Consider the following 288,358-nt stretch of genomic DNA (forward strand, 5'->3'; position numbering starts at 1 on the left):
TTTACAGAGCCAGCTACATCCACAGCTTGCTTCTAGCACAAGCCAGTTAATGTCTATGCTGCACATTGGCAGTACACAGGTTTGGCCAGCACACTTAAGCTTCAAAATAATTCAGCGTACTTTTGCAGCTCCCTCTGACACATCTTTTCCAGTGCATGGTGTTCGCACCACAAGTGACTCTAGTCTCTAGAGACTGGCTTGCTACATTGAGCTACCTCAGCCAATGTGTTGTTACCTGCAGGTAAGATACACTAGCAGCTACAACAAAGAGGCAGTTGAAAATTATCTACCACTTTGTCCAAGGGCCTGAGACCTCAAAAAGTGGCCATCATGACTTTAGATAAACAGACTCCAAAAAAAATGGATAAAGACTGGTGAAAACAGATAGACTCTGAATTATGCGCTTGGAGTCAGGATGTTGGTGAGCAGGTCCTGTTAAGCAACAGTCCAGAGCTGCTTTGAGAAGTGGAGAGCTGGGATTCCTTGGGAGTCAGTGGCTCTGGCTGTTGCTAAATCCTCATACAGCTCCTGGGTGAACAGATCCTGCTCATGAGCAACTGTAGGAACATGGCAGGAGCTGAGAGCTGCCTGGCATAGGGACACTGCCTGAATTATCAACATGCTGCTTCTGACAAGAAAGCAGTAGGGTTTTGTGTATTTTTTTCTTTTTCTTTTTTTTTCCCCCTTATACTCTGTAAAAAGGTGAATGATTTTGACTGGTCATGCACGTGTCACTTCATGCATACAGTAATGCTAAAGTACAAAATTATTTGCTATCTATTCCAGAAAAAAGAAAATTAATGGTCACTGAGTAACTGAACATGATACTCATGAACAAGGGGGTTTTTCTACTTTAATTATGCTGGCAGAATATGCCAAAAGCCTAGATGCTCCCATCTTTTTTCAGCAAGTAGCAGCAGCGTGTTCTGTTTTACAGCCTGGTTCTTCCTTCTGTGGCTTCTGGCTTTGGAATTCCAAAAGTCAAGAAAAGAAAAAAAATAATAATCTGAAGAATACGCAAATTGTTTTTATAAACTAATTAACTGTAACTGCTATGCAGTACAATTGCAGGGTTGAGTTCTAATTTACATCCATGTTTTTCTTCACAGAAGAATAACAATACACTAAATAAGGCAATAAGCTCTATTACGTTAGAAAAGGACTTTTCTGATGACAAAATATAAATTTACTTTCCACTTATTATAACCCCTCCATCTACATCTAGAATTCTCAGATGATAATTTATGTTAAAATAAAAATGAATTCTTAAGCAAACAGCTATTCCCTTGATAAAAATACTGGCAGGAGACCAGGGAACATATGTGTGATTACTGTTGTGTCACATACTTTCTTAAAGTTTCTTAATTCTTATACTTTTCTTCAAACCTTAATTTGATGATTTTTTGGACGTAGAAATAACAGAAGAACCAGGAAAAAGAATGCTAATCTCTAATTTTAGAGGGGTGATCTTTGATTTTATCTTTCCATTCTTTATACGGACACACACACACACAAACTCAACACAATAATTTAACTTTGTTATTGTGTATTAAACTTTTCTGGGTATGACATGCAGCCTGACAAAACTTACTGCTAACAAAACCTGCAAATACAAACCCAATTCTTTTCTCCTAAGACATCATGACATTGCACACCTTAAATAAAAAATTCTGAAAACTGAAACTTACTAGTGGCTTTCCCTTCGGAGACTGCTGTTAGAATATATTTTATCACAGGCATTGTGCTCATGACCTAGATAGGGAAATGGCATGCCAGGAAGACAGCTTTTTGGAAAGAATCGTGGCTGTCAGTGTACCAGCAACTGCTTGCCAGAAATGAGCACAAGCATGTTTTATGGCACAGTTTCAGGGAGTGGCATGTACAGCACTGACACAGCGGAAAATCACTTGCCCTGGCAGGGCATTAGGGTCTCCATGTAGAAAACTCAATAGAAATCTTTGTGAAAATTCATCCAAATTCAGTGTAGACATACTATAGAGGTGTCCAGTGGAACCAGAAGGAGAAACTGAGGTCGCTTGAGCTTAGACAGAGAGCTGATAAAAACACCAGTGCAAACTCAGTGTTTTCAACGTCAGTCTCAGTAAAGAACATAAAAAATCTGAATGGAGTCAAAGAATTGGTACTAAGAATAATATCTTGAATTCCTCCTGCTATGATAGGATTTTTGAGTGACTGAACTTGAGTCATCTTTGAGAACTGGTAATTTGATTGAATTTAAAGTTTCAGGACATACTTTTATGGTCAAGAACAAACAGAGATAGGCCAAGCATAGCCTCCTGTGCTCAGGAGAGCCCACTGCTCAGGAGAGCTTTCCACTTTCAGCTCTTGTTATGTTTTTATAAGACAAGAAGTTGGTGGTTCTGCTTCAGGTTATTCTCTATAGAAGTCATAGTTAGGAAATTTTATCAATTTTTAAACACTGAATTATACTGGCCCTGTTCCATTCTCTTAGCATCTCACCAAACTCACCATTCTGAGATAACTTCTGGCTTTACAGCTGCTTCCCAGTTCTTCATGCATCCTAAGACGAAGCTTTGCTGTGTCAGCTTCATAGCAACACCTAACTTTTGTAAGGGTTCTTTTTGGTATCTTCCTTCCCTATTCAAAACTGAATCCTCATGCTGTTGGTGCTGATACATTCTGTGTTATCCTCCAGTTCACAAATAACCTCTTCAGTAAAAAATAATGTGAAAGATAAATATTATGTCATTTTGAAAGAAAGGAAGATAAAATGAGTACTCACATGCATGCCTTCTGGCCTGCTCCACATCATTACTTTCCTGACACACACTTCCTTTGTGCTTATGAGATACATTTTGTTACCTCTGATACCTGCTGTTATCTTGTATCCTTTTGGTCCCTGGATGCTTGATGTCATTTTCATCTTGTCTTTAGTAATTTGGCTTATTTTTCAATTTCTGCATGCTTCCTTCTTTTATTTAAGGTAATAAATAATGTACTATTGAATCAGGTCAGTCTGTTACTGCACATAACAGTGGCTGCACTGGAAATGCATATAACAGGAACTTCTTTCACTTAGACCTGGCATTGTTTCTTCAAGGAACCACTTCTCCACTTCCTTTACCTCCCAAGGGATTTTTTGCCTGGCAGTGCTCTGAGCTTATTCAACCATGCTAATTCTGTAACATATCACTTTGCTGAAAACAAGTGTTGGTCATGGGCCTTCTTTTAATACAAAGAAAAAACAAAACAAACATCCCCCATGTTAATAGCAGTTTCATTGAAAAGGAAGCTCTTCTCCTTAAGCTGTATCCGTCAGCCAGTGTTTAAGCATAAAGCAGCACACTGAGCATTCTTTAGTATGAAGAGGCTTTCAAATATAACTCTGAAAACAGAAGAGATGAAACACTGAGTGCATTGAAGGTGATGATATGACTCTTCACTCTGTCCTAGGATTAAAAAAGCAAAGCTAAATAAATGAAAGAGAATGGCAAATCTTAAACAAAATACAACATTTCCTGTCTGACATTACAAGAGACAGATGAGGAATCCTCTGCCTACCCTCTATCCAGGAAATCACACTTTGGGAAAAAATGGAATATGAGAAGAGTTGAGGTCAGTACCTTTACACCAGAATAGGGAGGCTGACCTTTAGAAAATGCTTTTCTCCAGCAAATAAACTGTGCAGCCTTATATTGTTTGGGAAATCCTAGTCTCAAAGTAGTAGCAGGAATCTTGATGTGCTCAATTGGTCTAAGGAAAAATACTTGTGAGCTATACTTACTGATTTAAGTATCAGTTGTTTGGGCATTTTAATTACCTTTCTTTTACCCTGGTAGCAGCTAAAGGCTGCAAATGACAGGACATGGTTTACTGGATGCAGGCTTCTATTGCACTAGCTGCTGAATAGCTGGAATCTGTTTAAAATACTGTTAAGAGAAAAAAGTTGTTAGCTGACAAATACAAGCTCTCGCCTTGAAATTTTTAGTGGTGATTACTTAGAGTGAAAGAAGCCAGAAATAAGGTTTAGTGATATAGACACAGCACGGGCAAAGGAATCCTGCTTCCCTGCTTTCTTACTTACTATGACTGGCAAAATAAAAAGAGACATAGCTAGTAAAAGACTTGAACCACTAACTTTCTCTAAGTGATGATATCAAGTGTTGTTTACTGTCCATGTCCCAGGTACAGGGAGGAAAGGATTGTCTCCTCTCCTCAAATATTTTCCCATTGTACCACACAGCCATGCCTTCAGCTGTACCTCCAGCCTTACAAAGTCTGGTTTGGTTGGTTGCTGACTTCCCCCGCAGTCCCTCCCACCCACCCCCCCACCCCCCCCCCTTGCTTTTTTAGCGATTTGATGGAGGAAAATGACAGAGGGTAAGCTTTGGCAGCCACCACAGTCAGTCTTACCAGTCCAGCCAAACCGAGCAATGCATTCCCTCCCCCAGGACTTCGTGTGGCTCCATCCTTTGGATGGCCAGATGGTACCCCTCAGTAACACTCCTTAAATGCCCTGATCCCAGCCATCTGGAAAGAACTCGACATAATGGAAGTGATGGAATAGATTACTTGAGGAATGATGACTAGGTCATTGGTTGGTTAATCAAGGGGAATCAGCAATTTGTCCTTCTTGCCTCAGGGGAACTTTCCTGCTTTTCTCCAGTTCAGCAGATCTTCAAAGCCCCCTTCTGCTATGGTTGCCATATATGCCATAGCAGCTCAGAGGCACTAGATACAACATGGCATGTGAAGTTGTTTGGGGCTGGATTTTTTTTTTTCTTTTTTAATAGTGGTACAGTGTGGTAATTCATCACCTCAGCCAAAGGCTATAGTTTTGCTTAGGACCAAACAGAAACATTAGGAGTCCTTTGAGTTTTCTAGCCTACATGAAAAGCAAGGATGCTCACAGGGAAACACTACCTTTAATATGCTCACTGTCTTTGTGGACCTTGAACACTGTCTTTTTTGCCTAAAATAACATCCTGACATTCTGCCTCAAAGCAGAGCAGTTCAAACAGACTGGTTTACTCAAAGCCAAGTTAGTGTCCTAGTCAGAACTGCACAGAGAATGTTTTAAGTGCTATTTAATGCTATTTAGCTGGAGCTCTGAAAGATCTGTCACCAAGTGGGGCAGAGCAAAGCCAAATGCTCTAATGGGGTATGATACACTGGAGAACAATGGACATTCTTCATAGAAATGAAATGAAAATTCATCATGATCAGCCCACTGCCATCAACCTTGCATCTTCCAGCCTGGAACGAGGAGTTCCCATGCATGACAGGAGCCTGACTTAATTAGGCTACCTTCGAAGTCCAAAGCCTTTTTGTTTTAACCCAAGTTTTGCATAGCCACAGATCTTGGAGACAGCCACAGTCATGATAGTCCAAAAGAAAATAAGACAGATAGGCTTATTTTTATTGTCAGATGAATTTATTACTTTTTGTCTTATTGTTACTGAAAATCATAACCAGGAAAACTCTACAAGGGTGCACGGGGGATCTTTTGTCCTAACACACACACCAAGTTACTCCAGGGTACACATCACATACAGCAGAGAACTTGCACATTCACAGTACGTCACACATTCGTTTTCATTCATACAAGGCATTGGTTACAAGTTTTTCACTTCTAATGCAAATCAGTGAGTAGCCTCAGGTAGCGCTGCTGAAGGTTTTTACCAACTAAGCACGCTCCCCAAGAGGGGTTTGCCCTCTTTCAGGGTGGGGAGGCTATTTGAGTTGGAGGTTGAGATCTCCCATGACCACAGTTTCCTTTCTCCTACTTTCAACTAATTTTCTGAGGATTGCAACACCTTATCAGCTTGTCTTCTCTTCGGCCAGAACCTTCTCACTTGGAGGCTTCTTTCTGCATAATTTAGACAACGGTGTCGTTATCATTATCTGTTCTTTGTTTCCCAGGATTGGCTCCCTTGATTAGATGTCCTTTCATTCATCAATTTTGATGACTTTAGTGGGTCAACAAACTTTAAACTTTGTGCACATATTTGTTTAACATATAGTTAAACACTAATCAGAGTTCTATAATTTAGGAGTTTAGATAACATTATGATCACCTGAAATTTTAAAAGCTTGCCCATGTGGAAATACCTCTTTGAAACTTGTGGTGTGACACTGCAAATCTGTAAATTCTCTGAACTGTCACCTCAAGACCACAAGCTAAATTGCCAAACTATTGTGAGTACTGCATTAGTCTGTGTAATTTGTTACATGATGGTATTTATCAGTGGTGCCAACAGCAGTTTCCCAATAAGCAAACTCTTTCATCATAGTTTTTGCATAAAATACAACTAGCTACGTAAACAGTGGGATTTTGCAAAGCAAATTTGCCAGACCTCACACTTGAGGCCCTTGCTTTGAAAATGCTGGTTGCTAAATGGATATGTGTCACAAACTATGAATTTCATAATTTCTGTCTTCACTATAGCCACTTCCTCTTACATGTAAAGATTAATTCAGCGGGTAAACTATACCTTGAGCTATGTTTAAATATGTCTAGGCTTAAGAAAATTATGCACTTCCTTATTAAAAAAAAAAGTTTAAATGGACATAACTTCAAAAATATAATTTCTATAATCATAACATGCTTAATACCCATATTAGTGATTTGGAACTGGTGCTTCTAAATATCAACCTGTATTTTTACTTTGCAGAATGTCTGATGTTTTCAGATACCATAGCTATTATAAAGCAAAATTTTGTGTCATTTTCTCAATTTTATGCACAAAATGAACCTTCTAGACTTTTTCTTTTGAGGTCTCTAGAGTCAAATGTCCTAGTTCCATTGGGATTGCTTCTATGCTAAAAAGAATACATTCTTGCTGAATCTGGGCTACTGTTTGCTGGGTGACTCAGTAGCCAAAATATGCCACAACACTCCTTAATCAAATGAAAAGGTGGAAAGGAAACATGTCATGATTCTTTCTTTAACTGTTGGGTTCTCTTCAGCCAAATGCAAGTTTTGAACATAATACAATCTACTATTCCTATTGTAGCTAAACAATAATGATAAAAACATGTTGTATTTATTTTATATGGTCTATTTTTAAAATAGAGCAAACATTTCCTTATAGAAGCTTTCTGAACTGATTGGTATTTCGTGCACATAATTTTACTCAAATATGCATCATAGCTTTTAAATCAAAAAAGTTTTTTGTCAAATTGCTTTGAAAAATATTCTTCTTGAATGCAATTATAAAATTATATAATATGCAATCTAACTTTTCCCTTAGAAAATTCCCTGTGCTGTTAGAATGGGGTTTTTTCTCTTTAGTTGGGTTTTCCCCTCAAAATTCTAGATCCTCTAGACAAGACACTTGATATACATTGGTTGATATTTTTGCCAGAGATACAACTCTTTTGGACAAACTTCTGGTATCAAGAACTATCTACTCATTGCACAACTTCAGCTAAATATGGCAAGAAATCAACAAGTAAAAGATAATGTTTTCAAAACTGTGATGGAATTTTCAGCAACTAATTCAGAAAGCAACTAGAGAAACAGCTTAATCTAAGGTCTTTTCCAATAAAATGTAAAAAATAAAATGGTGTAATAATAACTTGGTCCTGAAGATACCGCATGATGGTTTATATTATAACAAAATACTGCCAGGAACCATCAGACTGCAACCACAGTAAGGTTTCATAAGGTGACACAATCACTCCTCATATTGTGTGTGTGTCTGTCTCCTCAACTACCAATGAAGTGGTTAACATCAATCAGCGGTCCAGTGCAGCTTGAAAGAACCTACCTGTATTCAAATGCAGACAGCAGTAGCAAAATCTTAAGCATAAGCAAGTCTTCAGGGCCAGTCCAAGCCTTTTTGGAATCAATAAGCAGCTTTCCAGTGTCTTTGATGGGAATTTAACAGTTTATCCACAGGGTGTTTAAACCATCCTGCCAGGATTTCTAATCCTGTGCATGATTAGTACAGCAGACAATTTATTAAACTTCTCACGAAAAATAAGCTTATAATGCTTTGCTCTTCTCTGACTTTTTAGAAGTCCTAGTGTGATTACTAATAAACTCAGTTAGTAATAAGAACTAGATGAATTGACACATCCCTAATCCTACCAAATTCAATGACATGGCTTCTAAGTAAATTCAAAACACTTAGATATGTCAGAAGTGGGTTCTAATTAGAATTCTTGCTATTTTGCTCTCTTAATAGGCACAATTCTTTATATTCTTAATTCAAACTTTGGAAATTTATCTTTAGGACCAGGGTGGAAAGTGACATTATACACAAACTAAATCTATTTTTTTCTAGATTTATGTAACAATTGCTAAACAATGTTATTGCAGTATTTATGCAGAGTGAGTCATGTAAGTATCATTCTTTGTCCTTCCTCCAGACATTTCAAGTTGCAGACTAGAAGGACATTCCATTAAGTGACTTTGATGTCAAGTCTGAGAGAAGTGATACTTGATTAAAATTTCTAGCAAATTTGGAAAATTTCTAACTAAATTTCAGTTAGTTATCAACTTGTTAATAACCTCTTCTTAAATAATTCTTAGAAAAGGACTGCATAAAAGAAAACACTGTAGGAAGCTCACCAAACCAACATGCTTAGGATCAGAAGGAAGCATGTTTAAAATAATTCCAGGCTCACTGTTCTCTCCTTTTATTTTTTCCTTCTAAGATGTCACATGGTCTGGTGATACCAAATGTTGGAGGAAGGTGCGTTTCTTGTCAATTTTGGTTTGGCTTGCTTATAGTGGAAGTTAACTCTTCAGTTTTTCCTCTGGGAGCAATAGCCACTCAACTTTGTGGGCATCCTGCTGTTTCCTTTTCAGAATTTTCTTCTAGGTGCTTTTTTGGTTTTGTTTACGTGTGGGGTATTTTTTGGTTTTGTTTCAGGGTTTTTTTTTTTTATTTAGCTTAAATTTTTATTTCTTCTCCCAGATTTTCCTTTTCAAATGGCTTGAACAACCTTCCGATTTTTTGGCACCCACTTCTCAGGCAGTGCCCTCTGCCTTCACAAAACCACACAACAATGTATATATACCATGCAGCTTCCTTGTGTGCATTGCTTCAGTCTTCAGATTAACCCATAAAATATTTGTGTACAGAGGGTATAGTTATTGCTATTAAAAATTAATCTTTATTTTGCCTTCTTTTGTTTATCTTGTTCCCAAGGCAGGGAAAAAAAGAAAAAAAAAGACTTCTTGTGGCCATCTTGATCAAATGGTGATATTACCTTTGGTATTACAACAATTAGTAAAAACTATTACAACAAGTAGTTGTAAAAATTTTGGAAGAAAGCACTACACAAGTTCTTTCACTACTGTAAATGGTAGGGAAGTTATGTTTAGCAAGAATGGTTTTTACTTTCAACCTTAATCTTTCTCCATACAGTCGGTTCTCAGAGTACATTGAGAATCAAATGTTTCTGCTGAGGTCTTCAAAAGAGATACTTTCTGCTGTGCTTCTTACAAGCGTAGCTACCTCTTTACCAGGAGCGATGTACATGGCCTTCTGTCTATCCTAAGTGCATATGGAGATGCAGGACATTGCCGACATTCTTTGAAAGGGCAGCAATTACTCTGCTTAATCCTTATAATCTACCACTGGAATAGTACATGGTAATGTAAAACAACAGTGTTAATACAGGAAACAACTACATTCTCTATTATCAGAAATGTGCAAGAATCTATGAGGAAAAGAGTCCTCCTGCCAAAATTCCCCTGGGATGAACAGATCCTGAACTCCCCTGGAACGTTCTCTGGATTCCCCTGCTTGGCATTCTTTCAGTAACATTACCCCAAGCCACACAGGTAAGGCCAAAGCACACTTCTTCGGATAACAGTTGCAAAACATGCTCCAAATCTGCAAACTTCCAGGTTTTGCAGGATTTTGTAAAAGTCTTTCTGCCTCTACCAGTGCATGCACACTATAGATCCAGAGAGTGTTCCCTGCTTCCAGGCAAGAACATCTCTGTTGGCAGAAGAGTTGCCCATGCACCATGCATCTCTTGCTGTGGCTTCAAAAGAGAAGACGCTGTTCATGTGGACTGGAAGGATGCCACAGTGCTCTCCAGCCACATACTTGATCTGTCAGGATCGAAGCCTGTGCAGTGTGTTACAAAACATACCTGCATTACAAGTTAGATGGCATGAGAGTGCAATGGACCTGGGAAATACGTACCTTTCCTAACTTATCTGAGTATTTCCTATGGGTGTCAGCCCCCATGGACAGGTATGATGTACAATTTCCCAAACCTGTTAAAGCCACTTGGACTATGCCTTCCACACAAGTCCACAGCTATTGTGACACCTGAGATGGAAAAGAGTAAATACCGTTGTCCACCACATTGGACTATTTAATGTATCTCACATAGATGTGGGAGTTGTGTAGGGATGTCTCCTATTCATAAGAGAGAGTGATTGAAGTCTTATTTATGTATATCCTAAGATGAGAGGGAAAACTGCTACAAAATAGAGGAAAAAATTGAATTTGAAAGAACAGCAAAATTAAACAGGTTAAATAAAATTTACATATAAATTGCCAATGTAAACTTAACTGTCATAATAATCATTCAGAAAGAAATGTCACAAACATCAAATCTGAAAGGATTTTCCTAAGTATGGATTTCACATCCCAGCCTATCATGCATATTATTTCAGTCTGGCTTTAATCCAAAAATAAATTACAGGACTGTGGAGTTCCATGTTTATCTTTCATTAAATTGCAGATCAAGTACATTTGCTTCACAAGTGAAAGATGGCTTTCATAACAGCTGATGATCCAAACTCATCTTGAGTCTAAAATTGAAGTTACTGCTGGATTTTCAGAACTACCTGTAACTCTGGAAGATACAAAGTTTTTGCTTTCTGTAATGCCTGTTGCACTTCACTTATCTCAGTCTTGAGCAGGACCGAGTACATAAGCTACAGAAATGTCTTTGTGGATGACAGTGAAGGAACAAGATACTGCAGTGAAATTCCTGCCACAGTAGCTGTCATTGCTCTGCTAGGAAATGGTGTCAAGACCATAACTGTGTGAATGTGACTGAATATACACAAAGAGCTGATCTTCCTTGAAAGAAAGGGCTATATTTATTCAAGATCTATCTGGGTCTAGCGCCCAATAAAACCAACAGAAAAGGCTTCAATCAAATTCAATCAGATGGCTGTGAGGGTTAATAGATTGGACCTATAATTACTTTCTAAAATCAAAACGTATGTAGAAATGCAAATGGCTGAGTCAGATGTTGCAATAATGCAGACACCATGTAACAATACCAAGTTCAGCATAAACGCCCTGGAGTTTTAGAACATAAGAATAAAAATAAAGACAATAAAACAATTTCTTAGTTAATATACCATTAATGTATATGATTACCCAGATGTACCAATGCATAAATAAACGCTTATTAAAATGTTAAGGGATACTTGGTAGTTACAACTACTGCTCTGTAAGTGAAGTGTATATACCTCCACAATAATACTGAATATCCAAGGAGAATTTCAAGCTTAATGTTTTCAAAAGTTTGCTCTACAAGACAATTGAAATTTCTTTGTCTTTTGCAGATGGCTGTGATAGCTCTGACATGAGCCATTTTTGTGGGGTGGGCACTTATGGTTTATCAAAGCCAAATGCTATGAATATTCTGTAACCTCACACACTGAAAAGGAAGCAATTCTCTGCTTTCTGGTGATACTTTAAAGAAAAAAAAGTAGTGAAAAAGCAGTGAAAATAGTTGGAGGTTTTTTTGGCTTCAAAGACTGAGACCCTACTGCAAAATTTTCAGACCTGTCTGGTTAGCAATATTAATAGCTCCAGTCCTTTCGATAATGAGTATTTCAGCTTTGAGTTTCTTCTTTCTTGTGTCAGACAGATCCATTTGTCAACATTTTTTTTAGGCTTTTTTGTTTTGTTCTGAAAATGACTTTCATTGCCACTTCTCTTTCTTAATTTCCTAGCAGACCTTGAGCTGATTGTAGTGGCTCCTCCAACATAAATTGAAGCCATCTCTAAGGCTGCTTTTTGAATTTATACATGTTAACAAGATCCTCTTAGAAAGAACACAAAATAGGTATCTGAAATAGAACTTCTCTAAACCTGTCCTTAATACCTCAAAAGCTAAACACCCCACCCCACCCCTAATTATACGCTGAAGTTGATTTGGGTCTGCCTTGGGGGAACGATACATCATATAACTTCCACACCAACACATATACAGACAAAACTCGTATGGACAGCTGAGACACTCATCATACCGACAATCCCGAGTAAATGGTCTCTTAACTGGAATGGCACTAAACTGCTTTATCAACAAATACCATAACAGCTACTTGACCTTTGATATGTGTGTCTGTATTTATGCACATTCTTAACCTTACTATTCTATAAAGCTCTCTGTAGAGCAACGCTTAGCACAGTTGAGGGTCAGGAGTTCTGTCCAAAGAACAGTTCTAATACAACTGCGGCAATTAATTTCTCCTCAGGATCATGATTCAGGTTTTTTTTTACAGCTGACACATTGCATATTTAAGTAACTAGCTACAAATGCAGTAGAGAAATCCTGCTGTTCTAATGGACCTACTTGTTTATGTAGAATATCTGGGGCTAATATAAAATAACGCTGCAACAGAATTCCATTCAGTGAGCTCCTTTCCGATGCTGGATTTAAATTGGATGTTTTCTCTTCCCTGTTCAGCTCCAATCTGCTCCTGGTCTATGTAATCAGCCTACACTGTTAAAGCACCCTTTCTTGAGATGGCAAGCAGGATAAACAACTGTGCCCAAAGATAGTTTCACAACTTACCCACAGCCTCACTTAAATTGCAGCTAGCTTTAGTCAATGCTTTTCACCTACAGCTGCTGCAAAGAGATTGTGAGTGTTGTTAGGGCAATCTTGGTTTAAGTGCCCTTTATACTATAGGTACAATTTTTAAACTGCAGCTCAAGTGTCAGCATCATATTCAGACATGCTAGCAAGCCGGTTGAGTGAAAACATCTAAGAATGCACTCTAGATTGATCTTCCTTTACTTTCTGTGCAGTGTTGAGTTTGAAGCATACCAGTAATTCCTAGAAATCTGTCACTGGTGGCTTTGGGCTTGCATTTGAGAAGAAAAAATAGTAAGACTATTACTAAGGCAGAGGAGAAATACTCAGGGAAAAAAACAGCTGCCTTCCTCCCTGACACTGCATATGTGTGGACCACCCCTTCAGTATGGGGCCTTGTGCCTGTTGAAGACAAAACAACTGAGTTGTGTGGCCAGAATGACTTTCAAAAAAGTAAATCGAGAGTGAGAAGTTGATACCCACCCATTTAAATACTGGCTTCTGCTGGCATCATTGGATAAGGAACATTCGGCCTCTCCTTCTAGAGCTAAAAAAATATTATATGTTTAAAAGTATTACTAAGAATGGGGATACCCCTATGTTTCTGCCATTCCTCCATCAAAGGACATGTGTAAAATTTGATTAGAGACTGTAAAACTATGGGGATTAAATGGGAGATTGTATTTTCCACTTTTTTTAGAAGAGAAAAAGGAAAAATAGTAAGAGAATACCCCGAGATTCTAATTAAAAACACATGTTACAGTGAACAGAAGACATATTTTCTAATTACCAATAGAATTTTTTCTACAAAATTATCTTTCACGGTTTTGAAGCTGTTGCCTCACCCTGGCCTCTCCCATTTCCTCCAAGCAGTGTGAAATTGGTGTAATATTTATATCAAATGCGTTATAACATGTAACAAGCCATGTAGACATGAACTCATGATACCCGGCCTAACAAGTTAGTGTATCAAGTATTTATTTTCATTGGAAGGACGTTCTGGGTTTCATGCCTTTACTGAACTGTCTCACCTAAAAGCTAAGGCACTGTCTCACCACTAGATGCCACTGTTGCTCCGATAAAAGCAGCCCAGTCTGTCCAGTCCTACCATGAAAACCCAAAGCCTTAAACAGATTTGCCCCCCCCTCCATTGAAATACTGGTGTAGCGTTGAACTAAAAATATAAATGCAGGTACACACTTGCAATATTTCTGCTGCAAATATCCTCATACTCAATTCCTTTATGAACTATCTTGATAACGCACAACACCTCAAGGTCCATTTTCATCTTGAAAGTACGTAAAAGGCATTATGGTCACCTCTCACGGGTGCAAGTGCTGTTCTTGTGACAAAAATATGCACTGTCAGACCTAAGGAATTGGCACAGTTGCCACACACTGGAATCATTTCAGTATGCATAAGCAATGGAAGTAGCTTAGCATCATACATCACACCCCTGCAACCCCATAGCAGTAAGCGGTCTGAAAATTTAAGGCACTGTGATGATGGGGTTGTGTGGGTCTAAAGGAGTCCTGATTACTGGAGGTTGTACTGTGCATGACTTGCCAGGACTCAGCAACAACCTGTTTGCAGGGAGTAGGTGAGGAAGGAGTGAGAGACTGTTTTAAAGTGGAGGAGTCATGGAAAGCTCAGACACTCATGATACTGGTAATTCCTCATGCCATGGTAAAGGCATTCTGAAGGACAGCCTTCCTGCTTAGATTGTTGTCTGTTAGTGGTTCAGTGAAGACAGACCCAGGATCTACCAACCTGTTGCTCACAGAACGTCTCGGGTGGTATTTATGTGTCCGGACACACTGCCTGGGCTGGTTTTAGTGGTGACAGCTGGAATGAATATGTATGTGCCTGGTACCTTGGGCTTTGCTGCCTGGCATTGTAAAAGTTACAGCCTCTGTGGGTGCAAAGAGAAAATTAATGATGGACTGCTTTGAGAGGATACAGCCCTGGGGAAGCTAGAGGGTATGTTTCCTGAGCCTGACACTCACACATCTCAAAAACATGAAGAGCACACAGCCTGATCACTGCATGAGGCAGAAGCACAAGGAAAACCTGAAAATTACGTCAGTAAGTGACCTCTTTGTAGCTAAGGATATGAGAAGCAGGCATTTTTCTCTTCTAGGTGGGTAAAGCAATTTCTGTCTTTTTGGAAAAAAGCTTGAATTTTTTCCTCTTACTATTCCCTTACTTTTGCTAGTACCACACAATACCATCTTCCATACTCCTCCTTGTGCCTTGACATACAGGTCTGACAACTGATAAAGTCACATGAAGTGATAGACAATGCCATAAGTTTAGGTACAAAAACGGGTGGCTTTGCTGGCAAACTATTAGAGATACGCTACTGGATCTTAGTAACTTGGATGTATTTCAGCAAAATGACAAATGGATGTGAGGAAAAATTTATGGCTTTTGCTGGAGATAAGCATCTTGCACAATTATAATAAGGGGTGCCTACAAATTCGAGGGATAAGAGGGAGATCTCAGACTTCAGAATTAAGGATGTTCCTGTAGGCACAGTGGGCTGGACGCTCCGTTCCTGTTGTCAGTCACCCTGGGCTGTGGACAGTGCAGTCATGCTGAGGTCGGGATGATGAGGATGCAATGCCCCAGCATCTCGGAGCTCGTGGTAATAACAACATACTCAGGCTATGGAAACCCACTCCACAGGAAAAGACGCGGTCAGGAAGGGCTACGGCTCTTGGCTGGGAAGTTGTTAAAGTGTTCGCGGCCGGGGTGCAGAGGGTAGAGCAAGGGCGGAGGAGACGGTTACCCTCCCCTCGAAACTGCACCCCTGACCTGCCCTTCCATGAGCACCCCCCGGGTGCGAAGCCAGGGCAAGACGGTCCCACCCGGCGTCCCCCGGCCTCCCCCGGGCGATGTGGAGCTGCGGCCGCAAATGAGCCCCGGCCTCTCGGCGCGCAGCGGCGGGAGCGGGGCGCACCGGGGCGCGCCCGGGGACAAGCGGCGCAGCTGGGGGTACCCGCGCCCGCCCGCCGCGCTCCTGAACCCGCCGCGGCCGGGGCCGGGCGGCGGCGCGGGGGATCCGCGAGCGGCACCTAAAAAAATCGTTTCCTTCCGGATCGGCGGCGACGGCCGCCACTTCCCCGGCGCGGCTCGGTACCGGCGGCGGCGCCCTCCGGGGTGAGGCGCTCCGAAGCCGCGGAGGAAGCCGGCTGAGCGGCAAGCGCGGAGCGGAGGCCGCCGCCGCCGCCCCGCCGCCGTGTGGAGGAGGCTGAGCGGTGGGAGGGGCGGGGAGGGACCAGCCGCCGCGGTGACAAGGTGCCAGCGGAGCGGAGGGGTTGCCGCTAGTGCTCCGCCGTCCTCCCGCCGGGAGAAGTTTGGCTCCGGAGCAGCGCAGCCGCTGGGGCCGCCGCGGCGGGGCCGGGAGCTGCGCCGGGAGTCGCCGCGCCCGGGGCCGCGGCGGGACGGGGGTCGCTTCCAGCGGGAGGCGGCGCGGGGACGCCGGCGGCGGCAGCGGCGCTTCGGGAGCCGCCCCGCCCGCGCCATGGCAGCGCGGTCCCGCAGACCCTGGCTGAGCGTGGTGCTGGGGCTGGTGCTGGGCTTCACGGCCGCCTCCTGGCTCATCGCCCCCAGGGTGGCCGAGCTGGGCGAGAAGAAGAGGCGCGGCGCCAGCCTCTGCTCCTACTACGGCCGCTCGGCGGGGCCGCGGACGGCCGGGGGCGCGGCGGCGGCGGGCGGGCAGCAGGCGCCGCCAGAGGCGGCGGCGGTGCTGGGCGGCACGAGTTTCAGGAGCAGCCCCTGGGAACTGCCGGCGGCGGCGGCGGAGGGCACGGTCTCCAGCCCCGCCGTCGGCGGGGAAGGGGAGCCGGAGGAGGAGGAGGAGGGCGGCGAGAAGCGGAGCGGCCGGCCCGGCGGCAGCCACAACGGGAGCGAACACTGGGGGGGCTGCGCCAAGACCCGCAACTTCCTCTACGTGGGGGTGATGACGGCCCAGAAGTACCTGGGCAGCAGGGCGGTGGCGGCGCAGCGGACGTGGGCGCCCTCGGTGCCGGGCCGCGTGGAGTTCTTCTCCAGCCAGGGCTCCGCCGCGCCTCCCGGGCTGCCCCCGCTGCCCGTCGTCGCCTTGCCCGGCGTGGACGACTCGTACCCGCCGCAGAAGAAGTCCTTCATGATGATCAAGTACATGCACGACCACTACCTGGACAAGTACGAGTGGTTCATGCGGGCGGACGACGACGTCTACATTAAAGGTGAGCGGGGCGTGCCCCGCCGGCGGGGGGCAGGGAGGGACGGGAGCGGCGGCCCGGCGGTGGTCCACGGGGGGTGGGGAGAGTCGGTTCTGCCCGGGGAGGGGGGCGCGGGGAGTACCTCGACCCACCCCCCGCCCCGGCGGCGTTTGCCTCCAGCCCCCGAGTGCGGGGCGTGTGGGGTGCCGTCCCGGCGCTGAGGCCCTGGTGTCCCGCCGGGCGGAGGTGTCCCCGCGGGCCGGGCCGCGCTCGGGGAGCCCGCGGCGGCGGGGCGCGCTGGGGGCTGAGGCGCCGGTGTCGGCCGCGGCGGGCACGCTGGGCGGCTCCTGCGCGGGCGGGGCGGTCGCGGTGCTGCGGTTACCGGCGCTCGGGCGCGGCTCTGCCGTGAGCAGGCGGGAGGGACCGGCCCGGCGGGCAGCGGGGCTGACCGCGGCAGCGGAGCGGCGGGGGGTGCCGGCCCGCGTCCCGCCGCGCTCGCCGGCGCAGCCGAAGGGTGCGTGGCCCCGCCTGGTCCTGCCGCGTCCCGCCGCCCGTGCGCGGGCGGGCGTCGTCGTCCTGGGGCGGCTGGGCAGCCCCGCCGCCGTTGCGGTTTTCGGTGCGCCTTGGAGCCGATGTTTTCAGCACTAGTAAGAGTTCTCGGTTGGCTGGCTGACGCTTCGGCTGCTCGCACGCAGCCTCTGAAGGCTCCTTGTAAAGCTGCTGTCCTCAGCAGCGTGTCTCTGAAAAGTACCGCCCGACTCCGAGCGAGTTCAGTAGTACCTTTGCAAAATGATGCTCTGCAACCCGCTTCCTTTTGCTCTGCGCCTGTTGCTGCTGCTACTCGTGCAGTGTCCTGCTCTTGGGCAAGGAGGGGCTGAAGCGGTAAGCGTGAGCCGAGGTTCTGAGCGTGAGCCGAGGTTCTGAGCGTGGCTGCTTACCCTGCTGAAAGGCTGCTGAAAGTTAGCTGGAGGTGACTACAGTATCCTGTTCGTCACTTGATTTTGAGTCGTTTAATGCGCTGCTTGCTTGTCAGCCGTCACTCATCTGTGAAATGCTTGCACCCATACATGTGTGTGTATCCGGTTGCAGAGGTAAAAGTTGTCAGTGTTTTCTTTGGGCTCATTTTGGAGTTGTGACAAAGGTTCCAAGTTAATCCTATCCAGAAACTTTCATTCTCAAGTAAATATGAAATCGTGATTTCTTAAAAGAAAATAGGCAAAGGGGTTGAAGGAGAAGTGTGTAGAAGTTGTAGCACTGGGAATACTTTTGAAGGAGCCTGAGTTTTACCTTGTTCCAACAATTACTCTGTAATCAAACATATTTGTCGTGGTTAATTAAGAATTGCTCTGGTCTTTTCAAAAATTAATCCTATTAAAATAATACCTGGCATTTCCCTTGCTTTCAGCTGTATGAAAATGCCACTTTTAATGTTAATTAATTAAAAAAAAATTGTGAAAGGTAAACTTGTCCAAGGATGCTTTCAGTTAAATATAGGGTGCTGCTTTGGAAGTTATTTCCTTTTACAGTCTGAGATGCCTGTGATATTTTTAAGAAAGCTTGATGTACAGGAAAAGAGATGGCTGCTAGGCTAGGCAGAGAAATAACAGTAATCTTTTCTCTTTTTCAGGTGAAAAATTGGAGGAATTTCTTCGCTCACTGAACAGCAGTAAACCTCTGTATTTGGGACAAACTGGTCTGGGTAATATTGAGGAACTCGGAAAACTCGGGTTGGAGCCTGGAGAGAATTTCTGCATGGGAGGGCCGGGAATGATCTTCAGCCGGGAGGTTCTCAGGCGGATGGTGCCACATATAGGTGAATGCCTTCGAGAAATGTACACTACTCATGAGGATGTGGAGGTGGGCAGGTGTGTCCGAAGGTTTGGAGGAACTCAGTGTGTTTGGTCCTATGAGGTAAGTGACAGTATAAATTACAACATGCTATTTGTTTATAGTTTTGCATCTTGCAACTAAGCAGCTGTATCTGCAATCTCTTTGCACTAAAATCATGTTTTAATGCATGCATCAGAATGTAAACTGCAGACTGTTAAGAAAAAGAGAGAGGAAAACGTTCACTGTATGTTGCTACAAGTGTATTTCTTTCTACTTGTGTCCTTCAGTTTTGGTCACTTCAGTAACAGTGACAGTTACTGCAGCCATGTGGTACGTATTGCTGTGCTGTTAGTTCCTAAAGCATTACCTTGAAGGTTTCTACATATAATCCTTGACAGGATGGTGCTGTGTTTGACGCGGGCTGTTCATGTTGGATCTTTTTAAGAACTTTGTTTTGGATAAGCATGCACCATGTCTGTTCTGCATCACATGTTCTTAAAATATGTTGTGGTATTTGGAGAAGAATTGCCAGTATTTTTGTAATTACTCAGATGTGGTTTAATGGGGTTCATTACTGGCAAAAGCAGAAATAGGGGCTGGTTGGTTTTTTCTTGTGCAGAAATGAAATCTTTTAGACTGCATGCGTCCATAATACATGCTAATACTGTTCTACAGTAAGAAAAACACTTTTAAAAGTGATAGATGCAGGCAGTATAACAAATCTTCCTATACTGAGATCGTTTGAGAGGCAAATGACTTCATTCCATATTAGCACTTTCTGAAGTAATAAAGATGTGTTACAGTACCCAGAAAGTTTTTTTGCAGTGCCACAACTAAAATTCAGGCCTGTTTCTCTGGACATACTGTGGTTAGTGGCAAGATTCTCTTGTTAGATAAAAATTGACTAAGCATGCAACTGCCAGAAAGGGTGAAGATTGGTAACTAATCTGATGAATATGGTTTTAGTTATTTTGATTGGTTCTTTAATATTAATGTATGTTTGCCCTTGTACAACTCCCTCATTAACCAGGAAGAAATATTTAAATTGGCCAGTGAAAGAGGTTATGTGCTATTAATGACAAAAGGACGGGAAAAATACTTAATTTTGTAGATTAGTGTTTTTCTGAGTGGCCTGGGTAAAGGTGGCCATTTTAACAATGGGTTTGGTAGGCTATAGTGTATGTAAACAGGTGAATGGAAGTAAATATTGAATAGTTGATACTAAGTAGGTAGAAATCTTAGAGGTGGAAATCTTACACTTTGCTTCACAATAGGAAGGCACTTTTAAAGACTATTTCAATAAATGTGGTAAATGCCAATGTAAAATAATACATCTGTTGCACTGGTAGAGCAAGGAAGGCATTTATCAAGCAGATGGTTATCAGTGTAGGACTAGTGGTTCTTAATCAGACTTCCAAACCACATGCTACGTTGGCAGCTTAGTCTTACACTCTGATTTGGGCTGTGTCTGTACAAGGTTGTTTTCAAATCCTTATGGGCATGTGATGCCTGCTGATCTGTATCACATAGCAGAATTATGATTCTGCCTTGACAGTCATATCTTGGAAGGGGTTTTGTTTTTGTTTTTCTGGTTTGTCCTCCAGGAAGAAATTGGGGAAGGGAAGAAAACTGATAATAGATAACATTATCATTATGGTTATCATTTATTCTGATGTTGAATGTGAGGAAATTTTGTCTCCAAGCACTGAGCATAACTGGGATAGAGTGAAAAAATATGTTTACTTTCTTTAGTTTTGGAGACTGGGTTATATGACTGCCCAGAATTTCAGATTTTCATGGTAGGATTGGGGCCTGAGAACATAAGCTTTTTGGAAAAACCTTGTGTTTTTATGGTATCTGGAATAGTGACACCAGTCTTGAAAGTCAGTTGCTCTTGAAGGCTTTAGGTCTCTATAATAGTGGAAAAAGCAAAAAATGCATAAGGTATTGCAATAGCAGATGCTAATTTCTGACCAGTGTTTCCATCTGTTAGGAGAATCTTTGTTGCCAGTACAGGAGATGCTTCAGAAGATGCAGATGATTAAGACAAAGCTGCTTAGGATGCTTATCCCAGCATTTAATTTGTGTGGATGGGAAGGAGTGAAATAGGGTGTCCAGAGAGAGAGAAATTGCATTTGTGCTTTGGCAGTTTGTGTTGTGTGGCTGGTTGTTTCAAGTAGTCTGATGCTGCACCTGAACAGATTGGCATGTTGTGGGTTGGTAAATCAGTGGTGACAAGGGCAACTTTTTTTTCATAGGGCACTGAAACTGTTGCTGTGTGGTGTTTCATTCCTCCCCTTAGATCAGCCACAATGTTTGTGTGCTAGAAGGGGAATTACTCCCTGAGATACCTGTGCAAAATCTAAGATTGGGCCCAGGATTTTCTGCACAGCTAGTTGTACCTTTGTTGTGAAGTCATCTTGTGTGTAAGTATTAAACTGAGTCCTGCTGAGCTGCAAGATTTTTATGAACTTTGCTGCTTTGGTGAAGATGCATAATTTGTATTTAGTATGTGTTGCTGAAAACTAATATAAACAGGAAACAACTCCGTTAAAATCCAGAGAAGCAGATAAGCTCTGGAAGAGCTGAATCACTGTTGCACCATTTTTTACTAGATTTCTTTGCTAAGGACTGGCTGGGAAAGTCTCTTTTTGTTGAGGATGAAAGAAATCAAAGAGTTCAAGAGAAAACCTGAAATGCTTGATTTTTGCTGGGTGGCTCAGCTGGTGTAGGTAAGACTGGTTGCCTGTCAGGATTTATTTTGCTGCTGTTTAGAGTTAGCTAGTAAGCTGTGCTAGCTTGCTGGCAAGGACAGGGTTACAACTTTGACCTTTTCTTTTTTTTTTCTTTTTTTTTTTCCTGGCAATACTTTTTTGGGGGAAGTAGAACGAATAAGAAAAGATGGAGATGTATAAGCCTGCAATAAGCCACTCTTATATCTGGTGCTTTCAAGAGTTTAATTCTTGTTTTGCCAGATTTGAAGCCAGAGCTAAAGGCTGGGTCTCCCACGTACCAGATGACTTGTGGCTGAGGTGATGAGTCTCTCTGTCTCTGCTGATGGAGCTCCTCCACTTTAAATAAAGAATTAGTCATCAGACTGCTGAAAGAGTGAATTTAATAACAGGGTTTTTAAGGCACTTGTGCAGAGTGGAGGAGACTGAAACCTGCCCTCAGGCTGCAGTTTGACAGTTGCTCTAAGCTGACTTAAATATGGGCTTTCACTGAAGGATGGCTGATCCTTGGGGTTGCTGTCTTGTTCTGCAGGACTTGTGCAGCCCTCTGGTGAACTGGAGCAGGGGTGGGGTCCACTTGAAACCTGAACCTGACGAAAAGTATTTTCTTCAGGTGAATCAGTACTTGCAGCAGAGTTTGCTGAGCATGAGCATCAGAGGAAAGAAGATGTGGTTATGTTCAGCCAGGAATGAAAGGGCAGGAGAGTGTCAAACTGCCCTTCTGGGCAGCAGCTTACACTCACATTGGCTGGAAGTAACAGTTAAACTGCAACCTAAATCTTATACATTTCCTTGTTACTTGAGGAAGTATGAAGTGGTTTTTGGGTAGGTCATTTTCTTTCTACAGAAGATCCATTCTTGTTCTGATATATTTTTCACCTATATCTTAAATTATCCTTTAGTTTTGATGATGTTGTAATGACATTGTAATGATTAGGGTGTAATAAACCTGACAAATGTGTCTAAAATACCTCTGTAAAAAGCCTCTTTGTTTTCTTAGGTGTTAGCAACTTCTGCTTCCCAAAATCAGTAACAGTAGAGATTAAAAAGGGCCTTTTGCTTTTGTGCTTTCAGAATCCATATTTCAAGGTAGCACTCTCTCTTCCACTGATTATGAAGGCTTGAAAAGTTTTTCTTTAAATGAATGAAGAAATGAGCTTGATTTTATTGACTTACACTTATTTTATTATTTGGAAACAAAAATATAGTTAAACTGAGATGCTGTGTTGTTCCTCACTTTGCTGTTTAGAAGGGACTTGACTATAGAGGACCATTTGGGAAAAAAAGCTGATTACTTCTTTATCCCTGCCCCCCCCCCCCCCTTTTTTTTTAAAAAAAAAAAAGCTGTTTCTGCTTGCAGAAGACCATTTTGTAATTTGTAACCTAAGTTTATAAGACATCAAATAGCGTAGTTCTACAAAAGGACAAAATAAAATGCAATGCATGAATTAAGCAGCTGTAACAATTTAAGCAGAAATCAAACATTATCAGGGTATAAATACTGACTGTCAGAGGAGTTTTTTTCTTCAGAAAATGAAAAATGACAAATGCAGCATAAAAAGATTTAAAGACCATTTGTCAGTTGGTCTGGGACATTTATTCCTATGTTAAGTTTGTACAGCTTTTCTTTTTGTAGCCTTTTTTTCCTTTCTTTGTGGAAAATAACATAGAATTGTACAGTTTCTCAAGGTAGAAGGAACCCATAAGGATCATCAAGTGCAGTGCCCACTATGTTAGTTGTAAACTTTAAAAACTATATTTGTACAAAAAACTACATTCATACAAAACACCCCATATACTTTTGATCTTTTGGTAACGTGTACATTGATATTGAAAGAAAACATTGTACTTTGTATGTACAAGCAGTCCACATTAATGTTTGTATACATGGTCTTTTTCCTTTTACAAAGGTCTATGAAAACCATAAGATACAGTCTTATTACTAGAAGAGTTTTATAATAATGCAGCTCTCTAATAACCTATTTGTTGTTGATTGCCAGCAGTTACATTAAATACTACAGAAAATACAACGGGAAAATACTTATTTGGATCAAACTGCATGCTCAAAAAGTTTTCCTTTGCAGTGCACTGGTATTGTGACAGTCTCCAGAGGTTCTGGAACCTCTGCAAGTCATCTTCTAGCTTCCTCTAAAAATACTTTATCTTTTCCTTTTTTAATGTCAATTTTCCTTCCTTATGTATTTTAATTTTTCATTCAAGGCTTTGTGTCTCTCTTTGGTGAAGATGTTGGTGGATCATAACTCAGCTTTGAGTTGAACCCTACACCAAACAGGAGCATTAGAGGTGTATTTGCCTTTGACGACGGCAAGATGGAATTGTGCTCATTTGGGTACTGGAATGATCAGGCTTGAAGCAGCAGTACACACTCCCACTTAAACTGTTGGTTTTGGGAAGCTTCATTAGGTAGTTCATTATGCAGCCATCATTTTAAAAAAGCATAGAGTCTTTACAGTCACCCAAGAATAGAAATGCATGGAAGAGTGGGTAATTAAGACTGTAGCAGGGGTCTCTGATGGTACGTGGAGATGAACAGGATGATCCAGAGGCCTTAGAACTATTTGCATAAATGGCCAATTACTGTTACAGGATTGTGTATATGCTGTCTTAACAATTTGTTATTAATAGCTGATTACAGCAATGTTAAAGGTATTTATCAAACTTTTGTTTTTACTTTAGTAAATACAAGGTTTTTTACTTTAATGTGATTCTCACCTCATTAGAAAATTGAGTTATATTTTGATACCATTGTAGTATAGTGTTTCTGTGCATACATGATACTGTAGAAAATGCAAGTCATGAAATGCATATCCTATTGCAATAACCACTGTGCTGAAACTGGGTCATTACTCCTGCCCTATGTGGCTCTGTCTGGTCACCGTCTGAGCTGCCTGCCCGTGTTGTGCTGTGCAGACTCCCTGCTCTTTCTCTGGCCTTGTAAGTAACCTCTTGTCGTCCATTTGCTCTTTTACCTGGGGAATCTGGGGAAACTGCCCAGGAGTGCTGCCTCCATTGGGTTCACATGCCTTGGGACTCCCTGTCTTCTTGCCCCTTTTTGACCCAGCTTGGCTGGGAGTTCAGGAAATTCATGGTGAGAAAACAGATTTGTCCCTGGTAGTTGCATGTTATTGAGGGTCTTCAGCATTTTCTCATGTGGCTCAGCAGGACTTCAAGAGTTGGAGATACCTTTTTGGGGGGTCTTTACTCTGAAGGATTCAGATGGTATTCCCACAACTACTGTGGAGGTGGTGTGCTAGCACACATGAGCACATGGCTATGGTCCAGTGTATCATGGTGTCTTTGCTGTGGAGCCAAAAGCTAAGGGGGCTGTTTCTCAGCCTGGTTGAGGGTTACCTTCTCTTAGGTTTCTGGGTTGTTTGCAGGTTGGGTGTCCTGTCTTTCCTGCTGTGCCCCAAGAGGAAATATTGCTTGTGACTTTTTGCAGTTTGACAGCTGTGTAATTCTGACTCCTGGTGCTGAGTTACCAAGGTGCTGGAGGACTCTAGGGCTGTATTTTCATGTCCATGATGTGAAGAAAGCATGGATAAACTTCCCTCTTAATGTGTTTTCTTCTGAGGTGCCAGCACCTATTTATGTGCAGGACTATATGGGCTCGCTAACAGTTTCTAGTCTGTTTTGAAAGTTTGTACTTTCTTAAAGCAAATATTTCAAAGGTTTTCATCTTTAAGAATAAGCTCTTGTTTGAATTACCAAAGCATTCCACAGACAAGCCAAAGAAAAACATCAGGAAAAGTTCCTTAAATGATTAAAAATGTGTCTTTAGTTCTGCATATGTATATCCTGGAGCCTCTCTCAACCTCGATGGAAATTTAAACCCAAACATGTTCAACTTTTTTTCTCATGTTTGCTTTCCTTTTACTGGAGATACTTTTTCAAGACTTTTGTGCAATTGGTACATTGGAGGTGGTATTTCCTTAGAAGGTTAGTGTAGGAGGCTCACTGTTCAAGTGTGGTTGAAAATAGTGTTAGACATGAGATGACGCAACTGTGGCACAACTGTTGTAATACTCATCTCATTTAAACCCATCACATCATCACTCTTGACAGTGCCTATCACATTATGCAAGGAAACAGCTTGATTTTTAATCAATTGATGAAGAATTTCCCACTTTATTGATGGATGAATTGAATTAATTTTAATTCTTCTTCAATTGATGAAGATCTTGAGTGCTTTAGGGTCAACAGCGGATTCAGTGCTTTAAGTGAATCCATGAAACAAAGCACCATGAAATCCTGATGTTTTTCTGGTTTATCCTGAAATAGTTTTCTGTATGTTACGTTAAAATCAAGTAAACCAAACCACATGGGAAGTATTAGTTTCTATAGATACTGCCAGAATTATCTTTATTTTCAACAATTTGTCTTTCCTAGATGTTCTGAAATAAATTTCCCTTTCACACTTACAGATTTGATTGTGGTTATTGGTGATACTTTGACAGAGAATTTTGTTAAACTATCCTGCTTGAGGCTTTTTGAAGTGTTTATTGCAGACTACTAGGTAAATCAAACAGCAGAGAGTTGCTCAAAGTGTGTATAGTCTTCTCAAAGACACTGATGGTCCACAGGTGTTTCCTCCTGCTCCCTCGCAACCCCCAGTTGGTTCTGCTACTTTTCCTGGACTGTTCTTTGTATCTCTTCTTATCCTGATTTCGGAAATCTCCCAGAGATAACTTTCCTGACTTTCACTTTCCAACTTTATGACTTTTGATGAGATTGAAAGACATGCTTCTGCTGCAATAGAAAATGCTCACAAAGAGAGAAGCTCGAAGTTGTAAACAAGGAGAGTTACAGAAATTATTTCAAATAAGCACTCATTGAATGTACTATTTACCATGGTATTTTATTATCAAAAATAGAATATGTTTCTTTTATCAAATAATAAGCTTTGAAGCTACTCTTTCAGTTCTGTGTGTTTCTTGGGAGTTTTCTGCAAGTAGACAAATAGGTATAAAGTGCAGCTGGGTCATTTTAGGTCTTCCGACTTTATTTACTCTGTGGTTCTCATTACCAAACTGGTTTCCACTTACTTTCAGTTCTTATGTAAGAAGGTATGTATTAAGTCATTGTCAGTGTATGCTGCTGTAATATATTCTCCAAAATATGCTTTTATCTAGATATTTGATTTCATTATATGGCATGAAATATTCAAAGAATACAAATATTATTTAAAGTGTAGCTAGAACTGCTACACTTTGAGGAGTTTATTCCATCTGACCAGTGCTGGCTAATGATTTGAGCTCAAGAGGAGTGCACAGGCTGGTTAATCTTTAGTTACATATTTGGAACTGGTCAGCAAGTAAATGTGCAGGTCCACCCTGGCTACAAAATTTTTGGCTTCCTAGGTATCACAGTAAGAAAAGATTTTTGGCCTGCTATTAAATTTTTTTTTTAAAAGCATATATATACTCCAGGAAACAAACAACATCTTAAACTGGAGGTATAATTTTAGAAAATTCTGGAGGAGGATAAGCAGCCTGGTAACAGTTACAGGCTTCTTGAGTGCTGTTTTATGTACGATTGAGAAGGTTACCTTTTAATTTATTTTTTATTTAGGGCTTTTGAGACACATTTTCCACAGTCATGTTCCACATTGGTTGAAATTTTACCTTTAATAACCTAAACTTTCTGAATATTTAAAAATGTGGGGGGGGAAACCTAAAATAAGTCTCTTCTGAAATGCGATGGTTTAACCAGACAGAATACTGAAGATTATATAACCTGAGGTACTAACTGGACAATTTTTTTTTTATTATTTTTTTAAATTATTAGTTTGTGATAAAATATTTGATTCAGAAACTTGAAGCATTCCTTTTAATAATAGGATTGTAATCTTGTGCCTTGTTTTTTTGTGCACTTGATACTTTGAAGGATTTTATATTTTCAAGATTTTAAAGTGCATTTGAGTCCCTAAACTTTTTTGCTTTTTGTTTCTACAACCTTTCAGGGGCAAATTAACATCTGAAGGCCAACAATTTGATCACCAAGGATGGTGCTCATTTTGACTCTGCATTTGATGGTGTCAGGGAAGTGTTTGTTCGTGGGGCCCTTTTTGAGTGTGGCCTGTGTGAACTCGTGGAGTGGAAGCAGATACACTAAAGAAATGCAGCAATTCTTTGGTGGTATGCTTGGCCGCACTGCAGTGAATGTGGTCTTAACTACTCCATGAGGCATACACTGTAAATCTGTGCACATGTAAATGTGCATTTGTACGTACATATGCATATATTTAAACCTTGTGCCTAGTTGATAACCAGGCTCCCAGGGGCACAAGAAGGTCCTTTGCAGCTTTTAAGCTGCACTTCTGGGTATTTATCGCTGCCTCTCTACTGTAAAGTTTAAGAATTTAGCTTTCAGCTTGTTTTTGATTTCTCTTCATGGTTACATCTGTTCCTTCTGTTCTGTATATACATGTATTTTGGCTTACAGCTTCAATTTAACATGCCTTTTCAGCTTTCCATTCTCCTTGAAACCTTTCTCTTTCCAGCTACAGACTGTAGCACACCTATTAGCATATTAACTTTTTATCGCCAAAGGGGACTGTCTTATTGACCAGCTCTTATCCTGCCAGAATTGCACAGCTTTCTATTGTTGATCATGATAAAACACGGTGACTCTTTCTATCACTTCTATAAATTTTGGGCAAAATTTTCTGAAGTGCATGGGTCTCACTTCCAGAGGTCAGGGAGTTGAACTAGAAGAGATGTAGCTGATGGCAAAGCTTTTAGGAAAATGCTTAACTTGGCAGGCAAAACAGCTTCATTATATGCTATTGATGTTTGTAATTGTTTTAAAATAATTTCTTAGGTATAAATCTGTCCTGTTAGAATGAATACTAGCAGGTGCTAGTATTTGGGATTCTTCTTCTCTAAATTTTTGTAACTGAAGATATTTTTCTTCATGTGGTAGGGGGAAATGATTACACCTAACTGAGGGTAGTTGACTGTAAAAGTAAACATTGTCAAACAGTATAAAGTATAATTTCTTAATATTTGGCTGTGACAATTTTTGGAAATGTACTATTAGTATATTCAAGAAGGTCATTAAGTGTATATATATTTCTTTTGTGGCATTTGATGCTTGAGGTTTGCTTAAAGGTTATACCTTTGCAAAAATTGATTATTGTTTATACCTTTGAGAAAGAATTCTGTACTGAAGCTATGCATTGATTATACCTCCATTCTGGCCATGGTAAGTTGGTGCTCACTTCCCTCTATCAAATCTATTAGACTTAGTTTTTAATGTACTAAATCCAAGAATAAACCTACCTTCCATCTCTTTTCTTAAATTCCTATCCGTGCTGTGCTGCTGACGTGCATGGTTATAGGTGACAACTGTCATGGGAGAGAGGTGTACGAGTCCTAGGGTCTCTATGGGGCAGAGAGTCTTGAATGAGTAAGAACAGCTGGTCTTGTTTCTTCAATATGTTTATCAGCTGTGCTAGCCCATCCTGAGCTTCCTAACTCATCACTGGAAAAATGTTTTGAACAGCAGTGGCTTTATTATTTTAGCTACATATAATGCTAGAAACAGCAGAGGGAAATGCTGGAAGGAGGTAGGCTGGAGTAACAGACTGACATGCCTTGATTGAGTTTGGCATGTTAGAAAACAGCTACTGCGAATCAGCTGCTTGTGACTGGGATTTGCATCCCCACACATAAGACTATGAGATTTTTCCTTATAATAGGATGTGGTGCTGGTGTTCTCTGCGTGCAGGCGTTATGTGGTTGTGTATACATGTGTGTGCTTATGTATTTTTAAGAATAATGCTGTGTATTGCCATTTGCCTTTTTGCTGCACTTTGAGCGCTGAATAATCATAAAGGTCATTAAGTTTATGTCATGTAGCTTGTTGTCAGCTGTTTCTGGAGACTGATGATTTTTATAACAATTGTTGTGCCTAGACCTATCAGGAATTGTAGGAACCTCACCCCCATGTGAGAATCCAGTGTTATAATGTTGCTTTGTTTCTATTAAACATGCCAGTTATCCTCTGTAGTATTCACCTACTGACTGTATTTTGCTAGTGCATTAAGGGATGTGAAAGTACTTACGCTCCCACATTGATCTGAATAGGATTTACATTAGCGATGTATTCTGTTGATAAGACGCTGAATAAAGTTCATTAGTTCAGAAGCGGGAAAATCTAAATGAGACCCGTAGAACAGCCATGTTAAAATATGTTCCTGATTAAATAAAAGCTTTCAAATTTTTCATGTTTCTGAATATTGGTGATACCTATACTGGTATCTGAAAAGACACTTCAGTAGCAGCATTCCAGCAGGTAGTTCCAGAACTGCAGGAGCTTCCCACTCATCTCAGTTTAAAAGAACTTTGCTGTTGCTAATTGAAATGTTGAATTTAGTACTAAACTCACAATTTTGTTGTTTAATAGTTAATTTCCATTGCTAAACATTATTTGGACACCTACTGTTTTCCTTGGAAATGGCCTTTGAAAAGATTTATTTAGAGCTGCTGCCATATACCTGTGGACTGATGGTTTTACCGGTTTTAATAATCCATGTTATCTTCAATGTAGGTACAGTTTGTGTTCTTTCAAATCTGAGAGAAAATAAAATGCAGTGCCCTGGGTTGGGAGAGGAAAGGATTTTTGCTTTTCTTGTTTTTTATTTAGTTGTTTCTGTCTAGCTATAATTATATTAATCAGCTTGGTCAAAATAAGTCTTTTTCTGCAGACTAGGTACTAGTCTGCTAGTTAGATCATAACATCTGTTATGATCATGTAGGTAGGTTAAAAAAATAGTCGCTGGATTAAGTATTTCGGTTATATGGGAAGAGAAGCTTTAATGACTAGCACAGTGTTAGTATCATACAGTCTTACTCTGTTACTTTTTAAACAGTTTCAAAAAAGTTTTTATGTGTTTTATAGTATAATTATTATTTTTTTATTCATTGGGAATAAATACATAGTAATGAGAGATGTCCAGTAGAGTTTTTGGCATATGTTCATCAATACAGATAATAAAACAGCAACGCTATTGTATTCGTTCACACACTCTAAGAAGGTATTTAAGATACCTTCCACACTTCCCATCATTCCTTTTTGTAAACATATTGAGCTCCATCTAAAATAACATGTTTTCCATTTTACCTGCACTGTGTCACTGGCATACTGTTATAAAAATGCAATTGCCATAATGAGTAGCTTTTTAACCTATGCTTTTATCTTGTTTGACGCAAATATGCAGCCATGTGTTCTTCTGTGAGTTATTTACTTCAGAAAGTTCTTGTTTCATCCATTGTACTTACCCACCCGTAGTGATAAATGCTACAGAGCTTTTATTTGTTGAGGTACAAGAATTTGTGCTTTCTGTTCCTCTTGTTCTCTTAATCACCCTTCATTTGCCTCAGTCTCTCTTTTTTTTTTTTTTTCATTTTAAATGCGTGATCGGGATTGAGTATGGTACTATGTATGGGAGCTCATCTGTAACTTCTATAGTAGTGCTCAATGTTCAGCTTCACTGCTGCATCTCAGGATTACATTTACCATTTTTAAGGCTTCCTCATACTGTAAATTCATCACCATTTTGCGGTTGGTTAGTACTAGTAGGTTAATGTCATCTTCGTCCATTTTCACCTATTGAGCTTCTGACTGGCAGAATATTTCACTTGTGTTAAAATTTACTAGTACAGTAGTTGCATGTTTAATCCTGTTGCTATTGGATAACTGTGCTGTCCTGATCAGGATGTTGCAGTATCAGATAAAAATTGCCTTGTCTTGTGTAAAGGGAACATTCCTGATTAGCACAGTGACCTCCACAGCAAGGGCAGATGCTGTGGTAGCAAGAGAGGGACCGTGCTATGTCCCACATGGAAATTGCTAGCCATTGTTCCAAGTCTACTTGTACCTCCTAGCAGGCAAATGATTAGTGAATAAGAAAGATTTTATCTCACAAAGAGCTTAATCACACATGATGTTAATTTTTGAGGGCTTTCATTCCAACTAAAGGAAGCAATTCAGTGATTCTTAGAGGAAAGTTGCCTTTTGGTCTTTCAACTTTATGCTCCATGATTTGCCATTTTCTTTTTTGATGTTAGTTGTGAAATTACTGCAAATAAACATGTAAATTATCAGAAACACCCAAAGGAGCTCAAAGGACTATCTTTGAACACTGGACATTCTTTGTCAAGTCAGTTACTTGAATCCAAAGCTGAATATCCGTGGAAGACAAACACAGTAATTTCCAGTTTTGCTCTACAGCCATTGTGGCCAGGACAATTACTGAATGAATAATGGAGTATGCTGGTAAAATTGATGCTTTTGGTTGAAGTATGTTGACTGTGTAGTGCAGATATTTTCACGCTATGAATTCATACGTAATTTGGAAAAAAAACATCCTGTGTGTACTGTTTATGAATGCTTTAATTCATGAGGAATTGAAGTGGAAGATTCCAATTAATTGTTCAAGGAATTGAAGCTTGAAGAAGTGTGTATGTATATATGTACCTACACATGTACGTATGTATGTGTTTTTGTATGTGTGTATATATATATATATATATCTGTAAGAAATGCCAGAAGAGCATGCCAGTACTTTTTAATGTTACAGCTTGAGGCAATTTCTTTGAAATACCTACAATAAAATGCAGACTTGTAAAAGATTTTTTTGGATACATTGGAAAATATGTTCCCATGAAAACAAGGCTTACATAAATGCAAGGGTTATTTCCAGCTTTAATGCTTCTTTAGAGCTTTTCAACTTCAGTAATAAGCAGTAAATATATGTGTGTTAAATCTTATGTGCACCTATATTCCTTAGGCAGTTCAGATCATGTCTGTGTCTTGAGGTTGGCATCACTCCTGCAACAAATACGAAACAAACAGCTCAGTCTTTGCAGCATACAAGCAGTTTGCTCCTGTCAGCTCTGGGAGCTTTTTTGGAAGAGATGTCAACTTTTGCTGAACTCATCTTTTCCCAGGTAAATAAATTAATACAAGTTGTAGACCTAAAACTGCCTCTGAGGTCTCCTTGCAGTCATCTGTGTTATATGCTGCTACATCCTGAGCTATCTAAAAAATCTGTTTTCAGTGCTCTTTTGGCATTCAAATGGTAAGAAGAGCCATAAGCTCTTGACGAAGCTCTGTTTGGCCATAGCACGTGCAGGTATTAAAGCTACTGTCCATGACAGGTGGTGTGAGCTGGGGTGGAATCAGATATATTAATAACTTCTGGAGGTTACTGAGGAGGAAATAATTTTTTCGTAGTAATTTTTGAATTTTTATTTCAGAAGTCCTGGAAAAGTAGGTCTTCTTTCCTTTGCCTGCTTAAATTAAGAAATACGTGCATAGACACTTCTCAGTTACATTCTCTTCACCAAAACTTCAGTCCAAAAAGTTTTTTTTTTAACGAATATGCATATTTTCCTAAGAATACAGCTTCTATAGTCTGGTGTTTCTGGAGAAAGTCTTACAATTTTTTTTAGAGGATTTTTAGTTTTGCTGTTGTAGGAAGGTGACAGTTGGGATGCAATTCTCTGAGACTGGGTAGGGAATAGGTTACTGCTGTGTTGACTTGCAGTGCAGTCCATCCTGGAATGGAGGAGTCAGTCACCAGATTTGTGTTTCTCACGCAGTGATATGCACTGAAGGTGGTGCTTTTCCTTCTTCTGTGTTAGCTGACTGCTATTGCCTGAAGTGTTGCTTTGACACGAGACATATTTTAAGCTAAATTCAGTTTTTTGGGGTCTTCCTGTACACCTCTGTCTTAAGTATTTTTATATTATTAGTTTATCTTCAGTACAATTGTTCTGTTGCACAAAGTCATACAAACTGCTGCTGAACTGCTGAGGCTACATTGTTTATACACACCCTTTCTGTTCAGTCATTATCAAAAGTTCTTCAGCAATTAAATATTCATGATACATAACATTCTTTGTCACAAATTTCCAAAAACTAAAGAGTTTTATCATCAAGGGTTTGCCTTAACAGAGGGAAGAAATAGCTTTCAGAAAGCATTTTGAATGTTTGATAATTTCATATGCATTAATATCATAATGTTTTCTAGATTATGAATTTGCCTGGCAATAAAAATGCTTTGAATATGGTAATGTGTGGGTTTTTAGAGTTTCTCCTTAAATATCTGTAGCCGTGTTCTGTGTTGTAAATCTTTCAGATGTAATCAGTTAAATGTGGTTAGTTCTCAATATTATTTGGATGGGAGACTTATGGAAGGTCTTGGATGTTTGAAATAAATTATCTTGGCAATACCTGGTTCTTACTTCCCTGAATCCATGCTCAGTGAATGCCTCCAGACTGTAGTGAAGGATGGAGCAGCTCTTGGGATATAGTGCTTGTTGGAATGCTGTCCCTATGAAAGATACCAAGTTGTGGTTCTGGCAGCTAATGACCAAAGAGATCCCATGTAAATCTACTCAACAGCCTTTATCTAACTTTTGTTGTTTTATGGTCAGCCTATGTAAATCTCCTCCCAAAATGTTACATTATTGCCACATATTCACCCGGCAGGTGACTTGGTGCTAGCAAAGCCCTGCAGTGGTGAAGAGCTGGGAGGGGTGGGAGCATCACAGGTACTGCTTGTACATCTGCATGATCGGTGCTGAAGACAGAAGTCAAGAGGGTGGAAGACAAGATTGTGACATGTAGTTAGTTGGCAGAATGAGGATACCTGAGTAGATGCTCACTTGATAAGTTTTCTGTGAGCTCTGGAGAGACAAAAAGGAGAACTCCATACAACAGTCTCAGTATCTTGTCCCATGTAGGGACGGAGAAAGATGCGCCAAAGTGAGAGCTTGAAAGAGGAAAGCAGAGAGTAGGTGGGGTTCACCTGTCTCAAAGGGGGAAAAGGATCCTAGGTCAGGAGTTGGCAGGTCTTAGTGAGAGAGCTTTAAATTAGATTCAAAGGGGGAACGGAATAAAACCAAGCTTGTTAAAGATAAGCCTGGGGGTGGCATGCCAGGGTTGGAGGCAAGATCAATAGCACAGCTGAAGTGCATCTATGCCAATGCCTGAAGCATGGGAAACAAACAGAAGCTGGAAGACTATGGCATAATTGCCATCATGGAAATATGGTGGGTTAACTCACATGACTGGAGTGCTGCAATGGATGGCTACAACCTCTTCAGAAGGGATAGACAGGGAAGGAGAGGTGGCGGCGTAGCTCTGTATGTCAGGGAGTGTTTTGACTGCCTAGAGCTGAATGATGGTGGCAATATGGTTGAGCATTTATGATTAAGAATCAGGGGGGGAGCCAACAAGGTGGATATCCTGGTGGGAATCTTCGATAGACTATCCAACCAGGATGAAGAGGCAGATAAAACATTCTACAAAAAACTGGGAGAAGTCTCAAGATCACTTGATCTTGTGAGGTACTTCAACGTACTGGATGTCTGCTGGAAATACAACACAGTCAGGAGACAGTCTAGGAGGTTCCTGGAGTGTGTGGAAGACAACTTCTAACACAGCTGGTCAGTGAGCCAGCCAGGGGGGATGCTCCACTGGATCTGCTGTTTACAAACAGGAGAGGACTGGTGGCTGACATGGTAGTTGAAGGATGTCTTGGGCATAGTGATCATGAGATGATAAAGAGTTTTTGATTCGTGGAGAAGTAAGGAGGGGGTCAGCAGAACCACTACCTTGGACTTCTAGAGGACCAGCTTTGGCCTGTTTAAGAGCCTGGTTGATAGAACGCCTTGGGAGATAGTTCTGAAGGGCCAAGGGATCCAGGAAGGCTGGACGTTCTTCAAGAAGGACGTCTTAAAGGCACAGGAGCAGGTCAGCCCCGTGTGCTGAAAGATGAGCCAGCAGGGAAGAACACTGGCCGGACTGAACAGAGAGCTTTGGCTGGAGCTCAGGGAAAGAAAAGAAAACATCAAACAACAACAACAAAAAGAGGTGTTTACCACCTTTGGAAGATGGAGCAGGCAACTCTGGGGGACTGTAAGGATGTTGTACGGGTATGCAGGGCAAAGATTAGAGAAACGAAAGCCCAGCTAGAACTCAGGCTGTCCACTGCCACAAAAGAGAAGAAGAACAACAAAAAAATGTTTATAAATGCATTGGAAACTAAAAGACGACCAAGGATAATCTCCATCCTTTACTGGATGTGGCAGGGAGCATTGCCACAAAAGATGAGGAGAAGGCTGAGGTACTTAATGCCTTTATTGCCTCAGTCTTTAATAATGAGACCAGTTGCCCTCTGGGTACTCAGCCCCCTGAGCTGGAAGACAGGAACAAGAAGGAGCAGAATGAAGTTCCCACAGTCCAGGAAGAAAGAGTTAGTGGCCTGCTGCTCCACTTAGACATGCACAAGTCTATGGGGCTGGATGGGATCCTCCTGAGGGTACTGAGGGTGCTGGCAGAGGAGCTGGCCAAGCCACTCTCCATCATTTATCAACAGTCCTGGCTAGCTGGAGAGGTCCCAGAAGACTGGAGGTTAGCCAGCATGATGCCCATCTACAAGAAGGGCAGGAAGGAGGATCTGGGGAACTACAGGCCTGTCAGTCTGACCCCAGTGCCAGGGTAGGTTATGGAGCAGATCATGCTGAGCACAATCATGCAGCACATGCAGAACAGCTGGGGGATCAGGCCCAGCCAGCATGGGTTTATGAAAGGCAGGTCCTGCTTGGCTAACCTGATCTCTTTCCATGACGATGTGACCCACTTAGTGGATGAGGGAAGGCTGTGGATATTATTTACCTAGACCTTAGTAAAACCTTTGACACCATCTCCCACAGCATTCTCCTGGGGAAACTGGCTGCTCACGGCTTGGACGGATGTACTCTGTGCTGTGCTTTTAAGCTGGCTGGCCAAGCCCAAAGGATGGTAGTAAACGGGGTTACACCCAGCTGGCAGCCGGTCACAAGTGGTGTTCCCCAGGGCTCAGTACTGGGGCCAGTCCTGTTTAATATTTTTATCAACTATCTGAACAAGGGGATCAAGTGTACCATCAGTAAGTTTGCAGATGACACCAAGTTGAGTGGGAGTGTTGATCTGCTTGAGGTCAGGAGGCTCTGCAGAGGGATCTGGACAGGCTCAACCAATGGGCCGAGGCCAACACTATGAGGTTCAACAAGGCTCAGTGCTGGGTCCTGCCCTTGGGTCACAGCAACCCCACACACAGCACTACAGGCTTGGGGGAGAGTGGCTGGAAAGCTGCCTAGTGGGAAGGGACCTGGGGGTGCTGGTCAACATCCAGCTGAACATGAGCCAGCAGTGTGCCCAGGTGGCCAACAAGCCCAACAGCATCCTGGCTTGTACCAGAAACAGTGCAGCCATCAGGATTAATGAAGTGATGGTCCCCCTGTGCTTGGCACTGGTGAGGCTGCACCTCAAATCCTGTGCTCAGATTTGAGCCCCTCACTGTAAGAGGGACGTAGAGGTGCTGGAGCGTGTCCAGAGAAGGGCAATGGAGCTGGTGAAGGGTCTAGAGAACAAGTCTTCTGAGAAGTGACTGCGGGAGCTGGGGTTGTTCAGTCTGGAGAGGAGGAGTCTCGGGGGGACCTTACAGCTCTCTGCAGCTGCCTGACAGGAGGCTGTGGGCAGGTGGGGGTCGGTTTCTTCTCCCAGATAACAGGTGACAGGACAAGAGGAAATGGCCTCAAGTTGTACCAGGGGAGGTTTAGATTGGATATTAAAAAAAAATTCTTCCCTGAAAGGGTGGTCAAGGATTGGAACAGGCTGCCCAAGGGAGGTGGTGGTATCACCATCCCTGGATGTATTTAAAAAACGCGTAGGTGTGGGCTTACTGATAAATTTGGCAGTCCTGGATTAATGGTTGGACTTGATGATATTAAAGGTCTTTTCCAACCTGAATGATTTTATGATTCTATGAGCAAGGAAAAAATAACGTTCATCTAGGAAGGGGTAAGAACAAATATGCTTATTCTGGGTGACATGTATAGCTTTGAAGCTGAGAACTTTTAACCAAATACTGTTAGAGTTGGAAACAGAGATACTTTCTGTGACTGTGAATGACTTGTTTCCAACAAAGGCAATCCATTTGGGGCCCTTCTTAGTAGGTGAATGAAGGATAAATTGGAAGAACTACTGATTATTAATAATGTCAAAAAGCAGTCAGTTTAAAGCATAATGACGATGGTGATGGGATGTTCTGAGCGAAATTAAAGTTTTGCATTAAGATGTGATTATGTTTTGCAGAAGCAGCTTATGTGCTGTCTCTTACTCTTCAAAAGAGCCAGTTTATTAAGGGTTCATACCTAGCATAAATGAAACCTCATTCAAGGTTTTAGTTGCTTGTAATTTTAATAACTCAAAAAAAAACCCCCACAAAACCTGTCCGTGAGTTGCAAATTTCTTTATAGGTCTCCAGGTTAGTTTCTTTTTTTTTTTTTTTTTTTTTAGTTTTTACAGTAGAGGTGGTAGGCACCCAAATCAACAAAAAAATGAAGAAAGCTGTGCAAAAAAGTAGTGATCTGTAAATGAAAATAAAGTGTGGGAGTAAGTTTAAATGTAGGAAGATGTTTTATAGTTGTTTGCCACTATTGCTGTTTTCTTTTTTATTGTTCTTTTTCTTTTCCTTCCAGTTTAATGGATTAGTGTTGTCACTCAGGTGTTCTTGGTCTGTAATATCTTGGGACTATAAATCCCCAGCCTTTCAGTATTAACAACAGCAGCAACATGAAGTTACATCAGAATCTGTGCAGTAGGCTGATGATGTTGTACATCATCTTCACTTTCAGAATGTGCCTGTGTATCATGAGTACATGTTGAGTGCTGGATTGAAGCACCCGGTTGTAGCACCTGGTGGCATCCCCAGTTAGGTCAGACAGGACTGAAGGTGTCTCCTACAAGGTCTGCCTCCAGTTAGGAACCAGATTTTTTCTTTCTTAAAAATTTGTGGTGTGGGTCCAGTCTAAATGGGCAGCAAGGGGAAAAAACCCAAGTATAAAATTGCAAATTTAGTGACTCCTAATCATCTTAAGGCAACCCTTTCTAGGTACTGTGTAGCTCCCATTTAATATCTTGTAGGCTCATATTTTTCTTCGGTTGTTGCTTTTCAGGCATTGGATAAAAGTGAACCTTTTATTCCATAGTCCAAATGGTCAGTCCAAATCAAGAGCATGTCTCTGTCCAGAGGCTCTGGTTTCTGCCATTTCAAACAAGACTCCCAAGTTATAGGGTGCAATATAGGGTTTGAACCCCGGATTTTCAAATTCATGAATTCATGGGTGTTTTTTTTTCTCTCTACTTATTGGATGTTTCCCATCTTGCATGAAATACTTTCTGGTTTCAGCAGATCTATTCTCTTCCTATGGAAAATTAGGATAGAAAAAAATAAAAGGACTGGAAAATGTGTTCCTGTTTGCTCTGTCAATTTTACTGTTTTCCTTCATTGGCAGTCTCATTATCAAACTTCAGTCATTTTTTTATTCTACTTGATGTTTTTTTGGGACACTGTCTTATTTTTAACCCAGTGTTTATCTTATGCTGCATACCATCCTTCTATACAGATTTCCAATTGAAAATGAAATCTTTTATTTCAATTCTATCAACAGTTATCTTCAGTAAGTTTACTGAAAAGCAGCTCAGATTGTAATATGCTGCAGTGTAGAACTTCTGCAAGTGCAAGCCAAAGGTAAAAGTCTGTTGTCTTGGCAATTTGTCAGTTTTTGCAGACTGTGTCCTGTGCAGTACAGAAGCAGAAAAACAAACTAACTTCAAAACAGCTATTGTGTAGAAATAGATTAATAACAACATAGTTGGTCCCTGTCCCAGCATGGTTTACAGACTTGCAGGGTTTTTAGTAGCTTGTCTAAAGACAGAAGCTTTAAATATTGTGTACTGAATTATCTTAATCAATGAAGGAACTCTTCTTTGCTTACAGGTATTAAAATGTAATTTCTTTCAAATGTTTGGTAGTCAGATGGCGTTAGTTTGTCTTGTTTCTGTCCCAACATATTTCAAAAGAGTTATACTGAAGGCAGGAATCCAACATGAAAGCAAACGACCATCTCATAAAATAAAGAGTATAAGCCAAGGAGAGGCAAATGAATTCTGAACGTTCTGACTTTTCTCTTTTGCTACAGTCCACAACACTTCCTTTCGCTGTCATCTGTCAAAAAAAGGCTCTTTGTGAGGAAGCGCTGTGAGAAAGTACTCCCGCAGTGCATATGTTAGTGTGGGGAGGTCGTGGGAGACACAGAAGAAATGGTGAAATATTGTCGTGATCAGCTGGCTGAGGAATGCAAAAGAAAAGGTACGAGCCTTCCTTTTGGCAGCCAGAGAGGGTTAGGAACATGTTTTGCCTTTCTGGGTGTAACCAGCTAGGAACTGGAATATGGGAGGTATAGTTCAGGTAGTCTTTCTTCTCTTCAGCCCACTTACCAGCATCCTCTGAGACTCTCTGTATGCACGGGAGGGTCCTCATGTTCTAAGTCATCCTTCGCTTGCCATAACGTGGGAGGAAAACAATGTGTCCCTCTGTGAAGGAGTGGGGAGGATTGTAAAATAGAGGCTTTTCTGAAAGCATTTTCCTTTATTCTCTGACATTTGCCACTCCCAAGATTTGTCCCATAAAGAAAAGGCAGGTTTGAAATGGTGCATTTTGCCATGTTTTTTAATTCAGAATTTTTATCTCTGAATATTTTAAAGTATATCTAGGATGTATATGATACAACATGGCCTTGCTGTTCCTGACTGACTTTCAAACAAATATTTTTACAGACATTCATTGTACCTTTTTGTCCCACAAAGTTTAAAAGAATGAGGAGGCTTTCCTGTAATTGCAGAACATGCATGTTTCCCTTTCCTGAATTTATTTTGTGTGAATCTGCCTGAGAAGCACAGAAGGAAAAAAAAAAAAAGTAATTATTTGGTCAATTCTAAATTGTGATTGCATGCTTAGTACTCTGAGCACTTTTCTGCTTCATGATTACATTGTCAAGACTGTTGCATTCAAGGTTTCCTTTGACCCTTTTGTTAGTCTATACTAATTGTAACCATGTTAGCATCATATTTGGAGTCCCTCTGATCAGTAAGCCAATGTCATTTACAAGATGCAGGATTTCTAATCCAAGGAATGGCAGCCATTTTATTTTGTGCAGCTTGGGTGGGGGGGTGTGGGGTGAGTGTGTGTGTGAGAGAGGGGTGTGTGTGCTTAATATCTATGTAAAAGTACTTCTGTGACTGCATGTGTGAATACTTATTCTGTCATTTCTACATCCAAAATTCCTTTCCACAGATTTTGTCTTGAACAAGTAAGTGTCATAAGATTTCAGATTGTTCTTCATGAAAAGTCATAGTCCAACACTTTGTCCCTTAGCTAGTGAGATATACTAAAACCTGTATGGATGGCAGACTATATGAAGAGCTTGTTACCAGGTGAATAGTGTCTTGATTCCAGCAGATTTTCTGATAGACTAAACTTTACTGTGGTTATCTGCCACTTTTGAAGAAGCAATTGTTAAACCTTTTTTTGAAAACGAAACCGATATACTTTGTTCAAAGACAAGCAGCATGTATTAACTGCTCTAGCTCATAGCCACAGTGTTCATGAATTGCACTACAATGGAATGGCTACATTGCTTCTGGGTCATACATATATATATATATATATGTATATATATAAATATATATATATATTTTTATTGCTTCTATTGATCCTTGGGACAAAGTGTTGCAGCTTTCCCCCTCTGGTATAAGTATTCCTTTTGGTTACTAAATTCTAAATGTTCTGCTATGCTTAATGGTTTTGATAGTTATCCAAGTGCTTCCTAAGTTTTTTGAATGTTTGACTTGAGAATCTACTATTAATACTATTATTATATTAAGCAAGAATGAATACCAGACAAGATTTATGGGGTTTCCCTTTATGTTAATTATTCTGAAAATTTATCAAGATTGTATTTTGCCAGATGTTGATTTTTTAACTTGGTGAAAAATGAGGGATAAAATTTATGATTAAAATAAAAATAGAGGTTGGTTGACTGAAAGCAATGTTTAGCTACAGTAATTGAAGGAGGTTTGTTTCACCTTTTTAGCTTTGCTGGAGAGAGAACTTGTAGTCTTAAGTATTCATCTGTCAGTTAATGAGCCTTTTCTTTTGGTTAGTATGTAGGGGATAAAACTCTGAACATTAATAGAGATGGATACACTTTTTCCATGATGATACATCTTCAGTGATGGTATCTCCTGGTTTCTAATAGTCTTCTGTAAATGATCAGATTAATTCATTGGCAGTGGTTTAGCTTTTTTTAATTAAATTAGTTTGTTCCTGGTGCACTCAGTTCATAATCAGTAGGTACCATGTGCCTTTTCTTTGCCTTCTCTGAAAAAAAAATTGGTATTATGATGGTTTTCTCTAAAAAGGTTGGAAAACAAAACTATCCTTTTACTATTTTAACTTACCCAACCAAATACAGTTGAATAAAAAAGACTGATTAAAAGTAAAAATCTCTTTAAGAAACTTGTTGTATATCATTCTATCTACTCTCAGCTTCTCATCTTGATACCTCATTATACTCGTGTTTCAAAACATGTTCGATGTAGATGCTTACGTTTTTCTTCTGTTTGCAAGCCCTTATGTCATATGAGCTCTGCTTCCTCTTATTATGTTAGAGCTGTGCAAATATATTGGTTTTTTTAACGAGTATTTTTTAAGTAAAGGAATACTTGAATTACTTTAATGCATGCAATTTTGATACATTTTTAGTTTATTTACATTATTACAGGAGAAGATGGAAATACTATATGACAATTTCAAAAGTGTTTAAAAAAAATTGGGAAGATCTCTAATACAGACAGAAAGTATCCTTTATGTCAATAATCTCTGTGTTCAGAAAGTAATTACAAGTGCAGATAATTTGCTTTCTCTATATTGGGGGTGGGGGCTGGCGGAGAAAAGCAAGATTAGGGAGAAACCCTCTTTCTTCCAAAAGGCAGTTAATGTTTAAATTGGTTTCAAAACATGCTATTTATAGTATCTTCTAAGCTCCCAGCTATAAACATGGTACCTTTGTAGCATTCACTTGTGTTTACAAAGTGACTTTTATTTCAGTCCATTAGTATTGCACAAGAACAGGATATACGAGACCAAAACACTTGAAATATTTGGTTTCAAGTAAAAAACTCTTACTTATTGCAGGAAATACTGTGATACCACATGACAAAAAAACAAGGACAACCTGTGTATTGTATATTTTCTCCCGGTGGTGAAATAGTTTCAGGCAATCGTAATACAGACTGCAAAAATTGCTTTTCCATTTTGAGTTCTGAAAAAAAGACATTTCTGTAACTCTATTAATTTGTCCCTTTTGCAAATTTAGTTCTGTCAGTATTTTGGTTTTCTTTCTTTATTTATTTGTTAATTGCTCATGCTTCATTTAAATGGGTCAGTTGTTCAGTTATTTGGTAATGAAAATACCATTGTAATGAGCACACACCCAGAAAGAAGTCACCACCATTTGAGTAATAATCTTTAGGTTTTGTACTCTGTATCTTATGCACAAATAATTACCTTTTTTCCATGAGTGTGAAATGTTTTCCCCAGAGGAGTTCTTTTTCTTTTCTTTTAGTCTTAAGTATACTTTTATGGCTTTGAGTAACCTCTTTACTTATGTTCTAGGTTTATATGTGCTAAATATAAAAGGTACAAAAAAAGGTAGATGACTGGATTTACCAAGGTGTGCACAGCAGGACAGAGTTACCCAGTTGTGTTGGGCTGAGCAGATGTAGCGCAGTACTCAGAAAGCTCAAATCCTCAGGGGCAACTGCAGTATATTTCATGCAGCAGGCAAACAGCAGGAAAAACATGCAAAGCGGAAGAAGGTAATCAACAAGAGTTAATGTTATTAAGGCAAGCAATGCTTGGCCAGCCTTATTGCCTCTATGATGAAATGGCAGGCTTTGGGGATGAGGGGAGTGTGATGGGCTGAGTACACTTTCACTTTAGAAGACTTTGGTGCTCTCTTATTCTCATTTGTAAGCTGAAGAAGTATAAACTGGATGAACAGAGCACTACATAGGCTGAAGAATGCTTGGACTGCTGGACCTAAGAGTATGTAAGTGATGGTTCAATGTTGAGCTAGTGTCTGGTCAAAAGTAGTGTACCCTCAGGGTCCAGTTCTGGGTGCAGTAGTATCGTTCAGTATCTCTATCAAGTATCTCTATGGCTGAGATGGGAAGGAAGACTGTACTTTCAGCAAGTCTGCAGAAAACATTGAACTGGGGGAGTGACACAGACAGAAGAGGTGAGGTGCAGTACGGAGGGGCCTTGAGACACCTGAGGAGTGGGCCTTCAGACACCTTGTGAGTTAAACAAGAAATACTGCAAGGTTCTGCAGATGGAGTGAGATAGCCCCATGTTCTATACAGTCTGGGAGGGGACTGGCTGAGGAGCAGATCGGCTGAAAAGGGTTTGGCATTTCCAGTGGACACCAAGTTAAGACAAAAATATGCTTACATTGCAAATAAAGCAAGCCACATGTTAGTCTGCATTAGGCAGAGCATGGTCAGTAGACTGAGGGAAGATCTGTTAGCCGCTGTTCCCTGATGGAAGGATTATGCTCAGTTCTAAGGGAAATGTAATAATGGCCTTTTAAAAATACTAGGACAGTTACAAAGATGATAGAACTGAGCTCTTCTTTATAGATCTAGACAGTATAAGAAGGGGACTGTTGTCACAAGTTGTGGCTTGGGTGGTTCATGTAGCACATTAGGAACTTTTCCCATGAGGACGGCAGGGCAGTTCTGGAACAGATTACGCATAGATTGGACATTTTGGAAGCTGCATTTCAAGCCAGAGGCTGGACTGAGTCATCCCCTAGACTTCTGTAAATCAATGTGTCTATGAAGAGAGGATGCTCCAAAGAATGAGGCTGAAACAGGGCATAGTTGGATGATGGTGCAATCTCATCAAAGTTCAGTTGGTGTCCAAGTCTGTAACACAGCGCACTCTTAAAGGAGCTCTGAAGTGGAACATAGTGGTCCTTCAGCCACTTCTGCTTCTGTAGTACCTAAAGTCATCAGCCTCTGAAGAGTGACTATAAGATGCATTGAAAATTGCAGGTTTGTTCTTATATTTGCTGCTTCTAACATAAAGGAATAACAACTTCATTATACATCTGCAAAATCAGAGGAGAAGTTAATCCAAGCACCTAGTGGAGTCTCAGTGCATGTGTATCAGTACAGTGACAAGGTTTCTTTTTCTCTGGAACTGTGTGTGTGTTAGCAAAATGCTAGCCTAATCTTTTAATAAAACCTAGCTTAAATCTGCATTTATCTCACTATTAAAATACTGCTTGTTACTATCATTTTGAAATTAAACTTCAGGCTAAAACCAGGTGTGGAATCTGTCAACAGAATTGAAACAGGTCATGATAACTTAACTCTTTGTTTCTGTCCTGGTTTCAGCTGGGATAGAGTTAATTTTCTTCTCAGTAGCTGGTGCAGTGGTGTGTTTTGGATTTGGTGTGAGAACAATGTTGATGGCACACTGATGGTTTTGGTTGTAGCTGGGTAATGTTTATACCAAGTCGAGGACTTTTCAGTTTTTCAGGCTCTGCCAGCGAGAGGGCTGGAGGGGCACAAGAAACTGGGAGGGGACACAGCCAGGACAGCTGACCCAAACTAGCCAAAGGGGTATTCCATACCATGGGATGTCACACGTGGTATATAAACTGGGGAGAGGGGGTTGGCCGGGGCTTCTGATTGCTGATCAGGGGCTGGCTGGGCATCTGTCAGTGGGTGGGGAGCAAGTGTATTGTGCATCACTTGTTTTCTTTTCTCCCTTCCCTTTGAGTTTCATTCCTCTCCCCCTCTACCTCCTTTTTAGTATAACTGTTACTGTTAACTCTCATTTCAGTTATTAAATTGTTCTTATCTCAACCCTCGAGTTCTACATTCCTTTCTGATTCTCCTCCCCATCCCTCTGGGTGAGGGGGGAGTGAGCGTGCGTCTGCGTGGCACTTCATTACCAGCCCAGGGTTAAACCACAACAGTTTCTTTTTCTTTTATGCCTGTATCAAAGATGACTTTTTTCTCAGGGCTTGACAAAACTTACATGCTTGATATATTCTTGAAGTTTTGAACTGCACAATTAATTGCAAGTATTTTTAGAATATAGTTCTGTGTTATTAATATGCTGGGCTTGTGCTTCATGAGCTCTTAAACTACAGCAAATTATATAGTTCACATGGAAGCTAGATGATAATTTATAGTTTATATTCTTTGAATAAGAATTGTAATGTTTGTATTTGATAAGGGTAATGTAATGTGGTTTCTCTGCATTTCCAGGAACCAAATTTCTTCTGAAATCTCTGTTAAAAATGGTTTTGATACTGTAATGACAATTTCAGGTCTCTGACAAATGTCAAAAGGAAGCTGGATTTATTTGGCCAGTGGATATCACCATGGTAATTTAAGTCTGTATGCAGAAGGCAACTAATCCAATGCACTGTCTGTTAAGTTTCATTCACCACAAAATCGCAGTAAAATACTGCTGTGGTTAATCAAAGGATTGAGGCTTGGTGAAGGCTCTGCAGGTCTGGTGGTTGGAAGTGGAAAAAATAATGTGTTTTGTTTAACAGCTTGTATTCTGAATAATGATATGGTTGTAGGGAGTAAATTGATCTGGTAAAAAGCGGTTTGGGCTCTATGTGAAAGTAGGCTTTCTTCATGTGCCTGAGGTAGGTGAATGGGGAGAATAACGAAGTAGTAAAGGAAAAATGGAGGAGGCTTAGATTATGATCCTGTCTGAACGGAACTACTCTCAGTTAAGTAATAGGCAGGAAAAGTGGGCAAAAATATGTACTTCCTCCCCCCCCCCCCCCAGTAGAAAATACTAAGTAGACAGAAAAGGTCTATTCTATAGGTTGAAAATGCAGGCTTGATATTTACTATTTAACCAGTAAAAAGTAGGAACTAAGTTATTGTATGTCACTGATGTTTGTTTTTATACTCGCTGGATACCAGCTCTTTTTTCCTTGACAGAGGAAAGACATGTGCTCTTCTTGATTACTTAATGGCCTAATACTGTGTATTTTTCTGTTTTATTTACTGTGACCACACTTTTAGGGAAGGCAAATTAAATATTTTATTTTTGTAATTTGAAGAATTTGATACTAATCCTATTTAGTAATTTAAATTCTTTCATAATAAAAAGAATGTAACACCTTTTTTTCCTGTTCTTTAAATATTGGCAGTACTAGTGTTAAGTCTGTAAATGTAAGCAGAACATTGTCACCTCTATGATGTGTTCATTTCTTCCAAATTAAATGCTCAAGAATACTGTTTTCTAATTTCATGTCATGTCAATCTCCAGTTTTAGAATTTGTGGGATAATGTAGACTGGACAACAGATTGTGTGTAGGAACTAATCTGATTTGTATGAAAAAGACACTAGGTTGCTGACTCTTTCCAGCAATTCATCTACAATGCTGCTAGGGAGATCTGGCCAAGTTACGTATTGTCAGAGTGAAGCATCATCACACCAATTTTATCTTTTGCCAGTTTGGATGATTCTGCTGCACAAGTAGAGCATGCAGTACAACTATCTGTGCAGTAATCGGCATGTTTCGTTAAGTATATTTACCCTTATGAAAAATAACTATGGACCAAGACAGGAATCTACTTGAGGAGAAAATAGTGGGAAAAAAAATCGATTGTTTTCATCATTTCTAGAACTTGATAATAGTAAAGATACGATACTAGAATTTCCCAAGTTATTTATAAAAATTAAGGGTTTGGCAATCATATGACAAAAGTAGAGAGAAAAAATAAATGTGACTGAAGCTTGAGAAAGACAGAATGATATAAGTCAGTAGCTTAAACACTGTTTTAAATCAGTGGAGCCTCATAAAAAAACACATGGAAAAAGTTTAACGTTCCATTACAGTTTTAAATGGCATACATTGTTTCATTGTACTGATTGGCCATTTCATTTTAGTTCTTACAAATTTGGTTCAGGCATAAAGCAGGATTATAGTACCTTTTCAATGCATATATACCCTACTGAGACTCCCTGTTTCGTATTAGTATCTCAAATTTTGATAATTTTTGCTTAAGAAAAAGTAATGTTAGTTGTATAAACTCTTTGACTTGCACATTTTGATAATACCAAATTGTAACAATGCTCTGTCTTTAGGAAGCTGAACAAGGACTTTTCTTTGTCAGATTGGCCTGAAGTCATAGAGACTTGGGGTCACTTTTATGTCCCTTTTTTACCTTTTTTTACCTTCAGAGTTTAGAGAAAAGGCTTATTTAATTTATGAGCTTATTAAGATGGAACATGTTGTATAATAATGCACAATTAGCAAACCCAATTGTCAATATATGCAGCAAGCCTAAATGTATTAAAATATGAAAATGCACAGTTGTCATCAGAATGAGATTATTTCTGAAATGACAGTTGGTAGTAATATGTATTGACACTTAAGGTCTGTGGTCTTGTAGTATTGATGACAACAAATTAGGCCAATGGCTTTTGTCTCTTTTCTAAAGCCCTGTGAGCTTTTCCTTCCGATTGCACCAGTGTTGAGGTTGGTCAAGGAAAAGGGGCCAGAACACTTGGCTGCATTTAAAGCAAGGAAAAAACAAACTCACAATTTTATAATAGAAATAGTTATCCTTCCTTCCTTTCTTTCCTTTCCTTTTATAGGAAGGATAGCTCTTAACAGTTTTATTAAATATAACCCCCCCGTGGCAAATGTTAGATTAGTTTATGAGACAATTATAACTCACTGTTAAAGCTGATCTCAACAGGTTTTTGCGTGGTGTCTGTGTCCCGTGTCCTGTCCTTATCCCATCCTGTCCCCCACTGGCTACATTCTTAAATCCCGTTGGCATATTCCCAAGTGCATGATTTCTGTAGGAGTATTTCCTTGGCTCCTGTCACAAGGAAAGTATGTATACCATGTACCTTTATTAAAACTTTGCACCTTATTACTCAGAGAGAAATACCATTACTTATATAAGTGAAAGATTCAAGAAAGATGCCTGCATGTTTATAATCATATCTAGTACATAATATGAAGAAAAAAAATGTGTGAACCAGACAGTTCAATAGAACAATATTATTTTTCTTTTACAGAAGCAAAATCTCAAACATTAATTAACATGCATATTTGTTTTATGATACATGCAGAAACACCTCAGTTGTCTATTCTGGTTTTCCAAATGTTTTTCCTGTCTGAAGGAGAGGGGGGAAAAAAACCCCTAAACAATCAGGAAACCAATTTTCAGGCATGGTTTGTAGCAATAATGTATAAGTTGAAATCTGTTACAGCTTGATTTCAGACCCAAGTCTTGAGAAGGGTGAGTGAGCAAGAAAGCTGACTCTGTAGATGAGTTAAATTGCCTCTTTATGCCTATTATGCCTTAAATTTATTTATGCATTTTATGAATTAGTCTGAGGGAGCAAAGACTAAAAGGGATTTAAATACAGAAAACAACAATTTTGCTGAAAATACGAGTTGTGGGTATTTAGTATGTTGCTGGAAAATATTAATTATTTGGAATCAGATTACTGCAAAAGCTTATGCTTGTGGCTCTTTCAGGGAGCACATCAAATCTGGTTTATCTTTTTCAGAGCTGTCCCCCTCTTAAATTATTTGAAGTTGCTTATCTGCTATAGACATCAATATATGCCGCAGGTGGATGTTGTAAATTCCCGCTGTTGCTTTTTTAGTTATAGATGGGTAATCCAGCTTCTTGACTGTAGGAAAATTTTCAAAGTTACTGAATGCTTTCAGTAATACATTTTCTTTCATAAATTCTCTAGTTTTTTAGAAACTTTTATATTGTCCTCTGTTGACCTTTGGTGACTGGTTAACTGTCTGGGACTTGTATGAACAAAGATGCTGACCTCTTAGGCCTCTGTGCAGTGAGATGTTGGCCATTATCAGCTGGTGCCAAAGTCCTGAAGCTCCCTGGGATGGGCCTGATTCAGTGGTCAAGCAGGTTCTGCAGAGCGTAAGTGCACCATCTTTGTTTTACACCTTTGTATAAATTTGGGTGTGGCAAAGGTAGAACAGAACTGAGTGGCCTCAGAACAAAAAAGAGTGGCAATTCTGGACTATATTTTGAAAATGAAATAAATGTAAATGTCTGTATATGTATTATTGATTATAAACCACTGTCTGTATGAAACTTACAGTAAGTAATCTTGCCCAAGTGTAACACACACAGAGGCAGAGATGGGAATCTTGTACTTCATACTGATATGTATTTCAAACTTATAAAAGTTTTAACACTGAAATGTTTTAATAGCTGACTCTACTGAAGCAACTTAATACCTTTCTTAAGCTTCTTGCATATTTGAAGTTATTTGGAAATTATTGAAAGTACGTTGTTTGATCTTTTCTGATTACTTTCTGATCTGAAATTCAACAATATGTTCGAATAAAATAACGTTTTAAATTGTTTCAAAAATGATGTAGTAGTCTGTTACAATCCCCCTGTTGACTAAATATAGTCTAGTTACTGAAGATTTCTCTGGTTAATTGCCTTTCTGTTGGATCTGTTATACAGCAAGGATATATGTAATCTCTTGAAATTAAGCAGACAATGTAATAGCTGTACGAATTACTGTAACTGTATTAGTAACCGCTCTGCAGAGTATGGTGAGATGGAAGAACGAGACCCTGGTGTGAAACAATACAGTTCTGAAGATAGTAAGAAAGTTAATTTATCTCCCTTATTATGGATTGCCTCCCCTTGTATATAGATAAATAAAATAATGCTTCAGCATAAACTGCATTAAAAAAAAAGACCATTTATTGAAATGTAGTCAAGTAATATGACTTAGTAAAAGCTGTCTGATATGAAAACACGTTAAGGAATGTAAAAATGTTTTAAAACTCAGTGTTGTTTATTTTTGCATTTGTATATATATTATGCAATAAAACCTGGAACCTCTTTAGGAGAGATATATCCTCAAGTATCCTGTTTAAGAAACTGCCATTTAACATTAAGCAAACAACATCACTTCATGGGTCTAGAAGAGTAATAGTGTGATATGACTTGGAAGAGTCATGAAGAGACCATGTAGTGTATTATAGTATGAATTCATAATTAAATTTGTGATAAATCTTACCACCATGATCCTGCTCAGGGCTAGATAGTCCTGACACCTGCTAGTAGAAGTCTAGAGATGACTTCTACAGTGGTGTTTTGCTCTCTGGTGGCAAAGGCAGGTCTGTACCAACTCTCGGGACAAATCTGTGTGACAAGGCTTCTGTTGTGTTTTGTGATTTTTTATTAAGCTCTGCACTAGATTCAGTTATCATGGTATGTTTTTAAATTACTGTCAGTACAGTGAAAGGAAACAACTTGAGGGTACTTAATTGGACATTTCTGAAGTTGTTCTGTGAAACTTGATTCTGGAACTGCTGAATTAGTTTTCTTTCTAAAATGATTTTCCATTTGGCAGTGAATGAAAAGCAAGTAAACCCTGTCTATTTAAAAGCATTAAGGTTGCCTTTTCAGGCTCTTAAAACCTGAAGCACCAGGGTGCAATTTAAATGTGTCTTGCTTGTGTTAAAATAGAATTTCTAATTATAGACTTGCATGTAGGTGTTCTTTCAGTGGATAAATGTTAAGATTTTGTTTTAAAGGATTTTCCCAAAATCATAAACAGGTGGAGCATTTATTGCTGTACAGTAGTATGCAGTGATCTTGATAAGTGGCAGATCATGATATCTCCTGTCTGGAATACCCATCTCATTACAAATGATAACAATCCTGTAAATGGGGTAGTATAGTCAACAATGAATTTTTCTTTCTAATGCATATTCCTAATCCTTATGAATGTGTTTTGTTGCTTATAAAAACAGGCTTTAATAACATAACTACATACTGTGGTTTATATTTTATATACAACAGAGCAAATAATGGGTAAGGTAGCCTTGTATTCTGTTTCAGCATGTCTGTGAAGTCAGAGGTCTGTCCTAATTTGACAGCATACTTGACAGTTTCATAGCTTTTTAGTTAAATGATTGGGTGCATTTCTTCTTGCTCCCCTGCCATGTTGTGGCATAGATTTTCTCATAAGATTTATTTTTATAAAGTCCTTAAATTATTTTTACTGAAACTTTAATAAAAGGAATAAAGGAAGACAAGGAGAAGGACAATGTGGCATGGGGCATTTTAGTGAGACTATTTTACTTAATGAAGTTTGATACTCTACTGTTTTAAAACTTACTGTTGATGCAGTACTATACATTAATACTGCAGCCCAAAGGGGTGTTATTTTAGAAAATGGTATAGCACTGGAAGAAGACTTTATAGTAAGAAACCAAAATTACTCTAAATGTATTTTTTTCAGTGTAATAAATTTTAACTAGACAGAACTGTATTACAATGAATAGTGAATACCAGATTATGTTGTGGTTTAAGCCCAGCTGTCAACTGAGTACCTTGCAGTTGCTCACTCACTCCCCCTCCCTGCTGGGATGAGGAGAATCAGAAAAAGATAAAACCTGTGGGTTGAGATAAGAACAGTTTAATAACTGAAATAAGGTAAAGCATAACAACAACAATAAAAACAGAGATAAAAATATATAACAGATATATATATATATATATAAAATATTATATAATATATAAAAGGAAGATAAAAATAATTAACGAGAGAGAGGAATAAAACATAAGAAAAACAAGTGATGCCCAATACAGTTGCTTACCACTTGCTGACTGATGCCCAGCCAGTCCCTGAGCAGTGACCGGCTCCTCCTGCCTATCTCTACCCACTTTGTATACTGAGCATGTTGCTCTGTGTTATGGATTATCCCTTTGGCTGGTTCAGGTCAGCTGTCCTGGCTCTGTTCCCTCCCAGCTTCTTGTGTACCTCCTCATTAGCAGAGCATGGGAAACTGAGGAGTGTTCAACTTAGCGTAAGTATTTCTTAGCAATGACTAAATCGACAGTGTGTTAACAGCATTATTCTCATACGAAATCCAAAACACAGCACTATACCAGCTACTTAGAAGAAAATTAACTCTATCCCAGCCAAAACCAGGACAATGTAGAAGATAGTACACAGAGTAAGAGACCTTTAAAAAAAAAGTTATGAATGCAGCATGTGGAGGTGTGTCTGTGCTGGTGTCATGTAGTTCCTTGTATAGCTAGTGCAGATGGCATGTGGCCCCATGCTTTTTGTGTGATCTAATATGTTAGGTGGTCATGCATCATCTTGTACAAACTAGACCTTGGTCTGATTGGTATTAGCTAGTCAGCTTAACAAAGCACACTAATGTACATGTAGTGACTTCCTGGGATGGGTTGAAGCAGCTCAAGTTGCATCTGCTCCAGAGGAGAATGTTGAGGTAGGTAGAGAAAAGCCATCTGAGGAGTACTTGGTCTGACCTAGTGTAAACATAGCCAAAATGTTCGATGAGGTAGTGGCTGGTGATGCCTTGTGCTTGACGCCTTCTGAATAGGTTTGAGTAACTGAAGAGTCCATTTGTGTAGGAAAGTGTTCTTCCCATCCATTTACTATATCTGTTCTTTAATGATGCTTGAAATGGGAGAAATTTCTCCCATCAGCTCTGTTTTGTGGACCATAGGTTATTTTGTAGTCATCTACAACTTTGAATAAAATGGATAATTTGTTTAGTATTATCTAAATATGTCCTGTTAATTGCATGTTCATTTGTTGTGTGTTGAATCTGCACATTATATTTCTTGGCTTTGAACTTTCAAAAATGTAGTTTTGACAGGTTGATAAATGTAAAATTACTTGTACAGAAGTACAGCAGGAAGTCCTTGCTGGCAGTGTAAAACTGAAGTGCTACAGGTCTCTATATCTCAAAGACATCTGACTACAACCTGTTTTGTCACTTCACTTTTCATTCAGTTCTACTCAGTTGCACTTCAGATAATGCTTTAAAAATTAGAGGAAAATGAGTATTGGTTATGACAGTAGACTATTCCTAAATAGCTGGAGCCATCCCTTCAAAAAATAGTACCTTCACACATGTACAATTTTATATATATATATATATATATTTAATTTCAGAGTTCTGTCTCTGTTCAACCTGGAACTATGAAATGATAACATTTTACAGTGAGATTATAAGAATTATAAGAACATTATGGAGAAGAGTTCAACAAGATGAAAATATGTTCTTCCATTTCCTTGCATGTGAGGTAGATTTAAAGACAGTTGGCAAGGTCAGAGTTTCATTTTTATCCTGCTTTTAAGAGGTACTTTCAGAAACCTTTAAGAACATGCAATCTTGAAGGAGAAAATTGTTGTTATTAACGTTCTTCTACGAAGGATTGTACAATGACTCTTTGTGCACTGCAGTGTTAAAAAAATGTCAAAAGAGCTAGCCAGCCATGAGGCTGCTGCTTCTGCTGGCCCTGCCTGGGACAACTGGCTCATGCTGCCATGCCTTGCAGCAGAGCTGCTCTCCCCCATGGCTTCCTCAGCACCCAACACCATGTACTGCCAAGAGAGATGTGCTGGAACTTGTGCAGCATTAGGGGCAGAAAAGCAAAGGAAGCCCCAAAAGGTTGTGGGAAAAGGAAGGCAAGGGCCTCCCGAGGGCTCTCCTTGGAGAGCTGGAAAGCAGCAGCTGCAGCCCTGGGGCGGGACAGAGAGATGTGGGGCTGTGCCAGGCTGTGCCTCTATCTGTGCACCCCCTTGGAGATATTGTGGAGGGAGGGAGGAAGAGCAGGAGGGGAAGCCCCAGTCTCCTCCACACCTCCTCAGTGTTCAAGCTGGGATGGGTGAGACACCTGTGGTTGACTTCAGCACACTGTCAGGGAGCCCTGGGGAAAGGCACCCACACTCTCCCCCCAGATGCCGCCACCAGGTCAGTGCAGGGTACCTGCAGTAGGTGGTCAGGGAAGGTGGAGGAAGCCACCAGGTGAAATGAAGTCATAGTACCTTCTCAGAATTCCTCCCCTTTGGCTTTCCCACGCTACCAAGACAGTGTTGGAAAGTGTTCCTTGCAGTGGGTTGCTCTTTGGTCATGAAACACATGCACTGTGGAAAGCATCAAGGTGTAAATTGGAAGCAGAAGTGGATGCTGAGGGGCTGCAGCTACACCGTGACATTGTGTGGGTCCAGAGCAGCAGCAGGGCTGGCTGGACGCTCACCTGCACTCAGTAGTGTTGCCTTCTGAGATGGGCTTGGTGGGGCTGGCCTCCAAGAAGCACTGGTTGTGGGAGTGTGCTGGGAGACCGGGGAGCTGCACCCTCCCTCTGTGAGCAGTTGGTCCCCACAGGCCTGCTTCTGCTGGCTGAGGGGTGGCTGGTGGTGGGCCACCTGCACAGGCTGTAATGCCACTGCGGGGACTGGCTGTGGGCCCTCTCCCTGGCCATCCTCCCGCGCAGGCAGATGTAGGGCCAGGGCAGAATGTGCCCCTGTCTCTGTGCCCCCTCTGAGGTGGGCTGCAGGGAGGGAGGAATGGGGAACAGGAGGGGAAGCCCCTATCCCCTCAGCACCTCCCCACTGCTGAAGGGTCAGGTGAGGTGCCTGGGGTGGGAGGTGAGCTGTTGGATGCCCCTGGGGGAAGAGCTGGTACACCCAAGACCCTCAAGACCCCATGCTCTTCCCCAAACACCACAAGGTTAGCACAGGGTACCCTCAGGAGGTGGTCAAGGAAGACAGAGGAACTTGCTTCTGCTATAAAGTAAACAAAAGACTTAATTTTAATACCTCTCTACACCTTTAAGCAGATATATAATATTGAATTTAACTTTTTTTAGACTTTGTGGGCAAGAATATATTTTTTAATGGTGTTTGATTTATAAGATTACTTTAGATACCAAAGTACCTAAAGGTATGCCTAATGTTATCTCCATGTCTGTATCTGCTGATGCCTAAATATTAGTATAAATCTTGTCCTAGGTCTATATCTCCTGAGCTGCAATGAAGTCAAGACACTCATACTGCTTATCTGACTTTTCCTTAAGGAATTTCTTTGAAGAAAGAGGCCAAAAAAATACTAAGAAAATCCCAGCTTCTTTGGTGCAGAGATGATAAGTTGTTAAGTTGGATTTTTTTCTGCGGCATCTCCTGTAACTTTTCTTTCTGTCACCTTGTTACTTCAGAAGGCTAAGATGACAACAGTGCATTACATTGATTAGATTCTTTTGCTAGCACAGTCTGACTCACCTATATTTTTGGCAAGACAAATACTATTATATTAAATTGGAAGGATGTTATCTGATGTCACATTTGTAGAACCTCTTGCATATCTGTACCATTTGAATATGTTATTCCTTGGGATGAGTCATATGACACTGCAGAATGCTTTCCATTCTTCCAGAAACTCTTACATTCAAATTTTCTGGGTGTCTCATTTTTTAAAACAATATTTTTAGCAGTATTATGGAAGATGAATATTGATGTCAAATGCTGTGTGAGTAAGTAACATCCTGGGAGTTCTGTTGTCTGTGGAAAAGGTGTTCAGATACATTTATTTTTGCTTAACTGGGCAAAAATCCTGACAAATCTGGATATTCCTTGAGTTAAAAATTGCCCTGAAAAGAGTGTCTCAGCTAGTTTATTTTTGAGGCCTGCAGCTGAACTATTGAGCTGAACTTGGCAATTATTGCTTGGACTATGGAGATCAGTAAAGCTGTCTCCAGTGTCTAATTTATACAGTCTTAGCATAGTCCTAGTACTTTGATAGTATGCAAACCCTTCTCAGCAGGTGCATCACTAAGTGTTTAATCTGAGTGTTTATTTGCATAATTGCCATCACTGTTTTTAATACTTATGTGGACTCAAAGCCATTTCCTATTCTGAGAACTCTATTTAATTTTTGCTGGTTCCCATGCTGAGAATTTTGATGATATTCACCAACAGCAAAGATTATGCTTCAGCGTTTTTTTGCAGTCATCTGAGGCAGAAGTGGTGACAGTTTTTGTGAGAAATTTCCTTTGAAAGTAGGCTTCCTAAGAAAGATGGACAGTTTTCCAAACGGTGAAAATTGTTACATATAACAGAAGCGTTTTCACTTTACTCCTCCTTAATAGTGTTGAGTTCTTTGTTAGCATTCTAGTAAGTAGAAGTAGTAGAACACTAGTAGAACATGTGGATATCGTAGCAGATGCATTTGGAGACAGGTGTGACAAAATACACGAGGGGGGAAAAAGCTAGGGACATGAATACCAAAATATGGCTACCACCTTCCTCTTCTTTTCGTCTCTTAAGGATTTATTTGCTGAATACTATGGCAAGTTCAAAATAATCCCAGCTAATATACTTGTAGTTAACTAATCAAGGCCCTGCTCACCCAGACGGCTGGTGCTGGCTCCGGCTCCATGCCCACGGCACAAGGGCAGCGCCACGCATGCAGGCGCCCTGGCAGGGCAAACGGGGGTGGTGGTGGTGGCTTGGGTCACCTCGTGTCCTGTCAGTCAGCAGAAGGGTGGGTGCTTGCCTCAGAGTGAAAGCTGGGGCTTCTACGGGAAGAAGTGCTGAGACATCTGCTGCTTCCAGCTGGGCGCAAGTGGTAGGGAGGGAGCTGGCAGTGCAGCCCTTCGGCTGCAGTGAGTGTCCAGGCCTTCCTCCTGAGGCACAGGCGAGGACCTGCAAAAGATGCAAGCAGGTGGAGGGTCTGTCACAGCAGGTAGCTGATTTACGGGAGACAGCTGTGTAGTATTGGAGGGGCTGAAGAAGAATAGGTAGATGAGGGGATTAGGCTTGATGCTGCTGGGGAAGTTCTTAATGCGTTAGAAGTTTAAAAATAAATTTTGACACCCCCCACATACACACACACCCAGCAGGTGAACAATGTTTTAACTGTGTGTTGGTCATTTGTGTGATTCACAGTGGAGTATTTGCTGCAATGTATCAGTATTGTTGACATTAGCACAATCCTGTGTATCTTCAAAGCAAGTCTTCATATTATAAAAGTAGCCATCATTTCTCGAATGCTGCTGATAATAGAAAAATTAATTAGATATAAACTCACTCTTGAAAGATTTCTTCTTGAATGTATTAACTGATGACATTTTATGATGCTTACTTTCTGCCACCCATTGCTAGTCTTCAGTTGACATAAATTCCTTCTGTTTATTAGGGCAAGCCAAATGTATTTGGAATTCCTTAGCAAAAGAAAATTGCATTAAGCAAATTGTCATTAAGACAGAATTACAGTAGAGACCTTTAAGCCTTTATCTGCATCTCATTAACTGGCTTACGATTTTCTAGAGTGGCTATTAATTATACACAAGATTATGGGAGAATATAAAGGATGATTCAAAGACAAGCTGTCTGGACAGCTGGTTTTGTCTTTAGGAATTATGAATTTAGGAATGACAGGTCTTAATAAAACTGAATATTAGGTTTTGAGATGATAAAGGCCTAAAGAGTCACACCTGAAATTGTCATTTGTATTTGGAATCCTTTTAATTTAGTCTGTTGTCACGTCATTTATCCTCAAATCTTTATTGGAGGCTTCTGATAGCTGGAAAGCGGCTAATAGAGTTCAGGATTAATAAAATCTGACAAAAAGAGAGATCCCTCTTAATGTGAAATCATACCCAAGCTGTAAATGATGCTGACAGGCTGTTAAAAAGTGCCACTCTGAGTTATTCTGTAATATGTTACTGTGTTGTAAAGCCATGAAGTTCACGATATAATTACATGTTTTATGAAGATTTGTCAATGAGTATGCTGTGACTTGGTAACCCATCATTTATGAGAATTTTTCTATTTTGTACTTGCCATGGTTAAATAATTAAACTTGCTTATGACTGCATGTTTTAAAAAGGAAACAGTGTTTTTTCGACAACCTGTCCCATCCCACTCAGTGGGAGGAGGGAAAGATTGTTTTTAATTCTCCAGGTGGCAGCTAGGAATAACTACAGTTGCTCAGAGACTTAGTGTAACACAACAGCTTTTACTGGTTGATTTGCTTATTGCAGTTGTTATGTGGAAAAGAATAGAGATTTGTAAATTTGAATTCTTAAACACATGGTACAAGAAAACAGAGTAACCTGAAAACTTGAATTCTCAGACTTCAGGAATAGGGATCTGTAAACTTTAACTCTTATCTCTATTGTATGAGAAAATAGAGAAATAAGGAGAGGAAGAAAGTGTTCACCACCCTCAGATTCCACGTTGTCTTGATCTGCAGTCTTCTATGGAGCGTAGGTAGTCCTCAGGTAGTGGGCGCTCACATGTAGCTACATGGATCGTGTTTTTATATCCTTAGACTCTGCCCAGTTCTTCCTCTGAGGTGGGCCTTTGGGTATCCATGTATGTGTGCATTAAGCCTGGTGGAAAGTTCTCAAAATGAGTCAGGGGGTGGTGTTGGGGTCCAGAGTGTCTCCAGACCCCTGCCAGTATCACATTTGATTGACCAGTCAAAACTTGGAGTTGCACCTAGTCTCTTGGTTATTTCTAATGAATAGTGTCATGACCAAGTGTTATTTCTGGGTTGCAGATGTCCCTTCCAGGAGCCATTTTACGGCTTTGAATTAGGACGGGTGCTTAAAGGTGTTGGTGAAGGGGTTGAGAATTGGATCTACTAATGCCAGTACTCTCAGTAATGCAGAAGCTCTGTCTGACTGAAATGATGAAGAATACTACATGGCCTGAAAACTTAGCAGAATACTCTGGAAGCCGTGTCAGGATGGAGAAATGCGACATGGATTTTAAGAGCCTTGTCTTTGCTGGGAGAAATAAATTTTTGACCCAACATCTGAGTGGATTTCTTAAATGTTGTTGAGTGGGTAACAGATCATATTATTTATGGTAATCCCTGAGACAGGAAGTGTCTGTCTTGGCTCAGAGCCTAGTCTAAATTTGCAGTACTTCCAGTTAGGAAAGCTTTTGTCTACCACCTGAGCAAATTTTATATAGAATCTTTGAGAACAGATAAATAGTGAACACCCAAATGCTTTTTCCAGAATCTTCTTTTGGAACTGAGTCACACTTAAAGGTAATTTTGTACGGAGGTATGTGTCTTTTAGAGGGTGTGAGCTAAATTAGTTTTTTCATATAATTATTATAATACCAATTCACATTGTCTTCAACTGGAAAAGCCAATCCTGGGTTTAGAAAGTACTTCTATAATAAAGCTGATTTTGCTTTTGATATTGCAGAAATTGTTTCAGTGGGCAGAATGATGTAATCCCTGTAGTTTCATTTAATGTGTATATCTCATTCAAATCTACAAATAGAAAAATAAAAATTAAATGATCTCTTTACAATTGCTGAATACCTACATGGAAAGTATAACTGATGAAAACTTAATGAAATGCATCATGGAATCACCATCTGAAAACAACAGCTGTATGAACTCAGATTGAAAAGAAGATCTAAAATAATGCCCAGAAAGAGGAAAATGAAAGCATTTGCCTAGGCAGCCAATGTAATTTTTTAAAAAAACACTAGATCTCTTTCTATTAGATAATACCTATATGCATATATGACTATATAAAGCAATGGAGCAAATAACAGTGTTCGTTTATTTCTGTGAAGATTAAGCATATTCCCCTTCACTGAAGCTGTATCCTTCCAAAGCATAGCCATTTTATAATCCCTGCTAGTGCTAGGGTGTTTGGGCTCTTGCTTTGAAGCTTGTGTGGCTTGTAGGATGCATTTTAGAGGAAGCACAAGGGAGATGTATTATAAAGTAATACAGATAAATGGATTGTTTTGACTGTGGATTTCATCCAAGAGGCACGCAAGCACACTAGTGGTTTGTTTGGACTTTTTAATTAGGTACTAGAGGGCAGGCTGTTGTCCTTTCTTGTTTGCAGGATGGTCGGATTTGTGGCCAGAATGCATCATTCGTGCTGCTTTATGTCCCATGAAGGAAATCCCAGTGCAATCAATTGGATGTCATGACCTGCAGTTGCTAAGGGTGCTTCTATGTCAAATGATTCATGAGCATAACAAGAACATTGTTACTGATCTTAAAATGAAGAATTACTCAGGCTCTCTTTTATAGGCAGTTCTGAGCAATGAAACTGCCAGTTTTGTCTGGGTTTGAAGTCCTGGTTTGACAGTGGGAAGTCTATATAAGTACTGCGAATGGAAGGCTAGCAAAGAAAAAGGGAAAAAAGGATTTGGATTTTTTTTTTCTTTTAAATTATTATTATATCAGGTAACGTTGTGTATGTGTTTATTGGGTTTTGATCTGTGTCTTGTGATTGCTCAGTGGAATTAGGCACCTGTGCTGGGGTGCTGCTGCATAACAAGGTGAGGGGATGACCTCACTGGGGGAGCCCCTGCATGGTTATCCATATTCCTAGCCTAACTACGTGGTGAGCCAGCAGTGGCTGCTTTCCTCTGTGAGCCACGAAGACGTTAAGCCTCAGGGGAACACTGCTGTTTTCCAACCTTGGGAGTATTCCCAGGGTTTTCCGTCCAGTTGAGTTTTGGAAATTGTGACTCTTGAATGTATGAAGCTTTTTAATGTGGCCAGAAAGATTCACCCCTCTGTCAAGTGGCATATAAATGCTCTTGGGAGAGCTTTTTTTCAACAAATGCTGTTCTACAGTTGGAAAAAAAAAAATGTTCTGATCCAATACATGTCCATTTTAAGCAAGTCTCAATTTGGTCAATTAGAAGTGCATGTAGGAAACTGGGAGTTAGCATACTTTGTCTGCCAGCAGCTGGAGTCACAGGGAATGTTGGCTGACTAGACTGTGCTTTTTCAAGTAACATTGCTCAACTTGTATTTCATGAGCACTTGGTGGGGGATGTTTTCATATTAGATCATAGTGATGTGACTTTAAAGTATCTAACACACCGGTCATGTTTTAAATACAGCAGTGGGTCTTTGGGAGACTTGTATTTTGGACACATGAAGAAAGATCAAATTGCAAGAACTGTTTGACTTGGATCATTATGATATAGAAACTTCAGCAGATCTTTCCTGCCGTATCCAAAAGCAGAGCATAGCATGCTCTGAAGAACTGGTAAGTATTTAAATATCTTCAGTGCGTCAGAACTGGGCAAGTGTTGGGATTTTTTTCTGTCAAGTATCTTAGCCACAGATATGCAGACTCTGGAGCATCAAAAAGTGTGTGGTTTTCTTTTATGGGTGATTTCACATTAGTTTCACTAAGCTAATCGAGCTAGTGGGAAAGACACCTGCTCCAAAATTAGAAAGTTGTGACGTTTTCCTTTCTTGAGTTCTAAAATGACTTTGCATTTGGAAACTAATTTAAGCTTCATGTAAAAGTGGGTAACATGCTGAATTAAAACTTCCAATCAAACAAGGTATATAATTCGGTCAGAAACTTATTTTGCTTGATTTGTCATTTGTAAAACAACACAGAGCTTCCATTGATCCCAATGCAAAATGTTACAGTAATTTTTACTGGAATGCACAAGTTACATTTTTGTGTTTTAAATGTGCTGCAGCCACTGGATGGGCCAAGGTTGGGAAGCTTGTTACCTGCCTTAACATTATGAATAGGCAGCACCACCTTTAGGACTACGGTAGGAAAAAAAAAATATCATTTGGAGAAAACGACATAATAGTTGGATGTTTGAAGAATTACCAGCTGTCACAGATGGACAGTATGAAATAGAAGTAACCAGGGAAACTGCAAGCTGTGGGTATTTTTTTTCTCATTTTGAAGATGAAGGTAACAGTTAGATGGGAATAACTGACCTTTAAAAGTATGTTGCTTTTGTGATTCTTTGAAATTGTAATATAGCTAAGTATAAGTAGATTCAGATTTGTTCATTTGTGTGTGTGAGAGAGAGAAGAGTGAAATTATTACTTTCATGCTACAGGTCTCTGATGTTGCCATGTCTATACAAAACACAGAACAATTCAGCCCAAGCATATGCAATATAAGCATATATACAGATAGACACATATATTTGTTTTCCAAATTGTTTATTTGTATCCATGTATTTTCATGCCTTGTCTGCATTATCCCATACGTTCCACTGAGCAGTATGTAAAGTCTTTGAGATGTGCTTTCCAAAAATTGTAACTGCAGTAACAGAGCAAGTTTTCTTCTCTAAGTTGGAGACATGGTGATTTTCTGTATCAAAAATCTTGCATTTTTTCACTGCGTATGTGTGGATGAGTACTCAAACCATGGCTGTTGTTAAATTAACACATGTACTTAGTAGTGTTTATGTTGTAATTGACCAGGGAATTGTATAGTGTAATTTTGTAATTGATTGAAACAGTTAGTTGTGTTTCTCAGGACAATTGCAGATGATTTTTTTGGAGATCTGTTCAAGACTACCAGAATCCATTAGCATAAAAACCAGAATGGTATTGCTATGCTCCAGTGCTCTAATCCAGCTCTCACTTGACAGTGTGACACTTAGACACACTGACAGTTTTAGAAGAAAGCCTGTACAAGCTTCAACAGAAGCAAGTAAAGATTTTGTTTGACCTTTCAATTATAAAATAAGAATTGGAACAAAATGAATTTGCTAGGGAGAACCTAGGCAACAGAAATAGACTATGATTTATAATATAGTTGCATGTAAAATAGCTGTCTCTCTCAACGTAAATGATTGCATTGCTTACAGTCACTTGCATATGATGTTTGCAAGGGCTGAAACAGCCATAAATGGGGAGGTGTGTCGTCCCCCTTGTTGCTGCCTGTGCTGAGCTTGCTTGCTGAGTTGCTTGGAGTGCTTGGGCTTTCTGGACCTGAACAAATACCAGACCTAAGGCCCTGATTTTTGCAGGTTACATACTAACGCAGAATTGCCTTCTGATTATTTGCTTCAGTAAGGATGTGCAAAGCTGTGTTAGAACTGTGAATGCAAATTCTGGATTTTGTTCCTTGCATTTCACATTTTAAGTTAGTTAGGTGTACAAAAAGAAGATTAATGAAAGTATTTCAAAAAGGAGAAGTGCAAATATTCTTTGAATCCCTGAAAAGCTGCCTCCTCAACTGAGAACACGTTTGTTTTCCTGTTGTGGTCCTTAAATTGTTTCCATAGTGTTCCTGTGTGAATGCCTAGCACTTTGCTGAGGTGCTACTAAATGGGTGGAGGCTCTCAATCTGCTATATGATACTAATGATAGTCATGTTAACTTGCTGATGTTTGTAGCATGTGAAAGTGTGTCGTGTCAAACCTTATACAAATTGACAAAAACCTTTGTAGAGCCATATTCTATAAAGCAAGTTAATTTAAAGTAGGGAAGGATGAAAAATAAAAACACAACCCAAAACTCCCAAAGCCAACCATAATGAAATAGGTGCTTGGTATCCCAAATAGGCACATGAAGTGAATGACCGTACCTATATTTCAGGTCCTACAGAAAAAATACTGAATCCTGTTGATATACACATGGTCTGTGTTTTGCAGGTTTCAGCTGTATATGAAGTTCCTATCTGTATATAAACTCCCTATATATAATAATGACCATATTCCCTCTTTGTCATTACCCTTGGGGAAAACCACTGCTAGCCTGTGATCCAATTGTTTTAATGTAAGTAGCCTACAGAAGTACAGGGCAAGTGGTGGTACCTCTTTCACAGCATGTGCATAACATATTTACTCTAACTTGTGGTAGACTGCACAGTTGTTTACAGAAAGGTTGCATGGTTGGGTTTGTTGACTGAGAGAGGTGGGTTAATGTTTCAGGCTTCTGAAATAAATCCAGAGATTTGGATGGTGAAGAGCAGAGTATGTTTTATGCTTGATGTGATTTGGAGAATCTAGTGGTTTCTTTCAGCAGTATTGTAGTAGTGAAAAATGGAGATAAGATGCTTGAAATACTTAAAAAATACAAGGCTGTCTATTGATGTTGTATCTATCACAACAAAACAAAGGAATATTCTTAAAACTCTTCTGATACCAACAACAATACAAAGTTGGTTTTAAGTCTCCAGTCCTATTTTGCTACTGGTACATGGGTGTAGTTAGGGAATATATAACCTTGTTAAGATAGAAGTACCTTTCCCTAGCTCGACTTTTCCCATTCCCGATAGCTAGAGTAGTCCCCGGACTCCTCAGATCTTGCAGTTTACTTGAATTTCCCTGAGCTTTTAGAGGCTTTTGCTTTGGTTTTGCCTCGCTTCTTTTCCTTAACAGTGAAGTGAGTGCTGTGGTTTTAGAATGTTGTGTGTTTGATCCCATGAAAATAATTGTTCCCTATCCAAAACCTGACAAAGTGGTAGACACTACGTTTCTATCAGTGCCGACATCATCAAGCTGAGTAGAACATGACATTTTACACTGTGAAATGCAGATGTAACTGTGATGAGTATCCAGTGGTCATAAAAGGCAAGTAAGTAAGACCTGGGCTTTTGTTGAACTCTATGCCTGTAGTAGAGGGTAAGGTTTGGGTCTTCATGGGATTAAACTTCCCTTTAGAAATTATTGCAAAAATGCCACCACTAAGCAGCTCATTCCTGGAACAGCTGGCGGATAACTTATTTCACAGTATTGGTGTTTTGGTTAGAGGCTGGGTAGCTGCACAGTAAGAGCAGTTAAATACTTGTTATATTAGACTACAAGATCAAATGAAGACAGAGATTTTATTTGCCAGCACTGGCTTTAGACAGAAAGGTTATCCTGTATAGCTGAAAAAAGATGCCTGTTCTGCATTATCTTGATGGGAAATTTACTTTTTGCTATTGATGGTAGGGGAATATAAATTAATCCTTGTAAGTATCTATAAGCTTGAGCCTACTCTGAGGAGAGCAGCTTGCTGCTTCAATTGAACTAACATGTCTTAACAGATCTATCTTTTGAGTATCTGTGGTGGTTGCATGGTGTTTGGTGCTAGTTTGGCTTAGAGCAAGAATATCAAGATAAGATGAAAATCTCTACAGAAAAAGCAAAGGAAGAGAAACAGGTATGCTTTTATTATTTTACTGTTGAGTTGTAAGGGATAGTCGCTGCCTTTTGTCACCTGCAGAAAAATGAAGGTAAACGGGTAACAATTAGCAGACTTTCAGAGCTGGTGACCAAGAGCAGGTTTCCTGGAGAGGAGGGGAGTGAGCATGTTAATGTATACAGATCTTGACTAACAGGGATTTACTGCAAAATGCTAAGGAGTTCTCTGCTTTAAGTGGCAAAAAGTACAACAGTAAGTTATGGTTTATTAACCATAACTAATGACTGATTGCAGAGGAAGTAACAGTGACATCTTTCAAGGGGGTGTAGCAGTATCAGATGACAAAGGATCTGGGTACTCTAATTGAGATAGCAGGAAAAGATTCAGGTTTTTTGCGTGAAAATAAGATAGTCGGATTAAAACAATCGTGATTCTAAGATTCTGAAGAGCTGTTATAAAGATCATTTTATGTATTCATTTCTATCTAAAATTTTGTAATTTGTCTTTAATCTCTAGTCTGCTCACTTTAATGAGCAGACATACAATATGGAACACTAAACCACTTGGGTACTAAAAAATAAGCTACTGTAACATACTTTGAAAATACTGCAAGTGTTTGTGACACTAGAGTCCTGTTCTGACAACCTAGGAGTGATAGTTAAATCCCCAAATAATTACTGGAAAACTGAGTAACTGCCTTTTCTTTCAAGAAGCACCTAACTTTAACTGATTGTCAGTGTTTTGCTTTTGTGCTTTTAGAAAAGCACTTCTCAACTTGGTTTAATTATGTTGACTGTGAAGCAACTCCAGTTTCTGGTGACTGAGTCTTTGATTTGACAGGAAGAGAAAGCACTTGCCACAGATAGGATTTGTAAAACCTCAGGATTATATATACAGAGAGATGAAAGCAGGTACTTTGTTGAAATTTTAGATTGATTCTAGTATGATTAGGCTTCAAGCTTACATTGTGCTCTGAAAAGCTTGGGGGCTTTCCCCCACTAATGCCAATCAAGCACAACTGCTCTTGCTCTTAGCTGGAATGATCTCTGCTTACTGGTCTGTAAATCAAGTTCAAATCCATTGTAATCTGGGAAGCAGAATTATCTAATCCCTTACATAATTTGGGTACATTCAGGAAAGACATCAATGAAAGATCTTTAAACCTTCATGAATCACTGAGCAAAGCACAGTATTATTATTTGTGTGAATCATCTACATGGCATTTGTTACCTTTCAAGTGCAGATGTACTGTGACAGTTGGCCACTTACTCTGTCAAAGACAGCTTTCTAAGTTGCTGCTTCACTGTCAGACTTTTGGGACACATCATACATTGGTTGTCTGTGGGCTTTTATGAAGTTACACAGTAGTTTCCAGAAAATATGCACCTTAAAACACAGGGTTGGTCAAGTTATATGAAAAATTGGAAGTCACTGTACCTTAATCCAAAAGTTTAAGTTAGTATGTGCTGTTCCTTCCTGTTTAAACTGTGTCACAGGTCAGTTTACTGAATGAAGTAAACGAGGTGTAGTAATCAGAAACCAACCTGAATGTTTTAACTGCAGTATTTGGCTTTGATATCATGATGTGTAATAATGAGGTCTATATTTTGAAATATTGAAAAAAAGTCCTGAATTAAGCAAATGTATAAGCTAAAGTAGGGCAGAAATATGTAATCAATGTGTCATATGATTCTTGGTATCCTGTCAAATCACAATTACTCTTCAAGTGCTATTTGACAATGTGCATATTTATTTATTTCTTAGTTGTGAATTTTATGCTTGGGTTGATATAAAACACATAAAACTTATTGGTATAAACCTGTGGTATATTCTTTGTTGTTACAACACAGCATTTTACAGGAACAAACAGAATCCCTAAACAAGTAGAGATTTTGTTCTCATGATGACTCCCTTGGGACAAAAACCTCAGTGTTTTTATTTTGAAATTCATGGCCTTCTACAGTTATTCCAGGCTTGTCTAAAAACAGGTATTTCACAGCTGTTGATTTCTTTCTCAGAGACCTCAACACTAAATGTTGGTTCTCTGACTTTCAGCAAATAAGGCCCAAATTCTGTGTGGGATGAACTTAAGATGCTGAAGACTGAGATGTGCTTTCTCACCTATTTTCCTAGATCAGTAGAACATCATGAGCACCTGGTGTCAAGGGCTTTATTGTTATTCATGTCCAGAAGCATTTGTTTTGGTGACCTTAGCAAATGTCATTCATATCTGAGGCTCTTTGGATGTAACAGGGTGTTTTAATGCTGCAAGTTTTACATCAGTTTTAATGCCAAACCTGTCACAGAAGCAGAGGTAGAGCTAACATCTCTACCCAAGTAGATATCTCCATCACAGGCATGGAGGCACAGAGCTGTGATCTCTCCCTGTTCTCATTAGTTTTCTGTTTGTTTTTTACCATGACATCTCACTTGGAGCGTAAATTCCTGGGAAACAGTAAGATTTCAGGCATATGCCTCTCTTAGGTGTTTCATTTGTCTAACTTAGTCATCATACTGAGGCAAGGAGAAGGCAGTGATATTTTAGATATTGTAGTCTATTTTATTTTAATTATTTTTTTCTTAAGCTCTATGCCCTTTCTGATGAATTTTGCAGGGAACTTAACAGGGTGGTTTGGGAAAGCTTACACTTTATGACAGCAGAAGCCCAAGAGTTAGGCATTTCTATGCTCAATGTCATTGTGTGTTAATATTCTTTTTTTATCTGATTCTGAAAGTATTTCTGGAAACCTGGTGACTAAAGCTTGATGTGAAGATAATTCCCACAAGTGCACACCTTGTCCTTCTTGTGTACGTTGTTATTTGGCACAGACTTCTGTAGAGCTATGTTGTCTAAGGGTAAGTGATGACCCAAGGGTGAAGGTTACAGCTTCTGGCATTGTAATGCAAGTTCCAAAGCACAGAAAAGAGGAGGAAAGAAAGGTGGGGAACTGTAACAGCCTTTTGCAAGGTATGAGGCAGAAGGCTTGGGTAGGTTTTCCTGTAGGGTTAGATATGGAAGGAGCTATTTTAAACAAGACGAATGTGCAAGTTCAGCATGACATGGGCTTTTAAACCTGGCCCTTGATGCTGCTCATCAAGTCTTGCAGAAGTCACATCTGTTTGAAATGTTTTTCTTCCAAAATTTTTATTCTGTTGCTCTTCTAGCAGGGTATTTTAGTCTATTGTCTGATATCTAGATTGTAGTTACTGGTTTTTTAAACCCTTTTTAAATCTGAAATGTTCCTGAAGATTATGAAACGTACTATTTTGGTTTTCTACATTTACAGCTACTCCTGTTAAGGCTTCCAGTTAGTCCTGCATTTTGTTTGGAAGACCTACATTTCTCATTTGGAGTTATTCCATGATGCTTTTTATGAAGTTCTTAATACCTGGTTGTATCAACCAGATAAAGTCTTTTAGATAAGCAGGCTCTGAAGCAATGACTTTTTAAGTGGCAGTCTTACTTCTATGTCTTATGACCGGTGCAACTACTGATTGCTTGTGTGATATTAAAAAGTGGTACGTGTATTTCAGAAGTGCAGAAAGAACTGGCAAAAAAACCCTGAAAGACAGAACATGAGAATTGGTTCATGATGCTTGAAGGCAACTATTCAATAACAGTGAGTGAAAAGGTTTTAGCTGTTCCTAAATTGTAAGTGTGGAAACATTATTAACACAGGGGGCAGGAAGATGTAACAAAAAGAGTTTCTTTTATGTTGATATCTACTTCCTAGATGGATTTTTTGATTCTGCCCTGAAATTTTAGGAGATTTTTTATTAAATGAGAATTTTTTTTTTAACTCATTTGGTCTTGAACTGTGGTGTGATTATTTTCCCTTGAAGCCTTGTGCTTGCACGGGAATTTCTTGTAACGTATATCTGGTGTTCTCACTTTGGATGACATTGGATATTCCTAAACACTGCAGGACTTCTGCCAGGAGAAGACCATGAAGTTTGGCCAGAAAGCACAGAACCAAAGCAGACATTCCAAAAGTTCATGCCATCCTTGGATAAAAGATAGAGGAATTTACACAGGCCAAAACTGTTTTCATCTGGAAAACTGGAGACACTTTGACCTAGAGCAGACACTTTGAATTGAAAAAATAGTTTGTCTTTTACTAAGTAGTGTTTGCCTTGATGTTAAAATTGAAATATTTCCAGTTTCATTTCATAATCACAGTAGTGCAACACAGTGCATAACTACTACTATTAATTCCATATAAGCAGTTTTTTTTAAAAAAAAATTCATAATGGAAGTGGATTTAGGAATGTGGATTTTAATATCACCTCTCATTTTAGCCTATGCTAGAGAGTGGGGTGTTAGAGCACACAAATTTTAAGGCCAGCTGAAGATTTTGACAAATTTGTTTAGTATATTGCAATGGCAGATGAAAAATGGGTTTTTAATTCACCTCAAGAAAATAAAAATTCAGTCTTTAAATTGTGCTCTGGGTGTATTAGCTTAGTATTATTTTTTTAAAGAAGACCTATTAAATTAACTTCTGTTTTAATTAAATATATTTGATGGAGATTGAAGATCTCTCTGAGTTTTTGTGTAGGCATAGGATTTGTTGTTTTAAGAGGAGTAACAGATCAGTCTTCTGCTTGGATTATGGTAAAGCACAGCTGTTGACATAAAAGGGACCACAAGTGTAATTCTTCTATATTCTTTTTCACAGCATATGACGTGATTTCAATTCAACGTTTTTCCACCTTGTAATACAAGAAAAAATTAGCAATAATTGTCATTTTTTTCAGATAAGTGCTTAACTATTTAAATCAAGATTTAATTTCTGGAATATAACTTTTTTCAAGGCATGCCACTTCAAGTGTGAGTAGTAGAACTTACTGAGTTCAGTTTCGAAGTTGGGTTGAAGGCGTAGCTCAATGGTAGCTTCTGCATCCTCTGTTTAGTGCTTTTATCCATGTAAGAAGCACTGCAGGGTAGCTATTGAGAATATCAGAAAAAAACCCTAAAATGATGGGGGTTTTGTCTTCCAGTTCAAACATTAAGGCAGAAATGTGTATGATGCTGTATTAGAAATATAGTTTATAGATTCAGAATATAGAGAATATAGATGTGAATTGATTTGCAAAATAGATTTTCTTATTGTAGCTGTCATGCTGTCTTGTGATGTTCATAGAAATACGAGTTAACTGTCCCAGGTGAAAGAATAGAAGCATAAATAGAAAATCTCTAAGTATTTGTCTGACAGCAACCCCCCCACAGAAAAGACCAGTACTAAGTCTGTCTGTCCAGCTTTCCTCAGAATTTGTCAATTTTCTTTGTCCCTGAAGTACGGATTCTCTAATTCCCACTTTGGTAAACAGAAGGTTTTGTTTAGGTACTAAGAGTAATAATGGCTATCACAGCAATTGCTGTTTGGTCTGTTTCAGAATTTGTTTTCCCTTGAACTTTATTTTGCAATTATAGTCTTGCCTGCTGCTGCTGTTGTATAGACGATTATGCTACAGCTATGCCCATGGCATTTCTCCGAGCAGTGTGTTGGTGTCGTCTTTCCTAAGACAAATTGTACTTGCTTTACGCTTAAAATACTTATATAGAAATAAAGAGGTTAATTGTTATTAGGTGTTTCCTTCCTTGGAATAATTTCCCTTTTATTGTAATTAGTCATTACATTCATCGAGGGACTGCTTTGAATTTTAACAAGCATTGGTAGAATTTTTAACAAATTTTATTACTAAAAGTTGTGGGAATGACTGCAGCATTTATTATAAATGTGAAAAATAGCATCATTTTTGAAAAACAAATCATGTTAGTAATAGGTTTCATTATTTGACGTAATTGATGTAGAAAAATAATATCTTTACACTGCTGATTTCAATTTTTTTTACTAGATATAAGCCAGTTTAGCATTTCTGCATTTGTAGAGGAAAAATGGAAATTGATGGGACTGAAGTCTAACCAGAATTAATTCTATTATGTTCTCTTTTGTATGGAAATATAGTGTATAAAGGCTGGTAACATTTCAGTTTTCACTGTTTATTTATTTCCTTTTTCAATGCATCATGTGAAAGAATGGGTTTTAGCCTGTGATGTTTTATACTTCAGGACAGGGTTATATTGGATTATGGGGAGGTATTTTTTCTTTCTTATGCACTGTTCTCTGTTATTTGGAAGAGAATTTTTAATGACTGTAATGACTTTGCTTCAAAGGATCCCCTGCAGTGGCATCTTACTATACATCAGTAGTCTGCATGTTTGGAAGGTAATGAGAAAGGTTAGTGTTCTGCAAGGTCCCTCAGCAGTGCTTGAAATCAGGTACTGAAGAGGTGAATTCCTGTCTTACTCTGCACTTTGCTGTTTGGAAGGCAACCTGAGTAATGCGGTGGCAGTCTACACCTCTTAGACTTAACTCTTTGATACTGTGCTCCCTGTTTGTTCAGCCTGGTGACTGTCCAGACCTTTCTCTCTGGCATTGTCTGTCTTGAGGGAATCAGGTTAAAAAAAGGTCCATTGCTTTCTTCAGCCTGTTGTGTCTTAGTAATAGATACAGGACTCTTGCAATAGGAATCTTCAGCTCTCTTCTGGCCTGCGTACAGCTATGGTGGGTAGCTTATGGTCTAACACAGGTCACCTGTGTTCAAGAGAATGCAATATATCTTTTAGGCAGTACACTAACTTCATCTTAATTTCTTCTGTTCTCTTCCCATGTGTAGAAATTAATCAGTTGCTTCTATCCTTATGAGCCTTTAAATTTTATACCTAGAGTGGAGAAGAAGTGAATACTCCCTGCGTATTTATATATTCATTTTTATTAAGTAGCTACTGCAGGTTCTAGACCTTTTGTGCATTTTAATGTTGTTACCAGTTGGTCACTGGGTTTCCATTTTGAGTTTTCTCATGGATTAATTGGTTCTGTAGGTGAGTAGTCTTTTCTTAAAGAACTCTCTCTCCACCCCCCCACGCCCCCATATATCTTTCTTTTTAAGTTTCTGTCTTTTGGCTGCCTTTCCCTCCTCTTGTCCCAATGATCAGCTCAGCACCTGGAGTGCCTGTCTGGACTCTGAAATTTGATCAGACATCTTTCGGGACTGGTAGTGTGGGAGGATGTTATCTGAATAGTCTTCACACTTATTCCGTTAGATGCATACATGAAGTTTCTTTTCCAACTCCATTGTATGCATTTGGTATGGACACCTGGATTTTGCAAACTCTGTCAGTTTTCAGAAATCTTGAACACATCTGAGCTGCTTTCATTCATCTGGGTTGTAAGCAACTCTTTCTGTTGCAAGAATGGTATTCTTCTTTCCCTTTAATGGTCTTTTACAGATTCTCCTGTGATTGTTATATGCAGTCCTTGTTCAGAGTTATCCTGCTTTAAATTGTATCAAGGGAAGCTGGTGTCTCTTGATTTTCCAAATTAATAAGGATATAGATGCTGCACATTTTGATTGGTAGTAGTATAGTAGCTATTACATGTTATTCATTTGTTGTTTTGTTGGGTTTTTAAAAAAATTATTTTGAATGCTCCCTAGAAAATAATTTAAATTTAAAGATGTTTCAAAATTATGAAATACTGTTTCTTGAATATTAGTGGCATAATTCCTATTTGGATAACTTACCAGTAAGGAAAAGTGTTAACAGAAAGAGACATGAAAATGTTCTTAAATGTAACTAAGTAATCCTCTTTAATCTTAGAGTTCCCCTCCGATATAATTGTACAGTTGCTATTTTTTGATCATCTGAGGTTTTAGATCAGTGCAAAACAATATTTCTTGCAGAGCAATCTAATATATATTGCAAAATTATGGTAATGACATTCCTATTCCAGTCAAATACATTGGTACATGGGGTTTTCTGTTCTGCAGACTTCAGAATAATGAAGAGCTACAGTGAAGTAGCTTAGATAGGAGAGGCAGAAGGCATGGCAGCATGGAGTTTGCATGCAGTAGTGTAGTCTGCATCACTTGGGTTTCAGTAAATCGTTGGAGTGTAGCATAGAGCATACTGTAACTGTGGAGCATTAAGCCACAGAAAGCCTGTTATGTTTGGGGGTGGCAGAATACAAAAGCAGATTTATATTAAAATAGTGTAAGAACCTGAGCCCTTGAGAAAAAATAGGATAACTTTTTTATTCTTTATTTCTGTGATGTTTAGTATTTAACTCCTATCACCTCTCACAGCCAGCTTCAGGGCATGGAGAAAGAATTGAAATTCCTTCTTCTTTCCACTTTGTTGCCAGCAGTAGTGAAAGGAATAGTAAACTACAATTTAAAAGCAGTTATGTCTGTAGTGATACTGGTCCATCTATAATGAAGAGATGAAACTCATTGTGTTCACATCTGATTTAAAAACAGTCCTGATAATTCTTATGGAGAAGTCACTGACAAAAGATGCTCGCAAATCTTTGTTTTGCTGCAGGCAGTTGCAAAGAAATGCATTATTATAGTTTGCCTCCAAAACTTATGTTAGGTCCAGGGCAAGATTACACTTTATTACCTTACTACAAGTAGCAAGAAGTTCTAATCTTGGTAACAAGTTCTTTAGGTATATTCTTATTTTTCAGAGTACCAGCATAATATTTGGATGGTTTTTTTAAGTTCAGCTTTAAGAATGGAAGGCATCATCACTCAGGCCCTTTTGTCCTCAACAAGGTGCTGTTCTGTTACATCAGGACTGGTCAAAGTGAGGTGTGTTTTAGTAGCACTTTGCGTTTCTTTTTCCTTGAGCAAGTTTTAAACCTCGGTGAACTCATCTGTCACTTTTTAAAGCTGCAGTTCAATGTAATGTTTTTGGAAATGGAAGACTTCTGAGAAGCCTTACTGTTAAGAACTGACAGTCTGATCTATTTCTGCATCCTCTGAAAAACGCGTATCATGGATTGTATCTTCTGCATCTGAAACCGGAGCTCTAATCCATCAGTTCTGTTACTGCTAACAGAAGGTGAAGTTTAAAACTGCAGGCTATCAGTGTCTTCTTCAGCACCTTTTTCCTGACTGCCTGGAATGTAATCCTTTTTAAATATGTACCATCAGCAGAACCCAACAGTATTTTCTGCTTAGACTTGGTAACAATTACTTCTTGGAGCCTTATTCATTACTGCATAAACAATATACCATTAAACATGACTAACTAGAAGTTTCAGTCTCTCCTATATGATCTTCATTGAACATGAACTTTTCTGTAGTATATTTATCTGCTGAACATCTAAGTTGCCTGTATTTATTTCAAATGTGTTGCACTTAGAAGGGAAAAACATTTGGTAACATTACTTTGCCCTGTGTTGGGTCAAAATCCTAAAATGTAGTGCCGTGGTTTAACCCCAGCCAGTAACCAAGCCCCACTCAGCCACTTGCTCACCCCCTCTCACCCAGAGGGATGGGAAGGAGAATTGGAAAGGAATGTAAAACTCAAGGGTTGAGATAAGAACAGTTTAATAAGTAAAGCAAAAGCCACACACGCAAGCAAAGCAAGGAATTCATTCATGATATTCCATGGGCAGCCATCCCCAGGAAAGCCGGGCTCCATCACACTTAACGGTTACTCGAGAGGACAAACGCCATAATGCCAAATGTGACCTCCTTCCTTCTTCTTCCCCCAGTTTATACACTCAGCATGGCGTCATATGGTATGGAATAGGAATATCCCTTTGGTCAGTGTGGGTCAGCTGTCCTGGCCGTGTCCCCTCCCAATGTCCTGTGCCCCTCCAGCCCTCTGGCTGGCAGGGCCTGAGAAACTGAAAAGTCCTTGTCTCAGTATAAACACTACCCAGCAACAACTAAAAACATTTATTCATTAATACATTTCTTCTTGTTCATATAAGCTTGTATGGACTTCAGAGGTTTAATGTACTTCAAGATAAAATAGGTAGTTTCTTGATTTGTAGTTCTGTCTTTCTGTAATTTCACTGTGTGAAAAAAATATATATGTATGTACTTTTATGGGGAAAACGTGAGGTGTATGATGGTGCTTTCTATGGGAAAGTATTATTTAAAGAATTAGATGATGCCTTTTGTATCCTTCAGGAGATGTAATTCAGTATGTAATACTATTTATTTGATTTACTATTTCAGAGCAGAGATAGTGAGAGTCATGCTTTCTCCCCTTGAGTCAGAATTACTATTTTTTTTACTACAAAAATGTTAGGGAATTATGTTCTGTTCAGTATATTAATTTCATGCAAATATTTTTATTCAAATTACTTTAAAATTGTTTGGATGCCAAACAATTTTGGAGCCAGTAAGATGACCTTGTATCTGCAGACTTCCCATGAAAAGTAGTTCATAAAAGCTATGTAAGGATGCCCTTCTTAGTGGCCTTCCACACCACTCTTCAGTGGTCAGAGTAATCTCCAGGGAGAGGAAAAAGTTTTCCCATGGATGTATTGCAGAAGCGTTTGAAGGCGACCATGTTATTTACAAACGTGCAGTACTTCAGATCATTCTCATATCGAACAGGGATGTTTGGTGTTTCAGACCTTGTTCTTTTTTTGTAGCCTACCTCTTTGTGGCACAAGCTTTGTTCTGTAGAAAAATAACGGAAGTTAAATGTATTTTTACAGCTGCTCTTTTTCACTGAAAATGCTAAAGAACCGTCAATTTTATTCTGATTTCTTTACTAATGCATGTTACTAAAAAAAGAATCAAAACCTCATTCTACAGAAATTGTTATAAAAGCTAAGGGAAAAAAAAATGTGAGTACCTATGGCATGACGTGTAAAATCTTCATAGTACTATTGCCATGGCACCTAGTCATCCAGTATTCATAGATGTGTAAATTATTGACCAGGCTGCAGGTGTCAGAGACAGGATTATGTGATCCTGTGATGCAAACCAGGAAAGACTGTAAGGAGCAAATGAAATGTGCACTTTCCTGCCATAAAAGTAAGTTCCTTGGAAGACAGACAAGCAAATAAAGTCCTTGTCTTCTAAGGTCTGGGACGATAGTCAGATATTTTGAATAGAACAGAAACTGTGAAGGTTATGTGATGTTTAGCCCTTTTTGACTCAAAAACTGCTTACAAGAATGACTAAATTTGTTGCTGTTGATGTGCTAAAGCAATAAGTTGGCCAACATTTTCAACAAGCAGGTAACTAACCCTGTGCTCAAATTTCTTATTTGTGGCCAAAACAAGATGAGCTACAGATTTTCTTGAGCTGCTAGAGAAAGTTATCTATTTTTATAAAAATACTGAATTCTGAAGGAGGTGTAGGGTGAACAAGAGAGCTCATTATTAGTTGTTGTGAATTTGGCTTTTATGCCAAACCTGCCAGTTCTTATATTTTCTATTTTCACAAGTAATGTCACTGAAGTGTACAGTTCAGAATGTTGTCAGTATCTGCTTCGGCATTTATACATACTAGCTTGAGCAGCAGTGTGAGGATCATAATAATTACCAGCCCAACTTTAATTAAGAGTATATGCTCTGTTAGATTGGGAACTTTACAATTTTGATCAAGGGTATGTAGTTTTACCTTGCTTTATATTTGCAAAAGGGAAGTGTGTATGTAGAGAATATATTGTACAATATTTTGTATTTTTTGCATTTTATGTGTTTTAGTACACGATACAAACCTGTCATGCACTGTAGAATACAGTTTACTGAATCTCACCCATGCCAACTAAGGCCAAAGACTAGCATTCTGCCATGCCAGATATCCAGCCATTTGTTTGTTTTGTTAGGCAAAAATTGGATTTTCTTGATGTGAAAAGACCAGTCTCTCCTTTAACGTTACATGTAACTAATATACATTTTTTTTTGTGAAAACCTAAAATAATTGAGATGCAAAGTCACCCAAATTCTAGTACGTTAATTGCGGCTGCTGAATTTCAGTGCCTCAGCATTAGCATAGTGATTTACATATTTAACCAATAGTAAATAAAGTCTGCCTCTCTCAAACCAGAAATGCAGAGCTAGTGCATACTTAGGATCTTAATCTGTTTCTATTCCCTCATTTGTTAATGTGGAAAAAACTGCAAGTCAGTTGTGAGAGGGAGAAAGATACTAATCATTGTAAGACTTGTTCAGTGTAGCTGTGACCACTGTAGAAAAGCATAGGAAAAACTGTTACTTCAGAGCGTAATTTACATGATACACAGTAACACCAATGGAGAAGAAAGGCCTAGAGAATAGTTTTTCTTTAAAAACTGCAGTACTTTTTGTACCTTCATAGAAGTGTCAGCTCTTTTACAGAGATGTATACCCAAGGTTGTATTCTATGAATATGTGCAATCCAAACTAAGGCTGTATTAGGAACCTACATACTGGTATTTCTGAGCTTTTGGAATGTTGGACTTTGTAACTGCAGTCCTTTAAATGTTATATAAAATATTTTGTCTTCTAAGAGGACTGTTTTGCCCAACATTTTTTCCAAAAGGACAGCAGAGAGCAACATCCCTTTCACTCAGTTTATGACAGATTTCAAGTACCTGCTTTCTGCTTGCAACTTTGCCAGAGCAGTTCTCAAGAATTTTGATAAGATCGAACGGTAGGGTTTTTTTAGTTGGCATGACCTTTCCCTTGTCTGGCCTCCCTCATTTCTTCCCCCAAAACTGGCATTTATCCTGAGGTAGACATGGGCAATTTCCATGCTGAAACCTGGGGGTGAAGATTTTGATGAAGTTATATTCCAAGGGAAGAAGGAGTGGGCAAACCTCCTAATTGCTTGTTAGTGTCTTTGGGTAATACATGCCACTGGGCAAGTGGCATCACAGCAGCCAGGAGGCTTTAGTGGCCTTTTATTCACAGCAAAACAGCATCAATCCCTATATGCAATTCATGAATGTATTTCTAAAGTATTCTGTAGCCTTAGCATGCAGGCAACATCCACAATATGTCTTTGTACACTCTTCTTTCCAGCTTTTTCTTTCCCACAAAGGTGTTGGAAAGGAAAGTGTCCAATGTACTGAACAAAATCACGTTGATTTGTGTAATTCTTTAATCAGGGTTACTTAGTCTTTTACTAACTAAAGAGCAAAGGAAGACAGTATGTCAGCATATAAAATAAAGATGGTAAAAACTAATTGTATCTGTAAGGTGCTGGTTTATATTTGCATCTAATCAGTAGAGGTGAGTGATATATTTAGTAGTCACTAAACTGAAATACTCTGTTTCTCACTGGACTTTGGTTTCCTGCACATTGCTATTAATGTGAGATTTCTTTACATTTTGGACAAAGTGTATGTTGAAGAAGTCACAGTAAGAATCTAGCATTTTTAATACACAGTTTTACAACAAAAAATACTGTGAGCATTTAAATGAGTATGCTTCCCAAAAATCTTTAAAAATAAATAATATAAAAAAAAAAAGTATAACTAGCAGCTCTCCTGCCTGGCATTTGAGTGTGTTTGAGCTGTCTCTTTTATTTTAGTTCTTAGTTGGATTGCTTAAATGTGTAGGACCAAAGCAACCACCATATTGATGGCAAACAATGTAAAGGCATTTAAGTTATGAAACAAAGTGTGTTGTAAGAGGCTACTGGAGCCTGTCCAGTAGCTCCAGCTCTTTTTTATTGAGGAGCTCAGAACTAGGCACAGTACTCCAGCAGTGGACTTAGTGCGGAGGACAAGACCGATCACCTTCTTCAACCTACTGACAACACTTGTCCTACTGCAGCCCCAGACACCAGTGACTTTCTTTGCCACAAAGGTACAGTGTTGGCCTATGCTCAACTTGCTGTCTGCTTGGCCCCCTGAGTTCTTTTCTGCAAGCTGCTTTCTGGACAGACAGCCCCCAGCAGGTACTGGTGGCCACTAGTTAGCAGCCTCCAACTAGGTTTTGTGCAATGGATCACCACTCTCTGAGCTCTGCCATGCATCCAGTTCTCAATCCATCTCATTGTCTGCTCATCCAGCCCATACTTCAGCAGCTTCTTTACGAGGACCTTAAGGGAAACAATGTCAAAAGCCTTACTGAAGTCAAGGTCAACTGTATCCACTTCTTTCCCCTCACCTATCAAGTCAGTCATTTCATGGTAGAAAGTTACTGGGTTTCTCAAGCAAGACTTCCCCTTGGTGAATTCACACTGACTAGTCCTGCTCATCTTCTTGTCCTTCATGTGCCTGGAAGTCATTCAACAGGATTAACTGCTCCATCACATTATCAAGGATCAAGGTGAGGCTGACTGTAGTTCCCTTGTTCTTCCTTCTTGCCCTTCTTGAAGATAGGAGTAACATTTCTTTCCTCAAGTTCTCCAGCACCTCTCGCAATTACCATGATTATTCAAAGATTATCAAGAGTGGATTGACAATGACATCAACAACTCCTGAGTTGTTTTGAGGTCATCCTTTACTATGGTAAAGTTATTGCTTTAAGTTAAGGAGTTTATTTTTCCTTAGAAAATGCAGGAAAACTGTATTCCTTTCTATTTTCAAGTAAAATTAGGTTGAAGCCATTGAAAATGGTCTTCTGTTTTATGTCTCTACTGACTAAGCATGTGGTTGCACAGTTGCACAGCTTGAGTTGGTCAACTCTCTCCATCACTGTAACTGGATAGCAGTCCCATCCCCTCCTCGTCCATGTTCTCCTAAGTCAGAAACTGCATCTGCTCATTGAAGCAGCAAAGCAATGACCCCAGAAACATGAATATTTTGAAATGGCTTAGTGGAGTTCTGTTGGCTTACTTTCTGCTTGGAAGGACATCAGAATTAGTCTAAGGTAAGCAGTGGTTATGCACAGTCAAGAGGTGAGAGTGAGTTGTGGAGGGGAAAGAAGAGAAAGAGCCCTTATGTTTGATGGCAGAAAACTTAATTCAGTTCCATAGTATGGGGAAATGTTGCATGGAGAAACTGTTCTCTACTAAATGAGACTGAACAGTGACAGGATCAAAGCAGTTAAATTTAGGAAGGAAGAAGGATAGGGAATGGTTCAGAGAAGAAACATGAATTTTAAAATCAGTTAAGTTAATTACAGTGACAGTTCATTGAATGTCTTTTAAGTGATTTGTGTCTTAATAAGATACAAGGCAAGTATGTGAGTATTTGAGCGTAATAATCGTAATAGTTTCAAGTATATTCCAGTTAGTTTTGCTGGTAAGTCTATATTTAATTTTAACAATGTTTAAATATTGCTGAGATATGTTACAATGGTATAATTTACTGTTTAATGAAGATTAAACAACTAATGGGTTTTTTTTTAATATTCAGCCAGTTTTCAGGATTACTGCTTTTAAAAGCAGTTTGTTGTTCACTGTATACACAGTGCCACGTAAATTATTGACACGTTCTGGACATGCAAATTTTCATGGCCGTGCTTGGATTTGCATCAGAATTTGAAGTAGCAGCTGTCTTGCAAGTATGCTGGTTTTGTAATGCGCTATTGGTTCACTTTGTTGTAGTTCAGTTTTACAGAGCATTTCTTTGTTCATTCAGCAGTTTAGTCTCTTGCCTGCCAAGAAGATCCTGATGAGTTCCAGTTTTCCTTTTGAAGAACAGAAGCACTTGAGTACTGCAAAACAAATGTGCTTTCACAATGATTACTGCTAACTGCTGCCAGGGCGTCTATCTTCCTTTGTCTGTTTCACTGAAGAATAAAGTGGGTTTATACTGAAGGCTTTCTATAGTAACTTTTCTAATACCAAAGGTGCAGGCAATGTTTAATAAAGACCTTCTCCTTTTCACCACACCTGTGAATCTCTGTTTTGAAGAGAGGACTGGTTATTTTACTGTCAGAGCACTGTCACCTCAGACAGCATTTCAGGCAAATTCTGCAGTTTACAGAGCACATGCATAGTACTTAAGATTCTTAGTTCTAACAATCCAAAATCTTTGTATTGGTTGGAAGTCAGGAAGATTTCATACTTTTTGTGTTGTAGTGTTGCTGGAAAGGACTTTGTAAAAGATCAGATTGCATAACAAGATAAATTTACTGTGAAACAAGACTTTGGCAATCGGAAGACAAGGTAGCATTCGTATTATTACTTTACTACATAGTGAGGTTTTATATAAACAAGGAGTAAACACAGAACTCTGTGTTCATAAAGGTGACTGAGTCAGTGCAAGCAGCAGGTGAATATATGTAAAGGTTGGTGTAACATTAGGTTAAATTAACCTTATTTTCCACTCAGGTTATTTGAGCAAGCACACTTCCTTGCTTGTGGGTTACACAATAGCATTTGATTTATGAAGGATTTTAATGTTTTGATTATATTAGGCATGCTGGGATTCCTTTGTGTACATACTGTCAAAAGGAGGGGCACTAGGTGAGAAAATAGAACAAAAAAAAATTATAAAAACAGTGGTGGGTGGTTTGTGGGTTTTTTTCTGTTTCTTTGTAGGGAGTTTTTAACATCAGGTTATAGTGGCTTTCTTGACCACTGCCTCCAACTCTTGCTTTACAAAGGAACGCGTGACCCAACTTTAATCTTACAGTACATTAATTACTAACACAGGGAGCTCATTCTCCATGTCACAAACAGAAATATGCCTCTATTCCCAGACACAATACTGTATTTTGAAAACAACAAAATATTTGTGCATTCCCTTGGAGAAAAATGCATTTGTATGTGAAATAATTATGGCAATTATATTGCAGTTCGTTTTCAGCATCGAGTTACTTGGTAATGCTGTTTCCCATGTCAAGTAGAAGCTTATATTATGCCTTTAATTTCATCACCATGGGATGGCATGTGCCACAAGAAAAAAAAAAAAAAGCAAACTTTTTAGTTTATCTAAGTAATTTCTGTTGTGTTTTGTTCTTACTAATGGTATTTTAAAATAGCCATATCCTTAGACACAGAATTGTGCTGGTTTTGCAGTTCATAATTCTGAGATTCTAGGTGCCTGCTATTTGTTTGAAATGGTAGGTGATCTGATTCAATTGATAATTGTATCTCTTTTGAAGCTATGCTTAGGGGTTTTTTTGTGTGTTATGTTTATTTCAGTCTGCTCATTTATTAACCTTTCTGCCGAGGAGAGGGGCCTTCACTTTTGTTTTTATAACATAGATGCTCTCTCCCCCCATTCTGTCATGTGAGCTAAGTGTGTTTCCCTTACTTAGTGAGATATTCTAACCCCTTCCTTTTTCATCTGTGTTCAGCTGCAGTATAATAGCTATGTCCATGCTGACTTCTGATACAATTATTCTCTGTTTTAACATATTTGGAGGTGTCTTTAGGTCCTCCATATATCCTCTTTTCGTTCTAGTTCTGTGGGTTGCCCTTTACCCCTCCCCATTTTCACTTTCAGTGTTGTTCCTCAAGTCATACATCCTATCCATCTCTAAATTATCCTTATTTTTTACATCATTGTTTTACAGTGATGAATTATTTTTATCCATCATTACGTTCTTCTATGTGAAAACATAACCTTTTTTCATTATTTGAAGAAAAGAATCCTTTTTCTGGACCCTTTTGTTTTTTTGAAGGTGATTCTTTACTGCAATCTCAAGTATGTTTCCTATTGGATTTGTCACACTTACTGGTTTTATCAGAGTTTGATGTCTGGGAAGACCTGTTCAAAGTAATTTTTCAGGTGTCCTTTCTCCAGTCACTTTCATATTTATATTAGGCATTACTTCCCCTATTGTTCTGTGTTTATTCTTATCTTTCACTATTATTTTTTCTGTAATTTTGTTTTTCTTATTTTTTCATAATTGTAGCAGCCTTAGTTAAAACCTTGTCAGTATTCAGTGTCTTCTGATTTCACCTCTCATCTTTTTTCATCTTGTGTTTTGGTTTATTTTCTTTCTTTTCAGTTAAAAAATTTGCCATTTTATATTATGGTACTGTTTCTGGTGGTCTGTTCAGCTCACCATTTTCAAGGTGTCCGTTTTCTCTGATGGTGTCTGTGCATACACCTCCAATTCTGAGCTGGGGAGTAAAAATAAAAGAAACGTCTGTTCCATCTATGATTTTTTACCATTTTTCCCTTTTCCTAAGAGGCAAAGATTTTCTCTAACTAACACACTTTTCATTCTGTATACTAACTGAGTCTACATATATTTTCAGGCTATTTTTTTCTTCCATGTTTTCCTAAACCATGTTACTCTTAATAGTCTTCTTTCAGTTCATTTCATATTATTTGTGATGATCTATTCTAATTGTGATTTTTTTAATCCTTCCATCAAGGTCCTTATTTCTACTTATGATTCCTCTCATTGATGAAGTCAGCAAAGTCCTTTCTGGAGTAAGGGGCTATTTCATTTTCTGTCTGTTATGTCCTGCAAAGTGTATGTTTCTTTTTGAAAATTGTCTTTTAATAAGAACATTTAAGTGCATTTTTTTTGAGTTACTGTCTCTAGGAAGACATGGAAGACATTTTCTTTTGGTAGAATGACCTTTCAGCTAAGTCTGCATTTGTGTTTTGTCCCCTCTACTAATATTCCTTCCATAAAGTTAATGGGATTAGAAGTGACTGTAGATTTCTCACACCTCTCTTTTAAATCTCTAATGCTTTATGTATTGTGTAACACTGACTGAGATTGATAACACGTTCAAACCTAAATTCTCATCACTGGTTGTTTATTCACGTGCTTGTTCCAGCAGGAACTGGAATTTCAGTTAAGGCTCTTTAGTAAGGTGTTGCAGAGCTGCTTCTTTTTGAGTTCTGTTTTTCCATATTTTTTTTTTTTTAAACTGTGCTAGTAGTAATTCCGAGTGTTGAAAGTTCTTATTTTTCCTGCCTCCCTTGTGGTGATTATCTCTGCTGGTTGCAGACACTATCTTACCATCTGTAAAATGTTTGTTTGCACCAAAGTGTAAATTACAATGAAATGGTATTTTTACCTAGATTACATTTTGGTTTAAAAAAAAAAAAAATCTCCCCACAGTTCACACTGTAGTTATTTAGGTGTTTTGGATTGGTGTGGGTTTTTAAAAAAATATTAGCTCTGACTCATCAGAAGAAATATCATCTGGCTGGCTGTTTCGTTGAAAATATAACTATGACATTATTCATAGTGCTGTGTATATGTGAGAGACAGAGAGTGTGATTTGTTTTTAGGCTGCCTCATTAAGCATTCCATTCCACCCCCTTATTCTGAGTTGTCCATTTAATCAGCTCTGCCAAACTGGTACTTATGGGAACTGAATCACAGAAATGCTGGCAGTTTTTCTTCCAGTGGCTTAATCAGGGTCATATTCTTCCAAACTATTTGATGCCAGAGCAACCAGACAAGAAATTTAATAAAGATCAGGCTCAGAGTTGGTTGCCCAGGTGCTTATTGAACAGGACCATTCCTGAGGATATTAAAGGAGCTCCGAAGAAGGTCATCAGCCTGAGCAATGCACAACAGGAAAGTCATAGTTTTTTGAGTACCTTCCAAATATTCAGATAAATTGTTGACAATAATTCTGCAGATTATTAACACATTCTTCTAACATACATAATTGAGTTTACTAGATAGTGTAATTGTATAAAAATTCAGTGACTAGTCATAGGGAAAAATTTACATGTGTTAAGTATAAAATTAAATACATTGTTAATAATATGTAGTCTGTTGAGAAATGTAGGAAGTCAGAACTGCTTAACATTTAGTAAATGTGACAAAAACCAGAAGTTTCCTACTCTTTCCTCTCCTATTCTCTCTGGCAAGTTTGGATTGCTGAAATATTTTGATACTTAACGCAGCGTATGATATAGTATCATATTGCTCAGGTATTGTTTAAGTAGAAAAAAGAATCAAAATTATAAAGATCTATTTGAAAGCTCTTTAATTAGAAATGTATTAAAAACTTGTGTGTTCCACTGAAATGTTTTGGATTTGATTTAATAGAATTTAGTGAAAGCCATATTATAAAAAGCATTTTAAACAGTTTCTGAAAGTTTTTTTTTTAAGTTGTTGGTTTTTTAAGCTGTTTTTTCTAACTGCCAATAGCCTCAAGTTTTAGCAGCAAAATGCTTTGTATTGAGGATTTTACTGAATGGGGAAAAGTCTCTTAACATGTATTTCAGGAAACAATTTTTTAAAAGCTTACTTTGAACATGTGTTTTACACATATGTAACTTCAAATGCTGTATCAAGTGGAAGTCAGATTTTTACTTGACTTTCAATGGTGAATATTAAGATACAACTACATGTATTTTTGCCTTCTCACTATATTGGGTTGTTTAGTTATTTTGTATGATTATTGTAGAGTAGCTTGTTGGCAGCTGTGAGATGGCAGGCATGAGGGTCAGTACTAAAACAAGCACCAGGTTGTTCAGGTAGGTAAACACTGTCACGGGAGATGCCTGTTCAGAATTTTACAAGGTTGAGGTCTGGGCTGTATTCCATATCTCCTTTTGTCTAGTGTATTGCTTTAGTCAGATCATCTTATTTCTTCTAATGAAAGTATTTCCTCTTTGGAAAGTTACGTTTCATTGCAAAGGTGTTCAAATTTTCTCTAAATATAAAACACTTGAAGTATGACTATTTTTACCATTCACTCTATCTGCCCTCTTTGCTTGAGCTGTCTATATTTTTTGCAAAGAGCAGATTTATCTGTTCTTTTTCACCTCACTACCAGTTTTGCTACCAGAAATGCAACTCAGTTTTTCAGCTATATCTTTTTCATTCTCAAGTATTTTCATTTTTTTAACCTGGAAGTAAATGGAGTGGGGTTTCATTCATTATTTATTTATTCTGAATTGCAGTCTGTAGGTTGAGTCATTTCTTAAATACATGTCACCATCGAATTTAAAGGAAAACTTCCTGTGACTTAATTTGCTGTTTGATAAATATCTTTAAAAACATTTAAAACACTTCAGATTTTTACATCATGTTGAAGATTTTATTAGCATACAGAAGGCACACCTGAGATTTTATGGGAGGTATAGGCAAAATTATTGTAACACTCTTGTGATTACAAAAAATACGCAAGTAACAGTTAAAGGAGCTGGCTGTAGGGAGAATGATTCATTCTTCTGACACTTGGATTGAGTTTTACAACTATGTGAGGATCAGCTTTTCTAAATGTATGTTCTTAGGGTACCCCTTTGCCTTCATCCCTGTCTATTTTCTGTTGGTGGCTTTTTTCCCTTCTATGAAAAAAACCTCCAAACTTGTAAATATTGTCCCCTAAAGACTGAAAACAGTATTCTTAGTTATTAGCTGAAATGGAATCATATTTTTGTATTTTGCTTTATAATTTGTTTTTCCAGGTGTTGTGGTTGAGGAATTTCAGAAACATCATTTTTTATTACTCTTCAATGGAATTGCTGATTAGAAAGGGTGCTATTGCCAGTGCCTTCATTTACAACTAGATATAGCTATTACAATAAAAAATGAAGTTTTATTACTCTTCAGTTTACCTGTTATTTTACTATAATATTCAAATATCCTAGATTGAAAAGTGATTTTACATAACAGTAAATATTCAAATGTCCTGTAGCAAAACCAAAAATGACACATGTACTAGGTACCATGAACTTTATTTCCTTGGGGCATTCTGCTTGACCTGCAGTTTTGATTTAATTCTTTTGGTATTTAATAATTTGACTTTCCTTTGCATCTTAAGTCAGTATTTTAGTTCCAAAACAAATAGGGCTTGGAAGTGTATTTTTGGTTCACAGTTCTTCGAATAAGTGTGGTGTTACTAATAAGAAAATACTGAAACTTGAAACATAATGTGCTATTGGTAATACTTGTTATTCTATACTTACCCCGATTTTGTTGTATTAGCAGAAAATACCAATTGGGGTAGGTGAAATTTCTTGCATGGTTGAGTGATTATCCTTTAATAAGAATATGGTTGTGCAACTGAAGTCTTTGCTAACAGTAGAGCCTACATCGTTGCCAGTAGTCGATGTTAAATGGAAGCGTTCACTGTACTTTATGCTGGAAAACTGAATATGGACTTCATTATTTTAAATAATTCTCTATCAGTTGACTATCTGTTTCTAATATTAATATTAATACTAATGCCAATACCAATCAATCAGTCTCTAATACTGGATCTTGGTCTGTGCAGTCAGTTTTACAAAAACAAAACCAAGCAACCAAAAACTAGTTTATGCTTGATCTATGAAAACAACAACAAAATCTTTAAATCAAATATGTGATGTAATACAGGTTATCTCCACAGAGATTACAGAGATTATAGAAAAAGGTGCATTTTGGCAAATCATATATTTCACTGTGCTTTGCCAATGAACTGTACCCTGCATTGATTTGCCAACAATTTACATTTCGTAGCCTTTCACTGCATATCACAGCATTGCTTTATGTGTTGATGGTTAGCTATAGAACTATTTCTGCTTTGTATATTAATGTTTCAAAATGATGTATATTTCATTATTTAGAATTAGTTTGGAGAAATTAACTCCCCTCCAGAAAATCAAGTCTCTACCAGCTGAATGACTGTGAATGCTATTAAAAAACTGTCTTGTTTTATGTCTGTATTGATTTAGGGTATCAAATAAGCAGCTAGTGCTACTATTGTTATTTCGGTGTTCTCTTTAGGTGTGTAACATTTAGTACATGGGACATTGGTTAACTATAACAGGCTGTGCAGATATTTAGGTTTCAGCTGTTCCTCATTTCTGTACAGGCTATATAAATAAGCACATATGCACAGAATTGATTTAAGGACAGACTGTTCAGGGGAAGATCCAAAATCCAGTAAAGTATATTGACCTCCTTTCAGTCAAATACAATTTGAATTAGCAATATTAGAAAAAAAGGGAATGCCTTCACAATACTTTTTTTCATATCATCTGTTAGTTTGTCTGGTATGTTAAAAAGAAATTTATAAAGTGCTCAGATCTCTGTTAATGCTTGGTTCTGGTCTTTTAATAGGGACAGGTACATGAATTTGATTCAGGGAGCTGAAGAAGTCTGTTAAGTGTCGTTTCATGCTTTGAAAAAGTTCTGAAATTTTAATTTAAATAGAATTTTTAGAAAAAATAAGGAAAAACTATTTCTTCGCTTTTTAAATAATTATTACAACTCATATTTTTAGGTTTTTTGGAGTTAATAACTATCCATATAAAAAAGTATTTTCCCATTCTCTCTCCTGTCAGACAGTTTATTTTTGTTACAGTCAATTCCCCTCCAGTTTCCACTGTTGCTTCTGCTGATTTTGGCATGTGGTAAAATCTGAAAGCCTTTCTTCATGTCATTATGTGAAATTAATTTTAAAATTTGTATTTGTATTAAGATTTCTGTAACTATTTTTCAAACGCAGCCCACTAGTTTGGTCAAACAATTATTTAAATTGTGATTACAAGCTTGTGACCTGAATCACTGTGACACTTGAGGAAACCTCATTAAATAGCAAGTTGGTGACCCTGGGAAGCTTAATGTTAGCTGTATATTGCCTTGTTCCACAGGAAATATCCTCAGCAAACAGGTGTTCTTTCTGTCTTTATTGTCATCACAATTAAGTTATTAACTTACAAATAGGTGCTTGGTGTTGCAGAGGCAAAACTGATTGAAATTATTGAACAGTTCTGTTTAAAAGGCTGGGATGGAGCAAAAACCTATTAAATGTATATGTCCTCTCTATCAGTATTGCTGTACTGTTAACAAGATATTAACCCTGACTTGGAAAAATGTAACTTCCTATCATGGATGTCAGTAAATGGGAAGTTTTTTCAGGTGAAGCTCTCTAATTATTGTCTTACTAGCTATAAAAAACCCAGTATATATAAAAACCTTTTGACCATATCTCTTATAACACAAAGCTTCGGTTCAATGATACTTGTAGCTTAATTTTGGTTTGCGTTGTTGTAGCTTAGTTCTTCATGTTAACTGTGTGGAAGATGCAGTAAACTTAAGAATTTTAATTTTCATTTTCTCAGAAGAAAATATGTGGATTTTGTAAATCAGAGTTGGAACTCTGAATGCTGTTTCAGTGGAAAGAAGAGGCAGCTGCTAAGCTACTAACTGAGCAGGGTGTGTAGCCTCAGGTGTTAAGAGTCTCTTTATCCTAATTGTCTCCAATAGTGTGTCAGGAAACATATACCAGAAGTTTTTAAACATATTACAGTTTATTTACTTGCCTGTTGTGGTTTTTGCCCCTGAAAATTGTAGTTGACCTCCTGAGTTCCAGCTCTGCAGATCAGTCCACATCAATTTGGCAGACTCTTTACACAGATGGAGTTGCATAAACCGCATAGTTGCATTTATTGAATTATATTATACCTTCCAAATGTTTCTGGGTTTTTTTGGAGGGTGAAGGTTGTTGAGATTGTGTTTGTTTTGGTTTTTTTAGTGTGGATAGGATTTCCGAACATATGTCTTTGAGTTTCTTTAATTAAGTTCCATTAAGAGGTGGACTGCACAGTTTGCATTTGAATTGTGCTTGAACTCTTTATTCTGCAGAATACTGAGCATGATTTTAAACAGTTCCTATGCGTAATACTCTTCTTTGATGATTTTGCCAGTTTAATTTGGAAACAATTTGTAACTCTTAATTGACAACATTTGAAAAAAACTTAAAGATTATGGCAGATAGTGCATCTGCTAATGAAATATTAGAAAAGTGATACAGTTAGAAATGAACATAATGAGATTCAGTTGGTAAGGACAATATTAATATTAGAGTAGGTACATAGAAATATGTTATATATTAACCTACCTTGAATTTCACTAGCTATTCATACTCTTACCTGCTTCTGGGTCTAGAAAAACATATTGTCTCATTAATAAATTTGCTCTGGTTGTTTCAGAATTGGGTATGGCCACACCAATGGCAATATTTTCTACTGAACTTTGTACGAATAAAAAAGCTAAAATGGAAACTGTACAATTAATTTACATTTACTTCTTATATTTTATTTTTTTCCTTGATAAAGTACTAGTTTAAAAGGTTTTCTGATGTGTATTTAGTGATCCCTCAGGCTAATAGTTAATAAACTTTAAACTTTACAATTATGACTTGGATTTGAAAGAGTTCTAGACAAATGCAAAGCAACAGTTTTTGACAGAAGTAAAGAAGCTCTTCTCTGATTCATACTTCTGAAAGTAAACACCACGTTTTCTCACCTGTTTCTGACCTTTTTATTTATCCCGCTTATCAAAAATGTATATGGAAAATGGTGACTTAGGTAATGCTGATTATATCAAGCTATCTTTGGGAAAAGAATGTGGATACACATTATCTGTGTATATGGCAAGCGTGCAGGGTTGCCTTAAGGAAAGAGGGACCCAGTCATGGGGGAAGCTGAATTCAGTATCTGAAGGTACAGTTGCCATCTCTTGCCCTGACGAGTACTGTACACCACCCTTTTTTTTTTTCTTTTTTTTTTTTTTTTTTTTTTCCTTGGCGTCTATGGAATTTCTGATTACAGAGACTTTAAGCAACACATTATCTCTGGAACTATGTAAACTGTTTAAACCTCCTGTACACACCACACCCTCTTGCTGTCGCAAGGGCAAGCCCCAGCACAGTGAGCAGGATAGGTGAACTATCAGGAGACGTCTTGACTGTGCTGGTCCCTGGTTTTTCCTCCCTTGGCCACCTTGCAGAACAGTGTCGGGTACCAACAGTCCACCATTGTTCTAGTGGATGCTCTTGAAACCTTCTGGGTCTATAACTTGGTTTTGAGAAAGGAAAAGCCTAAGTAAGTGATGTTAACACTTGTTTCCTGGCAGTATTTTGTTCTTGCAGTAAGATAATGGAAAGAAATGGGTAAGCCAGAAAATGCTAGGTAATAAAATCATTTATGACTCTTAGCCCTTTTGATGTACTCAGATTTATTTATATGGTTGAGGCTTCCCCCTCCCCAGCATTATCCCTGCACACAAAATATAATAAAAAAATTAAATTATTTCTCCTATAGGCCAAATGAGAGGGGGAGGGAAGTTTTCTCTGTGTTAAATATTTCTTAGGTGCCCTTGTAGATGCACAAGGGGCATACAGATATAATGGTTCACAGTTCTAGTAATGTCTACTTGTGTACTGTTTAAGGGCTAAGCTGTATTTTAAATATTGTCTCTTCTCAGCAATGAAGATGTCCTCCTGTTCCTGACAGAAAACAAAACATTTCAATTCCTATTCTGTTTTAATTAAAGGTGTTTTAATATTAATGCCAGTATTTTTTATTCAAACCATGTTTTATTTTTAAGAATGGGCTGCATGCTTTCAATAATCTGAGCTGGGCACACTTTTCTTTCCGAAAGAGTAATTGAATGTGGAGACTGAGTGGAATCTGCTTAAAAATATTCATGGCTTTGTAGAAATGAGCTGAAAAATCAAAAAGGAAGTTTATAGAAAGAGAGGAAAAAGAAAAAAAAAAAGAGAAAGTATTGCTAAGAAAAAAAAAAGATTAATTTACAGTACTTTATTCTAAAGGGGTAACTGAGTATTTGGATTTTCATAGCAGTTATTCAAATGAACAGGAAATCTTTGTGATAATTATACATCAGCTACAGATATTAGCATCAGATGATTTGCTCATAATAGCTTTGACAGTAACGATTATATTTTTTTTTCTTAGTGTGCAGCTTATTTTAGGAGAAAAATGCTTTTTTTGGAAAGTATTTTTCATTTCAGTTTGATTGACTTGAATATCTTAGCTACCTCAGGACAACTGAAAATCTAAAAGAAAGTTAGTTCTGTGAAGGAGGCTTTGGGAATCAGCAAGAAGCTGAAGCAAGGCTTTGATTCTGTCAAACAGTCTGGAGGATGTTGCTCAGGACTGTTGGGGAAGGAGCTTGGATCCATCATTTGGCAGGAAAAATACAAAAACCTTGACAGCAGCCCTTCAAATGCTACTCCTACCACGAACACAAATTTTTATTTTGGATCTTGAACTTTTATCTTTTCCAGGAAGTGTGTTTTGCAGTTTCTGCCTTAAGTTATTGGCCAGTGTTCATGGAATCAAAAAGTACAGCAGGTTCTTTCTGCTTCTGTCACTGTAGCTGTCACAGAGAGAGTTCTCACTTCTACAGAACTGTAAAGGCTTTCAGATATCTGTGTAGGAGCATGTCATAAATAGGATGTTTGAATAGTTTTTACAAATGTAACGGAATTAGTTTTTTGTTTGTTTTTTATTGTTTGTTTGTTTGAGTTTGTTGGGGAGGGGGGGTTGGTGGTGTGGGGGGTTTTATAATTATGTAAGTTTCCTGAGTCTTAGTATTGTCTTATTGTAGAGAGGCTTAACTATAAGGGAACGTGTGAAAAAAGCATTTCAAACCCCTCATCTTCAGTCAGAGAAACCACATTTAGAAAAGCTTTCCTCTAAGTACTTATGGTTATTACCAGCTCCTGTGTTGAGACCTGCTAGAAAAATGGAATTTTATTTCCAAATTTACACTCATTAATAATGATTTTTTAACTGGAAGAACCCTAAAAAACTCAATTATAATATTCAAACAGAGAACTTTTTAATAAACAGTATTTCTAACCATGGCTTTTAAAAGACAGCAGATTTTTCTCATTTAATACTGGAATGAAAAATCAGATTCTATGTTTTCTTATTGTCAACGACAATCTATCTTGCATGAATGGTGTTGTAATATGGAGCAGAGTCACAACAAAAAAAGTAGAGTAATACAGTAAAAGTATGTGCCCACTATTCTGGTCAGTGAGATCTCTAAATGTTAATCTGTCTCTCTTCAAAATTTAGTTTTGGGGATCAGCTAGCTTTTGCAGTTATGATGGAATTAGGTCTGGACTATTAGAGACATCAGGACAAAAAATAGTTTCTTTTAATGAGGTTTGGAGTAGACTTGCAGACTGAAGCATCTTGATTTTGTTAAAATTGTATGTACCTCTTGTAAAATATCTGGCCTAAACCAGTGGACAAAACAGACGTATGCTATATGCTGGCCAGGGTCACATGCCAGGAATGCTTATTATAGCATTAAGAATGTGTTTTTATACAGGTTTAGAAAGTTGCAGTATTTTGTTAAAAATAATTTAAATATCACTTGTTCCGTATCTGCAGGAAAACTGAACACTATCTTTTCAAAGAGAAAATGAAAGTGATATATTTATTTAGCAAATTGACTGGTATGAAAGAAATTAAAAGTTGTTCCATGTAATTCAGTTTACCTAATTTGTAAGTTTAAAATCAATGGAATACTACAACTAGCTTTTAATGTAGCCATGGAAATTGAATGTGCACCTGGTTGAACCGTAAATATATGACTTCTACTCATAGTGAGGGAAGCCTCTGACATTGGGATGGCAGGAGAAGTAATTTGCACAGCTGCTGCTGGAAAGGGGCTTGGGCACATGTAGACAAGGCTAAAGCAGGCTGGACTCAAGTCAGCCTAAAATACAACAGCATGGCAACCTGGAGTGTTGCAGCCAGTAGGGAATGCATTTAGATGGGCTTTTTGACTGTTTCACCAATTTTATCTCTCTGTGACGTCACACTTACAGTCCTTAACTGTCATATGGACTAACCACTGTAGCAGATTAGCAATGAGTCGGTCAGAGTGCTTTGGTTTGATATAGATGATACAGATTTTATTGTTAAGTTAGACCTAAATAAAGAAATAATTTATTCATGTCAGGCCTGTTGTTTCTACCAAATTCTGACTCAATTGGTGTTTCATGCTCTGCCTTTGAAAGCCAAATTGAAATTCCCACATGAAATGTAGATGTCCTAATGTGCATAAGCTATACTGACTAATTGAATTAGTAGCTTCCTTTAACAAGTCTTCATGGACTGACAGATTTTTGAATACTTTAAATGATCTTTCTTATTCATAATCCAAGGATACTTTTACCCTTTTCACTGTTTTCAGTTGTAAGGGACACAACCATTGTGTGAGCCTGGAGGTCACTGATGAACTGTGATGCCTGTTCACGTACTGGATTATAAAAGTATCGCAGAATTTCATCTCCCTTAAACTGCTGCATAGTCCTGTTACAGAAAATATAGCATTGGACTTTTAGGTGGAATCAATCAAGAACCTTGTAGGATACCTTAAAAGAAAGAAAGTAAATTAACTGAAGTTCCAAGTGAAGTCAATTTAAAATAAAAGAGTGAAAGTATCCAGGGTTTTGCTTAAACATTCATGTTTCTGTAATTGTCTATTATGGTGTTCTTTACATAAAAGGAAAGTGGAAATGCTACCTTGCATGAAGTCATGGCCAGTAATTGTGAAATTATAAATGATCTGGTTCATATTCTATTCATTTATTCAGGCTTCTAAAATTCTGAAAGGCACAGGCTGAACAGAACATAAATAAAAAATTATACACTTCTTCCTATTTTCTTTCTGCTTTTCCAGTCTGCATCTGAGTTACATGAATGATTTCTGCTCCACTCAGTTAAAATGATGCTCTCTAGAAAGAATTTTGATGGTGCATAAGTAACAGGGTTTTTTTAGTAGCAGACGGAGGATTTTTTTCTTGAAATATGGCTGAAATTCATACAGAGGGTCTACTATGTTGCATCATAATTTTATTCTCTATTAAAATGATTTGTCAGCTTCATATTCATGCACTTGCTGCATTAAAATTGCATTTTGAAATCTGTAAATTGCAGAACCATGTAAAACTCGTTTAAATGCTCCATGAATAGGTATCTTAATTCAGCACATTTCTGCCTGCTATTATAGAACAGATTTAAAAAATCATTGTGAATGTATGTTTTCTCAGCCAATAGCATTAGTTTTGAGTTTATTACAAAGACTTGCAATGAATTTAATAGATTTCAGGTTGATTGCTTTTGCAGTTTTCCTTAAATTGGATAGGCATTTGCTTTCTAAATTTATAAATGCGAAAAACTAGTCTCACAGATAGTGTTCAGGTTTTTAAGAATCAGATATGAGATGATGCTTTCTGTAAGAATCCTAATTTTCAAAGCTACATTTTTACAAATCTAGGAAAAATCATTAATAGTACATGCATTTTATACTATATACATTTTATTCTGTGATTAGCAAACTGATTTATGTGGCATTTAGATTTATTACTGTTTCTTTTTCTTAGTAAAAGCAAGTATTTTCTTTTACCTTTTTTTTTTTTTTAATTTAAAAGACCTGCAAGCCAATTCTTTATGTTTCCCAGAAGTATTTTTTTTACATCTGTAGGATGAAAAACATTCAGAAGTAATTAGGGTAAGATAAAGGTCATTTTGATGAAGCACTTTAGATGAAATGCGAAAATGCCTTTTGAGATATATCCATTTGCAAAGCCATTAACTGCACCATTCCGTATATTGCTGAGTAATATATGCTTTTAATCCCCATCTATGTCTATAGTCAGGTTTAAGTTTTACATGATGCTTCTTCTGATGGAGATTACAAGGACCAGTATTACAGAAGCTGCTTACAAGATACTTGCCAAACTATATAGAATATACTTACTGCATTTAGTGAATCTTGTGTATTATGTGGTATTTCTTTGTTTCTGAGGGAATGTTAGCTTTTTTCAGTAGTTTCCTTTACCAGCATTCAGTGGTAGATCAAAACTAATCAACAGATGTTTCTTGAAGTGTTTCTCCCTGCAGTGTCTATGTGGTTGCAAAGATTCCTCTGGTATTTTCCTCGGGGGTTTTTGGTACTTTTGTTTGTTTGGTTGGTTGTTTTGTTTGTTTGTTTTTATTACATATTGTCCATAATGTAATTGTGGACAAATTAAAAAAAAAAAAAAGAAAAAAAAAAAAGAAAGAAAATTATATATGAAAAAGAAGTGCCCACAGAAGAAAACATGCGACACTGCAATGAGATTTTGAGCATTTATAACACATACCCTTTTTTCTTTTAGCATCTGTCACACCATCTTTATATACTTTTTACTTGAATAATATTTATCATAACTCTGTGTACTACATGGAAAAAAGAGAAAGGGAAGATGAGTTTGGAAACTGTGTAAGAAATATTTGCACAACATTCAGTATTCACAGAGGATTATTTGATGTTTGAATCTTTTAGAGTTAACTAATGGAGCTCAACATTCTGTATTTCACAGAGGGAAACATACATCAGCACTGATAGGTTGAATAATCAGCTCCATGTCATGCTGAAAACTCTACATTGTTTTAACGTAGAGTGTAGTTTTTGAAAAAAACTAATCAGATCACATGCCTGAAATCCTTATCTGGATTGTAGGAATGGAATTCTGGTCTAGCTGTGAAGCTGAGAGCAAAATTTCAGTTCAATGCAAGGCAGAATTTAATTGTAAACACCAAGGACACGCACTCAGCAAGCATTTTAAATATTCAGGCATGACTGCATGGACAGTGCTAGCAGATCTGTTTACAAGCTTAAAGCTGGACATTTTAATTACTTGAAGGGTTTGGTGTTTTTCAGAAGGCCAGAAAGAAGCATTATGAAGGGTTAACATTTTAAATGCATTTTGGTGTCAACTGCTGTTGTGTGTCCAATAGTAGTCAGTGATGTTAAGTACAATAATATAGCTTGCAACATTTTCAGTGGTTTTTTTTAGTGTATGTAAAAGTTTTCTTCACCGAAATGCACCAAATTATTTAATAACTTTCCCCCAAAACTTAATCATAGTCACATAGCTGTGAGATACCATCCCTGTGGTCAGACTAATAAATAAAGTAGTGAAACAGGTCCTTTGGCAAGACTCACTCTAAACTTGGTCTTGCCATATTACTCCATTTTTTACCTCTTCTTAAATGAGAACCAATCTAAGCATCAAATATTAAATTAAGCTAAAAGTTTTGATTACAATTCATCTTTACTGTTTTACCCAGAAACAAAATATGATCTGATTTATGCTAAGAAATTTTAGACAATGTGGAAGTGCATGAGGCAATGGAATAGAATCAGTGTAATATAGCCTACACCACACCTTTGATTTGAGCGACACTGGATAAAACTCTTCCATTTCATTTATTCAATTGTTCCTTTTCAACCTAATTAATCAAACTCTGATTAATGGAGGGCATGTGAGATTCAGTATTCTTCAGTTTACTGCCTCTTATTTGTTTTCTTTACATGGTAATTCATGCATGAAAGGAGCTTTGTCTGAGTGCTTTGCAATTTTGCAATCCAGAATATTAGCACCCTGGATTATCCAATTAAAAGCACACTTGGTTTCTCAGGTTAAGATTGGAGCAAGGGGCATTTTGAGAAGATGAGGAGGCTACCCTGTTCAGATAACTGCCATAGGGAGACTGTTCCCTTATTTTTGACCCATCAAAAAGTTGGTGAACTGCATATGTCAGGAATGCATCTGAAATGAAGTCACATTGTCCTACTCAAAGTCTAAACCCAAACATGTTGTAATTTAGTTCATGGTTATCTTGCATTAGGACAAAACTTTTCCTGAGGCTTTTCAAGAACTTACTGGACTGTTATCTTTGTGCTGAGATGTGTTGCTGTCTTGGAAATCTGTGCACATCTTAGCTTCACCGCAGTGAGTACAATTCATTGACCCAGAAAGCCCTCAATGGCTTTTGCCATTCATATGCCTACTAGGCATTTGAAGCAAACTGTCTGGCTTCACAGGTTAAAGCTGTGCCCCATCAAAGCTGGGAGGGAAAAACCTGACAGTATGATGTTCAGGCAAAGATAACGGAAGAAACGGTATTACTGTGTTGCTCTCTGTGTAAAGGGCTTCTTTCCTGCCTCTTTTCCTCCGCCCCCCACAGCTGATTTTACAAATGTGTTTGGCTGAGGCTATTAGCTAATAAAAACAAGCACTCCTCAATACAAGAAACTACTTGGTGCCTGTAAATATTTCAGTGATAGTAAACACTGGTGTTCTTAAAGCTACAGAGACTGATAGGTATCTCTGCTTAATAATTTACTAAATTATTTAAATGCCTACATAGCAACAAAATAATGTATTAATGAGCACAGGGAAGCATACTTGTGTCTTTTTCCTTGTGGAAATTAATTTTACCACATCAGTATTAGAAACCTGACCTCCCCTTTCTTGGAAACCCCATCTCCCAGACACCTGGAGTCATATTTTTCTTATTATTATATTGTATCTTATTTATGAACTACTAAGTGCTTGATTCCACCACTGTAAGCACTCTGTGGAAAAGCATACTTGAACTAAGCACAGGTTTGTGGAGTGCACTTCCACTTCGCACTTAAATTTCAGTGTCTACTTACCTTATTTACAATACTTTTTTTTTTTTTAATCATAAATCAACTACCCACAATTGTTAAAAGTATAAATAAAAGTGATAAAATAGCAGAAGCTTTATATTGCCATGCCACAGCTTCAGCCCTTGACAGCATGGTAGTGAAGATTTTGGGGTTCTTTGTGCAGCTTTTTTGGGATTAGAATATACCAATTTTAAAAGGAAAGTTGAGATTTTTATGAATGTGCAGGCTGAAGGCCATCACTTCGATGCCATTGTTGTTCCAGGGAAGGTCACTTCTCTCTGTGACTGCTGTGCCTGGAATTGTACCTTGTCCTGTTTTAGTGAAAATGAACTGGATTCATTTAAATATTAATTTAACTGAAGTAGCCTGACTGATAAATCAAGGGGCCAGAAGCCTCTGGCAGTAATGGGCACAGTGAAGTGGTATTGCTGTCACGTTAGCTGGAATAGCGATCCCTAAAGGGAATCTGTTGTCCAACCCTAAGTGGCCATTAGCTTTGCCAGTTACCAAATATTGACATAAAAAGCACAAGAAATGGATACAATTAATTGTACTGTTTTAGGGGATGAAACTACTTAGCAGATAGTGATTTTCCTTTTGTTTAGACTGTATAAACATCAAAAGTTTGTGCTTCCTATTGTAGCTGCTATTTTCTTCAGGTCAGAGCAGATGAAGAGAAGATTTTGAGCCTCTCTAAAAGCTCATTTAGCCTATAATCGCTTCTGTGGACTGTGGCATTGAATGATCTTTGCGGAGAGACCTCACATGTAATTTGAGGACTCTCATCTAGAAACAGGCCTTTAGGAAAGCTGGCTTTTGGGGCGTAGCTATATAAACGTTTTACATGTAGAAGCAACTGTAGTTGTCTTCCTTAGCCACGAGCTGTAAGACAACTTGAAAAATAAACATGGGATGTTAAGAAATAGCAAGCAGAACACTGAATCAGTTGTCTCTACTTGCAATGAAACCAATTTCTGTGAGTAGTAGGTAGGCATATGGTTATTTTTGTCATAGGTATAGAGTAGTATTTATTTGTTAATATTATGAAGGCATTTAAGCATCTTCTTGTTTAGTTCTCAAATAATTGATTTAAAATCTCTGTGTATTTTAATCATTAACAACTGTCAGCTTGGGTGTAGCTCAATACATTCCTTACGTTAAAAAATATTGTTGGGAACTACACAATCTCTGTATTTGACAGTTAGTTTTAAGAGTAATTCTGATCATGCATGTCTGTGGATTATGATAAATGAATGTAAAATATGCTTCAACAGGTTGTCTATAGGGGAGGGGGGAAATCCCTTAATTCCTGCTGTTTGTGTGTATGTGTGTTAATTTTGCAATGGTTTAGACTAGTCCCAAAGTATTTCAGTTGGAATGAGGGTGTTATCCATATATATACATGTGTATAATTAAATACAAATTACGTTAGAACAGCTCATATCTTTTAAATTCTGTTTGATTCAATAGACTTGTGTAAGCAGGTTTTAATATATGGTACACTGTCCTAAACTGGGAATTACTTCTTCATTGAAGAGGTCAGTACCAGCAATATCCCATTTTTATTAATTATTTGGCTTTATAGTGTGTTATTTATAAGAAGTGCAAAAATATTTTTGCATTTTATATTATTCCTCTTCTGCTTTGTTTGGAATAATATGTATTGTTATTTCTAAACAGCAAAAACCCTGGAGCAAATTTTGAATTTGCTTTATGAAATTACAATTACGGAAAAAGTAGATGTCAAAAGGTAGTATTTTTTGTTATTGCCTTCCTCTGTCTTTTGCAAAAAATGTGGAGATCCCTCTCAAGTATGTTTTATTTTTACTTTTTAGGTCTTACCAGCAGCCTAAATCAGTAAAAATCCACAGCTATTTCAGTAGAGAGCTATAGCTATCCTGGCAGATAGTACTTTGATGAGGTGGTTTGCTTTTAGGAAATGGCTTCACAAATTGAATTCTTCTCATAAATGTCTTCATACTCACCATCTATTCTAAGAGAAATTAAGAAGCTGAGTTAATTTTAACAGGAGCAATTATAAAAGGTTGTTTATGTTTAACAGTGGTATTATAAAGCCTTTAGAGATTCAATACAAAAGTTACATAATGAAACAACTTTTTAATTTAAAAGCAATAAAGCATTTAAAGAAAGAAATATGTTAAATTCGAACCAGTGTCTTCATGAACCCCTCAGTTACTGCTGTCTTCATAAGTATGATATCCTTGGTATTTTCTAAACTTGGAATGTAACATAATTAGCCAAAACACTGACAGAAATCAGTGTCTGTTATCATCTCTACTGTAACAGCTGGTTTATCCTCCTGATGTGTAAACTGCACATTTGGAACATGAAGAGGAAAAGCTGAGTAGATTGACCTCTCTGGGTGAATGAAGAGGATGATTAATCTTAAAATATTCTTAGAATTTCCTAACATAATTAATTTCTATTTTTGATACATAGTTGATCACTGTGGCCCCAGTAATCTTGTAGCATTAAATTAGGGTTGTATTTTTATACTCTTTTGACAAGAGTTGCTGGAATCAAATGCTTTTCCCATCAGGACAGATACACAAGCTTGGGATATTTTTTCTCTACCTAGGACTTCTCTCTCAAAGACTTATAAATTAGTTAACTAAAACCAAATAAAAAACTGATTTTAATGGTAAAATCTGTACTTTTTTCTTCTTTTTTCCCCCTTTTTTCTTAGGAAGTGTTAGAAAGTAGCATATCTGCTCCATTAAGACCTGTCAGTTTTTTCCTCTGCCTTTATGAAAATATTCATTATAATGATAACTTCCTGTAAAGATAATACTCCATATTCTTCCAGCATTATGGATAGTACTGATTTGTTTTTACAGTAGAGAGAAAAGGAGAGTGAAAAGGATGAGGGTCAGACCCACCACAGCTTTATTATTTGTTTTTCTTTCTGTAACGTTAGTGAGTAAGAGACAATAAGAGCACAAGGGCTGTGATTATTTACCTCTTTGTTTTAAGATTCTTATAAGTCAAATTGAAAAGTGTCAGACTCTTAGGAAAAATCTTGATTGTCATTCAGAGGGTTTTGATTTTAATTTCATGGTGACTTATGTAATGGAAATATACTGAAAATGTGTTCTTGGGATGAAACTGTGCTCTTAGTATGCAGCTTGTCAAATGGTTTTACAATGATAAAGCTCTTTTTTAAGGTTTGTTTCTTTACAGACCTGACAGTCTAAGTAATTTTAGGCACCAGGAGATACTTTATTAACTGCTGATATAAACAGGGATGCATATACCTTCCATTTCTCATAAACCAGGAAACATTGGACAGACATGCTATGCAAGTTTTTTCTTTTTTGACTGATTTTCTTACTATGCTTTGTAAATATAATTTGACTTCTGTAACTTTTTTTTGTTAGCACAGATTCAGTATTTGGCTGAAAGCATGTATTTACAGTCCTAAGAATAAATATGCTTTTCCTTGTATAACTTTATTTTTGCATTAAGCATACTGAAATCAACATTAATTGTGAACCACAAGCTATTCTGTCATGGGCTAATCAGCCGATGAAACATTTTTAGATTGCCTGCTATGTTCTTTGTGAAAATCTTTTACTTGCAGTCCTGACAAAGGTAAAGTACTAATAGTAAGTGATGCACAAATTGTTTGGGAGGGCACCATAAAAAATGAAAAATAAAACATAATGAAAACACTGTCTTAAAATTGAGCAATGAAATCCGTTGCATGCATCCCTTTTTTCTTTCACAATGGTATGTGTGTAGTTGAAGTTAGTGGAAAAATATTTTATTTTAATCCAAAGTGTGTTAAGTCTTCCACCTGTTTTCTGTTCTGGTATATATAATGAAGGTTAATTATATTTGTCTGTTGCAGAGCCATTCATTCCAGTCATTGTTTCCTGAACGATTTTGTCTTAAAGACAAAGACTTAAACATGATGTACATTGCCTAAACTTTACATCCTCATTATGCCACATCCCCAGGCATGGGATAATTTTTCTTCAGATGTCAGATTTACGTGTCTTTGCATTTGCCCTTCACATCACAATTCTTTCTTCCTTAGTTATTTTCCTTTTCATTGCAGAGTTCATTTTGTAAGATATGCTTGTTTATAAAGTGACTAGAAAATAATATCTCCTTTACATCACTGTTTAATAAGGGATGTTAATATGATTGATGTTGCTATAACTTCCATTGTATTGTTACTCCATGGTAGGACTGGCTAAATTTTGACTTCTGGAAGTAAATGTTGTAAAGTTTGGCAATGGAGTAATTAAAACTCTTTGCCAGAATTTCCGTGATAATATCATATGAACTTTGTTTCACGTGCATTCTACTAGATTTTAGATTGATTATATTTAGTTAAGTACAATGTTAAAGAAAACAAATGAACTTAGGGGAGGGGTTTGAAAAGCTAAGAAGCAGCGCCTTACACAGAATTAAAGAAATAATCCTGGAATTGTATTCTGACTTGGATAATATACTCTCTCTATAGGATGGTACTTTTAAGCGTTTGGGTCCTGTAAACTACACTTTTTAACACTGTGTAGAAACAGATCATTGCACAAAAAAAGCTTCCAGCAAGTGTAGACTAAAATGGCCACATTTTACAGGTCATTTGCTGTCTGTCATACCCCTTTAGGTGAGCTTCCTCTTCTCACCCGATATTTAAAGCCATCCAATTAATAAGACATCAGCATACCTTAATTCAGAAAGGGAAACAGCTAATTTAAAATTAAACCAAAGATAAGACTTAATTAACGGACAACTAGAATATTCTTAGAAGAAATAGGTTCATTGGTTTTGAGCTAATTGTTCTCCAGCTATCGTATGCATCTAGGTTATATGAAATTCTCATTACATAAACCAGACAGAGCAGTTTGTGGTGTGTAAAAGGTATCAACATTTCTTCTGATATGTTTTTGCCTGCTTCTTGAAGATATTTTGTATTACTGAGTAGCTTTTATGTGGTTTCTACTCCTTTCCCCTCTTCACCAATTATATAGCCTGTGAAATATTATTTATGTTATAGCAACAGTTCTCAGTTGAGATCTGTAGCATACTTGTCTTGCTGTTACATCAATTCTTTGAATTTGTGAGCATCACTAGGAGCAACCACTAGGAACAAAGCCTACCTTTTATGAAGAATCAGGTAGGCTAAGGAGAGACAACATAAGGCTAATAACTGCTGAAGTCAAAACAATTACAGGAAAAGACAGTTGGGAAGAGTAAGGATAAGGTACTACCAAAGTCAACAGCATATCAGAGCAGAAACTTCAGAGCCGTAAAGCTTCAGACGGTATGATGCAGCTACTGCTAGGAAAGAAAGGCCTGCAAGACAAATGGCAAAAATCTAGTTTTAATGATAATGGTGTGTTACAAGTTTGCCAAGTCTTATAGCCCCGTAGGTAGGAAGTGTGAGAAGCATTGTGTCTGGGGTGTTAAGAGGGGAAATTACAAGAGTGTTTTCTCAGAGGTGATAAAAGTGGTAGTAAGAAAGCTTAAGAACCAGTACTGAAATATATAAAGAAAGATGGTTTTCAGTTCTTCTGGATTAGTTGTTTCTAGTGAAATGGCACTTCAGATAATCGCCTGCTTTAAGGTCAGATTTCTTCGTATAGGCAAAGCACTCCAGCAGCTGTCACATTTAAGGCAGCAAATACAGCCCCTCAAGTCTGTTCTCTTTGCAGCCTTGAATGATGACTGTTTCTTGTGGGAAGGCACTGGGACCTTCTTGTTCTTAAGACAGAGATAAAAGTAAGTTGGCAGTATCACACAGGCAATATGTCAGATATGACTGAACAGAAGTTTTTTGAGGCTTACTGATAAATAGTATAAACCTGTAACGTTTAATACACTACAAATTATCCTTAATATTCACATTTGAGAAGACTATACTTTCTCTAAATAACATCTTTCTGGTGAGTTTCTTAAATGGAAACTGTACATTTTCTTAGTAAGAATAATTCTTAAATTATTACTTAGAAGTAATAAAAAATAATTAAACAGTAGAAACTACTACAAAAAATAACATGCACCTTTATTTTGGAAAGCAAGTGTAAGATCTTATTGTGTTTCCATTATAAAGAGTGTGATTGAGTACAGGAACGACGTGTTTGCATGTATGCATGCTCTACTTGCAGCTCAGTGGTGATCCAGTGGACAGAGTAGTAGCCCCACACTCAGGAGGTCTGAATGGTGGGCTGTTAAGCACTTCTGTATAATAGAACCATAGAATCACAGAATGGTTTGGGTTGGAAGGGACCTTACAGATCGTCTGGTTCCAAACCCCCTGCCATGGGCAGGGACACCTTCCACTAGACCAGGTTGCTCAAAGCCCCATCCAACCTGGCCTTGAACACTGCCAGGAATGGGGCATCCACAACTTCTCTGGGCCACCTGTTCAAGTATCTCACCACCCTCACAGTAAGAATTTCCTCCTTGTATCTAACCTAAATCAAACCTCTTTCCGTTTAAAGCTATACCCCTTGTCCTGTCACTACATGCCCTTAGAGACATGTCATGTGGGACAGTGTCAAAAGCTTTGCTCAAGTCCAGGTAGATGACACCAGTCACCCTTCCTTCATCCATTGTAGAAGGCCACCAGGTTTGTCAGGCACAACTTGCCCTTAGTCAAGCCATGTTGTCTGTCCCCAATCACCTCCTTATTTTCAATGTGCCTTAACATAGTTTCCAGGAGGATTTGCTCCGTGATCTTGCCAGGAACAGACATGAGACTGACTGGCCTATAGTTCCCTGGATCTTCCTTTTTTCCCTTTTTAAAAATGAGAATTTTGTTTCCCCTTTTACAGTCACTAAAAATTTCACCAGACTGCCATGACTTTTCAAATATGATGGAGAGTGGCTTAACCACCTCATCTGCCAGTTCCCTCAGGACCTGCAGACGTATCTCATCAAGTCCGATGGACTTGCGTACCTTCATGTTCCTTAGATGTTCTTGAACTTCCTACCACAGGCAGTTCTTAATTTTCTCAGTTGCTGCCTTTGCCTTCTGCGACTTGGGCAGTGCGGCAGGAGCACTTGCCAGTGAAGAACGAGGCAAAAAAAGTCATTGAGTCATCATCCTCCCCATCCCAAGCAACCAGATCTCCCCTTTCCTTCCAGACGGGGTCCACATTTTCCCTAGCCTTCCTTCTATCAGCGATGTACCTATAGAAGCTTTTCTTGCTGCCCTTGATGTCCCTGGCCAGATTTAATTCTATCAGGGCTTTAGCTTTTCTAACCTGGTCCCTGGCTGCTTGGACAATTCCTCCCAGGGTAACCTTGCTTCCACGCTCTGTAGGATTTTGATTTTGTGTTCAAGTTTGTCCAGGAGCAACTTGTTCATCCATCCAGGCCTCCTGGCATTTTTTTGCCTGACCTCCTCCTTGTCGGGATCTATTGCTCCTGAGCTTGGGGGAGGTGCTGCTTGAATATTAACCAGCTTTTTGGGCCCATCTTCCCTCCAGGGCTTTATCCCATGATACTCTACCAAACAGATCCCTGAAGAGGCCAAAGGTTGCTCTCCTGAAGTCCAGGGCAGTGAGCTTGCTGAGCACGTTCCTTGCTGCCTTAAGGATCTTGGACCCTGCCATTTCATGGTCACTGCAGCCAAGGCTGCCCTTGAGCTTCACATTCCCCATGAGCCCCTCCTTGCTGGTGAGAGCAAGGTCCAGTATAGCACCTCTCCTCATTGGCTCCTCTGTCACTTAGAAAAGGAAGTTATTGCCAATGTATTCCAGGAGCCTCCTGGATTGACTGTGCCCTGATCAGAGTGGTTGAAGTTCCCCATGAAGACCAGGGCTTGTGAACATGAGGCTGCTCCTATCTGTCTCTAGAGGACCTCATGCACTTGGTCTTCCTGGTTGGGTGGCCTGAAGCAGACCCTCACTATTATGTCACCTGTTCTTGCCTTCCCTATAATCCTGATACATAAATTTTCATTTGGCTCCTCTCCCACCCCCAGGCAGAGCTCCATGAACTGGAGCTGGTCATTGACAGAGAGGGCAACACCCCTTCCTTGTTTCCCTGCCTGTCCTTCCTAGAGAGCCTCTATCCTTCCATCCCTGCACTCCAGTCATAGCAGCCATCTCACCACATCTCCGTGATGCCAGTAAGATCATAGCAAACAGCCACAGAGAATGACAGTAAGACCTGTTGCTGACTTCTTCCATCAATAAGTATCAATTTATCTGTTCTTACTGACACTTGTTCAGTGAGAGAACACAGATGCTGAATTAGCAAGATGACTTGAATATTTTTTTTTTTATTATTACTGTTAAAGCTTTAAAAGAGATTCAGTTTTTCCTAAACAGGTTTTTATGCAATTCAACATACTTACTTTGACCACAGGACACTGTTGCTTTTGAAAATGGAAAAAAAAGATAACTTTGTCTACTTGGTTGTGCTTAAAATGGACGTATGCATGTTTAAAGCCTATTGTTAGCCCTGTGAGCTCACCCGTAAGCCCTTTAAGAAGTACATTTGTGAACCCAGCTGTTCTGTGTTAATGTAAAAGCATGCTTTCATCCAAGTCAAGTTGGACACCACATATCTTGCCAGCCTTCGCTATCTGCTGTGTTGGAAAAAAAAAATTGTTTCATAAGATCAGTTGCAAGGTTGTACTGCATCAGTTGTTTCTTCAGGGATTTATCTGTAGCCTTTCAGACTCCATGGCACGGGATATATGGAATACTGACCATTCCAATCTCACCAAGAGAATTTTGCCATTCTGCTTTTCTGTGGAAGTCTGTCAACATTTGGTCTTAAAACACCTTACAGAAGGAAAGCAGAGAAGCACAATTCTTCCTATGTTTTGGTGTTACGTATGTCAAATAAAGAGAAAAATATATCTGTACAATGTCAGTTATTTTGTCTCACTTTGTACAGTTTTCTAATTGATGTGCTTGAAAGCTGTTGGAGGAAGATAATTTCATTAGCATGCTTGCTGTTCATGAAAGTGTTTAATTCCTAGAATTATTACATTAAAAGTATGTTGTGGAAAAAGGTTGGCATTGCTTTGCTTTTTAATCTTATCACTGGTTATGAAACCTCAAATATTAGTTTAAAAATGCTGCATTTGTCGTCTTGTCTGGGTTGAAAGGTTGTGATAGGGAGAGTTAATTTTGGTTTTCACTGAAGAGAAACATCACATCCGTGTTTATTTGACAATAATTTCAGGGAAACTCCGGAGGTATTAAAGTAGGATGTCATCAGATTCTGACACTTGCCAGTACAAAGAAGAAGATAATTTTAAGGCTGTTTGTAAAACGGGATTTTGTTGATCCCCTCTTTAACCTTACTTCTTTTGAAATTGGCCATTGAGCTTGAGTGTACTCTAACGTGAAGTATTTTGAATAGTATAACTGTGCCTTTTAATTTCCCTAATGTTAGGTAATACGCTTAATGTACCTTTGGTAGCTGGGTTTGAGAGGCCTTTTCAAAAGATTTTTCTGAAAAGAACTAGATGAAATTATCCTTAATGCTTTTATATTCCAGAGGAATACATATTTTTATTGTAAAATGTGACTGCACCTAGCAGAAGAAAGTCCTTCAGCCATTTTCAGAGCATTGTTACAAATCTCAAGTATCTTTAATTCTCCACTATATCTGTAAAGGAAATAGTCAGGAGGAGATTGGTTTATAATTAAGTTAGAAATACTAATTGTGGAACTGTATTGACATGCTTTCTCATCTACAAGCAATTAAAATATATAATATGTTATAAAATAGAATTGCTTTTCTTCCATCTTGCACTATTTTGTCTATAAAATGGAGAACTTTATTGAAGATCTTGCTGAATGCTGAGCTGTTGTACTATACCTCTAATTTTCTTGTTGCATCTTCTTTTGAATATTTTTGTTTGGGTTTTTAAATTTTAAAAAAATGGCCATCTGAAAAAAAAAATACTCTGTGATACAGCACTGCAAAGAAATAATTATGTTTTTTTAAAGTTCTTGTATGTTTCATGTTGTTAACAGTTTGGTTTCCTTTTCTAAGGAGAATTACTTTTTGTGGTGTCACAGGTTTGTCTTGCACAAAATTTACCTCTAAAGAACTGATATTTAAAAAGATGCTGGATGTATGTGAATTCTTATACAACACAATTATCAGGAATTATAATAGCTAATATTATTCATTCTGAAGCAGATGTGTATGTGATTGTCCCTATTTGATAGAATTCATCTATGTTTCCAGTATAATGTCTATCTTACGTGAGTTCCTAAGCAGTTAAATGTGACTTCCTAAATGTAATAGTGTATTTGTGCGGACAGTATAGCCTGATCTCTTCTAAAAGTCATCCATTTGTATGCTTTCGGCATTGTTGAAGAGGCCTATGCAGTGCAGAGTGTAATTGGGCCAGATTAAACGACTGTAGGAATTTTCACAGTGAGAGTTGGGTGGAATAAAAATGACAGAGTTCAGGAGAGGAATCCAATAAAATTCTGTGAAATTCTATAGTACACTTCAAACTGTAACTGGAAATTTTCAAAAGCTTTTAAGCTTGTTAGAGTCCTACTCTGTCTTCATCAACCTGTATTGATAAAATACATGCCACCTAAAGCTGTTTGAAATGCAGAAATCTGTTTTATGTAAATAGAACAGAGAAAATACTGATCTTGATGCATTTTGAGCTGAAAGGGCTTTCAGACTTACCTTCACAGGGAGAGTGAACATCACAGTGCAGTATGTGCTTAAGACCATACAATAGACAGGGTTTTTGGCAAATCCCTTTCTTGGGTGTTGGTCTTGGTATGCCACTGATTGGACTTTTGGCTTTTCTAAATCCTTATCTGGCATGTACCTCTGTCCCATGTGATGTTCAAGGAACCACAACTATGTAACACTACTTACATCATGGATTCGACTTCTGGAACCAGTCTTCTAGGTATCTCCATGTGCAATCTCCTGGTATCTTAAGTTCAATTAGAAAGCTTGCTTCGGCCTGAAGAATAAATGTAAATGTATTGATAAATTTGGGTGCTATTATCTAAAAAACTGGGATTTTTGACCAATAAATAGTATACTAAAGTTGAAAAATCATACAGCTAGACAGATACATATTTACATACACTATGAGACTCTTTCTTAATCCTAGTCCTATGTGAAAATCAGTAGAAAAGTGGAGGTAGAAGTGCAGATTTAAAAAAAAACACCACCAAGATTGTTTGCCAAAACAAAGACATAAAACCTGTGATACTTAGGATTAGATACTTACCTTTCATGAATTCAGCTGCACCCATCCACCAGGGTTTTTTTTAGTGCTACCTACTAAACTGCATATCTTCTTTTTCTCCTTCAGGGAGAGTCTATGGTTTCATTTGCATAAGTAATTCCTTTCTTCTAGCAGTTTGTCTACAGGAATACTGAAAGAACTTTATTTCAGACATGCTGTAGTAGAGCAACATTCTGTCTTCATGATAAGACTCGTCAGAAATAATTTAATTGCTCTATCATTTGCTTGTTTTATTCTGAAATGTTTTATTTATCTTCCAAATTGGATAATGGAAACATTGAGACCACTACAAAATAGAAATCTATGAGGTTAAATAACACTTCCTGATTTTCCTGCTGTAATGGTGGGCTTTTATTGGTGTATAGTTAAGCTTGTCATCCACAGAGAATATTCAGTCATGTAGTTGTGAAAAGAAGGAGGCCATAATTTTTGTTTTGAAATTGTGATGTTAACTTGATGATTAATTTCAGAAAGTATTTGGTTCTTCAGAATACTGTATTCCTTTGCATAAATCTTCCTTTCTGTATACCTGCATATTTTCTTTATTGATTTAATCTAGCTTAATTTTGTATTGTTGGCAAATTAATAATAAAACTTTTCAGTAAATTTTAAGATTTACTAAAATAAATACCTGTGAAAGCGGATTCTGGCAGCCTTAAAAAACCAAGAACAATCAAAAAACCCTACCTTACCTTTCAGCAGCAAATTAATTGCAGAGCCTGGTCGTTTGTAGTTGCATATGGATCCTTAGTGAATATGAAAGGAGTCTTAGTCCCAGTGTCCTTGTGGTTGCTTGAATTAGCAATTTAAATTTCCTCCTCCCCTCCATTTCAAATCGATCTATTCACAACCTGCCAGTATTGTCATCTTAGGAGAATGTGAACTTATGATGCTGCTACTATAGGCTAAAGAATAACCTGAAAAAATAAGAAAGCTGGAGAAGCTGACTGTTCCAAACTTTGGCCTTAGTTTATGCCATCTATCATTGAATATTGTTGTAACTGCTATAATCTTTTATATGAATCCCTCATACTGTGTAGAATAGCAAACATTTCCGCTATGTAAAGCTGCAGAAGCAGGTCTTGCTAAACTCGACAGTAGTCATTGGGATTCAAGTGGAATCTACTTCAGTGAAAAAATGTCCCCTGATCTATTTATTTTTCCTGTTTGGAATATAAAACAGCAGGAAGATAAGACATTCAGGAGTAATTACCGTATAATGACATTTTTTTTTCACTGTTGTTCATCCAACATTTTTACTGCAAGCATATTATACTTCAGATCATACTAACAGGTTTTATAGAGATACAGTACATAGAGGTAGACTGGGATATAGAAAGAGTATTGTTTGCTAATGGAAATGTTGAGTCCTTTTACTTTTAATCTATACATAATAGAATTTTTCATTCGGATGAAGACAGTGAAAAATGAACAGGAAAATACTAAGGCAACTAGGTTTGTCTTCACTGAGTTCAAGGTTTTATTGTTTGAAGTGGCAAATACACTTTTATATATATATATATATACACGTATGCATGTATATATCTTTATCTACAAATAATAAAGGTGAAATACTGGAAATATGTAGCAGATGGCAACTGTGAGCTCCAGTTAACAAAGAAAATGAGATTTAGTAGAATTTACTGAAAGAACAATCTCCCAGTTCTTAGGTTGTTAAACGTAAGTGAAGATGATCTTCTCTATACATATACTGCAAATCAGAAACCTGTTCAGTTTTTAATTATTTGTTGGTTGTTGCTGCAACGAGGAAAAGGAATATTGTTTTAAAGGCCTGTTGACTTCTTCTGATACTGTTTGTTGCCAAGACAGCAAAGTGAAAAAAAAAACTCAACTATTTTGTCCATCAGGAAACATTTTGCTAATGAAAAACACTGTAGATTGTTATGAATCTTAGCTATCTAAGAAACCTATTGGACACAGGACAGCTGGAAGGGATTTGAACTTGTAGATGTTGGCTGTCCAGTAGCTAGATGATACTGGTTTTGAAATTGGTTAAATCCAATATATGTTTCGTCTTTTACTGAGTACACAGTTGTATTTTGGATTCTGTATTACTTCTAGTTTTCTTCTTTGTGATTGGGTTGCCATGTTGATGCTGCAGCTATATACTGCATTTATGATACCAGGCTTGGCTATTTCTGTGACACTGGGGTGCAGAGGATGCAAAAGTAATGCAGGCTGTACTTAACAGTGATGACCACCTTCTGCTGAAAGGGTGGCGATGAATTCCTGTATTCATAAGGTATCTGAATTTGATAATGGAACTAGAGCAATAAATATTGCTTTTCATTTGGGGCTTCTGCAGCAGTACCTATTTTTTCCAGTAGAGCTGGGGTGGGCTGGGGGTTGGGGTGCGGGAGGGGTGTGAAAGGGTGGTTTCTGTGTCAGTGTGTGTAACCTTCACTCCTGCTAATGTGGTATTGCATTGCCAAGTCATTTGCTGAGATACTGGAGAATATTTCCAGGAAATTTGTGGCTATCTTGGTGCACAGACGCACATTGTGATGGGTTGACCTTGGCTGACTGCCAGATGTCCACCCAGCTGCCCTTTTACTACACCTCCTCAACAGGACAGGGGGAGAAAATAAGACAAAAAAGCTCACGGGTTGAAATAGACAGGGATATCACTTACCAGTTAGGGTCACAGGCAAAAGGGACTCAACTTGGGGGAAATTTAATTTTGTTTATTGACAGTTAAAAATACAATAGGATTGAAAGAAGCAAAGACAAAAGTAAAAACACATTCTCCCCAGTGCCCTTTCTTCCCAGGCTTGACTTCACTCCTTTGATCCTTATTCTTGCACCTCTTCCTTCCCTTCAGAACACTCTGTAGATAGCAAAAATTTTTGTGCTTTGGCTGTTGGGATTATGTTGGCTCCAAATGTTCTTCTCAATTAAAGTAGAGTCTCTTGCTTTGTTTGATGTGTTTTATTACTGTGCTGGTCACTATCAGCCTCTAACATTTGCAACAAGTATACATATTAGTCTTGTGTGTAGAATAAATTATATGCTTTTTCAATTTTCAGTGGGTGTGTTTTGTTATTTCTAAATTACTTCTGTTATTTCTCGCACTGAGATATTTTCCACTAGCTAAGTGAATGATTCATTAAACTTTTCAGGTGTATTACTGATGAACAAATTGTCACATAAATTTGAGTATTTCTACTGCCAAGTTTTCAACATAATTGTTTCAGTGATACTGTGAAATAACCATCTAAAAATGCATCATGTTCTATTTATTGTGCAAAGCAGCAACATAAAATTGAAATCATTCTATGATCTGTGTAATAGAGATAGTTACATGGGGCCTAGGTTTACTCTAAGTCATAATAAAACTTAGAATTTGCTTACTAGTTTAAAGAAGATTGCAATGTAATTGTTAAATATTTTTCACTCATGAAATATAAAATATTCAGGGGGAGAGGACATTTGTTCATTTAAATGCTACACTGTGAAAAATTTTAATGTGTACATTCATCAAATGGCAAAGGTTGGGGGGGTTTATTATTTTATTTGATGAGCGGTGCTTTTTTTCTGGATCTAAGTGGTGTTTTGGTGTTAGTTTAGAGTTAGTCTAGGATAGCAATCTTTTCTCAACCTGTATCAGCACATATAAAACCCACTAAACTGTTAAAGTAAAATTTCACAAGTGAATATGGCTGTGTCTCATTGCTTTGGTAAAATAAGATTAGTATTACCCTTTACAGTATTCATAACTGTTCTTGAAAAGCTGGTACTGATTTTTACTAAGTTGGAAATTTATGCTTTAGATTTTAACTGCTACAAGCAGAGTATTGAAAAAAGATGCAATTATTAATTTGACTATGTAGTTACTATATTCAAATGTATGTTGCACATTCATATTTTAAAATGTGTCAATATGAAGACTGACCTACCAGCTTAATGTGTTCCTTTATTTTTATGCATTATATGAATTATGGTGCAATTTCCAATTTTATATCCATGTACTTCTTAATCTGGGTACAGGAAAAATAATGCTTAGGAAATAAATACCCCAAATTAATATGAACCTTATAATTAATTTACCTGTCATAGTTTTTCCTTTATAAAACAGAAAATTACCAACTTATTCTCATAAGGCATATTGAAAAACTGCAAATTTCCCTATTGTACTTGCTGGGAATAATGTGGTATAGATCAATAAATGTGGTTTGAAAAAATGTAATTGAAGTTCTATACTCTCTTATTACTCACATCTCCATCAGCCTGAACCTCTCCAACAGTGTTGCCTTGCCCAGAAGCCAGATTCCTGCTTATGTCTTCAGACTTCTCTGTTGTGTGTAAAGATACATAACATCCCCTCTTCTCCGCCCAACATTCCCTCAATTTTACTAATAGCAAATTGGTAATTCAAGCCAGGCAACGTGGCTGCAAAGCCTCAGAGGAAACCGAGATGAGTAGATGGAAGGAAAAAAAAAAAAGAAAACTAGGGGCTTGAGCAGGTGGTAAAGGAAGGGAAGGACTCTCCATGTAGGAGCTACAGGAGCTATGCAGAACAGGGAATAGATTTGGGAAGCTAGAGCTGTTGTTGCATGTCCTTGTCATCAGCCACCAATATGGAGAAAGAAATATTTGCCACAGATTTGATTGCAGAGCAAACTATGGATTGGGAGTGTCTTTAGAGATCCTTTATAACCTACACTGGTACAATAACCTCCACTGTTGTTTTGGGGGTTTTTTTCCCCTCTGGTTTTATTGTTTGCTTTTTCTTCAAGAAGTAGCTATTATTTGGTACGTGTGAAACATGATAAAATGTGAGTTTCATTCCTGTCATGTGTACAGTAGTGTAAGTAGATCCTGAATGTAGCTGTGAGTACCCTAGTAGTAAGCATGTTCATCTGTAAGATGCCCCTCGGCATGTAAAATACATGATTGTTACTGATGTATTTTAAAGTATGGCAACCCCATTTTCCAGGTTATGAAAATTTGGGTGCAGTTGGTAGTCTGACTATGAAATACTTGTAATCGATGTTTTACTAGAAGATAAATTGTAATGAGTTTTGAACATGACCAGGAAAAAAGTGATGGGGTTTTTATTTGGTTTTGTGTTTGGTTTTTTGTTTTGTTTTGGTTTGCCTTTTTTTTTGTGTGTGCGGAGTATGGGGAGAGGGGAATGGGATAGACAGGAAAGTTTGTGAGGGTTTTTTTGGTTGTTGTTGGGGGCTTTTTTTGTTGGTTTTTGTTTTACATGGAAAAAAATACTGTTCTGTTTAAACAGGCATTATTTATTTTATCTTATCTCACTTTCTCTGATTCCAACACATTTTGACACATAATTACTTTGAGCTTTGTCTGTTTTGTAGAAATATTGATGGTTTATCAAAAGAGAGAAACTAGCAGATAGCACTGCAAAGGGACAGGTTCAAAGGAACGTGTGACTGAATTTCACTTTAGCTGTCCTATAATTGTGTATAGGTATCGTTAGGTATGAGATAGTTCTATCAGTAGTTGAAGTAATGAAAATACTTCTTTTAGGTCTGCCTCTTTGTACTACGTGAGAATATTGTCTAAGGCCTCTCCTGCTGTTTGAAGAGCAAAATATTAATTATATTCCTGAGAAGCTGTATAATTTTAATCTTCACAACTGTGTTTGAGTTCTACATTCCAGAAATCATTCCTACAGATATGACATTTATGTACTGCTCTATGTGGGTTTTAACAGAAAGGCAGACTTTGTGGATATTATTCCCCAAAGTATTATAAACCCTCTTTATTAAGATATTTTTAGTCATAGGAATGAGAATAATGCAAATAGTCAGCTGATTCATAACTCAAACCTGCCATTTTTCTCCATCCTTTCCTATCTAGAAATAGTTTTCTTGGGTTTCGCTCTTTGATGGCTCGTCTGGAATGTTGTGCTAGTATATTTATGCTAGGCAGACACTTGACTGAATTTTCTATAACCTGCAGTCTAATTATGTGATTTTTAAAAGATGAGCTTCAATAAGGAAATACACAAAGTAGGAAGAAGAAATATGACATCTAGTAGGCACCAGAATTAATGTTATGAAACAGCCTAAAGTGGTTTTAGGCATTTTTTTAAATTTATTGCATGTATAAAGTACATGACTAGAATAATAGCTGACTTCTTCCCAAGCATGTTGTTAGGCTAAAAGCTAATATTTGTAAAGTGGTTTGAGATCCTCAAATAGAATTAGCAGCTTAAATTCAAATAACATTAAAGTAGTGTTCTGATTTAGTTCAAATGTAATTAATCTAATAAGGTTGTTGGTCATTGCTGTCTCTGGTGTCAGTAATGGTCAATGCCCTGCTAAAGTAATGTGATACTTCTCATCAGCATATTATGAGAATATTCAAGTGCAGATATTCTGAACAAACTGCACTTAAGAAATTCTGGGTGCATGTTCTCTTTACATTTGGAGCTAGATCACAGAGACCAAGAAGAGAACTATGCTTTATTAGTTGAAGAAAAGTTGTATTTTTGGTCTCAGGATTACAGAAACATAATCTTAACTTCTTTTATCAAGACAAAGGAGTATTTGCTATTTTCACACTCAATTGCTAACACCTTCACTTGAAAAGAAGTAGAGTTTATTCCAAGCCAAAAAGAAGTATCATGCCAAGCCCTGGCATGGGTTGTAGATACCTTACAAAAGTGTACCTTCTTGTACTGCAGTTCTGTTAACATACTTAGATTTTCATTGACTGTTTTTACTTTAATCTAGATACTTACATGTTGCCATTTGGAAAATACTCAGCTAGCTGTTTTAAAAAACTATTTTTAAACCCTGTTAAATAAGGCCTGTATATTATCTATAGAAAATAGCCTTTTGTTTTAGATGATTACTTATTTCCATTTTATTAAATGCAGGAATATAATGTAGTGTAATAAAAATGGTGTGATATATCGTATTTTTTTACCTTGCAAATGAAACCATCCAATGAGGTGCAGATTACCATTTGAGTGTATATTATCATATATATCATCACTATGTATGTACTGATGAATAGCGAAAGATCTTGCCTGATGAAACCATAATAAAATTGCTTTATAGTTTTGTTTAACGTATGTGTATATTTAAGGAGTGAAATGGACTAGAAGAATGTTAAGTCAAATTAGAAATTCACATGCATTAGCAATTGTAGCCAATGCAAATTCATATGATAACCAGATAATAATGAAATATCTTATAAGATCTAGCTAACTTGGCCAGATAATTCTCTAGGAACAGGTGACCTTCACAATTCTCTTTTTAGGGTTTTGTGTCTTTCTCAGAACTACATGTCACTTTCAGTCTACAGTGATAGACTTTGGTTGCAGTCCATCTTCTTTCAGGTTTCATTTCTCTCTCTCCTCTGTTTCTTCTCCATTTGTTTATTTCCTCTGTTATTTGATTTGCTTTTTCTCATTGCCATTCCAAGCCCTGGTAAACAGAGTCTTTCATAATAGCAGATGCTGATGTTGACCCACTAACATTTTTTTTTACATTTATCCAAATTGTTGATTTGCAAACTTACTTTCCCAGCATTCCAGAAACTCAGATTATCCTCATTCTCTTTCTGCTTTCTATTGATGTGGAATTAATCAAAGAACTTGTTTCATATGGTATTCTGTGTTTCTAAATTACCATAATTTGTAACCACTCTTCAGTTACTTCCCTGTGGATTCTTTCCTTTCGTCTCCCATCCTCTTGATGCTGGAGTTAATCTCACATTTTACTACTTACCTTATTATAGGGATTATGTTATTAATTCTGTTATATTCTATGGCCTATGGCCTTTTGAACATTACATCAGTAAGCATCAACTGGAGACAGGGAATGATTACAGCTGGGGCTGAAAATTCCGTTTTTACCCAGTACGTCATGTCTTATTCTACTTTCTTCACAAGTGAGAACTTTCACATAAAACTTTCAAACTAGCAATACATTTTCAAGTTATGTATTAATAAATGTGAAATTATGTATTCACATAATTAATTTTATGTTATTATCTATGTATATTTTTCAAATGGTATATTACTTAAATTCTATATTAAATGTGTCCATCAGAATGCTGTTGCTCTGGGAAGGGATGTAGATGGTGCTATGCTGTGCAGATCTTTGCAGCCAGATGTGAAGGAAGAAATGTGTCTCCAAGGCTAGTCAGATCTATTAGCCTTCATGATGCAATTACCTAAGAGCCCAGATTTCATATAACTTATAGATTTTTCTCTTCCGATTTTAGTGCATAAATTTAATTTCATCTTGAGTTTCTGAAACTTTCTGAATGCATATAATCCATAGATGTTATATTTTTATTAGCTGCCTCCCATTAGTATTGTCTAGGTTTTAGCACATTGTGAGGAAATTATGTTTTCCTGTATGTCCCTTCTATGTGTTATCTTCAGTGTTAAACTTAGCCAAATAGATCTCATCTTCACACCCTTCTTTATCAAAGAAAGTTTAAAACCAAACCAAAACAAAACACACCTACCTGTGTAATGTTGGCAACACTTTGAATAGCTAGAGAAATGACTGCAAAGACATAGAAAGTTGGATGCAAAAGGTTAAGATGAGCTGAACTTTGGAGAACTTGTCGGATATGAAAGAGAATGGGTTTAAGGTGACTGACTCTCTTCCTTTAGGTTTGCTTTACAATAAATACTATGGGGTAAATGGGTGATGAGGGAAGGAGATTGTGGGCTTTCTCCAAAAGAAGGTTCTTGCTTTGTTGAGTCTGCAGTGTTTACTGCATCCATGCATCTGATGGGCCTATCAGGATGCTGAGAGCTCATACTCTTTTTGTTTTAGGAGGACCAGAAATCAAATGTTGGAAGAAAAGTTGTTTCAGAAATTCTTACGTATGCTTTACACAGTTTTGATGAAATGAATTACTTTCTGACTTGAATAGTAGGAGTGCCATTAATAATGTAGGAACCTCCTCTAGCAGATACCTAACATTTTATTTTAAAATTACTAATAGGATTAGTTGACAACTAACATATTTTGTTTTAAAATTACTAATGGGATTTGCTGATAACTTCAGATCATCAGAGGTCCAGTTAACTATCTTGTGTAATTTATGTATGCTCACTGCTATGTAATTCATTTTACTTCAGATCTTTTTTCTAAGATTTGGAGACAATTATCTTTGCGCTTCTGTGCAATGAATTTTCAGTGGTATTCTGTTTTGCTTTCTAAGTCTACCTTTGGATTACAGTTGCTTGGCTTACCTGTGCCTTTGATGGAGAGAGAGAAAAAAACCAGGTTTAGTAAGTGCAGGAGCACTAATTCAACTCTAGTAAAAGCGGAAAGGATAAATAATGTTTTCTTTTGATTTACAGTGGAAAAAAAGTAGTTTCCATTCATTAAAGGGTGGTACGATGCTATACATTATGCTTAGGCTGTAAGATTTGAAAAGATTACATTAATTATAATAAGGACTTCTAACACATATGGGTTTCTTCTTTAAAATTATTTTCTCAGTCTATGGGAATAATACTTTCCGCAGCAAATAGTTCATCAAATTTATCTGCCTCAGTGAATCAGTCTTTGCACACAGGAAAAAAGCAGTTCATGTATGACATTTTAAGGAAGGTGCTAACTGGGAGAAGGCAAAGTAGCATTGTAAGAAAATACCAAACTGCAAACCTGAACTGCTTTGGTGTCAACCAAAAATGACATTTGCTGTAACTTACCATACCACAATATACCCACCCCCCCCCAAATTAACAGTTTGCTCATTGCACTATATTAATAAATTTAAATTATTTTCAAAATATGGTGAAACAGATTAAATATCAGTGCTGTCTAGCTATTTGATAAAAATATGTTGCATGAAAATGTGTCTTTTTCTGGCAAAGATTTATTGCCATAGACTCTCCTGAAGGAGGTTCAATTGCTATCAAAGCAGATAGATTTATGTTTGAACACATCTATTCTGATGTGATTTTTAACTTTATTATGCTAAGCATGTTATTAGCATGAATAAACATGATCACTTTGATGGGTTAGTCAGCACTTGGCAGAATTGCATCACAGGGCAAGTCATACATGTAAGTAGTGAATATACTGCTGTTGTTACTCAGCTTCATAAGGTTTGATTCTCATGTTTCTAATGGCAGCTAATTTAATAACAGGACTTTTTGCTCCTTTAAAAATACTAATTGAATTCATCAATATTTAAAAAAAAGACACTAGCAGTTCTCACTCTTGTTGAAGAACTTTGTGAAAGGCATTTGCTGTCAGGTGTACTTAACACATGTGAATACACCTGAAGAGTTGTGGTGCAATAGGAAACTTCTACCGTTATAATGCAAAGTGATTGCACCAGGTAACAAGTCTTTTTTTTAAAGCAGGGTCCTCAAACTACGGCCCGCGGGCTGGATACGGCCCCCCAGGGTCCTCAATCCGGCCCCCGGTATTTACAGACCCCCCCCGCCCCCCCCCACCGGGGGTTGGGGGGGGAAACCAAGCAGCCGCAGATGGCTGCCTGCCACTGCATCCGCGCCGGCCCCCTGGTTAAAAAGTTTGAGGACCCCTGATGTAAAGGGTACTAATGGTAGCACATGGTACTTATCTAGTGTAGTACATATACACGCACATTTTACAGATTTTTGAACACTTTTAAAACACTGTAAGCACTTTTTTGGACATGATTTTGTCTTTGTCTTTAAAAAAAGAACCAATGGTTGGAAAAAAAAGGGTATATTCTTTTCATCAACAGGTTTTTCCAGTTAAACTCCTCTGGATAATTGGAAAAGTTAAATATATATAATCATACAGTTTTTATTTCATTAATTATTGTTTTTATTTCAAATTATAAGTAAACATGGTAAGTTTTCCTGTAAGAAAATCCCACTAGTTCAGTTGCAGGGATGGTGATGAGTCTGCATCCCAAAACTGCATCTGCAAATATGCTTTATGCAATTATATACATACATAACTTCCTCCTGCTGCAGTCCCATGGTGTTCTATTTTTTTGTTTAATTTTTAGCACAGAAAAATGCTTTTATCAGTTGATAACTTTATTTGAAAAGCACTCATGCTAGCTGAACTAAGAGAGTGGAAGTCAGTAAATGTGAAATATAGTGCTGCAAGTTCTTGAAGATTTAGCGTATCTATCCAAAGCTGCCACATGGATTTAAAACTTGAAAAGTCTAACGTAACTAGGGACTTGTCCTACAAGAATTTAACTAAATTGTGTGACCATGGATATTTCAGATTTACAGTAATTTACAATAGCTGAAATATAATTGTATCAGAATTCTATTATTAAGGCTTATCTGTGTTGTGTTCAAAGTCAGTTATTATAAATTCACAGTTGCTTTTCTTTTCTTTATAACTGAAGTTTCTTCCTAAGTAATGCCTTACCTCACCAGCTAATTGCTTGAAATACACATGTTGTTTAAAGCCCTGATTATGCCATTTCAGACTTTTGGCATCTTAATTGTAGTGCAGTGTTGTCTTGGAGTTGTTATATTTTACTGAATTTTACTGGATTAGTCTGTGGAGAACTTGCCTTAATATATAGTACAGCATACTAAAGTTGTTGAAGTAGACTAAAATACCTTCTCCAGCTTTATATTATTTTTTAAGGTTTCCAAAACCTTTTCAAAGAATGCATTCTCAAAAGGGTTTCACATGCTAAAATCTGTTCAGATTCTCTCACAGTTACATGTCTGCAATTCCTTTCAACTCAGTATTCCGATGTATGATTGAGGCGGGAGGCACATGACACATGACTGTTGTTTTCAGTAACACTTTCAAATTGAAGCACTTTTTCCTTTATTATCTTTTTTCCCCCTGATATTTCCATTTTAATTATATCTGTACTGTTAACAGGAAAGGAAAATATGAATTTTGCATATAAAGAATCAAAAAGGTGAATGAGTAGCAATAAATGGAAGAAAATATGGTTGGCCAGGTCCTTGTCCTAATAAGAGGAAAATCTGGTAAAATAAGTACCAGAGACATACTCTGTGTAGCAGAGACATACTCTATGTGGGTAGAAATAACAGTGAAAGTAATCAAGGGTGAGCAGAACAAGCAATAAGCTGAAACAAGAAATTTGAAACTGTGAGATCAGCCTCAGTATAGGAAGGGCAACTGATTAGGATGGAGAGAATCCAAGCAAATGAGAGCACATCTAATGAATATAACAGGAACTGGTGCATGATGAGAATACAGTTAAATACTGAAGTAAATGTATTCAGATGTATTTAAATAGAATTCATCACTGTGAAATAAACAGTTACATTCATGTATGTAAACCTTTGCTGATACATGTATCCACTGCTGGCAGATATGTTGTCTGTCAGCATAAACCTGCCACTCTACTAAGTCCATATTTATTGTCAAGTAAATATGTTCCCATTTATATCATTTGTCCTTTCACTTCTGTGTGAGAGGATTTTACAGTTGTTGTAGACAATACTGCAATATTTTACTGTTGTTTTAGCTCAAACAATAGTCAAGCTCTCCAGCATAAGGCATGGGGTTTGGGTTTTTTTTGAGAAATCAGTGTAATCTGTATTTTCTGAATACTATTAAGTATTTTTGTTTTAAATTATATGGGTCACATGTAGAGCTGCCACTGTTTGATAGCTGAAGTGTTTGTCTGCACTGTGTGTTAACATTCTAGTAGTGATAGATATGAACTTGATGATAATGTTTAGCACCATTTACTTCCAGATTGGCCAACATACTCTTCCAAACTCTTCAGCTACTTTACATGGAAGATTTTTTTTATAAATTATAGTTTTAAGCTAGTACTTTCAAACTTCATCAGTCCAAATGACCCTCATAGAGCTGGAGCATGTCTATGGATGATTTTTAGGTGAAGACACCTGGGCAGAGGTTATTGTTGGCGAGATTGTTCTGGATATTTTTTAGGTTTTCTGTCGTTACTTTGGTATTAAATTTGATTTGATCAAAAGTGATTGATGGCATATGTTTGTTGCAGCCTCACAGGCTGTGTGCTTTGACTGTAACAGTGCAAGGTTCTTTCCTTAGTTATAGGGAAGTTCATCCACAGCAGAGCTTTGCACAACCTGCTGAAATCATTCGGTTTTATTCTGTGTCAGTGGTGTCATGCTGTGACAGCATGGTGCAGTGGAGGTTTAAGAGCACTGTTACACAAAACAAGAATGGTCTAAGTTATTCAGCATAAAAAAAAAAAAAAAAAAAAGAAAGATGGAAATAGCTGTTAATGTGTTTGAGAACAGAAAAAAATTGTCAATTTTGAGTAAAGCGCCTTGTGGCTGTGTCCTGTGCGGCTCTCTTTGGGTTCAGCCTGGCTGACACAGCCCTTCTCTGCAAACTTGAGGTTGGCAAAGTTCTCACTGAGCATTACCTCTCAGGTACGGTGTTGTTTGCTGTGAAAACACAACCTAGCCTATGGAAAGAAAAGCCATGTTTTTTCTATAGGAATTGTGTTACACAGGTTTTTAAAATTTGTTTATCTGGGCACCATGCAACACAGAGAAGTCTCAACAATGACTAACCTGTACTGTTGTTTTCTTGGGCAGTAGCTTTCTCTTCCACTGCCAATGTGTGCCTGTGCATGTGGACAGGCACCCACACATGTACCAGTTACAAAACTTTCAGCTGAGCATTCCACCACTGGAAAAGCAAAGGACTCCCATGGGATCAAATTAACTTTCTGTGCATGGAAACCAAGGCCTGGTTTTCCTCTCCATATGTTCTGCGATTTGTTGCAGTTCAGGATATCCCTGTGGCTGGCGTTTGCCTGAGGGATCTTTTCTGTCTCAGGTGGATGTTCAGTTTTTATTCTTCAGTGACCTACGCAAATGCAAAATTTGCTATTTTTAATATCTCATTTTAGAGCAATTCCTGATCAGTGATTTCTAGTAATCTCATGTTTTAGCAGGAAAAAGTGGGATGAACTTCAGGCAGGCAACTTCAGTAAAAGACAGTAGAGATTCTGTTGTATATTTAGCTGTGAATAATGTGTTATAATAATATATTTTTAAGTATAACTATAAATGGAAAAAATTCTGTAATTGGATTCAGATCCTATTCCTTTGTTGTCCAGTGTTTTTTCCAGTAAAGAAAAACAGGCTGATTGGAATTTCCTGGGATGCAATTATTCTGTATTTGGAGACATCAAAATGAGAAAGTTGAGATGTTACAAAATCAGAAAAATTGATAAGTTACCAATATTTACATCTTTTACTGCAGGTTAAAGCTAATGAGGAGATTACAGGTTTCTGGCATTTGCAGTGAGATACTTATATAAGAAATAAATTTAAAAAAATAGGTGGCTACTGTGGAAGTCTAATGTAGTTCCCATTGAAAACTAGAGGCTTTTTAAAATGCAGTATGTAGCCTGTGATGCTTTTTAGCTCCTAATTCTATAGAAGGCAGTGATGATAATTTAATGATTATATCAGAACTGCAAGAAAATAAGCAAAAATAACTGATTACATTGTAAATATTTACTAATACAGGAATTTCCCTCCCTCCCCCTGAGGGAATCCTTATCTTTATTGCATTTAGAGATTTAAAAGTGATTCCTCCAACTTTCAAAAAGCACACACAGCTTACTTTTTTATGTTCACCACATTTTTTTATTTAGTATTACTGAACTACTTTAACAAGAAAGTTATAGTTAAGTAGCTCTAAATGTCTTTAATATCTGCAATAATTACATAAGTCACTGTTATTTAAATATATGTTTTGGTCTGTGAGACAAGCCTGAAAGACCTACATCAAACCTTAAAACTGTGTGAAAATCTTCTTATGGTCAGAAATATTGATTACATGTCTATGATTAATAGCAAAACACTGATTGTTAGCGTTCAAACACACACACCCATTCCCATCCAGTTAGCGTTTTATTGTGGGAAGGGTATGCTTTTAAAGGGAATCTTCCAGTCATGGCCACTTACTGCATCATCACTCTCCTTTACTGAACAGATTTTCGCCTTGGCCTCTAAATCTGTTCATGATTTGCATTTCACAAAGAGTAAGATTTTATATAAATATAAAGCTTCTAAATATCTGACATATGTAACATAGTTTTCCCCACTGCACAGTTTAGTGATAATTGCTGCCTTGGTTCTTTAGTCATCCTTACAAAAGTTGCAGGCACAAATTTTGCCTGTGAATGCTGTCATCCTGAGGTGACAGCCTAAACTTTTGAGCTAGCTCAGCATGAACATACTTTTCTTCTCCGTCTTTTTCTGAAGGCATTTTAATTACCAGGCCAAATCATGGCATATTATCTTTCAGGTCTGATAAGCCCGTAAGTCTAATAGACTATATTGTCCTGTAGCCCATAGCCAATACAGAGCTTTACGCTGAGTAGTTTTCAGCTGGATAGTTCTGTGTTTTCCACTTCACTGGAAGCTTGAAAAAAAGGTAGTTGTTATGCTTAGTGGTTCCATAGCGTGAATTTGCCTGCTAAGACACCTGTTTGTATTTTAGATGGTGTAATACTGCAGCCAGGAGCAAAGCAGAGAGACAGCAGCAGGCAGGAGGGGTAGATGTGCTGCAGAACCAAAGGGCTGGCAGCAGAGCAGCTTCGGTGTCTTGGGCACAGTGCTAAGCCTGCTCTTAGATGCTCCTCAGCTCTGTGAAAGCCAAGCAGCAGCACACCAGAGAAGTGTGACTGCTTTCCGTGCCTACTTCAGTATCTCTAGTCATTAGAGTATGGCTCTTTGAGTAATGGGATTGTCCACAGATTGGAAATGGAAATTGGTTTATTACAGCTTGGTGTGTCATCCTTTTAAATAAATCCTGTTGATCTGTGCAACAAATAGCGCGGTTTTACAGATCTGTAGATTCAAAATATTTAGAGTTAATGTTTTCTGTGGGGAAAAACGAGTATAACTAATATGCCTAGTTAAAATATCAGCCCTAAACATTGCACCACAGCATTGTATTTTCCTGTGAATCTTCATCCACTTAGCAATATTTCTGCTTTTCTAAAAATACTGATGTAATTTAGAAGTTCATCACCTACAGAACGCCTTGGGACCTCATATTCTTGACTTAGAGGAATTATTTTTTTTTGTTAACTAGTTAATTGTTTTTATCTCCCCCCCCCCCTCCAGCCCCATGATACCAAACTGCTGAATTCTGGTGATGTATCAACCAGAATGTATAGCATGCAGTGGTTGTTTCAAAGAAGTATGTTAGACTTTATTTTATAAAAAGAAAAAAAAAAACTAAAATCTTGTTATCCTCCAGAAGGAAGACATGGAAAAGTGTGTTGTTTTTTTTTAAATTAATGCCAAAGTTTTGGACACACTTCACTGCAAGACACAAAGCAGGAAAAAAAAACAACCCCCAAAAAAGCAGTTTATCAGCAGAAGTGTAGGACACAAGTCATTTGCCTCCATCTGCCTGTTTTCTCCCTAAAGAGAAGCTTCTCTGCAGTGCAGTCCTCAGCATGTTAGAAAGTAGAAAATGGGTTATGTTTTGTATGTTCGCCGGTCATGCAGGTCTCCTTTGGGAAGTTCTTGCATGACATTGCTGTGGATACCTGTTTCTGGCTGGATTAGAGAGATCTGAATGCTGAACAGAATAAAAAATGATGGAACAATCTCCTCAGTCTTCACTGTTGAGTGCACATAGAGGAACAGTGTTCTCTGAGGAGCAAGCAATTCTGTTACAGGTTATAAAAGAGCTAGGAACAAGTTTTATAACCAAATAGCATATCCAGAGTCTGGCCAGCTCTCACCCTTACCTAAGCTGACCAACTTCCTTAAAATTTTTAGTGAGGGAGATCTTTTATCCAGCCCTCATGGGAGCTGTTGGTGCTTAAAATGAATTCTCATCCCTGTGTGAAGTTAGGTGAACCACCTGTGTGAACGGTGACCACCAGAGTGATGGTCATTGGTTTCATTTCAGCTTTGTTTGATCCTAAATGTGGAAAGCAGAACCTGCTATTTTTACACTCGGGTCAAGCAAGACCTCTCTGCATCTCATGGAAACATATGAAGGAAGACAGACTAGCAAGTGAAGGTCAGGAAGATTTTCAATCACTCAGAAAAATCATTTTGAATTCATTCGTGTAAAAGTTCAGGCAGCAATTGCTTGCAACATGATATCAAGACAACACAGTCTTAACAGCCTTACCTAAACAGCCCCAGGTAAAAGCTACATTTCAGTGTGTTTGGGAGAGCTCTGAAAAATTCACTGCTGGCTTATTAATAGAATCTCTAAGTGTTTTGCTATCGTGGCAGGAGGGAGGGGAAGCCTGAAAATAAGCGTTGGGAATAGTTTCAAATGGCTTTACAAACTGTAAATTGTTGCAATACATAGTGCCTAGTCCATTTATTTATTTCTGTAACAGAATGTACTGGAGTCAGGTTGGTTTACAACACCCTTTCCTTGAAAAACATCTTGCATAATAAAATATTTGAAAGAAACCTAAAGCTTTCAATTTTTGATGCTGTAAATTGCATGTTGAGCTCCACACAACACAGTGAAAGTTCTTTTATTAGTGATGCAAAGTGGAAGACAGCAAAAAATTACTCTAATAAAGTGTTATTTATTTTATCCCATTGGTTCTCAGTGTTATCTTAGTCATTGCCATGTTTAATTTTCTGTTTTCTGTAACACCAAAAAACTGTTCCTAGGACACACAAAATTTGGTGTCTCAATTGCTCTTTGCAGTATTTTCCTGTGTACCAGCTTCCCAATCTGTCTTACCAAAGCAGTGCAACCGTTCATTCCCTTTTATACTGTTTCATAAAATTTGCTTTTTCTGGGGCACCTACTTACAATTGATTTATTAGTAAAATAGGCTGGTATCATGAAAGGCTTGCATCTTTTTTATTATTGTCAGTATTATTTATTTGTTATTGTTTATTTATTGCTTACTTTTTAATAAAAAAGAATATTTCCTTCTGAGACATAAGGGTAATATTAAATTAAAATTAATATTAAATAAAATTAAAAACAGGAATTGCAGCTGGATGTTATGCTAGAGGAGAAGGAAGAATTTGTTGAATTTAGCATTAAATATATATAATTAGAAATCTGTGTATAACACATTCTATGATTTGCTTGTAAGTTAAATCGTTCAGATGCTTTATAGCTGGGCAGAGACATGCTTTGGAGTATAGTAAATTTAAACTTTTACTACAATCAGACAGTGGTATTTGCCTGAGACAGTTCCAGAATAATTTTCAGTGTCTTCATATGTGATGTTGCGAATCTAATATTCATTAATACCTTTCTATTCCTACTAATTTTTATATCAATATTTAATTGGTTTCAATATTTGAGGTCTTCATGGTAGTTTATTTCTTGTCAAGATATGTCATTTAAATATAGGATCTTTAAATATTACATGCAAGCTACCTTCTGGTATCCAAATATTTGTCTCTTATTTTTTATGTGTAACTTACTTAGCTGTGAAGTTTATAAGTGAGTTGACATCAGAGGCCAAATAAATCAGGATGATTAAAGATGTGATGCAAATTTTAAGTAGTGTGATCTTTCAGGTGAGAACTTTAAAACAGTGGCCTGTGTTCCTTTTATTTTTTTTCTTTCAAATTGCTAAGGGGTAAGCTTAATAAGTAAAGGATATCAACTTTGAAGATGGAAAGGTACAGATGGGAATTTTGTGGTCACATACTTGTAAGTCAGTTTACTGCCTATCAGGTTCATCAGCCCATCTTCTTAGACTCTTTCTACACTAAGTGGGAAAAGATGTCTCCATCTTTTTGTAGTTGATTCAGAGAAGGAGGGTAAATTAGGTTCTTTGTTTAAATAATTCAAATGTTTCTTGCTTCTTCCAGAGCAAGATGCATTTTCCTCTCCTTCCACTCCTGTTCTACCAACTGTAAATGTTATAATCTGTCCTGGTACCTGTCATGTTAAGGATTACAAGGCATTAGATGACGGTGGCATGTCAATGACTGTGACAGACCCATATTGTCCCTTCTAACTGCTTCTGGGTCTGCCAACTCCTGATTCAGCCTAGGGGCTTCCCAGGGCAGGGGCTTTGCACTTCTGTGGGGTTTCTTAGAGGCTCCTGCATTATGTTGTCATGTAGACAACCTTATAGGCGATTTTTTAAATGCCATCTAAATAAGAGGAATCATGGTTTTCTGAAAATGTTTGGAGGATGCTCACATAAAAGGTTGTACCCATAAATAGGATCTATGATAATTTAGGTAACTTGATCCACAAACTCAGGGTACAAAGATGGCAAAATGCCATTTAACTGGTTTCCAATACTATATTACACAAATGTGGCAATACTGGCAAAATTTATTAATGCTGTTTCACAAAGCTTCTCTTAGACCTAAATAAAGACAAGGTCTGGCATCTTTGTAGAATGTCACCCTTCCCTGTAGCTGTCACTGTTATTTGCAGAGCTGAATTGCTGCCAAAGTTCAGTGTTTGTATACATTCAGAATGTGCTGAAATTATGAGAGGGTAAGAAATCTGAAGCCTATTTGAGTTAGTAGTTAATACGGTGTTAAGATGATTAAACCACTTAAAGATAAACTCATGGAAGTTCCTTTACAACCATTTTCAGTTGTAATGCAGTTAAGTTTCATTTAGCTTCTGTTAATAAGGAATTTATTTGGTTAGGCTGAATTCCTGTTAGTATATTTAGTTCTACTTCAGCCAAACTGTTAAAATTAACTTTTACAGAAAACACCTACTTTTTAAAAAAGTGGAGAGTGTATAATGCAGTCTGAACCCATTCCCATGTCAGATGAATGAGTCAAGGAGATGTGCCTTTTGACAGCAACCATGCGAATGAAAAAACTGTATTAGTCATAAATCCAGATTCTACCTACAGGGCTGGAGGTCACATTAACCATGGAAGTGTGCATATATACAGTTAAAAATTAAAAAGACAATGCAAGACAAAGGCACATGTGAGACAGGCCCTCTCAGTGCACCGGCACAGTAAATCTGTTTCAGAATTTAGGTAGAGGGAGATACTGCTCCCTGCTATGTATTTCATCCCACAGAGACACAAAGAAACAAACTTTCCTGCTCATAGAGATTGCAGCCTGTATGTGAAGTTGTGTATTCAGTACAGAAATATTAGGTAAAACGCATAGTCAAGAATTTGTGCTCAAAACTAGCTCTGCAAACACATATGATAAATGTTCTCTTGTCAGACTCTCCCTGCAGCCCATCTGCTGGGCTAGCACGCTGCACGCCCATGCGCCAGCTGGGTGCCTGCCTTGTGTTTAGGTCCTGGCAGCAGTGGCTTTAGATTAGTTCTTCAGAAGAGTATTCAACAGCACCGCTGATTTTCTTGAAACTTGCAGTTGCTGATGTGATTGAAACTTAATTGGCCACGCCTAGACTAAAGAAGAGCATCAACTGAACTGTGCATAAACTTTTATGTCAAGGGGAAGCTCTTATTACTTTGTCTATCAGATGACAAATAATCAAGTGGATGATATTTGGTATTTCAACTTCAAAATTGTATTTCTTTCCTCTTTGTTACCTTTCATATGTCAAATGGCATGCTGCACCTGTATGTAGTGTGAGAAGGGAATGATGGTTTGGGTTTAGGAAAAAAAGTAGTGAGGCAGCAAATAAGGTTCTCTGCTGGAAGAAAGGTAGAAAAGATAAGAGTGGGAAAAAATATTTGCAATAAGAAACAAACAGGAGAGTGACCAAACTTACATTCCAAAAAAGAAAGAACAGGACTAGTAAGAAGGAATAGTTGAAAGCGGTAACTTCACCATTGTTTACTCAATTTTATACAATATTAGAGTGAATAATAAGTGATCAAAAAGTTTACACAAATACAAGGAATAATGAATAATTTATCTTCAAAATATTTATAAACTGTCATCTTCCCATTCCAAAAGACAACCTTCAGTAAATATTCTACTCAGATAAGAGTAATGTAACAATGTGTTTTATTTTTAATTACTATTTAAAACCTACATTCTTATTTGTAGTAATGAATTTCCATTTAACTTTTCTCATGATCAAGGAAGATTTGGCTTTGCCTACCTGAATTTTTATAAAGACACTATAATGTCCTTGACTTTGTGATCCACCCTCTTCTATGTACCTTATGCCATATGCGTTTGAAGTTATGAATGGCAGAATCCTCTGCTAGTATTTCCTATGTTTTATTTTGTTCTGATTTTTTTTTCTTTTTCAATGTTTTCTCCATTTGGATTCTTTATAAATATTTTTCTCATTTATCTCCTTCCTTCCTACCTCTTATTTGTATGTCCCCTTCTGTTCTGCTATCTCCTTTTCTAAATTTATAACTAGAGGAAGGCTAAAAGAGCACTCACTGATTGGGATAGTGACAGTTTCTATTTTCTCTGTTCTTGTTCTTGTTCTTTTAGTTCCTAAACTTGTGCCCGTTGTGTTTGACCACAACCTAGTACTGAGCTGAAAATTTTATTAGAGTCCCTATTAAAATGCCAAGATCTTGTTTGTAGTTGGTGGTCATTGATTTCGAACTCACCAAAGTGTATGAAGGTTCTTTTCTGTATGATTTGAATGTTGCATATTCCATGATGAGAGGCAGTCACATCATGACATTTTCACATTGCCCTGAAATTGTGGATAAAATGGTGGAAACTTTTATTTGTTGACACTCTGTTTATAAAAGAACTGAATGGAAGAATCTCAGAACAGCGTGTCATTATGAACCCTGAGTTAAAGTGACAGTGGCACTGGACAAGAATGGAAAAATTTATGAAATTGGGAGATTATAGTGCTGACTTCACAGGTGGGATTTCTAGGTATTCCTGTCCAAATGGACACATTTTTGGTCACCCAGGTTGAACTTAATGGTACCTCTCTGAACATGAGCTGCAAAGAGCTCTGATGGAGTATAATCACAATCTCTGGAAGGTTGCTGCTTGTCCTTGATATCACAGTCGTTCTGTTCAGACTTCTGATGTCTTACCAGCAGAAATGTGTTGGAACATATGGCTGCTGCCCACGTGCTGGAGAGCTTGAGCTCTTCTAGGCAATGTAGTGTTACAGCCTTTTTGCCATTTGATTATGAATGAGTCGCCACATGTTGTCTGTCCTTGGGTGCATTTCAAAAAGAAAACTTCGGATTTCTCCTCTTTACAAAGCAGTCACTAAACAGGACCAAAAAAGCAGTGAGAGGTATAAAACAAACTTCAGTGCCTCTGAGCAAGAGTTTTGTACTGGTCTTCAAGAGGACAAATTTAAGGGACATAAACTTTGTTCTGCCTGACATGTATAAAAGCTTTGATAATTTCAAGAGTAGATACAGCAATTCTCAGTACATGAAAAGCATTCCTCTGAGGAAACCATGGATGTTTTGACCTATCTTTGTATCTTAGAGTCAAACAAAATATAGTGTTTGAGTTAGAACCATTTTTTTTTATTATTGCTAAGTATGGGGTTTCAGCAGTTTAGAAAACTCCAAGGTTACTGGAAGTCCTCCAGAAAGAATATGGTATTTTTGCAGATGCTGATGGTATTACTCAGATCTTATACCAATCATTCACACATTTGGTGCTTTTTTTTTTTTAAATTATTGTTGATACTATTTTAAATTCAGAAGTTTCTATAAAACTGTAATAAAATACAATAAATATAAAAGTAGATTTATATTTATAAATATAAATATGAAATATTTCTGTATATGAAATATTATTTCATGAATCCTCAGGCATTTTTACAAAGGACCATTTTTTAGCCTAGCCTACTGTTAAAAGTAGATTGAATTTCTGATGTGTTCCTTCTGTTATCGGTACGTAAATTTTTAATGGCTGAGTTTAACATGTGAGTATAACTTTTTCAGAGATATTTAGCCACACAGACATAGAACATGCATGAAGGTCATCTCACCTCAACTGATTTAGTTCACTGAGGCCTGCTTAAGTCTACTTAGACCACCCCATACATAAATATAAGAATATAGAAATATATTCTTAAAGCTGTCCCAGGTTGGACACTAACATACCCTATTTAATGACGCCATACATTTTTTCCACTGTTTGTATAGCTAAAAGGCCTATTTCTAATGTGAAAGGAAAATAACCTTACTGTAAATTAAATCCCATTTGTCACATCCTTTCCCTGAAGGCTGACATGAGGAAAAGTTCATAACCACATTCTTGATAATGATTGTCTTGAATATGGGAAGGTTGCTACCTTATTTTTGCTCATTCTTTTCTTTGTAGTTCTGTTTTATCCTGCTAGATCTTGTTTCCAGCATGAGCTGTTTTTTTGCCCTCCCCAACCTCTGTAGATTGTTCATATCTTCATTAAAAATTATGCCCAAAACTGAAGATAATATTCAAGGCCAAGGTGTCACCATACAGAATACATTTCAGAATGCTATTTTTAGATCCCTTTAACTTCATTCAAACATGATGGTCAGCATACCACAAGTGGTCTGTCTTCTGAAAGCTGCGTGTGTAAAAGCAATAGCATCTTAGGCCATGAATTGGCCAAATTAAAAAAATACTGACTTTTCTTTTGTCCTCTTCTTGAATAGGAACAAAAAAATTATCTATGTATTATCACTTCCTCCGTGAGAGACTAACATCACCTATATTCACTGCTATTGGCCTTGATAGAGGAAACTTTTAACAGTAACTCCTGGAAAAACCAGGCTTCTGCAGACCTCACCAGATCACATAGTTCATGCTTGAAGGATCAATTCCTGTGTTATTCCAGATAAACTTTTGCTTAAATTTTTTTCAGAAACCTCCTGTGAGAGTCATCCAATAACTTCGTTAGGAAGTCTATTTCAGTATTAACCAAGGTTTCTTTTTCTACCTTTTTTCTCTCTTCTTCTCATGTGCTGCCATTTAATATTAATACTTGCCTAATCCACTATGGAGACAAGGAACATCTCTTTTATTAGTGAGTTTATTAGTGGGAAAGAGGAATAATGATGCATAGAGTTCATGTTGTACATTGACGTTTCTTCTCCTTTTGATGCCATGTCTGTGTAGCCTGTTCTGTTTCTCCATCCTCTCCTTCGGTGGATGTCTAGTACTCTTCTCATTTGCATCCTTTGTTACAACTTTCAGGTTTCGACAAACACAATCTTGACACCATTCTGATACCACTGGCCTAAGTGACTTTGTTAATGCATTCTGATATACATTAACTATAGCACCTTGAGAAGAAAGGTGAAACCTGATTTGTGGACCTAGCTGCTTTCTGCCTTAGGCTTACATTTGAAAAAAAAAATATTAAAAATGAAGCTCTGTATCCCTCACTGCTCCCAAACTCTGCATTTATTCTTGATATCTTCACATACTCTAATCAGATTAGCTCCAGGCTACATACAGCTATGCTGTGTTGGAAAGGAAAGAGTAAGGCATGTTTCTAGGGTGGTTTATTGTTGGTTTTGTGTTGTTTTTTTATTAAATCTTTTGATGGCTGTTATGCAACGGTTGTTTTATTAGCTCTAGAGTACTGAATACATATAACCATTAGAGGATTTTTCTTTTCTGCTGCTTTGGCGGTGTTAAAATACCTATACTGCTGAATCTTGGCTGAGTGAAAAGCTGTTTTCTAGAATAATTAAGGCATAATTATTAGGTTTTTATTTGTAACTTTATGTCACTGAGTTCTGTCTCTGCAGAATGCTCTATAAGTTTGCATATTTTCAAAATTGTTAGTCATCACTCAAAAGACATACTGAAAAAGATGTAGAATGAATATCAGTTACATTTTTTACTAACTTAGATTAAATTTATCCTTTCATCCTAAAATGCATGTTGCATTATCATTTCCTGCTAAGCATATCATATAGGCTGGGTACTCAGTGGTTTGTACTTTGTTTTAGTTACTTTGGGAGGAAATTTAGATCTTTGCTCAGATATAGCCATTGGTTACAGTCTTACATAGCCTACTAAGTCAGAGGTTTATTCTGAATGAGGATTGTGCCGATGCAGTCTGGAATTCTGGATTGAAGCTCACTTTGAGTTTACTGGCTTCATGTTCTTGGCAGTAAGTATCCTGGTAACTGTCTCCAGGCAAAATTAGAAAATTAGGTTAGAAACAGGCCTTGAGATAAAAGATATTGTTGTGTTTGAAATGTAGTTTTCATGCCAAAAAGGTGTTTGGAGACTATTGCTCTCATAGTTACCCTTGTAAAACAGGAGGCTGCTTCTTCAGCATTTGACTTAGTGTGGTAGATTAGCCTTGGCTAAGGACCAAAATCCCACCCAGATGCTCACTCACTCCCCTGACCTAGTGGGTAGAGGGAGAATAGACCAAGACAGGGTAGATCATTTACCATTTGTCATCACGGGCAAAGCAGACTCAGCTTGGGTAACACTAGGTTAATTAATTGCTAATTAAAATGGCACCTGCTTCTCCTCATTCCTCACCTTGATACTATTTTTGCTGTTTCTCACTTTCTTTGTTCTGTCTTGTCCCCCTTCCTTCCTCTGTCCAGTCTTTTCTGCCTTTTCCTGAATATTCATTCTCAGAGGCACCACCAAGGCCAATGAGCTCAGCAGTGTGCTGTGGTGGGTCTGTTAGAGGTGCTTGGAGCCAGCTGTAAGTGGCCATGGTGGGCACATGGCACTGTGCGGTCCCCTACGACCTACACCACCACACAAACACCCTGTAAACCCAGAACATGAGGTCTACTACATTGTGTAAAATCCCAGCTTTGCAGGAGCTAGAAGATACCTCTTGATACAACCCAAACTCTTGATACAACACTCTAAATGTAAATAATTACCTCCTCGGTGCAAGCAACATTTTACTTTTTCACTTGTTAGATTCAGAGGCAACAAATTAATTGGCTACCTATTGGCCTGAGCATGTAGAAACGGTGCTGCTTTCACACTGTGAGTATATGGTGGAAAGAAGACTGCATGCTGGGTGGATTTTCCTTTCAGGTTGTTTTCACAGCACAGTTGCTCTTTGTGCAGCTTTTATGTGGGAAAAAGAAAACCTCTTTTTGTTTATGAAGGTATGCTTGATTCTGTGCTTAAAAACTGAGCAATAATAAAAGTCTTGTTTTTCCACAATGTACAGGTTGTAAGTTGGTCTAGAGGATTTCATACTTTCTTCATGTAAATCTATTTGCAATTGTGGATATATTAATAGTGTTAAGATTTTTTTCCACCGGTATAAGCGCTAATGGTCCTGTTAGGACTCATTGCTATCTCTAAGGCACTTTGTAAGTCCATTCTGTAAGATTCTTTTGAAGTGTTTTTAATAGCTTAAGCTAATTGTTGTTAGTAAGTGCAACACGATTGATTTATCAAGCTCTGGTCTCAATGAGTTTTACCTCTACTTTCCACTGAAAGGTCTTTGCCTCTCCTGGAAGGCAGAGCAGGACCTAATTTTGTCTCTTGTTTGTTATTTTAGCTCATTTGAATAACTGAAACATCCATATCCTGTGTCTGCTTTTTGGCTGAGAAGCCTGCAGAGAGAGCACTGAAATAGGCAGCACTTGCATCCCCAGCATGCCTTGTTAGAGCATGTTGTCATCTACTGCCAGGATCTGCAGACAACAGGTGCTGGTTGTTCCTGCAGAGGTGCCTACCAGGATGAATGAAGCGGTGAGGGAGGAGAGCTGTGAGTGGCAGATGCTTGAAAAAGCAAGAGTAACAGTAGGATTACAGGATTTTAACAGAGCAGGTCCTATCCCACGATGCAGATTTATTTAATGTTATCAATATATGGGGCGTAGGGTGGGAGGATGATACATGCTCTTTAAGCCAATTCAGTGATTGATAAAAGTTTCTGCTCCTTGCTGTGAAACCAACTACTTTTACATGAGAACGGAGAAACGAAAAACATCTGAGATAAGCTGCAACTTGCCTGTTGCATAAGGAGTTATCTAGAGGAACTGTATATAACACAAATGTGTGGTTTCTTTATTTATGAAAGTTCTGTTTGCTTAGATTGTCTACTTGTAAAATAATTGATTTTTATGTAAGTGATGGGTATCGTGCTCATTGTGCGCATTTGACAGCAAAGCAGATGTGATTATCCATGGATCTGAGATTGATTCTATGTGTTCGTTTTGTTTGGGTTTTTTTTACTCAATCTGGTTCCTTTTACAGTGAAGCTATATATAATGTACTGTAATTGCAAAGCTCCTATATGTATATTTATACATTTAGGATTCGGAGAGCTCTTCTTTCTGGAAAAGTAGCAGTGTAAAAGAGGTTCACTTGTTGTTTTCTTACCTTTGAGATTTGAATCTCTGGTGCCTAATGATACTACTATAAAATCAGTGGCTCTTTCTTGACACTTTCTTAGCACATTAGCTGTATTGTTCTAGTCAAACACTTTTAGTAGGCTTGGATTGTGTGATAAGATGAAAAGTTTAGGAAGGTGAAAAGGTAGGATATAACCTAGTCTTTTAGAGCCTGGAATCTAACCAATGCAGAAAAGCATCCAATTATATAAAGATTAGATTCCCTTGAAACAGATCTAGATTAAACAGTCACACTAATGACCGTTTTTAAGGGGACTGAAAAGTAATCAGTGCAGAAAAGGAAAATAAGGGGGGTGGGAGGTGGGGAACAGGGAGCCAACATTTATTTGCTACCACAGTTTCTGAAAAAGTAAAAAAATATTCTAAAATGTGTGTTAGAGTACATTTATGCCTTTGTGCTTGTTGGATACTGACATCACTGGAAGTTAGATTCAGAGGGCATCAGGAGATTTATTTACAAATTGTTTGTAGAGAGACTATTTGGTGGTAAATTCAGGCAGATGTTGCCCTAAATACTCTTGTTCTGCTTATGAATAGGGTAAACAAAGAATGATAGATTTGCTGTCAATCTTGAAAACTATTGGAAATGGAAATATGCAGAATAATATGACAGTGTTTTCACCCCTTTCCACAATATATTTTTAGTAAGCCTGTTTATTTTGTGGTCCTTGTTTTTAATGAAGACTGTTGTATACAAGCTTAAGACCTTAATATCTCATTTACTGTAACATATACGGGTTGGTATTATTTAGAGATGTTTACGTAATGTAAGTAAATGTTAATCTGGCTAAGCAGCATTGTACCCTCTTGTTACGATTTTCTTAATGCTATACTCTTACTCTCTTTGATGACCTTACTTGTTCTTTTCCTCCAATCTTATTTTAAATTCTCAGAATTTGAAGTCTTCTCCAACTCTATTTTTCAGTCAGGTCAAAGCCAAAAAATTGTAACATATACTTTGTAGATTAATCAGTTGTATAGTTGTGTACACACAAATAACCCCAGGCTCTGTTTCCCGAATGCAGTCAGTTATGATCCCTGTGGCATAATAGCCACTGGTGACACGTTTATGGTATGTTTAATTCAATTCCAGTGAATGCTTTATGTTGTGTAGTTATCAACAGAAATTACTCCTCTGATATAACATGAGTTTTACAAACAATTAGTAAAAATGTTTTTGAGAGGCAGTGGTAGAGTCTGTTCTTGTGATCACTTTGTGTGACCTGTGGCGGTCTGCTTGTATAACGACTAAAGGTTGTCTTTTAAGTCACACTTTACTGATAATAGATTATCTGATCAATATATTCCTTGCATTTCATCAATATATTCCTGTTTTTTTCTGTAATTATAGTGCAATTTATTAAAAAAATCCAAAAAAGTTGGCTTTTCTGTCTGTCCCAGCTAACATATACAGCAAGCACTACCTGTATTTAAACTATTTTTAGTGGTTTATTTATTCTTATTTTCTAGGCAGCATATATCTGGCTCTAATACTTCATTTTCTGAGTAAAAATGTGCTTTTATATGATTATATTTTACTATTTTATGATAGTCTGGGCATTAAATGATGAACTGTAAAGAACAGGGTAAGGTTTCGGGACATATCCTAGCTACAGACTTTTTGACATTATGCTCACAATAGTAGATTTCAGCCAAGAGTTTCGGGCATTAGCTCAAAAATATGATGTCATCTGGTAATACGATCTACAACTGTGAAATTACGTAATTTACTGTAGAAGCGCAGTTAGAGTGTTTGGTTATTTTGGCTGCTGGCCTCAGCCAGTTATATTCAGACAGAAGAAACTGTGTTTGCTTCGGAGGTCTTGCTGTTGCAGTCCACAAAATGAATGTTATTTCCTCTCAGATTTTGGCTATTCTGTTTGTTATCTTTAGAATTCCCTGACCTGGTTAATTTGTGATGGTTCTTAAGAAACTACTATACTTGAGACTAACTTAATGCTGTTCTCAGTATTTCCTGTAACCTTCTAGATGGATTCTGTACTTAGAAGGGTAAGGAGAGGGAGAAGTTTTGGCAAGACAACAGAGTGATTTTCATTTGATTTTTTTTTTAATCAGGACTTTCATGTGTCTGTTTTGTTATTAAAAAAAAAAAAAAGTGCCATTAGGCATACCATTGAAGTAGTCACATGGTAAGATTTACTGGTTTTTTAATTAATAACTGTATGAAATATTTCACTGTATTAGGTCATATCACGTCTGTCGTAGACTGCGATAGCTGTTTTGCAATTACCAGATTGGTTTTCTTATATGTTGCTAGTGATTGCCTCTCTGCATGTGCATAGAAAGATTGCCTTGCTTTGTCCTTGTGTTGTGGGATGACACCGGGGATTCAAGTGCTCTGCAGCCTTTTCAGATCAAAGTAATTTCAAAGTATGGCAACATAAAGGAAATGGCTTGAACATAGCTTGTTTTGTGCTCTGTTTCAGGGGGATTCTTCAAGCCCACACACTGGTGACCCTAAGTCCTTGTTTGCTCCTTTGTCATGGATTATACTTCTTCCATAACTTCACTTTAAATTCTTTTTGGAACCAGATTAAAATTTTTAAGTTCAATAGTCAACTGTTAGTTATAATTTTTGGAGGAAAAATCAATTAAACTTCAAAGTGAAGAATGTAGTTAATGCTCATCAGAACTGTTACATGGAAAATAAAAAGTCAGCCAGATCCCTTGATGAGATTCAGGTTTGCTTAATATAGGTAAATTGTGTAGAACAAATTATTTTTGTTAAAAGTTTAATATTGCTTGGCATAATTTTTCTTAATAGTATTGTATGCTATGAAGAGAATACATGTTAAAGCCATTCACAGACAGCTGACAACATGTCAGATCTCAAAACCTACTTGTCAGCTGGGAGAGATCATCAGCAGTTGTTTCTAGATACTGCCTTTTCTGCTAGACCCGAGATAGATGTTGAAAGCCACAACTGGTGTGTTGGGAAGCTTTTTTGTCCCTGGAAGCAGCTCCATACAGGAGTCAGAGGTCACAGCAGAAAACACTGAACCTGAGTTCACAGGGTGACCTCCAGGGTGAGCAAAATCCTTGAAACTGAGGAAGATGTAAATAGAAGGGAGGTGGATTTACTTTTACCAAGAAAAACTGTGAATATCATCTGGGGATGTATAGCATTTGCATTTTGAAAAACGAGAATAAATCAAAAAAGAATCAGAAAAGTATTCAGGAGTTAGAGAAAGTATCAGCGGGGGTGAACATAGGAGTTCAGTGGTTTAACTTACAGGAAAGAGGTGGAGACATGACTGGGTTGCTTGAACAGAGAAGTGAAAAAACTACTGGTACTAAATGGTTCTTTTGGTTATTGAAATAAACAAAATAGAAAAAACTTGAAAATTTTACAGTGTTAAAGGGAACGTGTTTAATTCCTGGATCAACAATTGGGGCACAGCAGACACTCTTCCCTTAACATCTTTAAATCAGAACATGCCTTTTGGAAAGCTACTTCTTCACCAAAAATAATATATGGAATTTAATAGTGGGCTCAACTAGAAGGTATGTAATTGCCTGTGGTTTGTAAGCTTTATTCTGTAGTTTAACGGATGTACTGGTCTATTAATTTTTCTATTAGTCCATGACAATGGATGACCCTTCTTGGCTTACTTGCTGCCAGGTTTCTCTTGAATGTTTTACCTAGTTACATTGCATTTCTGATATCTTCCTGCAGTGAAATGAAGAAAATGGCAAGGGCATAGTGCTTCCAATAATGATGACAGAGGAGAGAGGAAGAAAACGTGCATGATAATGTAGAAAATGAGAATACAATGCTGGCACTAAGATGGAGTGAATTGGGAGGGAGGGTGGTGCCGAGGAAGTTGGATGGGGTAGTGGGGAGCTTGGTCAACTTATAATGGAAAGAACTTCAAGAATTAGACTGAGTTCTCAGGAGCAGTGATAAAGAGAATGCAGAGGTAGCTACCAATATTTTTTGCTAATAGAAATAAGGAGGTAATAATTTTAACAACAACTGAAGAAGCATATTAAACAACTCAGCTGTGTTACTGTAACTTCCTGGTGGGCTAAAATAACAACATAATTAAAATCAAACAGAGGTTGAAAACTGTCAGCTTGAAGGGGAAAAAAATGAACAGATTGGCACTTGAAACACAAGGTAGCTATTGTTTGATGAGAATAAAGCAGATATGATACGGAGAGATCTGAGGCTTTGGGAGTGAGACCCAAACAGATGAGGTGATATGTAAGAGAAAACCTAGGGCAAGATCTGTCCTTTGGGTCCTGTGTGTGGCTGTGATCACCCAAATGGGCAGCATCATCACAGTGTGAAGTTCTTTGGCTGCAGGAGTAAATCCAGTTTTGTACCAGTACCTTCTTGAAATGTGTTGCCCTGGGTTTACGGACAGTAGCTGACATCTGTGGTATGCTATTCACTGTTACCACTCTGAGCTGCAAAGTGCTTAGAAGGGGGAATGTAAAGTTCCATATGCAACAAGGTTAATAGGTAGTAAAAAGAAAAAATAAATAATAATAATAAATTTACTAGATACAGTAGAGTTTAGCCTTTCTGTTATAGGCGCAGGCAGGAACTGCTCAAAGCTAGTGCACTCGCAGAAATATGAAAGGCATCCAGTAAGTGATAAAAATAGACCCTGGGTAGCAATGATGGTTTTAGTCATAAAGAACCAAACAAACCAACCCCAAAACGCCTTGAAAACCAAACCTTTAGGTTTTTAAGAGCACATTGTTCCAAATCAGAATAAGTGCATTTCTAACTGTGGTGACCATTTAAATTAATGAGATTGCTACAATTACTGCAGCATGTTTTTTGGTTGAAAAGCATTTTACCATACTAAGGTCCAAATTATCTACAGTTCAGAAAATATACAATAGATGGTGCCAGACTAACAAGCCATTAGTATATTTATGAAGCCACCTAAAGACTCCTGTCACTGCCTTCTCAAAACCATTGCAGGAAATAGGGAAGCTGTCTGTCCCTGATGCCAGATTTTCATACTGACTTCATTTCACCTCAGGAGTTCTTCATTGGTTTCCATATCACATGAAGAAAGAAACCTGTCTGCTTCAATAGATCTGAAATTGAGAATCTCTGAGGTTTTCTTGTCTATACAGATAGCAGATCTTCAAGGAAATCGGTGGTCACCACCGTATGTGCATTGTACTTAAGCAGCCTTACATTTGCTGTTATTTTAAGTGATGCTTCGGAGTATTAAGACACTCTGGTTGGGTTTGTAGGAAAATTCAAATTCCTGTAGGTATTCTTTCACTAACCATGCTAAGAACTTTTATATATTATATATTCATATAAACTATTCTACATCTTATATATAAAATTGTATATAATAAGGCAATGGATCTTTATAAAGTACATGAAGTACTTTTCATGAGGCTCAGGAACAGGTGGGGATCATAGTGATGAAAATTTATGCTTTTTTCTGATTCAAATATATGGAGGCTTGTTTCCTTATATTGCTTCAGAAGATGATAAAATACTGAAGACCAAAACATTGATTGAATCAACAGTCAACCTTTGTCTTTGATAAAAATTTGTTGCATCTTTACAGGTTAGGTTGGTTCTCAGCCCTCTTTAAATCTGTATTGGTAAGTTCTGGAAACATTAGAAGACTGATTTTTGTCCTTTCAAATTACTGCTCTGTATTGTAGAAAGCCAGACAAAAGGAGCAGTTAAATGACAAAATAACGTATACTCAGGTCTCCTGTAAATACTGTGAATTGTATACTCGCGAGAGAGAGAATTAGAAATACATAAGCCACAAGTATGAACAGTGAAATGGAAACTTGAATTCTTCTGGTATACAGACGATTTTTTTTTTCTTCTCTCTTCCTTACCTATACACTTGTCCTTCTTCCCAGTTTCAGAACATCCAGCAGTATTAGGTTGTTTTAAGTACGTATAAATAATCTGCTAAAAGGCAGAAATGTTTAAGTCATTCTGGGTGGAAGTGCTGGAATTCAATAAAACTACCTCCAGCTTTCATTACCCAGACATTTCTAATCACTTTTCATAATGCAAATTTTGTACAAGGAGGTTGTTTTGGTTTGGTGAGCAATCTTCAATCCCAGGATTGAATCAATCACAAGATAGAAAAGCAAACAGAAGTTTAAACAAGACAATGTTAGGCAGGAAGCAAGGCATAATGCTTAGTAATTATGGCAACTAACTGTTGGAACAATTTATGAGTCAGTCTATAACCTTTTTCTCTTCAGATCTTTTAAGATTGACAGTCTTTTCAAAAGGTGTGACTTCAGAATTTGTAGGGCTGTTTCAGAAATTTCAGCATAAAGTGTTGTAGAAGATGTAATATAGAAGGGCAAGGTAAATTATCATAATGGTACTTGCTGGCCATGTTATCTATGAACCTGTTGGAGGAGCTGAAGGCTCTCCTATTAGGCTATTCAAGATACCATCTTAACAAGTTTCAGAAGAATGGTTCCTAGATCCACAATTTCCCCAATTGATTGTAGTACATATCCTCATGTCTTCCCTTTGAGGTGCCCTGTAGCTGCATCTCAAAGTTCTTCAGCATCTGGTTTGAAAACCTGTGGCATTGCCTTGTTCTCACTCCACTCCCAAGGCTACTAGCAGCTATCATGGTTGCATGATGGTCAGGGAGATCATTAGAGTTGTGGCCTTCGAACCGCATATTACAGCACAAGAACTACCTAGAAGGCTGCATAAGAAAATGTCAAATCCACTGTTCCAAAACTAGGTTGTTTTGTTAAATATTATCAGACAAACTGACCTAGAGAGAATGTGTGAGTTTGGCTTATGCCAGCTGCTGCAAATGTACTGTGAAAGCGTGTAGAAGTGTTTAGTATGCTTCAAACCGTTGCCTTGTAGAGCTTTCTACCACATTAGAAAAGTCTCATTAATTTCAGGTCATAAGTGACAGATTTCCTGTGCTTTTATAAAAGTCTTTCCTTAATACACTGCAAGTGTCTATTTATTCTAAGTATGTTAATTCTGGTAAACTACATGAACTCTGGAATTCCACTGTTTTAGTGTGATCCTCTCACTGAAAAGTACTAAGCAGTTATACAGGGTTTGAGATTTCAGATAGAGAGTCTTGTATCTGTCAAATAATCGCTACTTAAAACTTGTAAACGCTTCATTAAGATATAGAAAAGAGGAAAACCACTAAAGCATTTGAAACAGAGTTTTAAGGAAGCTTTGCATTTTTTACAGTCTCCTTTATGATATTCAACTGCAGAGACTTGCTGTGGTTTGTTTTTAATGAGAAAGGCTACTCAGCATTCTTTTGGAAAGTTTTGTAGGTGGAGTAGGGTAGAACTTCATTGGACTGAGCTGTGTTTTCATCTTACTTCTGTGAATAACTCTTTCCTCTCATTTCCAGAGAAGAGGACAGAAAGAAAAAGACCCCTGCACAATGGGGAAGAGAAAGAAAAGGAAAGACAGGAAAAGGATACAAAACCAGAAGTCTCATATTCCCTGACATAGTATGAATTTAGCAGAAACCCTTGCATGAGCTTGAGCTCATCAGATCTTTGAGGGTCAGTCCCGTGACACCCAGTGTCATGGTGCATCTGGAGGTGTATCCGTATTTGCAGGCAGTGCCTGTTGTTGCTGATGTTATTTAGCCAGTTTATTGAATACCTTTTTCCAGTCACCACTGCTCCAGGCAAGTGCAAGGCTGGCATGAGTACCTTCAAGAATTGCCTTGGGCCTATACAAGCATTAGCGTAGGCTTTAAAGCTAAATTCAATGAGACTTTGGATTCTGAGTGCCCAAGTCTCTGTGTAGTGCCTTTTTGCTTGTGTCCTTTAGTTTTTTCATCATAACTCAGTGATTTATCTCACGTGTCACCAGTAGTTTTGTGGTAGCATAAGGAACCGAATAGGAATTCCTCAAGCTGCAGTGGCTGAGCCATGGAATTGCCATTTTTTCATTTTAATTTATCTACTCTTATTCTTTCTGCTTAATGAACATTTGAGGTACAATGAAGAGAAAGGTCACTATTTTTACAAGTCATTGTAAATGTCAGTCCATTTCTGGGGTGAATATATCTAGTTTTCAAAATGTTGAATACTTTATTCCTGGGGGTTTTGGTTTTTGTTTTTTGTTTTTAAAAAAAAGAAAGAAAGAAAGGAAAAAAAGCTATCTATAGTAGTAGATCTTGCAGTAATATACCTCTGTGGACCCAGAAGGGTTTTGCCATCAGGTCTCTTGCCTAAAGCAAATGAAAAACAAGACTAACTCTCTTTTTATGAAAGGTGCAGGGGACCAGTAGGGAGTATGATAAAATGTGTTAATATAGCAGCAAGATTTCGTATTTCAGCAAGCATTCTGCAGCTGCAAGGTGTTCCCTGATGGAAACTTGGTGTTAGTAATCCTTAAGCAAGTTTGGCACACAAGTCAGATGGGCTGAGAGTAGCTGCAGTAAAAGCTAACCTTAAGTAGATGTCTTGTGTTGGAAAGTCAGCAGAGAAAAGCTGAGGTGTTCTCTTTCCAGTGAAGAACTTATTACTGCTAATGTGATGGGTTTATTTCACCTTGCGGAATCACTGAAGCCCTTTTTCTGTATATGTTTTTGGCACATCAGAGTAGGTCTTAGTGTTACACAATTAGTTATTTTTCAGAATTTCCTTTGTGACACCCAGTGTTAGGTTCCTGTGGGTTGAAGAACCAGAAAATAGATGATTATAAGCATTCAGGGGGCTACAGATTGTTTGTATGTCTTTTCCCACTGGAAATGTTATCAGAAATAAAAGATCTTATTTACAGTACTGAAATAGTAAAACAGTATGTGGCTATCAGTAATGGAAATAAATTTCCAGATAAATTCTAAATGACATTTGGGAAACTGCACACAAACACCTTACATTCTAGTCTTTATTGAAAGAGCACTTGTGAACTGTAATAGAATGACATCTAAAATAGATATCCTCATGGTGGGTTTGGGCTTGTGTTCTGCATTTTTAATGGTAAAAGAGAAATCTTCAGTCCAGCAACCATAATGGACAGACATCACACCCTTTACCTTACCTGAAGATAAGAGTCCATTAAAATAAATATGCTAGCAGCTGGAGAGGGCTAGTATTTATGAAGTAGTATTTAACACATTTTGGGGGAAAAATGATAACAGGAAGTGTTGACTTGTATTTCTGCAGTTTGAACACTGGAAATAGATTTTGAATTATACTGAAAATTATATTTACCCATCATTAGGCTACTTAAGTGCCACGTTTTGATGGTACATGTAGTCAGAGAACAGAGTTACTGCTGCAACTAACCAGAAAAACTGAGCAAGTTCCTGCTCCAAGATAAATGTAACTTTGAATAGGCAGTGGACACAAACAGCAGTTCTAAGGGCTTTTTTCCTGATTCCTGTTCATTTTTTTTCCTGGATTCTTTCCTAGTAATGGTTTATTTGTATATTGTTGTGTCATGAAAACTGGCGTTTTCAGTTCTGCCTTTCAAAAGACAAGTCATAAAGCTTTTGATTCCTTTCTTTTAGTCAGATGACATAAGAAGTATTGGAGTAATCCAGAAACGTAGTAAGGGTTACTTCTTCTTTTCTTCCTTCCCACCACATAGGTGGATGTGACTCTAATTAAAGTACAGTGAGCGTACCACTACAGTTTCATGATGAAAGTAGATAGTGACATAGGATGTGATGTGATGCAGTTTCCTGTACGCCTGTGGTTGCTCACCCTTGCCTCAGAGGGGTGGGGAGGAGATTCAGGGAAAAAGGTAAAACTTGTGGGTTGAGATGAGAACAATGTTGTTATTTTTTATTTTAATTATTACAACAATGACAATAGCAAAGGGAGAAAAACCCAGGCAATGCACAATGCAGTTGCTTACCAACTGCTGACATGCCCAGCCAGTCCCTGAGCAGTCAGTGATCGACAGGCCCTGGCCATCCCCCCTAATTTATATACTGAGCATGATGTTCTGTGGTGTGGAATACCCCTTTGGCTAGTTCAGGGCAGCTGTCCTGGCTGTGTCCCCTCCTGGCTTCTTGTGCCCCTCTAGTCCTCTCGCTGGCAGGGCCTGAGAAACTGGTTAGTACTTGACTTAGTGTAAACATCACCCAGCAACAACCAAAACCATCAGTGTGTTATCAACGTTATTCTCATACTAAATCCAAAACAGATCCATGTACCAGCTACTGAGAAGAAAATTAACTGTATCCCAGCCCAGAACGACATGTAACCAGGACCCTTTTGCTGCAGAAACGGTGCAGAAGTTCTCTCAGACCTTCTGCAGAATCATTTAACTACGTTTCTGCCCAGTGCTTCAGGTGGGCTGTGTTTTCATCCCTAACATTTCTGCTGGACAAAGTCAGTGTATTTGCCAGAGGAAAACACACTGTTTGGCCCTGAACACATAAAACCAGCTTTGCTTTTTTATTATTATTTTGGTTTTTTAATATATTGGTGGCTCTTGAGTGATTTTATGATTTGAGAGAAATAAACCCCCAGTATGTTTCCTTCTAAAATTTTGTGAATATCCATAATGAACCTTCCATGATTAGGTTGTTAAAAACTTTATTATGCCATGTTATTTTTCCAGGCTTGAAGAATAATTTATCTCTTAGATTTAATACTTCTATTAGGTATGTCTGAATATCAGAATAAAGGGTGAGGTACTCTTCCATATAAGTCTAGAAATTTGAGAACACATAGGACCTTCAAACCAGAAAATGATAGTTTCTCCCAAAATAATCCTTATTCTTTAGTGAAGGTGGCAAACCCTAATAATTAATGCAGATATTGTAATGATATTAATTTTTAGCATACTCCTTACGTCAGTTTTTAAATATAGCACATGAAATCCAGTCTTCTGTCAGCATTACGATATTTTTTTATTAACACTGGAAATAGTTGGAAAATAAATATAACAGGAAATGCATTTCTTTGTTGCTTTAGCATGAAAACAAGCATTTTCTGTGAAGTATAGCATGTGTGAAGCATAATACAGAACATGAGAACAGTTTTGCAAAGTAAGTTGTGTTACTTTGTGCTTGCAGATAAGGATATTAAAGAACAATTGTGTTGTGAACACAATCCTCAAGATTGCTGTATTTCAATTTAGATTTGCGATACAATAATGATTGCTATATTGTTATAGTTGCTCTCAACCATATTTTAGCTGAAAAGAAATTTCAGTTTGCAGAAAATGTTTTTTTCTTACAGTGTTTTGCATGTGTGAAACTTTCAACACAAGTTCAGAAAAAGCCTAAGGAGATGGAAAAACACGATCATAATATCATGTTTTGATCAGATAGGGAAAATTACTACTGAATATCAATGCCTACAAAAGTATTGTGAAAAAGCTTCATAATAAACGGTGTTTGTCAGTAAAGTGGTGGTCATATAACAAGGAAACTAAGAAAAACACAGCACAGTGTTTTAACCATAATATCTAGATATCTGAAGGCATCTGACTGAAATGGCAGACTTTGTTTCAGTTAGAATTTGACTGTTTTCATCAAAGTATTTTTATGCTTTTCTCTGTGTGTGTGCACGCACTTCTGTGCAAGTTATTATGATCTGTGCTCCTGAAGGCATCTGACTGAAATGGCAGACTTTGTTTCAGTTAGAATTTGACTGTTTTCATCAAAGTATTTTTATGCTTTTCTCTGTGTGTGTGCACGCACTTCTGTGCAAGTTATTATGATCTGTGCTCATGTTAAGCCCATCCCTTTTAAAGTGCTGTAGTGGTTAGGCTTCTGAGCTTATCCAACTTTATTATCAAAGTAATCAGTAACTTAGGCTCCCTGCAATGTTTACTTTGAGATGTTCCTTCAAGTTTTAAGTAGGTTTGGGAGGATTTATAAAACATTGATGCACATGACCCTGGGCTTAACCATGTGTTACAGTATTTTCAGTTATTTATATTATATGTTGAACATAACATTCTGGATTACCAGTATTATGGCTTGATGTTACCAAAGTCTATAAAATGAACCAAAAAAATTATGTTGGTGCACACAACAATTCCCAATGATGACTTAAGTTCCAATTTTCTTTTTAAAGTTTTTGATAGATAAAGAAGACTGCCTGAGAGGCAGCTTAGTTATAGTAGCCATCCCAAGTCAAGACGAAGGGGGGAAGTAGTGTTCAAGGGAGGTGACAACCTGTGATGACACTCATAACTTGCTAGTATTTCCAGATGTGGTGTTAAAGCTGTATCTTAATCAGATCTCATCATATTTACCTTCTTACCTTCTACTGTGACTGGAATACTTTCAGATTCTTTGCGTTATTTATTTGCTGGCTCAAAACAGTACTCTTGGAGGAAAAAAAAACAACCAACAAAAAAAAAACCAAAACGGAAATCAAACAAACAACCCAAACCTGGTTACAATTTGTTCCTTCTCTCCTTGTTTAGAGTTTTGTTTAATCGTTTTATGCATAGCTGCATACTCCTCCCTCATTCTAATTTTATTTCTTGAGTGTTTTACCTTTAAACAAGGTAAAATAATTGCAGTTATTTAAGGTTCTGTCTTGATAAATGTAGCGAAAAAAAGAGATAAATGCATGGTCCTATGTAATAGTCTGTGAAGCTGTCGGATTAGCTACAGACTATTGGACATTAGCTTAAAAAATTGGCTGCTGATATGCATGCTTAATGCATATATTGGTAATATCATTTTAACTTCATCTGCATTATTTGAAAGTCTAGTCCCACATTTAGCTGAAAGTAAATCTAGGTTAGTCTCAGGTTATTCTCTGTGTGGGCTATAGAGTGAGTATTTGTTTATCTCTTTTGGTGGAAAAAAAAGGTGTTGAACATTTGGTTTACCAGGATATCAGTATAGAAGCAGTGTTTCTTTGTGACTAGTTACTAAAACACTCAACAAAATCTGGAATAATTGTGCTCAGTCACCTTCTGAGACTCCTGCTCTTTCAGAACTTGGTCTCAGATACACCTCAACATTGTACATTGTCCTGTCTCTGCAGCGGGACATGCCAAGGATTTACATAGGAACGCTGAAGCAGTGTTCTTAGGTGAGGTTTTTTCCATCTGGATGTTTCTTACATTTTAGGGTCTGAGAACAGCGTGATCAGCTAAACTATTTCAGTTCATTATTTTGAGACTTAAGAAATTGTGAAGCTGCAAATTCTCAAGTTAAAAATTATCTCTTTTGTTTCATCATGCTGGAATTCACTACATTTCTGTTTGTTTTCAGTGAATCCTGTCTTACTGAACACCTTTATAGGTGTTGGTTTTCTGCAAAGTACTAGACTTTGTCTGTTATATATTTGCCTTGTCTTACTATCATCGAGATTTCTAAAGAATCTGACAGAAAAGGAAGTGGGTTTTACCTCTGTTTAAGTAAGATGGGCTATGATACCCTTGTCCAGGGAAAGAAGAACTTTAACATCTTTTTACAGTAGCTAACAGGAAATCCAACTATATAGCTTTAAACAACTAAAATAAACACAATGCAAATGAGAACTTTTTTGGAGGCAGTATCATTTAAAAATTATGCATGATGCCAAACAATTTAGCATTATAGTATCCATCTTCTCTGTTATTGTACTTTTTGAAACTTAGATTGTTTTATTGAAACAAATGCTATTTACAATCTCCTTGGGGCAGGGGGATGGCACAAGGGTAATTATCATGCACTCTTTGAAAGTAATATCTGGTTTTCTCAAAGGTTTAGCTAATTTCCTTACAGGAAACAGATAAGTTCCTTACAGTCTAAGAGGAATCCTCATTTCTGAGTAGAATCATCATATACAAGGCACTGACCTCATCAGTTGAAGTACTCATAGAAGGAAGGATTTCACATACATATCAATAGCCTACTCTTTTGTTTTGGTGTGGCAGCCTTCTAGATTGTAAGAATTCTTCAGTATGTTGATGCTGCGAGTATGTAGTAATGAAAAATTAACGTGCTTTTGGCAAAGGCATGCAGTAGTGAAACTTATTGAAAAGTTTGCCTGTGTGAGATAGCGTGGGACTATAGCACTTATCATTCTCACTTCCTATACGTATGTACACTCTTTTATCAGTAAAGCAAGAAATGTTTAAAAGACATTTGCATACTCTGCAGAAATTGCAACAGGCACAGCCATGTGTAAGAATGTGAGTAATCATCTCTCCAGTTATCACACCAGAAAGACGAGAGAAATCACTTTGCAGCTGGTGGTTTTTGTGATTTCCATTGCTCAGGCAGCAATTAACAAAGAACACACCTGCAAGTATTCATATACACATAAAAACACCTTTGGATTTTTTGTTTGTGGTCTACAGTCCTTCAGAAATGAGATTTTAAATGGTCACTGGAATAAATGGTGCTTCTGCAAGCAACTGGAGACTCCATTGCTGCAGTTCATAATCTTATATGACAGGTGGTGCAGCTGGCTTAGAGGTCATCTTCTCTGTGCTCCCAGCTTTCTTTCAGGTTTCTGACTTCTATTAATCAAGGTGGGATTATTACAGCGGCAAACTGAGTGGGGCATGTACAAGGACATGCAGCTGTTCCCACGCCAAGCTGGCTCGGGGCGGACAGCGGCTATTTGCCACAGCATCTTCTTCACAAACACAGCCCTGTGGCTCCAAGGTGGAGAATTGGTACAGCTACTTTGAGGCAATGTGGTGCCTGGGCTGACGAACCTGCAGCAGGTGGCATGCAGACCCACACAGCAGCGTGCCAACGCAGTGCTGCTGGCGGTCCATGCCCACTCCGGATACTGTGTGATCTGCTTCATCTCATTTGCACAGGAATCCTTTCTCCTTTCTCTCCATTACTCAAGATAACAAAGGTGGACTATCACTGGTCTTGCCTTTTATCTTTTTCTGTACAAAAATCCTTGATTTGAGTTAAGTGGTGATTAAAGCTAACGTCAGGCAGCCCAGGTCACAGTGTGGAAGGGGGCCCTACAACCAACACAGTGCTGATAACTGCACAGTGATTTAAGGGAGCTGTGGAAACTGGAGTTACAGAAGTGCTGGAGATCACAATCAATCATGCCGGCTTCAGTATTGATTCATAGGATCACTGTTTTCACTTGGGCTGAAGTAAGGAGAGTAACTGAGGTATAACAACTTGATTTAACTGCTCTAACAAAGCCGCACCCTGAATTAACAGGACTGAATGAGGTAAATTTGGTTGATAAATGATTGATTTTTGGAAGACTTCCTAATGCTATATGATGACTGGTAGGAAAGCATGACCTTAATCTAGAATTAAGGTCAAACACATGGTGGATTGACCCTGCTTGGATGCCAGGTGCCTACCAAAGCCACTTTATCGTTCCCCATCTCAACTGGACAGGGGAGAGAAAATATAACAGGAGACTCTGCTGGGTCAAGGTAAGGACAGGGAGAGATCACTGGCGATTACTGTCGTGGGCAAAACAGACTTGACTTGGGGAAAATTAACTTGTTACCAATCAAATCATAGCAGGATAATGAGAAATGAAAACTAAATTGTAAAACACTTTCTACCCACCCCTCTCTTCTTCCTGGGCTCAGCTTCAGTCCCAAGTTCTCAAACTCCTCCCCACCAGCGGCGTAGGGGGATGGGGAATGTGGGTTACGATCAGTTCATCACGTTGGGTCTGCTGCTCCTTCCCCCTCAGGACTCCTCACACTCGTCCTGTGCTCCAGCGTGGGGTCTCTCCCATGGGCTGCAGTTCTTCAGGAACTGCTCCAGTGTGGGTCCCTTCCATGGGCTGCAGTTCTTCAGGAACAGCCAGCTCCAGCATGGGTCCCCCGTGTGGTCACATGTCCTGCCAGGAAACCGCCTCCAGCCTGGGCTCCTTTTTCCACAGGTGCACAGATCCTGCTGGCAGCCTGCTTCAGCATGGGCTTCCCATGGCATCATAGCTTCCTTTGGGCATCCACCTACTCTGGCATGGGATTGTCTATGGGCTGCAGGTGGATATCTGCTCCACCATGGACCTCCATGGGAACCTCTGCTCCCACGCCTGGAGTACCTCCTCCCCACTCTTTCTCTGCAGAGTTGTTTACCCACATATTCTCATTCCTTTCTTCAGCTGGAGTTTGTTGCACAGATTTCCCCACCACCACCACCTTCTTCAATACGTTGTCCCAGAGGCGCTACCACCATTGCTGATGGGCTTGGCCTTGGCCAGCGGTGGGTCCGTCTTGGAGCCGGCTGGCACTGGCTCTGTCAGACATGGGGGAAGCTTCTAGCAGCTTCTTACAGAAGCCACCCCTGTAGTCCCCCCTGCTATCAAAACTTGGCCACACAAACCCAATACAGCACAACAAACTACAGTTTTGAAGTTTTTCCTTAGTGATGATTACAGTGAGAGGTATAATAATTTGGTTAACATAAACCATGTGTTCTTGGTCAGTGATGCTCTTTAACATGTGCAATCTGTCAGTTCCTAGGGAAGGATCTTGACAATTGTTTGTCTAATAAAGCCCTTCAGCTGTCATAAGTTGGTTAGCAAGTTCTTGTATCTCACAGCAGCTCTGATACGAATTCAGTGCAGCTGCTGTTTATGAAGAGCAGTAGCATATAGTTTTTGCTTTCTTCCACCATCCTTATTTTATTAGTTACTATTGCCAGGTCAAATGTAAAAGATGCCTTTTTTGGGGTACAATACATTCCATTTGTATCAGCCTGTTGAAAAGTTACATGCATTATTAAAAATCTTTCAGAATTGGGATTTATATACATATTAGCCTGTGGCTATTAATGCTTTTCTGCAAGCTTTGTACATAATTTAGCCTATACTAGAATGTCACCATTGAACTGTAATTGTTTCTCAGCAATTGGTCTTGGGGAGGAAATTATTGATGAGCCATAGTGATAAATGCTTATGATGTTTTACGCTCCATTTGGTTGGAAACATCTTACGTGTGTAGAAAAAAGAGGATTAAAAAATCGTGCCAGAAAATACTTCATCTGTTTAAAGCAACCATTCTAGGTTTACTAATCCAGATGAACGGTTCTAAGGAGTTAACTACACCATTTGCCTAAATTTTATATATACACATATATAACCTCATAAATGTGAATGAACTGAGTCAATTGTACTATTTCTTTACTGTTGCTGTGTTTTCTTATGACTGTTTAACTACCTGTGCAATTTAGGTGAGGTTACATTAAGATCTTGAGAAAGTTCATAACAAAATCCACATTATGTTTTATGGCTTTACAAAATAAAAGACAGATTCTCAAGGAGGAGTGCTGCCACTTTCTGTTTGTGCAGAATTAAATCAAAATGCAGAATTACATCAAAATCAGAATGAGTCTGTCCAAGTTGGAGTTGTGAATGATAAAAATTGTATCTTAGTGTTTACACTAAAAAATCACAAACTTTTTCAGAGACCCTGAGGTGGAGTTTGTGGATTTGCAGAGACAATTGTAATACAATTCTGGGCAAGCTTTATGCAAAATGAGGTGGAATTGGACATTGAATGAGCGTATATATATTATTTTGTCTCATCAACAAACCTGATTTTTATAATTAGTTGATAAAATACAGGGGCTAGTAAAGAGAAATGCAGTTACAGTTCTTACTTTATGAACTTTGTTTAGTTATTTGTGATGTTTGTTTAGTTACTTGTTATGACATGTCCTATCTGTGCTGTCTTTAAAAGAGCATCATCACTTTTATAAGGTAAATGAAGTTTCTTGCACTCCTCACTATGGACAGGAATTAAATACATAGAGATGGATATCTTACTGAAAAGGGAAATAAATCAGTAATTAAAGGCACAGATGGAATAGGGATAATGAACATATATATATATAAATTGGCTTTACAAGCCATAAAAAGAAACCCATCTGTTTTAAAAGAAAATATAACCAAGTATAAAATCAGCTTGACTTACAATTTTGTTCATAGCTCTTGAACATCTGTGCAAAGCACTTTGCTAGTGTAAGTGATCATGGTTTTGCTTTTATCAGCAAAGATTTCATTCATATAAGTAGAAAGCTATAAATACAATACACACACTGCTGAGCCTGCAAGTGTAAGTTGGACTGCTCCCATCAAAGTTTTGTCACAGGGTGCTGCAGTTGTGCTCAACTGAGCATTTTATTGGTGCAGGCTCCTGTCTCCGTGTTGCATCCTGCTGGAAGATCATAGAAGCATAGAAACTGTCATGTTCTACATGATCATGCCTTCTGAAGAAAATAGTATGTAGGAATTAGTTCTGTGAAATATTTTTGTACTGCATTACTTTCCCTTCCAAATTTTGAATATATTCACTATTGAACATTGTGTTTCTTATTTTTATTTTTCGATCTTTCAGGACTGAAACTCATTTAATCCATAACCCAAAGAAGTCAAAGAAGTCCCCTTCCTTTTTTTTTTTCCTTTTTCTTTTCTTTTCTTTTTTTTTTTTTTTTTACTTGATTGTCAGATTATGGGGTTTTCTTCTACATTTTCAATGTAGTTCAAATCTGTAATAATACATTGTGAAAGAAAAATCCCTGAACCTAAATTATGTATTTAGTACCTGCAACGCCTCTTACTCAGAATTCTGAAGTATGCAGTGCACCTTTGGCTAGTTAGGAACTCAGCTGGAATCCAAAATGCCTGGCCAAAACTGAGGAGACCTAAATTTTATAGTTAACTATTTTCTGCAGTGTTGTGTCCAAAGAAAATAGTTCTTTGGGAATATAAATACTGTGTATAAACAAAATGGTTCTTTGGGGACATAGATGCTGAAGAGCCTGGGGTAAAATACCATGTTTTCTGCAACTGGAAATCTGAAGGAGCAGTTGCAAATATCAAACTTCAAATATTTTACTAGCCAAAAATATAAAACACATTCGCTAATATCATCCAAATGTACAGCAGCAGTTTCCTTTAAAATTAATTATTTTTTTTAATAGAAGGAAATAAGTTATGTGTTTTCCTATCAAAACTTTTAAAATCTCTGATACAAAATGAATATTCGATTGATCTAAATTTTGGTTAATGCCAGGGGACATTTTTTCTTTCAATGGGGAAAAAAATCTGTTGTGACTGTGGTTAAAGGTGATAGACAATAATGTAAAAATAAAGAAATATATATAAGTGAAATGATGAAAAATGAATGAAAAATTCTGATATTTTAAATCTTCAGCAAAATATTTAAAATCTTTACACAATGAAATTAGTGCAGCTGCACATCTAGCCACAAACTCTCTGGAGGTGAACTCATTTATCAAGGACAGATAATGTAGCAATAGAAGTGATAGAAATTTTGGCTAAAGCAGAACACATCATGGAAACATGCCTGGATTTTTGAGAAGCCTAAGGTTTCCCCTGTTCTTTTACAGTGTGCGTGCTCTTATTTAGTGTAGGCTGGGCTAGCTGTACTGCTTTTAATTACAGGCTGCATAAGTCTTCCTAGAAAAGGGCTTTATTTTCTTTACTTATGATTTTGCTAGATTGATCTGATATTTTCTATGCCATGAACAGATTTGTTTAAATTTTGTTAAAAAAAAAAAATGCTGTCCTTTGAAGAAAAGGATTAGAGAAACTGTATTGCTGATCTATATTAAGGAAAAGAGAAGTGCCTTCTTACTGATAAGTTGATTCACATTCATGCTTGAGGGTGGCTACTTGAAAGTTAATGGGCTGGTGACCAAGGTGAGGATGTGTACTTACCATCACCGTGAAAATTTACCTCCAAAATCACTGTGGTTTTGTAGGAAAGATGGAGGCAATGATGCTCTCCAAAGATAACATCTACTGGAAGGATATTTTACCATCTGTGACAGCTCCTTCCTGACAGAAAGACTAGTTACACATTATCCCACCAAAGCACACCAATGCAGTGACTGGAGAAGGTGGAAACACCCTTGTGCGTCAGGGAAGGAGTGGGGAGGGACATGACATTGCACAGGAATGCAGGTAGGAAAGAAAAAGGGGAGTGGAGACCACAACTGACAGAGGAGCACTGGCCAGAACCAAAGCTTTAAGGAGAAAATACACTAGGAGTGATCACATGTACTGACAGGGACAGAGAAATAAGAATCTGTAGATTTTAGGGCATGCACCTTTGGAGCCAAGAGCAGTTCTCATTTCTACACTCCTTTTCTTTCAGCAGTAGCTGAAAGCAGACTGGATTTTTATTTTTTTTCTAATTGGCCTTCATTAATTAAAAGCATGAAGCCTGTGCTGAGGATCTAGGAGACCAAACTGATTCAGCAGTAGCAGTCAGGAGTCAAAATGCCCCCCAACCTGGCTATTTCTGGCCCAGGCTTAAACCTTTGTGCATTGAACTCTCTAATCTTCCATCTCTAGGCTGCCATGTCCCATACCTTTGATCCTGAACTTTCTTGTGAAGTCCAAAATTGTGTAAGAGCAATTATTTCTGTAGTATGGATGGTTGGGCTAGCAGGTACTTGTTTTTAATTTTTGTTTCTTGGCAAGAAACAGAAAAATTACATCCAAAATTTAGGAAAGAATAGAAACATTGAAATCTCCTACTCTCAGAAACTGGGGAAAGTCAGGTTTAATTCTTTCCTTGCATTGATGCTTTTTGTGTAGGGAGACATAATGCTGTTTATTAGATCTGCTTGTTTTAGGTGGAAAACCAGAATTTGAACATACAAGCCCTCTTCAAATCTGCAATACAGCGTCAATTTCCAATCAAATACAACTTGAAAAGAATTATTTGGCACTTTGTTATATGAAATCAGATCATTTGAAGAAAAATTGCAGCTATTGGGGAGAATTGTTAGTGTTGGAAAGGTAATGAAGTAATTTATTCCAATAGAATGCTATGCTATAGATAACCTTTTTGCTTGCAGAAAATAGGAAGTTAATTATGTTTTAATCCTTTTAAATTACAATCATGAAATATTTTTATAAGGGGCCCTGTGTTTCCTACCTTCTGAATCTTAATTTGTAAACTTGAAATTATTGCAAATTTTGGTTGTAGTTTGTGTAGTGTTTCTGGGAAATGCGTATTTTAGCTACTTGTATTTCCAAATACTGTATTTATGCAAGGTTTTATTCTTTACAACTTTGTTCACTTGGTGATATTGAGCTTATTGAATTTATAATGCATCTCGAAAAGACAAATGTGTAGATAATGGAGATGGTTTTCAGGGTGTTGACATGCTTACTATAATTCTCAAGTGGTTGGCAGCTTTAGAAAAATTGTGTTGGCATCATGAAATTTAAAAATAAGTGTTCTGAAAATATATTTCATTACGGTGAACCTCCTTTACTGTAGTGTCTGAACTGATAACTTCTTGGTCATTTTTACTGATCCCAAAATGGAAAGTTACTCATGCATTTCACTGATATCTTTCATAGCCTTTGCAAAAACTTCATAGTGCTTATTTGAAATAAGAACAATGATTGTCTATTTTTTATATACCAAGCTACAGTAGAACTGTCAAGCAGGTGTGTAGCCTGTACATGCAATGCAGTATGTGTGTAGAAAATGTTTTCAAAGACTCAAGGAAACATTACATTAACAATTCTGTGTATTACTTCTCATCTTCTAGATTTATTTATACTGACTCAAGAATAAAGCTGTTTGGCAGTCAGTCAGCATCAGTTAAACTAGCCATTTTACTAGCCTATAAAGAGATGGAAGGTGATAAATAGAAAAGGAATCAAGTATAAAATCCTTTCAATTTCTGTCTTACAATACAAATCTTCCTTTAGTATATATTCTAGCTTATTTACCAAAAAAAACCACCTTTGTGAATCCTGTCTTCTTCATTTCGGTGAGTGTGACTGTTGTCTAAGACAGAGGTACTATTTGTTTCAACTAAGAAATCCTGATCCACTGTTTCTCTGAACTCATTAAGTAAAAGATTTCTTATTTTTGGCATTTGCTAATTTGTTATAATTTTTTTTTTTTTAAATAACTGAAGTTTTTTTCAGCTACTAAGTAAAAGACTTTGGAGGCCAGCAAAAGCAGGGGCTTCTAGCTCTCCTGGGTTAAAAAAGGCACTTAAAGCAACATAAAAAATGCTACTGTGGGTCAGCTTCCTGGGAGTATCAAATAAGATCTTTCATCTCCTTGAAGGCAGTTATATGCTTATGTTTGTATGCATTTAAAGGTGTTATAAAACTGCTATTCAAGGAGCTTCAGAAACAGTCTTTAACAAAAAGCAATGAGTTTGGATCATTTTATATATTAAGTAGTTCTGGTTTTGTCCTCTCATTCTTTCAATCTGTGTCAACTGTATGAACATGATAGGTCAGACTGCACTGAAAATATATCTCCTGTACCAGAAATTGCCCATATTAAAGCAGCGATTGAGCATAATTGTCTGTGGGTGCTCTTTGCTGTGTGTGTGGCGTCCAGGTTTTGCTTTCTTTTCCAAATCTTGTATGGGAAGGATTTTCAGGAAGGAAACTGATGAAAATTCAGTGATTATGAATGAGAAATTATTCTATATAAAGATAGATTTCATGTTATCATGTGTTAAAGCTTCTAATGTGGTCATTTTAAAAATTGGGAATTACTTTGTAGGCACGTATTTTGGAAAGACAAGTGAGGACCAGTTTATATGTGTAGTTTCTTTAAGCTGAATGAAAGAAAGAATAAAATTTTGAAATGGAAAGAGTTTTTTCAATTGGATTCAAGTATAGAAATGAGTTGATGCAATTTACATACTTCCTAATTATGTAAATAAAGAAAGAACCTTTTGACAAGATGGGGGTGGAGGTTGCGGGCTTCATTGTTGTGGTGTTGACCTGTTCTATGTCACTAGTGTAACTGTAATTCAGACTGGTAGTGACTGAAAAATGTTAACATATAGCAGCTGTTGCATAATTAGGCCAAGTAAGTATGAAAAAGCTTGAATCTGAGTTATTTACAGATAGATTAAATACAACATCCCTATTTGGCGAAAAAGGTCACTGCAATTCCAAAAGGTGCCATATTTGTATATTTAGACCTCATTTTTGAAAGAAATTCCTGTTGGTGTTATCTGTAAGGAAAATATGTTGATAGATGTTTTAAATGTTAGAGAACCCACCTGACACTAAAGAGAAAAGAGCAACACTAATTTCCAAAGTGAAGATAACTGAAAATTCTGCTTGCTTGCTGACATCTTTCAGCAAACAATTGATCATTTCAGCATGATCACAATAGTGGTAAGAACAATAACCAATTATGTCTCTAGTTCCTAGTCTCAATCCATTTTAGCTTCTTAGCAGGAAGTTCCAATACATTATTTCTTTCTTCCTTTTTGATAAGATTTGTGAACTCCATACATGAGTGAGGTCATTTGCGCATTCTAGTATACAGTTTTTCTCAGAAGGCAAAGTCTGCCGGGTTATGAGACAGATACAGTGACGTTTCAACACATCCACCTAAAACCTATCTCAGTGCAACTTGACTGTCAGTACCCTTTGTATCTTAATGCTTGCATCCCCATGTTCCACATCTGTCATAAGTAACAGTGCAGGAAAAGTCATTTTGTTGCCATGTTTTTGAATGAACTTACTCCTATTATCATCAGGAAAAGTCATTTTGTTGCCATGTTTTTGAATGAACTTACTCCTATTATCATCTCTCTCTAAAGCCTTTTGTTGTTTTCTCCATTCTGTTCAGTATTTTAAAAAGAATATTTTCTGGTTTTACTCTATAGCAATTGGTAGGCATGGCTGTAACAGAAATAACAGCTCACTGTAGGCATACAACCAAGAAAACAAATGTAAAAACCCTGTTTCATGGGTTTCAAAGAACTTTGTAATGTTATCTTAAGCTGATCATGAAACAAAATTGTGTGAGAAAGAGTTTATCTTACTATATGATATATAGTATCTATTATATGGTATATATATCTATTATGAAATAGAACAATTGGCCACCTTGACAGAGGAGTCATTTTCTTAATATTCATCCCATGTAAAATAAATTTAATGTTATCCTACACAAATAGCTTCATAGTTCTCTCTAGTTTGGTCTCATTCCTTCCAGGTATTAAAGCATTTTACAGTGAAAGACAGGAGAAAATTAAAATTAACTATTGGACTTTGTTTTGATTCTTACTCTCCCTTTTCCTTCTCCCTACATCCCCCATTCAAAACACAAATCAAGCCAATGAACAATGTAATAAAAAAAGGACCAACTCACTTCTGAATGATGTAGGTCAACTGTATTGTTAAAATTCGAAGTAATGGGTTTTTTCCTGAATTTTTTTCACCAGAAATTTGCTTGAGTATTTCTCCTGATATATAAATCCCAGCCATTTGCTGGACCCCAATGCACTTTCCCATTCATCATAGTTTCTGTTTTGTTTTTGTCTATTTTGTTCCAAAAGTTTTATGATATGCATTCATAAAACCTCTTTCTATATATTTCATTGTGCTATGACAGATTTGGTCTAAAACAGAACGATGTGATATAATGTTATACAAGACACAGTGCATGTAGATTATGAATTCCTTAATGAGTTAATCTCTGAGCTAGACATGCTGTTGTGATTTGTAAGAAAATTGCTAGTTTATTACTGAAGAGCAAATGAATGTGCAGGTCTTTTACTATTGGGAAAAAAAAAATCAGTTTGAATTGTATGACTTGAATTAGAAATTGCCATTAGGAGGGTAATACCACTTTTTAAATAACATAAATCTTCAAATGTATATTAAAAATAGTAACATTTTCAGCCTTAAGGACATATGAGGCAGTATAAAATGGGTTTTAAATTACTACTGCTGGAACACTTTCTTTTTACTAATCAGCAGCACTTCCCAATTCAGAAATCCAACAATGAAGTATCTTGTTAAGGATATTTTATAATACTGGGAGGATGAAGAGTCACTATTCAATTCAACATCTCCAGTTCCCATGAAGCATATAACTCTGTAGGCTTGTTTTTTGTTTATTTTATATGTAAGACTAATTTTCAGTGATGTTGTAAGAATACATTCATGTTAATTAATGCTATAATTTCATCCTATCCCATCAGAAAACACAGCTATGCCTGTGGAAAAGTATAATGGCAATATAATTAGGATTTGTTCTAAGAAAAACATTGTTACAGACATCCTGCCATGCTTATGTTATTTTAATTAGATGTTTAGCTCAGGGGCAGTTCATAATTTATCATAAACTTTAATGTTATAATAAAATCAGCTGGAAGGAAGCTATACTTAATCTTCTCGATTACATCATAAGAAGTAAAATCTTAATTCGAACATGCCTTTTTTTTTTTACTGACAAAGCAAGAAGGGAAAACTAGGTTGACAAGATCATGCTGTTCACTTCCTCAGATAAATAATGATGCAAAGTTGTGCGAGTGCAGGAAAATTGAATCAAAAAAAGACGAGATCTGGCCTATCATGTTGGTTATCAGGATGCAGACTGCTAAGCAGTTTTTTTGTCAAGGGAATGGAGAAGTATAACCGAAAGTCTTAACCATACTGATTTTGCTTGTTGTTTCTTTGACAGAATTCTGACTTTTTGGGTGCTCTAATAGACTCTTTAGTTTCCCAGGGGTAACTTATGGAAATCACTTTTAGCTCTACCAGACACCAGAACCAGGTTTCAGTCATTCTCAAATTTTGTAGAGGTTGCTATAAATTTTACTTTCAACTTTATTTTAAGGGAGGATTTAATCAGCAGAAATAGAATAGAGAGACTTGGTCCATACTCTGCTGATGCTTCTGTTTTCTTAAACATGAGAGTTGAAAATGTGACTTTGCAATATATTTAAGTGTTCCCCAGATGTGCTTACAAACTTAAAAAAATTTTTTCATTGGTTGGTTGTCCAAAGGTACTGAAAATCCTGTCTTCTGTATGTTAATGTGATGTGATGTATATGAAAGTGGTCAAATTCTCATTTTTTACTAAATACATTTTTCTGGGAAGAGTTATTAATGCTGCGTTCTGTAGGCTTGATCTCTGCAGTGAGCTCATGCTGAGACCTTGCAGTGGGCCGTTACTGAGCTACCAAATTGCTTTGGCCTCAGAGCAGCAAAGATTCTAACTGCTCTTCTCCCTTGTACTGTCATCTTGGATGTTCTTATTATCTGTATGTTTAATCCTTTCAGCTTCATGCTAAGTTCTGAGCTTCAATAATGTTAAGAAGCCCTGGCTCCCTTAGATACTTTATCACACACAGACTTTTTCCTTTTCTCTGTTTTAGAGCTGCTGATTTTCTGTTTCTTTGTCTGGTAAAAAATATATGTCCACTTTCTTTTATCCGTTATCTGTAAATTATACCTGTGTTATTATAGCTGCATGACTGTATGTTTCCTCTGTAAAGGTAATATTCCTAGAATTAGAAAAACAAGGCTGGAGGCAGGTTTTAGTTCCAGTTATCTTCAGGGCTCTGGTGCCATGCCAAACTCAGTCACCTGTCCCTGCCTGGGAAGGACAGACCCTGCACTCGGGCAGGCGAGACCGCTGCATAATGAAATACAACGCCCTACCACTAGCTGAGAAGTGGGGAACCAAACTTACCTCTGCCAGAGGAGAGCTCTGGAGATCTCCTTTCTCTTGGCAATAAGGCATCACACCTCCCTGAACACCGGATTGACACATGATCCCCAAAGGCGAGCCTGGAAGTATAGAAAAAGCTCTGGACACAGCAGACAAACCCTATAGCATGGGCAAAGACAATGGGAAGAGGAAAGTTTTCCTCTCTTTTACCTAATGCAGACAGAAGGATGTGGCACCTTGTGTGGGGCACTGCTCAGTGGCTTGCTGTAATGATACAATTTATGCCTGTTTTTTTAACAATGTAAGAAAGGTCAACATTACTAGTCAGCAGTATTTCCTGCTTTGGGTAGCCCTTTGTCATAGCTCTAAGTCTCCCAAACCACTTCCATATAAATGTATATAAATCAAGTAAGTCATGGCTGAGTGCTTAAACACACTTCAGTGCTTGTGTCATCTGTCATTTGTCTGTCAAGCCTAGATATACTGACATCACATGAAGTGGGATGACATTCGCGGTCTCATACCCAGACAAGCCTGTATAGAAGGGATTGTAGCTTCTGCTCAATTTAATTTATTTTTTTTTTTTGGTTTGGTGGAGTTTGTTTGTTTGTTTGTTTGTTTTTCCCCCTTGGATACTATCTTTCAGGGTTCCTCTGCTCCAGCATGTCCATAACTGAATACCTACTCCACCCAACAGCTTTTGCAAGATGCTGGATTTCAAGCGCAATTGGAATAAACATGGAGGCTTCAAAGCAAATCAAATAAATGTAACGCCTTTAGAGTTTTAAACAGAAAGTAGGTGCTCTGATACAAGTACTGATTTTTATGAGATTGTCTGCTTCTATATTAACAGTATAACTTCCTTGTAAGTCTTAGCCCTGATCTGTTTTTCTTTTTAGTTTCCCAATTTCCATCATCTTTTATCTCTTGATACTTCAGATTTTGTCAGTATGTCACATTTATTACCAGAAAACAGAAATCCAAACATTATGGCCTGAGCATGAAGCAAGAAAACTAGTCAGCTATCTAAGATATCCAAAAGGCTTCCAGGCAGCTTTTAAGCTCTTTTCCCCTAGAAGTTTTCTTCCCCTAGAAGCTTGTTTATGTTGTCCTTTTATACTAGTTAGTTTTAAAAACATGTATTGCCTCTATGTCACATTTTTGCCTCAGTCCTTAGACCAGCACTGCATAAAATATTGCCATAAGCTTTTATCTGATGGTGCCTGAGTGTAATTTAAAATAGATGCTGCAGACTTAATTCTTATTTTCCATCTTTAAATGTATAACTAAGTATCACTGTGTCTCTCCTATGTTAAGCTTTTTAAGTTTTTTGTTTACATATATTTCTTTATAATGCTTGCCCTTTATTTTGTGTGGAAAATCTATCCAAATGAGGCTAATGAACTGGGGAATTGAAATACTTAAACTAATTTGTTGTGAAATATTCTAACTGTGAATAAACAAAGATATTTGAGGCCAAGTGTTTTCTTACACTGCTTTTGTTGTAGGTGTTTAGGCATCAGCGTGAACAGATGTGTAATATATTCTGACAGTTTTGTTTGATTGGTGAAGTATTTAGACACAGAATTCATGGTGTTACTTAATGGAAGTTATGGATGTTATACATCATTTCAACATTATCTGAGAGTGCTGGAATATAAATCTGTACTTAATTGGTTATGAGAGCATTTATTGAATTTTCTTCTTACAATTAAAGGCTTCAAAAGCTTTTTCTAAAGGGTAAAAACAGCAGTTTTCTGAAGTGTATTTGCAGTAGAATGATAATGTCTTAAGAAAAAAAGGAGAAAACTGTAGCTGGTGAACAGTAGAGAAGAAAACAAGCTGCATGCCTGTATCTCAAGAGAAATAAAATTTTAGATGCATAGTTATGGATTGTGTTGAAATACAGATAAAGCTACAGGATTTTTTTCAGCCAATCTCATTTTTTTTCCCAAGGACCTCAATGACTTTGTAAACATTTTTTCCCATTTCAGTGGGTTTTTTTTAATTACTAATCTGATTTCTGTTATGAGTTATGAATATTTTCACATATGAAATCACTTCTTTTCAGAAGTGTCTATACTGAAAAGAAAATACCTCTAGAAATAATCAGACAAGCCATAGCAAAGGCAAAAGCAGCGTTCTGTTACATTTCTTTTGTAGATCTGTTCAGATCAGAGATCTGAACAAACACTGTATTGAGAAACTTACCAAACTGCCTTCTGTTTGGTTCCATTCTGCAGGGGATAGCAAATTTTAATCTGGCATTTCAGCCAGGGGCAGCACTGCTCTGGCTAGCAGTCCCAGGACCCTTTGGGCTTGATCTTCTGCCTAGCAACCCCTCAGTATTAGAAAAGCTGTCTTTTTAATGAACCTAGTGCTTATTTCTCATGATCCCCTATAGCTAAGTCCCCAAATTCCAGCTGTGTGAGCATTCCTGGTACAGTTTAACTTCCCAGTGGGAGGAGATGAGTGTAAGCAAGACATAACATTGCAGTCGTGTTAGGAGCACACCATTAGTATTCACTTTTTGACATAAAGAATACATGATTTCTGACACAGCAAGCCCTGTGTGCATTTCCCTGCCTTACTGTCTTTACCATTCAGAAGCATTTTAGTAGCGGGGAAGTGATGTGCTGGTGCACTGCATTCTTCTATATGGGGCAAGCTACATTTCCTGTATGAGAAATTCCAGTCAGTGTATCCGACCTTCCCAATTCTTGCTTAGTCATGTAAGTGTATTGGTTCTTACTACCCTCTAGGATAGGATGATGTCCCATCCTTGTCTTCTTGTGATGCATTCTCTTTTGACTTTCTGTTCTGACTTTTTAAAATGTCTCATTCTTACTAACTTCTATTCTCACCTTTATGAGCTTTTCAGCTAAGTGATTTTTCTTCTTGGGCAGTACTTTAACAGCTCTACTTTGACCAAGATGTAAGTATTGAGTATTCAGTATTAAGCTGAGTATTTTCAATTTGTCATTTATCTGGTAGGTATGTATACAGTCTTGTTAGCAAAAGAAGAAATATGTTCTTCACAATATGTTATATATCACTCTTCATGGCATCAGTGGCATGCTACGAAAATATCAGCCAGTGTCTTTAGTTGCATTGGTTCAGCTGATGAAATAGCCATTGTTTTCATTTTGTTTAACTGTCTGTGTACAAATATTTTTGAAACTATGCATTTCATCTTCAGGAATGTTGTGGTACTAGTCTCATAGGGCTCCTGATGCATAATTCCAAGTCTATATAAAATATTCAATCTTAGACTGGGGGGCTGAGGAGGAAAAAAGAAAAGAGAGAAAGAAAAAAAGAAAAGAACAAAGAAAGAAAAACAGAAAAAAAAAACCCCTTAGGTATCTGTTTAAATGAAAGTGTGTCAACAAAGCACAGGAGAATTATTATTTTTTGCTGCATCTAAATACTTTCCAGCAACCTGCAGAACAGAAGGATACTCCAAGAAAAGAGATAGGTGAAAAAGTTAACTGTAAGATAAAGGGTAAAAAGCATAAACAAACCAACTCAGTAGCATCTTTTTTAAGGCAGAATTACTCCAAGAACTTCTGAATCATGTTACTTGTTTGCCTTTGACTATATGCTGTATGACATAGGTGACATATTAACAAATTAAAAATAGTCTGAATTGTCAGTGTTTTGTCTCCCAAAGCTTATATTTTTCTGAAAGACTTTTGGAGAATTCCAGGTGCAGATTCCCTAATAACAATAGTACAGTAGAAATTTCTGCCACATATTCCTCTTCAAATTATGTTTCATAATATCAGAAGACTTATTAATAGAATTGTAGGGTCACAGAATAATTTAAGTTAAAGAGACCTTGGAGGTCATGTGGCCCAGTCCCTTGCTCTTCAAGCAGGATCAGCTTGAAGGTTGAAGGTCAAAATTGCATCAGGTTGCACAGGATTGACATTACTTAACAAGTTCCTAAAAGTCATGTTTTTGCAGAAAAGAAAAGTTTGAGGGGTGGTGGTGACAGAATGTTGTGGTAGAATTCCTCTTGCTGTGCAAAGGCAGTTTGTATTTAATAGCTGTAAATAAATAGTTGTGATGTTAAGCTTAAAGGGAGAAATTTTTTGGTAAATGCTTCACATAGTTAGTCACAAAAAATACATTCCTGTTGTTTCTTTTAATAGTTACGGAAAGTGTAGTCCTGCTTCCAAATAACCGTGGACTTTGGGGACTGCAGGGCGATTCATTATTGCTGTCTTTTGTATCAAAATAGATTCTGCAGAACAGTAGGTAAAATTGAAGGTAAAAAGCTATTAAAACAGCTTGAAAAATTTTTTTTTCCCTTTCCTTTTAGCCTCAAATTTTAAGATCAAAAGGTAATACTTATTAAAGACTCCTAACACCCAATCAAACAAGGTGAGGAAAAATCTTTTGTATCCCAATAATTGACTGCACTGATACATAATACCTCAGAGCATTTCCCTTGTGTAGGCTATAATGATAAATATACTGTGAATATTAAACCTAAATAATTGCTTTCACTTAGAACTTTTCATTTAGCCAGAAATGTGACAAACTAGTGAGGCAGAGAAGCATTTCTACTTTGAAGCAATTTACCTCAGCACTTAGATCTCAGGGTTTGTAGCCCTGATTTTTTAGTATATTTTGTTTTAGATTAATCAGACAAGATAATGGCTTTTTCTCAATGTTTCAACATGTGAATTGCTGAATCACTTCAAAAATAAGGATACTTACGACTGAATCAGTTAAGGAAGACCTTTTGAGCTCCTGCAGAGCAATGTAAGATGTAGATTTTCTGTAGTGGATAACAGGTTAAGTAGGGATACAGGCATACAGATTATTCAGTTAAACATATTTTCCAAGGGAAGTCATAAATACCAGGGAACCCTTTGTGTCAGACTGCTATAGTCTGCAGAGATGCTAATTTCCCAGTAAGGCGGATTATGCCTTGTAAAATATCACTACTGTACGGGGATTTTGCATGAGAAAGCAGCCTCATATTGTTTATAACTAGTGTTGTTACTAGGGCAGGGGTATGCAGGGGTGCTGCTTTCTCTCGATCTCTTGACTTTGATCTTGTTCTTTCCCACTGTAATAAGATTACCTGCTCAGAGTACTTGAAGCATAAAGGTTATGGAAACATTAAATTTTCATATTGCACTGAAATTTGAGGCACAGAAGAAAATCTCTGCTTTCTCCATTCAGCAGTAGAGATTCTGTGCATTACACGTGGCAGGGTTGAGAGTGAAGGGAATTACTTCCCCACGTCAGGCAATGTAACAGAAATGCAGATGATGTGCATAGCTTCTGTCCTTGTATCAGATTGTATGACAGGAGTGAGGGAGGTCATGGCATGTGACACAGCTTTGGACCCAGTACAGGGTGTTAATTCCCTGGGCCCCACCACAGTTGATTAGCCTGAAACAGGGCTGGATAGATGAGGGCTGTTAGACACATCACATGGGGAGGTTGATCTCTACAAGTGAGGAACAGAAAGGATGCATTGCAGCTACACTTTTAGGAATAGCTGTAGCCAAGTATCTACAAAATACTGTCCCATGTACCTTCATACAGTCAGAACAAACAGATCTTTGGTGTAATACTACAGAAAGCTTCAGCCCTCTTATTGTGCTGAGTACATCCAGTCTAAAAAACGTTGAGCGTGCTAACTGTTGAGATTTGGATGATTTCTGTGCAAGTCTGTTGTTTTGGTTTGGTTTGGGGTTTTTTGGTTGGTTTTTTTTTTTGTTTGTTTGTTTGGGTTTTTTTTCCGGGAGGGAAAGCTGTTGGAATAAGCTGAATATATATACATCAGCACTGCTGGAAACCTGAGAATGGAAAGGACAGTATGCATTCATTATAGATTACTGACAATGATTATAGGCAAACACGTACCAGTTGCTTAATGCAGAAAGGTCCAGAGGACCCACACCATATGTCACAAGCCACAAAATGTTTTCATAATTCTATGTAATTAAACACAGGATCAGAGATTCAAAAACTTGAAAAACCCAACTGGTCATGAAAACAATGGACTTGCTCATGACCTTTGCGGTCTAACAAAAGGGAAATTGTTCAGCAAAAATTCCCCCTGGGTTAATCCTGTAAAGTGGGATATGTTGCTAGACCAAATGTGATATTACCCATATAGCACAAAAAGAATCAACTTTCCAGCTTCTGTATAACTTTAATATGTGTAATCAGCTTTTGTGCTATGAATGCACTTACAAGAGTAATTAGTGTTCAGCTCTTTAATCAGATACACAGATGCACAACTCCATGTTTTAGTAAAGTTTATCGTTAAACAAATATACTAGCTCTTTTCCCAAGACACAATGAAACAATTCAGAAAAGATAATGTCATCAAATCACCGTTTCATCTTTTTTCCATAATCCAAAGGATAGAATTTGATATTACTGACTAAGTAGGTGACCTTTAAAGACTTTTTCCATGTTTTTATGTTGCTAGTGTTGGAGGCTAATAATTTAACAGATATTATTAGTAATATTGCCTGTGAATGGCCAAATCTGTCACAAGGTGAGAAAGGGACAGTATAAGATCAAGAAGTAAAAATATTTAAACACTTCAAAATACATGTATTATGTAATAGATTTGTTGTAACTTGAACTTATTTTAATAAATAATAACATAGTTGCAATAAAACTTTAATTATTATTTTCGCTAAAATAAAAACTTGTTTTTTAATTTTATTAATCAGTGACGGTTATAAAATACCTTCATTACATGGTCTACAGTTAAGGATAAGATTAACTTTCCTTTTCTTTTGCTCCTTGAAGTTAACAATTCAACATTTTTCTCAATGGCATATTAAAAAATGTATGCTTTATAGGTAGAAATATATTTTAAATGCTATGATGAAGTGTTTTTTGTGAACCTTTGGGAAGATTTAGTGACTTACACTGGAGATGTATTTTTCTTTTCCTTTAAGTGATTATGGATTTCTTTTGTGATCAAATTTTGTAGTGCTTTTTAAAACATATAATGCGAATTCTGTAAATACTAATGCAAGTACATTAAAAAGCTAGTGTTTCTCGCAGATTGTAGTTGATGCAGATTATAGGTGACTAGTACACCATCATAATGAAATTAAGCATGCTATTTTAATGCTGAAATATTTTAATGTTTTGATGCAAATGCTGAAAGGGTTCATATTTATTGTTTCTAAAATGCTGAATGAAAGTTATGAAATATATCTTAAAGTCTGTGAAATACTACTTATTAATCAACTCAGCACCTGTGTCATAGTGTATATCTCAAAGAGAAGTCATTGAAATCTAGGTCTTGATATTTGAAAGGAAAATTTATTATCTTCACCTTGATCACAGCAAATTATTTAAGGGCTCGGCATGACAGCTTTTTACTGTACTACTTCTTGATCCTGGAACAATCAATATAACCTTTACAGTCTGAAGACAGAATTTCAGAATGTAAGGAATTGTATTTTCTGAATTATTTATATAGATACTACTGTAAGATGTTATACAGCTTCAAATTGTCTGAGCTATATACAATGCTACTGAAAGAATGTCTTGTTTTTAGGAAAAGTACAATCAAAAAGAATTGGTTAGGAGTAAACATTAACTGTCCGCAAACTCAGACAAGAAAACACCTTTGATACAGTTCTTCCAGATCTGGATGTATTTTTAGAGCTCACTGACAAGTTGCGAACAGCTATCAGCTCTCATTTCTCCCAGAGGTGGAACAGTTTACTCAGAAGCCAAGGCAGCCATCTCTTAAGTCTTCCAGCAGGGTACTGGCTATAAAATACTGGGCATCTTTCTTTACTGCAGGAATAAAATCAGAATCCCTGTTTCTCAGACAGCTTCTAGAAGCAGCACCTGAGGCAGAGCTGCCACCCGTTAGCAGGGCCGCTGCCGCGGGCAGGGCATGTGTACCAGGAGCAGCAAGGGCTGGAACCTGGGCGAGATCCCTTTGGGAGTGTGGCCCTGTGGGCGAGGAGCATGTGACTTGCAGGAGGGTGGATTGCTCCTTCATGTGGCTGGAGGGAGCCTGAGAACAGTTCTATCATTTGGAAAAGTTTTAAGCACAGACCTGTTGCCTAAGGAAGTGCATGTCCCGCCAAGATCTTCAGAAGGATATAAAGTACGTGCATGCTTAGAGGTGTCACGTAGATGCAATAGTGGGCCATACTACCATGATAAATCACCAGTAATGAGGCAAATGAATAGCAAAGCTGCAAATGGATTTACCAGCTGGACCATGAGTATGTTCAGTCAGGACTGAGGAGGGCATGTTCAGCTCCCAGGACTCACGTTGCAAACATGTAGCTTGTCCCAGTGCACTTGCCAGTGTCTCACTGTGTAACTCCATGAGAATGTGAATGTGCTTTCCCCTCCTGAGCTCTCTCTGTGATGTGAGGATGTAGGAGCAAACACAAGTCTGAAGATCACTAAATTAAAAGCTTGAGCTAAGATAGAAAAATTGGTTTTAGCTTCTCCATGATCACTTCTCCTTTTTCACCCAGAACTGGGAGTGACTAACATCTTCAACATTTTCAAAACCTCTGAGCTAGCTTTTTTGCTTTTGCGTGACAATGGAAAGGAGATTGGCAGTGAGGTGGGGAGCTGGTTGTTCATTCTCACTGTTGCACCATTACCTCTTACCCATCACCCATGATGCTACTACTCTGAAGGCTGGTTTGCACCAAAGAAGGGGGCAGTGACACCAGGCAGACCAAACCTGAGCAAGCTGAAAGGGTGACCACCTAGTTTCCTTAAACCTGTTAATTTCTGAAATGCAGCCTTTTCCACAATTGTCCACCTAGTGCAGAGGGGAATTTCAAACATTTTGCTGTTTTCTTGAAGCATTGCTTCTGTACTTGCATGTCAGTGCTGTTTAATTTGTCTATTTATAGGCTAAATTACTAAATTTAGCCTATAAAAAAAGTACTTACCATGCTTTTTCTATCATGTGCTTGTTTTGCCTGTACAGATTTGTTGGATTTTATTACATTGTGTGCTTGGTGAAGTAACCCTATAGCAGGACAGTAGCTAGAATTATAACCAAAACAGCATGACTGTATGTCCTTCTTGTATTGTCTGTCCAAATTGCAGGAAGACTTTGGGATTTGGAGTGGGGGATTTTAGTTTAAAGCAATTAAGACATGAGATGTCAAAAACTTCTACCAACATTAACAGAGCAGCACTCTTTCCTGAGCACTTTATTGTAGGTTTTCTTGATATCACTTGGCTTACAGCATGCTGAGCTAGTTGTAGTCCAATGGCTATATGTGATAAAAGTTTTTATTTCTTAAGTTAATAATTTCTCATTATTTCTCTAATGTGAGAAAGGAGTTGGGGGGGGGGGAGTTGGGGAGGAATTTGCTGTTAACCTTTATTTAATCTCATTAAGGTAAGGGTCAGGAGAAGCATTATAAATAATTAATGCACAGTTCTACTTCTAAAAAAGTCTAAAAAATTTAGCTCTTTTTTATTCTGATCATGACATATCTTAACTAGCTAATCTCCAAATAATAACTTAGATCCCTTTCTGCTGAAGAAACTATTAATTGAATTTTTAGTATGCATGTTAATTTTTTTACTTACTAACCCCTCCGTACCAGAGCTGGAATCAATACATCAGATTTCATTCGTCCTGGGAAAGGTGTCAGCAGGAAGGCTGTTGATTCTGGTGCTTTTTTAAGGTGTCTGTTAATAATGTATGAAATGGAATACTGTTCAGTTCTTGTTTCTGTGGCTGATTTGCCTTTCAATATGCAGCAAGATATAACTCTTGTATACATGGTGTTTTACTGTCACTCATATAGTTACACTTCAGTTTTCCCTGTCATTTCTGGGTGCATCGCATGCTAAAGTGATGGGCATAATATGCAAATAGCAGTAGGTTTTAATCTCTTACAATCATTTGAATAGTGAAACATGAATTCTTGTTCTGTTTTTGTGGCAAAATGCCTCACAGCATTGTTACTCAGATGCATTAAGAACTACAAACAAATGGTTGTTATAAAGCTGTTATATTACCAGTCATCATTTTTAGAGATACAAAACTGGTTTGTTGGTCATTACACTACGAGGAAACATTTAGAACTACTCTTGGTGGAGGACTATGAATAGAAAGGGAATGTTAGGTATTTTCAATGTGATGTCTGTTTGTAGGAAAGTTGACTGCTGCCAATTAATAATATTTAATTAATTCTTACTAAAAACTAAACACTATATCACTAGGAAAAACTGAATGGATCTCTCAAATAATTGATTTCCCTACTTACAAGCAATCTAGATTTTTTATAACCCGATCAAACTGTAAGCGTTACTTGTATTGAAAATCTAATGTAAAGCCTTCATCCTCCAACAGCTAGAAATTTTTCTTAAATTTCCCACCCACATATAACCAAAGGCTAGTTTCCTTTATTTATCTTTTTCTAATTTACTTAATGAATTTGAATACAATATGATTCTTATCTTACGTTTTCCAAGGTTAAACCAGCCAAATAAATTAACTTCTTCTCATAGGACAGTTTCTGGTCCTGGCAAATCTCTTTTACATTGATTTGGTCCAACACATTTGATAAAGATACAGGTTCAAAATAATATGAAATTGTCTGCTGTGTCTTTCAGAAATATTCTGACTGATGCAACACAAAATCTTGTTTCCCTTTTCTGTGGATTCCCACTGATATTTCTTAGTGTCACCATGTCACCTTACTGTATTATTATTACTACTACTACTACTACTACTACTACTACTACTACTACTACTACTACTATTATTATTACTATTATTACTATTCTCATCATCATCATCATCATCACCACCATTATCATTATCATTATTATCATTATTATTATTACTTGACAGTTGTTTCCAGTTTAAAGAGTCAACTTTCCCAAGATACTTAATCACCCTTAATCTTAAAACTACAGGTGTAGGATTATGTGTGTTGTATTACTAAAACAACTGAATTTCTGCAGTGTCACTTCTCCAAGTTCTCTGGCTCTTCTTGTGGGGTGTCTTCTCCTCTTGTCTCTTCACTAAGTCCTCTACTTTCTATTGTGAGCAGTGCTCCAGATTTTGTGCCAGTGTCACCACATATATTGTTCCTCAGAAGTTTCTGTAATGACTTCCCTCCAAACTGACAGTCCCTCATTTAAACTAGTTATTGCTTCAGTGTTCATATGCATTGCATAATTCCAGTCTTAATCCTTACCTTCTCCAGGCTGACATTTTTTCTCATACCACCAAACCAAATGACTTGCTGAAATCTTTTTTGTTGTACAGAAACCTGTGATTACTCGCAGCTTAGTGTTGCATTGTATTTATAGTACCCATTATTGAGAACATCCTGATGTGCTTGTAGCTACTGGAATTTTTAATTTTTTTAAGCTCGTCCTTCAGTTAAGGTACTCTCAGCTTGCTGCTGTTCAGACGAACAGTATCTTCTCAAACACAGTAGATGGTACATGTATTCTTCATATGAATTAAATGCCCCTTGAAGTCACTAGAAATTGTGACTAAATCTTCATCTTTAGGAGAGCTAAACTCTAAAAAGCAGGGTGAGGAAAGACCAAGAATAATTCCTATTCATCTTATTTCTAAACTTATTCAAAGTCCAATTTAGATAAAATGGTCAACAGTTTAGTACTACTGTAGATTTAGGAAAAGCTAAAGTGGTTGGAGGATTAAGTTCCGTGTCCTCTCTGTTAAATGAAAGAAATTGTTCTTAAACAATACTCAAAGAAAAAATGTGTTAATTTAAAAAGCACCATTTGCATTCAGTCTTTTAATATGTGATAGTCTAGCAGTAATTAAGTAGGTTGTTTTGGGCTTTTGTGTATCCATAATAAGAACTTTCCTTTTTTATTACATCAGTAAATCACAGGGATTACAATGATTTGAGATCTTGCAATGCAGATTACATTGTGCTTATGTGTTAGCTATTGTATTTCTCTGCCACGATGATAAAGCATTGCCTTTATTTTAATTTGTCTCTTATTTTTTTTATTCTGGCTTGCCTTTCTGAGTTCCTTAGAACATGAAATTATTATTCACATTTCTTTCCAATTCCTAGTTGCATCTAGTGTGAAAGGAGGCAAGCAAAAGTCCTTGCCAACTCTAGCATTAGTTGTTCTCTAAGTATTTTTCAGAAGATAGCAAACTCTTCAGGAAAGCCATAGTCATGCAATATGAAAAAATAAAATTTTGTGCCTCCATGTATTATATTAAATTGAAGACAACTTCTCCCATTCACTGCTTTCAGTGAACATAAAGTGGTTGTATGATGTCAGACTAAATGTTGATTTGACAAAATATCCTCTCTCTACAGTAACCGGTAGAAGCTGCAGCAGGGATGTAAGACAATAGACATATTGTGACACAGCTTCAGCTGGGGCTCCAGGAGCCTGCAGTACAGCAATGTTGTGGAGAAAGTGTACCTTCTTGTTTACATAGCAGTGATGGAAGTCTCCCACTAAGCTGTTGGCTCACTCTTCGAAGCCATGCAAATTTTTGCCATCAGCAGCTTGTTCTGTGGTTGAGCTACGTTTTCCCTTTTCTGGTTTTGAATCTTGAGAGCATAATTGTGTGTGTCATAGTTCTTTATGTGAGAAAAGACTGGTGACTGTTCCCATCCATTTCCCTGATGCTGCAGCTGACTTTACAGATCTTGAGGTTGGACTTCTTTGAATTACTCCCTTTCACCCTAGTCATCTAGTCATCTAATGAGTCACATGTGTGATCATCTGGTGGCCTTTGCTAGTACCTTTCTACTCATATCTTATCGATTTCAGGTAGGACATCACAATACAAGGCAGTTGCCCACACAACCTTCAAGATTCAGGTGCAATATGGACGCAACCATATAATGATGTTTCTGATTCACCCTAGACTTGTTCTTATGCTATTTGCTTTTCCTCTCATCAGTGTTGAACGTTGATGTGACATTTACACAGAATTGCCTACTGTGTAACTAGGTTGTCCTTCCAGAGTGTTAACAGCTTGCACAGTCTGACATTCTTGAGATGTAATTAGGATTGCCTTGTTTGCATGTGCTTTGCATTTATCTACACAGAATTTAATCTGCCATTTTATTACTTTGCCATTCAAAGTCATAAGAACTTTTGCAGGAAGGTTTACTTTTAACATGCTGAATAATTTGTTTATATTCAGTAAATCTTTCACCTCCATTTCCACATCACTGATGACTGCACTGACCAGTTCAGGCCCTTACACAGATAAGTTCTCCAGGAAGCTTAATCATCTTTCCTTTTGGCTCCTAGGCTTGACCACCTTGCTTGGAAATTTCAAAGCAAAGTTAGAATTTCATTTAATTGCTTTCATCTAGATGTTAAAAATTTCAGTTGTAAAAAGACATTTTTGACCTGCAGTATTGTGGCACCAAGATTAAAACCTGCTATCTTCAGGAAGAATTTATGATTTGGGTGTCATCTTTGTTCTGAACTGTTTTCTCTGTATTGAGATCTATTGGAAGTGTTCAGTATCATAATTTAAAATGGATGAGTATGGGTTTTTTATATGTGTGATAGTATTGTATTACTGAATTGATTCAATATTTTTTTCATTGCTGTTGTTAATCTGTTGTTGATTATCAAAAGCAAAATCATTAGTATAATGGAGTACATCCTCTTGCTATGATTTCCGTGGAGCATATCTAATAAACCAAGGCATCTGAAATTGGAATGTAATAAAAACGTGGTATTTATATTAATCAAATATTCCTGTTAGATGGGTGATGCTAATGAATCTGCTATGATGCTGAGCTTGTAATAACTCAAAGGTTACAGAAAAATTTGCACAACAGGAGGATTGCATTTACTTTTACAGCAATAGTTTGTCATCTGTTAAAAATCTTTTGGATAAAATACATTATACTACTTTAAATAAAACTGTGGAAATTCAGATATCAGAAGTTAAATGTGTAAAGGTAGTAAATAGTTGTTTCAGTTATTCTCAAATATAATTATTCATTGTGGATGAAGAAAAATTCAAGTGATCCTTCATGGTTAGAACACTTAGGAAAGAGTGTCAGGATTTATGGGGAAGGATTTCAACACCATTCAGCAACTAATGCGTCCCCCTTTCTTCCTTTCATTTTCAATGTTATATATTTTCTTTATTTATTTTCCTATAAGGGGATTTTAATGTAAAATTCTAAATATGAAAATCCTGGATTCCACCCTTTCCAGAAAAAGTGGAGAATGCAAAAGCTCAGTCACCTTGCAGAGCACACATTGGACAGCTTTAAATAAAAAGGGGCCAGGAAGGGAGTATGGCTTATAACCAGAGAGATGGGAATCTCACCTCGTTGGCTGATCTTTTTCATTATTCAAAATGTAAATTGAAGAGAGAGAAGGGAAAATTATCCTTCCAAAGACCAAATATCTTCACCCAGCCCTTTACCAGGCACTTTTCCCTAATTGAATCGATAATCTTGCCCTCAGAGAAGACATATTTTGATTTTGCCAGCATTGCTGGTTAAACACTGACTCAGTACTAATAGTGTTGGTTCCTGTTCACTATATGAGCAAGGAAATTGCCCAAACCATCGTGTCCCTGGTTCATCTCGTCTCGTACGACAAGCAACATACCCACTTCCCAAGACAGAACAAATGTGCTCTAACAGCTGTAGGTAGGAGTTCTGTGAATAAGGAGTATTTGAGTCATTTTGTGTCTATGTATGTGTTTTTCACACTCACTCTTGCTTTAATATAACAGACATAGCTGTTTTATTAAAGGGAAATTTAAAATAGATTAACATCGTTCTCAGAATCAGGTTCTTTTTTTCTCCATGCTATATGACTGTAGCCTCAAAAATGCAGACCTGACTAATAGTGTTAGCTATGCTCAAGCAGAGTCATTTGGGGTCTGAATGGAGTAGGAGGGAGGTTCTACAAATTCTCGATTAAAATTCTGGTTTTCTAAATATGACACTGTGTATTTTTTGTACATGCTAATGGGTTCTATTCATCATGAATATTAGCTTTGCTAGGAGTTATTGTACATCTGTTGCCCTGTGCTTAATATTACTTCTAGTAGCAAAACTTCTGTTCTAGAAGGAACTGGAGTAAGATGACCTACGTTTGGAGTCTGAGACATTGTGTATTATATATGTGGAGCATATCTAATATGTTCTGTTACATATTAGACCTCACCCCTCTTGATTCCCTCAGTGTATAAAAGAAAAACTTCATTACCCATCTCAAAATCTGTTTAGTGCTCAACCTTACACCTCCTTGAAAACCATTTTCTATATAACTAGCACATTTTCCCTATGTATTAATAACAGATCAGTCTGCAGATGAAAAAAAAGCAGCCTTTTCTCCTTTATCTGCTACTCATGGGAAATAATTCTGTTTCTCTGGAGTTAATAGGTGTTAGCATAGCAAAGAACAGTGGATCTTAAAATTATTTATGATGTTAATATTTTACTCCTTATCACTTCTCATTTAAGAATAAATATTCATCACATTAAATTAATAATGAGGGAAGTTTTCTTTTAGGGAGGAAACTAAGTTAGAGAAGTTTTATGCTTTGCTCATAGTTTAGCTGTTAGCACAGAAAGGTATAAAGGCCAGGTGATACTTTAAGTCCTAGACTTGTGCTTCAGCCTTAAAAGGTATCTCTTCACTACATCTTGAATAGAAAATATTACCAGTACTAATTTGGCAGAAGTAGAATGTCTTTTTTGCCACAGAAATACATTGGAAATTACTGAAGATGAGTTATACTAGCATGACCTATAGCTTAATTGACATATTATTGCTGCCAACTCACATCTTCCAGTGGTTACATTTCTGTCATTGGATTCTTTGTCGCATGGGAAAAATACAGTTTTGTTTAAATGAAATCCATTCAGTTTTTTAATAAGTAGCACTATCCATTTGTGTGTGTCTAGAAAATACAACTATCTTTGTACTTCATAGACATAAATCCAATAGCCTCTTTAAAAACATCATCAGTGCTGTTGAACTTTCAGTAAGGATCTGTGTTAATAAGGGTTTAGATGTAGGTGAAGACTTAGTGTTTAATGCATAGCAGCATTCATCCTGCCCCTAGGAACTCAGAAACATTACCTACAGACCTTCAGTTAAGAGTTTCCTTTAGTTTTGCAGTTAGGTGAAGATAAAACCCAAGATATCTGCCCTTCTGTTTAGTTAGAGGACAATATTTACTTATTTGGACAGCACTGAAAATGAGACCAAAACAGTGTGAATAATTCCTACTGAAAACTTTAAAGTTTTTACCTAAAAATAGTCGTGATGTATTAGAATTGGTAATGACCAACAATACCAATGCAGGTCCTTTTGTGGGTAGAAGTACTTCCACTTACTGTCTTTTTTTTTTTTTTTTTTCATTTCTATCTCTCTTTCTAGATGCAGCAATTGTTTCATGAAAACTATGAACACAACCGCAAAGGTTACATTCAAGATCTTCACAACAGCAAGATTCACACAGCCATAACACTTCATCCAAACAAAAGACCAGCCTACCAATACAGGCTGCACAGTTACATACTGAGTCGCAAAATTTCTGAACTGCGCTATCGGACCATCCAGCTCCATAGAGAAAGTGCCCTGATGAGCAAGCTCAGTAACAGTGAAGTAAATAAGGAAGATCAGCAATTGGGAATGATGCCATCATTCAATCATTTCCAGCCACGTGAAAGGGATGAAGTCATCGAGTGGGAGTTCCTGACAGGAAAATTTCTTTACTCAATGGTGGAGAACCAGCCACCCCGGCAGAGTCTGAGCAGCGTCCTGAGGGCTGCACTGGATGACACCGTGATGCAAGTCATGGAAATTATAAATGAGAACTCTAGATCTAGAGGAAGGCTCATTGATTTCAAGGAAATACTGTATGGCTACCGCAGGGTGGACCCTCTGCATGGAGTGGAGTACATTCTGGATTTACTGCTTTTGTACAAGAGGCACAAAGGAAGGAAAGTTACGGTTCCGGTGAGACGCCACGCTTACCTTCAGCAATTGTTTAGCAAACCTTTCTTCAAAGAAGCAAAGGAGCTGGATGTAAGAAGCCTACTGGAGGATACCAACACTGACACTCAATCTTTCTCTTTCCTTTCAAATTCTTTAAAGATTTTTTCTTCATCATTCCAAGGCACCAAAGACATTGCGAGACGCAGTGACAAGAAAATACATATTCTTGTCCCTCTCACAGGAAGATTTGACATTTTCTCAAGATTTATGGATAACTTTGAGAAGACTTGTCTGATACCCAGTCAGAATGTAAAGTTGGCGATAATTCTCTTCAGTTCCGAATCAGGCCAAGATTCCAGCAGACACATAAAGCTGATGAAAGAATACAATGTTAAGTATCCTAAGGCAGATATGACCCTGATTCCGATGGCAGGAAAGTTTTCTAGAGGGTTAGGTCTTGAAATGGCCTCATCTCAGTTTGACAATGGCACTTTGCTGCTGTTCTGTGATGTTGATCTGGTGTTCACACCAGACTTCCTCCAGCGATGCAGAGATAACACTATTCAGGGAGAACAGGTTTACTACCCTATCATCTTTAGCCAATATGATCCAAAAGTAATATATGGAGACAACCCTCCAGCTGAGGGTAGTTTTGTTTTCACAAAAAAAACTGGATTTTGGAGGGAGTATGGATTTGGAATTACCTGTATTTACAAAAGTGATCTACTTACTGCTGGTGGATTTGATACCTCAATTCAAGGCTGGGGACTAGAGGATGTAGACCTCTTTACTAAAGTGATAACATCTGGCTTGAAGGCTTTCAGAAGTCAAGAAGTAGGAGTTGTCCATATTTTTCATCCAGTTCAGTGTGACCCCAATTTAGATCCGAAACAATATAAAATGTGCTTAGGGTCCAAAGCAAGTACGTTTGCCTCTACCATGCAGCTTGCTGGACTCTGGCTACAGAAACATTTGGGTGTCAAGTACAATCAAACTGTGTCCTGACATCTCAGCTTATTTGGCCTTTTAAGGGAGTTTACCTCATTATTGTTATTATTATTTGATCTTGTTGTCATAGTTTTAAACTCCCTCCTATTGTCTTCCAAAGACTGTTGACCTCAAACAGGATGAGTCTGCTGTTCACTGATGTTTCTTATAGCTACTGAACTGGTGAGGTGAATTCCTTCATGTTTCCTTTGTTTGAAATTCAGTCAAGTCACAGAAATCATATGTTCCCATGGAGCACATGCATCACAAGAGACTGCCTGAGAAGAATGTTCTCCTTCAGCTTTGGGATGCAGTATCGTCTTTGCTGCATTTCTCAGATTTCATGTGATATAAATATTTACTGGTGAAGGTACCACAAAAGTGCTTTATGCTTCTTCTGGGGATGGAACTCTGTAAGATAAACTTGAGTTTTATAATTTATATGAGGAGTTATATGTATAAACACTACTTTTCTTCATCTTTAGAATTTTTAAAGTAAATGAATAACTATGATTGTACCTTTATTTTTTAAAAAAAATCTAAAAAAAAAAAAAAAACCAAAAAAGACACACACCAAAACCACAACCAAACAAACAACACCCAGAAAAGCTGAGGAGCTACTTGCAAATACAACTGGTACTGGCTACCAAGGTCCTTAAATGTCTTATTATAATAATGAACTCCTCATTGTTGTTCACTCTAAGTGTAAATGAACTTTATTTTCACAAGGAACAGGATTTAATCAGATACTCATGCACACTTTAGAAGTTGTGTGAACCAACGTTCTTCATTTGCAGGCAAGAAGAAACTAAGACTTAACATGGTCGTTTATGATAAAGTGCAGGCATACAGTATTCTTTTTTTGAAACACATAGTATAAGTTGCTGTTCCTCTTCTTAGACTGTGTCTCTAATACATAATTTTCTTTTACATTCCTTTCATAAAGCTGCATTTCATACAGAGTATTAGAAGTTAAAGCTGTATCTTTTTTTTCACATTTTCCATGAATATTGGTACTCAGTAGTAGGTTGTTGTTCAGTTAAAATAATTGTAGAATAATTATTTAAATTTCAAAATTTACTATTGCTGGTCAAAGTTCCTTGCCAATATATTTATATTAATGAAGGTTATAAGACTGTGTTAAGATTAATCTCTCTGGAGTTGTCATATTGTGGATTCACAGAGTAAAGTATTTAAAATACCAACATAAGAAGTAATAAAATCAATTTCTGTAATTTAGAGAAGTATTTATATAGGGATGTGTGTGTGTGTGTGTGCGCGCGCACGCGTGTGTGCACGTGCGCATGTGTATATCCCTATATATATATATATATAGAAAGAGTAATTTCAGAGTATGTTCCTTTTTTTCAGTTCAGGCAGAAATTTGTTACAATTGTAATTTTTGCCACGTGCTTGGAACGTTTCATGTTATACTGTGGTAAAAGCTCAAAGGCATCCAAGAAACCATCAGAATTCAGCCAAACTTAAGTTAATACAGCAGGTACTTCTAATAACCTCAGCACCCTTGATTTCAAACTATATTTCAAATAGACCTGGGCAAGAAGAAATAAACAATTACTGCATTTAAGTTTGTAAGTTTTTCAGCTGTAACAAGCTCCTGTGTTTCCTTTCAAAAACCAACTAAGACATCTGAATTCACTGACACATCTATTTGTACGGAGCTATCCTGATAAATTTCCTGAGGCACAAGGGGTGCATAGGCCAGTTAATGCCTCTTACCTGCAGTTCTCTGTTCTGGATTTAGCATGCAAGGAAAAAGGCATCCCTGAACAGGAGTGAGTAAACTCAGAATTAAAGGGCTGGCCAATTTTGTATGCTTTAAAAAAGGCCATCCCCATTGCCTTGGGGAAGGTAGTAATTGTGGTAGATTAGAACAGATAGAAGGTAATTCATTCTTGTCTGCCTTCCCTAAGGAGAGGTCCTGGCTTGTTATTCTCCTAGAGGCTGTTGCCTTTCTAGCCCAGTATTATTAGCTCAAATGTCTGGAGAAGGTAATTCAGTATTACTTATGAAATAGTTATTGGAAAACGCTCTTCAAATTGAGTGCAAAGGTCACGCTTTGTTCAACAAGAAAGCCAAGAACAAGGAACATAGAACTTATTTGATTGATCTCAACTGACTGATGCAACTCAGACTGTAAATATAAAAAACTTAATTCCTGTTGATAAATGTTTGTGATGATTTCATAAACATGAAAAAAAATATTTACAAAGACATCTAAGGAAATCATTGTCTGTTGGGATGTATTCCAGTGCTTATTTCAATTACTTAGTGGCCAGAAAGTATTTGCTCAGCTCAAAGTAAAATAGTAGATTAGAACAAGAAATGAAACCAATCATTCAGTGGGGATAAAGATGTATACAGAGGGCTTGCAGGATCAGGTCCTACATGATATAATAGCAAAATGCTAGTATTTACCAATAAAGATATTTATTTAGTGTCTGACTGATTCATTTGTTTATATGATGAATTACTTTGTTAAAAACCAGATTATTAATGTTTATTATCAAATATTGCATTGTCTTTTGAATAATTATCCTGAGATAACTTGAGAACTTGTGTTAGTTTGTTTAAGGAATAATATGCCTTCTAAGGAGATGATATTAGAGGGAAAAAAAAGCACAAAAGTGTTAAGAGTAATGTTATGGATGTATACATTAAGATGGGAATGCCTGTGCTAATGAAGTGTTTGCTTTTGTCTAGACTAAATCATAAGCTTGATTGTAAAATGAAATTTCTGTGTGTATGATGTCCCTTTGTAAACACATAACTAATGAATTCGCAGTAGGACATAATGATCATTTTTTTCCAAAACCCTCTTACCCTGGGAATAGATTCCCTGGTTTCATTGTTGGGATGTGGGTTGTGAACTGCTTGCACTTCGGCTTTTCAGACACTGCCTTTATTAAAAAAAAATATCTCAGGAGATCTCACACAGAAACCTCAGTAATTCCCACGCCACCCCCATCCTGACATGTTTTCCTGTTCACAGTACTTAATTCAAGTGTATAATTTAAGTATAATTTCCTGCATCTTCTGGATGAAGGAAAAACATCAAGTTGGGCTTCCTAAGACTTGCTGAATATACTCTACATAAGGATACTGAGTCTTCTGCCCGAGTCACCTCCTTGCTGCCAGCAGCGCTGACAGGTGCCTCTCCGTGGAGCTGCGAACAGGTAGCGCAAGCCAGTGCAGAAGAACTGTACTTGCTGTCACCAGCTGCTTTTGGGAAGCAAAAGGGCCATTTTATTCAGGACTTGATAGGAGTGAAAGGAGGATGACGAACTGAGGTTTCATTGGGTTGGGGTGGTGGGGTATCTTGTCCAGATCCTGTGTGTCTGTGTCCCCAGGAGGAAAAGGAGTCCGGTCCCACACCTCTTCCCTGTTTCCTCTCAACGCATATTGTGAAGGAAAAGGCAAAACCAGCAGTGCTTCCGTTTAGTAAGGCTAGCAGACCTGAACCACACACCTGGAGCCTTATCATATAATGGGATGTATGGTGGAAAAGGTGCTCAGTGGTCTTCCCAAAAAGCAGTACAGAGAGAGGCACCTGCACTCAGCAAAGACCAGAAGGATGTGCAAAAAGTGCCTTTTGGAGCCTTTGTACCAGTGTGTGCTCAACAGTGCCTCAAGACTCTTGCAAAAATTGTAGTACTGGTTAAATGGCTCATAGAATCTTGAGGAACTGTGGAGACTTCCGAAGAGCATGAGATAACAGTCGATTTCTTTAAATAGAGCAAATAAGCAATTTAATGGTTTCTTAAGAAGTAATTCTAGTGATTAGTTATGATGTAGTTCACCACACAGAAGATTTTGCTCCAAAGAACAGTGCTAGCTTTAAGATAAAACAAAACACATGTGCAGTCTACATCTGATTTTCCTGCAACTTGAAATTGGTTAAAATTTTTGGAAAAAAATATGGACTAAGAATTGGTGAGCCACTGATTGGAGGAAAGCTTTGTGCTTCTGCTCTATTTTTAAAAGAGAATCAGATGAGAAGAAAACAAAAAATGCCTATAGCAGATGCACACAAACATCAGCTGTGATGTGAGGGTAGCAGCATTGCTTATAGTCCTAAATGCTGAAGCACAATAAGATGTTTCACAGAAGTCTGTTTACAATAAACGAATATCACTGAAGGTTATACTCTGTCAGAAGTCTGTAAGTAACATATAAAGTTAAATCAGTGTCTTTTTAATTCTTTCATTTCTTAGAACATTTTCCTTTACATTTTTTTAACTGGCATTTATTCACTTGCATAATGAGCTGGCTTTTCATGACTCACTGTCTCCTTCCTATTTTTTTTTTTCTTTGAGTCTTCCTATTTGCAGTACATATTAGTACAGTGTTTGAAACTTTTTGAGCTAGCATGGTATTTCTGTTATGTTTTTATGTCACTGCCATATAAAACTGCTGAACTAGAATATTTTGCTGAATGAGTTTCCAGTACTGCTTCAAATTGTTTCCATTTGCCTGTGATTGTAAGTTCAAAATGTTTTGAATTTTGCTACTTCATCCCTTTCACTGGTCTCCTTCATACTGGAATCCCACCAAGGCAAGGAAATGCAAAATCTTTCCAATCCTTAGTCTAGGATAATTAGCAGAATCTGGGGATTTTCTTGATCACTTTTTTTCCTTGTTTGTCTGGGATTTTTTTGCCCTCAAATATTTTATCTAGAATTCCAGAAGCATATTTATCAGTTCCATAATTTTAATACAATAGTGGTTATTAAAATGTAAGACAGCACATATGTGGCCCATATGATACAAACTGTAATTGTACATCCTTATTTTCTAGACACCTAATTATTCAATAGATGTGTGCCATTTATAGGAACTTTGAAGATAAATTAAAAGGATCCTTGCTGATTCACTGTTTATTTAGCATTAGTGAAAAGCTTGACGATGTATGCAGAGATCAAAAGATGTACTATGTAGGCTGCTGGGGTTTATTTCTTTTATAGTGCTGATGGGAAATCTCAGTTCTGCCTAAGATACTTGCAGTGTAGTATTGTTCCTCACAAATCAGCCATGTCTAGCAATGATTTTAAGTGACTGCAAAGCTATGGGCATAGCATCCAACTTCATACAGCAGGCAAGATTTACTGGATTTACCTAAACATATGAGAGACTGATCCTCAGATTCAGAGGGAGTCTGGCATGACATAATCAGATAGTAGGTGCATTTGTCAAATACATCTGCTGCCACAACTTCTGGGCACGCTCACTGTAGGCATCCCTTTGAAATGCCCCAGCAATGCAATAAGCTCTGTGAAGGTATTTCTGAAAAGATACATAGTAGCTAACATAGGTGCCAGACTCTTTTACTTAGAGCAGGTAAGTGCCTTTAGATGAATTCGTCAAAAAAAAGGATGGAAAGAATAAGATACATGATTTAAAAAAAAAAATGCTTCTGCTTGAGATCATGAATATTTTTAATATTGGTTATTTGGAAAGCCTTCATGACTTGCTCTCACCCTTGCTTAGGGTAATATTGAGCAATAAACTATGCTTATTTTACACATTAATCCATATTCTGCTTGCTAAATAAAAGATAAGGTGCCTAAATGCTTTGAAGATGCTGGTTGAACCATAAGTGGCCAGAGACAGCTGAGTGTAGTTCAGCCTCAAAACCAAAACTCGGATCTACTCCCAGGTAAGGACGATTCTAGCTGGCTGTCTTGGGCAGACATAAGAAGTAGAAGCCTGAGTTTGTACAGAGCCTCATGGTATCTGGGGATCCACCTGCATGCTTTTACTGTGTGATTGCTGAGAGCAGGCACAAAGTCTGAATGCAGTGCTACCACCAGTGGAAAAAATTAGGAATGCAGTTAAGTGAGGAATACGGTAAAAAGTGTTGCATGGGTGACAGTATGGTAGGAAGGATGTAAATCCAGAGAGTTGTGTGTGTCTTGGTTATGAGAGTGGAAAACAAAATTTGTTTTAAAGTGGAACTCAGCTTTCCTTTCTCCCTGAAAGCCTTTTGCCTTGCATTGCATTCCACTTGTGCTTGCAGTGACAAATGCTGAAACCATCTGGAGCAATACCAAGACTATAGACCTTTCATACCTGGTGTGTTCTGACCATCCAGCTCAAGTTCACTGAAGTGATAGTTTAACTGGCGATTATGACTTTTTACTGTTCTGTTTTTAGACATGTTACTGTTATTTAACTGGGAGTGAGATCTTTCACAGCTTTGTTCTATTTTTGCCTAAGGTGCTCCAGTCTTTCCATTGTAACTTTATATATTACACTTTTATGTGGCACATCACGGCTTTAAATGAGAAAGGGTTTCTTTAAGCAAAGGCGTGTGGACAGTAGCATACAGCTGGTGTAACCTTGCAACCACAGCTACATGATTAAAATAAAGTATGTTCACCTATGGTCTTTTATTTGCTGTGTTGATACAATGGATCTGCTTGATGAGAAATCCAGAATGAATTATGGCTGAATATTTTCTGTTGACAAAGCTAAGCAAATTTGTTTAAATAACTGGAGACAAGTGATAAGCCATACACCCTGTATGTGCTGGTACTGGAGGATATCTAGACACCTATACGGTGCTTTTAACAAAACAAGTTATAGGAAGGTGTCTCTGGTAAGAGTGAATGAGAAATGCTGTGCTTTCCATACCAGAACTGCTGGTAGCAGAAGATTTGTATTGCTTGTAGAATGACATTAGTCATAACTTCTGCCAAGGTCAGCAGGTGTTTAAGGGAAGGACACAAGGGCAAATCCCTGCGTCTTGCTCTCACGTATGAAAGAGACCAGAAAGATCAAGATTCAGCCCAGAATATTGTTGGAAGAGGAAGAGAGCCTGCTCTGAGAGAAACATGGGGCTTGGCAAAGAAGGGAGCATGCAAGAAACCAAAGAGAAGATTCCCTTTCTTCTTTGTTTTTATGCTTGACGTGTTGCTGTGCTCCACAGAGAGCTACCAGTCTGTCTGGATTCACCTTAGCACCCAGTGGAGAAGGCCATTCATTAAGCCTTGTGGAAAGAAAGTGTAAACGCGGTGCATGTGACAGGAGCACGTACTGGTGGTTGATGGGAAGGAAAGTGCATGGGAATCATATAAGGAGCCAAGAAAATGGAAGTTTGTTGGGTTTTTTTGGTTGTGAAGTTAAAATTCATTCTGTGCGTAAGCAATTTTACTAGCCTTGATACGTAAGGCCAAGAGCCAGTAATAGAGAGAGAAATAAGAGGACATGAATTTCAAAAGAAGGAGAAGATGCAGACACAGTGCAGAAAACAGAGTACCTGTGTAAACATAAAATTTAATTAAAATAGAGATTAAAGTAGATGGGGAAAAAATAGAACAAGAAATAGAAGGAAAAAAAAACCCCGCAGGAAGAAAATAAGGACTTTAAATTATTTAATAAAAAAGCAACTGAAGGACTAGCATAGATGTAACCATTAAGCGCTGGGTACAGAATGCTTTGCAGTGCTGTTTGAGAAACATGGGAAACGTTATGGGAAACGTTTCTGCAGCACTGCACCCCACTATTTTACCTGGGGGTGGCTGAAGAAGCAAAAGCTAAACTAATAATAAAATATTCCTACTTTTGTTTGCTTTTTATCAGAGCCTAAAATACCTCCATTTGTTTTCAGGTTGGTTTGCACCCACCCTGTGTGGTAAATATCTTTTCCAATGCTGTGTTACTGGGATTTTCTTTTTCTGAACAGAGTAAATAAGATGGGTGAGCTGTCTGTAGTACTAACAGTTGAAGCTTACTGGTAGAGAAATGGCAATACCCATGCTATGGTACATCTTCTGAAAAACAAAATCTTTTTTATTTTAATTTTTTTTATTATAGTGTTCTTTAGTTACAAAAAAATGGCATTTGGAGGGAGCTTCTGCAGTCTTCTCCCATGTCCCTTTCCCTTCCTATTAAACCTTCAGTTTCTAGCTTCTGCTATACTTAGGTACTGATGACAAAATTGGAAGACTAAGGAAATATCCTTTTTAATATCGCCATAGCAAGGAATTAAATTTTGGGCATAAATTTTGTTGTGAGCTTATGAATTTAGTGTAAGATTATATATTCCAGGTAAAATTATTTTTCAGCACCTTGATAGTTTATTCATTCAAATGTGATTAAGTTAAACACTCTAATGATGTCACTGCTGTATAAAACTGCTGAAATACAGCACTCTGTTGAATTAGTTCCCAGCTCCATTGCAAGCCATTTCCACTTGCTTGTCACTTGTCTTTAAACTATGCTGAATTTTATTACCACTTCCCTCAGCCCCTTTTCCTGACATCTTGAGTTTCTTGCCAGGAACAGGAGCACAAATCCTTTCCAGAGTTTAAAATGCATCTCCAAAATTAGGGCTGAAGCATTCAAGACTCACTGATTCAGCAGATGTTAAAGGGCTCAGCGACACAGTGAAGCAAACCCTTGAAAACCGAGAGAGAAAATGTTGAAGAAGTGGGAAATGCTTAGCTCCCGAGACATATATCAGACTTTGTGAGGTCACATTTCTATAATGCTCTTTTTCCATTTAACACTCGTGACAACTATGTTGCTTTATTACAGACTTAACTGCAAAGTATTGTCTGACAGCAGTATTTGTGAAGTAAATTAAGATGTCAGAAAAAGTGTTCAGGAGAGAAATAAGGAGGAAAAATGCACCCATACTTGTCTGCTACAAGGCTGGTTCTGTTAGCACTCCCGGAATGGTGGGGTCAGCAAGGCCTCTGGAGGCCACCCTCACTTCCAGGGTGGGATTGGGTTCCCTGGAGCTGAATAAGCACCTTACTAAAATCTTTCATGCTTGTGTACTGCACGTATTTCACAGACTCACACACGATCACAGAATGGCTGAGATGGGAAGGGAGCTCTGGAGATAATCTAGTCCAAACCCCTGCTCAAAGCAGAATCACCTAGTGCAGGTTGCACATGACTCTGTTCCGTTGGGTTTCAAATATCTCCACAGATGGAGAGCCCCCATCTCAAAGGGCAACCTGTGCCTATTTAGAGCAGACCCACTGGGAACTACAGAGAAGACTCTAGCTCTTGTCTTCTTTATTCCACCTATAGGTATTTATACATATGGATAAGATCTCCATGAGCCTTCTCTTCTCTAGACTCCCATCTGACAGATGCTCCAGTTCCTTAATCAACTTTCTGGATCTTCACTGGACTCACTCCAGTATGTCCATGTGTCTCTGCACTGGGGAGCCTAGGACTAGACCTAGAGCTCCAGAGGTATTCTTGCCAGTACTGAGTAGAGGGGAAGGATCCCCTCCCTCTTCCTACAGGTAATGGTCTTCCTAATGCAGCACAGAAGCCTGTTGGCCTTTTTTGTTGCAAAGGCACATTGCTGGCTCATGAACAGCTTGTTGCCCAGTGGGACCTGAAGTCTTCCTCTGCAAAGTTACTTTCCAGTCCTGGATAGTTCCCGGTGTGTACTGTTGCCTGGGATTATCCCTGCCCATGAGCAGAATTTTGCACTTACCTTTGCTGAACTTCGTAAGGTTCCTGTTTGTCTGTTTCTCCAGCCTACCAAGGTTCTTCTGCTCTATTCTGCACCCGCCTGCTCTATTAACTATTCCTCTTACTTTTGTATCTCCTACAAACTTGCTGAGGGTACACTCAGTCCCATTGTCCAGGTCATTAAAGAAGATGTGACCCCAGCCTTGCTCCCCCCCGCCCCCCCTTCCCCAATACGGACTACTGAGGTACACCACTAGTTACTGGCCTGGGTCTGGACTTGGGCCTGGCCCTTCAGATAGTTTTCAGTTCACCTCAGTGTCCACTTATCTGGTCTGTAGATCTTCAGTTTTCCTGTGGGTGTGTTACAGAGGAGTTGAAAGCCTTGCTTAAGTCCAAATAAACAATGTCCACTGCCCTCCCCTTAGTCACCAAGACAGTCATTTCATTGTAGAAGGCAATCAGGTTGGTCAGATGTGATTTCTTCTTCAAAAAACCATGCTGACTACTACCAGTCACGTGCTTGTCCGTATATTTGGAAATGGTTTCCAGCTTTATTTGCTCAATCTCCCTGCCCTGGAATTGGGGAGATGACCAGCCTGTAGTTCCCTGGATTCTCCATCTTGCTAGGTAAGGTGGCATTTGCTTTTTCAAGATTCTCAAGCTTCTAAAGAACTTTCCTTGAGTGTCACCACCTTTCAAAGGTGACGAGGAGTGGCCTTGCAGTGACATCAGACAGCTCCCCAAGCACTCATGAGTGTATCCTATCTGGTTCCATGGACTTGTGTATATCCAATTTGTTCAAATATTCCTTAACCTTGTCTTCCTCCACCTAGGGTAAGTTTTTATTACTCCAGACTTTCTTGCTGGTGTCAGAGGCCTGGGATTCACAGATTCACAGAACTGCCTGAAGCTGGAAGGGACCTGTGGAGGTCGTATGGTCCAAACCTCCTGCTTAGCTCAAGCAGAGACACTGAAAGTTGATTGCCCAGAAACATTTCTAGGCAGCTTTTGAGTATCTCCATGGGTGGAGACTCCACCACCTCCCTGGGAAACCTGTGCCAGTGCTTAATCATCCTGACAGTAAAAAGTGATTATATGGAACCTCCTGTGCTTCAGTTTATGCCTGCTGCCTCTTGTCCTGTCACTGGGTACAACTGTAAAGAGCCTGGCTCTGTCTTCTTTGCACCCTCCCTTCAGGTATTTAAATACATTAATAGGATTCCCCCAAGCCTTTTCCAGGCTAAGCAGTCCTAGCTCTCTCAGCTTTTCCTCACAGAAGAATTGCTCCACTCCCTTCACCATCTTTGTGGCCCTTTGTTCAGTTCTCTCCAGTAACTCCATCTCTCACTTTTACTGCAGAGTCCAAAACTGGACAGAGTACTGCAGGTGTGGCCTCACCAGTGCTAGAGAGAAGGAAAGGATCACCTCCCTTGACCTGCTACAACATTCCTCCTGATGTAGACCAGAATACCATCAACCTTTTTTTGATGCAAAGGCAGTGCTGGCCTATGTTCAATTTTGTGTCCACCAGGACCCCCAGGACCTTTTCTGCAAAGTTGATTTCCCAATGAGTGGCCCTAACATACATTGGTACAGGGGGTTGTTCCTTTTCAGTGGCAGGCATTTGCACTTGTCCATGCTGAACTTCACGGGAGTCCTCTCAGCCCCCTTGTCCAGTCTGTCAGTGTCCCTCTGGATGGCACCATGACCCTTGGTGTATCAGCCACTCCTCCCAGTTTTGTGTCACCAGCAAACTTGCTGCACATACACTCTGCGCCATCATCAAGATCTTTAATGAAGATGTTGAATAGGGCTGGACACAGTGTAGACCCCTGAGTTATATCAGTAGTCAGTGGCCTCCAGCTAGACTTTGTGCTACTGATAACCACCCTCTGGGGCCAGCCATTCAGACAGTTTTCAACCCACCTCACTGTCTGCTTATCCAGCCCACAAATCAACAGCTTGTCTATGAAGACAAATTCCTGGAGGCAAATCTTAACAATGTCCTGAAGATTCCTGAAGGCAAATCTTAATAATGAGGTGCAGGCAAAAAAGTCATTCAGTAACTTGACCTTTTCCATGTCTTCCATTATGATGGCCCTCTCCAAATTCAGCAATGGACCTGCAATTTCGCTTTGCTTCCATTTACTGATGGTACACATTTAGCAGCCCTTTTTGTTACCTTATGCCACTTGCCAGAGTCAACGCCTGATGGCTCTGAGTTAGTAACCTGATGTCTTTTCAGATGTAATTCATGCTGCTAAAATTTCTGCTGGATCATTAATTGAAAAACATCTGTGGAGTGAATACATAAGCTGAAAACAGCTACTATAAGCTTCTGTCCAAGACACACCTTGTCCTGCAGCAATAAGTAGGATGCTCAATGACACAAAGATATCACAGGCAAAAGACCCAGGAATGAGCAGGCAGAAAAGATACGGAGCATCTCAGGGAAGTTTTTTGTTGAAATTTCCTAGGAACAGCAGTGCTACTGCTGCTGTTGTTAAGAAGACAGTTACATGCTGAGGACTGAACTGGACACTAAATTGGCCAGCTTGACTACCATCATGACCAGAGATAGCTGTTTAGTCCTATGATACTGAATTGTATAAACCATTGCATATTTGGGATTTGAAAACCTGGGACTGTTATCCAGTTACAATTACATGGTGAATTTATTTGCCCCTTTCCTGTTCTTTTATAATAATGTTAGATGGTTATAGACAAAAGTCTGGCTTAATTTTGCTTCCTGCAAACCTAGTCTAAAGCACCACAAAGAGCAATAGTAATGTTCTGATTACAAAAGAAAATGCACTGAGGTGAATGTCACCAACACTGGTAGGAAAGGTTCTGTATGCGTTTCTATCTGTTAGGATTATAGAAATAAGAGAATCTGCGTTCTGTCTGTTTTTGAGGGATTTTTTAGGCAGTGACATTTCCTACTACAAAAGGGAACAAATGGCTCTTTCAATTACTGCCCTATATAATATCTTTTTTGTTTACTCTAGGCTGCTTAGACTTGCTCAATGGGGTGGTCATTATTAGTGGCAATGAATATATGCCAAATTGGTCTCATCATAAGGCTGTCAAGACAGATTCACCCACAGACCAATAAAGGTAAAAACTCTGGAGAGCAGCAAGTGACCAATTAAATTATTGCTGGTGGCATGCAACAATTAGGAGAAGGAGGAAATGACAGTTTTGTGAAGCCTATTAAGGAATACCTCTGCAACTGAAGCAACTCAATATGGAAGTGCTCTAAAGTTTTCTGTAAATAAAAAGCAACTGATCTTGTGATGGCGAGCTGTGCACTGTAGATTACTGTATCAATTTCAGATTTTACAAAGGAATACCAGTAATAAAGATTGTGTGTGTTTACATGTGTCTGGAATTAGAAGGCTTTTCCCTATAAATACACTTAAATTCATACCATCTTTCTGTCTAGTTCACGTACCTAATTTTGGCATGTCAGACCACATAAAGCTGTAACCCAAATTCCCGTCTTTGAGGGCATGTAAGTGCTAAAAGAGGAGCATGAAGCTAGCATGATTCCTGCCCAACATACAGGATGAAATAGTGTGGCGCACAGTTTCTGCTACTTGACATAGGAGCTCAAGTAATATCAGAGTAGTCTTGAGTTTGCTCAGAAAATAAGCAAGATGGATGGACTGGGAATGGCTTGACACTAGTAGACACTGTCAAGGCAGCCACTCAGTAGGATCACATTTGGACAGCACGAGGGATCTAGTTCTGTGTCTACTTTCTAATGAAATAAAACTTTGCTTCGGATGCAAGTCTTTCAACACTGCCAACGAAACATATTTAGATGTTCTACCTGTCTTATTCTTGCAAAATATTTTCTCTCTTTTCTTTTTTTTTAATTTAAATTTTTTAAACATTAACTCATTGTTATTTCATATTTTGCTGCCATCTTTTTCTCCAGCAAAACTTCATGTGAACAGCATTTTCTGTTCTTTCCCACCCACCTTGAATGGGTGAGATTGGTGGGGGTTGGGGAGACACAAGCTAGCTGAACTGCTCAGTTTTTCTAAAAGTTCCCTCAGTTCCTGAGAAATTGAAAAGGAGTCCTTCAGAGCAGAATATATTTATCATATTTTGATGCAGAAGTGACTTTTGTATCAAAGGACTGTATCAAAGTAAAGTGGTTCAGAAAGTGCTTTTTGCAGCCAGATGGGGTTCATAAATCAGACTTATACGACAGATTGCAGTAGGCCATATCCTCCATAAACCATATTTTTATCATGCAATGTATCATTTTTTTAATAAATTAATTTTTAGAAAGGATTTTTTAAATCTGCACCACTTTCATTCAGCCATACGAGTCAATGATAGTTGCTTCTTCATCTGCCCTCACTTTGAGAATAAGACAGAAGGAATTTCTGTTATTTCATGGGCCATTTATAGATGAACCCATCTTTACAGAAGTCTTTGATGGAGGATTGTAAAGAATTTCTGTAGGTTGGGTTTTTTTATTATTAAATGGAATTGTGCAAGGAAGGGGAATAGACTAAAAGATGAGTGTCATTTGGATGACATTATTTAGCCAATTAAAGCTACACCAGACATAATTCTAAACTCCTAAATTCTCTCAGAATCTTTGCAACATCTTTGCTGTTGTGATAAGGGTAAGATTAGCTTCTGGAAAAGCAGTGTAAAAATGTAATCTAGAAGAAAGCAAATAATGACAAAAGCAAAGGATTGACATTACTGGACAAAACTATACTGAAAGCTGCAATAAGTTTAAAGCCAATTTTCTTATGTGCTGTATCACTCTTTATGAAGCTTCAGCCCTGGTAAGCTGGTAGTGATTGTTGAGTTTCTAAAAGGCCCCCCCAGCTTCAGGAAAGGGGGGACAGGTTGCTTGAACTGAACAGGTTTGGAGGCAGCAGGATTCCTGCAGATGTTGGAAGAGAAGGACTGTGAACTATCCACTCAGGTAGCCTTCATTACTGGGATTACAATACACACCTTAAAGATTTTGAGAAGGAGAAAGCAGTATTGATAGTGCATATGTCTGTAGAGAGAAGAGGAATGATGGTGGCCAACAGCCCACTGTGGTCCTGTATGAGGTTGTTGGGGGCTAGCTTCAGTTTTTCCTGTTTAGCAAAACCCTAAGATGACATTGACAGAGGATTGCTATGCTAGTCTCAACTATCTGCAGCAACCCTATACCTGCTCTAATTTATACTAGAACTGGTTGGGTCACATTAGATTAACTGACAGTCACTACTTGCACTGTTGATATTGTACAGGCAACTATGGCAATACATTTGCAAATAGGCAACTAGTGCTTCCAGGCTTGGAGGGAAATACAGGACATCCTGAGGAAGCACAGGATGACAGAAAGAAATAACTGCTGTGGACATGTTGTGCCACCTCTTCGTTTACCTAGAGAAGAAAATAATTATTAGATATGTCCAAATGTCACACAAAGGAAAGACCGTCCGTCTTTCAGCCTTGCACATGAGTGGGTGTAAGAAAAAAAGGAGAGTGGAAAAGATGCTGGAGATGAACTTGGAGGTGAAATTCCCAGTAGCTGGAAGCACAGTAACAGGGTGCACATAGTGCCTACCTCCTTGCAGTCCATGCCCAGACGCCCTGCCTGCCATGGTTATATTGCTAACAATGAGAAGTCAGGAAGAAATATACTGCTTACCCTGGAAAACAGGTTGTTAACATGTTCACGGGAAACAGTGAGGATATAGACATCACTGAAGCTAGGGAACTGTTCAAGAAAGACCATGTTGTCAGAGCTGAAATGGCTCAGAGGACCTTGCTGGCAGAAACTGGTGGAAAACACCTCCAGGCACAGGCGTTGTTCTTGAACAAATGCCAAAGGAATCAGATATAAATTGCTTTGTCAGCTAGTGTATTTTAGATCATGGGAACAATTGGTTTGCAGCTCAAAGTTTAATCAAAGCAATGCAATTGGACAACCTGCTAAAACATGTGAGATCAAGATGCCTTTCCTAGAAATAAGATGCCATTAAGTGTCATCATCACCATTACCACTGACCATTTAGAAATCCTCCCAGTTTCAGCGTAGTAATCAGTTTCAATTAACAATAATGGTTTGCGGAGGGTACCTGTCTGGCTTGAGTAACCTTTGACTGATTGACAGTACATGCTCCATTTTACATAATGCAATTTGCGTAACCATTTGCATAATTTTGCATAATGCATTCTCTTATTAAAGAGATTGTAACTCACATGAAGTGTACATTTTTGACAAGGGCAATTATATTTACTGTGTGAGGAAAAATTTGGCAATGTCCTTATTTTTCCCTTGATAAGCTTAATAAATTCGATGGAAACCATGCTAGAACACAAAGTTAGGATGAGAACCATTAGAAACACAGGCAAATCTGAAGCAGAGTATGCAATAACATTTTTTTCATTATGTACTTTGTTTAAACATAAGTTAGCAACCCAGCACCATGCTAGCCAATCTTCTTCTATATTCCCTGGAATAAATGTCTTTCTGTGCTTCCAGAGCTGAGCTCACCACCATACACACAATGCCTCATTCTTCACCAGCATAAGATACCACTGACAAGCCTTTGTTGTTAGGTTTTTCAACAAGCATCTTATACAGATGTCTGGAGTCGATTCTGCTTGCTATCACAGACTAATTCATCTTCATTTTTCTCCCTTCCTCTCTTATTTGACACATGGCTAGCAGGCCTCTGAGGTCCGTTCTACTTCTTGGCCTGTGTTTGTACCGTTCACAATACACCACCATGTCCACTTGTGGACCTCAGTGCACCCCAGTAACAAAAAAGCCTCATGTGTTTTTTGCCTTACACTGATTTGTGCTTCACCCTTTAATAAAATTATATACTGAATTAGGGTCTTGCAAGGCCAGCTTTGCAGAGATAATGCTTTTTTTTCTATAATATGGTAGCATACAATCTCTTGTAAGGTATGAAAACACTAATCATAGGCATATGAACTTGAACATTACAGAAATCTCTGTTGTAGTAACTTTCAATCATTTCATGTATAAATGCTTCAGTAAGTAGAAATACCAAATAACAGCAAATGACTGGACAGATATACATACATTTGCAAAGAAACATATGGTTTCTAGCCATGCAATTTGCATTAAGATCAATGAGTTCTGCAGCTAAGTCCCCTTGCAACACAAAGTTCAACTGAATGGTTCTGGGTTTAGAAGTCCATAGCTAGACATTCAATGGCAAAAAATATATGTTCTGGAAAACCGTTCTCTGTATCTGCTTACAAAGGCTTACTTCTACCATTGTGTAGATCTTCCATTTTAAATGCTCCTCTATCAGACTCAAGAGTGCAATTAACCTGGTCATATACAAATTTTCAAACTTTTGTCTTTGGTGCCTCTTGCCTGAAAAGGAGGGGAAAGAAACAGTGCCAATAAGAGGGAACATGTCTTCATGGATCGGTGAAAAAGAACCTCAAAATGAGAACACATCTGTCTTGTAAAGGTTGTCTTTAGATAGGGTCACCATACCTTTGAACATACTTGTTCTGAAACTGTCAGATGCAAGTTACCCTCAGAATAATATTCTGTTTGCAACTGTTCAGTGTTTTGCTTGCGTCAGCTGGAAGTGAGCAAAAGTGTATCTATCACCCCTAACCCATCCCTTAAGTGTTATACAGCTGAAGCCTACTCCTGCCAGCCACTGGCACTGGCAAGCAGGCAGAGGCATTTGATGCCTGCTCAGAAAGAAGCAGGCAGCAAAGAGCCATCCAAGCTGGATCGAAGCCACTACCAGGTCCAGCTAAAATGTAATGAAATCTGGCTTGTTCTCCTTCCCTTCCACACGTGCTAGATATTGGCCTTTCTTTAACTCACATCAAAGCTTTATCTCCCGAAATAACTGCACAAAATCAGGAGCCATGATGTGAGTACCTTAGAATTTGTATGTGGTGGAGTATTTTCAGTCCTGCATTAACTCCATTTGCAGCTGCTGGAGTCATTGCCTTCAATTCAATAGGATGAAAACATGAAAAAAGGACGCTGCATGAGTTTATCAAAGACTGTAGAACAAAATCACAGTAATTAAGAGCCACTGATGAAAGAACAAAGTGTGAAACTAATGACAGGCTAATGGAGAAAGGCAGATTGAAAGCATTACCACAATCTGAGATGAGCAGACAACTGTGACAAAGCAAGAGGGAGGACAGCTCCCTGCTCTGCCAAGAGTCCCATCTTTGCCTCATCTCCCACACATTTTCCATGCTTTGTAAAGAAATCATATCAATAATGCAGCGTAGCATATAATGATTGTGTTGTAGTTCTAGGACCAGCTAGTAGCAACCAGAAACTCTGATGGGTTTTCATTAAGAAAATTGATGGACTATGGTGTCTATCCTTGTTGGCACGAACCAGTAACTTTCCTCTAGCTTTTGCTCTTGTAGTGTTTTTTGAAGCCAATAAAAATGTAGTACCATTTGATTGCTGGTTAGTTTTAAGAGAACAAAGGCATAAAATCCCTCACCATTTTAGCACTGAAGTTAACTGTTCATTGAATAGTATCTAACTACATAAAAATGAGGGACCTCTTTTTTTGTCACTCATGTTCACCTTTTTTAATTAAAAATTCTTTGTCAAGAGATGTGTATGCTTTGGCCCTTCTAAGAGACATTCAAATATGGGAAGAGTATGTCTGAAAGCTAACCATATAGTATTGAGATTTGAATCAGGTACTTAGACCAGGTGAGGCAGAGCTGATTTCTGTTGAAGTCAGTGCTCTTCATTGTTTATTTTAGGTTTGATTCTGACCCAGTGTACACTCAGCATCTCCTAGCTGTGGAAGGAGAGGAGATCTCAAGCTCTCACCCACCTACCAGTGGGTGGGGGGGAGCCATGGGGCTGTCTGAGAGGGTCCCTCCAAGGGACCAGCTCAGATTGTGATGTGTGCAAGAAAAAAGCAAACCCTGAGTGCAGGGCTGCCCTTTCCTGTGGTCACCTTACCACCTCTGTGAACTTAGAACTTACAGTGCCGCAGCGCTGGTATCCTCTGCTCTACCCCACATGCCTTGATGCTTTACCAGTCTCCATTTCAACATTCATTTAAAGCAGTGGGGAAAGCTCTCCAAAAGAGGCTAGCAATGAAAATCTGTAAGGTTTTCTAATTCTATTATTTTTACATCCCTGTTTAGGTATTAGACTATCTCAGGGGTTTAGTTTAAGCCATGGCAGAAGTCTTGATAGCAAAGTGGAAATCTCAGTGTATGTTCTTCCATTTGATTTTAAATTTTTATTCCTCACTTCCCCAGAGAAATCTTTCTTAAAATCAATTTTTCAATTCTAGGAAATCAAAGCACATGTTCTGTGCCTCTTAAATGCACCTTTGACATCCCTCTGTTTTTTTCAGTGGATGACATTTTACAAGCTTTTACTTCTCCACATAGAGAGCTGCTCTTTGGTATTTTAGAAATAAAGCATTTTAATAACTCTTGAAATAAGTGTGAGTTGAAGATAATTGCTGTCTACTTTCCAAACTGCATTGCTCAGTTCTACCTGCAAAACATATTTGTAGAATATTTTCACTTCATATTTATAACCTTTCATTGATTTCAGATATGAATCCATTTTCATTTGGGATTCCTATTTGGCTTCAAAGCTTTTCTATGAAAATAATGTACATATGCTTAAATATTTCCATTGTAAGTCAGATACATTAGATGTTATTAAGTTGGCTTTTTTCCTCCAGACAAAAGGGGAAATGTAAACCAAAACATCTAATTTTAACATCAGAATTTTCAGAGTTGCCATAGTAATTAGTGCTAACATTTTTAGTGTTCGCATAGTTCCCTTCAATGTGACAGCCTCTGTGATTACGACAAGTGACTCCCGAAAAGAAATGTGCTTACAGTACCACAGTGTCATCTGGCTGGCAGTGCCTGGTAGTATTTGGTGTAGTTGCAAAACAGACCCCTCAGAGGGGTAAGGGTGGAGGGGACACCTTCAGCACACTTTTTTTGTGTGACCACTTTGTAACTAATTCTGAACTTGTTTAGGCTTGTGCATTCATATTCTGTTCCTAAGTGTAATATTTTGCTCACAAAATGGATAGGAATTACCAAACTGATTAAGGCATGTAGCATTTCCATGGTACCTTGACTGACCTCCTTGAAGGGAGGGTTCAGAGCTTCTTGTAATGGGAACTAGGGAAAAAACAGAGACATAATTGTCTTTTTAAAATTCAGAATGTCCTGACAAATCCCTACAGTTTGACAAATTTAAAGTTATTTTTTTCAGTTTTAGGAATATAACTGTAATTGTGTTAGAAACTTTGAATATGTAATTTTTGAGTTAATAAGAACATAAGAAAACGTGTCAAGAGAATTCATTTGCAAACTAGATTGGTATATCCTTGCTGTCTTCTGCTTCAACAGGCATCTGTGAAGAAGCCTATGCAATTGTTTCACCATGGAGCAATGCACTTAGCACTCAGCACATACTAGAGGGTCTGGGAAAAATGCAGTTTTACCACATGAAGGTAATGGGAAGGACAAAGGATGACAAAAACCTGTGCCTCCATAGTTGCCTTTGTTGCTAGGATCCATAGTCTTTCTTCATTTTAAGAGCAGCTTGAAGAAGATTAGCCCTCTATATACTCGTCAGCATACTTCTTTGTATGACTACAGTAACATTCATGGCTCAGCTTTCCATTTTCACGGTATTGTACTGCCAGAATGCTAGATTTCCTGGGGATAAAAAATAACAAAAAATACTTTGGGGCTGCCCTACCTGCAGTGCATAGACTTAATGAATTAAGTGATGGTCACATTTCTAAACAACATTTAATTCATATTTAGAACTTGAAAAAAACTAGATAATGTGACTCAAAATTAATTTTCAACTTTTTAACACTTGAAATCCCAGCTTAAGTAAGTCTGGGCAAAACAGTAAACTGATTTAAATATAAGATAAATCAGCATAGTACAAGTTACATTCATTTGCAATTCCATTGACCAAAAAAAAAGAAAAAAAAATACTGACTTGAGTTCAAGTAAGAAAAGGTAGGCAGATAGATAAGGGTTCACTCAGCACTGGTTTTGAGTGTTCAATAATCTTTATGCCTTTTTCCTGGGTGGAATGGCTCTATGAGAGAGTTAAAGGGAACTAAATCATCTGTCTGCTCATAAATAAAGAGCAGGTGTGGGGAGAATTTGTGATCAAACCAGCAGGAGCCTGCTACAGTGGGCTTAAACTCTGAGTACGAGCTAACAGAGGCTTCTGACATGTATGATACAGGCAGGGACTGTATATGTTAATTTCACTTTTGCAACATTAGGAAAATTTAAGAAAATCTAACACATTATGAAGTAACTTGAAATTAATCTCCCTTTATTTAATTATCATGAATTATTGCAATAGAGACTACCTGTAAAAAGGTGTAATGTTTCTTTCCTTTTTATGTATTGCCTTCACAATATTTTATCTTGCTTTCATATTTCTATTTTCCTATGTACTCTGCCTTTATTTTATTGAAAAAGTGGCTTTGTCCTAAGATGTTCTGTACATATTAAAAGATATTGACATAAAGTCTTAGAATTGCTGGGACACTCCTGTTCTTTGTGAGGTTTTTCTGCCTCAGGCTGTATCCTGACAATACACGTTTGAGCCATGGAAAGCACAACACTACGCAAAGCAGAATTTCCAAGTTCAATGCAAGACTGTCACAAAAGAAAAGATTAGAAGAAAATACCAGCACATGTACAGCTTCTTCATATCACAGACCCTGAAACCAATAGGACTATTTCTATTGTACATAGCTGAACTATGTGCTATATACTAATATATATTGTATACTAACCCACTTGCTCTGTTATGGTTGATATAAAAGTAAGCTAGAAGTAATACAGTCTAATAACCTAATTACTGTCAGTTAATTTGGTCTCTTCAGTTTTTCAAGTTCAACATAGTCTACAGTATTTCAGCCCACGTGAGATGTCTGAATAATCTTGCAGGCATATGTGAGATATTTGGTGTCATGTCATTCCTTGGAAAACTGGTGAAATTTTGAAAACTCTTGTCCTTCCTTGATTTTTTGAAGTTTTTTCGTTAGCTAGATCTGATTAAACCGCACTCTGTCAAAGCAGATTTAGTCATAAAGATTAGTGAATGACAGACCTCAAAAGGATTACTAGTTTAGGTGAAATGCCCTGAAGTTCAGGTTCTCATCAAAGATCCTTGGTTGGGAAACTGGTCAGAAAATTTCCCCAAGAACAGACTTTTTCCTGAAAGACTTATAATTTCAGGGCAGGAAATGTTATGGCATCATGTCATGCTATATATTTTGTTATCTTCATTTCTCTGAAATCAGGTATATGAAAATGGACATAATTTACAGAGACTGAAAGAAATTATTTACAACCACCAGGAGAAAGCAAAGTTAATAATAATTCATTGCAAAAATCAGATGCAATCAGAACATCCTTTAACTAGATCCTATACCACCAGGTGAGAAGGGTCTAAGTTTCATCACTAATGCACAGAAGTAGACAATAAATAAAGTGAATGAAAAAAGAATACAAATTCATGAATGTGATTGTATTACTTGCTAATTATGTTTCTATTGTTGATTCACTGAAAATTCAGCTTGACTGGAGAAACAACAGATGAACAGCCATTTCTTTATCTTATTACTGAGCTCAGTTTATTGATGAGGAATGTATATTCATTCTTTTGCATTAAGAAAAAATATGTGATCATTCTCATCTATCACATCAGTTACATCAAATGGAAACATTTGCAAACCCCAAGGCTCTCAGGAGAAATTTCATACTTATGCTGTAAGATAACTTCCATATAATGGTTCAAGTAGGACAATACCAAAACTGTTGTCTGGCAAAGAACAGGCTCTGATTTCCCTTAAGGTGTAGAAATTACAAAGGAAAATGCTTAACTTCAGTTGCTCTGGGTCAGGCAGTGAAGACCTGTGTTTATGACATTCAAAGTTTAAGAGCGAATATTTATGGTAGATTTTCATACACAAACTCTCACCAGATGAAATATGTGATGCTCTAGGTTTGGTTTCCTCCCCTAGCACCAGAATTAGCTGGGGACCCAAAACCAAGGTAGCACTAGCATGTGCTTCCCCTTGTAACAAACTCTGCAACAGCCTTTTGCGGAAATGGAGTTTGCTGTCCTTTCCTTCACACACCTCTAGTCCTTTACATTGGTTAATTGTTAATTATATTCTATGTAAGGAAACACTTGAAAGTGTGAAATAGAGGTAGGTGTATGACAGACAGGAAGATTTTGCATTGGCTGCTGGTGATCTCGTATTTATGTCTATAAGATCTCCTAAGCTCACAGCCAAGTCTGATGATGCACTTATGTGTAAGGTCATTTTCATAAGGCTTTACAGGTAGCACGTTTCTGAGTCATTTGGCTTATGCTCCCCTGACTTTCAGAGCTACTGCAGGCTTGTTATATTTTCCCAGAGATATGTTGCCTGATTATTGATTTATTTCTCTCTAAGGTGTGACGCATAATGGTCTTCCTTGCATGAAGATTTTCTTGTACTATAAACAAAACTAAAAATAAGAGGAATGGAAATGGGACCAAAGAAGAGAGTGTTTGCCAGTGTGTGCTCTCAGTTTACTGAAAAGCTGGACTTGAAGTGGTGTTTCCCGTGTTTTCCATTTGCAGTCATTATGGGCTGTTGTTTAATGAGCTAATCTCATTTCAAAATACTACAATGTATTATATATAAACTCTTTTAAAAGTATCTTTTGGAAAAGTGAATATTGAAATATAGCAAATAAGAGCCCCAGACAAAAGATGTGCCACTGAAAAATACACAGAGATCTTAAAATTGTATGTTTTGATTGAGTTCTTTATACCAATATAACATCAGGTGTAAAACCTCACCCACACAACAGTATGTAAAAATTATGCCTCAGCTGCTGGCTATATCTGTACAATTACAAAACATCATCAGAACCCTAAAGAATAATATTATACCAAAAAAAGATCTATTTCTATCATTGAATTAGTCTTTAGTAGTTAATTTCAATCTTCAAAGATTACATATCTTCCTTTGATTTAATTGTGGGTTGCTCTAAAATAGTATCTGTCAAATCTACAGCCATGGCTTTGAAAGCTCTGTGTTTGTGAAAGACCAGCTTGAATCTTTAAAACAGTGGAAGGGTAAATGTTTCTACTTTAACTACGCAAAGAGTAAGAAATTTTGTGGCATTTCTAGGCAAGTGCTACCGTGCCCCAATCGTTTTGGTTGAAAGAGGGAGATATCGCCCATTCATCCTCACATTTGTGCTGGAAGAATAATAATTTGAATATTGCAACAAAAAAGTCTACTTTTTGAAGGCATTTTTTGGTGTGTGTGGGGGTCTGTTACCATGCTGACAAATGCCAGCCCCTTTGAATGCAGCCTATCAGTACTTTTCCTTAAAGAATTCATAACCACATGTGACTTTTGCAGTAAAAAAAAAGGAGAAAAACAATACTAGTTTGATCAGAGGCCTCGTACTGTATATCAGAGGTACTTTCTAGAGCTTTTGACAGTCATAGTGACGCGGTCTGCAATACGTGAGGAACTTTTGATCCAAAATATAATATATATATTTTTATATATATATATAAATAAATATAAAATTTGCGAGCTCTGCCAATTTAAGAAAAGATTGAAACTTTTATTATTTTGTTAATACCCTAAATTCCCAAGTCACCAACAATGTTCAGTGAGATAAAAGGTGAATCTCCAGGTTACACTGCCATGAAGCATTGCATCACAGCCAGCAACCAGTGCTGGAGCAAGCAGGCAGCTGAGTGTACAGTGCTCTGTGTTTCAATAGCTCTGAAGTGACCCCTGTGAATGTGGGAAGGAGTAGTAACATGAGTTCAGAATTTCAGGAGAATATTTATAATTAAATATTTAAGCTTAAAGGATGACAAGTGGCTTAGTTCAGATGATGCATTGTCTTTTAATCATGTAAAAGATTATATGGGTTCATGTGACTTCTTTTTTTTAAGATTGTAATTCATTGTTTTAAAGCATTTTTCTTTCTCAGTGTAAAAGATTCAGCTAAATGTGAACAGTCCCGTGAAGAAGAACACCAAATACTGGAGGAGAAGTATTCGGTATTTTGCAATGCAGCATCTTAGCAGATTCAGTCCTCATTAAAACGTTACCATACTTTTCTAAGCACACATCAAAGGCTGTTTGTATGTATTACTGATGATACAATATGATATGATATGATATGATTATATGATATGATTTAAATGATATGATTTATATGATATTCTCATGAGGATACAATATTCAAAACCCCTCCAGATCTGTTAAACGGGATTCTAATCTGAGATAAGTAAATTTTGTTTTGCAGCTGCTCTGGCCAGAGATCCCACACAGGATTTCTAGATAAATTAATTATTTTCACAGTCATGTTTTCATTTAATATGTAATCATAAGGAAGAGAGAGCAGTGAAATTACTGGAAGAGATTCATATTAAAAGAAAATTTTGGTCAGATGTCTAGGAAATATAATTAATTTTGTTTACATTGTTCAATGATGTGAGGCTACAGTGAGGCAAAGCAGTCTAACGTTAAAGCTTAGACCCACTGAAATATATGCAAAGGATCTAAAACTTTCCTATGTGTCCTTAGTTACTCTGCTTATACAGTGAGAATGGCAATTTTGTTACCCACCTATAAACACTAGGCATATGCAGGAATTAAGGAATCAAGGAATTATCCTGTGCATTCAGCAATTTTCTTCTGGTTTACCCTCATGTTCCCTCACCTGAACAGCAGGTGAGCTCACAAGCCTTTCCTATCTAATCTGAAGGAAGTAACTGTCAGGTGAACAGCTTGTGCAGCTTTGAATATTTGTGATAATCATATGGCCATCTCTGGCAGAGAGAGGCAGACAAGAGGTTTTGAATATTGTGTCATCATGAGAATATCATGTGAATCATATCATATAATCATACCATATCATATGATATCGTATCATCAGTAATACATACAAACAGCCTTTGATGTGTGCTTAGAAAAGTATGGTAACTTTTTAATGAGGACTGAATCTGCTAAGATGCTGCATTGCAAAATACCGAATACTTCTCCTCCAGTATTTGGTGTTCTTCACAGGACTGTTCACGTTTAGCTGAATCTTTTACACTGAGAAAGAAAAATGCCAGCATCTCAATCATTTAGGACTGATGTGGAATGAGTTATGCTTCTTATCATAGGGCAGCGTCTTGGCAGGGCAAGGAAAGCACTAGCTTTTGCACCTTGTTTTATCTGCATTCACATGCTGGGATAAAGTATCGATTACACCTTTAAAGAAGTGTGAGAAGCAAAATCCACTATGTACAATATAGGCAAATAGGAATAAGACATATTAACCCCAGCTATTGGTGCATTCATAACAATTCATTGACTAAGTCCAGTGCATTCTTATTACCCCTATAGTCTCAGGTTCTGGACATTAACAGTTTAAAGGATTCCTGGGTTGCAAAGAAGCTAAAATATTGTTGAAGTTAGGATGTAAACTGGGATTCACAGGCCTGACTGTTAAGCCATGGATGGCTCTTAATGCTCTCTGGAAGGCAAGGATGACTCAGGGAAACAATTCAGAAAAATGAATACAAAAGAAACAAGTTTACAAAGGCAAACTCTCTGCTAAGATAAGGTAAAGCAGATGAAAGATGTTACAGTTGCTCATTAAGAGTAAAAGGACAAGTTACTAGTTATTCACAGTATTTATACACCTAATATTAAAAAAGTGGTACAATGTGATCAACAGCCTTCAGAAGAAATACAGAAATTAACTATCCCATATTTGTCCATCTTCACATCACTGTTCAAAGCTCCATGAAACTTTACAAACTTTAGGGCAGACTGAGACCCCCACAAGTGAGGGAAGCGTCACCATGTAGTCATCACTTAAACAGCATCATTCCTCTAATGAGCGGAAAATCCATGGTTACTGTCACAAGGGGACTGAACGTTGACCTCTACATTATTACTGAAGTTGGCAGTACACTGAATTTCATAACTGAGGTATGCTCTAGGCTATGCTTCTATGGTCTCCACCAAGGATCCAGTGGCTAGGGCTGAAAAAATGACCAAGACTTCTTGGAGAGTATCTGGAAGGTCATAGCAGGGGACTGGAGGAGCTCTGTCAGGGATGTTATGCACAGAAACAAATGTTTGATCTTCTACAAGTTAAATGTATCACATCAAATTGTTAATGAAAAGCAGAACTTGTACTAATATTTTGATAGTACAATATATTAGGTAACTTGCCTTCCAATCTCTATTTAACATAATAAAATGGTCTGTAAGGGAAAGTGAACTCAGCTGCTAGACATTTTACTGCAGCTGGATCACTCTCCTGAGCACTACTTCAAGGAAAGTTATCCTCTTTAAAATGTTTCCTGTTCAAAAGATCCAAAAATGAAACTCTGAAAAGAATAACTGTTATTTGGTCAACCAGCTGATTTTTCTCTGTAACAATAATAATTCATTTACCAGAAAAAGCCATTAAAATAAATGTTTTTTTCCAGCCCCGTCTTCACACCACCACCCCCCACACACACACACTTTGTACACTTGCACTAATGTCAGAAGGCAGTAATAACCTGTTTTTCTTCTGTTTACAACCCTGGCATCCACATAACCTGATCTGAAGTGTGCTTGGAAAAGAGATGTTGTTGGAGGCTCCTGCTGCTGCTGCTACCCTGGGCAATGCCTTTGGACATCATTCATGTTAATCAGGGCCAATCCCACCTGTTTTTTGTTCTGGCTGTTTTCTTGAAGCAGAATTATTTAAGACTCCAAAAACACTCTAGGGAAGGCTCTAATATTAATTCAAGATGTGGAGCAGATGGTTAAGAACAAATTCCACTAACTGAAACACAGTCTGATCCTGTATTCTTGTCACAGCCAAAATTCAATTTCTATGGAAGTTTTTCTAGGTTGTAGTTTATCACTGGATTTGATCTACATTCACACTAGTTTGAAAGCTTGACGATAATAGGCGTTACCTAAAGGGTGATCAAAACTCAGAACATCCAAAGATCCTAACTGATACATATTAAAACTTCTCTTAACCTTTTCATATATGGTTGGTTTTGAAGATGCATATTTTAATTTGTTCTTTTTCCCCATCAATTGTTCTGTCAAGTATATGCCAGTTTCCAATTTCCCATTGCTTTGAATTCCTTTCTTCTTTCCTTCCTCCTTTTGTCTTTTCTCCAGGCAATGAATTGGCCTCCAATTTTTGGCTTTCTGCCTTGTTGCAAGGAAGATATATTCTACACATAACAGTGAGACCTCACTCTTTCACCCTTCCCTTTGTTCCTCCTACAAAGTGCTGTCACAAAAGTACCTGAGCAACTATGCAAAGTTAAATTGAATTTGTGTGTCCCACTTGCTGAAGCATAAAGGGAAAATTTTGGAATACAGTGGAAGTCTTTATATTCTAGTGCAGTAAAGCCTTTTATTGATGATGTAAACTCAAGCAGCTATGTATTTCTGCCTTTCATTCCCTTATAGAAATACTCTTCTCATAAGACCTGCAGTCAGTCAGTGGCCATCTTGTGTTATGTTCATATATGATGTGCTGTACCAGGAAATGATACTGAGCTACAAATCAGTTTTTCATAAAATAACTCATATATCACTTTGGACTACCTCAGGATACATAATAGATTACTAAATATGCTACATGCTGGCTGAAAACAAGGAATTGAACTTAGGCTGCTGGAGAGGTGAAGCCTGTATGGCTGGAGGAATGGTTTAAAAGTGGCTTAAATATGCAGCTGCTTAGTATATTAATGGCATCTGAAACAGTGCCCTTGAACAGTACTAGGATTACCATAGCTATTCATCTAAAAGCCACCCAGATGCCTTGTCTCTTTATCCTTCCTCTTTCAGTTTGGCTGAAAATATATTCCTCTTTCAGTTTGGCTGATACAGCTAACATGCCTTAATTTCAGTTGCATGCCCAGAATCTGTGTAAAATGCTCCTGTAATTGATTGACAGGATTTTTAGATGGATTTGCAAGAAAGAGTCAAAAGCAGCTGCTGTGAGTTTGAGGACACTGGGATACCCATTTGCTGAGTAGAGACTGATGATGAGCAATATAAGAAGCTGATGCCTGTACCATTGTGTTCTGCATCTGACCAGTGACGTGCTTCTGTAAGTGATACACTGTCTGCCCATGGCATTTCACTTGGGTAGCCCCAGTGGAGCATCTCTATCTACTTGGCCTAACTGGGCACTGCTAGTGTATGCTTTATGAAGATGGAGGATGGGAAAAGAGGAGGAGCTACAGAGCTCCTCTGTCATTACCTGCCTCTCAAAAGAATGAAGCAGTTGATGGGGTGGTTAAGCTTGCAAATCTGGGAGAGGCTAGGCCTACAATATAGCTCTAGAAATATTCTGGGAAGCTTTTTGGAAATGTAAATAACTTTGGTTTCTTTTTCTTTTCCCAGTTACACAAGCACTATGATGAATGAATAGAAGATGCAGCAGTCAGTGAGCTGATTACCTTTACCCATACACTGTAAGGATGCAAGAATAGAAGGACTCAAAATGTAGCACAGATGTCAGGAGTTCATTTAGTTATGCATTTCTTGACTAGACTCAAAGCTTTTGTTCTTACCTGCCTCTGGGTAAGAAGCACATCAGGATAAAGGGAATTATGAAATAGAAAACTGAGGTTTTGTTCAGGTGAGGAACAGATGATATCCTAGGTTAGACAGAATTTTTTGTGGTCTGTACAATTCCTTCATGTGGTCATGGTTTTTTCTTCTCAAAACTGCATGTTAAGCTCAAAATTGAAAATCATGCTGCTGTCTCTTTATTTAGTGAGAGTATAAATGAAATATACCAAATGAAATATACCATCATGGGAAGTCTTCAGTACCTTTAATCTCATTTCTTTTAGAATTTTTTCTACAGTCTCACCTGGGTTTATTTTTTTTTTTAAGAGACATCACTAATTGCTATAATTAGAGCTACTGGTGCTAAAGCATTTATCCCTATACATTAAAAAAAAATTAATCAAAACTAAACCCAAACAGCATTAACATTTCCATTTCAGCAAGATAAGAAATAAAATTCACACAAAGGCTACTCTATCCTGAAGCTGCAGGTTTTGTACATTCCATGAAGATTCTGGGGGTCTGACATTTGTCACTGTACGCATTTTGTCCTTGTTAAAATGAAAAGTCAAACTCTTAGTCACTTCATGGAGAAAAGTGTATTTGCTGTCCTAATTTCATATCTCTTTTATCACAGTTTATTTCAGACTTTTGTTATCACCTGAGAATAACAAAAACCTGAACTTGCCTTACTAATGATCTCAAATTTATTGTATTTTTTTGATATATGTGATGCTTATAGCTAATGATATTGAATATGGCTAAGTTGATGGATGAAGCTGATGTGAATCATATAAAATGTCAGTCTTACAATTACAGTTTTACAGAGTCATGTACTGGTTGGTGCTGGAAGGGACCTCTGAAGATTGTATAGTCTATCTCTCTTGTGTTCACAGCAGGGTTGCCTAGAGCAGGTAGCTCAGGGCCCTGTCCAGTTGAGTTTTTAGTATTTCCAAAGATTCCATGGCAACCTGTTCTGGTGTTTCATCATTCTCACTGTAAAAATAAGTGTTTTCTTGTGTTTGGGTTGGATTTTATGGTTTGGTTATTTGGTTAGTTTTGGTTTTACCCACTGCCTTCTGTCCTGTCTGTCTTCTTTACTCCCCACCACTATCATCAGGTATTTATACATATGGATAAGATCTCCAAGAGCCTTCTCTTTTTCAGGCTGAACACTTGGAACTCTCTCAGCCTCTTGTATACCATTAATCATATCTGTGGCACTTCACTGGACTCCAGTGTGTCCATGTCTCCCTGTTCTGGGGAACCCAGGACTGGACCCAGAGCTCCAGGGATGTCTCACCAGTGCTGAGTAGAGGGGAGGGATCTTCTCCCTCTTCCTATGGGTAATGGCCTTCCTAATGCAGCATAGAAGGCTGCTGGCTGCCTTTACAGCATGGGCACTTTGCTGGCCTCATGGGCAGCTCATTGTCCATGGGAACCTGACATTCTCCTCTGCAAAGCTGCTTTTCAGTCCTGGTCAGCTCCTAGTGTTGCCTGGGATTATCCTTGCCAATAGACAGAATTTTGCATTTCCCTCTTTTGGACTTAATGAGATTCTTGTTTGTCCATTTCTCCAGCCTGTCAAGGTCCCTCTGAATGGTAGCAATGGCTATTAACTATTCTTCCCAGTTCTTTATCTCCTACTAACTTGCTGAGGGTACATTCAGTCCCATTGTCCAGGTCACCAATGAAGATGTTAAACACTGTTGATCCCAGTATTAACCCCTGAGGTACACCACTAGTATACCACAAACTGGACTTTGTACACTGATCACCACCCTCTAGGCCCAGATGTTCAGCTAGTTTTCAGCCCACCTCACTGTCCATTTATCCAGCCCAGACTTTGTCATGGTATCTATAAGGGTGTTATGGGAGACAGTCTAAAATCTACTAAAGTCAAGGTAAAAAATATCCACTCTTCTCTCCTCATCCACAAAGCTGGTTGCCTTGTTGTAAAAGGCTATTTTATTAAGAATATTTTTTTCCTTGTAAATCCTTGCTGATTACTTGCAATCACATTCTTACCCTTCAAGTGCCTGGGAATTGTCTCCAAGATTGGTTGTTCCATCACCTCTCCAGTGATCAAGGTTAGACTGGGTAGCCTGTAGTTCACTGGGCCTTTCTTCTTGACCTTTATGATGATATTTGCTTTCTTTCAGTCCTTGGACATTAATACCAGTCACGTGATTATTTAAAGATTATCAAGAGTGGCCTTGCAATGAAATCAGACAGCTCTCTTAGCACCCATGTGTGCATTCCAACAGGCCCCATGGGACTTTCACATCCCAGTTTTTTAAAGTACTCTCCAACATGGTTTTCCTTTTTGAATGCTAAGCCTTACTTGCTCTAGATTTTCCCTGTGGTCTCAGGGGCCTGGGATTCCTGAAGGCCATTTTTGCTAACAGCTACTGAGTCCAAGAAGATGTTGAGTACCTTAGCTTTTCTTCTGTCCTTTGTCACCAGGTCCCCCGCCCCACCCGGCAGCAGGCTCATGTTTCCCTAGACTTCCTTTTGCTGTTTACGTTTTTGTGGAAGCCTTTCTTGTTTCCCTGCTCCCTGTGGCAACCGCATGTTGGCCTTGACTTTCCTAATCCCATCTTTACAGGATGGGACAGCAGCTCTGTATTTTTCCTGAGATACCTGCTGCTGCTTCCACCTCTTGTACACTCCATTTTTATGTCCAAGTTCATTCAAGACCTCCTTGCTCATCCATGCAGGCCCACTGCTACCTTTGCTGGGTTTCGTACTTGATGGGATGGACCGTTTTTGAGCTTGGAGGACATGATCTTTAAATATCAAGTTCTGAAAGGCTAGTGGGATCTCAACAAAAACTGTGTCCCTATGAAAAAACAAGTCCGAAGTGAAACTAAATTTGGCTTACAACTTTTAAAATTATCCCTTATTATTGCAGTTCACAGGCCAGTCCTCAGTACTGAGTGGGAAAATGTTATTTTTCATGCAGTGGTGTAGTGGGTTTTTATATTTTTAAAAAGCAATTTCCATGACTTTTTGACTTTTTTAATATGATCATTTGGTAACTTATCCTGAAATAGCTGTGACAGAGTCATCTCATGATTTAAGGCATAATCATTTAGTAGGCACATACTGAGAGTGTCTGTATAAAAAAAAAATAAAGTTGCCATTGAAGCTAGAATGGACAGGAAATCCTTGTAAGATCACACATTGCTCTCTTCTCTCTTTTGTTGCAACAGCAATAACACTCTGACATCCTTGTCCCCAAACCATTACTCTTTGCTCCTTCCAAATACCCACTCTATTATTCTGTGCCTGTGAGCCAACCCCATCCTTTTCTTTTTTATTCTGCCAGACGTATGCTTATTCAAACTGTTCAGCTTTCAAAGGCATGACTTTTCCTGCCAGAATAATTTTCCTCAAATTTACTGTGTAGTGCATAGTATATGCATACACTGAAATAAAGGTTTTCTAATATGACTTTCCCTTAAATATTCCTTTTATATTCCCAGTGAAGTCAATCTTTCCCCAATCCTGTGTTCCCCACCATTTGCTCCATTCCTTTACTACTTCTTCCCAAAACATTTGAAAGTACATAAAATAAAGCACCACGTGCTAAAATACAAGTCTGGAATCCATACAGATAGGATTTATTACCGGTTTCCCCTGAATGAGGCAGGCAAGATGGCAGAAAGTGGTGGGAGGAGAAATCATCAACATTTTTCCAACCAGGAAAAATTTGCATTCCAACCTGGTCAGGATCTGGGAAAAGCACATATGACCAGAACTAAAATAAAGGGTGAGGCTGGAACTGAAATTATTGAGTTTAGGGTATGCTTAGTTCCCAGTACAGGAAACTCACATTTTATTTCAGTTTTGATTTAGCTTTCACTGTTATAAATCCATGCATGAGGTTGAGGTCAGGGGAGATCATAAGAAGAACACTAATAAGACATCTCTAATGCTACTGAAGAACTCCATAATAAATGTAGCAGATTTTTTTTTCTCATGTTCAGAATTATAAATGATAGTCATTGTATTGAGTGCACACTATGGGAATATAACACAGCTCAGAAAATCTGCAACAGCCCTCACTAGGGTTACTCACACAGATACTTTCATTATTTTGCCAGGTTGACAGGGAATTCTTTCCTGTCACTGTCTTGAATTGCCTTGCCTTTTGGCTGCACAGACCTCAGAGGTTTCTAGTGTTGCAGCATGGCTGCAAAGAATCCTCCTCCAGCCTTTCCCATATATCCCCACATGAAAAAGCACTTATTTTAATGTATTAACTTCAACAGGTCATAACAGCTGGTTTATGAGATGTGGCTGTATTCAGTAGCTTTGAAATAACTTCAATCTGCTAGCAGACTGGAACTGTCCTCTTCAGGTCTAGACATGGTCTCATTTGTGAAGGGAAGACTTGGACACTTCAGGCCACCTCAGGATCAAGTGAGCTGGAAAAGTGTTCATGCAGCTACAGCAACTGCCCCAAGCCTAGCATGGTTTTCCCTCTGTCTCCAGCAAACCCTTCTGCCAGAGAAGGGCAGTGGAGGGGGGAGGGCTTTTCCTATACATCTCTGTTGTCCTTCTCTGGGGAAATGTGCTGAGTTACTTAAATTAGCTTAATGCCTTTCTTTGAAGCAAATGCACCAAATTGCTTGCACTGCAGTAAGCAGATGAATTGATGCTGGCAGATTCATATCAAAATAAACCAGTTCCTTTTCCCCTAGGAATAAAAGAAATATCCTGTCATGTCAACTAAGCAGCTTTTGAAGAAAGGACCAGAGGGAGAGGAAGAGAGAGAGGGAATTCAAGGTGTCAGTCTCTCTGACAACTCAGGAGCCTGAAACTACATGGTTATCCTTGGAAGAGAAACGCAGCAGTGCAGCCATGCAGGACCACAGTCTGACAGTCAGCCAGGAACGCCCAGGAAGCATCTTACTTCCTGTGCAATGACCCTGGGGCAGCACTGGAAGTGTAACATAGAGTCATTATATTTCAAAATACAAGAAAGATTGCTAAATCAATCTCTTGGAAATTATGAACTATGAGAATGAGTTGGCAATATCATTGATTCAGCAATTCTGCCTTTGAAGTGCTGTCTTCCTGATGTGGTTACATGTTACATTTTTCCCCACTGGAGCACTTTCTACATTTCTCCATAATCTTTTGGTCATTTTTAAAATCTCTCCTTTCACCTTTCCCACTTGAAAAAGAAATAGAAGGTGGCAGAAGAAATTTGCATGTGCACAAATAGAAAGAGGTAAGAAGGTATAAATGATTACAGTCAGATAGTCTAAGCTAAATACTTGTAAAGCTGGAATGAAAAAGTGAGTTGCCTATTCCCATTCGAGCAACCAGTTTCTGCCACTTGGTGGGATCATCTGTTCCGAAAAGCAAACTCAGCACTTAACTCTAAGTCTACAATTCCTGTAGCTAGGCAGAAGGCCACTCTGAGTCTTAGGAAATTCACTGCTGTGTTGCTATTATTTTCCTGTGGGTGAATCCAAGGTAGTTATGGTGAGATACCCGATTTCAGTGAGGGTCTCAGCACTTAACCTGGCTTGCGCCAGCTGGTTCAGGCACTGAGGTAGACCAGTACTGGCTCAGTCAGAGAGCAAGGTAAAACATCATATGCTTAGCTGGATGCTTATCAGAACATGAGCTGACCACTTTAAAGATGCTGCTGGAATGTAGGGATAAGAATAATATAATGAAGCATTTGTAATATATAAAATTACAAACTTGCCATTTATTTTATTTTTTTTTTCTGGTGAAAGTTTCAGGTTTTTTGTATTGTACTATGGTTCTTGAAACTTTAGGCACATCTTCTTCAGTTCATTTTGTATATGAAGCAAAATAAATAATTCTGTTTTCCTACCTATTACCTATTATAAAAGAAGACAGTTTTTTAATTACCTTAAATTATATTTTAAGAAAAAAAAAAAAAACAAAACAAAAGACAAAAAAGCCTGTAATAACTAATTGCTTATGAGCAAGTACTGGAGAAAGTAATGTAAATCTGTCAGAAACACTGTTTTTGATAACATTTGATATTCCATTAAGTTAAAGATAATAAAGATTAGATCCTTCTTGTTTACCAAAAGTCTTTTAAATCTGTTAGAAGTGTGCCTTTTACTTTCTGCATGCTTTTTATCTGTTGTTTGATTCACTTTAGTATCAGGTCAATCTATTTATTTTATAAATGGCAAGAACTTCCTTTCTTTGAGAAGTGTGGTAAGGTTGTTTGGAGTAATTAGCCCAATATTTAATGATGTAAAGTCTTCTTTTCTTCTTGAAACAGAAAGAACTAGTGTGGTGCTGAGTGGCATTGACAAGAAAGAGCAGGGTAGACTGTACTCAAATCTGGCCACATAATGTGCTAAGCTTTGCAGTGGGAAGGAAATGGTTTTTGGGGAGTAAGGTAGGGTAATTGTAATAAATAATCTATTTTAGCAACCCCATTAAAAATTAGTAAAAGAGAGAAGGCTCTATACTTCTGGTTCACAATGAAAGCTGTCCAGAGATGAGGTTATGGTGCTGTCTTTTTTTCTTAACTTTCATGTGGTGAAAGCTTCATGTCCTGCCTTGTCCTTGTAATGTTGAGTGATAAATTACAAGATATAATCCCCTCAGGCCATGCTGTATTTGGCAGACCAGGGTGATTTTGCAGCCATGTCACAGACTTGCTTTTTCTGGGGGTCAACAAATGCTCCCTCACAAGGGAGCTACAGCATCCACCACCACTGCTACACAGCCTCGGAACAATCAAAACAGTTTTAACATCCTTCTGTTTTCATTGTTTTAAGAGTGGCCACAGAAAGGGTGGAAATCTAGGGGAATGTTGAAAGGGCAGGGCAGGGACAAGGGCAGGGAGAAGGGCAGGGCAGGGCAGGGCAGGGCAGGGCAGGGCAGGGAAGGGCAGGGCAGGGCAGGGAAGGGCAGGGAAGGGCAGGGAAGGGAAGGGAAGGGCAGGGAAGGGCAGGGAAGGGAAGGGAAGGGAGAAAAAAGGAAGGGGGTATTCTGTTGTCTATTTTTGGTGAAAATTTTTAGGGTTGTCTTCAGTCAGTATTTGTGCCACCTTATTAGAGCTGCGTCTTCTTTCAGAGACATGCTCATTGTGACATGTAAAATGTTCTTAGAGCCTGAGTACTTTTCCTTCACTGTCTCTTTCTGTATAAATTACAAATAACTGGAAGCTGCTGGAAAAGAATTCATATCACCTTCCTGCACACAAGGCTGTTAAATGATGTCCACTGCAATTCAAAACAGCACCTTGCAGTCCCAAATCTGAAAGGGAGCTTCCACCCCTGAGAGTAATATGTCATCGTGGCGCTAATACTGCCTTGCCAGTCTCTTAGTTGCACCATAAAAAAAAAAAACAAACCACCCCCCCCCCCAAAAAAAAAACAACCCAAAACCAACCAACCAACCAAACAAAAAAAAACCAACCAAAAACAAAAACAAAAAAACACCTTAGCACTGCCAGGGTAGCACAAGTACTGGGGATGCATCTCTGGAGCCAATAATTTCAAGGACTTCAGTTTGTATCTGAATTTGCTGCTGAACGACCGGTGCTGGCCAAGAAATGGAAGGAAAGAATCATGGTGACATAGCCCTTCCTGGGTTGGCAGGTTGGCTGTAGTTGCATTCGATCATTCACAATTGTGAAGATTCTAATGGTGAAAAATGGTACTTTATTTTTTCTGGGGTCTTGCTGCATCATTATTCAGTTAACTTGTTAAGATTTACCTTGCCACTTTGGAGATAATTAGGTAGTGTAAGGGAGCACTGGTCATACTTGTAACAGATGTGTTAGATGGAAGTAAATGGAAGAGGAGCACTTCTAACTTGCTTTTGTAATTATGGCTCTGATGACAGGTTTTAGAGGTTATTAAAATCCAAGAAATATCTAGGTATGGGAAGGATAGCCTTCATTTGTACATATTTGTTTTCATTACCAACTTCTACTGAGGCAGTAAAAAAAAAAAAAAAAAAAGTATTTTTGCCTCAAACGTATGAAAAGGAATATAGAGACTCAGTTCAGGTCATAATGATCAGTTTATTATCCTCTGAGACCCCTGTGGAGAAAAACAAACAAATACCACAGGGACCTGAGAGCCCCTGAAGAACCATTTTGCATATATATCTTACTTAATACTAGTTGTAATCTGTTTTTTTGATGTTCACTAGGATCCTTTTTACAGGAAAGTAGAAGAAAGAGAACAAAGGAATTCTGCCAAAAGAGATTTTATGAAATTGATCCTGGGTGTATTCAGATGCACTGAAAAGGGAGAGAGCAATAAATACAGAGAGCCAATTATACGTGCCTTTAATTCATTATGTTTAATTTCACCAAGTGGCCCAGCTGCCTTAGTGACTCAGCTGTAGCTATGAAAATTGCCTTAAGGTCTGCACACTAACACAACTGATTTCAGCATGGCTGTGTTTGGCTTACCACCTTGCCGTGGAATATGTAAATGAAAACATGAATTAATTTCATTTTTCCAACCTCATATCAACAAGCTTACAGCAGAGGTCTGAAAACACGAAAGTGAACCCTGTATAGCAATTTTGTGCTGTGGTTTGTTTGCTTTGGACAGCAACATGTGTGTTCTTTGTACAATGTCTTAATGCATCTTGGTATTTTTCTTGGTTATTTTTTATTGTAACTTCCTTCTCTTTGTTATTAGCCTTCATTTCTTGGGCCTGTGACAATGAGTTAAACTAAATGTGCTGAAAATACCTGCTCCAAAAGTGAACACACTCTTTCATTGAAAATTCAGTGCAGCTCCCCTTGCACTCATTGCTTGTCAAATTTTCTGGGAATAACAATGGTGAAATTTAATTCATAAGGTAATATAATTATTCCCTCAAATTGCTCTCAGCCAGCTTTTGCAGTCCTTCATCAAACAAGATGCACCATTAATGCAAAGAGCCAAGGACTATGCAGTCTGTTTTTAATCAAAATAATATTTTAAATAGACATATATACATAAATATAATCTCTATTTGTTTACTGATAGAATCTTTTCAGAAATTCCATTGAATCCTCTAAGACTCAGTAAGATGGGATAATTTTTTTTTTCATCTTGTCTTGTTTATAACCAATCAGTTCCTTCCCTTGATGTCATACTGGGATTTTGCAGTAAAGAAAGCCTATAAGAAACAAATCTAACCTTTCAGACTGTGGTCCCTACCTCTGCATGACAGCTAATTACAGAGCTTTCCTAAATGAGTGTCAGGAAGTATATCCGAGAACGTCTCATGTAGCTGGGATGTATGAACTAAGCTGATAACAGTAAACTAAAAGTTGGGCCAAGCAAGGAATTGGAAGCATTAAAACACCTCATGACTCACATTTTGACATTTCCTCAGAACTTTCTTGTACGTTCACCAGACATTATTACAGGGGGGAATCCTTCTCTACCTGAAAGTCTTGGCTGAACATCTATAACAAATCCCCCTCTCATTCTTGCAGTTCGTGACTTTTCATGACAATTTTTCAATGAACATTTCAAACTATAGGATAAAGCCTTCTCAGTGAATTATTATCTCCAAATCTCCCTCCTCTGTGGCTGTTGCACACTAACTCTGAGGCTACAGTAAGCCACCTACCAGCTACTGGTCTGACTGCTGCTTCCTTAACTTCTGTTCAATTGTTTGGGGGTTTGGTTTTGTGTGTGTGGGTTTTTTTTCTTTCCCTACAAGACTTCTGAAGCCAAATAGCTGACCTGGCAATAACTAATTTTGTTTAGTTACATTATCACTATTTGTCCAAAACATATCTCCTGAAAACTCTAGTGGAAGCTTGTGGTTGACATTGCAGCAGAGTAGCAATAAATTCTTCCTGGGGTCTACATCTCTGAGGTTTTTAAAATTAAGTTGGGAGGAATAGAAAGAAAATAAAAAAATGAAAGTAAATTATTTTGTTATGTCTTTTTTTGAAACTCATTTGTGGATTTTGACTCATTTAATTGCCTGGCTTGCTAAAGGCTCTTTGATCTCATAGCTCTACTGGCAGAATTTATACAAGCTGGAGACTCCATGTCACTGGTAGAGTTACACCTTCCCACCTTCCATAAAACCTTGGTCTTTTAGCTGAATTTTGTTAGGTTGGGTTTGCTCCATGAAGCTGAACATCTCCTGCTTCCCCAGCAAGTGAGTACCAATCCTGAAAATGCCTTGGATCGCAGAAGAAAACTTTTGTCCATGTTGAAGGAGATAATTTAAAAAAATTATCTTGGTGAAAATACTACATCCTTGATAACAACAGTGTCTATGAAATGAGCTACTTTCCTTTTTATTGGAGTTTCTAGTTTCTGAGTTATGAGTTTGTCTGAGCTTGACATTTCTGTTTGGAATATACAAGGAGAGAAATGTTTTCACTGTCACATACCTAAAAAACCCCTAAATTTTCTCATCCTGTAGAAAACCATTCATGTTTTAAATGGAGACTGAGTTTGGGAAGTGTTGGTCCCAAAGACATATATTCATGCAGTCATGAATTCATGCAGGTGTTGAGTACATGAGAAAATTGGGAGAAACCGAAAAGGGACAGCTAAGAATGAAAGTATCACTTCAGCCTTGGCTGCGGTGATCTGTTTTAGAGAAGTATAATGATGGGCACAGAAGAACAATAAATATATATTTTTCATTTATTCATAGGAGAACTACTGTTAAGCAGGCTATTGTACTTTATGTCAATGCATTTCACTGTATAACAAAGAACAATAACTGTTACTGTTGCAGAATTATAGATATTGTAAATATGAACAAAACCTCAGTGATTATGTTTTTAATCACTATGTGCCTATGGGGTTTTCACCTGCAGTAAACAGAAACTGGAACAGCATCAGCCTCCCAGGTTTGAGGACATGCACTGCGACTAACTTAAAATGAATAAAACTGCATATGATGAGCTGTTTCTTTTCTTTTCAAATTGGTTAATATTGCATAAAGTCATGTTCTGTCATTCAAAGTGTGTTATAAGAAAGACTATAATACCTTCTGACAAGTGCATTTTCTGCCAAAGTGCTGCTGTGTGCACATTGGTTTTGTCTTTCTTAAAAATGTCTTGTGATATGTGCTGTTCTCAAGGAATAGTTCTTGACACTGTTCAGGTTCAAAACATTACAATGACGTGAAAATGATGATTTAAAAGTGTATAGGCTGCCTGAAAACGGAAACTACAGATACATAGTGTGGTTGAGATTGGAAGAAACATATGGAGATCATGTAGTCCAACTCCCTGCTTAAAGCAGTGTTGCTCAGGGCTATGTCCTGTCAGGTTGTTCATATGTCCGTAGGTGCAAAGTTCACAACTTCTTTTGGTAACCTGTGCCAGTGTTCAACCACACTCACAGTAAGAAAGTGTTTTCTTGTGTTTAAACAGCTTTTCCTGTATTTCAGTTTCTGTGTCCATCACCTCTTTTCCTGTCGTTGGGTATGACTGAGAAGAGTCTGGTTCCTTCATTTTCATTCCTCCCATAAGGTATTTACACACATGTATAAGATCCTTCTGAGCCTTCTCTAAGTCAAATAGTTCCAGCTCTTTCAGCCTTTCCTCATATGGAAGATGCTCCATACTCTTAAACATATTCATGGTCCTTCACTGGACTCTTCACAGTTCAGCACCTTGTCTAGTTTGTGCTTTATAAGTTAATCTATGAGGGTGTTATGGAAGACACTGTCAAATGCCCTACTAGAGTCCATATAAAGAACATCCACTGCTCTTCTATTGTCCACCAAACCAGTCATCCCACAAGGCTCTCCAGGGAGGATTTCTTCTTTTTTAAGTGCATACTGACTACTCCATATCACCTGTTTTCCTTCAGGTGTTTGGAAACAGCTTATGGAGTTTTTCCCTAACACCTCCCCAGGCATCAAGGTTCCCTGGGTCCTCCTTCCTACTCTTTTTGAAGACAGTAGTGGCACTTGCCTTCTTCCAGTCCTCAAGAACCCCTTCCCTCCCCTGATTCCTCAGTTGCTATCACCTTTCAAAAAGGATCAAGACTGGCCTCATCAGCCACCTCCCCAAGTAGTCATGGGTGCATCCCATTAATGGGTTTATATAAAAAAACGTTTAATTTGATTGTATGCTCCCTAACCTAACCCTTATATCAAGAGTAAGTCTTCCTTGCTCTAGAATTCATTGGTCTTGGGCCTGTGATTCCTGAAAGGAAATCTGGTATGTGAAGGTGTAACTAAAGAAGGCATTGAGTACCTTGAGGTTTTCAGTATCTTCTGTCACCACGTCCTGTGCCCCATTCAGCAATGGACCCATATTTTCCTTCATCTTCCTTATGCTGATGATATACCTGTAGAAACTCTTGTTGCCTTTCACACCATTTTTATCACAGTAAAGCCCAGGTGGCTTTAGTTTTCCTAGTCCCACCCCTCCAGTCTTGGACAGTGTCTACTTAAGTCTCCTGGGTCACATGGCAGCTTGTAGCTCCTCTATGCTTCCTTGTTATGTTTGAGTATAGGCAGGAACTCCTCATTCATCCATGCAGACCTCCTGCCCCTCTTGCTTGATTTCTTGTTCATGGAGCTCTTGAGCCTGTATAAAGTGATCCTTGAAAATCAACTAGTTCTTCTGAACCCTCTGTTCTCCATGACCACCTGCCATGGGATTCTTCCAAGTAGTTCCTGAACTGGCCAAAGATTGAAGTCCAAGGCTGTAAACCCTCTATTTGCTTTCTTCCCTCCTTTCACATTCCTGAACTCCAGCCTCCTTTGGATGTTGCAGTCCATGCTGCACCTGCATCCCTCACCAGTTCTCCTTGTCTGTAAGTATTAGATCCAACAAAACACTTTTAAACTTCAAATTAAATTTCATATTTAACTTCAGATTAAACTTCACTTTTTAACTTCAGATACCTCCAGGACTGCTTGTGTCCTGCTGTGTTGTCCCTGCAGCAGCAGATTATCTGGGTGGTTTAAATCCTCTGTGAAGACCAGGGTCTCCAAATGCTATGCAGCTTCTAGCTGGCTGTAGAAACCTTATCTACTTATCCCTGATAAGTCGATATTTAGGAGACACCCACCACAATGCTGCCCAAACTGGTTTGCCCTCTAATCGTGTTCCATAAACTCCCAGCCAGCTGATCAGCTGTCCCAGAAAGAGCTCCATGTGTTTCTGCTGCTCTCCCATATTCAGTGCAACTCCACCTTCTTGCAGTCCCAGCCTGTCCTTTAGAAAGGGCCTGTACACATTCATTCCAGCACTCCAGTCATGTGAGTTCTTACACTGTGCCCCTGTGATCCCATGAGACTGTAGCCCTGCAATGGCACACAGACCTCCAGTTCCTCCTGTTTGTTCCCGGTCCTGCCTGCATTAGTGTGCAAGCACTGCAGAGAGGCACCTGATCATGAAAATTTCTCAGATAAAGTGTGAGACCTTCCCTCAAATTGCTCCCTAATTACTGTGAAAATAATGAAACAAATTAAAAATTTATTTGTTTTTAATTTAGTCTAGAGGATCACTCTTGGATTTTATTTATTGGTATGTATTCCAAATGATGCTTTGAAAGTCATGCAAGTTATGTTATGGAAATTAATTAAGCTTTCTCTTTGTCTAGATAGAAGATATTCAATAAATCATAAGAGAAGTAACTGGGCCTGCTTGACAGTCTTTAGGGGAAACCAATTATACATCTGTATATTTTCATCCATAACACAACACACACATACGCACATCACAGAATCACAAAATGGTTGAGTTTGGAAAGAACATCCAGAGATAATCTGCTCCAATCCCCTGATCAAGCTATATACACATACCCTCCATAGAGCTATATACACATAAAAGTATTTATATATCTTTGTTCTGGCTTTTGATGAAGCAACTTACATGGCTATTGCATTTAAATTGGAGAAATGAATGATTAAGAATGAAAGCACTTGAGTAGATTATGACTAAAATTCTTATTCTAAGGAAATTCTAGTAGCATCACAAGCGAAAAAAAAACCTCATGCGAACAGTGATAGAGGAATAGTGTCTTGGTATAAAGTGATTTACACAAAACATCACCTAGACTACTGATAGATTTAACATCTGCCTCTGATTTTTCCTGATTTTATTGCAGGAATGGAAAGTACATCATGACTCCCTGAAGAATATAAAAGACAATAAAGAGCATAGACAATGAATAAATAAGACAAAGAATAATCTCCTAGTGAATTCTGTATGTTCCCTCAGATTCATGAAAATCCTCCATCTATTTCATTCAATATCTTCATATCCAGGCTATCCAGGAGCTATAGCATGTATTAGACAAATACAAAATACAGATTTGGTAACAAATGGTTATGAAATTTATGTATCTAACCGGAGTGATAGAAACATATGCAATTTTTTCATCTGGAATTTAGTATAAATAAAGCTTTAAAGAAAATGAAAAATATGAGAGTGTATTGTATGATACAAAAGGCACTATATAAGTCTTTGAAATAAAAATCTGAAGTCTGAGACAAAATCACTATCATTTCAGCACAGTTAGGAACAGAACACAGCTAGATTTACAAATTCCTTGGAGACAATATTTTCAGGGCTTGCAATCCTTTATAATATAATAAATTTTCTCAATCAAGTTGAGTGCCTGCCAGGGTCTAGGTTTGTGCTTCAGTAGAAAAACCTGGGTTGCTGGGAGAACAACTATATATATTCTGCACTAGTTCTTTGAAAATGGTACTAAATTATCCAAAATAGTTGCATTGAAAGCTCCTGAAAAGATCTACTGAAAGTTCCTTTAATGCTGCATGACTGCAAATAAAAGGGCAAATGTCATTTAGTATCACCAAGTGCAAAGTACTACACACAGGAAAAAATAACCTTGTCTTCACTTCATAAGGTGCTCTAATTATTTGTTACCTTTAAGAAAGAAACCATGGGTCCATTATGGTCCAGCTTCTAAGGACAAGCTGCAGAGATGGTTAAAAGGATGAGGAAAGCACAGGGCTTTCTTGGGAAAGAAGAAGAGAAGGTTTAAGTGAAGAGTACTGTGGTGCTGTACACACCTATAGGTCCTGCAAGACTAGGACAAATTCTTCAGTCATCAGGCTGTGGAGGGAAAGAGTACAGAAGAGTCTGGAATAGCACTTAAGTAATGAAGGACAGCTACATTAAGTATTGAGTGTCTGGATGTATCTATAATTTCCCAGCTGTTAGAGCCTTGGGAAATATATCTTATGCCTCTCCATTTAGGCCACATTTTTTGAAGTTTTTCCCAAAAGTCATGGTGGTTAGAGGCAGGGTACGATAAAACAGTTCATGTGTTCCTATTCACAGTATCTCCGGAACTATTTTACCTCACATACCAAAGTGGGAAAATCAGTATTATCTTCCCAGCAAAGAAAAGGCCAGTTGCCACATCACGAGACCACTTTTTCCCATCTTCCAAGATACAGGGCCTGTAGGTTGTAATGCAGGGACAGACACACTTGTCCTCCTCTTTCTGTCAAAAATTAGGTGAGGGACTAGAAGTAAACTTGTGGATAACTCCTCTTTTCTGCATAAGAAAAAGGAATGGCAGTAAATTTAGAAAGCACAGCAAAACATAAACCAGTGCATCAACTATATATAATGAAGAACGTATGAGGAAAATGTCTATTATCACTTTAATGGTTTCTTGTGATGACAAAAACGTGGTATTTCAAGCATTTTTACTTGGGAAGACCATTTCCTACCATGACTTCCAAGTAGTTAGTTTACAAATTCCTTCCCTAAAATATCACATTTGTTTCTGAAATGGCTTTGATGTAGAATATTATCTGGTTGGGTTTTTTCCGTATTATGGCAGAATACTTCATTTAAGGTAATTGCATCTTTTGATGTACTGTGATTTTGCATAATTTTATTAGCCACAGAGTAAAACCATGGAATTAAAAAAAAAAGAACCTTTGTGAGTGCATCTGACTGCTAATATTATCTATGGAAGTTATTGGTATTTTGAATATATTGCCATAGCTGCAATGTTCTGCAATACATATTTGTATTAAAAATTGTATGGATTGAGTGACATACAACAAATAAAGGCTTGGTCCACTTCAATGCAGATTTAAAAATAGTCATTAAAGAAGTAATTTTTCTGACCTGCTCATCTGAAAGACAAAAGACAAAAATATGCTGTGCGGGGGCATTAGAGTACTTAATACAATAGAACACCTAAGTGATTGTTCTGCTAAGGAAATGGCAAAATGGCTCTTCAAATGCAGAAGACCTTGCAGAAGGAATGATTTTAAGTTCTTTGAAGTGTAGCTCTAGGTGAGTAATAACCAGAAGGATTAGCAACTGATTAATAAATTAGAGCAAGAGTGTAGTGATTATAAGAAAAACAATTGCAGTTGCCCATGTTTGTGGTGTCCTTGCTGGCATTTTGATATTTCAGTCTATTTGGCTCTAAACCAGGGGCCCTCAAACTACGGCCGGCGGGCCGGGTACGGCCCCCCAGGGTCCTCAGTCTGGCCCCCGGTATTTACAGACCCCCCCGCCCCCCCCTGCCGGGGGCTGGGGGGGAAACCAAGCAGCCGCAGATGGCTGCCTGCCACTGCATCCACGTGCCAGCCCCCTGGTTAAAAAGTTTGAGGACCCCTGCTCTAAACAGTCCTAAGAAAAGTAAAACCAGTTCTGTAATACATAGCCTTTGCAGTACATAAAGGATGGGAAAATCCCCAAATACTGCTACCAGAACTCTTAACACCCTGAAATTCTTTTAAAATGTGTTTTCCTGGCAAAACACTCTATTTTTTTTCATTGTTGTTTTTTTTACCCCAAAGTCATGTACTGCATATGGATATCTCTCAAAGTAAAATTATGTCCCCAGGAGACCGTCATTCTTCTCTGCAAAGGAAAGTCCCACTTACCATATATATTACTTCTTTACACCATCTATGTGTTTGGGGTATCAGCACCGGGAAATCCCACAGGAGTACATCCTGAGCATTTTAAAGGCAATGCCTAGTGAAAATGAAAGATGTGCTAAGAGTAGATTCAGTACACATATTTCTGAGTCTCTAACCCTTTAGAAATCCAGTTTATATCTTAAGTTATGTCCTGTGATGAGCTGCATCCCATACATAACAGCTTTCAGCACATTCGGCAATAACCCTCTCAAACAAGTGACTCTGCCCCCCCACAGCTTTGCAGCAGGATGCTAATCCACCCAGGCAGACAGTGCACTCACTTCCAAGAATCTTAGCATCTAGAGTTAAGCAGCACAATTTCACACCATTAGAAAAGAGATTGGTTTCTGCACATGACAGCGGGTCATTTTCTATACCTGCAGTTACACTTGGCTGTATTTGCAGCAACAGCCTGGTAACAGAGATACTGAAGTGTATCAAGCTGGAAATAAAGCAAAATTCCCTGAAGCACTGTGGTTAGTGTTATATATGAATAAATAAAACTTAACTGAGAGAAAAATTTTAGGAAGATGCCATCTCTAGAGCTGAAAAAGTCTTTAGCTGTAAGAAAGGGACAGATGCTGGAGATCTAGTCTTAGCATTGATTTAGAAGACAAAATTAAACAATCAGTTATGTGCAGTTTCATAATTATTTAAATATTCAAATGCAGTAGCAGTTCCTGTCTAATATTTTGCCAAATAATATAAAAGTTATACAAATGCAGTGTATAGCCCTTGGCTGGCTTCCTAGTGAAAATCTTGGACCTTTGAGACATTTTAAATTCTTACACCTGGGAAAACAGTTATTTTTTTGGGATCCTTAAAGTAATGTCAACCTGGGCCCATTTATTGTGGGTTTCATGGTATTTGATGGGTATTCTTCCTTCAGCTGCCATTCGTGGATTCATGAATATTAGAGCCTTGAGAATGATTTAGTAAGAAATTAGGTTTTCAGCAAACAAAAAGAACTACAAATATACATGAAATGCTGAGATTGACAACCCTGTTTTCTAATGCTGGATCAGATCTTCTGCTATATCAATCATCAGTTCTCAGTCAAATCTTCATGAAAATATTCCCACTCCAAGTGAAATGAGAAAAGTGAACATATGTGAACAGTCGGTTTTCTTTTCTTGTCTTCATTAGTGCAGTATGTTGTGCCATTTTTTCTTCTACTTTGTCCTAAGTTGTATGTGCAGTCTTCTGTATGAAATAGATCTTGCTGTAAAATTCACCTCTCATTTGGTAAACATGGGGAATAGTTTAGACGGTCGCTTCCTTGTGACAAATAGAGTCACAGATCACTGAATCCAACCTTTAACCTAGGACTGCCAAGTCCACCACTAAACCATGTCCCCAAGTGCAACATCTGCAGGTCTTCTAAATATCTTCAGGGATAGTGACTCAACCATGTCCCTGGGCAGCCTATTTCAGTACTTGACCACCCTCTTGGTGAAGAAATTTTTCCTAGTCTAAACCTCCCCTGTCACAACTCAAGGCCATTTCCTCTCACCCTAGAACTTATTACTTTGGAGAAGAGACCGATACCTACCTCACTGCAACCTCCTTTCAGTCAGTTTTAGAGAGCAATAAGGTCTCCTCTGAGCCTCCTTTCCTCCAGGCTGAACAACTCCAGTTGCTTCAGCCACTTCTCATAAGACTTGTCCTGTAGACACTTCACAAGCTTTGTTGCCCTTCTCTGGGCACATTCCAACACCTCAATGTCTTCCTGGAAGTGAGGGGCCCAAAACTGAGCACAGTATACAAGGTGTGGCTGCAACAGGGCCGAGGACAGGGGGACAATCACTCCCCTAGTCCTGCCGGCCACACGGTTTTGGGTACAGGCCGGGATGCTGTTGGCCTTTCTGGGCACGCTGCTGGCCCATGTTCAGCGGGCTGTCAACCAGCACCCCCAGGTCCTTTTCTACCAGGCACTTTCCAACCACTCTTCCCCAAGCCTGTAGCTCTGTGTGGGGTTGTTGTGACCCAAGTGCAGGACCCGGCACTGACACTGCTCCTTGTTGAATCTTGTATCGTTGGCCTTGGCCCATCAATCCAACCTGTCCAGATCCCTCTGCAGAGCCTTCCCACACGAAGGCGGACCAACACTCCAACCCAACTTGGTGCTGTCTGCAAGCTTAATGAGGGTGCACTCAATCTTCTTGTCCAGATCATTGATAAAGATGTTAAACTGGCCCCAATAGTGAGCCCTGGGGAACGCCCCTTGTGACCGGCCACCAACTGGATTTAACTACATTTACTACCGCTCTTTGGGCTCAGCTGTCTAGCCAGTTTTTACCCAGTGAACAGTACATCCGTCCAAGCCATGATCTGCCAGTTTCTCCAAGAGAACTCTGTGGCAAAAGGTGTCAAAGGCTTTACTAATGTCCAAGTAGACAACATCCACAGCCTTCCCTCATCCACTAAGTGGGTCACATTGTCATAGAAAAAGATCAGGTTAGTCAAGCAGGATCTGCCTTTCAGAAACCCATGCTAACAGGGCCTGATCACCTTGTTGTCCTGTATGTTCCACTTGATGGGACTCATGTTGGTCTGCTCCATAACCTTCCCTGGCGCCAAGATAAGACTGACAGGCCTGTAGTTTCCCAGATCCTCCCTCTGTCCCTTCTTGTAGATAGGAGTCACATTGATTAGCTTCCAGTCTTCTGGGACCTCCCCAGTTAGCCAGTTAGCCATGACTGTTGACAAATGAAAGTTCCCCCAGCTCCCTCAGTACCCTTGGATGGATCCCATCCAGTCCCATAGAGTTGTGTGTGTCTAAGTGGTACAGCCAGTCACTGACCAGTTCCCCTGAGATTATGGGGACTTCACTCTACTCCCTGGCCCTGTCTTCCAGATCAGGGGCCTGGGTACCTGGAGAACAACTGCTCTTACTATTAAAGACTGAGGTAAAGAAGGCATTAAATACTTCAGTGTTTTCCTCATCCTTTGTTGCTGTGTTTTCCCCCTGCATCCAATAAAGCATGGAGCTTCTCTTTAGCCCTCCTTTTGTTGGTAGTGTATTTATAGAAACATTTTTTGTTGTCTTTTACAGCAGTAGCCAGGTTAAGTTGGGCTTTGGCCCTTCTAATTATCTTCCTACATAACCTCACAATATCGTTGTAGTCCCTTTGAGTTGTCTTCCCCTTCTTCCAAAGGTCATAAACTGTCTTTTTTTTCCTGAGTTCCAGCCAAAACTCTCTGTTCAGCCAGGTCAGTCTTCTTCCCTGCCAGTTTGTCTTTCAGCACATAGTGACAGCCTGCTCCTGTGTCTTTAATATTTCCTTCTTGAAGAACATCCAGACTTCCTGGCCTACTTTGCCCTTTCAGGACTGCCTCCCAAGTGACTCTGTCAACCAGTCTCCTAAACAGCTCAAAGACTGCTCTCTGGAAATCCAAGATAGCAGTACTGCTGATCCTGGTCTTCACTTCTCCGAAGACTATAATTTTGTGATACCTAATTCAAAGATAACCTCCAACCACCAGATCACCAAGTCCTTCCCTGTGCACAAACAGGAAGTCCAGTAGGGCACCTTCCCTAATTGCCTTATTCACCAGCTTTGTCAGGCAATTATCTTCCACACACGCCAGGAACCTCCTAGACTATTTTCCCTCTGCTACATTGTATTTCCAGAATCCATCTGGGAAGTTGAAGTCCCCCACGAGAACAAGGGCTAGTGATTGTGAGACTTCTCCGAGCTACTTGTAGAGTATTTCATCTGCCTCTTCATCCTGGCTGGGTGGTCTGTAACAGACTCCCACCCTGATAACTGCTTTGTTGGCCTTCCCCTGATTCTTACCCATAAACACTCAACCCTATCATCCCCTTCATTAAGCTCTAGACAACCAATACACTACCTCACATACAGGGCTACCCACTGTGTCTCCCTCCTTGCCTAACCCTTCTGAAGAGTTTATAGCCATGCATTACAGCACTCCAGTTGTGTGAGTCATCCCACCGTGTTTCCATGATGGTAACTACACCATAGTTTTCCTGCTTCACAATGGCTTCCAGTTCTTCCCGTTTCTTGCCCATGCTGCATGCATTGGTGTAGATGCACTTCAGTTGTGCTATTGAACCCACCACCTTTTAGGAGGGATAAGCCCTAATTCCTATGCGACCATCCTTTGTCACTTCTTTGATTTCTAAGACGTTAATAACCCTTGCATCTTTGCTGCTGAAGGGATCTCCATCCCCTGCCTCCACTGAGATGAGAGGCTTAAGGACTAGCTAACACACCATCCCTCAAACATTGGCATGCTTCCCCCAGGCTTGTATCTAGTGAGCCTGGGTTTATCCCTTTCCCCCTTAAAATGTAGTTTAAAGCTCTTTCAATGAGCCCTGGAACTTCTGTGCAAAGATCCTTTTACTCCTTTGAGACACGGGTACCATGTCTGTTGCCAGCAGGTTTGCTATCATGTAAACCAATGCATGACCTAAAAAAACCCCAGTTCTGTCAGTGACACCAGGCTTGGAGCCAGGTATTGATCTGCTGGTTCTTCCTGTTTCTTCCCTCATCATTCCCTGTAATTGGAAGGCTAAAGGAGAATGCTGCTTGGGCTCCTGATCCCTTAACTAGCTGTCCCAAGGCCCTGAAGTCTCTCTTGACTGCCCTCAGGCTTCTTGCTGCAACTTTATTGCTGCTTACCTGAGAAATCAGTGATAATAATAATCTGAGGGATATTCCAGGGTAGGAAGCTTTCTCTTCACATCTCTAACCCATGCCTGAAGGAGGCAGCAGACTTCCTTAAGAAGTGGGTCTAGTCTGCATTGGGCCTTCTGTTCCCTTCAGAAGGGAGTTTCCTATGACAATGACCCATCTTTTTTTCTTTATGGAAGCAGTTTTGATGCAGAGCATAGGATAGCTTAACCTCAGCAACACCTCCATACTAGATGAACCACCATCCTCATCATTGCTCAGTTCCACCTGCAGAGCCTCTTGCCCATCGCACAAGGGCACCTGGGGCAGGGGGTGGTCATGGGCCTGCTGTGCTGGGCAGGAGCTTGTCACTGCTGCCCCTGTCCCTTATGTCACCATGTTCAGCCATGCAGAGAGAGAGAGAATCCTTGGCATCATGCACCCTGTCTGCCTGTTGGCCTTGTCTAGGGGAAGGTGGGATGTGATTCCAGTAGTCAATCTCTCTTTCACACTTCCTCAGACTCCTCAACCTTTGCACCTCCTACTCAGCTCTAATAGTAGTTAATTATCACCATACAGTTCATTGGTGTTTAATGGTGTGAAACAGCTGCTCCTAGTTTTCACAGAAAACAAAGCAGAGGCTGGAGCATGAAGATTCAACAAGGCTAGAGCAAGCCCTGTGAGGCCTGAAATTTGTACCTCACTGATGCAGTCTTCTTTATCTGGTAAATACTATTTATAACTTTGCCCTCCCCTTGTTCTTATTTTTTGCCTCATAAAGCTTTGCAAATTATAGCTTCCATACCTTAATATAAGAAAGCAAATTCTTTTCTGGCTCAGTGGAGCTGCTCAAAAACTGACACCAAGTGTTTTGTTCTGTATAAGGAAGGAACTTCATCACAGTTTAGTTTCTATATGAAGTAAAAGAATAGCTGCAGTGTATTACAGTCCTGACGTCTTCACCAGTTAAGTGTCTAATCTAAAGTGATACAATATTGATTTTCTTCTTACTACTATATTGAATTTCTCTTTATTTGTATACATGTATAATAAATCAGAGTCAAAACAGGTAATTGCTAGAGACTTCTTATCATCTCATTCATACACCTTGAAGCATCCAGGGTAAATTGTTATGTATGTATTGTGGATGATTTATACTGTTCGAAAGCACGTTCCAAATAATTTCCAAATAATTTCCCCAAGTTCCATCTAATACCCAAAAAGCAAAGTGTCCAGGCATGTTCATGTTAATATATTATAGCTTGTTGGCTACAGGAACTGCTGTGAAAAATCCCTGTATTATCAAAATTCAGGTCAGAATGGTTTTATAACCTGAAAATGAATAGCACATTGACCTAACAGCTTAGTAGCCACATAATACCCTGAATATTTAAGACACCATGGCTTTTTGGGGGAATTAGGGTCTTTCTACTAATTCTGTGTATTTTCCAGTTTCAAACTGGTGGAACAAGCAGTTCATTTTCCAAGAGTACAAGCAGTAAATAATAGCAGCAACTAAAAGAAGATCTGTCTCGAGTGTGACCAATCCCAGAGAAGAAAATGAGCTAATTTGTTTTTATTAAAATCAGAGGACTCCATTTGTAGTGAAGAATTATTAAATGGAATAATCATCAATGACAGTGCTTTAGACATGCTTGTTTGTACATCTGTACAATTGTTACTTTTCAAAAGAGAGAGTGTTAGGTCTGATAATGATGTCAAATCTTCACATGGCTACATATAATACAAATAATAAAATAAAAATATTACAAATTACATCCATGGGATTTTTTGCCCAGCTTGGGCAAAATCTGACCATTGTATTGCAGTGATTTGAGAGCACAGCAAGGAACAAGTTTCCTTTTCTCTTTCACCACACAAAACACCCAAACCCAAAACATGGTATATGCTCATTTTACACTTGTGGCTGCAAAACTGGAAGGTGGGCAAAGCATCCTGCATCACCAAGGATTTGTGACCAGTAATAGTGCTTACAGCCTCTGCTCCTCCTTCCTAGTGCACAGCAAACAACAACATGGAGACCACACACTGTTCATTTTGGAGCAGCAGTGGGGACAGATTGTGTAAGGGTTGTAATCTGCTATGCTGTGACCCTCCTGTCCCTCTGCATGGACATCTGCCCTTCTGGTTCACTTGTTGCTGTTGTCTCCTGGTATTGTATGTGGTCTAAGAGGATTATATGTTGTTGTAATACATAATTAGCAGACAAAGTAAGGGCAGAAACTATTAAGACTTGAAGCATCAAATTTTGTATTTGAAAGACCATTAGAGAATTCAAAATGGCAAGAATGTTAAGATTTCCTTTTTGCATCTCTTGCAGTAAAATAAGTTGTGGGGAAGAAGTCTATCTAGTTATCTTTTCTAAAGCTAGCTCTCACTAAAGGCAGCTACTTAGGATTTAACTCCAAACTTCTTCAAGTTAAAGCAAAAACTTATGCAGCTATTTGAAGATTAACTGTGCTACGATGTTTACCTGAGTGCGTGTGTAAGCATTTGATGCTCTGCTATAAGCTATATTTCTGAGAGCTACTTCCCACTTAAATAGGTTGGAGGGGACACTTCCAGGGAAAGTTATCCATTATTTTGTGCAAGGTATGTTCAAACAAGTGACGCAGAACTCTGTTTTAACAGGGAGATGCTAAAAGAGAAAGAAGATATCCAAACTGGTTTTATGTTACAGTTTATAGGACATGAAACAGATGCCTGGTACACCGGACTTCTGCCATTCTTTCTTTTTTTTTTTTGGTCTTTGTTGTTTCTGTAGCTCCCACGCAGCAAATAAAACTCTGATATATAAGGGTCGCATTCAGCATAAGTAGGAGTGGCAAACTCTGCCTGTATGGAGTTAAAGCACTGACAAATCCACATTTTTATGTAAGACTGCTAACTTATGATAGCACCCAACAGAGAAAAAGTCCCTCGAATGAATACAGTGAAACAGAAATATGGTGGTGCCTTGATAAATATGAAAAAATAAATCCATGAATGACACTGTATCATTAGGCTGCAGTTCAGGTCAGAGGATTCACTCAGTAACAATATGTAGCTTAACAAAATTAAAGTTAAAAATAATAAATGCCTATTTTCATATTGAGTAAGAACAGTATGCACCAAGCTCTAAAATTTAAAACAGTCTATCCAAATGTTGCAAAGCTACCCAATGTATTTATACAGAAGACTAAGGAATGTTTAGATAAAAGGAACAGATCACACCTCTTGATAGTGAAAGTAACAGCTTTCTCAAAAATAAAACAAAACAAAATAAAAACACCAAAAAAAAAAACCCAACCCCAAAAAAACAAAGGAAGAAAATAGAATAACCAAGCCATTTAAAATGAAAACAAGATGTGAATTTATATCAGGCTGGTGACTATGGAGATTACAATTGTTTGGTATTTTCAGTAAAAAAAAATCAGTATCACATATATCTTCTATTTATATAGTGTTTCTCTACGTATCTGCATATGGAGGTGAATGCAATATACTCACAATAAGGCAAATTTACACCAAATAATGCTGTTTAATTGGCAGACATTGTCAACATGTTTTTCACAAATTTTCATTCGGTGTCTGTTGTCTTTTCTTTCTTTCCCCTCTAAAACTCTGCTAAGTTTTTAATAGTAATCTTATTTAAACCAAGTGGGATGTGGAGATTGAAGATCTTTATTGTTCTACCAGATGGTATTAATATGTATATATAATAAAAAAGAAATTTAAAAAAGAAAAACAGAGGAGGGTTTTTTGAGTTCTTTACTACACAATATCACCTAAGCAAAACATTGATTAATTGCTTTGTATTTATTAGATATGCAAAATAAGAGAACAGACAGTTTAATGACTGCAGTCATAAAAATAAAAGGCATTTTTAAGGTGTCCCTGAACTATCCTAAAGGTTAAGACTTGTTTTTTATTTCCAGATGATTAATTTTATGCAAAAAAAATATCTTTTTTACCTTTTGATCTGTTTTATATGCAGTCTCTAGGTAATATACTTAAAATTGTCCTTTGGCCATTTAGAAAATTAATACAATTTGACAGAAAGTAATCAGAGAGAAAATAATTCAGGTTTGGGCCAATTATGCCAAATATCATGAAAGTAAGATATATGGATTTAACATTTCCTTATGAAAGTGGAAAGCAGATGTTTTCCTCAAAACGAAGTAGAACAAAATCCACTGTATATCAGAAGTCTGACACATCTACATTGACAGCAAAATTTCTGTAAGCATTCAGAACAGTTAGGGTGAAACAAGGACTTTGTTTCCTTCCTTTTCTGTTTGTTTTCTCAGGTACATTTAACCTGAAATACTAGTCCAGGCCATGACAAGACAAAATGTAACTTGCCACTGAAACACCATGCAAGTTCTGAAACTTTTCTAGGAAGAAGTCTTTGATTTAATATCAAGCATCAGCTGTCTCCTACAACATTGTGTAACCATGCAAAATGTAGTCAAAGATTTGCACAAACTGATCTCTGATATTTTTTTTTGTTGTTGTTTTTTGTTTTTGTTACAGATGCCCAGAACTGCAGTGTTGAAATACAATATATAACATTGGAAGTCCAAAATATTGGAAAAAAATATATTTTACCTGTATTTGAGGATTAATCTCTTACTTAACAGAAGATAAGTGTAATAACAAAACTATTAACTCTCAGCTACACCATGTTATTTGTGACACCATAATTAAAGCCCATGACATCTGCAGAAGTTTCCAGCTAAGTGTTCAATATCTACCAAACTGAGTATATCCAAGGGGATTTGGCATTTTCAAGTCCAGGATTTTGATTTTCCAGTCTGGTCCAGTCTTTGAACTGAAATACCTTATTTCTGCAAGAGAAATCAGATGCCACTGTGCTTTTCAGAAGCTGCTTTATACATTTGCATATTCATACACATTGTACAAAAATGTATGTTGTACTTATGTCAATGGATATATGTTAAAACTGTGTGATGATAATTGCTCTGGTTCTCTTTACATTATAGTTTTCTTGTCACAATTAGAATTAAAAACATATTTTATGGTTACTGATTGTTTTGTGTACATTTCTGATTTTACACACTATCTTTGGATTTAAGAAATATTTCCTACAATTTTTAACCATATTTTTTAGTTCTTTGGGGTTTTAAAATATTAGATATGCTGACCAATGATTCTCCATGTATAAAGGCAATATCTGTGTATGGCAACAAGAGACAAATGTTCTTAATCTCTGCAATCTCATTTTATGTGCTAAAGCATGAAGTGCATTTTGCTTAATTAGAATTCCCATTATTGTTAAATGCTTTATTATGTTGTTGCATAATAGCAGTGCTTTGAAAATTAGGATCTAACAGCAATTTGGAACCCTACCAAGGGAATTTTTCTACCCCTGGCTTACCTCCATTCCTATTCAGAAATGTGTATGAGGAGCTGGTTAACTTAAAATACAGCAAACTGATCCACCTGAAAGTACCCTTTTTTCTCTCTCTTTTTTTTGTTCTGTTTTGGTTTTTTGTTTTTGTTTGTTTGTTTTAAGGCTGAATATTCTCTGAATTGATCTGAGTGATCATATGATCTCACAAAAAATACTGGTGGCCCATTGGATGTATGGCCAAAGTGACAATGGGCAGCAAGCAGTGACCCCTCTTAAAGTTGTTCATGGGTGCAAAGCCACTCGTGATACCCTAGCTTGCATTTTTGTTAATTTGGAGTGAATGGCAATACTTGGGTGATGAGACCTGGCCTTTGGGAGTGCTTGCAGCATGGCAGCTGTCACATTGATCGTGGAGGTGGACACTGCATGACAAGACATGGAGCAAGCACAACTTGGGACATCACCTGCCTCCTTTCCCCACCAGCCTTCCCTGCCTCATGCTTGCTATCACATCACATCACATCACATCACATCACATCACATCACATCACATCACATCACATCACATCACATCACATCACATCACCCTTTTTTGGGAGCAGACATGGGCATTTTGGGAGCAGAGATGGGCAGTTAGACCATGCTGGCATCTGATGACTTAATTAGGCTGGGTGGGTGGAAACCAGGTGTGAAAACTGCCAAGCTGTAACTAGAGATGAGGGCTGGAGCAGAGTGTAGGAGATTGAAGGGCTGGCATTACTTCTTTTTGCTTTTGTATGGTTGTGTGTGTTGCAGCATGTTGGTCTGAGAGCTCATCTGGGCTAGGAGAAGTGGAAAGAGCAATTTGGGTTGGGCAATGTGACTTAGGAGAAGTGGCATAAAGTGTCATTCACACCTCTAGGAACTAGTACTTTAGTAAAGCCAGCCTGCGGCAAAAGTCATAAAATGTACAACATATGCTTTTGGATGCAATCTGAAGATGGAGGTGTACTGGAGGAAAACAGAAATAGACATACAATATAATTTCTGCCTTTTCCAGGTTTGGCCAGAGTGCTTTCCTTCTCCTAAGTCTTCCTTATGGTAAGAGGATTGTGCCTTGGGTGGGTGCTTACAAAGTACATGGCACCTGAAAAACACAGGGCAGTTCAGTGGCTGAGCTGAGCCCTGTCCTGATTTATTTTCCTCTGTAATCAGAGAATAGGATCATAAATTCAGAATTGTCTTGAATAATAAGAGGATGGGGAGAGGTTTTTGCCCAAGAATGATCTTAGTAAAATATCAGTAGGAATACTATATCTCATCAAAAAACTAGTTAAAGCCTCTTTTGGCCAAAAACTTCAAAAGAAAAGTTGGCTTAATATTTTCATATGCTCTTCATGAAAAGCATGACACACATTTCAAAGAGTGCATGGGTGAGAGACATGAACCAGGCTGCTGCCATAGCAGAATTTAAATGGATGATTGGTATTTCTTCAAGTGAGGAGTAATGATATTTGAACATTATTAACATTATAACTGCTACTGACACTCAATTCTTAAACTGATAACAGTTAACAAATGGCATTCATAAATACGATGCGGTTTTGGTGTGGAGTGGACTTTTGGGTTTTTTTATTTATTTATTTTTCAATCCATGGATTTTGCTCATTATGATATCTAATTAAGACGAAGAACACCATCTTTGGAAAGATTTATCTTTTTTTTTTTTTCATGCCTGAAGGATAAGCAAAAGAATACATTTGATGGTATAGCAAATCCTAAATTTTTGACAGTTAAATAGCGAAAATCATGCTACCTAATGGTGAAAGAAGGGATGGGTCAAAACAGTATGTTAGGGAGAATAGACTGTTCTTTACAGTATGGTTTTGGAGTAAATTTTCCCTATTTCTTCCTGCGCATCATGTCTCTTACAGTTTTTCAAGGCATGTAAGTCACAAAACATCACCTATGGATGTCACAGACAGAGTGTATTAACCACATTAGCAAGCAGGAAGTTCAGTTGCTATCAAAGACTGTGGAGAAGTTAAGGCACATCCTTCTTTTTGTCCCTTGATGGTATACTGAACTCTTACAAACCTGAAAGAACAGTTACAGAAGACTCGGAAATACATCATAGGAAATATTTTGTGGGGCAAGACATCCCACACATCCTGCTTGCTTGGGACATGCATTTCTTAGGAAGTCTTTAAAACATTCTAGTAAAAAAAAACTTTTTAGTAAAAACATTGCTTAAAGTATTAAATACTATTTCAACAACAACTGCAATTTATTCTTGGCTATTTATTTTTGGCTATTACCATTTAAAGACAGTGGGAATATCTTATTTATATAGATAGGTGTATATATATAAATATTTAAAAAGAGAGATTTAATATAAATGTGACAGTATCAAACCTACAATTTAGAAAACAGCTATGAATGGGTTTAGACCCTTTCTTTACATGGTTTTAGTGCCTGACTGCAAAAAAAGGCAACTGCTTTTCAAATAGGATCATAAACTTGGGCCCAAATCTGGAATTTTTCTAAATTGTGAGCTTGAGTCAGTTTCTTGTATGTAGAAGGATGGGAAAACTGCATTCCTGAGCTCTTATTAATGATTCTTATCTCACTTCCATGCAGTTAGTAGATAAATATGCCCCTCTGCAGACTGGTTTATGTTAATAAAATCGGAGGCTTTGGATTAAATGAATATGAAAAGACAAAATACATTAGCAGTTTTGTGACTTGATCTGAAATTCTATTATTTCATGTTTTTTTAAACCATAAAATAACTATGAATTTATAATTTAATATGTCAGATCTCATACAACTCTGGAAAAAGATAGTCATATATTTTAAAGAGTAAGGAAGTTACATTTTATCTCAGTTAAATTATCAAAATATCTTTGCATGAATGCACAATTCCCACTGCACATTGCTTTTCTTTTCATTGTTCAGTGTCTCTTAAGATCAAAATAATATAGATCTAAAGGTAAAACTTTTTGGTTTAGGTTGAAGCCACACCCATAAGATCGTGTTATTATGGCAGAATCCTTTGTACAGAGGCATCTTACATTAGGAAAATAATTTGTGTGTTTGTCTGGGTGATGTCTTTGGCAGTGATTTAGAATGTTTTTCTGTTACTCCACACTGTTCCTGTTTGACTTGGGGGTTTCCAGCTCAGCTTGTTCAGGTGATGTCACCTAGAACAGCAATGGTCCTGGGTGCTTTTCTCCATTAGGCAAGCATTGCTGAAAATTTAGGCTATAGCTTTCTGTCAGGTGAATAAGATTGTCTCTTAGAAAGTTCAGTACTCCTGAGATCTTTGAGTCCAGATAGCAGACATCTGAGGGACAGAAACCACAGGCCTCACAAGCTATATTTACTGTCTTTATGAAAGAGGAGAAAACCAGTCTATCTGTAGTCTTGCCTTCACTCTCCATTTTACACCCTTTTAGTGCTGCTGGCGTGCCCACAAAAGAGGAAGGATCAGGAGCTGTCGGTATGAGACTTGAACCTCATGTGACAGATATAACTTCAGCTTCTTTTCAAAGACAAAATTATCAATTAATTCAACTTCTTTTAAAGGTACTTACAAATTATTCAGGCACTGACAGTTTGATACTTACAAATAATCATCTACCGAAGCTGGGAACAGGAAGAGATATGTCCCACTGGTGAGTTGGTTCACCTAGTAATAGCCCTGATCTGGACTCTACTATTTTAATTTTTGTCTTTCGTTCTGTATATGCCTTTCTGCTGGTTTTGGCCTCATCTGATAGACGTGTAAAGGCACCTCTGGATTACCTTTTCAGTTCTCTCTTTTTCCTCTGAGATCTAAACACACATTTGGAATAATATAAAGCTCTGCTTTAATAACTGGGTGTTTGTCAATAGTTCATGGTGTGTTTTGAGGGTGTGGATTGTTTTCTTTTTCCATTTCTTTAAGGAGAAGTAGTATTAGAAATCAATCCAGAAGATTTTCCTTCTTTTTTGAATGATAGTCGTCTGTTTCTGAAAGCTCCTTAGTTGAAATTTGATAGGAGTCAGTAGATGACTAATAATTCAAGATACTTGTTTGTTAAGCACATGGAGCTTTCCTCTCACATCCATTATAGACTGCATTTCCACTAGTCCCCAAACTGACCTGCAATAGTAGAAAACAAGTTTAACCTTCCAGACTTCCCCAAATTGCTTTTGTACATAGGGTCCCAAAGGGATTCTTGAAAGGCTGCAAAGAATCCCAGCAATAGTCACTATATTTGGCTGAGTTCAGATTAAGCTAATTTCTTATTTTAAAAGTTGCTATGTGTCTAGTCTAGCATAAGAGAGCATTAAATTCTTGATTATAAATTTGGAAACTTTTGTATAAAAACGTAAGGTCTTTCACAGTGAGATCCCCCATTAGCTGGAATAGGGCACAAACTGGCAGGGTGTGTGGGCAGAAAGTGTAATGAAAAACTGCCTTTTCTTATCCTTCCTGTATTCATGGTGGAAAGTTTTTTCCTCTCTCATGTCTTCTTCCACAGAACTCCTCCTGGTTTTGCTGCTAGGCAAAGTGAACATAGCAGAAGGCAGAGCCCACTTTCCATTTGCTGTAGGCGTTCACCTTCATTCTGCTCTGACCATCACCCAGCAAGTTCCTTCTAGCTTAAGTATTTTCAGGACTGTTCCAACACTTTATAAATCATGAGAGAGATTCACCATATTTGCATCTTATTAAATTGACAACATCTAGCTTCCCATTTGTGCGGCTCACATATGTGTGACATAATGATCATAAAAAAGCCATATCTGTCATTTGCATTAATTTTGCAAAAATTCCTACTCCTCTTTTCCTACTCATCCTTGTCAGAAAGTCACAAAGTTATATTTTGTAATATTGGCCTCTAATTGTTAACTGAAATTAGTGTGAACTATTAGTACAACTTAAAACAAAATTTTTGCTTTAACATGAAAAGCAAAAAACATGTAAAGTGCAGAGTGCACCTATCCAAAGTATCTTCTACAAAGATGTTCCCCCTGCATTTCCAGATTTACTGTTAGAGATTAAGTCAATTTAGTCTGTCACTAAATTCAACTTTTTTTTCAGTGAATTAATTGAATTTGTAATTAGGTAGTTTAACTTCACTGCATGGCTAACGTTTCTGAAGTGCAAATACATCTTAGACTGAAGAGCTAAGCAGAGTGTATCACTGTTTCCAGTTTCTAGCAGAAAGACACTCACTAGAAGGTTTGACAGGTGGGTCAGTCTCCACCTGTTCTACCTGTGGTGTTCATTTGTCATCCACAATAACTCTTGACGCTTTAGTTTGGTTTGGATTTTTTTTTGGGGGGGGAAGCTGGTTTGGTTTTGGTGGGGGTTTTTTGGGTTTTGGGTTTTTTTTGATTGGTTTGGGTTTTTTTGTGGGGACAGATAGAGGGTATTCTGTTGTTTAATGCAAATTTAATGCAAGTTCAGTTCACAAATTAGTTATTACTTTTTCAAGACCCTAGAAGTACTGGGAACAAATAAGCTGCAGATCCTAGAAGACATATATCTGGGTAAGAAATATCAAGTATTTCTTTGGGTTTTGTAAATAGCAGTTAGGACATTTTGGTTCTTTTACCTAGTTCATTTTCAATCCTTGCTTTCAGGCATAACTGTCAAAGCTGATAAAACATTCTGTTTATTGGTGATACCAAAGCCAGTGCAAGCATTGACAAGGTGCAGCCGTTCATCACACAAACACCAGAGACAATTAATTTTCAGTGCTAGTCAGTCTTATCACTGAGAGGTTCATTTTTCAGCTGTTTTTAAGCTCACTGCTGGAAGATCAGCATGACTGAATTAAAAGTGCTTGTAATCTTGCAATAACACGTGCTGTCTCTCCTGGTCTGGTCATACTATATGTGCTAGAGATTGAGGTGCTTCAAGGGTATTAGCAGATGAACATTTAAAATTGATGTATCACACAGTACATCTGTAATAACCACTGTGCTTGAATACTGTAGGGAATCATATTTGCAGGTAAGGTGATAATTCTTTTATTATAAAACCATCAACTTACTAATGTTCATTTATTTTTGTGTTACAGTGGTTTAGAAAAACATAGTCTCTAAAAAGAAAGGGTTTCCTGTTAGTAATTGTTAATGCTGAGGGATTTCTCAGCTTTGTCATATTGGGGACAAAGGTACTAGACTCCCAAAATGGGTCTTTTTGCATTTGCTTCTTGTAGGAACTGGTCAACTGTCATGGTGAATGTCCACCTCACTATTCAATTATTCAATTTATATATCTTAATGTATCAAAAAGTATTCACAGATAGCTTTTTAATAGCTAAAATATCTATGCAAATGAGATGCCAGCACAGAGTTTCTGTGATTCTCAGGCTGCAGCCTGACAGAAACACAAAGCCCACCCATGGTGAGGGTTACATGATGGTGTGGTGCTCTCCCAGGAGCTATTGTGTGACCCTGGTGGTACATGTGTGTGACCAGAACTACAGACAGGCTAACACCCTTCTCAGGGAACATGTCTTTTACAAATGTCTATAGTGGTTGTATTTGTACCCCTTTAGTGCACGTCTGCCTTTACAGTAAGTACTACTTTTCCCTGTCAAATGCTCTTTATTCAGTCTTTTGGTGAAGTCTGATATAAAGATTTAGGTGGGGGAGGATTAAGAGAGATACCACCAGTAGGGCCCTTGCCTGCTACGTAAGGTGCAGCTGGACAGTGTTTAGGGGAAGCTGTCTTATAAAAGGATTGTGCATCAGTCCTCCAAATGAAACAGACACATGCCTCCTTCTGCCATGCTTTCTGGAACAGAAGATTATGTAAAGGCAGCAAAGGTATAGTTGGGAAAAGACCTTTGCTTCCCTGTTCCTGAAGACATACTTTTGTCTGACCCAAGCAATGGGTAAATTATTCTTTAATAAATAATCTTTTAGAGCTATTACCTGTGTAAATGCAACCAATGGTACTGTATTGTTTTAACGACTGTCATTCTGAATTGATGATAGTCAAAAAGAACTTGATGTGAGAAAAATTCTCCCTCTGTATTTGGATTTTGCATAAGAGAAGTCTTGAATGACTTCAGAGAGATTATGCTGGGTTTGTACAATATTTTGGATTTGAAAGCTAAAATAATTCTGTAGAATTATATAAATACTGGTTAATTAACACTAATAGTGGTTAATTAAGGCATTTATTAGCATTAACCCCTCTTTTCCTTAAGGACACAGTAAGAACAAATTACATTGTCAGTCTGTTAAACGTATTGTTTGCTCTACAAAATACAGCCCTGAAATAACATTGCTGAGACTTAGAGCTTGTACTGAACAAAATCTCATGACCTTTGCCTAGATGCTATGCATAGAGGATGTTGAGTGTGCTGCTTTTTTTTTTTTTCCTTTAGTCTCACATAAAGCCAGTTTCTATTAGTTCAAATCTACTTCCCTACTCTCAACAAAATGGTTGTGAAGTTATACTGCACATACCATGTGGTGAATAATTGTGTACCTCTTCTGAATGAATCAATCGCTTTACAATGTATGCTCAGCATTCACTTTACAATGTATGTTCAGGAGTTAAGCAGCAGGCAGGCTTTTTTTTCCCCCCTTTTTTTTTTTTTTTTTTTGGAAGTGGGGGTCAGGGGATGACAACTATGTGAGGTTATCTATCAGCATTGCATATTTATATAGAGTAAAACAAAATCAAATCATTGGTTTGGGTTTAAGACCTGAGGAAATAAAAGGCATAGCAAAAATGATTCTGTGAAAATTAAACGCATGGTATGTGTGTTCTTCAGCTTCTCAGGGTGAATTGACACAAAGCAGAAAACACAGCTGAAATATGTAGCAGTACAAATGTAATCTCTTAAACTCAGATATAGAATGCTTCAGGCTTCCATAGCCAGGTAGGAGTAAAATGCTTCTTTAGTTTTTAAATGACCTTTCAGACTAGGGTTCAGTGGGCTTCTTGGTGTTGTCTATCATGTTGTCCTTCCAGCAGAGTCCAAGGGCAGGATTATGCTGTACTCATTTTGGATACAAGATATCTAAGTACACACCGCTCAGGCACATTCTAGCCTCTGTAGTCAGCAGCAGCCACTTGCTAAAATGTTACTGAACAAAGGACAATAAACCCATCCACATACAAGCCAAAGAAATTAAGCCAATTCAGTGACTACACCCACATTTGTTTCTTTAACATACGCTGTGCAGCATGTGAAGCTGACTGACAGTTTTGCAACCAGAATTTATGTTATCTGGATCTAGTTATAAGGAAATTACTTCCTACATGATTCTGAGTTCATAGTCTGCATTTGGCTACTTGGGTGTAAACTCTGAAAAACTAAGGCAGTCAGTGTTAAAGACTTATAGAAAACTGATAGTTATAATGGCAGAATCTCACAGGTAACTCTTGTCAAGTCAGGATATTTTAGTACAATCTTTTTATCTAGTGTCTCTTAACCACCTCTACTTCATCCAACTAATGGGAAATAAGATTTACGTGTCTTTGTTCTAGTATATTCTGTAAATCTCTTTTAGCTGCACTGTCACTTTTGCAGTTAAAGTAAGTCTTGACTGAATCTTGTGGCTAAAATTTTTACTGATTGTAACTTTTTAATATACATGCTTTTAAGCTGAATGGAGGAGGAAACTATTAGTTCCATTGTGTAATCTGGCTTAATAGCAATATTTTATTCCTAGCAGAGGTTTTAGACCAAAAATCAGCTTAAGGTTGGCTATTGAAGTAAAAAGGTACCAGTTATTTCTGGGGTTTGTATATTTTCTTCTCAATGTTTGTTGATATATAAAAAAGGGAGGGAAAAGTGTATTTTTAGTATTTCATAAGGTTTTAGTATGCCACAAGGTTTGTTGTTTTATGCAGTCATATGACAGAGACACTAGACTTCTTTTTCTTGCTGTAGGTTTTAATGTGTAAGCCACAAATGAGATCTTGCCTGTGCTAAAGCCACAAAAATCCCTTTGCCTTCCACACAGGATAGCTTTTACACTTTTGGCATTTTAGCTTTAAAACTCGGGAAGTGCATATGAAAGGATGCGTTGCCTGCTTGCTGATTTCAAGACAATTTATAATCTCTGTAGTGTTATATCACAGAAGCAAGGTAAACTACATTGTAACCTGAATTTAGTACGCTCATGAGGGACACGCTGGTTCAAATCACAGCCTTGACGGGGTTTTGATTGTTTGTTTGTTTGTTTCTAATTATGTGGGTGGTAAGTCAAACCAAATGACATCCCCTCCTGACACTTAAAGGCTTTAAACCATCCACAGATGGCCTTTGTAACCATCAGGGCTATGAATAAGTGAACTGTGTCAGCTACATGGTAGATGTTAAAAGAAGCAGCCTAGTCAAGTTCCCCCAGATGTCTCATCCTTGAAAAACATTTGTGGGAAGTGTGTTCCAGGGGGGAATGTGTGCACATCAAGAGATAAAGACGTTAAATAGGAAGTGACAGAAAGAAGAAAAGGCAGAGGACATCTCTAAGGTGCAATGCAGGAATTTTGGAGACCCTTTGAGGTAATGTTTAACTAATTGATTTACTAGTAAAGTAAGCATCCTGCAACTGGATTTGTGGCAGAGGAGTGAGGGTCATAAATCATATTAAGTGGGGTTTACAAGAAAAATCATTAGACAAAACAGTACAGAATCAATAAAAGCAATTCAGTCTGGAAACAAACAGCATAGCAATGAGGGACAGAAAGCACACAGCAGAAATACTGCTACTTGTTAAATTAAGCTGTGCACATAATGGAGTTTCAGATGAAAGACTGGCCCCACTTGGCCTCTGTGAGAAATGTTGAAACCACTTCCGTTCACATCCTTCCAGCTAGCTGTTACAGTGTGAAGGTGCTAGGCTTTTGTAAAACACTTGTAATGCTGACAGGAATTGGACTCTGTTGAGGGGGTATATAATTCTCCTAAATTTTAGGTATAGACACCTAAGGAACACTGCTAGCAAAGACATCCTCTTATGTCCTTAATACAGTACCAGTACAGGCATAACAAAGCCTCTGAGTACCAACTGTTCTCTATCTAGTTCAGCATATTATGTTTTGATTTCAATGAGGGACTGCAGAATCAGGTCACTGCTGCTCCCCTGGATTTTTCACTAAGGAGAGGAAATGCTGCTGGAGTTTTGGCAGCCTCTGGGTTCTCAAGAGTCTCCAAGGCTGCTTCTGGCACTGCTGGCTCAATGTCAGGCACAAAGCTTTTGGAGTCGCACCCCAAGACAGTGATGCAGTAGCTGAAGGAGGAAGGCAGAAATCAAAGCAGAGGTCAACAAGGACTTGGAAGGCCTCTGGAGGTGTAGAGTGGGTGAGCAGTACTTTAAAATGATTGACTCTCAAACGTTTACCTTTTCACAGTACCCTGTATGCTTTAATCCTCTGGGGCTTGTACATTTTTTTCCCTCCCAATTTTTCTGTGACAAAGACATCATTGCTTAATCAATACAATAACATTATAGAAATGCATTCTTCTGCAGTAAGGAAAAAAAATTTCCCATGAAAATTTTTATCTAATAACACCAGTTAAAAGTGAAAGAGAAATTAAAATTTAATGTGAAATATAAGGTGGGGGATATGTATAACGTGAGTGATTGGAAGGAACCAAATGTCTTCTTAAAGATAGCAGGGATTCCATTATTATAAAACAGATTGAGAAGTTTTCTTGACAGTAATCAATAAATTCAGTGTTAGATGACTCTGTATGTACTCTGTTACTAGATGACTCTGTATGTACTCTGTTACTAATTGTTGCCATGGCTAAAGGGTTCAGTAAAGCTTTGTATGGAATTTCCAAAAGCACTTGTGGGAAATAGCCCCCCAAATGAGCAAATTGCAGGGGAAAGTGGATATCTCATGTCCTTGCATTGTGAAAGTTCCAGATGCGGGATCTTTTTCTTGCATGGACACAAGGACTTTTGGAAATAGATGTAGAGGTTATACTACCTCCTCAAAAGGAGGACCTAGGGTCTCTTCTTCTTAAATTTGAGTGTCACAACTGCACTGGCATAGGTCCATCATAGTAGCCTGCTGTTCAACAGCTGGTTTTCATAGGAACGCAGTCTTGAAGAAATTGTTTGAGCTCTGTGGAAGTGGAAAGCATTCAGTACTTGTTAGCTAACACTTAGAAGTTTTGCAGAATTTTCTAGAAAATAAAGGATTTACTGCAAAATGTGACAGATGCATCCAAAATCTGATGTGATTAAAATAGGAATCTATTACTTCTGGTTAAGATTAATCTGTACTTCTCAGTAGCACTTAAAAACATTATGCTTCTAATTTAGTAGCTAAAAGCTGCTTCCTCCATGGGTTGTTCTATGCCATTTTAAGTATAATCATAAACATAATGTCTTCAACCAAAAGAAATGACAGTTATTTTTCAGTATATTGGCTAGATTAAAAGTATTGACTAGTTTATAAAGAACACATGAACAAATTTAAGAAAATAAACTGTCTGACAGAGGCTGTTTTTTCCTGAACAGTAATTAAGACAGCTGAATACATGCAGGAACTGGATGGGTCACTGTTTACAGCAGAAAGATTTAAACATCTTTCTTTGTGAAATCTTTTTATGAAAGCACATTTGAACTTGAAGTTGGACACCAGATCCAAAGTTTACTATCAATCAACACAAAGATTTAGAAGGTGGTAAAGATTGTATGATGGTTTTGAAGGTGAAATTTCTCTCTCTTGCCCTAATGGACTGCCTATTTCACATTCCCCTAATCTTTCTTCACAGCAGTGGCTGAGCAATTTCACAGGCACTACAATCAAGGTCCACCATTAAATGACTTACAAAGGGACAGTATTTCAGCTAAAAGAGGTGATGAATTTAGTAAAGACCCAAGGGGTTAATGGCTCATTCTCTGACTAGGTTTTTTGTGTTGATTAGGTTTTTAATGGGGCACTGCATTTGGAAAGTGACAGAACTTGTCTGTAGCAGGCAAAAAGATACTTTGCTGAGACTTAGGGTCATGATCAGGATTTTGTGATTCCTTCTGACTAGTAGTTTCTTAGATTAATGCTCAGATTACTGCATGGCAGAGACTGTCGCTAAATTCATAAGCAGTCATAAAGCAGGGTGCTGACTTTGCTTCCAGGCTCAAGATATCTCCCCCTGGCCAGGTGACCCTATCAGTAAGAGCCTATCAGCTCCGGCACTGTCCCTGCTGAAAGCTCCAGCATGGAAATGTGAATGTGTGCAAGGTCTGAAAGGCAGTTCTGCCTCTGCAGGGGAATTGTAGCTTGTGTAACATAGAGAAGCCAAAATGGGCACATGGTGCCTGCTCATGGGAGTAACAGAGGAACTACAGCTCGATCTGTCCTACAAGTTACCAAATGGTCCATCTTTGTGTGTGTAAAGGTCCTACTGTGAATCCTTTGGAATAACACCTACTTTTAGTATTAGTTGTTACAGCATAGAAATAATCTCAGGAATGTAAATTAAATATACTGTTATTTTCCCATACTTTCTTCTCCTTCCTAAAAATCAATTAATCTAATTTTTACCCAGGACTATTTCATATAAAAACCCTAGTAAACTGAAAACACTAGCAGAGAAATGTAGCAGATAGTGATTTCAACAGTGCTGCCATGATCATGATGAATATTTCTCCTTTGAGATTAAATAACCACATTAGAATTTTAAAAAACATAAATGAAGGTGGGGGTCTGTTTTTATTTTTAGCATGAAGTGCACTTTACTCTGAATTCTTCTGACAGCCGTATTTCATGTGACCTTCAATGTGATAAACAGTTCAATTAACTGCTGTCCTGAAAGTCATTCAACACAAGAACAGAGCACTTGTTTCTATCTGGTCTTATTTCCATAATCCTTTTTAACACCTATTGCATAATAGAAAAAAAAAAAAAAAAACACTTCAAAAAATTTATCTAGTTATATAGCATTCACCCCCTCTTTTGTCCTTCTGCTCTCATCTTGCTATTTTGCAGGAATGATTTATCCTCTACATTAATGCCTTACTCTTTAATTACTTTATGGGAAGCTTAACAGAGATACTAATAATCCAACAAGAAAGTTCCATTCCTACAGCAGCTAATTCTGTCTGTCAGTGTCTGATTTGCTAACACATGCCAGACATTCACTGATGAGTATATGAGTGACTAGTTCTACTGATGTCAGAAGAATTTTAAGGAAAGAATAATCCCATGTGTGCTGGTTTTGACTGGGGTAGAGTTAATTTTCTTTGCAATAGCTGCTATGGTGCAGTGTTTTGGATTTATGCTGAAAACAGTGTTGATAACACAGGGATGTTTCAATTACTGCAAGCAGTGCTTACACAGAGTCAGGGCCTTTTCTGCACCTCACCCCACCCCAAAGGGGGACTATCACCAAAGGAATAGTCCATATTATATGATGTCATGCTCAGCATACGAAGCTGAGGGAAGAAGAAGGAAGGACAGGATGTCTGGACTGGTGGTGTTTGTCTTCCTGAATAACCATTACATGTAATGGACCGCAGCTTTCCTGGAGATGGCTGAACCCCTGCCTGTCAATGGGAAGCAATGAATGAATTCCTAATTTTTCTTTGCTTGTGTGTGTGGCTTTTGCTTTACCTATTAATCTGTCTTTATCTCAACCTATGAGTTTTCTCACTTTTTCTATTCTCTTCCCTACCCCAGTGCAGGAAGTGAGTGAGCAGCTGTGTGGTGCTCAGCTTCCAGCTGGGATTAGACCATGACATCAAGGTGTAACATCTCTGTCTCTATAAACATAAATTTACTACAGCTTTTAAAAAGGAACTTATCTGCTTCCCTATTAAATAAATTATATGACACCAAAGGAGACATAATATATTTACTTTGATGTAAAAATCTTCTGGGAAATAAGGCAAGAGGAATACTGGACAAGTCCACCCTCTAAGATAAAGCTTGCCTTTAAACAACATGGTATTTTATTAATAATCATCCTAAATTTTGTTATTTAAAGATCCACAGAATAGTTTGAAGCATACAACCATGAAAGAATAATCTGTGGTAATTAATAAGATTTAAAAGTTACAGAGAGAAAGAGAGTTATATATGTGTTAATACAAAATAAATCTTGATTAAAATAGTTGAGATTTACGCTAATGAGCAAAAAGGCTCCACTTAGAACCACAGAATGTCCTGAGTTGGAAGGGACTCACGAGGACCACTGAATCCAAGTCCTGAATCCATACAGGGCAACTTAAATGTTGAACATTATATCTAAGACCGTTGTCCAAATGTTTCTTGAACACAGACGGGCTTCGGGCCATGACCACTTCCCGGAAGAGCTTATTCCAGTGCTTGACCACCTTCTCAGTAAAGAACTTTTTCTGAATACTCAATCCAAATTTCCTGTGCTGCAGCTTTAAGCCTTTCCCTCGTGTGCTATCCCCAAATACCAGAGACGGGAGATCAACACTTCCATTTCCACTACTTGTCTTGAGGAGGTCAGTCTCCTCTAAGCTGAAAAAAATCTCATACCCTTATCTGTTCTTCATAGGTCATGCTCTCCAGTCCTTTCATCATCTTTGCTGCTCTCCTCCTCCACTGCACACTGTAGATGCTGGAAGAGTCAATGCTTTTGCAGTGTAAAGGTTTTTGTTCATTTTGGTTTGGGTTGATTGTTCACCTGCCCATCAGAATGACTGAAATGCAAAACTTGTTCTACCAATGATCATTTTGCCCTTGATGCCATTCAAATAATGTGAAATGCCTGAAATATGTTACTGTGTGCAAAAGGAATATCCTGAAGGCAGTCTGGGTGTTTAGTTATATCTGTACACCTCTATCTGTACATCTCTATATATTACATAATATAAATGAAAATTTGGTGTATAATTTGCTCTATCTAATTTCCTTTCCTGTTTTTACTTCTAAATTTTCCCAAACCAAGATATTGCTGTATAATATTTACCAGCAAGCCTTTGCTGTGAGAAGATTTATTTTTTTAAGCATGTTTTAACAAATAAAATCAAGGAGCCATTCTTGGAAACGGTGATACTTTTTTCATTGGTTATCTTAATTCAAACCCACTGATTTCATAGTTGAGAGGGCTGAAGTCTGGATGAAATTTACATTTATTCTATTTTTGTTAAATCCCATTCCAATGTAAGGTCCTGTGTAAGAAAATCAATATTAACAAGCATCTTAAAACACCAGTTCACACAGTGTTTTACTGTATTGCTTAACTTCTACAGTACTGCTTACTGTTTGTGTCTTGTTCCCATTCTTAAGAAAATCAGTAACACAGCAAACCACCAAGGCTTTTGAGTGATTTGTCATTAACACTGAATTTTGGTCACATCTCTGCATTTTGAATTAATTTAATGGAAGAGCTGCTCATCTGCTAACGATTATGACCTTATGTCGTAATAAGCTTATGTTACACCATACACAGGTGAACTAAAGTTTCTGAGTAAAAATAAGCTGAATTCTTCTGTTATATACTGATTTCAAATAGAGATAAATAATCAAACATCTCAGGAAATTTTAAATTTGGAAGTTCCTTCTAGTGTTTTTTGCTGCTGCTGTTGTTATAGACTATAGTAACTGTTCACGTGTTGAAAGGCAGACAAGGCTTTGTATCTCCCCCACATTAAAGAATGTGAAGTGTTATATTGTGTGCTTGAGTAAAGAAATCAAGGAGTTTATTTTGTAACAACTACCAAGTAAGTTGCTTCCTTCAATAGAAAAAATTACATTAGAGCAAAAACTTCAGTTTACGCTTCCTAGGATTTAACTTTCTTAAAATTGCGACTCTGAAAAGTCCATGCTTTTCTTTCTAAATTACAGCATCTCTGGTATCTCTCTTGAATTTTGGTCCAAGATCATCTTGGCAAATCATCACTTTTGATTTTCCCTTGTACTTCTCTATGTTTGCCATCATTCTGAAAATACCACCATTTTGTTTCACTACTGAACACTGATTATCACAATTGTTTCTCTCTTTCTTCATCATCTCATATAGGCTATATCCAAATCTTGACCTTTATTCAGAACATGTATTGTATAACTAAAACTCAAGAACTCTCATCTCACAACTTCATGCTTGCAATGCCTTCTTCTCTGGCCTTAACAAAGGTAGTCAGGTTAGTACTGGGAAGCAAGCACTGTATGAATTTAATATAACTAATTCATTTAATTACTCAGTTCAGCCCTGGTAAATTCTGATTGTTGCTACAACTCAGCAAATGACCAAGAAAAAACTGTAGTGATGTCATTACTGTTGCTAATATCCAATTACAACTTAAACTTTTTTGCACTCTGCTTATGCAGGTGTTTTTCCTCTTAATGCCTTCTCACCAAAACAGATTTCTCGGCTGCAGAGCACCCAGCATAAAGATGCTATGAAATGTGCAGATATGTATGGACACCAGTGCTTAGCCAAGGGTACAACAGTAGCATTGCTTGTGTTTAGGGTGTCTGTTTCCACAAAGTGGATCTTCAGTCATTTTCTTGTCTGCTACTGGCATTTTAATTTGAAGCACTAGAAGTGATGAAAGCTTGTGCAATTTATAGCTTCACTTTCTTTTCCACTCTGAGAATCATTATGGCATATAAATAATTAACAAAAACCCACATGTGACACCAAAGACCTGAAGGTTGTTTTGGCTGCACTTAGTTCAAATATCACTTCAGTAGGCATGCTCTCTGATAAGTACCTGAGTTCAGGTTTGAGGCATTGGTAAAGGAATCGCCTGGTCTTGATAATGCTGTGGTCAACAGACTGACAACAGCAGTGAGCATAACAAGCAGGATCTAATAGTGTGACATCTAGCTACTCTAATGGGATGGAAGAGATGTAGATTCTGCCTTTTTAAATGACTGCCTTTAAAAAAGCTGCCTCATCTCTTTTGGCTGGTGATGCTAACACCACTCCTAACACGACAGGATGAAAAGTTCTCCCAAGAGCTTTCCAGATGACAACTTAAAGTTCAGTTTTAATTCCCAAAGCAAGTCACTACCATTCCACGGGAATTTTACATAGAAAATCTGGCAGTTGTGTCATGCCAAGCATTTTGTATTGCAGCTGCAACTTACAAACCAGGGAATCCAAAAGAACTTTGCATGTGAGCTGTGAAACAAATTGATGTTTTATCCCTATAAACCTAAAATAAGATATCAGAGTTGAAATAAAAATGTGATTTTTTTTATTGTTGTTTTCTTTCTGTTAATTCAATGTTGCAATTCTCATTCTCAAACTGGTCTTAAATAGTGGTCTTCTTACAGCACCATCAGTCCAGTGGACAAAGTGCTCAATTTCAGTACCTAAGTATATGTGCAGAGAGAGCAAAAAAAAGAGGCTTGTTGTAAACAGATGCCACATTATATAGGTTCAGCTAAATAGAGTTTTTCAGCAAGAAAACATGTGCTCCTGAAGCCAAGTCCTTTGTACATAGCCCCTACCATGTTTATCAGATAAGCTTATATTTGCAATATATCACCCTTCTGCCACATTTAGCCCCTAGATTATGTCCTAAGAAAATGCCCATTGCATAAGTAGAAGTTGCCTGCAGGGTTTATGCACTTGTTGAGCTATAGTTTTTATGGGTGGTTTGTTTGTTTTGCTAGGTTCAGCTTAACTCTTTCAGCCTTCCCTTTCGTGCCTCTTGTTCTGCATATTCTTTTATCTTCAAAAAATAGCTGAAAATCTGAAAGCACTACAAGGATCTAACTTGCTGAACACAGATTTAGTGGCACATAGATTGAAGCTTCATGTTCCATTACTGGCTTATTTGACTTACAAATCTTGGATTTACTATCTGGGGTACTTTTCCCAGAGGAATTCAACTTGTTGCTTTCTATGTACTTGAAATGTTCTTTGTTGCAGCGAAACTGTTGTCCTGTGCAGTAATGGCTTTATTAGCTCTTCCATTCGAAATATTTTAGCTTAGCGTTTTCAAGCTTAGCTATAAACTATAATCTGAGAATATAGCTTCCTCTCAACTCATTTATCAAACCAAAACATTGCAGAGTCATTTAGATTGCTTTTATTATTTTGAAAAAGCATATTCCAGGAATTATTTTTATTTTCAAAGTAACTTCATTTCTTTAAATTATGTTTTGGACTACAGCTCTTCGGACAACAATTAGACAATTGTTCTGGTATTACATTATTTGCTGAAGGTTGACATAAAACAGTAAAGAATCTAACTGTTGAATATTTTATTGATACTGATGGCTTTGGGGTTAGTCCCAACATGAAAACAAGACAAAAATTTTACTCCATTCTCTTATGGGATATTTTTTTTTAATGATGGAATTACTAATTTATGTATAATGATAAAATTATTGCTCTGCAGTAGCTTATGAACAGTGAATATGGACCTTGTTGTTAATTGTAGTGGTATATATAGTTATTTTCATAAAAGCATTGTCAAGAGGAAAACAAAAAGCAAAAGCAAAAGCAATGGTTCAAAGTAAGTATGAATCAAAAATTATTTATAAAAAAAATACTTAACAGCCATCAAAAAATGTTGTGCCAGAGGTATGTGAGTATTGCATATTTTCATTAGGTGCAGTTCCATAGGCAGCTAAACCAAATCAACAGCTTGTTGCTTCCAAAGTGGTAAACTCTGTAACCCACACAAAGCATCACAGTCTCATTCTTTCTCCTGCACTGGCTCTTATGTTTGACAGCAGACTATGGAAAATTTATGCCAATTGTACTAAAAATAATATTTAGCCCCAAATCTGTAAGATGTGTTAAAGACATGTTAAAATAACTCATTTGCAGTGAGTTTATTAAAGTTTGATCTCAGATGAAACAGACTAGTGGCTCAGTTGGAATTGTTTAACTTCATTCCAGCTGTACTACCTACATTAATTCTCATAGTTTGAATGATTATTGGTATTTCAACTAAATCCTGAAAAACAGATAATTCAGTAAAAAGCATGATCACTTTTTAACAGACTGCAACTCACTCTGTTATCTCTGTGTGGAATGGACCTCTGTGCATTTCCATTCTGCATTGCTGCACTACTGTTGCATACAAAGGAGTGTAATCATTCTGAGAATTCTGAATTTGGTTTTGGTGGTACTGTCAAGTTTTCTGTTTTAACCTACCTCTTTTCCATTTATGAAAACTTCTTTCTCCTCCAGATGTTGAGCTGGGAAGTCCATCCAGCTATTAACACACCATTCTGTGGAGCAGCGCTCTTCAAATACAATATAAAAAAAAAAATCTAGTTTCCTCTTCAAACATCATAAGTTCAAAAATGTTATGGTAATATCTATATATAAATGTCTTTGAAACAGCAGGAAACTGATGCATAGGAATATGCTCTTAGATTCTTCTGAATCAAGTAGGTTCTCAACCTGGGAAACTCTGCTCCTTACAGTTTCTTTCACTTTTCTTCTCAAAGCTTTCACTCCTAGTAGGATGGGAAAGATTTAACACTTTGTTTGCATAATCATGGCCTGTAGGTAAAAAGGGATGACCTATACTCCAAAATAACTAAAAAAAGTGTTCCTTATTGGGACACTAGATCAATTTTTCTGAGCTTCGGCAAGTCCTAAATGCTCCATCAGCTACCCTATTTGAAGGGTGTATCCTAATCAGGATGTACCTGGGTTTGGTTTTTTTTCTGTGTGTGCCAGGCGTTATATTTGTTTTGCATCATTACACTGTTTTCTGAGCAGACGTGCTACCAGCAAGTATCCATAGCATACTACACATCAGCAGTGCTTCCTCAGAAGAGACTCTGACATTTTATTTCCTAACATTTATAGAGCAATTGGGGAACCATCATGATTACCAATCGTACTGTGTAAGAAGTAGAAGACAGCCCTTATTATTATTTCAAATAGACAACCATATGTCTCAAGCCAGGAGGCATCACAATTTTATCTATGTGGTAGCAATTTGTTTGAGAGCCCCCTCTTGCTCATTAAATTACTAGGAGAGGTCATTGCTGTGGTCATTTTTTGCAGAGAAAGTACTTAGAAAATAGAGGCAGTACAAATTATATTAATCATATAAACATCTAATTGCCAAATGATTGCAATTCACTTTGAGATAATAGTAACACTATGGTTGGTTAGCTTTTGTTTTATGTTATGTTTGTCCAACCATTTTACAAACAGTAATTAAACCTTGTGTTTCTTTAGCTATTGAATTTATTGCTAAAATAGATGGGCTTTAAACTATTTATTTAAATGTTTGATTTATATTTCAATATGAATCTAGCTATCAATCTATCTGAATATGGTTTTAAAAACTTAAACCAACTACAGTATATATGGTAAAGAATGGAAAAGTACTGAAACAGTGAAGACTTCAGGAATTACTTTCATTGCCTAATCTTTAAGGTATATAGAACACAAATGCTTACTCTGAGCTTGTCAACAGGGGAGGCCTGTTTGGGAGCAGAATAAAGATTTCTTCTGCATTTGGTTATGTAACCTGTATATTGAAATCTTTTTAAAACTAAATATAATACATCCAAAAGAACGCTTCCATCTTCTGTGCCCATTTATGAAATATTCTCACTTATGTTGTATTAAGAAATTACAACAAACAAACATGGAACATACATGGCAACAAGGTGATCAGGCCCTGTTATCATGAGTTTTTGAAAGGCAGATCCTGCTTGACTAACCTGACCCTTTTCTATGACAATGTGACCCACTTCATGTTAGTTATCTTACAACAGTATTTTTAGCTTAGAAGCCTATTTCATTTGCAGCATTAGGCTGAAAAGAATTACCAGGAAGACAAGTGTTTGAGGCCTTGTCACGGTTAAACTTCAGCTGGCAACTAAGTACCATTTAGTTGTGGTACTTGGGTACCAATTAGGTACTTGGGTACCACTTAGGTACTTGGGTATCACTTAGGCAGCAGCTCGCTCACCTGCCCCCACCCTCCGTGGGATGGAGAGAAGGATGGGGAAAATCAGAAAACGTCTGGGTTGAGATAAGAACAATTTAATAACTGAAGTAAAATATAAAATAACAATAATAATAATCACCAAAACCAACTGTAATGAAAAGGAGGGAGTAGGAGAGAAGGATAAAGCCCAAAGGGGAAAAACCCCAACACAAACAAGTGATGCCCAATACAGTTGGTCACCACCCACTGACACGTGCCCAGCCAGTCCCCGAGCAGCGATCAGCAGGCCCTGGCCAGCTCCCCCAGGTTATATACTGAGCATGACATTCTATGGTATGCAATACCCCTTTCACTAGTTCGGATCAGCTGTCCTGGCTCCGCTCCCTCCTGGCTTCTTGTGCACCTGCTCCCTGGCAGAGCACAGGAAACCTTTACCAATGATTTGGAAAAGGGGATCGAGTGCACCCTCAGTAAGTTTGCAGATGACACCAAGTTGAGTGGGAGTGTTGACCTGCCTGAGGGTGGGAAGGCTCTGCAGAGGGGTCTGGACCAGCTGGATTGATGGGCTGAGGCCAATGGTATAAGGTTCAACAAGAACTGCCAGGTCTTGCACTTGGGTCACAACAACCCCACGCAATGCTACAGGCTTGGGCAAGAGCGGTTGGAGAAGTGCCTGGTGGAAAAGGACCTGGGGGTGCTGGTTGACAGCCCGCTGAACATGGGCCAGCAGCGTGCCCAGAAAGGCCAACAGCATCCCGGCCTGTACCCAAAACCGTGTGGCCGGCAGGACTAGGGGAGTGATTGTCCCCCCTGTCCTCGGCCCTGTTGCAGCCACACCTTGTATACTGTGCTCAGTTTTGGGCCCCTCACTTCCAGGAAGACATGGAGGTGTTGGAGCATGCCCAGAGAAGGGCAACGAAGCTGGTGAAATGTCTGCAGGACAAGTCTTAGGAGAAGCGGCTGAGGGAATGGGCAACGATTAGCCTGGAGGAAAAGGAGGCTCAGGGGAGACCTTTGCGCTCTCCACACCTACCTAAAAGGAAGGTTGTAGACAGATGGAAGCACATGTCTTCTCCCAGGTAACAAGTGATAGAACAGGTGGAAACGGCCTCCAGCTGTGCCAGGGAAGGTTTAGATTGGATATTAGGAACAATTTCTTCATTGCCAACGGTACTCAAGAACTAGAACAGGCTGCCCAGGTGGTGGAATCACCATCCCTGAAAGTGTTCAAAAAGTGGCAGTCCTGGCGTAGTGGTTTGACTTGATGATTGTTACCAGTCTTTTCAACTTAAATGATCCGATGATTCTCTTTGTCATAAATAGCAACACAGGAAAAACAGTAAATGGTTCAAGGCACGGGTTGCAGAGATTGGTATCGCTCTTCATCTGGAACATGCATACAATGACATTGGTAAGCTGAAGTGCTGAACACAAGGAAAAAAGAGAGTTGTTGTGAACTTCTCCTTTCTCAGAATATCCATACTTTCCCGTGCCCAAGCAGAATGTAGAGGCTTATGCAGAATGTTCTATGCTGTCACAGAAGGAGGTGAATTTAGAGTCTAGATTGAAACCCAGATTTTAAAACTTCCCCTTTTTTTTGGTGGAATTTAAGCAGTTGGAGAAAACAGAGCAAGGGCTTGAAAGGAGGATTCTTTCTCAAGGTCCTTGTAGAAGCCAAACCCCCTCGGAATCGATTGCAACCTGGCTGGTGTTGATTGCTCCGCCAAGGTGTGTAAAAGTCACTTTCCACCAACATAAAAAATAAACAACAAACCAAACTGTTTAAATTACCCTCTGTTTCAAATGAACATGCAGATCAGTCAAGACACATGAGGACTGTGTCTGTCATCTGTGAAAATGTTTACCCTCTATTCTGAAATGTCAACATCTGGTCCAAAGATCATCAACTGCGATAACCTCTGAAAGCCTTCCATTTGCTCCACTTAAACTGTCACCTTAGCTACTAAATTCTTCTTGCTGTTGTCTTTGCAAGGAAAGACACAAGACCTGCATCCTGGATCTCTAAATCCTTGTCTGGTCATATTTGAGGAAAAACGAAACACACGACACTAACAGACTTTCTGTTTTCATCTCAGCTCAGCATCAAGGTACCCATTTGAAGAGTCATTGTGCATTCTTAGCCTCGAACAAAACCACCCTAAGAGGATGCCAAAGTGGCAGTGTGTTCAGAAAATTTGGCCAGTTCATATTCTCAACAGCTTCACAGCTATAAACCACAAACCCAGTACGGCCCTGAAGCGCCTCAGGCAATTTGAGCACATTCATTACAGCTTATTTCACGTGTTCAGGTGGAACAAACAAACAAAAAAGTACCTGTCCTAGCACTTCTTGTGTAAGCTGCAGGATAAAGCAGATTTCCTCTAGAGGATCAGCAGGTGTTTAGCAAATTTTAAGTCTTAGGTCTTTTTATGTAATAATTGACATTGACTACAGCACAGTAAATTACTTCTTTGCTGTTGCTTCTTACCATCATTTAAGTGCTCACCTACCACAGATAAAAAAAAATAGAAAGTGCTGAGAATTAAGGTTCCCAGCCAAAATCGTTAATGAAACTGACATTAATAGGCAGCTGAAAGGTCCCTTCAGCCTCACCGCTGCTTTCTTGTCATAGGAGTTTTCTTTTCACAGCCTGAGAAGACTTAAAAACTTGGTTTGCTCTGTTGGAAACCAAACCACATTTAGAAAGTCAGGATATTATAAGATACTGAAGATCATTTTGTTCAAGTGGTCGTGATGGACTACCTCTGACCTAGGCAAGTGAGGGCAAGCAAGCTGATACACGTATGTTTTATCTACCAGATGTCAGTACCTGTGGAGTCCGTGCATTTCTCTGCTGGGCTTTGGCCATAAGTTCCCATCTCACTTCCCTGACTGCCATCATCCAGGCTTTTCTCCCAAACGGTAAGATCTACGTTGCCACAGGATAGATATATATTTTTTTAAAAAGTGTGAAATCCCAAATTATGAATGCCTGAGACACTGAAAATCATTCAGGCGGAGAAGCACAGTACAGAAATTAGTTAGCTACACCACCAACTTATGCATAATACAGCACCTTTGGAGTGGGTGGTGAATTGTGCATGTACGCTCTCTAGAAGGTCTTTGGTGTGGTGAGGAATAAGCCTTTTTCTGCTGAGAGCAGTGTGAACAGGCTGGCTGATCTTCCTTCCCGAAGAACCAGCCCTGGAGAGGAATGACACCTCGGAGTGTTTCATGTTTTCACTTTGTCAGAAGTTTGGTCTAGCAGTTTGCGCAGCATTTGTAGGGGGACCGTAGAAATTTCAAACGGAAGACTAGAACAATTCATCAAAACTTTTGTTTAGCTCTTGAGAGGATTTTCAGAATGAGGAAAGCATGGCAATCGAGGTAGTTTTGTTGGCCAAGTACCTTTGAAATCATACTGCAGAGGAGTCCAGGGAGTTATTAACATGGCTTTAAAAGTGTCATCCAAACTGAGGCTGAAGTCATCAGCCACGCTTTTCCCTTCTCTTCCTGCCTTAAGCAGCAGCACTTAAGACAGACTGCCGATGTCGTTCTGTTGCACGAACAACACCATGACTCCTTTCCTTTGTGTGAATTACAACGAGGATACCTTCCATTAGCCTTGTGTAAGTGCTCAAAACCTTTCAAAAGTCAAAGCCTCTAGAAATGACACTTCTTCCTCGGTGACATAAGAAGGGGGATCAGCATACCTGTTTAAAACTCTACTGCACAAGTCACCTCTGATACCCAACTAATTATAATCTGCTTTCAAGGCACCATGCTTCATGTGTGGCAAGTGGCTGACAAGCACAATCTTGCAAAATCCTTGAAGCCTAAAGCTGTAATAAAATAGGATAATTTCAAAAGAAATCAGCCTCTTATTGACAGCTCTCAAATGCAGCATAGTAATAATCAGCATGTTGTTAAAGCTTTCAGTCATTTACTTCTCTAACCTTCAAATGAGTTTTTAATGCTATATTTTTAACAGCAATTAAAAAAAAAAAAAAAAAGGAACAGTGGAATATGTGATTTCTAGACCAAATTCTTAGTTGCTATAGAAATAGTTCAGGGCTTTAGTTCTAAAAATACTGTTGAATAGTTCTTTGTCAGTGGGGCACAGACATTGCCCATGTCTATGAGGTTTATCTATTTGTTTAACCGCCTGCCTTTCCAACTTGATTTTGTTCCGGCTCCCTCTGCAATGCTGAAGCTGATTCGATGGTACTACTTCCGAGTTAAAACCAGAGGATATGGAGTGGAAAGACATATTGAGAAAGGAATTAAAAGAGATGAAAAGCTCTGCTGTTACTGGATATTAGCGATTATCACAATAAATATTGTTGCTCCACTCTAAGCTTTCCCTGAATGTTGTTCTTGCTGCTAGGAGCAGTGTTTTATAGGGGCCCAAAGCGCAGTAGGAGCTTTGCAGAGCTACTTCGAGGTTTTAGAGCTAGGGACTGTGGAATCCTGTCTGATTTCAAGAAATAACACACAAAGGAGTGATGGTCGACACAAATCTGAGAGAGTTCAGGAAGGCTGGAGAGGGTGGAGGCGGGGAAGCCAGCAGAACTGGAGGCAAGACTTTTCCTTGGAGGTAAAGACAGGGCTGATAGACCTGCCTTGCAGTTCATTTCCTTGGTGCCCATTGTTTGTGAACTTGTATTGCTTTTTCTTGTTTCTGCCGGACGGTCTTTTTAAATTCTATTTTCACTTCCAATGGCACCTACCATTTTCACAGCAATAGGTCCTCTCAAACCGTGCTCTTCATTCCGATTTTCAAATGACACCAAAACCAGAGAAAGCTTCGCAGTCACTGCACATTGCTCTTTCACCCACCCCACCCGCTCTCACGTAAGGGCCTAATTTAAGAAGTGCCAGTTTGTTACCTCATCTTCCTGTGAGTTAGAAAGCTCAAATACCTGTAATTATCTAACTACTTTATAACCCCTTATTCATTTCCAGGATTATGTCAGCTTGTTAATAAGAAGTTTAGACTCTCAGAGGGCTGAAGCAATCGGTGCAAAAACGATCTCTCTGCCGATCTCACCTGACAGGTCATTTGTCACTGAAGAACTCCGCTATGGAGGGAAACCGAGCTCAGGAGAGGCTTTGTCTTTTCTTCTCTCTGCACTTTTGGAGAGCAACAATAAGATGAGCAAGATTCTCTGTGAAAGAATCTAATTTTAAGTGACTGTTTCTACAAGGAGGTAAAATAAAATCCTATGGTCTCCTAGCTAAACGATGTTGTAGGATAGCTCTCCAGTCTAACTAATATGATGGTTTTTGAAACGAGTTGAGAACCTATCAATATTTCTAGGTATGCAACTGGAAATTATTTTCTTGTAAATGCTCCCTGATCATATTTTAATGCTTTTTAAAAAATCTCCTCCCTCTGCTGCCAAACGTATGTGCCATTTTATAGCTTCCTGTTCTCATGAGACTGGTACTGACACGAGTGACTTCTGAAAAACAGTCTTCTGACTCCGGCATGATGCAGGATCCCTTACCCTAGTGAATGTTGTGAGTAGCACTCGACATTCCAGTTGGACCACATGACAGGTTTTGACCGCTTATGAAGACATGAGGTACTTACATTGCAAAGTTACTTTTTAGTTTTCCTGGAACCTGGGGCAACCAGCCATTAACTGGCAATATTTCATTTCCAAGTCATTTTCCAAATTGATGAACACGAACACACGTAATGTTTCTTTATTTGGGACTCAAGAGAGGGTTTCTGTGTTCTGTCCTCATACTGAGTGGTCCAGATCTTGTACTTTCATTTCTTTTAGCCTGGTTTCATTAAAAAAGGAAAAAAAAAAAAATCATTGAAAAAAGCAATGTTTAGAACACTTTTAAAGCAATTTAATTACTGCTGAACAAAACCCACCATCTAGCATAAGATGATCCCATATTTTTATTATACAGACAGGATACAGCAGTCTGGATTTTGTATGCTGTTACTCAGCATCAGCAACAATAATTTCTCTAATTCCAGCCAGGCACCTTGGTTTCACATTGTTCTACCAATAAAGGCATGTCTGCTATTTTGTCCTGAAATACCACTAAAAAACCCCCAAACCTCCTTCCTAATGCTTCAAATGTTGCCAAATTTGTTGTGAGAGGTACTTTTACAGTTTTTTTCCCCCGGGAATCATCCTCTTTAGTTGCCCCTGTCAGATCATGTTTTTCCCAATGCAATTTAACTTTCTCCTCAAAGTGAGGAGCGGATTTATCCAAGGCATCTATGTGTGGGCTCACGGCCAAAGCCTAAGTCAGGCTAATCCACAGGAACAACAGTACCTGAACTCCCTGCTTCTCGGTGCTCACAGAGGAAAAACTGCAAAATGGGAGCCCACAGAGTATTTTAAGAGCAGAATTCTAGGTTCTAGCAATCTCTGCTTCAGCACTCCTTGAGCTGGGAGGTGTAGTGATGTCCAATCAGTTTAATACCTCTCTGTTTCTCTACCATTCACTTACCTAACCGATGATTAGCCTTCCTATAATCCGAGATCCTCAGCATCTTGTAGCAGTGAATTTCACATAGTGACCATAGACTTCCTGAAGAAGAACCTTCATCATTCTTCTCTCCTTCAGGACTTTGTAGACCTGTCATAGTCTTCCCCAGCTGCCCCTTTTTCAGGCTACGAAGTCATCGTCTATTTAACTTCCCTTTATATGGACATTTTCCCACAACTCCAATAATTCCAGTTGCTCTCCTTTGTACCTTTTCATTTCTAAAGTATCCTTTTGACATCAAATCATCATATCTGCATGCATGCAGGATTCAAGACGCAGGTGCAACCGGGATGCATATGGTAGTACAATTGTCTTGCTCTCTGGTCTTTTTCTGTTAGTTCTTACCATTTCATTTGCCTTTGATTACTATAAAGAAATGACTAGATAGTTTCAGATCTCTCTAGATCCAGAGTATTTTTTATTTTTATTTTTGCTTAGAGTGGTAACAAGCCAGCTTAGAAGCAACTGTTACATTTTGTTGGCTGGAAATGCTTCTTTGAATGGGAAGCTAATTAAAAAAAAAAAAAAAAAGGCAAAAAAAAAAAAAAAAGCTGAATGCAATGGAAGCACCTACAAACCTCACAATATCTTCAGCAAATCGCCTTAGACACTTTCCCCCCATTTTCCAACGTATTCGAATCCACATGTGTGACTAGGTTTATATCACTAACTACCTGAAAACACAATTGTCCAACACTTAGCCACTTGCGCATGTATGGACTCACATGAATGATTCCCTGGCACTGCAACCTATATTGATCAGAAATAGGATTGATGAAAAACATGGATGACGCAAGTGTGTGTTGTTTGCATGTCACGTAAACTAGTTGAGGTAATTTGTCAAATATTCTAGAAAACAAGTTCAGAAAACCAGATCTGCCTTTTTAAGAATACCTAGTATTTTAACACATCTCCTTATACCAAGGAATCTCCTTCTATTACAGAATTAAAAAGGGAATGTCCCCTTAAAACAAAGATCATGCATAATGTCGAAGATGTATGTCATGCAGGGAAAAAAAAGCAGGATTCCAAAGGTATGTGCAATACCTTTTAGGAGCACTTACTTTCCCCTCAATGGGCAATTATGTAGTGTGCCATATTGCAAGTTAGTAGAAAAGACAGATATCCCAGTAAATATGTGTGTGTGTGTATAATAAATGTGCGTGTCTATAGCTCTCTCTTTCAAAGGAGCTGTTTTTCATTGCCAAGGTTAGGTCACTACATGTTGCTAAATCATCCTACTGGCACTATAGAGCTGTAAACTTGCACCTTCCACTTCATGGTGCTCTGCTTTCACAGACCTTGTAGCAACCTTCTCAGTTTGCAGGACCGGGAAAAAACCCATGTACAGGAGACCAAGTGGTGCTGTCTTGGAGAGAGAGTATTGATTCAGTAAGGCTTGCAAGTGACTGGTGGTGTCAGCTGTGAAACCGGGGCAGGCAATCCTGCTTTGATTTTGTTACAGCTAAAATTGAAGAAGAAGAAAGAAATGGGAAAATCCTGTAGGTAACTCCCCCATGTTGTCTTAGTACTTGGCTGTGATGTTTCAGTAAGCAGGCAGCACTAAGAGGAAGGTAAACACAATGAAAATTAAACAGCACCTTTGAGTAACAGCACCAGTTCCGACCCAGAACTTCTTGTTGAAGTGGCAGTCCAGGATTAACTTCTTCCTTGAGTAATGAATAACACTTTTGAACATCTGAGTACCTCCTCAAGCTAACTTTCTCCTTCTTACGTGCAAAATTCTTCAGAAATATTGAGGAAGTCTTCATTGGCAATCCCCAAATTTGCTACCTCTTTCTGTTATTGAAGGAAACATCGTAGGCAGGTGCTTGAATTCCATTTACAAGACAAGCAGATTTAGGATTTGGGAATATACACTGCATATGCCTGAAGATATGCCTTAGAGAGATGCAGAACTCAAGTCCTTGAGGTGGTCTTACAGTTCAGCAGAAAGAATAGATTCTTGACTTCTGTGAAGTCCCCTGCTCTCTTTAAAGTTAATGATAAGAACTGCAGCAATTCATATCATTTGATAGTCTGATCTCATGAAATTAAACAATTCTGTCACACCTCTCAGAACAGAACTCTGGGGTGAAATGCAGTCAGCAAATTGTTTTGCAGTTGCAACTTTTCCCAGGAGGGAGAGCTTAACAGGAGTCGTAATCTGGGGTCCAGACAGAAAGTTTACCATGAGCAGCTCAGCTGCTTGCCTGTGTGCATCCAGTTATTTACACACCTTTTGCGCCACTCTAGAGCCTCGCTGCTTACCCCATTGGTTTACCCGTAATCTACACTCTTCTTTACTATATGTGTGACTTGAGACTATATTTCTCAAGACATTCTATCAGCAGAGTCTTTAACAAAACCGGTTAATGCTAAATCCACCATAGAGCGCTTCTGAATTCATATTAAAACCCAAACTGAAAATCAGAATGTGGCTCTTGTTTGAAAGCTGATGAAACATTAAATTAACGTGGTGCAGGATTCCTTTATTACTATCACTTACACATCAGTCTTAGATTAAATGTCAGCCAAAACAATTTTTCCTCTGTGGTGTAATGATTTCCCTTAACTTAGGATTTGGGGATGAATAGCCCACGGAACAAGGAACCACTCCTTAAAATACACATTTTCGCAGCACCTCGCCCCAGTATTTCTTGCTCTTGAGCACAGGAAATTCAGCAAGGATAAACCGAACTTTTGGTTACTTCCCAAACAAAGGCAGCACTTGAGCCGTCTGAAATTTTTCCCTATGAAGACAGGTACAGTAAACTACAGAATTTTAATTCAAGGGTTATAAGATCTAACTAGGTCTTATAAATCCCTAGCTATGTCTTACGGCTTGCCGTATGCAAGATATAGGATGAGTATATACGAGAATGTAGTATATTCCTTTAAAAACTAGAACTTGTATGTAATAAATACAGCTATAGCTGAAGGGGATTGGTGACACCAATTTACTTGTTGGCTGTGGAAAACAAGTAGCGTATGGAATGTTTTTACTAATTGCTTTGCACGCAGCAGCTCAATCAGCTCAAATCAGTGAATACTCTGTAGGCTAATCAGATGATTTTTTTCTGTATAGTAACAAGATAATTCACACCATGTGCTGTCAGCACAGCATATAGTTCTTCATAATGTTGCCATACAAAGTTATATACTTCCATGTCTTGTCTACGCTGTTCTTAGCACCCGTGTCATCCTACAGACTCTGTAATGGCTAAAAAGTACTTTTTCTTTCTTTCCCAGTTCTGAAGCTTGGAGCTGGTGCATCAATAACTGAAAGAATGTAGAGCAAAAAAGCAAAGCACTGGTTCTTCGTGTGATTTAAGTATTCCCTCGTCTACCTGAAATTACCATGAAAGTACTATCTTACTAGTGCTCCTTATGGTACCAGCTTTCCCCCCGGTACTTCTACCTAATTATATACAGCATAACTAGTGTGAAGATTTTGGAGGTTCTGTGATGAATTTGTGCTGCTGCCCTAGGAATGGAAAAGTGCCTCTTCTTCGGGAAAGAGACCGCATTCAGCTGTTGCACTGGGGCTGCCTGTTTCTGGATGTTCTAAGTCAGTACGGAAGAGCTAAACAGAGAATTCTACGGCATGGAGATAAGACTTTGTCTTTTCAGCCACACATTGGTATTCAGAGGTTTTCTCCACCATTAGATATTCTCTTTTGCAAGCCAGAGTTATTTTATTTGTGTCTGGCCCATGGGTCTAAGGATCTACGGTCAGACATGTTTTCGTTGCGGTTGCCAGCAACCCCAAGCAGCTGTGACTGGTATGCTTTAGCCTGGGGTCTGGGTTTCCTCTGCTGCTGGGGAATGAAGAAGTTACTCATTCTGGATCCAGATCACTTCTCTCCATCCGCTCACTACGGCAGTCTCCACCGGTGACTCAGATGTTCTTAGCTTCTCAAATACTTGTACTAAATATGGCCGTTTAAGACATAGCGCTGTGGCTTAGTCCAGTGCATTTTCTTGCTTTTCCTCTCCTTGCTACAAAATCCGGAAAACATGCTGAGAATTCTTAGCAAACAGCTAGCGTGGGTTGTCCCTGCATTCCTCAAGTTTTGATAACCCCGTTCATTGCTTCCAATCAAAGTGCCTGAGGAGCATCGGTTCCCACAGATGAGAAATTATACAATACCTGCTTTCCCATGACCCTATGAAGAATTAATGCATGTTATTAAGATTCAATTGTTTTTTCTCTTTGGCGTCAATGGCACCTCACCTTTCACTTTACTGAGACCATACTTCTGTCCCACAATGTCAAACCAAGCAGTTACACGTGAGGAGGCTCTGGCAGCTTCTCACGAGTGTGGTCAGCTGCCCTTGAGCCGGAGCGCCTGCAGCATCCGTTGCAGGATCCCCCTGGTTAGGGAGGGTCAGGCACCTTTTGGTCAGTGCCTGGGAGAAGGCTACGTAAGAGCCAGGCCTAGAGCACAGCTGGCAGGTACAGCAGCTGCTGTGGGAAGGCACGAAGGAGGAGGCCTCGGCTGGGTCTGTGCCAGTGCAGACAGCACCAGGTACAGTGGTTACATGCCACAGGGCACTTTCCCCAGCAAGTGCTGCAGCAGCTGTCCCTGCCAGGGCAGAGGCTTTGACGCAGGCAGAGCTTCAGATGGCAGAAGTGTCCTCCCAAGCCCCAGGCTGTAGGGAGTGCCTGGGGCCTCTGTCTTACACACCAGGACAGGTGCCCCTCTGTCCTGCAGGAGGTGTGCCATCTTGGGGGAGCTGTGCCTCCAAGTGGAGGAGCTATGGAAGGAGGTGAGCAGTCTGCACAGCATCAGAGAAGATGACCAGGAGATAGACAAGGATCTTCTCTGAGGTGCAACAGCTTGAAAAGCCCTGGACGCCAACCGCTATCGAGGTGTGGCAGTGTCAGATTCTAGTGTAAGTGCAGCCTCTGAAGAAGGCAAAGGGTGGAAGCTGGTGGCTTCAGGCATGAAGACAAAGGCTCTGCCCTGCCTAAGGGCTTACAACTACAAAATAGGCTCGCTGCCCTCAGAGTTGGAAGATCCAGATATGCCTTCAGGCAAAGGATCTGGACTACCCGACGGTAGACCGTGCAGATGAGGTCCTACGCAGACAGATGAGAGTAGCCTCACATTCAGAGAACCCGATCCTCGTGGGGAACTTCAACTGCCGTGACGTTTACCGGAAAGGAAAACCAAGCAGGACATAAACAAAACAGGACGACTGATTGCCCATGGAGGGCACCAGTGACAGTTTCCTGACCCAGCTGATAGAGAAGCCAACAGGGAGAGCAGCACTGCTGTATTAAATACTCGGCAAGAAGGAGGGTCTCACTGGGGAATGTGAAGGCTAGAGGGAACCTTGGTTGCAGTGGCCATGAGATGGTGCAGTTCAGGAGAGGAGGGAGGCAAAACCACGTCACAGCCCTCGACTGCAGGAGAACAGACTTTGGCTTCTTCAAAGGTGTGCTTCAGGGAGTTCCACGGGATGAAACCATGGAAGGAAGAGGGGCCCAGGAAAGCTAGTGAATACCCATGGATCATCCCAACGAACGGGTAGTCAGTCAAAAATGTCAGGCCTGTGTGGATGAAGAAGCAGCTCCTGGCTGAACTCAGTCCCAACAAGGAAGCATTCAGAAGGTGGAAGTGGGGTCAGGTAAGCTGGGAGAAATACAGTGACAGTGTCTGAGCATGCAGGGATGAGGTTAGGGAAGCCAAAGCCCAGCTGGAATTGGAGCTGGTGGGGGACATATAAGGCAACAAGAAGGGCTTCTATAAATACCTAGGTGACAAAAGGAAGGCTAGGGAAACTATGGGCCCACCTGCTCAACAGGGCAGGAGAGCTGGTGACACGGGACACGGAAAAGGCTGAGGCACCAGATGCAAGCCTGGCCTTCCTGAATCCCAGGTCTCAGAGAGCAGGGGGAAAGCCTGGAACAACAAAGGTTTACCTTGGTGGAAGAGGATCGGATCAGGGAATGCTTGAGCAAACTGGGCAGGCGTAAGTGCATGGACCCTGCTGAGATGAACCCACAGGTGCTGAGGGAGCTGGCTCGTATCATTGCAAGGCCTCTCCTGATGACGTTTGAATGACTACGGTGATGAAAGAAGTGCCTGAGGACTGGAGGAAACCAAGTGCCACTCTTCAAGAATGGAAAGAAAGAGGACCCAGCAAAGTACAGGTAGGTCAATCTCATCTTGATCCCTAGAGAGGTGATGGAGCAGCTCATCCTGGGAACCGTTTCCTGGTACATGAAGGAAGAGAAGGTGGTCAGGAGTAGTCAGGATGGGTTCACCAAGGGGGAGTCTTGCTTGACCAACCTTGTAACCTTCTATGATGAAATGACTGGCTTGGTAGAGGAGGGACGGGCAGTGGATGTTGTCTCGCCTGACTTCACTGAAGGTTTGGAAACTGTCTCGCCATAGACAGGCGACATGCCCACGGAGAAGCTGATGAAGTATGGGCTGGATGAGCAGACACTGAGGGAGGCTGAAAACTGGCAGATGATCACTTGCACTAAGTCTGTCTGGAAGTCAGTAACTAGCAGCGTACCCCAGGGCTCGCTACTGGGTCCATCCTTTGTTAATGATCTGGATGATGGGGTAGGGTGTACCTGCAGTGAGTCTGCTGATGATACAAAACTGGGAGGAGCAGGTGGAACACCAGAAAGCCAGGCTGCCACCGTGTTGGGCCTTACAGGCTGGAGAAATGGCCTGACAGGAACCTCATGAAGTTTCACAACAAGTGCAAAGTCCTGCCTCTGGGAAGGAACAACCCCATGCACCAGTTTATGCTGTGGGCCAATAGGCTGCACATCAGCTTTGCAGAAAAGGCCTGGGTGTTCTGGTGGCCGCCAAATGGAACGTAGGCCGGCACTGTGCTCTGGTGACAAAGAAACCTGACGGTGTCCTGGGCTGCATGAGGAGAAGCGTTGCCAGCAGGCGGAGGAAGGTGGTTTATTTGGCACTGGCGAGGCCCCATGGGGAGTACAGTGCCCAGTTCTGGGTGGCCCACTACAAGAGAGAGATGGAGCTACTGGAGAGAGTCTGGCAAAAGACTACTAAGGCGATAAAGGGTGTGGAGCATGTCTCTGTCTTATGAGGAAAGGCTAAGAGAGCTGGGACTGTTCAGCCCGTAGAAGAGAAGGCTCAAGGGGATCTTATTACTGATGTCTTTATATGCCTGGGGGGAGGGTGCAAAGAAGATGGAGCCAGGCTCTTTCCATGACAGGGAAAGAGGCGATGGGCACAACCTGAAACACAAGAGGTTCCGTATGACCATTGGGAAACACTCTTTTACTGGGAGGGTGGCTGAGCACTGGCACAGGCTGCCCAGAGAGGTTGGTGGAGTTTCCATCCTTGGAGATCTTCAAAAGCTTGTGGACATGGTCCTGGGCAACGCACTCTAGGTCCATCTGTTCCAAGCCCCCTGCTCAGCTCAAGCAGGTTGGAGGAGACGAGCTCCAAAGGTCCCCTCTAACCTTAGCCCTCCTGGGATTCTGCACACATGTGAGTTAGAGAAATGGTGTTCTGTGGGTGCTAAGACAAAAATGATAGGCAGGAATATGTTGGCTTCTGCTGAAATTACATAATTTTGGTGTAGGTCAAAGGCTCCCTAGCGGGGTGGGCGGGTATCCACTGGTATTTTTTCTAAGTAGCACTTCTGTGTATTACTGATCTCCAGAGCAACTGTGTTCTTGCATAGTAGCCCCCTGCGTGGGTTTTGCTGGGTGTCCTCAGGCTCAGGGGTGGTTGTGTGGCAATATGGGCTGATCACAAAATGGGTGTGTGGGAGACAGTTCCAAAACCTGTTGTAAGGTAAAGCAAATTTTTTTTCCTACATATTACAACTAAAATTTCTCGTCTTGCTATCTTGAAAATGAGCAGGCTATACTACTCTTGCTTTGTAAAATACTTTAATAAGGCACATTTTAACAGACAAGCGCAAATCTACTGCAAAATTTTCAGCTGAGTTCCCTTCAGCCAAGGAATGTTAGAGGTGCCTTGGGGAACAAAGGTCTATGTTCGTTTTCTTTTACCAGGGTTTGTAGCTTGGCTGCACAGTTGCAGCTCCAGCTGGAGTAGCTGGATCTCCAGCTACTGCGGCAATAGCCACATTGTGCATCAAGTTCTGGGCTAGTTTGAATGGTTATCCAAGGCTTCCTGCTCTTCAGAATATGAATATAGACATGTTTCTTTGATAACAAATTATTGTACTGTTGAGTTTAAGGAAGTGATTGAGTGGGTAATCAATCAAATTGTGATAACTTACTCTCTTGCATGACGATTGTATATTGCAGTCTCTCTGATATGTTGGCTGCTCATAACAAGGTTTCCCCTTCCTTCTATTGTTGAATTGGGCATTTCCTTTACTATCTTTTCATAAGAGGATCAGAAAAACAGAAATTATGGAGAATCCAATTACTTTTTTAAGGAAGTGAACTGAATTTTGGCAATCATAAATGTACTTTTTTTATTCTAGATGTAGCTTTAAGATAACAACCAGCACTGCTGTGGAACAGAAACACGGGAATTCTCCACTTCACTATAAATTTGTTACTCAACATAGTAAAATGTCTTTTGATCATTACTTAAATTCATAATTTCCAGAAGTTATAGGTATTAGTTTAGGAATAATCTTTCACATTTGTTATTATCCTTCACACTTCAACAATGCACATATCCATCTTCTATGCTATTACAAATCTCTTTTCTGAGAATGCTTTTAACCATTTTTAGACATATCTTATATTTAATTTTAAATAGATCATAATTTTCAAAGATGATGAATTATTTTAAATGCTCTATTTCTTACATATTAAGTGGGCTTCACAGCCATGTTTAGATCAATAACACTTTTTAGGGTGTCTGATTTTTGATGTCCAAGATTTTGGGGCACCCCGGAGCACAGCTCACTACTGAAAATTGTTTTGTACAAGGGTTTTACTGGTGTTTCATTGTATTTAGTGGTACTTTGGTTACGTAAAATCATTTATGTGTTTATCATCAAAAACATGGGTTTTTTTCATTCCTTTAGAACACTGCATAAAATTCCTGCCATTACTAACAGCAGTTGAAAGTCTTTTATTACCCTCCTTTTGTCTAATCAGGGAGTATTAAAGTGACTACCTAGTATTCTTTCTGCTGTGGTTCTTGTAAGTTCTGCAAGTAAGTAAGGGTTTATGACCTTCTTTAGGCAACTGCTCCTTTTTGAGGTTAATAGAATCCGTTTTGAATTACTCATGAAAGCACTGCATATGTTTTGGGTTTTCTGTATAGTCTCATGGCAAAGCAGGGCACTTGGAAGGAATGATTCCTTCTTTCCTTTCATAATAAATAAATGTTAAGGAAAAATAAACAGGTACTAGAGAAGACAATCATCAGCAAACGGAAGCTGCAAAAAATCACTAAATGAATGAATGAAAATATAAATCCAGTTGAAGCAATCCTGCCAATGTCCTACTTGAAAATTTTCAGCCAGTTTCTACCTGTTAGCTGGAAGGCTTCAGAGGTCATCTTATGAATATGGTATTTTGCTTCATTCTGGGGAAAAAAGTCTGACAGCAGACTGCAGTCTTTTAAACTTACTCTTTTGGGTGATGCTAATGTTGTTAGTCTTATATTTCTTAGAAATTTGTAACTGGCTCATCCACTTCTCCTCTAAAAAGTGGAAGCAATAGAAGTGCAATATCTCTCCACCAGTCCTAGAGCTGACGATTCCAAAGTCTGTAAAGCACAGGCCATCGCCAAACTGAGATAAACTCCATGGGAGCTAAATACTCTATGCAGTTTCTGGAGTTTAATCTACTGTAATTCTTGTATAGTAATAAAAATATTAATATAACAGCAAGTAGAAATATTTTTTCTGGTTTAACTTTCCAAGATGTGCATGCATTGAGTTTCAGGTGTATTTAATGTGGGCCAGCAATGAATTTTCAGTCTGATATTAAATTGTTGGTCGGGTCTTTATTTCTTTGTGTACCTATAACTTATGCTCTTTTGACAGATAAGCTAAATCATTCTACAAAATGGTTAAGTGCTTGCTGTGGGATAAGTGGTACCCTTCTAGGATATGATTCTTTACAGCTTACATACTGAGCACCTTTTCCTCACTTTTCCCACCGTGCTTTTCATGCTCTTCATCACCACTTTTTGTTTCCCTCCTGATTTTAAACCTTCCTTTCATATGTGCTTACTTCCCAATGTCTCTGTCCTCATTCTAAAAGCCACATCATTTTCACTTTCCTGTGCCTGTATAAACATTTCCGTTCTTTTTCCAAGCTTTTCTTTGTTGTTGTTTTGCTGTCTTCCCACTTGTTTTCCCATTTCTCATTCTCTTAGTACCCTTTTACTCTTTTCATAGTGTTAAAGGCATTTTCCTTGGACCTTTCTTTTTTTCAGGACAGAGTACGTAGTCATGGACAGATATGAATCTTTTTGGAGGCTACATGAAAGCTTCCTCAGGAGGCAAACTATAAATTCTTATAAGTTCAATTTCTTCATTATCCAACTGATTTTTACATCCTGTCAATGTCATTATCAATATTATGATAAAATCCAGCAACAATCTTTGTTCAGAGATTCAGCTGAATCCCCTGCAGTTTTTAAGTCCTATGCCCTGACAGAGAAAAACAAATTTCAAATTAAATACCATTTCTATTGCAGTGCCCTTCAAAAAAGGAGGGCACATTGAAATTCATGAGCTTCAAGATGTCAGTAATGGGTAAAATAGAACCACATAATTATAAACTGGAATTTCTGTTTCTGTGTACATAAATATTCCTCCTGACTTCTGGGTTGCATTTTTTCACCTTATCCATTTATTCTTGTCACTTGGTGAATTGCCAGGTCAATGTTGCTTATTAAAATCAGACTGCCATCTCTCTGGGATCTTTAGCAATGGCAGCTAAAAATTATGTTACAGGTGTAGTCAATTAAGTGACTTTTAAGGCAATTACTATTAGTATAACAACAAAGAAGCTCACTGCTCAACTTCAGAGGAAATCTGCAAAGGCTAGTGCAAATTCAAAGTGAGAGAAGCTGAGTAAATGTGATATAGCAGGGAGGATAATATTGGAATGCTGGATTTATTTTTAAAATCGTTTGTCCAAAATTAATTGTTCCTGATACTGTACAAGTGACTCAAGCATCTGCTATGTATCAATTTAATACATTGACTTAGTGAGTATTCTGTAGGAGAGGAAAGAATTCCTTTACTCTTGGATGTATTGTTGAACCTTGTATGAGAACTATTGTAGTCTGAAACATCCAGTGTGCTGTACTGCTCCTTCTGAACTTGACAAAAAATTATTTTTATAAATTAAAGGCGTATACGTTTTGCTGAGATAATTCTGCCTAATAAAAGTAACAAAGCCTTCAGTTTCATTTTCACTATGCTTACTTTCTCACCTAGACAGAATTCATTCAAATATTGCTGTATTTTTCTATCACATACAGGTCTTTGTTTTCACTGAGTTTTCTAGGAACTGTCCTTCTAAATACTGCAAAAATTTAATCATGATGACCCGGCTTTATTTTAAAATACAACCAAAAGTCACAGTACAAACTCTGATTGGCAGGGAAGTTAAGATAAAAAAAAAAATCCTACAATAAATTGCCATGTAGTTATTGTCCTATCAGAGTGAAAGATTACATATGTCAGATAAACAGCAGATTTCTCTCTTCGCTCTGTTTATTACTAGGCCTTGTTATATTAATTGGTACCATTGGAGTCCGAGCAAGACTATTGTTGTGGCTTTCTCTGTCATGTTATTCCATTTGTATTCTTCTCAAACTAAGGATGGTTTGTCATCCAGGGCCCTGTGTTGTGCTAGTAAGTTCGTAATGGAATTTGATGGGCCTGAGAGTACCAGCACTTATGCCTAACAAGATCTCTTTTAAAAAAGAATATTTCAGCCTCTAACTGGGTAGTACCACAGTAAGCGGGGTTTGCTGTAATAGATATTCATACCCTCATGGGAGCTGTAATAGCTGATTAATTTCTGCTTTTCTGTGTAAAGAGCAATAGAATACTGAGGATGATTGAGATGTGTGATTCTTCTGTTATCCTGCCCTGGCAACATTCAGGATTTTTGCAGAAAAGGAGAACATACAAGAATGGAACCCGCAAATTCATAACAAGAGTAGACAGTGGCATGTGGTAAATTAGGCCAGAAAAAAAGCTTACCCATTTCGTATCTACAAGTGAGGTGGATGAAAGGTGTTATGGCACATTAGAGGTAGGTTTCCTGTTTATTTTGATTTTTCTGCACCATGCTGCTACATATGGCAGGAAGGTGCCTGAGAAAAAAGTGCATGTTTTTCAGGCATTTCTTTTTTGTTTTGGCTACAATATGATCCCTGAACCCTTGGTAATAAGGTGAGAAGGTGTTTCTAGACTGTTAAGGAAAGAGTTACTAGCTTCTTTTGTGGGCTCTCTCCTCCAGCAGTTGGCTGACAAGTAGTTGAAAGAGGGGTGCAAGCTCCATGTCTCCAGCCTGTGTTCCCTTCCATGTCTAGATGGACTGCTTTTATGTTCCCTCCCTCATATGCTGTAAAGGGAAAGATCTATCTTGGGGGCTGGAAAGGAAGTTTTCTTTTTATAGACAGCAATGTTGTGTGGGAAGATTTGTCCCTCAACGCTGGAATTGTTTTGCTACAGTTTTGTTCAGACTGATCTATGTGTTCTGATGTAGAAAATAAAAGTATTTAACTAAACTTGAGAGCAATAGTGATGCTGAAAACCTGTGGTGATAAACAAAGCACGGTGGATCTGGCTGAACCAGGGCTTTGAGGGAACATCTCAGTGAAAGCCTATACTGACTTGTCACCATCAGCACACTAAACTGGGGGAAGAGATCTCTATAGAATCAGATGTATTAAGAGCCAAAACTAAACTAATAAATTTCTGCAGTAAAGTAACCTTCTCCTTATTGTCACCAAGTAGTTTAGCCTGTTTCAGTTTTGTAACTATTTCTTTTATAGTCTGTTTTATCTTTGCAACTGTATTGTTTGTTTCAGGGTAATCACTTTTATTTTTTTATTGTTTTATTATTTTATTATTGCTAACCAACCATGTTTACATAAAAGTCATTTAAAATTTAGTCAATGAGGAGAAGGCTGTATAGGTAACCAACGAAACAAACTTGGACTCTCCTTTGGCTCTCTGTGTAAGGAAACTAAATTAAGGTTCAGTGATCGGTCAGCTGTAACTATAGGGTCAACTATTGTTTGAGGCCCCTTAGAAGACTCAAATACCTGTAAGGAGCATGTGCAATGTTTAATTAATATAGTATCACCTGTTGAATGAGTATGTATGATTTTTCCAAGAAATGTAATGCGTAATCATAAGTGTGGACTGTATAATTTTGTTTGAATGAAACATATGGCATACACATTAGGGGTGTGATTCCCCATGCATCCAGCACTGCAATAAAGGAATGCCTGCTTCTTAATACCACATTGGTGTTAAGGAGTTTTCTTATTCCCGATTTTGGTGACATTGTGGTTAAAGCAAAACAAAAGGATCAGAAAACAATTCTGCCTTCTGTATCCAGGTCCCAGGCCAGGCCCCAGATGCTATATCTATATCCCCCAATCAAAAAATAGTTTTTATTCTATTTATTACCTCTGATTTTGAAATTCAGAAATGCACACATTAAATGTATGATTTTTTTTCTTCTCAGCTGACCTGTTGTATTCACTGTAAAGTGTCTGTTCAACACACAAGTTAACTCTGTAACACAAATTTTTAAATGTTGATTTTGCAGCATGATAGGAATAAAAAAAGCAGTTGCAAATTGAGCTTTGAAACAGGAAGACTGCTGCGGAGTACAGTTATTGTTTTTGACCCAGTTTCAGTCTGATTAAAAGTTTCCACGTAGACATGATCTAATTGCTGTTCTCTGGTACTTCAGAGTAATGCTGCAGGCAGCCAAGAAGGAAAAGCTGTGCTTTACTTCTCATCCAGAAGATGACAAAGAGGAGCTAGGAAAGATTCCTGTGGAAAAATAATAGTCCTTTGTGTAAGAGTCCTTCATTTTCATTTCAGTTGCACAGATTACAGTGACACCTTGCAAGGAAATTTGGGGTCCATAAAGGAGCTTATGCCATCTTTCTATACATGTACTCACAGAAATGAGTCTGGGCTAGAGGTTGCCAGATGTGGAAAAATTACTTTGAGAGGGGGAATTAGAGAAAACTGGAACCTAACAGAAGTGTAGTATTAAAGAAAGCTTGTTAGGGTAAAATACGGCTGTTGCTTTCAGGATGGTTGGCATGCACGGAATCTACATCCCCACGGCTCCCTGAGCAGCACACCCTGCCAGCTCAGCACCTGCTGATGGGAGTGACGGAGGCTGGAGCGGAGTGGAGACCCCGTGGCCGGGCTCTGCTGTGCTCCTGCAGGAATGGGAACTGGATGGTACCACACAGCTGATAAACTGCACAGCAGTTATCACGTGAAGAATCCATAAGATGTCCACTGCTGAGCCAACCATTGTGGTGAAATTACTTTCCTCAGATGAAATAATTCCACTGTAATACCAACGCACACCTCCATCCCCAAGTTACCTGCTTCCAAGGTACTACTACACCTCACTGGACATGCAATATCAATCAATAACAACAAAATATATGACTAGAGTCACTCAAGCTCCACCTAAATGTAAAGAAAATGAACTAGTCCTGGACTGAAATAAGTCCAAAGAGGGGGAAGGAGGGGGAATTGTTGTCTAAACCTCTGAATTACCACACTCTGATTTAGTGTTTAATTATATCTGTGCACAAAGTTTGGTCAAGCTGACCCACTCTCTAAAGTTGTTATGAATTAAGAGACTTCTAATCAAGGGAGTCAGCCTTGAGAAGGATAAGTGACGAAGAACAAATGGTGAAAAGAAAACCCATTATCTAGAAAGAAGCCTTCAAGCATGGAAAGTTCTGGCTATAAGAGGAGACAGGCTGATAAGGTGTTGCAATCCACTGACATCAAGAGAAAATGAGTTGAAAATAGGACAAAGATAATTGTGGTAGTGACAGATCACGACCTCCAACTGAAATAGTGGCTTGAAAGAGGGCAAAACCCCACTTGAGGAGCATGTGTAATTAGTAAAGAACTTCAGTAGTACTATTTGAGGATGCATACAAATTTACATGAGAAGCTAGAAACTTTTAACCAATCCTGTGTATGATAAATGAATATGCAACGTAGTATGAAGTCTAAAAAGTGAGCATAAGAGAGAATTTTGGGAAGACTCCATCTTAACTTCTGGGATCAGTTGACAAGCTGAACCTGTCTTCTGCCCCATAGGGATGCCTGTTGGGAAAGAGCTTTATTTTGTGGCTAACTTAATGCCAGCTGTTTTTAAGTATGTTGGTTCAAGCTTGTTTTGCAGTCAGTGTATTATCACTGGCAATCCTCGAACCTTATTCTGTCACAAACTTGGATTTTGTACAATAAAAATCTTCCACTGAAGTTCATTTTGTATAAGTCTCTGGAGATTTGGGTGGTTGTTATAAGGGATTTGACTCAGTGACACTGTCAGAAGGTCACTGAGTAGGTCTGTCTGATATGGTGGACTGTCAAAATGCAGGTAGCGGACAGGCTGGTTGGCTGCAAGCATCTCATCTTTCTTGGGCTAATCAAATAAAAAGGGTTTGAGGAAATCCCACTTCTTAACATGACACCAGACAATGCAAACCATGGTCTAATACCTTTTCTTGAATTCATTCATGTCTTCTCCTGAAGTGGGTTAAAGCAGACTGGTACGTTAGCAAGGTTTGGCCTTCTGAGGCTCTCTCAGATGCTCAGGATTTTCTTCATAGTACGTTCATAACTGAGAATGTCCTAGAAGAAGCAGGTCTTTGGCAAACTATTTGTACAACAAAAAAGACTTCTTAAAACCACCAATGATAAAAGCTTTTCTCCTCACTGACATGTGCTGTGGAACTCTGGATATAGGAATGGACCTTTGGATAGTTTAGCTGCATAACCCTTCCCCCACTTTCTAGACAAAATTAAATTAGTTTGTGCTATTAAAATAGTGGCGCATATGAAATATGACTATCACATTATTTAAGAGAGAGAAAAATACTCATAAGTAATCTTGTTTTCAGAATGTATTTAGTTTCATTTTTAAGCCCTGGAACCGCTTTCAGGAAAATGGACATTCTGACAAATGATGATGTACCTGCAGGAGAACTCACTGATTGATGACACCCTGTACGTGTTCCTGTCTTCCCAGGCCTCATATTGAAGAGCTTTCTTTGTTTCACAAATGTACCATTTCAGACCAATTGGATGCCCGAAGAGAGCACATGTTGTGCTTTCAGGTTTGACATTGATTGATTGAAGAAGTCAGCAAGAAACCATCAGACACAGCAGGTACCACCAAAGTATGCACAGCTGCCAGGAACCAACCTGCTTAGAAGTCAGGTGATTTGGGGCTTGGAGCAGGAAGACAGAGGGTGTCTGTGAAAAGGGGGAAATTGCATAGCAAAGATGTTTTAGCTGTGCTTTTCTAGCTCAGAGAATCTGGTATGCCTCCTTTTATTCCAATGCAAGAAATAGTGTTGTGTTCTTTGTTTACATAGTAGCTACTCAGAACATATTCAATAGAAGGCTATAGAATATGAAAGCTCATACTAATAGTGTACTTTTTTTTGCCAGGGCCCAGGATTGTTCATATTTCCACAAGTGGAAAAAAATTAGCTACAAGGTTCCCAGTTGTCCTCTGAAAAACTTACATAATTGTCTTTTCATTAGTTAGAAAAATGCATACACAGTTTTTCTGTTGTATCATTATCTATGAAATCACTCAAAACATACTGTTTTGTAAGATGAAGCTTTGAATGCAGTTAGCATACCCCCAAAATTTTGCATTTTTCCCTGCAGCTTATAGCTGCTACTGAAATTTGCAGGACTTTGTTGGGCACAGTAGGGTACATCCCTCTATGGTCTACTCAGGTGATGTGAAAAAACAATCAGATATCTGGATATGTAGGAAAGACTACTACATCCTGAGACACATTTTCTTAATGCTATTTACCATATTATGAAGGAGAATGTTTCTTATTAACTTCTGCACCCCACTACACAGGGGCATACAAACTAGTGGATTGAGAATAGATTGAGGATAGGGTCAGGAAAGCTGACAACTGTCAGGATGTAAAAACATCTTTCCAGTATTCTCTGTCTGTGTCTCAGTGAAATATGGCAACTGTACCATGCTTGCCAACTGCTGGCCAGACATTTGAGTAGACTTATTGGATAACCAGTGTCTGGAACAAGTAGGTCAGCAGAGTTGCCTAGATGTAACCTGGACAGTTTTTTTCCAGTGCACACACAGAGATTTGATCTGAGGTAGAGAATAATTCCTTTTTGTAATTCATGTGGCAGAGGAGTCTCCCTATAGCTATGCCAGCAATAACGCTTGCAACTGTTGTTCTTTGATGCACTGAAGAATGCTTATAAATGGCTTGCAAAATCTACGTCTATTGAGATAGTACCATCTCATTTTCACCCTCTGAATTGCCTTAGAAATCCAGCAAATCTGACAAATGCACTTTGTTGCACAAATATCCTTGTGCAAGTTTCCTCCAGGGAAACATCTCTGTAATCCTCTGAAACCTGTTGAGTATTTGATCATGGACTCTCACAAGCATATCAGTTGTTTATCATTACACACAACATAGCTAATCTTTAAGTTCCTGGTGCGTTAAGGAACACAGCCAAAAGCAAAAGGGTGGGACATTTAATGAGGTCATAATCTAAATCTTTATGTCCTGTACGCCTGGAGAGTTTGAGTCCTGAGAAGGGTAGTTGACATCCCAAGAAGAGATCCACAGAGACATAATCAAAATGCGAGAGTTGTACATAAAGCTACCCCTGTGTGGTCTCCCAGTTTTGCTTAAGAACATTTCACTATCTGCCTTTGTGCTCCTTTCTTCCAGGTGCTGCATCTCTTAATTAAATACAGATAGAAACAGTTTCATTCTTTATCTGTTTTACAGAACAGATCCCAGCACCCTGTAACAAGAGGAATTATTTTCCAGTATTTTCTTTAAAGTGTCTTTTATTGAATGGTGCTCACAGCAAATGAATGACATAGTTAACAGTCTGGCTCTCAGCTCATCTACAACAGCATAGCTCTGTTAGTATTAAACTTAGAAAAGGAGGCACAGGTGTAAATGATGTTTCTATACTCCAGTACAGTCTGTGAGTCACATTAAGCCTGGCTCTAAGTCAACCTCTAGGTAAGTTAAGCTTGTTTTTACAGATAATGCTTCCAACATTGTCCTCTTACATTTATGTCTTTGATAGATAATCATCAGGCCAGCACCGTATGGGGGCCTGGCCTGATGCTGGGTTCATGGGTTTGATTTAGGATCTTCTGTCAGTTACTGGACAGCTGCATTCAGAAGGAGCTGCTAGTTTAAGCATAGCATCAACACAAGCCTTGTAGCTGTGTCTAAGCCATCTGTTTGCAATGAATGGTAAACTTTAGGATGGAATTAGTGTTCAGATAAACAGAAGATAATGGCTTTAGCTTAAATGGGTTGTAGAAGGTCTTCTACACAGGATAAGCTGTACCCTCTATAATGATAAAGCTACTGGTCTTGTGTAGGAGAGTAAGTCAATAAATGTAAATAAGCTAATATAAGCTGTGGCTTGGAAAGGACAGCAAAACTAAGTTTGAACTGTTTACAGTGTTGTTACCTGTAAGTCTAACCCAGCAGGGGCTGCTGGCAAGTGCTGACCTTAGATCTGCATTCTTGGTAGGGGCAAATAGCCTAGAATCCAACATTTGTTTTGGTACTGCCAATTTAAGTTCTGGTATAACACTGACTGTTTAGTTGCATCTGAAGGTAGGAGGCCAGGCACTTCTCTCTTTGAAAGAGCTGGGCTGTTAATCAACTAAAAGTGCAGGATTGGTCCTCAAGAGGTTCCCAGTGTGGGGTAAAAGTGTTATAAAGCCATCTGTACTGCTGATGTCTAAAAGGGCAATGCAGCTCATGCAAGTGCTCTGTCAGAACTGGACATTTACAAGTAAATCTGCAGCATGATAGGCCAAGCAAGTTCCTCATTTAGGCTTGGAATTTCATCTTGCATGTGGAAAACCAGAAGTACCTTACCAGAATTTCCATCTCCAAGTTTTCCTTGCATTCTTTTGTGTTTCCTTGTGTTGAGGCATATCTCTCCAAGGTAGCTAAGTTGTTCTTTCAGTATGTTTTACCAAACATACCCTAGGAAAAAGGTCACTCAATGCTAAAGAGAATTTCTTCCCCTCCACTCCAGCAGGTGACTACAACAATATTAAACTTCCAATCTTCACTGCAAAGCAAAGATCAAATAAAGTAAAGGCACAGCTGTGCCTCATCCTTTATTCAAAGCTACAGACCTGTATGGAGAACACCATCTCTGCTTTGTTCTTTTCCAAGACATTGAAAAAAATTACAGTTTGAGTTTCTGGTTTAGTTTTGTTTCTAGTTACTTGAGCCTGCCAATCTTCTGTTTGTGTATAGTGTCTTCTATTAAGGTGAAAATTGTACTAGACCCTAAATTAACACTCCTGTGGAATATTTATACCTCTTCAAAATAACGGTGTGTTGTGTTTTTTTTAAATTACCTTGAGGCACTTGGAATCAAAATAGTGGTATGTCTTTCTCTGCTTTCCTGAGAACATAAATTTTCATCCTACAGTGTTGTCTTTTATGGTACTTTCTGAAATAGCTAAACAAATGAAAATTGTTTCTAATTCATCAGTTCTGATAGCTTGGTATCCTAGTGAAATAAATTTTGATTTTTAAGTCAGCTGGAATGTCATATCAATTACAGAAATATAAACTGCCTAGCACACAGATGAGTGTGCCATGAATTGAAGCAGAGAGCCCCACAGGATCTCATCTCAATGCAGTGAATTTTGTACATTTTTCATTAATATTAAGCCAGGTGTATGATTTCTTCAGGCTGATGGCACTAACTCCCTGGGTATGCACATGACGAGACCCAGGTGTGTCACTCATTCTAGTGAATATACAAACAAGCGGCGCTAACAGCATATGTACGAGAGCAGCCACCTGTGGTACATTTCTTGTTGGCAACTGGTAGAAATGAAAGAACTTGCTTTCTCTAGGGGAAGGAGTGTTGGAAACCTATTGTTGTTTCCTTGCCAACCACAAGATGAGTCTGCTTGACTTTTTTTTTTTTAACAGTTTGAAAAGGGCAAGAACATGCCTACTTGCCTTGATCACTGAAAGAGCTATTTTAAACAATGGTGAGGTAAGATACTTAATGCACACTGGTAGATGATGACTCAGTAGTCAAAGCATTCCTTTGTGTGAAATGAACAGTCTGGTCTTTTGGTTTCCAGGTTCTTATCTGCTTTCACGGCCATCTGATCAACAGGGAACAAACCTGCTAGCTTATGAAATGTAATAGCAAATTCTAAAGGGAACTGTTAAAATCCTTGCTAGAGTATATTTTCACTCACTCTTTTCAGGTCTAAAGGAATGCTTAAACAGGTAGCAAAGATGAGGATACCTGACTCTGGGAACTTTTTCAGCTGTGAAGTGCTCAGTTATTATAAAGAGTAGAATGGACTAGCTAAGCTTTCTTTTTTTCAACTATAACCATTTATATCAGTTGAGAAGAGGTGCTTTGTTATTCTGTTAGTGGTTCATAGAACATAATTAAGGTGACATATATAGCTACTGAGAATTCAATAGTTTAGAATTACTCTTCAAATTGTAATCAGCTTTACTGAGCTTTATGGTTACAGAGTAAATAAACCCTGCTCATGCATCACTTTAAAATAAATGCACGTGCTATGTTAATGACCATACAGTAAGTAGCGACTCCTTTGGTTGGTTGTTCTCTACTCTGCCTTACCTAAGTATATGGTTCAGGTGTCTGGAAAGTAATAGCTTTGGATTTACCACAGTCATGGCAATAAACCACTTTTCTATCTTATTGTCTTTTCACAGTGCTTACTGTGGGATGTAGGTGGATTGTAAGCTCCAGAAAGCAAGCAATTTTTTTCCAGTATGTGAAGCTGTATGCTACCTGATAATATCTTACTGCAAAATGGAGATTTAAGAGTTGAAATCTACTACACAGAAGCTCCATGACATATTTAAGAGCCAGTATGTTTCTGTCCTGGAAAGAGGGGGGAAGAAAAGCAGCAAAAAGGAGATTACCTTGTTGCCTTCTGAGAAATTTTTGTGAACTATAATGACTTTTTCTTACAGAAACTTGTGGCTTTTTCAGGCTTTTCTGCTCTTTTAGAGAGAAAGTACATCTCCTTGTCAGAGAATAGGAAGTTTTAATACAGAGTGATAAAGCTTTATCTCTTATTTAGCACTTCAGATTCCAAATATTGTGTTTTCTATTCCCTTGAATGGCTCTCATACACAAGAATGATTTTGCTCTAACTATGCTGATACTGACAAGTCTGATTTGGATGATTAAAAAGGGGACATTTTACTATAGTTTCTATGGTAGCATTTTGCCACTTCAGTGTTTCTGAAATAGCTCACATAATTTACTTTATAGTTAGGCTAACATTGACTAGGAATATAAATAAATAACATCATGGTTTCCTGCCAGAAAAAAAAAAAAGTTAGTAAAAATAACTGCTGTAATATAGTAAATGTAAAAAAGTTCCTATAATAAATCCAGCTACTACCAATTGTAGGGAAAAAAGGTGGAGTGTTTTTTGGGGTTTGTTTGGTTTGTTTTTCTAATGAATGCTGAATCTCTGCAGCCTTTATAAGATCTGCTAATCTTCTAGTCCACTGTTGAAAATGAAAACTGTTCAATATCAGGGTAATACAAGTTACTCCAGTAAGTTTGGCATAATTCACCTCTGAGGATTTAAAGAACTTCAGGCAGAGCTGCAGACAGGTTTCTCTCCAAGTAGTAAAACATTATGTCAAGGTTAGAACTCTGCTTAAGTTAATAGAATTGCATAAAATTTGGCATGGTTGCCCTCCTTGTGTTTCAGTCATTTAAGTGTTCTTACGTCAAGAATAAAATGATAAGATAATCCTTCTATTGTAAAAGGTTTAAAAAAAAAAGTTATGTTTGACCTCTATTTTGTAGCAAGAACTACTTTATTTATACAAACTAAAGCTAGATTTTACAGAATCTCTGAACCAGTGTAGAAACTTTTAATGAGGAGCTGTTCCTACCAAGTCTTTGTGTTGTGAATACCACACAATTACCAATTAAAAAAAAAAAAAAAAAAAAAAAAGGTGTTGTGTTGATTTCAGACTGTATTAACTCAGGCTAAATATTGCGAATGTTTTGTGATACTGATATTGCTTCTTTCTTGAAATGTCACACTGTTCAGAAGAAAATAACAAAGCTGTATATTTGACAGTTTCTGTCAATTTTGCCCAAAACTACTCTATAAAAATCAGGTCCTGAATATTCAGTCTCATCGACCTAAGTTTTGGGGTCTGAATTTGAGCTGTTTCCATCAAAATACCATCAAGTTTAATGAACTACATTTTCTTTGGATTTTCTTTAAACTAATTGTTCTTAGAAAAATACTATTTTTTTAGTAGTAGACCCTCCAGTTTTATCTGATGACACTTTTTTCTTATAGATTGAGTGATTAGTCATCTTGAAAGTAACATCTGAAATATTTTATTTACCTTTTTCGAGTTCTTAAAAACAAAAGAAATGATTACAACTTTTTTTCATTTCAGGAAAAAAGTACAAGTGAGTCTTTAATCAGGCAGTCCAACTGTTGGAATTGAATACAATCTTCTCATAAACTGATATTTTGCAATTATATTAGACATTTTAAGGAAGAAGCTGTATGTCTTTGCAAGCTAATTTGGTTAACTGTTCACCTAGTTCTCATTTTCCCCTATTTTGTTCTCATTTTCCCCTATTTTCACTCAAGTTTTAATTTCCATCACAAAAATATCTGCGAGAAAATAGCATTGTAAACATAATACTTCAGAAATTAAGGTAATTTTCTAATTAAATTTTTCAATATAAACTCCAGTGAATATGAGGGGAAAATCTTTTTTGTTAAAGTAGTATTAATCTAAGACGGATTTAGTGATCATCAATTTTCCTTCATGGTGTTTTGCCATATTGGCTTTCTGTTGCTGACATGGCAATTCTGAAATCATCATAAGGGTGGTGTCATTTATTTAAATAAGCTTGATGTTTCTGAAGTTACAGTATTATCTTAATAGTCATAACTATTTTCAAGATCAGAGCTTAAGTAACAGGAATTAGATGCTGATGATATGTGGAGATACTATATCAAATTACAGAATTTTATTACAAGCTGGCACAGCAGTTTATTGCAACCAAATGTGGTTAGGTATGGAAAGTCTTGTGAGGGCTATGTCTGTCCTTTTTCATATGATATCTCAAAATGCTGGAAGTTAGAATTCAACAGAGAAGTTAGGTGAGCTTAATTAGAAGCAAAGATACTTGAACTGACCTTGCAATGCCTTGGAGTCACTTGATTTATCAGTTTAAGAGCTAGTTTATCCCATCTTCCCAGAAAAATTGTGGCTGTTGGAGAAATGTTGGAACTAAATAATCCCTGTGATCTCTTGTGGTCTTTGTGATGAACCTGCATATCTTCCAGATTACTTCCTTCCCAAGAGCTGCACAGGCCTGCAATGTAGCTATCAGGCTCTAAAAAGAACCAGTAATCTTGTTCTAGAGCTGCAGAACCTGGATTTCTAGATTTGGATGCTCAGTTAAATTCTGTAGGTTGTTTCATCACACTTTTTCATATAGCAGACATGATGTATCTGTTACAGAACTGGAAGAAGCTGGTGGTGGTACAGGTACTTTGTTTTCTGAACTGTCTGGCTGGTACGTAGTATCCAGGTAAAGCTGGTGGATGCATTGAAGTTCTGGGAAGACTTTCTATCCATGTAGAGTGGCAGTGATCTTGAGCAGTTTCATTCCCTTTACAAGAATCACCTTCTGGACTTGTGGGAACAGACACTGCCTGTTGGTTTCTTGACAGCTGTGCATTGGTGACACTTGTTATCTCCTGTTATTTCGGTTCAGCTTGCATTCTTAAGTCTCCAAAACACAGCTTTGGAGATAGCATATCCGCAGTAAGTACTCTGTCTGGGTAGACTTATTGGCCTGATACATCCAGGGGCGCAAGCCTGGTGGTCCTTTGGCTGTATAGTCTGTGGCCGTAGTTGTAGCATTCACTTTGCAC

The 288,358-nt window shown here is 38.2% G+C and overlaps 1 protein-coding gene across 1 annotated transcript; it reads left to right on the top strand.

The window, feature by feature from the left end:
- The first annotated feature begins 16,126 nt into the window (after positions 1-16,126).
- On the top strand, positions 16,127-180,832 carry CHSY3 (chondroitin sulfate synthase 3). The gene is made up of 3 exons (XM_037374581.1): positions 16,127-17,027; positions 18,631-18,914; positions 179,267-180,832. Exons 1-3 carry the CDS (start codon positions 16,322-16,324, stop codon positions 180,830-180,832), a joined length of 2,556 nt encoding a protein of 851 aa, XP_037230478.1. The 5' UTR covers positions 16,127-16,321.
- The last annotated feature ends 107,526 nt before the right edge of the window (positions 180,833-288,358 follow it).

Source organism: Falco rusticolus, chromosome Z (genome assembly GCF_015220075.1).
Source record: "Falco rusticolus isolate bFalRus1 chromosome Z, bFalRus1.pri, whole genome shotgun sequence".
In the NCBI taxonomy this organism is placed as follows: Eukaryota; Metazoa; Chordata; class Aves; order Falconiformes; family Falconidae; genus Falco; species Falco rusticolus.

Coding starts and splice junctions, on each gene's coding strand:
- CHSY3 (XM_037374581.1), top strand. CDS start 16,322: ATGGCAGCGCGGTCCCGCAGACCCTGGCTGAGCGTGGTGCTGGGGCTG. Junction 17,028..18,630: donor CGACGACGTCTACATTAAAG/GTGAGCGGGGCG, acceptor TCTCTTTTTCAG/GTGAAAAATTGGAGGAATTT. Junction 18,915..179,266: donor AGTGTGTTTGGTCCTATGAG/GTAAGTGACAGT, acceptor CTCTCTTTCTAG/ATGCAGCAATTGTTTCATGA.